At 40.7% G+C, this 288,358-nt stretch overlaps 5 protein-coding genes, 1 long non-coding RNA gene and 2 pseudogenes across 15 annotated transcripts; 3 read left to right on the top strand and 5 right to left on the bottom strand.

The window, feature by feature from the left end:
• Positions 1-18,600: 18,600 nt before the first annotated feature.
• Positions 18,601-30,946, bottom strand: ENC1 (ectodermal-neural cortex 1). Of its 2 annotated transcripts, none has more exons than XM_024563634.4 (3): positions 30,511-30,946; positions 25,091-26,905; positions 18,601-21,187 (listed from the first exon to the last, which is right to left on the bottom strand). In XM_024563634.4, the coding sequence occupies exon 2, from the start codon at positions 26,890-26,892 to the stop codon at positions 25,123-25,125; it is 1,770 nt and encodes a 589-aa protein (XP_024419402.1). In that variant the 5' UTR covers positions 26,893-26,905; positions 30,511-30,946; the 3' UTR covers positions 18,601-21,187; positions 25,091-25,122. The 2 variants fall into 2 exon arrangements, with proteins under 2 accessions (XP_024419402.1, XP_045053844.1); XM_045197909.3 differs by having other exon boundaries at positions 25,102-26,905.
• A 31,502-nt stretch (positions 30,947-62,448) lies between these two features.
• Positions 62,449-63,460, bottom strand: LOC123480091 (uncharacterized). The gene is made up of 3 exons (XR_006655954.3): positions 63,013-63,460; positions 62,663-62,723; positions 62,449-62,570 (listed from the first exon to the last, which is right to left on the bottom strand). It is a non-coding gene; the product is annotated as an uncharacterized lncRNA (long non-coding RNA).
• Positions 63,461-65,419: 1,959 nt separating this feature from the next.
• HEXB (hexosaminidase subunit beta) lies at positions 65,420-89,269 on the top strand. The gene is made up of 14 exons (XM_024563494.4): positions 65,420-65,756; positions 69,461-69,606; positions 72,732-72,797; positions 77,968-78,014; positions 78,274-78,384; positions 81,361-81,462; positions 82,812-82,941; positions 84,322-84,499; positions 85,053-85,139; positions 86,376-86,448; positions 87,244-87,418; positions 88,383-88,473; positions 88,635-88,739; positions 89,100-89,269. Exons 1-14 carry the CDS (start codon positions 65,533-65,535, stop codon positions 89,146-89,148), a joined length of 1,584 nt encoding a protein of 527 aa, XP_024419262.1. The 5' UTR covers positions 65,420-65,532; the 3' UTR covers positions 89,149-89,269.
• GFM2 (GTP dependent ribosome recycling factor mitochondrial 2) lies at positions 78,379-142,238 on the bottom strand. Of its 3 annotated transcripts, none has more exons than XR_006655963.3 (22): positions 142,058-142,238; positions 138,900-138,986; positions 137,262-137,346; positions 135,585-135,642; positions 135,037-135,134; positions 124,393-124,518; positions 123,624-123,712; positions 117,186-117,274; positions 115,615-115,675; positions 115,190-115,369; positions 111,111-111,191; positions 108,865-109,013; positions 107,301-107,441; positions 107,119-107,218; positions 104,803-104,992; positions 101,404-101,480; positions 98,804-98,942; positions 96,578-96,757; positions 94,392-94,507; positions 90,376-90,558; positions 89,578-89,759; positions 78,379-80,664 (listed from the first exon to the last, which is right to left on the bottom strand). XR_006655963.3 is itself a non-coding variant. In XM_024563493.3 (21 exons), exons 2-21 carry the CDS (start codon positions 138,960-138,962, stop codon positions 89,631-89,633), a joined length of 2,334 nt encoding a protein of 777 aa, XP_024419261.2. In that variant the 5' UTR covers positions 138,963-138,986; positions 142,058-142,237; the 3' UTR covers positions 89,049-89,630. The 3 variants fall into 3 exon arrangements, 1 of the variants encoding a protein (XP_024419261.2); XR_006655964.3 differs by lacking the exon at positions 78,379-80,664 and adding an exon at positions 83,542-83,728; XM_024563493.3 differs by lacking the exon at positions 78,379-80,664 and having other exon boundaries at positions 89,049-89,759; positions 142,058-142,237.
• A 74-nt stretch (positions 142,239-142,312) lies between these two features.
• NSA2 (NSA2 ribosome biogenesis factor) lies at positions 142,313-150,478 on the top strand. The gene is made up of 6 exons (XM_024563495.3): positions 142,313-142,499; positions 143,874-144,061; positions 144,140-144,290; positions 147,540-147,719; positions 149,350-149,542; positions 150,161-150,478. Exons 1-6 carry the CDS (start codon positions 142,497-142,499, stop codon positions 150,226-150,228), a joined length of 783 nt encoding a protein of 260 aa, XP_024419263.1. The 5' UTR covers positions 142,313-142,496; the 3' UTR covers positions 150,229-150,478.
• A 1,380-nt stretch (positions 150,479-151,858) lies between these two features.
• Positions 151,859-207,886, bottom strand: FAM169A (family with sequence similarity 169 member A). 7 transcript variants are annotated; one of them, XM_045197926.2, is made up of 14 exons: positions 207,868-207,886; positions 190,399-190,533; positions 189,241-189,340; positions 188,847-188,932; positions 186,560-186,731; positions 175,554-175,733; positions 168,811-168,939; positions 168,187-168,299; positions 165,391-165,430; positions 164,730-164,880; positions 161,993-162,149; positions 156,178-156,381; positions 154,780-155,302; positions 151,859-154,035 (listed from the first exon to the last, which is right to left on the bottom strand). In XM_045197926.2, the coding sequence occupies exons 2-14, from the start codon at positions 190,528-190,530 to the stop codon at positions 153,953-153,955; spliced, it is 2,070 nt and encodes a 689-aa protein (XP_045053861.2). In that variant the 5' UTR covers positions 190,531-190,533; positions 207,868-207,886; the 3' UTR covers positions 151,859-153,952. The 7 variants fall into 7 exon arrangements, with proteins under 7 accessions (XP_045053861.2, XP_053768548.1, XP_053768561.1 ...); XM_053912573.2 differs by lacking the exon at positions 207,868-207,886 and adding an exon at positions 207,252-207,380; XM_053912586.1 differs by lacking the exon at positions 207,868-207,886 and adding an exon at positions 207,003-207,021.
• A 67,293-nt stretch (positions 207,887-275,179) lies between these two features.
• LOC112307552 (NEDD8-activating enzyme E1 catalytic subunit pseudogene) lies at positions 275,180-276,580 on the top strand (annotated as a pseudogene).
• Positions 276,581-277,265: 685 nt separating this feature from the next.
• Positions 277,266-281,230, bottom strand: LOC128780207 (methyltransferase N6AMT1-like; annotated as a pseudogene).
• Between the last annotated feature and the right edge of the window lie 7,128 nt (positions 281,231-288,358).

Here is a 288,358-nt window from a genome sequence, read left to right as displayed (position 1 = left end):
TGAAGGCGAGACCTAATTGGAAAGATTAAAATCTTTGCGTGATTACAGTATATAGTAATTGTTAAGCTCTGTAGTTACATGCTCAATAGCTACTAAGTACAAAGAATTACAAGGTGATTTGTGCCTGTAAGATAAATTCCAAGAATTTTGCTTTTACAAAAGGCGAGGAAGTGGAGGTGGCAGAACAACAGATGTGCTAAGTGAAGCAATTGATCGTGAACGTCATGAAAAAGAAACTCGGGGGTCTTTCAATTCACAGAGAGGACAAGTTGCAGAATGCCTTCCGGTACACTTCTTAGGTTGTGCTAAACTTTATTTACATAAAAGCGCTGCTCAAGTGGGTGAACTTGTCTAAGGAGCATTTAGCCTAAATTTTTGGAGGAGTTCCAAATGTCTGCTATTCTCACAGTCAGAGAACCAACCAAACCATGTGTTTATCACTTTCAAACACACAAAAAGCCAAGTCTGATCAATACTAGAGCAATGATACGAGATTATATATGTAAAGATTTTAAAGAAAAGAAAAAATAATAAAGTTTTCAGTACTTATGTCTCCATCTCCACTACTATTTGGTTTTGTGCCAGCCATTCTTTCTCTACCTTAGTAGATCACACCGGAAAATTCACTCATTAAACAAATATTTACTCAGCACCCAGTGCATACCAGGCTCCTGTTCTTGGCAGTGGAGACATGGTGATAAATAAAATAGACAAGGCCTTTGCTCTCACGGACTCAGAGTCCAGCAGGAAAGAAAGCTTACTAATGATTACGAATGCAGGCACTACTTACAAGTCCTGGGAAAGAGAGGGGCAGCGTAGCTTGGAGAGCGTGGGGTCTGTCCTAGTTTAGGAGTCAAGGAAAGCATCCACGAGGAAGTAATACTGAGTCTGAGACCTTAAGGTTGAGTAGACACTAATAGCTGGGGGTAGGGGAGCAGGGCAGTCTTTTCTCCAGGCCGACAGTGCAAAAGGAGTTGCCTAAGCCATTGTCTTTTAGTGCCTTTCTCCCTTGAAACCCTGAAGATCCCCAGTTCAGTAAGCTTGTTATAGCTAAGATTTCTTTAATTTTTCTAATTATAATGTTACTGGTATCTGAAGGTATAATTCTAAGAGAACAAGAACTATCAGACCTGATAAAACTGGACCTTTATGTAGAGGGCAATACTAGAGTCACTAAAAATTAAAACTCGGAGTGGCCTGGGAGTGACGTTCCAGCAACCATTCCGTGGAGGCATCCAGCAGCCCGGCTTCCCTAGACTGCGCAGGCCAAAGAAGGTGGACAGGGGCTCAGTCCAAATGAGTCTTTTTTTTTAGAATCCTGATTTGAAATTGCCTTAGAATTATTTTGTGAATCTCCTTCATTCAGTGCAAATGATATTACCCAGGCTGATTACGATTCTTAGTCCTCTATTTTGGCCTACTTGGAGAGGGTTCCTTGGAGAAAGTTTCTCTCACCCCAGGGCTAGCGGACCACCCCCATGCATCCACCCCCATCAGTCCATATTCCCCAGGCTCTGAGACTGAAAACCAAAGTGAGGGAGGAGGTGTGCAGTAATTGAACATTCCTGGAATAATCAATCATACGGCAACTAAAGCTGCCTGCTTTGACGGAGTCCAGCTTTACCCGCGTAGGTTGGTCCTGACTCTGGTCTCCATGAACCGGCCAGCCGTGCACAACCAGAGCCACCAAATTTGAGGGCCCTGCTTCTCAAATCTGCATTTGAAAGTCCATTTTGAGTCCTTACTTGAAATTCAAATACACAGAATTTCCTGTTTTTTAAAAAAATTAAGAAAAACGTCCCTGGCTGGTGTGGCTCAGTGCATTGTATGCCAGCCTGTGAACTTAACGGGTTGCTGGTTCAATCCCCATTCAGGGCACATGCCTGGGTTGCAGGCCAGGTCCCCAGTGGGGGGCATGTGAGAGGCAACTACATTTTGATGTTTCTCTCCCTCCCTTCCCCCTCTGGAAATAAATAAATAAAATCTTAAAAAACACTGAGGAGAAAGGTTGCATAAAAGCAAGATTAAACCGAACTCACTAAGGCCACGCCATGTGAGGTCTAAGGAGACTGTTGCAGCCCGCGGGGCGCGCAGTTCCAAGCGCTGCTTTTCCTGACGCGGTATGAACGAGTCAAGTCCACAAAAGCATTACACCCCATCTAGAAAATGTCCACACTGCGATCCCTTGAGTACAGAATGGCACTTCTGTCCATACGCTTTTGTTCATAAATTCCTAAGATGCTCATCTTCTGAGGTAGAATCAGCCGGGTGATTGATTATTTGTTTAAAAAATGCTCTCGGGTATCTCAGCAACCATGAGCTAATAATGTCTTTGGGAGATCAATACTTTTTCTCTCTCATCACAAGAAGAAACCCAGTGCATCAGAAACATCATCAGCAAAAACATAAAAAGATAGATGCGAGCTGCTCTGGCAGCCCCTTGCGGAGGGGACACAAGAAAACGATGAGAAGTGGTTGCCGCATGGTGGGGGAGGAGTGGTAAAGGAAGGCACCCCTAAACAAACGAGGACCATCTGTCTGTGTGGTTTCGGGTGGGCAGACAGGACACGCCCATCCCCTCGGGGGCGGCTCTTCTGGGTGCCAGCGACTCCCAGGCCAGGCAGTTGTGTCGGGCCTCCTTGTCCCTCCCGCAGGCTGGACTGTCACTGTGTCAGCAGTTTCGCTGTGGGAGCACTTGAAGGTAAAATTTGAACATCTGCATTAGCATAAAATACTCTGTACAAAGTAATTCACGTCAGAGGGTTTCATTTTCAATTTCCAAATTGGAGTGGCTGTTGACTTGTGTTTTGAATCAGCTTAGAAATCTTTCCCCTTCTCTCTACCTCATTTCCTTGGTCCTTGGCCTGACGTTCCTCATCACCCGCATGGGGCAGCCTCGTCTGCTGTGTTTGTGGAGGCCCACTGTTTGATGGAGAAGGAGAGGAATCACAAAGTCTGCCCCACTAAGGGTCGTATGGGTCTCATGAGAAAACAACCATTTCCTTTGCTCGCGTTCACGCAGGTATGATAGATTTGTTGTCCCAGGAATTCACTGTCTTCTCCACAAATTCAGCTTTGCCGGAGCAAGAAGCAGTTGTGCAGACACAGTGGGCAATAAAAACCCTGCTGAGTAAAGGGAGCCCAAGGTGCACACAGCCCTTCCTGGACGTGAGTCGTGTGTGAGGCAGTCATCCATTAACTGTGGCTTTGACAATCTGGTTGGGGCTCAAGCACAGGGGGGCGACGCCCCCAGGACGTATGGGAGAGCCAGGGAGGCCCTCATTCAAGGTGGTGGGGTCCCAGGTGTGACTTTGGGTCTTGACCACGTGTGCAGGTAGCCGTAGCTGTGCGGGCTCTTTAATTTGTACTGCTTCGTTGACTAGGGACCTAACCGAGGTTGCCACATGCTTGCTTTAAAAACAGTTGTGTTTACACTAGAAGCAGAGAATTGACAACTCAGTTCTCAGGGGAAGGGCATTACCCCCTGGGGAAGTATGGAAATTTGTGGGAGTATTTTCGATTGCTGTTCTGACTGGGAGGCACCATTAGCATTTAGTGGGTGGGGTCAGAGGTGGTAAACACCCTGCAAAGTGCAGGATATGGTCCCTAGTTGAAGAATTTTCCCACATCCTGCCCTGAGTGCAAATGAATGTCCAAGTGTGTAAGGGAAAAACTTGATAAAATTATCCGAGCCTTATATCTAGCTGCATTTAACATACAAAGTATTTTTTCACAGCTTTAATGTACACTGAAATGTTCAAGAATGAAACCGCTGTGTGTAAATACTTGTTTTGTTTGACATTTTACTGAGAATCAACTTTCCAATAACCCTCTGATGACAGTGTAGCAGTCTGCACATGTAACAGTCACATTCAAGTACAGCTGGGTATGTCCGTACCCAGCCCTTATTTCAAAACGCCAAATATAAAGAAAATGTGTTGACAAGATTCAGCTGAGTATTGTTTTCTCTTAACTCCAAACTAATTCCATATAAATAGTTGTTTCAGACTACTTCATAATATCTTTTTGTTTAGTCGTGCCAAAAACACATATGCTTTTTTTAAAAGATTTTATTTATTTATTTTTAGAGAGAGGGGAAGGGAGGGAGAAAGGAAGGGAGAGAAATATCAAGGTGTGGTTGCCTCTTACACGCCTCCCACTGGGGACCTGGCCTGCAACCCAGACATGTGCCCTGACTGGGAATCGAACTGGTGACCCTTTGGTTCCCAGGCCGGCACACAATCCACTGAGCCACACCATCCAGGGCAACATATGCTTTTATTATAAATTACTTTCCTATTATTTTTCCCTCCTATTACAGTTTGTGCTGTATCCTGTGTGCCCCACCCAGATCCTCACTTCCAGGACCCCCCAGGTGCTGGCGTGGTGACCACAGACAGTCCTCAGTGGAATGCCACCACCCTCTCTCAGCAATCCCTCAGGTCTCAAGAAAACAGCTTCTTTCAAGGTCCCCTTCATGACTCCTCCCTAGGAGCTGCCTACATCAACTGGCTGGTGGCGGGCGGAGGGGGGTCTGATTGGGCACAGTTCTGCAGGACCACCCCAACTCCAGAGCTCCCTGTGGGATCTGCGGACTCATTGGTGGGACTGCATGAAAGCACAGCCCAGCCTCTTCCTGTGCCCAGTCCTGCCGCTCTCCCACACGCGTGGGTCCTGAGAGCATGTCCCGTATACTTTCTGCCCCCTAACATCACCTCAAGTTCTGTTTCCTAGTGAACCTGGCACAATGAGAGCCTTATAAGGGGTTTTGGACATTGGGTAGTATGTTATGTGGGAATTGTAATTTAGGAGAGTGAAGAGGGAAATTATAAAATACTTGTAATTAAAAAAAGAGGCACGGTACGTGATGGGCATGAGAGCCTCTGAACTAGGTGACCTCTTCAAGGCCCTTCCACCTTAAAACCTTGCCCTTTAGGGCAGAAACGCACTGGCCCCTGTTGGGCTACAAGTAAGTAAAACTCAAAACGACACCTTATGCAACCGCTTCTCATGCACTTAAATAAAAAAAGTCTTCACATCAGCACTTTTTTCAAGATTATCCACCCACCATGGCAGGTACTCCTCCATATGTACGAGCTTCGTGTGATGCCACCAGCAAAGCCCAGCACACGTGCCCTTTGCACTCTCCTGAGGCCTCACCTTTGAAGGCCATGTGCACCCTTAGCTCCCAGAGACGATAACAGGCCAGCTCAGGAGCGCGAGGCGCTTTGTCCTTGGAGATTGTTTAGAGGAAATACAGTTTTAATTTAATCCTTAATGTCATAGTCTTATTGTTCTTCTGTAACTGTCAACTGAAAAGATTCCCAAAGCTGGAGGGTGTGTGCAGGGGTGGGGTGTGCGTGTGTGTCTGCAGATGCTCTGCGTGTCTGTGCGGGCGAGAGTGCTTGCTGTCCTGAGGGACCCTGGAGGAGGACCATCCAGAAGCAAGACCGCTGACTACCACGTCTGTTCCCCTGGTCTAGCTTTCGCAACAGGCTGCTAGGAAGCAGTGATTCGAAGTCCTTTGAAGGTACTTAATTTCCCCTCATGCCATAAAAGTGTTCTTTTATACTCAATGAAGCCGAATGAGAATCACAGCAGTCCCCTGTTCCCCGCGGTTTTGCTCTCCAAGGTTTCAATTAACCACAGTCATCCGCAGTCTGAAAACATGAAATGGAAAATTTCAGAAATAAACCATTCATAAGTTTTAAATTGCATGCCATTCTGAGTAGCCTGATGAAAGCCGGCCTGCTCTGTCCCCCCGGGGACAGGAATCCTCCCTTTGCCCAGGCGTCCACGCTGCGTGCGCCCCCACTCGTTGGTCACTGAGTGGCATCCTAGCTACCGGGTCAGTCGTGGAGGTACTGCAGTGCTTGTGTCCAAGGCACCCTCATTTTATTTAATAGCGGCCCCAAAGAGTGAGGACGCTGGCAGTTCGGATATGCCAAAGAGGAGCTGTAAAGTGCTTCCTTTAAGTGAAAAGGTAAGTACAGTACAACAAGATAAATTTTGAAAGAGAGTCCACATTCACGTACATTTTATTGCAGCTTGTCATTATAACTTCTTATTTCATTATTATTGTTTTTAATCGTACTATGCCTAATTTATAAATTAAACTCTTTCGTTTGTGTAAGTGTACAGGAAAAACCATAGTATGTATAGGGTTTGGTACTATTAGCGATTTCAGGCATCCACTGGGGGTCCTGGAATGCACCCCCCAAGGACAATGGGACTACTGTATTTACCTGGGTCTGTGACTCCATTCAGATCAACTGTTGATATCGTTCAGTGGGCCACAGGCTCATGCACTATCTTACTCGCTGGACATTCAGCACGAAAATACAGACTAGTGTCAACGTGCAAACCCGGCTCCTTACTGCCGGCATGCTGCCTCAGGCTGTCCGGGTAGAAGAAGCTGCCTCATCACCCAGTATCTCTTCTGTAACTTCTTCACCTGTAACACTTGGATGCTGGCCAGAGTTTCCACCTCTGGTGCCTCCTAGGGGTGTGGTGATAATTAAAGCGATCATGTTTTTTAAGTACAGAGACATTCCAGATGGAGGACACTGCATAACTGAGTACACTCTGCTTCTAGTGACACAGCTTGATGGAATTGCCAACTAGGGAAGTAAGATTCAGCCAGTGTTCCTACTACATGCAGGAGTAATGCCATTTGCCTCGCTCTCAGTGGTCTGCCTGCCTCGATACAAGAAGTCCTAGAGCTCAAGAAAGAATGCATCCAATTGAGGAAGAAGTGCTTGCATCCACTCGACTTTCATTGTTTTAAAAAGATTTTATGTATTTATTTTTAGAGAAAGGGGAAGGGGAGGAGAAAGAGAGGGAGAGAAATGTCAATGTGTGGTTGCCTCTCTTGTGCCCCCTACTGGGGACCTGGCCTGCAACCCAGGCATGTGCCCTGACTGGGAATTGAATCAGGGACTCTTTGCTTTAGCAAGCCAGTGCTCAATCCACTGAACCACACCAGCCAGGCCTCAACTTTCATTTTATCAACAAACAGATGTGTACCATTCTATTCCAGTTATTTAATCTAAAGCTAAAAATAAATTTAAAAAATAAATGGTTCCTGGCTGGGTAGCTCAGTGGAATAGAGCATCATCCTGATACACCAAGGTAGTATGTTTGACCCTGGTCAGGGCACACACAAGAATCAACCAATGAATGCATAAATAAGTGGAACAACAAATGAATCAATCTCTCTCTCTCTCAAAATCAATTTAAAAATTTAAAAAGTAATAAATGGCACATCTATTTTTCATCATGTCACTTGTACTTTGAGAGAATTGTATAAAAATATACAGCAAGGTCCAGCAGTTGATGCTGTGTGTTCACTCTCTCCTCTCCTGTGTATAATTGGGGCACAGGTATAACTGGCAACACATCTGTTCTGCTGACCCAGGCATCAGCTCTGAACTGAGCATCTCCCATCAGATGTAGACCCCAGCACACCACAGTGGGGGGGTTAGCAGGGCCAGAGCTGCAAGCCACAACAGTGGTATCAGATACACGGCAAAAAGATCAAGCACAGTAGTTTGAAGGTCTGAGCTTTTTGCCAACGACATTATTTTACTTCTGTAAAATAATGCTTATGAGAGATTTTATTAGAAAGTTCTATTCATAGCCGAGCCACCGAGAAGATACTCTCTGATTTCATACATTCAAATATGTTTGGAGTTCCAGCTCTGAACTGGCAAGGGAACCAGCGCAGGCAGTTAGAAGTGAAGCACAAGTGTGGATTAGGCAGCTCAGACTGAGGGGGCCCAGAGGATGTGTAAGGGGACAGCGCAAGGATGTCCCTGCTTAGCTACCCCTGCTGGTTGAGTGACACCGAAGCAAGGCTGGGGTGCCTGCTCCACTCATGTCAAGATGCCCCGCCACTTTCAGGGAAGAGAGAACACAATCTGAAAAATGTTCACATGGAAAGAACTCAATGGCATATTAAGAGAAAAATGCAGGTTTTAGATTAATACGTAGGCTATAATTGGTCCTCCTTGCTTCCCCCCATGACAAAATTCGTCAGAAACCAAGCATGGGCAGTACTGAGGACCAGCTCTGTGTGGACCCTAGCAACTTCCAGGCTGTCGTAGGAACTCCGCCCATCAAGGATAACGCCCTCTCTGTGGAAAGGTGTGTCCCAAATTTCAAACAATTCTCACTTAACATCTCTTAAGCCTAAGTCATTCTTAAAGGCTTTCAAAAATTATTTACGTAATAAATGGCTTAACTGAGAAACCTTATTATTTTTCAAAAACTGGGTAATTTTTAAAAATTACTTTCCAGTAGCAAGCTAACGTGTTCCCATCGTTGTTCATTCGGGCCTTTGGCGCATGTCTGCAGGCCCTCCGACACAGGTGCCGCAGGGCGACCCAAACCTCACCTCCAAAGCATGTCTTCCAGTTCCCGGGAAAGTATTCTCACCTGGGACTGTGACTACCAGGGGAAATAACAAGTTGAGTATTTATTATTATTTAAATAAACCTAGCTTTATTCATCACGCCGTAAAGGGAACAGCCCAACCAAGTTGCTTAGATATTTTAATTTTGGTAAAAAGAAATTTGACATTATTTTTATCGAGCTGAAACATGAAAACTCTCTAGTCAACTTTTTCTGGATTTATAAAAACCTCTTCTTCATCATCTGTTATTTCTCCTTTGCTTAAATTCTAAGGTTGAATTTGCAAGAGGCATGTGGCTGTCAGTGATTCTATTTTAGCTCTTCAATAACATTTCAAGTGGATGAAGGACAGCACACTGCCTGGGTTTAGCTCCATCGCCTGCTGTTCACATTTCAACAGACGGGGCTCTTAGCAGAAGTCATTTAATAACTCTCAAACTACAAATAACTTCCTGACATAAACAAGGAGGCTCCAAACTTTTTTTTCCCTGTGACTAATATGGTTTCTTCTTCTCCTTCCTTAAGACCTTTAAGTGAATCAGAGTGACGAGCTGAAAGTTGAAAACACTGCGTCAGCTCTTTAATAAGCTTTTATTGTCACCACAGAAAATTAAGCATAGGTTGGAGTCAGGACTCAAGGCCTACTATGAAACCCAGACTGGAAATCAGTTGCGATCCCACGATATTGTGAGAGCTTTGTGTTAGGGGTAAAGGGAGGGTTCAGGGAAAGCCTGCGTGGAGCCCTGAATGGGAACTTGCCACTTTCCCACTGGGCCCTGGTTGAGACTCTTTCCAGTCCTTTCCCACCCTCTTCTAATTTGGCTGAGGGACCCCAAGGTAGGATGGGAGCTGTAGCTGCAAAGCAGGCCCTGGCCGAAGGTGTCACGATATTGGCACCAATTAGTGGTCTTTTTCAACGCAATGTCCTTTGGTCATCTTCCCAAAGTACCAGAAACAGAAACCTGGCCTTGAAGAAAGACATAGCTGAGGGTCAGGATATTGACACACCGAAGGTGATCAGTGTGGGCTTCCTGCTGCTTCCAGAGCAGGCAGCTGCTCACAGACACATTGAATCAGCATACTTTCCCTGAGTAACGTTATAGCAGATTGAAAAAAAATTGGAGAAAAATAACTGTGGAACTCAGGCACTAGGTATTTATTTCATAACAATGCTCAAAGGTCTCCTTTGGAAAATCCTGAATAGAGGTAATAGCCGTGCTTGTTAAAACGATCAGAAATGGTGGGCCGTGGTGCTGTTATAGAACCACGTTATTTTAAAACGCACGCTAAATGGCTCCCAAATCCTTTTATTCAAAACCCCCAGATAAAAGAAGTCATTTCTTCTTAAAGAAAGCAAGACTACTTTCTCCTCAGAGAGTAAGCTATTAGTGCTGGTAAAACATTAGCAAACAGCCCATTCGAGCTACAAAGAAAAATAATGGTTTGGTTTTGTTAGCATGGAGAAGTGCCATTTCCTTTAAGGCGCTGTTATGGAAAGCTGCAGGACGAGCGCTATTGCTATTAACCAGAGTGTTCTAATTGCGTATTAGCTCATTTATGAGGCAGAGTGAGGAAGAGTTTTCGCCCAGGTGACTTGTAACAAAATGAAATAAGCAGATGTTATGTATCCTGAAATTACCGCCAAGTTTTCATGAGTTGTTAGATGCTGAGATGCTCTGAAAATTCTGCCTAAAACTGCAGCTCGGTTGCAAACAGAGCAATCGTATCCCTTGCTCTGGCAGATGGTTGCCAAATACTAAGAAGTTTTCAAAAACATTTAGTCATCTCCCCGAATATAAAAATGAAAGTGAAGAAAGTAGCCTTCTGAACCGGAGATGCTAAAAGCTGGGCCACTGGGGTGATCGCATCCGTCCTAAAAGCCCTCTGTCACCTGCACCGCACCGGCCTTGCCCACATGAAATCACAGTGCCACAGGGTGACGTGATAGGCAAGGGGCAATTATGATCTTAGTCTTCAGCTGTGACCCTCCTGCATTAGTTTGGATTCTCCATGAACATATGTCAACAGAGGATTAGACAAGCAAGAGATGCATAAGGGGAAAGGCCTCCGAAGCCTGAGTGGTTGGACCAGAGAAGCCCGGGAGAGCATTCGGACCACAGTGCAGGTCTGAGCCTTGTGCAGGAAGGGAGGAGAGAAGTACTTTCCTAAACACTGACGTCTCCCATTGGTAGTGGGCTCCTGTGGTGGGCATGAACGGCTCCATCTACTCCTCTCTCTCACCTTTCCTGCCTTGCAGGTTCTATCCAGTGCCATCCATTACAGACACCAAGGCTATACCCATCACACACTCTCTTGCCTTTCCAGGCCTGCCTGTGAACAAGGATGTCTGTGTGTAAGCCAAACCTGGAGAGAGGAGAGATGGGCCCATCTTCTCCTTTCTCTGTCTCTGGTTCCCTGCTTCCTGCTCCCCACTGAGGACTGATGCCTGGTCCCTGCTTTCCAGGTGCAATTACAGAAGCCCCATGCCCCCCCTCCTTTCCTCTCTGCTTCCAAGAAAGCTCCTATAAGCCTTCTAAGAGATACAGAGGAGGATCATGCTTGTCCCTTGTTCTCAGAGAGGAAAGGCCCTTCTAATGACAGACTAGCCCCAGCCTGTGCTCCTTCCTGAATGTTCCATGTAGGAGCATAAGCAGAGCCAATCCAGAGACCTCAGGGCTCCTTGGTTCTCTGCTCTTGGACACGGGTTTTGGAGGGTATTCAAAGATTATACAGGTAGTCACTGCCCTAGACCCATCCTCCTAACAGCCTTCTCTCTCGTTTGCTGGAAATTCAGGGCAGCCAGCCACTTCTACCAGCCCTCCCCCACACTGAGCCTCTGTACCCTGGACTTCTCCACCCTGGCGGATCCCAAAGCTGAAAGGTGCCTCACAGAGAATTTGAGGAGCACAGACCAGCAAGACCAACCTCCTGCCATCTGAGAGAAATGCTCTGCTTCCCACCAGCGATCTTTAATCGGCTTCAGGAGACTGTTTTGAAAGACCCATTGTTCTTCCCAAATGGTTTGGTTTATTTCTTTGAACGTTACTACTTTCCATGTGAGATTATTATCTCTTCTCTAATTGTTTATTTTTTTAATTTTTCTAGCAAATAAACTAATGCATGGAGAAATGAATTTCCAGTCACCTATGCACATTGATACACCCATACTGCCATTTATGAAGTAAGTTTTCTGCTCGGAGAAATACCTGAAAAGGAAAATAAAAGTACATTCCATTTCAAACGCTAAGTAAGTACTGTGGAGGAAAGCAAATTGCAGAAACAAAACTCTCCGAGTCAGTGCTCGCACACGAGTGAGTGCGGATGTTCATGTGTGGGTATATTTGCCAAGGCCCAGGCTGTCATCAAGTTAGGACCGATTTGCTTCTGACAGAAGGAGGAGTGAGTTGATAGCTTGGAATGTGGGAAGCACATCCTCCTAGCAGCGATGACTTCACTGTGGTTCGGTTCCCCAGTTAGCCATCGTGACTCCACTTCCTGGGCCCGCAACGGTGCTGGCCTGACCCCAGGTCCTAGGACAACGAATGCAGGTGTGGGAGGAAGAGTCTTCTCTCCTTCCAGAACATGGAGTCCACTCATGGTACCATTTTAAGTAGATATATATACACGTATGCTTCCTTAAAGGATTTATCTGGCCCTGACTGGTGTGGCTCAGTGGGCGGGGCATTGTCCTGCAAAGTGAAAGGTCGCTGGTTTGATTCCCAGGGAGAGCACATGCCTGGGTTGCAGGCCAGATCCCTGGTTGGGGGTGTGCGAGAGGCAACAGATTGATGTTTCCTCTCACATTGATGGTTCTCTCCCTCCCTTCCCCTCTCTCTAAAAATAAATAAATAAAATCTTTTTTAAAAAAGGATATATTTGATGTCCCCAAAAGACTTTTGTTTTTAATATAATGGGGGGGGGGGGAATTTAATAGACATTTTTAAAGAGCAGTTTCAGGTCACAGCAAGAATGAGAACAAAGTGCAGAGTTCCCATGCCCCCTCCACCCCCATCTGCCAACACCCTGCACCACGGCGGAGCGTTTGCTACAGTCTGCGTCTGCTGGGGGCCGACCTGACACGTCACCATCACCTGAAGGCCCCAGTGTGCACTAGGGCTCGCTCTCAGTGGCGTGGATTCTACGGGTCTGAACGTGCGTGACACGCACCCTCCGTTGTACTTTCGTACAGAGTTTCATGGCCCTAAACATCTGCTGTTCTTTACGTGTTCAGCCCTCCCTCCTCCCTAATCATAATATTTTGAAGTAAAATTTTGCCTTTCTCATTCTTCTCCCACCTGCTACTACTACCACACCCATAGGCTCCCCAACCCCTGGTTCTCCCCTGGGTGTGTCTTAGTGTCTGAGTCTCGCTCAGCAAGCACCCCCAGGGTTCTCTGATGAGGCTTTTCAGCACTCCCAACCCCCACCCACCCTTCAGAGTGGCTTATAGCCATTCACACACATATGATTGACTAACAGCCCCCCATATGGGGCTTAGGTATTTCCATTTTGAAAAAACGGTGCTGGTTGAACCCCTGCATCTTGTGCACAGGTGCACTCTGAGGAAGTTCCAGAAAGGGGTGTAAAGGGGGCCACCCAACACACCAGACACGTCTCCCTGAGGGCATCTTCCGCTAGTCTCCCTTCCTTCCCTTCTGAGTGTACAAATGATTTCAAAATTCCAAGATTTGGTACACCTGGTCAAGATGGCGGCACAAGTAAACACAGCTCACCTCCTCACACAGCCACCTCAAAATTACAACTAAACCATAGAACAACCATCACTCAGAACTGTCAGAAATCGAGTTGAAGGGAAGTCTGACAACTATGGAATTAAAGAAACCACATCCATCCATCCAGACTGGTAGGAGGGGTGGAATACAGAACGGGCTGGTCCCACATCCCCTTGTGGTGGATAAAAATCTGGAAGGAATATCTTGGGAGTGAGGAGTCCCAGCCCCACACCAGGCCTCCCAGCCCAGGGTACCAGTACCAGGAAGATAAGTCCCCACAACTTCTGGCTGCAAAAACCAGCAGGGATTGAGCTGGTAGAAGAAACTTCTGGAATCCCAAGGAGTTCCTCTTAAAGAACCCACACATAAACTTACTCAAACTCACTCCCTCTGAGCTCCAGCACTGGGGTGGCAGCTTGAAAGGCACCAGTGGCACAGAGGTAGGAACTGAAGTGGCTGGCATCAAGGCAAGAGCTGGGGATAGCTTTCTCCCAGACAGAAAGGCAGGCAGAGCCACAGAACTGGCAGGCTGGTGACATATCTGAGACTCCATCACCCTGGCTAACACTGTTTGCCCCACCCTGGAGATCCCCTGAGGCTCCAGTCCCACCCATCTTACAGCTGCTAACAGTGGCTTTTCCACGTGAATGGCTGGTCTTAGCTCCTGCCTCACAACTTCCTAAATCCTTTCAAACAAGCAACAGCTGACCTCAGTGAGCCCCCAGCGCCCATAACCTCTTGCTAAGTGGCCCCAGGCCCAACACTAGCAGCAGCCAGCCTCAGTTCACAGCTTGGCTTTGCCTGGGAATCTCCAAGCCCAGCACAAGTAGCAGCCATCTCAGACTAGGGTTCCCCTTCGTGGGCTCACTTCTCAGCCCCCCTTCATCTTCTTTCACAGCAAGAAGAGGAAATCTGCTCTTCTGGAAATAGATGGGAGGGGGGTGTGGGGGAATGGGTGAAGAGGTGGGGGGATTGAGAAGTACAAATAGGTAGTTACAGAATAGCCAGGGGGATGTAAAGTACAGTACAGAAAATGGACCAGCCAAAGAACTTATGTGCAGGGTCCAGGGACATGAACAATGGTGGGGGGATTGCCTGAGGGAGTGGGGGGTGCTGGATGGAGGGGGGCAAAGGGAGAAAAATTGGGACAGCTGTAATAGCATAATCAATAAAATATAATAATTTTTAAAATTCCAAAATCTGCTCTCTCACATGGCTCTCCTGGCAGCGGCATCTTGGCCAGAATGTCTGTGGGCAGCTGAGTGGGGTGGGGGGTCTGCCACCGTGTGTATGTCAGAGCCTCAGAGGGACGCTGTGGTCCTCACTTCGCAGGCGCCCAGTTTACGTCTACGCTGAGGCTGATTTCATCTTCGCTGTGGTTGCAGTGGTAGCATATCTTGTGGGGAAAAAATCCTCTCAGCCTTTCTAGGATATCTGATACACACTTCCAGCACCATCTAAAAAGTGGGTGTAAAATAACTTTTCATAACAAAACAAATCATCTGATAACACAAGAGAAGGATTAGAGAGAGACCTTGCTGAAATTCCAACTGCCTTTCCTGGATGCAGTCTCCCATCTTTGTGCAGATAGAGATTATGGTTGCCAAGGAAACAGGACCAGAGAGAGAGAGAGAGAGAAAGACAGAAACTTTGTCTCATTTGGTCTCCCCCAGCCCCACAAAGCAAGACGGTTGTAAGCAGAGCTGGATGAGATTATAGTAGATTTATAATTTACTCAGTCAAATTGCTTTTCATTCGTAGTCAGGCCTCGATGTAGATGTTTTTTCCTCGGAAAGTGAGATCTTGCCCATAGTTGTCCAATGTCTGACAAATAACAGAGCTTTAACGTCCACTGTCTCGGATTAAACTCAAATGCAGGACAGATGGCTTGTCTGAGTACGTGTCAGACAGGCCAGGCACCGAAGATCTGTGACAGGCCAGTGCGGGAATCAACTGCTAAGTTTTTGCATTCATTTGTCCACTCACGTGCGCCACGAATATGGCTGGAAACTTATTTAAGTCTTCTCGCATTATTCAAAATATTCGCAAACACAGCGACTGCTCTCCTTTTGGCAAACCAGATGCCCTAATCTCAACCTCATTAACTCAAAATCCATTTTCCTCATACTATACCTATTGGGTACGTTTCATTTACTCTGCCATTCAAGATGAAGACAGCGTCCTTCTGAAAACCCAGCTTACCCAGAGTCCACGATGTTGGTCTCCATTTCCTTTTTATGAAACTTTTTAGGGGAAATAATTACTTTATTCAACAAACATTAGTCTGTGGAAATAAACAAAACCAGACAAATGAGAACAAGCAAAGCCTATTTGTTCAGAGGGAGCTATAGCAAGGGAGGCAGCCACTGTTGCCTGCGTTTTGGCAGAGGGGTGGGAACATTTTATAGAGAAGAGGGACGGCCCTGATTGGATGCTGGTGGCAGGGGAAGCGGGGCTCCTGTGTGATAGCTAGGGGTGAATATCTGGCTTTCTCTGGTTGGTCCTTAGTTGGAAGCAGGTACAAGTTAGGGAGGCTATCACTTATAAATCAAGTCCTGGCCATTTTGTGCGGGTTGTTATAGGGGGCATTGTTCGACTTCCGGGACTAGTTGCTAGAGACAGTGGTCCGACTTCCAGCAAGTCTGATGGATTTGTAGACTGCAGGCTGGCTTCCTGGGCTAGTTTCTGTAGATAAGGGGTTGTTTTCCTGGGCTGGTTTCTGCAAGTTGTGGGTCAGATTTCTATTTTTATTATGGTCTGGCCATTGTCCGTTTACATATTCAGTCTCTTAGCCGATAATCATTAAACGTACAAAAAAGTACACAAAGCGTAAGTGTACGGTTCAGTGGATGACTCTGTAACAACCACTCAAGGACCGCCATTTATTTTTAAATGCTGCACCATCTTTTCTTCAGAACCCTGTGGTCAAGGAACATTTGGAGTTGCTATAGATTCTCTCCATGTGCTTCTTTAGCCCTCGTGTCCAGGGGTGGGACTTACCAGCTACAGGCCTCCTCGGGCCTTCTTGTGAAGCCAAGTCTGCCCAGACACCGTGGACGGGCCGTGGAGGTTTCCCACAGTCAGCTTCAGCCCCGGGAACCACCTTCCTCCACAAATCCTGGACCAAGAGGAGCAAGTCAGGGATCGTGGGCCTGGAAGTCCAGTTCCACCACTACTTTTGGCGATAACACTCTCTCGAAACCTGTTTCTTCATCTACAAAACGGGGGTGGCAACCGTGTCTGCTCTCCTACGGCCGCCGCGAAGACCAAGTGAAGTGACGGGCACACAAACCTGAGCACGAGCCCTCGCACAGACAGGCCATCAGATGGACACTTCCCGGGTGTATTTCTCCCACTGGGATTTTTAAAAAAAACGAGAGCTGAAAATGACTGAAAACCTACTATGTGCCAGCACTGAGCTTGGTGCTTCCTCTTACATCTATGTTAAATCTTTCTGTTAGAGAATATCAATCATCCTTGTTTTATAGACAAAGGAGTGGAGGCTCCGAGATGCCGAGAGACCTCTCTATACTGGCCTAGCTCTGTTGTGAGAATTAAATGAGATGACTGTGAAGCATGTCCTTAGCGCAGTCCTGAGCACTCAGTCTCCAGGGCTATTGTTGAAAAGGGCCCCTTGTTTATCCACCATGACAGACCTCGCGCAGCCGCTGCCCATCCGACATCCGTTCTCCCTTTCGTGCTGACAAAATCAGCTTTGTGTGATGTGGCAATGCGCTCCACTTTCCTGTCTCCCTCATTTCTTTGGAAGTTCATGTGACCTAGTCCTGGCCAATGAGAGATGTCTCCCTCCTAAGTGGGCCTCTTGGGGAAAGCATCACAATCCCAAAGGATGGGCTTCCCCTTTCATCTGCCCACTTCTTCACTGCATGGAAAGCCCACTGTGAAGTATGAGACCAAGGGCCCCGTCCAGGACGGCAAAGCATAAAGAAGAGCCCAGATCCCCGGTGGCCTTGGGAGGGTCCTGTCCCAGCCCTGGATGGCCAGCCTCCGAACAGTTCAACTACTGTGGTGAAGCCCCCAAGGCCAGTTTTCCACTCCATGCAGCCGAACAAAGGCAATCCAAACTGATACAGCCACCGTGTGGGTGATGTCTTCTTTCCTTCAATCTGTCTGCATGTTTCAACTGAGACAACAAAGAACGAGAACTCCAGAAAATGAAGTTGGTTCCCAGTTGTCTCTGCATGAATCACTCAGCCCTCCTGAGAGGGAACACCAAAGCTTTTCCTCAGCATCTAAGTGTCAGATTCCCAGTCACACTCTCCCTTCTTCCCCCTCATGTGGTGTCCTACGTGGTGTCCCCAACAGGGTTTCCACAGGTCATCGGCACCGTGCGCTTGGGATCTGAGGACACTTGTTCCCAAGGCTTGGCTCTAGGCCAGCCGCGCCCAGCACGGAGCTGAGCGATCCTCCTGTAAAACCTGAGGCGTCTGCTCTGGCATCTTGGGCAACGTCCAAAGGCCGCAATTGCACTTTGCCTACTTGTGAGCTCTCTCAGAGTTCTAATTAGGTGGCATTTATTTTCTATCCCAAAATGATTATGCCTAACATTACTCTGCACATTAAAACAGCAAGGGGTCTAACCCAAGATGATAAAGGAGCATCTCATTGTGACGGGAAGAGACCACGAGGCGGGGACAAGAGGCTTCCTCTGGCTTTAGCTGGAGCCAGCTGGGCTGTCGGCTTTCACCTGGGAAGAAGCGAAGTGTACTAGAGGGGCTCAGCTTGTGGCTTCCTGTGCTGTCCCAGGGAAACAGGGATGCCCACAGTTCCACTTACTTCCAACGATGTCTAAGGCACTGTCAGGCAAAAAGAGGATTAAACTCTAGACCGTTCTCATAGGTTCTGTCCAAATATAACCCACAAGGAAGACAAAAATTAAATTCCTGCTAACATAAATTATGCTGGGTTTTGGGGTGTTGTTTTTTTTTTTTGTAACTAAAGCTCATGTACTTTATCTGTAGGAAAAACATTCAGGCCCTCACATTGAACAAATTCTTTTCTATTTAATTTATTGAGGTAACATTGGTTAATGGGGCTTACAGGTTGCAGGCGTGCTATGACACACGCTCTCTGCGTTGCCCTGGGGGCCCAGCACCCCAAGTCAAGTCATTTTCCATCACCACGCATTTGGCCCCCTCTACCCTCTATCCCCCCTACCCCAGGATGCTGTCTTAACATTTCATGGTACATGACTTTTTATATTCTAAACCATGAATAACCCATACTTTGCCTTGCTTAAAGAAATATCCTACAAGATAAAATTTAAAAATTACTTAATGTGTAAAATTGCTTCACTAAAAGTATGCAACTCAATAGTGAAATAAAGGACACTCAGAAAATATTTGAAATAATCCTCCTTTTGATTAAACTAGAAAAGGCACACATTTTCAATGGCTAAAATTATGTGTATTTAACTAAAGATCCACACACACAATGAAGAGAAAATCTCTAATAATTTATTTGACCTTCAGTTTCACATTGTGAAAAAAAAAAGTAACAGTTTTACAAAACCTCAGAAATGTAGCAGTAGGAAACAAGTACATAAGAACATGAACACTTTACTTCTTCAACTTACACAGTTTTGTACGTGAACCACATACTCAATAGCCAAGAGAAGGGTATTATTCAGCTCTAATCACCCTTATTCAGACAGGTGTCAGGCCCAGAGAAAAGGGGGCTGCACAATTATAGCAGAAGTGGAAGGCTGCCCTTTGTTATTTGTTTCCACAGCAACCCGTCCACAGAAAAAGAAGAACCTTCTCTGTCTTATGCCAAGGTTTTTGTATGCACTGTGCTGTGAATTGTATTTGCTTCAAAGTGTGGGACGTTTCACAGGGTGAGAATGGTCAAGTAGTGAGCCCAAATGCCTACATCAATTCAAAGAGCGGGAGTCCAGAAAGTTCCCTGCAGGCTGGGGGCCCACCCTGACCATGGCTCCCTCTGGCTCACACACAGTAAATAATAGAGGATTCAAGGACAGACCACGACTCTGAAACAGCTGTAGAAAATCCATCCCGCTTTCAGAAGCCATGCAGTGACACATACAGCTCAGCCTATTTGCATCATAAACTACAGAGCTGTAACTGCTACAATATAACGACACCGGCCACGCCGCCATTGTACACTTAGACATTTGCATTGCTTAGAACACATCTAGCAGTGAAAGACTGACTGCTGGAAAGTATTGTGATTCTTTTATTCCAACAGCTCATTTATTTTGGTCCAACTCTAGCCCACTTATTCATGGCATGGACGGACATGCACAATTAGTCTCTAGTTCTCAGGTGGCAAGAAATGCTATGGGTTTCTCTGTCATCAGACAATGCAAACACTCAATGTAAAAAGGTTGGTATCAGTCTCACACCTAGTTTTCTAAAGCGCGGTAATGTGAGCAATGTCAAGGAAAGCAGTGCGAGAGCAGGAACTCTGCTCTTCCCCAGACGCCTCTGAGGGAGCTCCGATGTGAGTCTAGTATTAACACCTATCACAGCACATGTCCAGTGAGCAAGCCCGCAGACTAGCAAAGAATGTATTCACAACCAATTCCCAACTCTCCCGGAAACCCTCAACAGTGGCCACTGCTTACAACTCTTTGGTGTGTTGTGGCCAAATGGGTCACTTTCGTGCACCCAAGAGTTCTTATGGAGACGCACCTACAGGTGAGCACTAAGGTGTACACTGTACCCATGTGAATGTCGTCGTGGAGAACTTGTCACACTTGCTAAATTGTACAGCAAGGAGAACAAAGGGTCCAGGTCAAGCAAATCGGGTGAGGGAATTAATTTATGTCTGTGATAATTCACTTTTTCCCCTGTTAACTGTGGTTATGGCCAAGCATTCTCACAGGGTAAATAAATAAATAAATAAACAAACTTTGGGCTATGTCTTTACCTGTGTGCCCTATATACAGAACTATTCCATAGAATCTTCCAGGATTTCAGGATATTACACAAAGAAAAAAACTGCAAAGCAATTTGGTCCTTTCCAAATTTCAGTAGCCGAGACCAAAGGAGGTGAATCAGATGGGAAGGGAAGAGGCAAAAAGAAGTCCCCCCCACCCCCGCTCCCCCTACTCCCACCCCATGAGCCATCAGCATGACTGGAGCCCCTGAAACCCCATTAAGTTGGTGAGTCTAAGAACCGTGCTTTCTCTCCCTCTAGGGTGTAATGTGAGTTTCCGTTTTGTAACCCTTCCCTGTCCTGACATTTACAAAATCCCTCCCCTTCCCAACCCACCCTCCAGTTATATTCCAAACTGTAACTCCAAAGTTCTCATTTTGTGCAGCAAAGCACATCACAACAGCCACAAAATTGTGCAAAACATACAACCACTCACACACGTCCGTACACGTGAAGACAACTGTAAGCACTGTTTCAGCATGCAGGCATCAAATAATAAATAGCTAAATCTATAACAAATTTCTTAACAGCCAAGGCAAAGTTTGAAGTCACTTATAAATAGAAAAGATCATCTACCAAACAGCTACCAACAATGTCCCCATTGTTCGGAAACCTCCCTGGGGGCACAACCCCTCAGAGATTAGCGGAGTCCACCGGTCCTCGCTCTGCAGCCAGCACAGCCAGCTTCCCTCCTGGCCCCACAGTCGGGCTTTCAATCTCCAACAGCAGCTGGTGTGGAGGCTTCAGCTTGCTCCTCAGAGAGAGGTGACAACCATTTCAAATTTTACACATAAATGGTGGAGCCCATGGAAATCAAACGCTGAATGTGCTACAGCAAGGGAAAAGGCGCGGCTTTTCTCTCCCTTTGAGGAGCTGATTAACGCTGACATTAATCCACAATTACAAGACAAGGACTAGATCACAGGTTCATTCATTCATATTTAAACCATGTGCTCCTCGCACTGAAAATCCCACCCCTCCCCCACCCCGTCCTTCACGTCCAGTTAGAGCATTTACAAGGTGCAGCTGATGGCACAATCCGAGTCTCGCAGCAACTCCTTTTCTGTTTTTCTTTCTCTTCATGGAATTTGGCCTCTCCAAGATAGAAATCGCTTCTTGAGCTAAAACAGAGGGACAAGATTTTTGTTAGTAGTCTCAAGATCTTAAAAAAATAAAATAAAATAAAACACTCAGGACAGAGCCTGGCCAATATTGCTTCTAAAGGTCTCAACCACACGTTCAGGAAGAGTGCGGACCTGGGAAGTGCTCGTCTTCAATGCACACGCAGGTGGCCGCGGCCTGGCCGAATCCACGGTGTCCAAAGGGGGGTCTCCTCTCCTTTTCTAGACATACACGTCCTAACTCAAACCTGCTGTCAGTTGCCAGCTTCTGCTCCAACATGCGGAATCCCTCTCCGGGGTTAAACAGAGGGTCGAGAAAGGTCCCTGTGCAAACCTACCCGAGCCCAGGGACCACAAAGGATTCCAGCCTCAACCTATTCACCGTATAGATGGCAGACATATTAATCCTCTCATTTAAATGAGTCTCTGCTATGCTTTATGGCAGAAATCAGTCTCGCTTCCTTTCCTATGACAACATACCAGGTCTCAACAGCCCGAGGCTGGGGTTTACTCGCCAAGTTCATCAGTCCACACTCAGGGGACACCAGCTATGGAACGCAGTGTTACTACCTACAGAATCTACCAACCTCAAGTGTGACTATAAATTCAGGTGCCATAACCACGAAGCCTGCACTTTTCACGGGAGCTGGCATTTCCTCGCACTACCCACCCTTCCCGTCCGTTCAGGTCTCATCTGACGTAGGGAAGTCTTGCCGGTGGCCTGTCTTTCCAAGGCTCGCCCTCCTGGAGTGCGTTTCCAGCCCAGGTAGGAATCCGCGTCCCCACTGCTGTAGCTCTACAAAGGGAACTCAGGAGGGGCCACTTGTTTTTTGCATTGAATTCTTCCTGCTTTTGTGTGTTTAGAAGTCTGATTCATTTCATTAGTTGTTTCCTTTGGCCTTTCCTAACAGGGATTCAAGCTTTCCCAGCACGGTGTCATCCCTCTGCCCCACCTCCTCGTAACCTATATACCAACATCAGGCCAAAAGAAATATGTTGTAACAATATAAAATTTAAAGATGTTGCACACTGGGAAAAACAACCGAAAGAAAATAAAAACTCCAAAAAGGGAAGAAATGAAACAAATCACAATCTGAGTTGTCAGGTTGGGGCCACACAGCACCATGAAAACGCAGACTAATCAAAAGTCATTTCCTTTCGGCCCCTCCCACCTGTTGGCAAGCAGCAGGAGTCTGTTAAAATCTCCTTGATGGATGAGCTTGCAGACCAGGGCAAACTTTCTGTTAACACTGTGTCCATTCGGGGAGCAAAGAGGTGTCCCAGAAGTTTTTGCAGTTTAGGACTGATAGCTACACAGCGCCTCTTCCCTGCCCCTCCCTCCAGCTTAAGTGTTTTAGCACTATCCCTGCGCAGTAAACTGCAGCGATTTACATCAACATCCTCCCTGTGGGAAACGGCAAGAGGGGCTTTGATCAGGCCCACGCTGCCTTTTAAAAAGGAGACCCTGGCCCTGTGAAATTCCGCTGTCATGTGCTTGACTCTGGCAGGTAGCACCAAGGGTGGCGAGGATGTGATTTCACATAGAACCTAACACTAATACATTTGCTCCATTTCCACAGGACTGGAAGTGTGTGAGGAGGTTCACATACTCGGGACAGGATGAATTCAAGTGTTTGCTGACGTACTCTGGCCTGAGAAAGGCGGCACCAAAAATGAAACAGAAAGACAGTAAGAAGATAACAGTCCAAGAAACCTCATTCTCCCACCACACACAATGCTAATTCCACTGCAAGCTGAGGTCTAAACTGAGGAGAGGAAACCTAAGGCAATTTAACACGAACATATGCCAGGCACTGGGCTAGGTATTTTCGACCCACTCTTTGATCCTCGCTCCTTTATCAATTTACCCAAGTCTGAATTGAGACAGACCTCAGGGAAACCATAATGCAGACCACTCATCTGGCAGAGGAACAGTGTCCAGAAAGGGGCAGACTGCAGCTTAGAATCAGAACTGGAATGAACACACGTGGGATCTCTCTCTCTACCTCAACTTCCTTACCTTGTTCCGAGGATGCCAACCACTCTACCAGTGACCATTAGGAAGCGCCGCCACCACTGGCAACCTTCATGGCTCCCCTATGCAAATAGAGACAATTCTGGACGAACACCCAACCTAGGTGCTGTTAATTGACGCTTTACCCTAGGAGGTTCTTTAAACCAGCTTTAGAGGTGAGTCATGCATTCATATCACAAATGAAATAACCACTTTCAGAGCATTTGTTTATTCAGGATTACTGAGTTGCCAGCAAGGCTGCAAAAACCAGTTTGGTGTGGCGCGCTGTGAGCCAGTTGCTCCCCAGAGCAGGCTTCTGACTGCTCCTGTGCGTTTGGAGGAGTTTCATCCCGAGGAAACATTATATTCCTAAGAACTCTACTACCTGGAATAGGCTGGAGGAGATAACTGCAGAAATGAAATAAATAGAAAGATTAAGTGTGAAAGTGAGGCCAATTATCATGGTTGTTTTTTTAAATGAGCTCAGAGAAATGAGGAAAGAAAAGACAAGTAAGTCAAAATCCCACTTTGCTTCGCTTGCAGTGACCCCTGATTTCTTCTGCTTTCCCTTTTGGAAGTTCCCTTCAAAGGTGTGAAACCTCCTAGGGCAAATAGAGACGAAAGTTCCCAAATGAGGAGTTAGTTTTCACTGCCGTTCCTCCAAAGCAGAGTTTCAATTTTATTATTAGCAATGTAACAAGCCCACGAATCACCGAAACAGAGCGGCACGCTCTGTGTGCCCTGGGCTGCATTTAGCCGTGCGCCTAAGTGAGCCGGGGGCCAGGCCCAGGAAGGCTTCCCCGCAGCAAAGCGGCCATTAGCTTTGCGAACGCTGAACTGTGTGGGCCTATTAATTATTTGAGCCAAGAGTATCGTATGCTCTTAAGTACACAAGACAGCCATTATGCACTCAGATAGAGGGCACAGAAACACAACTTTGTTAGCCCTGACAATAGGGTCGGCCCGTCTGATTAACTCTGAAACGCTGCTGTCGCACCGTTGACGTGGCTGGTGTACCCACACATCAGACCAACTCACACAACACAGGAGCAACCTTTTACAAGGACACACCTAAATTTCCTTCTAAACTTAATACATTTCAGAAAAAAGTAAGCTAATAATTTTGGAGAGAATAAACTAGAAATAAATTTGAACATTCATCTTTTTCTAAACCATACTTCATTCCAGAAAGGGTTTGTGGAAGCTAAAGTTGAGTATCAACAAGGATCTCCTGCAGTGACACCAACATGAAGTTCAAGTTTACTAAGTGGCAGTTCAGCATGATGTTCAAGTGCTTATGCTCTGGAGCCAGGCTGGCTGGGTGGCTTTCTTGACCAATTCTTCAGCCTACTAGCTCTATGACCTTGGGCAGCTTAACCTCTGTGTTTCCATCCATAAAATGCTCTAGTAATAATATCTCACAAGGCTGTTGTGAGATATTATTACATGAAACGACCCATATAAACACACAGCTCAGCTTCAGGCACACAGCGACGGCTCCCTAAATACTAGTTGGCATTATTAACATGGGCCCGGGTTGCTCGACCTGGTGTGCGTTAAAATCACTGGGAAACTCTCTCAAAATGCCAATTCCTGGGCCCCTCCCAGGTGGAATGAAATTAAGTCTCTGGGCTGGGCAGTTATTGCAAAGCTTTTGGAGATTTTGAGGCTCAGGTAAAGGCTGAGAACCACTGGCTCATGTATGTCATAGTGGGGGGCAGGGTGCAGTTGTGGTCAACACAAAATTCTGGGGTACAAGTTCTTTTACCTTTGTAGTTCTTGTAGTACACTTCCATAGGGTAAGCCGTATGGGCCATTCCTCACTCCACCCACAAACTGACACAGCTTGCTTAATTATACACATACTTACAGCTAAACTGACTTCTTACCTCATCCTCACCTTCTCTGGGATGTGCTGCATTTAAGAAGGCAGATGCTTCCAGGTGCTGACAAACGCAGTTGGTATCAGCGAGTACGGGACTGTGGTTATGCTGTTCCACGCATCTAATGTCGGATCGTAGCAGTCCAAAGTTTTGCACCGCTGAATGCCAAAGTAGCCTCCCACCACGTAGAGTTTGTTTCCGGAGGCCACAGCGTGACAGCTCATGCGCTTGGCCGTCACGTCTCCCACCTTGGTCCACTGGTAAGTCTCACTGTTGAACTTATAAGCGGAGCAGGCGGAGAACTCGGTATCTCCCCCCATAATAAAAATCTGGTTACCCAGCACAGCTGCTGCTGTGTAACGCCAGGGCTGGGGACAGGTGGCCGGTACCGTCCACCTGTTTTCACATTGATCGTAACACTGGACCTTGGGGAGCTTGTCATGACTGACGCTGGTACCTCCGAAAGCAAACAGCTTAAGTTTGGCGCTCACTACTGCAGCATTGCTCACGCCTTCTCGGAGTGGGGCCACCATGGTCCACTTGTTGGTTGTGGGGTCATAATGTTCTACTTGCTTTAGAGAGACTGACGGGGAGGCTGGGAGGCAGCCGGTTGCGGCCGTGTGCCCCCCGACCACATACAGGCAGTGCTTCAGTTCAGCCGAGCCATGGCCAAACCTGGCCACCAGCATGGGGGCGGCTTTGGACCACTCCTCATGCAGGGTATCGTAAACCCAGACATCTTTGGAGACTCCGTTTTCAGAGCCCCGGCCCCCGGTAATGTACACTTTGCAGCCAATGGCACACGCACTGAACTCTTTTCTCGGGCTAGGGATGTCGGCCTTGGGAATGATTTCTTTGGCCTTCTGGTCGACCAGATACAGTTTGTCACACATGAAAGTCTGCCCTCCCAAGAGGAAGAGGGCGTGGCCCGTTTTCCGAGGCCGGGCACAGAGACTGGTCACCACACCATCGTTCTGCAGGATTTTCAGCTTGCACCTGATGGCCTCTTCCACAATCTCCTTGCTCTTTCTCTGCTTGGTGATGAGCTCCTCCATGGCCACGTTCTCCATGAGATAGATGGCTGGCAGGAGAGCCAGCCTCACCGTCTGCAACAGCTCTGGGAGGTAGCAGTAGCGCTTCTTCAGGTCGTAGCTGATCCAGTTAATTGCAGACTCGTACACGAGCCTTTCATCTTCTGTCTCCAGCTCTTCGCTGGACAAGAGCTGCACTACCATGTCCTGGGGCAGCTGGAGGAAATCTTCGTTCTTCCTGATGGTTTGGAAGTTGCTGAGACACATCCTCCAGGAGAGTTCATACAGCTTGGTGCACTGGTGCGCGTCGGACAGCAGCAGCATGCCCAGGCAGTTGGTGGGGTGCAGGTTCTTTTCCAGGAACTCTGCACAGGCGTCCCGAATGTCTTGAAACTCCAGCATGTCACCAGCTTCCAGGAGCGACTCCGCGTTTTCTTCATTGATGATGACCCGGGAGGAGTACGCATAGTCAAGAAGCAGCTCCAAGACTTCGGGGTGGATGGAGTTGTCGAAGTTGACTTCACTGTCCTGGCTCTCCTTCAGGCCGCCACTGAACATGGCTTCAAAGTAGCGGCTGCATGCAGCCAGCACTGCCCGGTGACAAGGGAAGGTCCTGTTTCCGGCATGGAGAAGGACGTCGGTGAAGAGGCGCTGCTGGCGTAGAAGGTTCAGGTGAGTGAGGACACTGTCAGCGTAGGAAGACTTGTGAAACAGATAGATGTTAATGGAGCCGCTGCTGGCCCTGGACTTGCGGTTCTCATGCACACTGACTGACATCTTGTTTCCACTCCTAAAAACAGAACAAAACACAAAAAACAAAACAAAACAAAAAACTATTGAGCAGGGTGCTACTGATGTGTAAGACAGCAGAAAAAAGCAGCAATCCTTTAGGACAAAGAAAACAGACATTTTTCTGGTAGCTCTGCTGCCTACTGTTCTGAATAATGGATGGCCGTTCCTGTACAAAGTCAGAGACAACTACCTGTAAGGAGAGGCGTTCATGGTCACACTGTGTGAGCTACTGGCACTATACACTGTTAGAAAAAAAAAAAATCACTGCTTGAAAGCAGGTCCATCTTGGAAAACCTGACTGCCAACTTTCAGGATATTGAAGTCCTTGAGAACGTATGTCAGCACAAGCCAGGAGGAGCGAGGCATCATTCTCACAGCTCCCTGTGCTTGTCCAGCTGATTCACTGCGGGCGACTGAAAATGCCAGGCCTCCAGCTCTCATAACGCCAGGACAGGCACCAGCTTTAATGCCCTATGCAACATAAAGCCATGTGTAAAACAAATACCTACTAATTAATTCCATTAAGAATTCCTTTGGTAAGATCTGGTCTCCCCATAATACAATAAATGGGAAATGTAACATTAAAATCACAGGCTTAGGCAACCTCTCCAATGATAGGACCCTGATTTAAAGGTTACAGATCGTTTTTAACCAGACAACTCTACCAGGACAGAGTAAAACAGGCCCGACAGAAACATTACTGTGTGAACCAGCAGGCTTCGGGGAAAACACAGAACAGATCCTGACCACCGTCACCACCCATCTTTCCTGCTGGACGGACTCCAAAACGGGGGTCCGGGCACATAAAGGGACAAGTATTTGGACTGGCATGCTCATGACTGCTGTTTTTGTGCTCTTCCTACTTTTATCCATTCTTGGAAAAATTGCAACAACAAAGAATCTAGCTGCCCCTCTCTTTTGATTAGATACTACATCACCAGGACCATTCATTCTTGTGTCCCTGCTAATGCTGGTCTGCATGTAGGGAGTTCAAAGTGCAAACATTACTGTATCTAAATCAAAACACACACACACGTGTGTGTGTACACATGCATGTGCGTATTTTGCCAGTCATTGTTAATTTAGGGCCATCCTAGAATCCATTTGCTGACTATAGTGGTTTTTTTCCTCAGTGTCTAAACTGACATCGAAACTAATGCTATCTTTGGCTTTCCTCAGTAAGTAAATTGTAGCCTAAAGACATAGGAAATCCCTACCATGTATCTTCAAAAATTGAATAACATGCAAAAAAAAAAAAAGAAAGAAAAAAAAGAAAAAACCTACCTCACTTTTACTTCAAAGGAATAAAGGCTTCCAGCACCTGCCTGTCAGAGGATTCCTAAGGAAGCTGTTTATCCCAGAAGAGAAAACTGGGTGGTTACAGTGTCCGTTCCAAACTGAGAACAGTAGGTCCTTACAGCACAGCTGAAACAGATGGCCTGCTTGTTTCCTTCCACCATTCGGATATTTACTTTTAATTTATATCCCAGGAATTATTCATAAATGCAAATGAATAACTTACCACAGGTTCATGGGCTAGATACTAGATGGCACTTCCCGGACCCACTGTGGCATAGAAAACAAAAGCAGGCGCCTAACTTGCCTTTAACACACAGGCTACATCCCAGTAGGTGATGCAACTTGTTTTCCTTTAGTTTGGAATGTAACTTTGCGTTGTGAGTAAATATGGGTTAGTGGAAGAAAACAAGCAACAAAGTCACAAGCTCTGGTGTTACAAAGACTTTACAAACATCCATTAGTCTCTTACATATAACAAACAAATGGTGAGGAGCCAAGCCTGGCCCCCACCTCAAGCTAAGCCTCTACAAGTCCAGTCCTTTTCTTTTTTTCAGAACTAGTGCTCAATGCTATGAACAACAACAGGTATGATCCTATGTGAACACACTAGGTTTCCAATGTGTTAAAACCTATATTAGCATCACTGACACTAGAGTTGTCCTTCGAATTAGTAGATTCCATCTGAAGCACTTTGAGGAAGATTTTAAGCCTGAACCTCAAAAGATAGTTTAAATACTTTAAAAAAATTCCAAATGAGTAGCTATACTTTTTTTAAAGCTAACGTTTGCAAAGCAACCTCAAAAGCTGCCTCCTTTCAGGCTAAGAGCAAACGCAGCTCTCGCTTTAGAATGAGGGACCCGCACAAGGTGCATACACAGCACTGTAAGCACACTGAGCAGGAATCCCAGGAGCCCAGAACACAGGTTCCCTGAGCACTAGTTACCGAGCCGTGTCAAATGCCACTCACAACCAGACCTATACTTCAGACAACTTGAAGACCTCAGGATCTAGGACCTGCATCTCCATGCATCCTGCACTGATGTGCCTGTATTTTCCAGGTTGGCCCCTAAAGCCAGAAGGAAGAACCTAGCCTGTTATCTTGGATGACATCCAGATGGAGAAGCATGTCACGGTCAGAAGTCAACATCCTTGCAGCAGTATTTGATGAAAATAAAAGGTACACTCAAAGAGCCATGGGAAAAGTTGCTTTCTGGTTTAGAATTATGCAAACATCAAAATATCAGCAGAAATCATTTACATAGTCGCTAAGCACACCTTCAACATAAAATGAATCATCCTTCTGGCATTTTTTAGGCCCCCACAGGAATATCTGCATGCCAAGTAGTGTCCAAAAAATGCACACATATACTTAACCTGCATCTACAAAGAAGATGACAAAAGGGCTGCTATTACCCTGAACATCAAAAGGGCTTCCACTTACATAACCTCAGCTCCCTTAAAGCTCCTTAACCAGGCTGCCCGTCCCAGCCACATCTCTTCAGGCTTCTCACCTGATCGCAACGAAATCAAAGGAGAAACTAAGCAGAGTTTCTGGGGCATTTTACGTTATTGGTGACAATGGAACAACACTATAAAGATCTTGTCAACAAGAAAGTCAATTCACCATGCAGTCCCCTAAAACACTTGCAACGCTCTTTAACATGCTGGCCGAGCCTTTCAGGGCGACACCAAATTACAAGCCGAACAAGTTCAATGGTTCATCTGCACCCCGCCCAGCAATTCTTGTCCTTAGAAACTAATAATGTTACACGAAAGGCCAAATACTGTACTTGCATGAGAAGAAACTAATTTCCAGGGGAAAAAATCCGGTTTTCATTCATTTCCTACAGACGTTTCTCAAGGGCGAACGCGCCCTCGCGAGGGATGTCCGTGCGTGGCCCCAATGTTCCCTGTGCCTAGTAGGGCGCAACGTAGGCCAACAACCCCGCGTTGGAAACTGCTAAGTACGAGGCAGCGGGAAATCCACCCCCCAGGGAAGCAGTGCTTTCCGAGGAAGGACGAGAGTCATCGCACCCTGGCCCTGTTCCTCGATCCCCTAGCAGCTCGCCCAGGCGCAGCGCCGCCGAGAGGAGGCCCCTCCGGCGATACCCGGCTCCTAGCTTTCCGTGGAGGGCAGCGAACACTGAGGTCTCCGCCCCAACAACTGCTCCCTATCTCCGCCTAAGTCGGAGCTCCGGACTCCGGGGCGCATGCATACTCCCTAGTGGACACACCCCTGCAGGCCAAGCGTGCCCCGAAACCCGCGGCGCCCGCAACAGGTCCGGGGCACTGGGGAAAACTTACAGCAGGGGCGACTGGCCTCAGTGCACAGCTAGCTGAGTTCTTGCCTCGGTCACCGGGCGGGGAGGCGACAAAGCGGACGTCTCAGTCGTTGCGAGCGGTAGCGACTGCCCGGGCGAAAGGGGTGCGCATGAGGCGCCGGCCGAGCAGAGGACCGCGCCCGGGGCGCTGGCTCGGGCCGGCTACAGCTGGCGGCTCGCCTCGGCCTCACGAGCCCTACACCGCAGACTCGGTCCGCGAACGGCGGAGAGGCTCCCGGAGCGAGTCTCGGGAGGGGATAGAGAGCCTGCGGCTACAGGCGCCGCCGAAGGAGACGGGCAGTGTGTAAACTCGGGGGAGGGAGCTGGAAAGAGCTCTGCGAGCCGGCGGCCGCCTGGCGTCTGGACTGGGTCTCCGCACCGCCACCGCCGCGCCGCCTCTCCGGCTGCCCGAGCAGTCTGCGCCGGGCCGCGGTGCGCTGCGCTATAAGTGGGGCGGTGCGGCGGGGAGGGGAGGAGAGGAGGGGAGGGGAGAGGGTGCGTCTGCCGAGAGTGACACCAGGAGAGGGAGGGAGGAAGCGCTAGGAGGCAGCCCGCGGAAGAGAGGGAGAGAGCTGGAGAAGACTGTTTGTCGGGGGAGTTAATCGAGAGAGGAAGTGGGGGAGGGGGGCTGTGGAGCGTGGAGACAAAGCGGACGCGCTATCTCTGCTATTAGCGAGCAGCTGCAGCCCTTGGGGACCGCGAGTGAAACAAGTTTTCCCAGGTCGGAGTGTCTGAGCCGCTCTGGCTCAGCACGTTGAATGGATAGCCCGGGAGCCCAGGGACTCTAGGCAGGGGAGTGCAGCCCTGAGCTGCGCGCCTCGCGCTGCTAGAGCCCGCGAGATGCTTAAGAAAGGGTGGCGAGGAGCTAGCTCGGGGTCCGCGGCACGCGCCCCGGGCGCGCACAGCCCGCGCGCTGGGTGGGACACCTGGAAAGGAGAAGGGGCCCAACTTTGGACACTCCGGGGACACTGCAGGTTGGGCCGAGCCGGGCCGTAGAGTTTCTCTTAGGCAGGAGAGACCCACAGACCCGAGCCCCAGGCGTTCCCCGAAGCCTTGCCTCCTTAGCCCTGGTGGGTGCGGCCCTGGACTCTGCACCCCGCCGCCGGGAGCGGCCGCCCGGCGCAGTCCGCGGGGCGCGCCCACGTGCTTCGCAGCCAATCGCAGAGGCCGCTTGATTCAAAGCGAACTGCTCAAAGGAGCCGCTACGCCGCCCCCTCTTGCCAGCGATAAAACCTCAATGGCCGTCTCGGAATGGACCCTTCCTGTCTTTTATCGCTCAGTTGTGCTGGTTTGGAGTTCAGCAAAGAAATGGCCCGGCACGCACAGGTCTGAAGCGCCGCGTGCCAGGAGAAAAAAAGGCGATTCGAAAAATAACCGGGCCTGCCGATCACTGCCTACGAAACCCGTTTCTGAGCTTTGTACTTGTCTTCCCATTGGGAGCAAAAACGGCTGTTGTTTTTGTTTTGTTTGTTTGTTTTGTTAGGATATGGAATTGAATCCGTGAACGAACTGTAGAAATTAGGGTCCAGCCCACCACTTTGACAAGTCAGGAAACTGAGGCCCAGGTAACTGTGAATTGCCCAACTCGAGATAACACAGCCACAGAGCCAGGCCCAGCCCTGCGGCTCTGGGATCCCCGCGCTCCCATCTCCCAGCTTTCTTTCAAATACTAGTCGCAGAAATGATTTATACACGCCAAGGGGGCTCTGCCTGGCGCTCCCAGAGTCCAGAGACTGCTGAGACCCAAACTGTCTGTTCTTTATTGCAATCCCACTTTTCTTTACCCGCGGTTTCTCCTGGTATTCGCACTGAGGAATCGAGCTCCTCGCAAACAAAGAAAGACAGTGCCCTCTGAAGTCCTTTGTTAGCATTAAATCGTCAGCCTCACCATGAGCCTTTACAAATCTGTTTCATATTTTAAATTCCTATGTGGAGTCGCAGCTTCACAAAGCCAGAGGCGGCTGGATCCGTTCACCGTAGGAATCACGCGTGGCGACTGCAGAGCGCTGGGAGCAGACCCTGTTCCTGAAGGAGCCGTGGATAAAATCAGGGGAGACCAAAAGAATAGGAGCGCTGTGGGCACCAGAGATGGGTGCTGAAAACGTGGGGGGTGGGAATGTGTAGCTATTGCACACGTCTTCAAAGTGCGCCTCTGCGGCCTGTCACAGGGTTGGGGGGAGACTGATCAGCGGGCCTCCAGCCCCTGGGAAAAGTGCTCTGTCTGTCTGTCCAGGTGGTAGGTCAAACACAAGCAGGCGGGTTTTGAAGACCAACTGTTAATGTCTTCCTTTGGGAGGAAATACTCTGTTTAATTTAAGAGATAACACTTTCTCTCAGAAAGAAGTACCGGTATTTCTACTACCATCACTTACCAACTTTACCTAGAACTTCACCCAGATGACCCTGCCCAGCATAAACCCTGAGCACAGCTCAGCCGGCCGGGTGTGGATTTCGTCAGAGGAGGCCGCTGAGCTGGGAACAGGCCAGCCTGTGTTGCCTCTTCACCACCTGGAAGCTGCAGTGTCCTTAATCAAGGGGGCAGCGAGGTTTACTTCCCTTGGAAAACGGCTATGCCGAGAGGGAGGCATGCACGAGGCCATTTTCCTGCCTCTGCTCTATCTGATGCTGCCCCCTTTCCGTGCTTCCAGAGAACAGGAGGGGAAAATGTTGTAGCCTGGAAAATCTTGACATGTATTCAGTGGCCATACACATTTGCTTCATCTGCCTCAGGGAGATAATCGACATGTGGTGGGGAGAAGAAATTAGAGTCAATGGGTTACAAAACTAAAAACCAGGTTCCTGCTGAGAGACGCAGGAACTAAACTTGCATTCGGGGGAAACTGTGTGCCGCCAATGACCTCCCCCCAAACGTACGCCGGTTTGCTCGAACCCACGTGTGACAAGTTCTCAGCCTGTGTGCAGGTTCTAATGTTTATTTCACAGCTGAAAGCGATTTGCAGTTTAGCATATTTATGATCACAGCAACACACACTGTGTTATTTCTCCAACGTTTCACAGCCAGCTCTAAAGGTAATTCTTGTCACCTCACCCAAAGGAAGAAAAAAATGAGCAAGTCTTCTCTCTGTGCAGGAAGAAACCCTCTATGGACAGGCCTGTGGTCAAACTGGACGACCACAGACATGGCAGATGTCTGAGTCACCCACGACTCAGGAAATGCCGCGACGCCCGTGTTATTCAGTGGCCACCACCTCACTCGAGATGTTAGGCCTGTCCTGCGGGCTCCTGGGAGCTGGTCTTGGGCTCTGCCTTGTGGCACCAAACCAAGGACTCATTTTTAATGCTATTAAGCTGTGCCCATGGCTTTGGCCTTGTTATCTCCCTTAACAACGTTACTTTGTTAGGCTGCAAAATCAGCAGCATGGGGTTAAATGTATTAGCTGCCTTCAAACCTAATTTATCTTCATTCCTTCCTAATTTACACTCAGGCTGAATTAATGAGAATGATTTAATTAGCATGGTGCGACCATGGTACCAGGGACAGACAGTGGGCTAAGCAGCTGCCATCCTGCCTCCCGGGGTCCCCTGAAACCCCACCCGAATTTCAGACACGTTCCCTGCCAGTCTTCCAGAAGGGCCCTCTTTGTTCTTTGATCCACTTCCTGGATCTGTGTGGAGATGCACAGCCTTCCTTCTTTGTATCATCTGTGAGATGGGCCTCAAGGCTGTGGCCTTGGAGTCAGTGTGGCAGAGGGGCCAGCAGCAGCCAAAGATTTGTGTTCTCCCTCCCTATCGGTCGGATTCATGCTGGGAAGTGACACCTAGCCAGAGGCAACAACCCCCTGGCTGCACTTGCGTCCTGGGATCAGCAGCTGTGGAAGGAAAGGGAGGGAAGCAGGATGGGCAGAGGGTGGCGCTAACCTGGTACCAGTCTCAGCCAAGTGGGGAGTACCCTGCATATTGTCCCCAGTGAAGGTGAGGCCAGGTTTCTGGGGTGGTGTTCCCAGTTTCTGAATGCAGGCTGCCCAGGAAAAGGGCAAGGCCTCCGTCAAGGCAGAGAGCAGACAGGTGTCGCCTCCTGCCAGCACCCCCAAAGCGGGGGGAAGAAGACCTTTGTTCTCACAGGAACACAGATCTGGGGGGTACCCACTTCAACATCCCAGCCTCACACAGAAGCACAAACCTGGGAAAATGAGACCCCAACTCCTATCAGCACCCCCCTAACTTTCAAAAAGAGCGATATGTATGTGTATTTTTTAAAGACAAGGATAAGGAAAAAGGAAGGTAATCGCTACCAGCATTGGATAAGTTACTTGTTTTTGTCTCTGAGACGAACAAGAGAGCTTAACTGATAGTTTTTGAAATTTTAGTTTTCCACCTTCTGCATTTATGCCTTTTCAACTGAACTCGTATTAAATATCTGTTCTGATAAACCTTGAGAGTATTCTTAAAATTGTATCCAAATTGGCTTGGTCAGATTTAAATTTTTCAATTACTTCCTACATTTATTATATGCATTTTATGAATTAAATGGGATTATGGTATGACTTTTAAATTTCAATGTTTCACTGCTGATATAGTATACAAGGGACTTTGCCATTATGGCTTTTAATGGCATGTTTTGTGCGAAAGTGTATTTGTGTCCTTCCATCGCTATGCTCCTCTGTTCAGGGCCGTTAGAGCTGGTAAATGCATTCTTCCTGTGGGGCTCTGACGCCTCACACAGCCCCAGGCGGCAATGCAAGGGGTGGACAGTTTATTGGCTGCTTGCGGAACTGGAGAGGGACACACTGTCACTCTCCCTTGGTGACTATTCACTCTGTAAAGTCTGGCCATTAGTAAATCAAACAGTCTAGGCTGCTCATGTCGTTTCTGCTCAGAGCCCCTCGAGACAAGGGTCTTCCCGGCCTGTTGTGAGTTGCGGATTTTAGAGTCAGGACTGCAAAGTGGCGTTGATCGTGTTCTCTCTGATTACAAAAGCGATGCATGGGGCAAATTTGGGGTACGCAAAACTGTAAAAGAAAAAATTAACCATAAACCCACCACTTGAGAAAAGGACATTAGCATTTACAGTCTAGTCTTTCGGTGTCTCCATAGTATTTTTATTTTTAGCACTTAAGTGCTTAAGGGCAGAGTCTCTAGAACCAAGCCAGAATTCCCGCTTTTACCTTTACTAGCAGGGTGTTTGGGAGCAGGCATTGCAATACCTTGGTGCCTTAGCTCCCCGGTTTGTAATAGGACACAGTGACAGTGCCAGGCGCAGAGGGCTGCCTTGCAGGTGACGTAAACTAGGGTTCGTTCAGCACGCAGAGCAGTGCCCGGCACGTAATGTTTGCTTTTATGATTCCTTAGTAAGCTGTTGGAGGGGAATGGTCCTATAACCCCATAACTATTTCCTAGTAACTCTCCTAAATAAAAGTGCCTTGAATCCTTTTCAAAATTCCCATTCTCAGGCCTGACAGGTGTGGCTCAGTGGGTTGGATGTCATTCCACAGACTGAAAGGTCGCGGTTTGATTCCCAGTCAGGGCACATGCCTGGGTTGCAAGCCAGGTCCCCGGTTGGGGGTGTGCAAGAGACAACCAATCCATGTTTTGCTTGCACATCTACATCTACGTCTCTCCCTCTTATTCTCCCTCCCTTCCCCTCACTTTAAAAATAAAAATTAAAACAATAATTAAAAAGTCCCCATTCCCATATCTACCCAGTAGCACTGGGTTAAGGGGCACGTCCTGCCTTCACACTCTTGGAGTGCGTATTTGAGACTCTGCTCTTCCTGGGCGCCCAGGAACCCGACAGCTTGTGCAGTAACAGCTCAAGTTCATGGGATTTCTCCATCTCTCATTGACACTATCTTCGTGCTTTGTCCTAGGGCCATCGGTCTTCAGTCGATAGTGGAGAAAGGACTTTTTACTCTCCATTGAAGAAATCACACTTGAACAGAAGGCCGCCGGCCAAGACAGCACACGCGGAATGCAGGCCCAACCATTCCCCGCGCTGGTGACCTGTTGGGCGCACTCGGTGAGGGCTCACATCCACCAGGGTTACACCAGGCCCCCATGGGGTTTGGCCTTTTACAGCCCAGGGGCATCCGAAGCCATCCCTCCCCTATTTTCCATACTCTTTTGAGTGCCTGGAGGCTCCTGGATCTAAACTCTTAATTTGTTCTAAGCAATTACGTTACAGAATTGACCGTTGTTCGGAGCAGTGAAAATGAGGTTTTGTTTGGCCTGTGTGCTTTGCTTCCAGGGCACCATGCCAAGTCTGGGAGCATGTCTGGGCGTGAAGAAGGGACCAGAAGAAGGGACCTTTGTGGTCCAAGAGCTTGTACCTTCGAATGAATATTGAAAGGATTTTATGGCACTCTGCAAGCACAGACTTCACTCACTGCATGCAGTTCGGCTTCGACAGGGGTCTGCAAGCTGCGAGTGAATGTTACCAGGGTGAAGAAAGAGTGGAAAAGGAGAGAGGGACACTGATGTGTGTGTGCTGTCTTCAAGTTCCCGGGACCGTTCGTCCTCAGTGCGGCGAAAATGCAGCGTGAGCAGGGACAGCTCCCATACAGAGTGTTCCCCACCTTCCCTTCCTTTTCACGAGGAACTCTAGACAGCATTCACCGTAAGATCCCAAATGAAGTTGGAAGACTTGCTATTCCTTTATCTGAGGATATGTGGGGAGCTTAGGAGGAAAGAGTAACATTTAAAAAATTATGTTTATTCAAATAGACATAAATTTGGTTTTATATCCATAACAGTCTGAGAAGTTGGGGTTTAGATTCACTCAGCTGATCATTGGATCATTTACGCAGCGAATGGCTCTTTATTGGTGTCGTATTAATACTTGGTGCTGGGTTATTCCCCAGTTCCACTAGGGTTTTTCCAGCCTTTCACGGAGACTTTACAATGTGCAGGCTTGGCTCGCCATCAGCGTACATGTATTTGCATTTTGAATGTGTCTCCTTCCAACTCTGAAACCATGGAAAGAAGTCATATATAAGGAAACTTGAGAGGAATGAGGAGAAAAAGAACATAAACATAGGCAGAAAAAAAGCTCAATGTCTGTCACCCTTACAAGACTGCTAGTGGAGAAGAGAACCAGGAGAACGCCCGCCGCCAGGGTTGTGAACGGGCTTTGTCAATTGCCGCTTTTCACCCAAGGGTCACAAATGAAGCCATTGTTGCCGTATTAAAAACTGGCCTGTGAAAAGGCCAAGTGGCTAATGAGGCGTTGGCCAAGAAGGGAGGAGGCAAACCCCACAGGCACAAGTAGAGGGCGAGCGTCAACACTGGACCCCCCTTCCTCTTCACAGTGACGTCAGTTTTGCAGGAACGTCCCAGGCTTCTCAAACACTTCTGACGCCCAGAACCCACAGGAACACCAAGTTACATTCTAATTTCTCAGACAGTGGTTTTCCGGGCAGATCCTTGATCAAATTCATCAGAATGCATTTTTCTGTGTCTCACTTATTTCAAAATTTCATACACTATTTTGCGTAACTTAAAAAATATAAAACATTTGTCGTCTCAATATCTTTTGTATATGTCCTGCTACAGACAAAAGGTTTTCTTATTTGTTTTGTTCTCTTTTTTCCTTGCTGGTCACTAAAAAATGGAACTGCCATCCCTCAACAAAGCCAGAAATGGGACACAGGAGCACAGGACAGAGATGCAGGGTTACAGCCGCCACAGTGCAGAATTTGGGTGAAGCAACAGTGCCCTCCGGTGGCTACAACAAGAACCAGTTACAGAAGAATCTGACAAAATGCAAGATGACTAAGCCCTAGAGATCCACTGTACAGCCTAGCCCCAGTCAACAGTGCCGTAGTGTGTGCTTAAAAATTTGCTATGACAGCGCTGGCTGGTGTGGCCTGCAAATTGAAAAGTCGCCGGTCAGGGCACATGCCTGGGTTGTGGGCCAGGTCCCCAGTTGGGGACATGCAAGAGGCAACCGATCAACGTATCTCTTGCACATAAATGTTTCTCTCTCTCTCTTTCTCCCTCTTTTCCCCTCTCTCTAAAAATAAATAAATAAAGTATTTTTAAAAATTTGCCATGGCAGTAGATCACATGCTGTGTTCTCACCACAACAACAATAGCAAATAAAGACAGCAGGAGAAAACTTAGAGGTGATGGATATGCCTATGGCGTAGATTGTGCTGATGGCTTCACAGATACATACTTACCCCCAAACTCTTAAATTGCATGCATGAAATCTTTACAGTTCCTTGCATGTCAATCATACCTCAGTAAAGTGGTTTCTTTTTTAAGTAAAACGGTAAAAAAATAAATCCAACATATTGAAAAAGTGAACAGGGTGTGTAAACCCCTGTAAAGTCTTTAGAGCAGTTATACACCCCTAAAGGTTATGTCTCAAATGAGCAATGTCAAGTGTAAAGTGTCACATTGTTGCTCCCAGACTGCAACAATGTGATTCCATTCCTGTGCTCCCTCGCAGACTGGCGAGCAGAGGGCCCAGTGGGACCATCTGCCTCCTCGGCACAGATCGGGCGATCCCAACCAGCCAGGCTAGTTAGTGCCTCTGTCTCTTCTGCATACAATGCTCATACACGTTGTCCTCAAGGGCTGCTGGACAGGAGCCCATTTGTCCACCAGGATGATCCAGGAGCAAATAAAAATGACTAGAGCCCCTATCATTATTTAGTTTTATCACGAGCTGAGCTCTCCATATGCCTGTTTCGTTTAACCCCCAAGGCGACCCTGAAAGACCAAAAGTGTCCTCGGGCGAAGGCAGAACCAAAGTGGTTTTCACTTCACTAGAGCTGGGTCCTAACCACTGACGTACACGGCCTCCTCTCTTCCCCAGATCAGCGAGGGCCCGTCTCTCTGTCCCCTGGACGCCAGCGTTGAGCAAATTTACACGTGCAGCGAATTTACAAAAGGAGGAGGAGAAATTAATTGCTTGGATTGTTTGGCTTCATGTGGACAGGTCTGATAAAAGTGTGACAAATGAGAAGCTAGGATTAACTAACTAAAATCAAAATGTTCTTTTAAAATCCATTTTTACCCTTTAACCATAGTTGATTAAATGTTTTACCAGATCGTTCATTCTGGCACATTATACCCATTAGAGATTGTTACATCAATTTATAAGCAAAACAATGTCTTAATCAAATTGTTCCTTTAAAATTCATCGAGACATAGTTTCTTCACTATGTAATGAAGCACTGTTTCCCCAGCTATGATTAAATTCCAAATACTGAGAGTCGCGCCTCTGCCTGCTAAACGTCTGCAGTCCAAGCATCCGGGGGAGCTCTGTGCGTCCTCCAGGAAGGATTTGGAGAGAAAACACAATGAAAAGTAAAGGAAGCATTTAACTTTTGACTGTATTCCGCAACTGTGACATCGTAGTTAAAATCCCAAGACATGAAGACTATGCTAAAGTTTGAAATCTTTATAACAGTTGTCCCTCAGTATCCACAGGGGATTGGTTCCAGGACCCTCTGTGGACACCAAATGGAGGCTCAAGTTCCTTATATAAAATGGCACAGTATTTGCATAGAACCCACACACACCTTCCCCTATACTTTAAGTCGTCTCTAGGTTACTTATAATACCTAATACAATGTAGCTGCTATGTAAATAGTTGTTATACTGTATTGTTTAGGGAATAATGACAACAAAAAAAGTCTGTACACCATTCAGTTGTTCAGATGTTCATGTACATCACAGGCCTAACCATAGAGTACATATTGGCAACCATGTAACTTTTTTCCCAACCATTTTTGATCCACAGTTGGTTGAATGTGCAGATGCAACCAGGAGCTATGGAGGGCAGGCTGTACTAGGCCCTCCAGGTTTCCAGGAGGGAAAGATGTTGTCAGGGAGCAGGCATGGAGCCTGCTTGAGCATGTTACGGTGTCTTCACCAAAACGATAAAACCTCAATCGTCTAGAAGCCATCTTACTGGAATGATGAATAGAACACTTTTCCTGTACCGAACTGGAGGAAAGATATTAAAGACAAGGACAGGCACCACTGTCCTTCCTCTTGTCCCTCTGTGCTATTTGTGCATTCATTCACGTGCACTAACTACCTTGATCGGTGATAGAGACTTTAAAAGGTCAACTAGAAAAATAATTTTAAAAAAAACCCACCACCCATTTAGTATCTCACACAGGTCAGAAGTGCCAGCACAGAGTGGCTCAGCGCCTCCAAGACCAAAGTCAGCACTTGGCCAGCCCCTCTCCTGTCTAGAGGCTCTGAGGAAGATTCCACATCCCGCCTCACTTCAGGTTGTCGAAAGAATTCAGCTCCTTGAGGTTGTACGACTGTGGTCCCATTTCCTAGACACATGACCCCCTTCATCTTCAAGCCAACGATAGTGCATCCAAGCCTTCTCCAACTTCCCTTCCGTTGCATCTATTTGATTTCTTCTTCGCTCCCTTCCTGCTTTGAAGGGCTGGCACAGTGACCTGGGACCGCCTAGGCAATACAGGGTAATCTCCCTATGAAAGCCAGCAGACCAACGACCTAGATTATGTGTACAATGTCTTTTTTGCCACATCATATAATGTAACCATGGGCGTGACATCATAGGGCAGAGACCACAGGGGACAAAATTCTGTCTACCACACAAGCTTACTTAGGGAGATAAAATCAACAGTCCTTGGAAATGGGTTGAAGGGACAATAATGATATTCTTCTTCTTTGAAGACAGATGCAAGTGGAGAGAAGTTGTAACCCAGTATTAGGTGCAAGCAACTGTTATTTGTCAGCTAGTATCACCCTATGTTTTGTGGGTCTGGTATATAGTTGTGAATGATGAGAACTGGGTCAGAGAAAGAGTGGCCTGAGCTCTAGTCCCAGCTCTGTGGGTTGTTAAAAACAAGACAACAGGCCAAAAATGGAGTCACTTATGCTAAGCCCCAAATCACCAAACCAAGACTTAACTGAATTACAATTTTGGCTTTTCTAGAGATGGAATCTTAGGCCGGTCAATTAGGAATCGCCTCAAAAACACTCGTTAGGGCATCTGCCTGACAGGCCCCTTCCATGTCCCAAAAGAAAGTAAGCTTGCCGTCACCAATCCACTTTTTACCTTTTATAACTTCCTTTCCACCCCCTGCTCCCCTCTGCCTATGAAAGTCGTTCACTTTTGTAAAGCTCCTAAGAGCTCTGTGTTATTTGCTAGATTGGATGCTGCCCAATTTCAATTCATTTTTGCTCAAATAAACTCTTAAAATGTTTAATATGCCTCAGTTTACCTTTAGCAGGGTCCTTGAGCAGGTCAGTCCACCTCTTGAGGCCTTGGATCCCCAATTTGTAAAAGGAAGGAATTGAACAAAATACGATATAGAGTCAGCATAGAAATAGCTTCATCTCTTAAAATGATCTAATGTTTGGACTATTCAGAATGATTTTTTCATAAAGTGATGCAAGATTCTCAGGCATCAGATAATATGACCATTCACAGAAAACTGCAGTTGTTAAGAGTGTTTTGTGCTTCGTGATCCCCTAATATCTTGGGCAAGCTAGACATAACTAGTGGGCCCTGTTTTCCAGATGAGGAGCTGAGTCAGAGAGAACGAGAGCCTTGCCCAGGGCAACGTCGTTGCTAAGTGGTGGTGATGAGGCCTGAACACAGGTCCTTTCAGCCTCCAGTAAAGTGTGAAGCTACCTTTGTTATTCTCCCGCTGTGTGTCCAGTCCCTAGCCCAGCACACAGTAGGCATGCAAAAAAGTATTTGTAGAATGACTACAGAAATGGTTTAACCAATGAATGAATGACCCTTGCAACTCTCTCACAAAGAAATGTCCCAAGTATGCTCACTGCTCTGTACTTGCTAAGACAAGAAAGTTTACCAAAGCATTTTGAATCATTTTCAACTTCAGTGAAACCCATATGACTTGGTTTACATTCTCTGCAAAACCCCATTTCCAGATTGTTTGCTCAATCAGAATTTCACTGGATGCCTCATGATGTAGAACCACATTCAGAGCCTTGAATTAGAAGGAAGTTCCTCCAAACCTCCAAATTAGGACCGTCATCAGCATATGATGAATGAAGTTTGCAAATACCTTGGGTCTCCCTGGAAGTATGGACCGTTCCAACTGTGAGCACACCAGGCTCTCTGTGCTCTTCCTCTCAGGAGAAGGGTTCAATTACCCAGAGACTAAGTCACCCAAAGGCGACAATTTATTTCTGCTCCTTGGTGATTAATGGGTCTAGAAATAATAAGATTTAGGTCAGGGAAAAGCAGAGGGTGTCGCCCAGTGGGAAGGTTACAGTCAGCAGTGGGCTGTGAATTCTGACGGCCGGCACAGCCCCACTGGCCTGTGTCGGGTAGGTGAGTCTATTCCCCAGCTCTGTGTAAAACTACCCTCATGCCAGAAAAACTAGGAATTTTCTAAAAAAGGCTAAGCTTAACATTTGCTGCTTGGTCTAATACTTAAGTCTGGAAGGAGGAGTCTACACAGTAATTAAGTGTAGCTCAATAAAAAGTGAAGCTCACTTTTATGTCCACAGTTACTACATGTACATGGGTCATCCATAAACACTACCTATGCGCATGTACAGTCACACCGGGGCTTACGGAGTGTGTTGAGCCCTCCCAATTCTGCTGTGAGGCAGATACTGCCACTGTCTCGTGCTGTGAGTGAGGGACAGGGGCAACAGTTGCCCCCGTGCCCACAGTCAGTAAGTGGCAAACCCCAAAACCCAGGCTGCTTGTTCAGAGCCGGCGTCCTTCCTCACCTGAGGGCCTGCAGGCCAGGAAGCCGGCAGCGCAGCGCGGAGCCGCTCCTGAACGCAGAAGAGTTGTTGCCTCCACGGGTTTTCTCAGGCGAAGGACAGTGAAGGTACAGCAGCTCTCACGCTGGGGGAGAGGCTGCAAAATGTTTTATACGGAAGGGGGTTCTTAGTCTTGGTGGTAATTATGAATCTTTGGACACAAACTTAGAAATGCAAGAAAGGCAATTGTATTTTTCTAGACTAGAACTCCATTTTTATGAGAAGCCCCTAATCCGCTGGTTGGTGGAAAGTTGATTGGCAGCATTTAGCAGAGGTGTGCAACCTTTTGGCGCCTCTGCACCACACTGGAAAGAGAAGAGTTGTCTGGGGCCACGCAGTAAATATATTGTGAGATGTAATCACGCATACAAAAATCTCATAATGAGTATGTTTTTTTTTAAAGATTTTATTTATTTAGCCCTCGCTGGTGTGGCTCAGCAGATTGAGTGCCGGTCTTGGAGCCCAGGGGTCACCAGTTTGATTTCTGGTCAGGGCACATGCCTGGGTTGTGGGCCAGGTCCCCAGTAGGGGGCGTGTGAGAGACAGCCACACATTAATGTCTCTCCCTCTCTTCCCTTCCTCTGTCTAAAATAAATAAATAAAATCTTTTTAAGAAATAATAAATGAGACCTGAATAAAGCTGGGCCACCTTGGGGCTGGTCTGGACAGAGTATTGTATCCAAAAGAATCGTGAATCCGACTCTAAAAGAGCCTTGCAGCCTAATGTAGGAAGTCTCTTAGAGAAGCAGCAAGGAGGAACCACACCGCATGACACACGGAGGAACACCCTAAAGTCTTTTCCCAGGGTTCCTCTAGCTCCGCAGCCGCTCCCCCTGACGTCGCTCTTCCCAGAAAGATTTCCTTCAGTACTCCTCTCTCAATCCCCACCTGCCCCTTGGCTGGCCACCCCACCTCTAGTGCTTCTAGAGTTCACACCCTTCCGCATCCTTCCTCACACGAGCCAGGTTAGCCTGCCGGCTCCCTCCAAGACTCTCCCACAGTTACCCCTGGTCAAGCCAACGATGGGACCTCGAGGCAGCACGGAACTCAGGCCGAGGATGGGGCGAGGGGCTACGTGAACTTTTGTTGTCCTTGTCACAAAAACTCAACAGTTTACATCCCCCAGTGGCTTCTGTCTCCTGTCCACACCCAGCCTCACCTCCACTTCAGCCACACTAGCTGCCTTGTTCATCACCAGCCGCTCTCCAGCTCTCCAGCCCCAGGTCCTTTGCACTTAGGCTCCTGCCTAGAACACTTTCCCACAGATGCCCACACGGCCAGGTCCCTCCTTTTGTTCAGATCTCAGGGTTGGTGAGGCGGCTCTCCCTGAGCTCCTAGTCTAAGGTAAGAGCTTCTCTCTCCATCCCTTTCCTGCTCTATTTTTCTTCAGCACACTTATCACCACCTCACACTGGTTTTGATTATTTAGTAGGTATACCTCCCATTAGGAAGCAAACTGCATGAGGAGAGGGACTTTGTTCTGCTCTCTGCTGAATTCTCAGCACCTAGAATGTTGCATGGTACATGGTGAATATTTGATGAATATTTGTTAAGTGGATGGGTAATAATTATTCATCAAAATCATAGTACAGGGCTAATAAATCTTTCAAGTAATGAAGAATGTATTTTCCTTGTGAAACTTGACACTAATTATTTGTGTAGCCACGTTTTCTCTCTATATATATTTACACATATATGTATGTATACTTTATATACATATATACATATATATGTATGTATATTTTAGAAAGAGGAAAATGGAGGGAGAAAGAGAGGAAGAGAAAGAGAAACATGGATGTAAGAGAGAAACATCAATTGGCTGCCTTCTGTATGCACCCAGATGAGGGATTGAACCTGCTACCCAGGCATGTGCCCTGACCAGGAATCGAACCTGCAACCTTTTGGTGTACAGGATGATACCCAACCCACTGAGACACATCAGCCAGGGCAGTCACATGTTTTCTAACAAATCTCTGTGCCAATAAGCTCCTGTGGCTGTTCTTGTTACTGACTCTGCACCCGATGTGCCAGGTGGTCCACTGCCAGCCTATATCTCCATGTGTTGCATATAAAGTCCAGGTTTTCCTGTCCAGTCTCCATGCTGCTTGGTCTCTGAATCCCCTAGAGCTTTCCTCCCCCAAAATCTCCTGTTCAGATATTTACAGATTCTGTCCACTTACTTTCTGAGAGGTCATTGGTTTCCAGAAACGTCAACAGTCTTTGAGCCACCAGGGCATGGGCGTCTGGAGACACAGGAGTCTCAGGGCCCTGGCCTTGCCAGCAGCCCTGCCGCCTGTGAGCTGCGGGCAGGGGCAGCGCTGGGGCTTTGGTATATGTGCTGCCCAGTATCATTAGGGTGTTTTTGGTGAGCCAGAAAATGGGCCCAAAGTCACTATGTTTAAATACCAGCACCCACACACAAACTGCTGCCTCCAGGGTGTCCCTGATGCCTCTCTCACTTCGTACTTTCCTGGAGGCAGCACCACCAACACCAATAACCAGCAAGAAGCAAAGCATCCTGTGTAGCAGAGAACTGGCCTCACCCAGAGAGAGGTCCGGCCCTTGCCTTTGCTTCTAAGAGATAATCTGTGTCATTCAAATAGAAGTGTCCTTGTTTGGGAACAGCCTGGACACCACAGATCTTAGGGTAAGGCTAGCCAGAGCCCATAGTTTCAGGGTGGGAGCTCACTGTGCCCAGAAGACCAACCATGTGGCTTAGGTTGGGGGCTTTGGCTGGAGGCTGAGATCGATTGGTGGGAAATCAATCAATCAGTCAATCATGCCTACTCAATAGGGCCCCAATAAAACCTCCAGACACCAAGACTCAGGTGAGCTTCACTGGTTGCATTCCGTGGGTTTGTTACACGTCCACGTCAGGGTGGTAACACATCCCAGGGAAGACAGCTTTGTTTTTGGAACCGTCCCAGGCTCTGCTCTCTGTGTCTCTTCCTTCAGCTGACTTTAATGTGTACATTTGTCCTTCATGTGCCATACTGTGAGTGTATTATAGCTCTCAGTGGGTTCTGTCTGTCCTCCCTTCTAGTGAATTATCAGAGCTAAAGGTGGTTTGGGGAACCCCTCCCACACACTTGCAGGTGGCGTGAGAAGTGAGGAGGTCTCGGGGCCGGTGCCGTCCAGCCTGGCAGTCTGGCGAACTCCGGAGCGTCTGCACACCAGGAGACTGGGGCTTCTGCTCCCGGGTGTCTCCAGTCAGTGCAACGCGCATCCTTCTTTTTCCATGTGACTTTAACTTTTTTAAAAAATATATATATTTTTTATTCTTTTAATTTTTAATGATAATTGACATACTAATGTCAGGTGTACTGCATGGTAATTTGACATTAATATACCTTAGGAAGTGATCACCCTGGTAAGCCTGGTACCTACCTGACCCCGCACATAGTTGTTACATTATTGACCGTACCCCTGTGCTGTATGTTACCGTTTTTATAATTGTAACCTCAATCCCGTCACCTTTTCTTACCCATGCCCCCCAACCCCACCACCATTAATTTGTTCTCTGAATCTTGTTTCTGTCTTGTTTGTTCCTTTATGTTGTTTCTCAGATTCCACATACAAGTTAAATCACGTGGTATATGTCTTCTTCTGTCTGATTTATTTCACCTAGCATAATACCTTCTGGGTCTATCATGTTGTTGCAAATGCCGAGACTCTTTTTTACGGCCAGGTAATATTCCACTGTGTGTGTGCACCACTGCTTCTTTATCCACTTGTCTATCAGTGGACACTTAGGCTGCTTACATATCTGAGCTGTTGTAAATAATGTTGCAATGAACATAAGGGTGCACATATCTTTTCAAACCAGTGTTTTGGATTTCTTCAAATAAATACCCAGAAGTGGAATTGGTAGATCACATGGTAGTTCTATTTTGAATTTTCTGAAGAACCTCCGTACTGTTTTCCACAGTGGCTGCACCGATTTACAGTCCCACGAACAGTGCATGAGGGCTCCCTTTTCTCCACAGCCTCGCCAGCACTTGGTTTTTTTGTTGATTCACTGATGATGGTCATTCAGACAGGTGTAAAGTGATATCTCATTGTGGTTTCAATTTGTATTTCTCTGACGATCGGTGTCATTAAGCTTCTTTTTATGGGTCTGTCGGCCATCTTTATGTCCTTTTTGGAGAAATGTCTATTCTGGTCCTCTGCCCATTTTTAATCAATTTTTTTAGTGGTAAGTTGTGTGTTAATATTTCTTTATATCATATTTAAAAGCTTTCACGGAAGAAGGTACTTTTAGAACAGGAGGAAAACATGTCTTTGGTACTTATGTAATACTTCTGCAGGTCCCAAGATACTTTAAAATATTGAATGTCAAAATGATTTTCGAGCACAGTATTGATTTTTTTTTTCAGCGTAATTAAGTCACCTGCCTAAGACCTCACAAAGTTCATAGCAAAACTTGGAACAGAACATGCAGTGCCCAATTTCTCAGTCAACCCAGCCAGCCGCAGCCAGGGCCAGGGACACATTAATCCCAGAACACACTGGGAAGCACACGACCTCCAGAAGGGAGCAGGCGAGGTGGCTGAGCCAGGAGGGGGCAGAAGGACTTGTCTGCCTCGGGAAAATTACAGAAATGATGAAGAGGGGCCCAGGCAATTCTGAACTCAAAGGCATCACAAGGTAAAATATGAGGTCTCAGCCAGCAACAGCTAAGAAACACCAAGGGGAAAGTAGGGATGAGGAAAGACACAGAGGCACTTAGTAAACCGAACACAGGAAAGTGGGCCAGGGACTCTGGAGAGGAGGTGTGAGCCCCCAGAGGAAAAACAAAGGGTTATGCTGAATTCTTTCTCTCTAAGCTTTTCAATCAGCCAACACTTAACACTAGAGGCATTTAGCCAAAAAAAAAAAAAAAAAACAACCCAGCATTGCCCTATTGTCATCTGAGCATGAAGTTCTTCCTCAATCCAGGAAATTGCATTTTAATGAGAATTAATGAAATCTAAACCTAAGAGCCTGATAAACATCTAGAATTTAGTATCATACCTCTGAAGTCAAAGAAGGCTCTGATCTTAGAAATAATGTTCTTTTTCGCCCTCGAGTGAAGGGGGGCGGGGGGAATGACCAGAAATTTTCTGTGTGTAATTGATGGAATGGAGAAGGGGGTGAGGAGCCCAAAGGCAGGGAGGAGGTGCCACAATGAGCCAGAAGCAAAGGGAGAGGAGAGACTCTGACCTTGGACAAGGAAACCAGGGTCATTTGGGAAGGAAGCACGAGGAAAGGGCACTTGTGGTACAGAGGCCTCCACCTAGCAGGGCCCACACCTTATGCCCAACAGCCATTGAGACCCAGACTCTATTCCAAACAGTGTGCACAGCCCCAAGGCATGAACTGTGATCAGCCTAAGGCAGTCGTGGCGACCCTGTTCCTTCTACCAAGCGGTCATTTCCCAGGCCCCCTCTTGGCTAGCGTAGCTGCGTGACTCAGTTGGTACCAATGAAATGTAGAAGGAAGCCTGCTGAGAGGTTTCTGGGAAATATTTTGCTCTTCTGTTAAAAGAGACCAATATGGCTGATGCCATGTCTTTCCCTCTCCTACCTGCCTCCAACGCAGACCTTGATGCCGAGCTGCGGCAGCCAACTTGTAGCTATGAGGGACAAGACCCGAGAGTCTCAGAGACACCAGCTCTGATGTCATTAAGCCACTGAACTGAGCCAGCAGCTGCCACCTCTAGGCTTCTTGGTTAAGTAAGAAAAGTTAGAACTTGTTTGCTTAAGCTTCGTAAGTTGTGTCTGTTCTTCCTAGCAGCCACTGAATGCAGCTTTAATACAAAAGTTGTTTCCCCCAAAAATGTCTTTAATCTTGGATTATTGCTCTTATACCTGGTAAAACTATATTTTAGATTATCACTGAAAAAACCCTTACAAAAAAACTTTTTAATTGTCTTAGAGCTCATGGATCCCATCAAAGAGGTCTCTGATCCTCCAGGCTCCACGAACCCCAGTCTGGGAACGAAACAAGGCCAGAGACGCAAACACAGCATGGGTAGGAAAGGCAAGGCGGTGACTGGAAGAAAGGGTCATCTCGAGAATGCCCGGCCATGGGAAATGGCAAGGCAGCTGGGCACACCCAGCATCCCTCTGACAGAGGGAAAGTGGTGGTGAGAAATCCACTTCTGCTGGGCCTCCACACTTCAGGCCAGGCAGCAGCAGACAGAGCCACGGAGCAGCCACGGGCAGCCACACTTATTGGTGTTGATGGAGTAACTGGTCCCCTCTCTGGCGCTCAGCATGACAAGCCCAGAGCTTTAGTAGAGGCCAACTACACTTGTAATAAGGGCTCATTAGATTCCCACGCGTTTTGGAGGCTGAAACTGAAGTCCAGTCCTTGACCCCAAAAGTTACCCTCTGAATGGGAATGCGAATGGGGGGAAATCAACAGGGATTGGGGAGAGGCGCAAGAGTGCAACCAGAAAAGGAGCAGGTGCTACACAACACAGCTGAGGACCCAGCTCTTCCTCTACCTTAAGAAGTCTTTTCTCTTTGAGTTCTGAACAGCATATTGATCTTCGTATATATCAATATGATATATTTTGAAACCGACTTCTGGTTAAAGGAAAACACAACACATAGAAATCCAAACCTACAAAACAAATTAAAAGATCATTCACATTATGGATGGAGAGTTCATTTTACACACTGCAGTTTTCTGCATAAAATGAGCTTTCTCCATACCTTTACTCCAAGCTTTGATCCAGCGGAGCTCTTCGGCAGCACGTCTGTGTGCAGCCGAGACACCTGGCACGCGCGGGCAGCGCCTCACACCTTATGCACCGCGTCCACGCATGTTTGCCCCCGCGACCGGTCTACTTAGTCCTCGTGATGGCCCCATGACCACGAGAGGAGCAGGTGTTTCCTCTCCACTCCTCTGAACAAAAAAAAGCCATGTATTCTTTTAAAACAAGTTTTCCTTTTAACTGAGTATAAAATGTATATGTATTTATTGCAGAAAACTGGAAAATATAGAAAAGTAGAAATAAAAGGGAAAAAAATCCTCTATGCCCCACAAAAAACACCATGATCTTAAGCTTTTTTTAAAAAATAACTTTTAAATTGAAATGTAATTGACATGAAGCATTATTGTAGACTCGGGTGTACGACATAGTGATACTTGTGTACGTTACAAAACGATCACCACAGTGAGTCTAGTTAACATCCGTCACTACGCGTAGCTTCAGTTTTTTTCTTGTGCTGAAAACTTTTAAGATCTATTCTCTTAGCAACTTTCAAGTGTACAGTACAGTGTTATTAACTGCAGTCCCCACGCTGCATGCTGCATCCCCATAAACTTTTCTTCAGTCTCTGTGGTGTGATGCTATCTTTACAGAGGCATGATAATACTGAGTAGGCTGTTTTATTTTCTGCTTTTTTCACTTACCATGTGTATCTTCTCAGGACATCAATTCTCTTACTAAATGTCATTTTTTATGATCACACACTACCATTTACTTCCTTACTTCTGATCATGAAATACTTCGCTTATTTTATTTTGCATTACTCTGTTGCTGTCATTTAAGCAAAAATCTAAATGAATTATGTCATTATAAAATCTACCAAGTGAATCATCCTCCCTACCAGTGAGATTTCCCTCTTGTCAATCACTCTGCATTGAACATCTTTATGTACGTCTTTTTCCGTATTAAAGGTGAATTTTTTTGAGGCTAAATTACTAGAGATGAAGTTACTGGTCCAAAGGAATGAATGTTTTAAGATGCTTAATTGTAAAATTGCTCCCCAAAAGGATTGTACCAATCTACACTCCCAAAGTGTCCACCAGCACTGAGTGGACATTTTTAAAAATATTTTTTTATTTATCAGTAAAAACTGTATCCCACTATAATATTAACATATATTTTTATTACCACTGAGATTGGTACATCTTTCCAGAAATTTATTAACCAGTTATAGTTCATCTTTTATGAAAGAGTTGGTCCCATGCCAGAAAAAAACCTGATTTTACTGTCAACCGGGAAAAACTAGCAAAAGTTAAACCATTTCCCCAAGGCTACAGTTATTAAACTGGCGAAGTGAGGACTCCAACTCAAGCTTTTTGAGACCTTCATAAGTACAATAATTTCCCCCGATCTACCACCACTATTTATTTTAACTCCTCAGCCCTACCTGCAATATTTAATAAAATAAGTACTTTATTTAATTTAAAGATGTTATTTATTTCTAGAGACAAAGGAAGTGAAGGAGAAAGCGGCAGAGAGAAACTTCAGTGTGAGAGAGCAATATTGATTGGCTTCCTCTTGCATGCGCCCTGACTGCAGACTGAACCTACAGCCCAGGCATGTGCCTGACTGGGAATCAAACGGCGACACTCCGCTTTGTGGAACGATGCCCAACCCACTGAGCCGCAACGGGCAGGGCACAGAATAGTACTTCTTAAAGTACGCACTTCAAGCTCATAAGCTCCTCCGCCAGTTTACAGTTGAGTACATTGAGGCCCACAGATTCACATGGGTATTTGTTGTAGACCCAGAATCGACTGTCCATCTAGAAAGATGAACTGTTTCTAATTGTGTGCTCGCTTCTCTTAGGCTCACGCTTTAATGCTTACACCACAGAAATACATATTGTGTTGAAATACAATGGGCAAGCCAGAAGCAAAAGTGAAAATTCAATTCCAAACAGAACTGTTGGGAGTGGAGAGTTTTGGAGTCTCAGGCAGGGCTGTGGTTTGCAGTCAATGAAACGAGATAAATCCTATACTGGGAAGGAGAGATTGACTATGGAAAAACAAATATCATTGGATTATCTATGAGTATGACCTAGACAGAGAAATAACACAATCATTGCTTTTAATTTTTAAAAGTTGGATTATTTGAAAACAGAATATTGAATTAATGGCACCAACTCAATCTATTAGCCAGTTGGTAAAGAATAAGTGTGATTCCCCACATCAAGCAAAATGTCAGAATCAATTCTGGATAGTTTTGTGTTAAGTATAAAAATGACTCCATTGAAGAACTAGAAAATCATAAATATAAGAGAAACCAAAATCTAGAATCTAATTTCAAGTTGGGAAATTTTACAAGCCAAAGAAGACCCCATAAACAAAAACTTGAGAGAAAGAGAGTTTAAAACTTCTAAACAAGGTGGGGGGGGGCGCGGAGAAAATTTGGCAGAACAACTGAAATTTTCCAGCTCATCACCCAAGTTGAAATAAATATCAGATGAGGGAAGCAGTGGCCACGTGGGCAGCAGGCGGAGGAGCACAGCTTCGCTGCGGAACTGTCACTAATGAGAGACCCAGAGTGCGTGGAGACCGGGACGCACGTCACGCTCGCAGTGGGCGCAGACACCTGTTTGAGGAACGTCGGGGACAGAATGTAAAAAGTCTTAAAAACAAAAGCTCACGTGCCTTGACCTAGCCATTCAACTTCCAACAAAGAATCAGGGCCTACAAAATGATTTTTACCTAAGATATTTATCATATTTACAGTAGTAAACACTTCCGAAAGTTTAAATGTCCCCCCGTAAATGAGTTCAGTAAAAATGGTCTATCCAACCCAACACATTTTAAAGGGACAGTCAATAAAAGGGAAATGTTTGTGGTATTTGAAGTGATGAAACAGTATATAGAGCAGGGCTGTAATTTTTATAAAATGAAAAGTACATATGTAAACAGTGGTGATAACTGCATATGGTTACAGGGTTTGTTAGGGCTTTTAAAATTTTTTTCTGTGCTTTCCAAACTTTTTTTAAAAAAACAGTGTTTGTGTTTGGCGTAGTGTTTGGAGAAATCTGTAGAACAATGAGTGGCCCAGGGCACCGTGTTCTAGATATGACCATCTCCTCCCCCCCGCCACACACATGTCAAAAACATCTTGTGGGAACCCCACAAAGGACTATAAAATGGAGACTACACAGGCCGGTTACCAGCTAAGCTTTCTTAATGAGAAATTGGGAAGAAGTGAATAGCAAGTTTGATGAAATCATTTCTTCACAAAGCCATAAATGTTACAGAAGACAGATAAGAACATAAATGACTACGAGATCAGAGACTCTGTAAAACAAACCCACCAGGAAAGAAGGGAAAATTTATGGACTGAATTCCTTTTCCTAATCCAGTTCCCTGTGAGTGTCCAGTTTAATGACCATTTAAATTATATCTGCAATTTTCTGAGCGGCTCACTTACTCTTCAAGTTTGTAAACCAACACATCAAAAATTCCCAGTCGATGGGATAGCATTCTCCAGGGAGCCATGAAAATATACCTTGCATTTTAAATGCAATAAAAAGTATGACAAAACATGCCTCTGTTCTTCATAACAGAGAAGCACCACATCTGGCCATAAACACACACACACACACACATTGTACAGAGTTGTAAGGACGCCAGATACTTATTACAGAGGACTGTTTTATCCATTTAGCCCAATTTTCCAGATGTTTTATTACTTGGAGACAGGAGAATTGTTGAAACTGGTGATTGAAGCCCACTTATTTCAAGGGGGTTGTCTGCAAGCCATAGGAAGCATTTGAGGGACAAGTAATTTATGACAGGCCAAGAGGCCATTCCTGAAGAGGGCTCTCTTCTCACGGGGTCACAAATAATCCCAACAAAGGACAAAATACCCAATTTTAGTAACGCCCAGCTTCATTTACAAAAATTGTCTCTTAGGCAAGCACTTAGTTTTCCTTTCACATGCAAATGTTATGCTAGTAATTGGAGCAATTTCCATAATAGTAGGTCAAGTTGGCAGTGACGCTGAAAATGGCCAGGGCTGGCTGTGATTGGAGGCCTGGTTCTCATTGTCTACGGGAGGCAAAATTCTCACTTGGACCAATTGGAAGTCTAGACATGATCGGGTTCAGCGAGAGCAGGTGTCACCTCCCCCGCCCCTTCCCCAGTAAGCACCCCCTTCTCCAACACACACACACACACACACACACACACACAATCAGCCTGCAGGGCACTACTAGCCTGGGGCATTAGGGTCGCTGGCCCTGACTGCCACAGTCATTGCAGCTAATTGGAAGGCCCCTCCCTGTGATCACGTCTCCCCTCCTCTCAATCAAAGTAGGGGTTGGGAGGTGGGGAGTGGAATGTTTAGCTTCCCTTCTCTGAGATCAGCCTCTCTGTCTTTGCTTCACACTCACAGGTAGGAAAAGGCTCTCGGGGCATCATGGAGATGTGTTCTCTGGCTGAAAGGGCCGCCTGCAAACTGACCTAAGCCACATGTCCACACGCCAGTGTTGTGTAAGTAACGTGTTGTTGTTGTTATTCTTGTAAATGCCGGTAGCTCAGACAGTGCGGTCTGTACATCCCCTCCCTGACAACCTTGCTACCATGTGGTTTATTACAATAAAAGGGCATCTGAGACCAAAGTCTTCTAAACGTGCCAGTGTTTATTAAGTAGCAGGTATAAAAATGATCAGACAGTCCATTCTTGTGAGTTGGGGAAAGGTCGCATGTCTTTTCAGGCATTCCCGCTAGCACTTTGCTTGAGAGATGCACTCCAAGGAGGAACGATATGGTTACGGCAGGATTAGCCATCTTTCCAGCTCGGTCAGGAAACAGAGGCCATGGGGACAAGGAAGAACACAGGTCAAGCGAACCTCTGAGGCTCAAGTGCTACTCAAAGCCTGGGCGGGGCCTGTGGGACTCTCATGCTTGCTCGGGTGAGGGCAGCAGGGCCCGTAAGGTCTTTCTTGTCGGCCACAGATTTCAACTCTGCATTTCACCAATGGGAAATCAGACCAGTCATTCCTCGTGCTAGTTAACCACCCCTCCCTTGTTAGGTTTCAAAAACAATATTGAAACCCATGGTTTTGGAGTATATCTCCTTGATGAGCGTACTTCGGACGCTCACGAGTCATCCCTGAAGTGTGTAGTAGGAGTCTTCAAACACTAACCGCCCGCACACACAACACGCCGTTTACAGCATGCTATTCATTGATAACAGGTTCGTCACATGTCATCCGCCCTGCACAGGGGTGAACTGGGAAGGGCAAAGTCCTCTCAGGACAGACAGCCTGCCCTGCTGCTCCACAGAGGGATGGCTCTTTGGCTCTTGGATATTCAGCAAGCCTGTTTCTTTGCTGTTCAGCTATAAAATGCCTTGAGGTTCAGAGGCCAGAACCCAGTCTAAGCAGGGTTACCTGTGGCCACAGGGAACAGTTACCTGAGGTGGTGGTGGGGGGTGGGGGGAGGGCTACCAAGAGCTGCAGCAAGGTGCCTCACCCAGCAGCCAGCTGGGTTCTGTTTTTCTCTGCACTTTGTCCTTTGATTTTGAATTCTGCTTTTTTCTTCTCAGTCCTTATTGTGTTTTCTTATAACTTCTTGTTCATCTTTCTTGCAGACTAGAGAGGAGTGGAGAAAGGGAAAGCAGTTCTTTTAGACCCAGGCCTAGGGCAGAAGCTGCCTTCTTCTTCGCCAGGTAAGAGGCCTCCCGAGAGGCAGCCTGCCCGGGTGGGCGACGACAGGGTGTGTAGTTAGGCAGCTGGCGTTCAATCCCGGCTCTCAGACCGCTGGCAGGGCCCTTCTGAGCCTCACTGTTCGCGTCCGCAAAATAAGACCAATGCTATGTACCTTGCAAGGTTGTCATAATGGTTTTACATACTGTGTGTAAAGCAACTGGCATACAGCAGAGCTTTTAAAGTGATAGCCTCTCTTATCCCCCAGAAGTTTCCTGCTGTGAGCGAGCACTTACAGAGACACACAGGTAACTGTAGTGTAATTCATTAAGTGTTCCCATTGTTTCTAGTCTTGAGTAATTTAATCTACAGAGGATCGTATCTCATTCCTTTTTAATTGCACACATGTTAGAGTGAGGCAAATACGGTTGAACTTTTGTCCATACGTTCGTTGACCAACTGCATTTCCTTATTTGGCCACATCCTCTAGCAATTTTTCTATAAATGCTTATTGGCCTGTGTAAGTACTTTTTATAATATATTGTGCCATTACTAGCTGTATTTGCCACAATATGTTCTTAAAGTTCAAACAGTACATTTTAATTTGGGTTACTTTTTTGATGTGTGGGAAGTTTGATAGATTTTTAAAAACTACTGATTTTTTTTCTTTTATGAACATCACCTAAATCTAAGCTAAGATTTAATAAGTATTCACTCTCAATTTCTTCTGGGTTTTTTAAAACCTACTTACCCCATCAATAAATCTGGAATTCATTTTAGAAGGGCAGAGATAAATATCTAAATTGATTTTTCCTCCAGGGAGCTCATCGATTGTTCCTATGGCATTTATTGACTATCCTTGTCTGCTGCTGTGACCTGGGGTACCTCTTCCAGCATAAATTAAAGCCTCACATCTAATCTGCTGGGGTTTGAATCAGGGTCATCAATTCTACCTCATCGACCTCTTTGCCTCCTCCCGGCTGGACACCATGCTGACTGTAGAAAGTTGATAAGCGGAGTCGGGGTGATAGAGGGAGCCAAGGAGGCTGGCAGAGCAGAGGGAAGGACTTTCAGGACAGGCAGTGTGGTCTGAACATAAACAGGGCAAACAGGAAGTTCAAGGCCTCATAAGAAGATGAAAAGTAACTATCCCTGTAGGCAGCCTGTGGGAAATGAGTAGGGGACCTACAGCTGTGGAGACAATTATTACTGTCCTCAAGGGCTAGGGCAATACACGGAAACAGATGGCAAAATACCAGCCAGCTGTAAGAAGGGATGGCAGTGCTACGAGAGCATCACCAACCAAGTGCTCCTGGGCCAGTAGAAATAATAAGTGTCCCTCATTCATCCAACCCAGATGGGACTTCACCTCTGCAGACCCCCTGCTGGACTGGCAATAACCCAAATGCCCATCAAATGGTGAATGGGTAAGAAATTGTGGTATATCCATACCATGGAGCACCAGTCAGCAATAAAAGGAATGAACTATCGATACATGCTACAACATGCAGGAATCTCAAAATAATTATGCTAAGTAAAGAAACAAGACCAAAGAAAAGAACATATGATTTCATTTCTATAAAATTCTAGAAAGTGCAAACTAACCTATGGTGACGGAAAGATCAGCAGTTGTCTGGATAGGAGGTGAGGTGGGGATAAGGAGGGCGGGGACAGGAGGAAGGAGCAGGAACAAATATCTGGGGATAATGGAAATGTCCATTGTCTTGCTTGGAGTGATGGTTCCACTGTTACATACCTAAAACTTAACCAAACTATGCACTTTAAATATATGTAGTTTGTGGTACATCAATCATACTCAACAAAGTTGTATTTTTAAAAATTGCCCTTGTCTTACACTTGATGATTCTTTAATAGACCTGGGCAGCATGCAGACATCAGTCTATTGAATAAGCCCCCCAGGCAGGCCTGATGCGCAGTGAGGTTGAGAACCCCTGGCCCGGCCATATCCGAGCTGCTTCTTGGTTCTCAGATTCTGTCTGCAACTGGAGTATTCCTTGATGGAAATCAGGAAAGCAGTTTCTTGCTCATGTGGAGTCCGGCACCTTGGTAAGACCAGGAAGTGGCCACTGCTCTGCTGTTGGCTACTCCTGCCTCTGTCGCCACCCGGGGAGTCAGGGATGGTGAAGCCGGCATGGGTCGTTCCCACGGAGGTCCCTGGCTGATCTCGTCCCGATGTGCGTTATGCTTGTTCTCAGGCCATACCCCACCCCAACCTGCTCTGGCCTCATGACGTCATAAACTACTAAGAAGGTCACCACGTCTCCCCTCATCTCCCTGCCTGCAGTGCACCTGCAGGCCATTTATGCTACGCGTCCCCTGCTCAGGTGGGCCACACTCCGGAGCAGCCCACAGCTCCTTTACCTAACCAGCGTATCTTCAGCAAAAGGGAGGAGTGCTTGTTAGCACCCTCCCAAAGGCCTTCGCTGAGCTTTCTGGTCTTCCCCACGCGACACCACACCACACAGCTCTTCATGCCGACACTGCCCAGGACCCTTCAAGTGTCAACTGCCTACAGGGCCCAGTGAGGACTGAACCTCACTCCATGCCCCAGAGTCAACCTCAAGTTTTGTGGGTGATTCTCGTGGGGCCTCCTAACCTGTGAAGCAACCAGCCAGACTGAATGCCTCTGGCAGGCAACCAAACCAAGTGCCAATCTCTCACCCCCAGGAACTTTGCTGTCCCCAAGAAGACAAAGTCCCCCATCTCTCTCTAGACCTCTTCACAAGGGAGTGTAGGGCAGGTTGACATGAAGGCCCCTCCCAGTAAACCCGGGCCTGTGCAGCTGGTGCCGTTTCCTTTCACCTGCGAGATGTCCTCTCACACTCCCTAGTTCACTTACATAAGGTCAAATTAAGTCCCTTCCCCATTACATTTCTCAGTCCCCTCCCATTTCAGATTCCTCCATAATTACAATATCTCACATTCCATTACCAATAGTGGAGGATGCGTGGAAGACAATAGGAGGGGTAGGAGACAGGCAGTCATCAACATGACCTTTGCCCCCAATCTAGAGATTAGGGTTTTAGAAGTCTTAGAACACAGGTAGCAAACACAAGGCCCATGGGCCGAATCCGGCCCTCCACCTTGTTTCTACCCGGCGGCAGCGCCCAGCTCCTTGCCCCTAGTTAAGGAGTAGTTACATTTATACAGTCCTAAAATTACATTCAGCCCTTTGAAGGTAACCTCGAGGCTGATGTGGCCCCTGGTGAAAATGAGTTTGACACCCCTGTCTCAGAAGTTTAGCTTCTTGTGATCTTTACATTTTGCGGCATCACAGCAGCCTTTGGTCACCAAAAGATTTCCAGGTGGATTTGGAATTTTTTTTAGCATCTTGGTACTTGGCCTGCACTAACAGATTAAATGAATACCCAATTTATATAAATATTATTTATCAGTAGAAACAGGTGAAGCAGGTGCAGGTGGAGAGTAGAAGGAGAGAAATGTGCCACCAGATGGCACTGTTTAAAAGATGAAAGAGTAAGAGAGTTGCTTCTATATGGCTAATCTTGGCGACAGAAGGAGAAATGCTGGCTAAGTTGCCAGAACAGATTGACGTAATTCCAAACCCTCTTGAACTTCTGAAAAAGCCCAGTTTAGCACTCCTATGCTAAATGGAGCTCACTCTCAGTTTTCATGATTGCAGTGGCAGAATTCATAAAAATTTCAGGATTATTTCTGGATATGGCATGAGAGCAGAGAAATAATAGTCAGAGGGAGGAGCCACATCCATTGTCAGGTGCTTCCTCCCTGCCACAGACTGTTCACGCTTCTTTAGGAGTCAGGTGGCTTTGCCCACCTGTCTGCCGGGACCCTAGGCTGTCCACTCATCTCAGTCGATCACAGCACTGGCTCTGAGGACGCTAAATTCACTCGCTCAGGCTCCAGCCATTTCAACCTCCTACCTAGTGTTGCCCCCTGGTAACAGAGGCTGAAAGCTACATTTCCCAGAATCCCTTACTGCTGGGATTGCAGGTTTTTTGGTTTCTTAAATAGATGTGGTTACTTAACACTTGAATTCAGAAGTGAGTTAAGTACTGACAGAGATAGGGGATGAGGTGTCCCTTTTACTGGTGCGGATCGGAGCTGAACTGGTGTGCCTCCACAGTGAGCAGCTATAAGTATAGGCTTCTCTGTTCAGCATACGGTTTCCGGGTCACGAAAGGGGCACTTGCTCCAGGAATTTCACCCAAGAGTCAGGTTCTTTGGTCCTTACCCTGCAGTTAATTCATTTCTGCCAAAAACAGCTAGAGTAGATTTTGTTCCCTGTAACTAACTCTTGAATGACTGATCAATTATCTATCTATAAGCCTGAGGTATAAATAAGATAAATTTCCTAAACACTCTGTTTCCTCTCACAAATATTGTCTAAATAAGTGTGTTAAAGAAAATATTATTCTGACACTTGTTAAAATGAATTGGTCTGGGACGGTTGTCTGTCAGATGTCAGCAGTCTGGAAGGTGGATGCCAGGTGGTCCAGAGAATGACAGCCAGGGGGTCTGGTCATGGCTGGCGGTCTGGGTAATGCATGTCAGGTGGATGTTAGGTGGTTTGGATACATGAGTCCTTCCTGGCGTTAATCAGGGTTATCTGAGATGTAGTGTTTGTCCAGATGTATATCCAGGCAATGACACAGGGCTGGAAAGTTCAAAAAGTTTAAGTTCCTGGGCTAGTTAGAGCAACAACAGAGTCCTTCCCTATGCCCCAACCTTCACAGTGTTGCCCACAGTGACTCCATTTTATACGTTTCCTAACTCCACTCTTTCCTCACAGCCTTACCGTAACTATGCACACAAGTAAACATCAGCTGGAGTACAGCGTGCAACTCAGAAACAAAACTATACAAGGATTAGATTAAAGGGAGAGTTTTTATTATATTTGAATCCTAATCAAGACAAATCCTAAAGCCATAAAAGGAAGATTGATAAATTAGGTCTCAAAAGAAGTGAAATCCACTGTAAGACAAAAAACCATGTAAATAAAGATAAAAGAAAGCTGAAGGCCTAAGAGAAAATATTTGCAATGTACAGGACAGATTACTATCTATAATTTAAAAATCACCCATAACAAACTATTAGAGAGAGAAAGCAACCCAAAAGATATAAAGAGGCTCTCACTAGAAGATATAAAATGGTCATTTTATTTGACCTCAGAAATAACTCAGTACAAATTAAGACACCCTAGCAAACTGAGAAAGATTAATAATTAATATTGAGATGAGTTATGAGGAATGGACACTCATACACGTTTACCCGTTTCGGAGGGAAATTTGGTGCTCCCTATCAAAATTTTAATTGTACACCTCCTTTAAGTTTTTGTCAATTGTTACACAGCAACAGATAATGAATACCAATTTTGATACCCGGAAGTGGGGTGCTGCTATACCAAACACCTGCAAAGTGGCTGTGACTTTGGCATCAGGCAATAGACAGAAGCTGGACAGACTCTGAAGACAGGGTTAGTGAAAGCATCAAGTGCCTTGAAAGCTGCAGAAGCACAGACTTGAGGAAGCTCACGTAAAGGACAGTGAGGAAAATCTTACTGGAACCCAGAGGACACAGATCCCTATTGTGTCCCGGCAGAAATGTTAGCCACACAACGGCCTGCAGCAATGCGGAAAGTAGAGGCTGTGCCCACCTAATCAACGGGTGGTCCAACTGGGATTTCCAGCTAGCACGTCAGGGTGCCTCCTGGCTTCATCCTTCTGCTCTATTAAAACGTGAAAGGAGCAAGATCAGCAAAAGGAAGGGCTGTTAAACATAAAGGAGCCATGACTTGATTGTTTTTAAAAAGTTCCAGACTCTCTAGGCAGCGAATGACACTAAAATGAAGACTTGGCTTTCAGGCAAAGATCAAGTGCAGGCATTCTCAGGAAAACATCGTCTAAACATGAAACCAAGGTTGTGAGTGTAAAATCCCTTAAGACCCCAGGAAGATCTATTGCGATGTCTCAGAGTATCGTCAGTGAGACAGGTCAACGGAGTATTTTCAGGGTGTGCCTGACAGATCCTTTCACTTAAACTGAAGGGTGTCTAAAGGTGTCATCCCTTCACAGAAGCCCGAGATACCTTGAAGAGACTGGTCAGTGTGGTTTTTGTGTGGTGGCATGAACCTTAGTGAAGTCAACAGTTTTCGTCAGAATTATATTAGCAGAAACACTGCTAGTTTGAACTGAAAGGGATTGGGATGGTACCAAATTAAAAAAGGTCTTTGCATCCCCCAAATCCTACAAGTAGAAAGCAGACTGAGAAATCTACTCAGCTGCAAACACGTATTACTTTTCATGAAAAAAGAAAGAGGAATCAGAAGGCAGAACCAAAAGCCCAGAGAGCCATCGAGATTATTTTCAGGCTTTGTAACCTAATCAAGGACCTTCCAACATTTGCCTGGCTAGATTCTGGAATTGCTGCAGACCCTTCCACACCCCTTTTGAATAGAGCGGACTGTAGTGGTTATCCTATGTCTGTCCCACGTCATATTTTACATGCACGGGGGCAGGCAACTTGTCTCTTTATTCACAGGTCTTCACATTTGGAGAACTTTATTGGAGGATATTTAAGGATATTTCCAAGGAGCCTCATGCATACCAAGAGCTAATTTAGATGCCAACATTCCGGATCTCAAGCCAATGTTCTAAAGAGATGAGACTTTGGGGTTCTTGAGAGGAAGGGAATGTATTTTGCATGTGGGAATAATAAAAATAATTTGTGGTCAGAGAGTGGACTCTTCCCTTCAAAAGGTGAAGCCTAATTTTCCTCCCCTTGAATGTGGGCTGTATTTAGTAACTCTTTTTAATGGATAAAAGGCAGAAGTGTCACTAACAAGATTAAGTGATAAAGACATCCCGGCCTCTTCCTCTGTGTGTGGGCTCTGTTCTCTCTCTCCCAGGGAAGCCAGCCGCCTTGTTGTGAGTATGCACAGGAAGTTCTGTAGAGAGGCACATATGGCAAGTAACTGAGGGATTCAGCCAACAGCCAGCAAAAAAACTCAGATCTCTTGCCAACAGGGATAGAAGTTACCTTAGTATCCGATCCTCCAGCATCAGCCAAGCTTTCAAAAAAATCCTTCAGATGACTGGCACTGTAAACAAGCAAACTGGGGCTCAGCCATGTGGCACCTTGATACGTGACCCAACAATTAGTGTTGAAGGAAACAGGTCTTTACTTACAGGGGTCCAACCTCAGGGAGCCTACAACACTCCTGCTCAGAGCCCTCCTCTCCCACAAGACCCAGCACCTCCCCTGCTCCCCAGAAGACTACAAGCCAAAACCATGCCCAGAAGTTCCGCATGTCCTTATCTGTTCTTAAGCCGGCTACACAAACAGGTCCCCACCCCTCTGGAATGTGCCCTTGTGGGTTTCAGAGTCACCTTCCTCTCACAGCGGCTCTCCTCTTCAGGATCTGGGGTGCGCTGTTCTCAGCCTCTGTGCAGTGTCAGGGAAACATGTGCCATGTTGTCCTGGGTCATGGTGGAGTCCAGGGAGGCACACCTCCCAAGAGAGTGGCTTTTCCATAAATGCTTCAGAGAAGCAGAAGTCTGCGACTCAGCGTTCCCAGTCACAGTTCAGCTCTAAGCATCTCCCATGGATCCATGCTCCGTTAGGCAGGTCGCCACACAGCTCCATCAGCTCTGCCCTTACACCCTTTCCTCCTGCAGAGCTTCCTCCTCTCTTTCAGACCTCATGGTGGAATCCCCTTCTCTTTCAGCCCGCCCTCATTTTAAATGCTTGGTAGCCCAGAACTTCCTATGTGACCTCATATACGGCCCCTCTTATGATGTGCTACTTTTGCCAGTTCCCCAGTATCTTTTACCTTCTTCTGGCTGCCATCTTTAGTCAGGGCAAGAGCTCTCTGTGACACAGGGGCATCCACCTCCCCTGGCTCTGTCATGAGTCACTAGACACTTAAAGTCACATACACCTTTGCCCGGGGCAGCGGCACAGCTATTAGCTTGCCAATGTTACACAAAGTATCATCCACTCCTTCCTTCCCCCCAGTTAAGTTTTGTGGGGAATATGCTCTGCTGTTTTCCAGGACTCCCACACTGTACCCCATTACACAACCTCTTGAGAGACTGCGTCAGAATCACCCAGCTAAGACTCCTGAATCCCTGATCCACAGAAACTGTGACGTTGATTATCTTATAATTTACTATTGGTTGTTGTTTTAAGCTCCTAGTTTGGGAGTAATCTTTTCCACAGCAGTAGGTAACTGACACACAAGGTGAAGTCGTCATTAACATGGCAATTTCAACAATATGAACTGGAGATCGAATCTTGGAAACACTGAGCTGTGTTAGCCTTCAATTAATAGTAAAAAACTGGCAGAAAGGGTACTGCAAATAAAATTGATGTTAATTACATGAAGAGCAGAGAATAGTGTGACACTGAGGCTGGCTTTATGGAACTTGAAGCATGCCCCATAAAGTTTCTCTGAAGTCTTATCTGGCAGCTTTTCACCAACATTTTCAGAATAATAACTGTAGTAGATCTGTGGTTTTGGCCTAACCCCCCTTTCTCTTTCTTGGGAAACAACGCTCTTCTTTTGGGAAAACTGGGATCTCTAGTTCATGTTGGTCATGTGACTTCTCTAGCTCCAGCTTAAGGGTGGGTGTGAAATCCAGCTTGTGAGTTACCATCCTTTACTAGGACCAACAGGGAGCAGTGAGGAACAGAGCTTTCTTGAGGGGTTGCCCTTGATACCCAGAATATCACAATGAAGAAGAGCCTGTCTGAGAATGAAGCCAATACAAAACCAAAACCAAAACCAACCAACCAAACAAACAAACAAAAAACCTGAGTTGAAAGATAGAGATATATATGGAGAGGAGAGGAAAGGAAAGGGAAGGAGGGAGGGGAAAGGGGGAAGAGGAAAGATGGAAAGAGAGAACTTTTGAATCCCTGTTGCATTTGATTCAATGACATTGCTTCTTCTTGCTTGTAAATCTGCTACTTATCTCCAAATTTATATACAGAAAGGCCTATCACACATAAATATTTAAGTTGCCCTTGGGAGTTCATTATAAACAGAATTTTTTTCTGGAGTGGGGATGGGAGTGCCCAGGCTCAGATACTTAGGGCTGAGTCACTCCGCAAACGACAGAATTTTGAACTATTTAGCCATCTTATTCTAACTGTGCTTTATTAAATTGCCTTTAAACCACACTTATTATAATAATTGCCTAATTAATGAGTTGAATAAAATGGACAGGTTTTCATTCTATTTTGTAATAGCGTCATGTTAACTTCTTTGAAAATTATACTGACAGTGTTAATCCCTCATTACAAATATATTCCCCTTTTTGTACCATCTGCCTATTAATTTGGTCCACGGTGTCCTTTCGAAGTTCTAAAAAGTCCTCCACCCGTTGCCCCCACCCCCTGCCTGCCCCCAAGATAATCGCTCATGGAGTATCTTCCTCATGATTTTACAACCTCCCACCTGTTCAAACTCTGCCCTGGGGAGTTCTATTAATTAAAGCTGAATTGGCATTATAGCAAAGCCTAGATTTAGGGACAAATAAACGAAATCACCACCTCAGTGATCTGGTGTTTGCGGGGAGGTGGGGTAAACGGGGTGTTTCGTGGCTCGAGTTCTGCAGTTTCCCTGAGGCAGTGCAAACAGGGGCTAGGACCTGAACTCAAGCCGCAGTGCTCCGCCTTACGGCTGGGTGGAAACGGGAGGGGTGGTGTCTGCAGGGGTCGGGCAGTCTCCTGGGTCCCACCCGCCTAGGGGGCGGAGTCGGGGCAGGGAGGAGTCAGGGCGGGGCGCGCAGTCAGCTGACTCGGTGACTCTCAGATCCTGTGTTTCCTCCTCCGGGGCTGAGCAGGGCAGTCAGATACAGCGGAGCAGACTTGGGTGGGCCAGGGTTGAGAGCACCTTAGGGACTATGGTGCTGCGCGGGCTGCTGGCAGCGCTGGCATTGCTGGCGCTGCAGTCCGAGCAGGTACCCAGCGCCTTCGCCACCCAGGGCCCGGCTCTGTGGCCCATGCCGCTGTCGGTGCAGATGACCCCGCGCCTGCTGTACCTCTCCCCAGAGAACTTCCACATCGCCCACCACCCCTCTTCCAAGGCCGGCCCTTCCTGCGCCCTCCTTCAGGAAGCGTTCAGGCGGTGAGTGGTCCTGCCCGGAGGCCGAGCGGGAAGGGGCCCCAGGACCCCCGGGCGCACCACCCAGGGACGCTGTGCGGGCACAGATGTGAGGGGAAGGAGGGCGCCTCTTAGCGCCTGGACAGCCACCGGGCCACGCCAGCGCCTTTTCCCCATTTGACAGAGGAAAGTCGAGGGAGCCCGTTAGTGACTTGACTAAAGTCAAAGGTCTAGAAGATGGCAGAGCCGGCTCGAAACACGGAACGACACCCAAGCACTTCCCCTTCCCTCCTGCATCCTCAGGGACATCCTGGGCGCCCTGGTTTGCGTGTGGGATACTCAGTGGGAGTAGGTTGCTCCGAATCCTTGGCCAGTTCGCCTCGGAAGGGAGTCTAGGATGGATGGAAGCGGGGGAGGGAGGGAAAAGGCAGCTTCTTATTTGGATTTCTAGGAGGAAGAGTGCTTCATGCTTGGGGACCAGGGATTCCCCAAAGTGGGCTGTTATTTGTAGGCCGTCTCACCAGCCACCCCCAAATCTGCTAACAATTCAGATGGCAGAAAGTCCACAGGGTGCAGCACACTACATAAAACTCCCCTTCCCGTCCCAAATCTGTTCCACATGAAATGTTCCATGTTTTCATCTAATTACTTTGATACGGTCAGTGCAACGCAATACGTGATTTTTTGTTTCCCCACGCCAGTCACATGCTGGCTCTCCCAGCTTCTCCTTAGTTGTTTAGCGGCCCACAGGCAGGGTGAGTTGCAAAGAGGGAAAGCAGCCCACAGCCGGGCTTTGCTAGCCACACACCACGCTGTTCCCTCACAGTGAGCCCAGTGTGCCTGGGCCAGTCCTGAAGGTGAGTCAATGCCCGGAAGGATTGTAATTTGGTCCTGTTTGTTTTGCAACCCCCAGCCCCTCCAATTTTATTTCTGTTCCTAGTGGGCCTTATAGTTTAATCGTACCTGCAGGACACCAAACAGCTGGTGAAAAATGCAAAACTAGCTTAACACCTGCTGGCCCCAGACAGGCCTGGCACTAAGGCCCTGGCTGAAGAAGCCCAGCCCCGAGATGCTGATAGCAGAGATGGCTCATTCTCTTCTTCAGTTTTGTACAACTACGTGGATGTTGTTACCTTCATTTTAGACACATACCCTAATGAGCCTTTGGTATTGAACCTAGTAATAGGTCAAAATGGCTAGAGTCCAGGTGAAGAAGTAAAAACAAGGTGGTTGGTTCCTTGGGATATTGAGAAGGAAAAAGTACCTGAAGGTCATCTAAAGCAGTGCTTCCCAACCTTTTTGACACCAGGGGCTGGTTTCTTGGAAGCCAAATTTTCTACACACCCAGGGTGGGGTGGTTTCGGGATGACCAGTGCACAGATTCTCCTATGAGAATCTAACACCACTGCTGATCTGACAGGAGGCGGAGCTCAGGCAGTAATGGAAGTGATGGGGAGCAACTGTAAATACAGATGAAGCTTTGCTAGCTAGCCCACCGCTCACCTCCTGCTATGAGTCTGGTTCCTAAGAGGCTGTGAACCAGTAACTGGGGTTGGGGGCCCCTGATCTAAAGGAAGATCACAGCTGGACAGTCTTTTAAAAGCAAACATACTTGCCCTGGCTGGGTGGCGAAGTTGGTAGGAGCATCATCCCATACACCAAAAGGTTTCTGGTTGGATTCCTGGTCAGAGCACATGCTTAAGTTGTGGGTTCTATCCCCAGTCGGGTCACATGAAGCAGGCAACAGATCAATGTTTCTCTCTCCCCACACCACACCATAAAAGCTGTATCCTTGAGTGAAGATTTAAAAAAAAACAACACTTATCCTTTCCTTATATTTGCTTTGGGACGTAGTTTTTAAAATTGGATTTTCCTTCTGGGCCATACCACTAGTAAAACAAGAACTTGGTAATACGCTGAAGTGGTATGAGTACGGCAAGCAAGCATGGATGACAAGTTAATGGTTAGACAACCAGGACTTGAATCAGCTGTGAGACAGTTTAAAAACAAGGCTTGGCATTCCAAGGCAGCGCAGGTAATCTGGAGTTTGCTGAATTAATTTGTGCCCTGGGTGTGAAGCAACTATTAATTACATGCTGCATTGTTAGGAAGCAGGTTGTAAAACAGCCCTTATGGCTAAGACTTGAAAGCATTCAGGGGAGTGTTCTAGGAAGTCAGGAGGGGCAGAATCTATTTCAAAGTAAAAGCGTGAGGGGGTTGGAAAGATTCAGAGGTGATGGAGCTGGTCCAAAGCTTCAGGCAGTTGGGAACACACATCTTGGGAGTTGGGACCCAGATTGTTCAGAATCCCGTGTGTGGCCGCTGTCTCTGAGGAGCCCAACTTCTGTCACAAACTGCTTTGCAACAGTGCATTTTGTAGGCAGAGAGGTGTTCGGTACAAGGCTGCTCCCTCAGCTTCTAGAACAAGGTCCATCACATGCTAGGCATTTGTTTAAGGAACAAGTAGCTTCACTCAGTTCCTGAAATGCTGAATTAACCCAGGTACAGGCACACCTCAGGGATAGTGCGGGTTCAGTGCCAGCCACAGAAATAAAGCAAGCCTTGCAATACAGTGCGTTGTAATCCTTACGCTGACTTCAATTTGTAAAAAGCACAACATCTGTGAAGCACAATGACACGAGGTATGCCTGTACCTTGGACACGGCTGCCTCAGAACTCTCTGGGTTTGCTTTAGGGTTTTAATACCCAGGGCCAAGATTTTCCTTACGTGGGACAAGCCAGCACCTAATGTGGTAAAAGACACATAAGATTAACCATCTTAATCATTTTAAAGTATAGATTTAGTTCCATGATCTTAAGGTTCCTTTTGAATCTCTGGAGGTTTTTGTGTGAAAAGGGCCCTTAGCACCTTCCTCCAGTCCACTCCCACTGGTTAACTCCCCTGCACTTCCAGACTCATCGGAACGTGCCTACCTCTCCTTACTCCTCTGGAAAAACACAAGGTGTTCTTACACATAGGTAGCATACACAACGTCTGGCTAATCAGCATCTATAAAATACTATTTAAACAATTGCTTTCAAGGCCCTAGTGAGAAATCTCTGGTCTGGCAATATTACTTGGAGGTTTATGTGTTAGCTAGGATGCTTTTGTTGGAAGATAACAGGAACCGTGACTAAATCTGCCTTAATAATAAGAAAATCTATTATCTCACATAACAGGAAGTCCTAAAGCAGGGAGGATTTCAGGGCTAGTTGACCAAGTGGCTCAACAGGGTGAGTAAGAAATCGGTATTCCTTCCATCTCTGCTCAGCTATCTTTAGTGTGGGTGTAACTGGTCCAGGTGTCATAGGCAGAGAAAGTTTTCTCCTCGTGGCTCATTTAGGAAACTTCCTCCTACATTCCCACCCCCACCCCATCACTGGTCAGAATGGGCTTGTACACACAAGGGTGATTGGGTTACCTTCATTGGCTTGATTGCTGGTTCTTACTGGGGACTTCATGTGAGTCACCTGGGAGTGGGGAGAACTTTAAAAGTTCCCATGCCTGGATCCTACTCTCCAAGATTCTGATGCTGAAGGTCCGGGTGTCGGTAGTTTCAAAAAGCTCCCTAGGCGATTCTAACGTGCATTCTGGGGTGAGAGCCTCTAGTTGGACTGATATGGGGCAGCATGGATTCGAGGGGTCACCTACAATGTCTACTACCACATATGTATTTAAAACTTGGCTGCAGTCGTTTAAAATCTGTTTGAATGTATTTCTCACACAGATATTATGACTATATTTTTGGTTCCCACAAGTGGCATCATCGCCTTGCCAAATCTCACGTTAAAACGGACTTACAGCAACTTCTCGTCTCAGTGGTCCTGGACTCGGAGTGTGATACGTTCCCCAATGTCTCTTCAGATGAGTCCTGTGAGTACCTATGTAGTGCGAACGCACCGTATCAAAAGCTGTTGCAGACTTAAGTGCCAAAAGCAGTCTCCGTGCCATGAACTATTGTGAGTTCTTGGCTAGTGAGTTTTTAATTCCTATTTTTAAAATTACCATTGAAGTCTGACGGTAAAAGTACAGTAAGTGGAGAGGAGGAAATAAGTCACTCATAATTCCAGCACTCAGTTAACCCTGGTTATTTCAGATTTTTTAAAAGAGCAATAAGTTTAGATACTTTACATATATATAAGCATGAAAATGGCATTAATTCTATATATGTGGTGGTGTATTTTGCTTTTTTTAAGTAATAATCTTGTACATTATAAACATGTATCTCACTAAATATTTTTGTCTGGATGTGCCATAACTAACTTGGCTAATCTCTTATTTTTGGACATCTAGGTAATTTCTTAACGTTTATTTTGATGACATATCTGTGCTTATATGTATGATCCCTACTTATAATCTAATCTGACACAGAGATAATGCAGAACTCGAGGTGGGGCAGCTATTTCATTTGCTCAATGATATAATCAAGATTTAGCTACAAGATTTGTTTGTTGCCTCAAATATTTTCTAGGCTTTCCCCTAATTTTTTTTTGGATGGACTAAACAATCGGGCAGGCCTTTTCCATGGGGTGTTCTGACTGGGCACAATGATGAACTGAACCAGGGGATCAAAGGGGAGCAACACGAGGACACAGGCAGTATGGAATAGCACAGAGAGCTGACTGGTGAGCTGGGTGTAACAACAGGGAGGAGACTGTGTGTGAGAACAGAGTGGCTCCTTTGTTCTTAGCTCACAGACACGTAGGACATCTCCTCATCCTCTTGGCATAGATGACATTTCTTAATAATACATCTCTTCGAAAGAATAACTGTTTTCCATCAGTGCCATCCCCGGAAGGCGAACAGGGCGCTTTGCCAACACTGACCGTGTGATTTCATGGCAGTGGGCACTTAGACACTGCATGGATTCGGTTTTGCAACCTGAATGAAGGTAAAACGGCCATTAAATTGGCAAGGAGTCTTTGCTGACTGTTGCCTATGCAATGACATGTTACACATTCCAGAAAATAGAGAGTTATAGTTATTATTGCTAATACTTTTTATTCTGAAAGGAAGTTTCTTAAGACAAGTTGATTGTGAAATTTTCTCATGGAAGGATAAACTAGCTTTAAGTTTCCAACAAGTTGATGATGATGATGATGATGATGATGATGATGATGATAAAAAGTAACACGCACAAATGGAAATAACAAGATATCAACTGTTGTTCCAGAGTGTGAGGAAATGTCAAGGGAAGCAACGAGTGTTACGACATTATCTCCTAATAAAAATTGTAAAAATTGCATCCCCTCAGAACCAAAAGTGCTCTAGTTTCTACCACAGAGAAATGATGACATATATCAAGGATGTTCAATGAAATGTGTTTATATATCAACAGGGACACGATGTAAAACAACAACCGTATTTTCCTGTTATACATATGGGTATGAAAATGCCTAGGAAAGGCCTGATAATGTGTTCTCTGAGGACAAAAAAGGGAATTGGGTGGGCATCTCAAAGGAGATCTGTAATATTTCATAGTTTCTAAAGGATAATATATTGATGTTATTTGCATGTACACCCTTTAAAACAAAAGGATGGTGCAGAAGTATATAAAGCGACAGCTGGCAGGTCGAAGATGCCACTCCCATTCCAAGTCAGGGAGGCGATCGCTGTTAACACTGATAATTTGGTTTTGAAATAAAAATTGAAATTCTCTATCTTGTGTGTTCATTTACTTAGAAAACAAAATCTTCTTCCAACTGCTTTGTATTTGTGGTTTTTGCATTGAGTTGAATCAAAGTCCTTTTTAATATCAGCCAGTCCTCAGTGTATTGGAAAATAATTGGCATCAAGCACATGCAACATGTTAATGTTTTTAGGTGACTCTTTGTGCTGTTTCTGGGAGATCTCAAAACTATAACATGGCAAAAACATGTTTTTCAGCAGTGACTAATGGATCTGTGGGTTCTAGGTAGCTAAGATTTGACATGGATGGTGAGGAGTCATGATTAGATTGTAGCCGTAAGGGCGGTACTGTTCTCTGGAACTTCAACTAAGTCATCCCTCCATCTTCTGATGGAAAAGGCTACCTTGTCGGAAGACTGTCCACTGAGAGGGTCACATGATTATTGGCTGTTGATAGAACTTTTTCCCAACCTGCAGCCAAGTATCCTGTGGTTGTCTGGGTGGTGGAGGTGGAGGTGGAGGGTGATGACGCGGCCCAGATACACGATTAAATCGTTAACCTGCAGCCCTTGAGTGTCTTCACTGTGGCACAGTCTGCATCAGTCTCCCTTGCGTTTTCAGTCTCTGTACTGAACGGTGCTTTACTTGGGTTGTGGTCGACTCCACCCCAAATGTAAAAGACTGAAATGACTATTGGGACCACCTTAGGCAGAGTATGATTCAAGGACTGAAAGATTTAGCACCCCCTTTGCCTAGTAGCAGCCAACTGGAGCCCCTAGATGAGTGTGAACTTTTTATTGAGTGGGACAAAGATGAATTAAGCTAAAGTGAGTTAAGAAGTGAGACTTAAGGAAGATTGAGGGTGGTATCTGGGGAAGGTAGGTGTAGGAAAAGTGGAGAAGCACAGAAGGAGAAGGGAAAGAGCAGAGATAACTCTCTGGCCACAAGGATTGGAAGATCTGAGTGATCCCAGAGGCATTACAAAGGAAACCTCAGCTTAACTATGACCCTGCTCCATTGAGGGGCAGTTGGAGACGGTAGCTGTCCTGGGGGGTGGGGAGGAGAAATCGTGGAGATAAAACCCAAGCTCCTGACTTGAACAACTCAGCTGGCTAAAAGGCCGTGCTGTGACTCAGAGACGCACAGCAGAGGAGACGGCAGGTGAGGTGTGAGAAGCTGGAAAGGGGGAAGAGTTCGGTTTTGGTCACATGGAGCAAAAAGAATCTACGGGACAGCCCAGTGATATGCAGGAGGCACCTGGGGAAAACAGGTCCGGAGCTCAGAAGAGAACGGTCCAGAAATACCAATTGCATGTTTGGGAAATTATTGTGTGTCCCTGAGGGATTAACAAACCTTTTTTTTCAATACAGATACTTTACTTGTGAAAGGACCAGTGGCTTTCCTCAAGGCCAATAGAGTCTGGGGAGTATTACGAGGTAAGGTGTATGTACTTTTGTTGTTATTTTTTAGTAAAGAAATATTTCCAGTTTCTGCTTTGGGAAATCAGGCACAGCAAAGCTTTGCTTCCTTAAACACTTTACAGAATGGTTTATTGGGCATTTCCAAAATGATTTCCATTTGACTTTTTAGAAATGCTTGAGGGTGATTACATTCAGTGCTATAATTAACTGATGCTCTTGGGACTGTAACGTTCCAGTTATAAATGGCCTCAACCCACCCTGACTAGGGGATTTTGTTTCACTGTCCCTTCTTGCTGTCTTCAATACCAAGCACCGCCCCCTTTATTTATTTATTTATTTTTGGTTGTTTATTAAGACAAAAAGTTCTCCCAATTTATTACCAAACCAACCTACCAGTGCAGTAGCAATAAAATTGAAAAACCGTTTCCCAAAAAAATACCATGTCCAACTGTCCATAAAGCAGCAATGATTTCAGCTTGATACGGTAAGATGCTAATGACCTTGACTCAGCATAAATACATGAGCCATCTCATGTGGGATTCCAGAGAGACTCCGCTTGGTCATTCTCTAGTGTCTCCTCTTGAAGTCATACCTGGTCTTCTTACCAGTTTTCATCGGAATGCCCCGAGGAACGGGACAGTTCTGCCCTTCTCTCTTGGTGGGCAAACTCGGTAAGGAAGAGTAAACAGTCACACCACGATGACAGAGAAGGGAGAGACCCCTTCCCGCATTTTAAGTTCCTATGGATTTAGCAACATAACCGAGTTTAAAGGAACAGTGTGAGAGGATAAAGAGTGGCTGGAACACTCTGTAAGCAGTGGGCAGAAAAACCTTAATTGCTTTTCCTGTGAATTTTACAGTCTGAACTTCAAAGTTTGGGCTTTGGGTCATTTACTTGTGCTGTACAAAAGCTTCTTGTACCTCTTTTTAGTAGGTAAGATATTGTACTGACTTCCAAATAGTAGGGTTTCAAAAAATGATAATTTTCTTCAATGTGAGCTAACCAACCAAAATTATGGCACCGTAGTTAAAAATGAAGGCAGCTTTGGGTCTGACTCTGGTCGAGCATTCTCGCAAATACAGTCATCATCACATTTTATAGTCATAATAAAAATGGCGTGATTATAATCCTATTTCAAAATAGAACATGAAAACATCAACAGACATTTACTACAAACCTAACTGCAATCATTACCATCTAGGGCATTTATATATAATGTCATGTGGTTTCAAGCTTTTATTAGTCTGACCTGCCTGTTTTGTGTGGGGTCTGTTCGGGAAAATGGAGCTTTATTGATGTTTTGTACTGATCCACATCAAAGGAAAGGACTTTTGAGAACATTCAGTGACTGGATGGTAGTCTAAGTCCTAATTTTCTGTTTGCCATCAGACCTTCAAAGTAACAAGCTTTAAGTGGCAATTGAGTGTATTGCCACTTAACCAGAAAATTCCAAAGTTTTTCTTCCCAGTATGAGCCTGTATTTGAGAGGGACGGAATAGCAAAAATGACTGAATTTTTCTTCCATTTCCTGTCTAATTTTTTTGGAGGTATAATTTGACATTTAACATTATATTAATTTTAGGTATAAAACATGATTCAATATTTGTATATTTTGTGAAATGATCACAATAAATCCAATTAACATCCACCACCTTACATAGTTACAAGAGTTTTTTTGTTATGAAAACTTTTAAGATCTACTCAGCAAGTTTCAAGTATGCAATGCAGTATTATATATTATATCCCAAGGACCTTAATTTATTTTATAACTGGAAGATTGTACCTTTTGACCCCTTTACCCATTTCACCCCCTCTCCCTGCCTCTGGCAACCACCAGTCTGTTCTTTGTATCCGTGAGGTCAGTTTTGTTCAAGATTCCACATCTAAGTGAGATACGGTTATTTATCTGTCTGACTTATTTCACTTTGCATAATGCGCTAAAGGTCTGTCCATGTTGCAAATGGCAAGATTTTCTTTATTTTATGGCCGAATAGTATTCCTGTGGTGTCACATTTTATCCACTTATCCACGAACGGAGAGCCTGTTTCTCTATCTCGGCTATTATAAGTCATGCTGCTATGAACATGGGAGTGGGGAGGATGTACCTTTTTGAGTTAGCGTTTTCATTTTCTTCAGATAAATACCCAGACATAGAATTGCCAGATCATATGGTAGCTGTTTTTCATTTTTTGAGAAACAGCCATCCCGTTTTCCATAGTGGCTGCACCAATTTATATCCCCACCAAGAACGCACAAGGGTTCCCTTTACTCCATATCCTTGCCAACACTTGTTTTTTTCTTTTTGGCAATAGCCATTCTAACAGTTATGAGGTGATATCTCACTATGGTTTTGGTTTATATTTCCCTGGTGATTAATGTTGAGTACCTTTTAATGTACCTGTTGCCCATCTGTCTTTTCAAAATAAATGTCTATTCATATCATCTGCCTGTTTTTTTATTCAGACTTTATTTTTTTGTCATTGTGTTCTTAATATATTTTGCATATTAACCCCTTATCAGGTAAGTGATTTGCAAATATTTTCTTCCATTTGGTAAGTTGCCTTTTCATTTTGTTGATGGTTTTATGTGGGAAGGAAGAAAATTTCTTCTACTCCTGGTTTCTTTCAGCTGGTGTAAAAATTAAATCAGCATGAGCAGATTAACAAGAGAAAATAACCAAACTTAATTTCATGTGTATTCACGGTAAGCCAGCACATGTGAGAGTCAGAGCCCACGTGCATGAGAGGCTCAAAGAGAGGTAAAATGAGCTGTACGTGACATTCTGGGCTAAAGGGTCTTGGGCTCCAGAGGGGAGGAAGGTCATTGCAGAGTGATAAGAATAGATGTTCAGTAATTATATGTTTCCCTGTCATAAAGATAAGTCAAAAAAAGTTAGTTTTGGTAAAAATTCTTATGGGCAAAGCCCCTAAATTCTTTTAAGGGACAGTTACGTTTCTCATGGGCCTGCAGGGTCTTGATTGTCTTCAGCTCAAAATAATTCCTGTGCCAAAGTGGCACATTTTGGGGAGGTCTGCTCTAAAGTTTTATACATTTGAGTTAGTTCCATTTGTTTATTTTTGCTTTTCATTTCAAATCCAGAAACATCATTGCCAAGGCCCATGGCAAGGAGCGTACCCACCTATGTTTTTTCTAGGAGCTTCATGGTCGCAGGTCTTTCATCCAGGGCTTTAATCCACTTTGAATTAACTTTGTGTGTCGTATTACAGAGTGGGCCAGTGTCTTTTTTTGCAGGTGACCGTCCAGTTTTCCCAGCACCATTTACTGAAGAGACTGTCCTTTTCCCATTGTGTATTCTTAGCTCTTTGTTGTACATTAATTGACCATATATGTGTGCGTTTATTTCTGGGCTCTCTATTCTGTTCTATTGATCTGTGCCTCTGTTTTTATGCTAATCCTGTACTGTTTTGATGACTATAGCATTGTAATATAGTATAAAATTAGAGAGTGTGATGCCTTGTTCATCTTTCTCAAGATTGCTTTGGCTATTTGAGGTGTTTTGTGGATGCATACAAATTTTAGGGTTGTTTGTTCTATTTCTGTGAAAAATGCCATTGGAACTTTGATAGGGATTGCAATGAATATGTAGATGGCTTTGGGAAGATTTAACATTTTAACGATATTAATTCTTCCAATCCATGAGCATGGAATAACTTTCCATTTATTTGTGTTTTCTTCAATTTCTTTCATCGACATCATTTTCAGTGTAGAGGTCTTTCAGCTCCTTGGTTAAGCTTATTTTTTGGTATTTTATTCTCTTGATGGGACTGTTTTCTTAATTTCTGTGATATTTGTGTGTAGAAATTACATTTTTGTACATTGATTTTGTATCCCCTAATTTTACTGAATTTGTCACAAATGGCCACTATTATGTTGAGGTATGTTCACTCCATACACACTTTCTTGAGAGTTTTTGTCATGATGGATGTTGAATTTTTCCGCTGCTCTTTCGGCATCTACTGGGAGGATCATGATTTTTATCCTTCATTTTGTTAATGGGATGTGTCGCATTGCGTGATTTGTGGATGTTGAACCGTCCGTGCATTTGTGGAATAACTTCTACTTGATCATGCTGTATAACCCTTTTAATGTTTTATTGAATTTGGTTTGCTAATTTTGAGAATTTGATTGAGGATTTTTGTACCAGTGTTCATCAGGGATATTGGGCTGTAATGCTCTTTTCTTGTGTCCTTGTCTGGTTTTGGTATCAGGGTAATGCTGGCCTTGTAAAATGAGTTCAGAAGTGTTTCGTCCTCTTCTATTTTGTGGGAGATTTCAGAATGATTAGCATTAATTCTTCTTTAAATGTTTGGTATGATTCACCAGTGAAGCCTTCTGGTCCTGGACTTTTGTTTGTTGAGAGGTTCTTTATTATTAATACAAACTCCTTCCTAGTAAATTAGTCTGTTCAGATTTTCTATTTCTTCAAAATGTTAGTCCTGGGAGGTTGTATGTTTCTAAGAATTTATCCATTTCTTTTAAGTTGTCAAATTTGTTGGCATACAATTAATTGTTCATAGTAGTCTCTTATGGTATTGGTTTTAACCCCTCCCCTCTCATTTCTAACTTTTAACTATTCTTAGGTTAAACTTTTCCCTGGCTATATAGTGATTAGCTAGAATGATAAATTTTAGTAAACTCACGAAGACCAGTTACAGGAACTGTCCTGGAACATATTGTATTAAAGGAGTAATCACTTGAGTAAAAACAAGTTCAGGAGATAGTTTTTGTGGCTATGAGTAAATCATTGTAAGTGGGGCCTTTATTTGTAGTTTCATGGTGTTTTTTTGAGCTTTTTCTGCCTTAAGTTTAGGTACCTTCTAAAGTTTCTGTAATATTTTATCATAAAAGTCTTACTCATAATGCCATAAATATATTAGGAACTGGTATTTTGTTTTATTAAATAACTGTCCTTTTTTATGTTTATCATTCAAACAAAACACAGGCCATGGGAACAATGAAGTAAAGCATTTTTATTAGTAGCAACAGGGGTTTTTTTGAAAACTGAGCTTTAGTTTTAGCAAATGTGTTAGAGGGTAAGGGTATAACACTATATTTAATTTTATTTGCCTTACCTGGTTATGGTTCTGTTCAGATAGTACAACATTTATTGTTTCAATTTATTTTATGAATTATAGAATAAATTATACGTTTTACTTTCCCTAGGTCTAGAGACCTTCAGCCAGTTAATTTATCAAGATGCTTATGGGGCTGTAAGTATGATTATCACAGGTTACTAACATTTTTGGATAGACACATTGCTACAAGAAAAATGCAAGCTTTTTAGCTATTTACTGCTTCCTGAAAGTTTCTTCTCCCCAAATATTTATCTTAGATGGTAAATGTAAATTTCACTTTTTTTGTTCTAAATTAATCTTTTTTAATCCAATACTTGCATAGACAGATGTAGCCTTTATTGAGCTCAAGTCAAGAGAAACTTTTAAAAATAAATCAATTTATTTTGTCTTACAGTTCACCATCAATGAATCCACCATTAATGATTCTCCAAGGTTTCCTCACAGAGGAATTTTAATTGATACAGCCAGACACTACCTGCCAGTTAACACTATTCTTAAAACTCTGGTAGGTAATTATTTATATTTTAATCCATTGTGTATTCTGAAGATGTGTCCTATTATGTTGTTGCTTTATATTGGTTACTATGCTATTATACAGGTTGGAATGGGGGATTCATTTTTCATGTACCAAGTGTGAGCACTGGGCTTTCTTCCCTCTCTCCTCTGTAAAGTATACTTCCTCAGCTAGAGGTAGAGGCTCCCCTATTGTTCTCATGGGGAAGGGGGAGAAGGGGGACTCAGCAAGTCTAGCCAGGATTAAGAGAAAGACTGTTTTAATACTTCCTATTGGCCCTCTTTGTATACTTCCACTTGTCAAATCATGGGTCTAGACTTTTGGTTAGGAGTATGTGGTCACTCTACCTCTAGTAAATGTGCTTTCATTTCGTGACCTCCACTTGCTTTCTTTATGGTGGCATTGAGTCTGGGGGTTGCTTTACACCTACGGGAATGTTCCAACGAAATATGCAACCTCAGGTTGTAAGAGCTACGTATCCCATAATTCACCGAAGATGAACGTAAGTTTTTATGTCCCATTTATCTCATTCAGACTTAAAAAATGAATATATTAACAAATGTGACTTTTAAAAAAACTTAAATGGGATTATACTTTTGCTACTTTTAAAAGAGACTGTTACATTTTCCTATGACAGTGTGTAAGTTCTACATCATCTTTTTAAACAGCTGAACATTCTTTTTTATGTACTGTGGTATGTATTTAACCAGTCTCCTGCTGATGGACATTGAGGTTAATGTCCATCATTATCACAAACAGCACTTCATGGTAAACATTTTTATATTTGCACACTTGTCAGGATTATTTCCTGAGGACAAATTCTTAGAAGAGAATCTCTGGGCTTAAGGCCATGCACTTCTCATCTTTCCGTACGGCTGTCAGGCGAACTTCTAGCGAGGCCGCACCACTGCACGCCTGGCCAACAGTGCGGCAGCCTTCGCCACAGTCTTTGCTAACCTGGCGATAAAGTATTTCCTTGTTTTAATTTGAATTGCTTTGGCTTTTAGTGAATAAAAGCCTCTTTTACTTATTAGCTATTTGTATTTTTTGCATTGCAAACTGCAAGTGTATTTTTGATGTCCACTTTGTCTTGTAGAACATTAATTTCTTCCTTGTTGATTTAAGAGCTCTTTACTGTTATATTTGTTTATAGATGTGTCAGTAATACTTTTATATTTGCTTATATTTATATGATGTTCTTATCCATCACATATTGTTGTGGAGTTTTCTAAATTTGATTTTTAAACCATGTTTATAATAGTGTCTTTTGCCTGTAGAAGTTTTAATTTTTTATAAAGTTAAAAAGCTTTAACTTTATAAATTGATTATCTTCCAGTCTTGTCTGTTATTGTTTTTGACCTTGGGAGGTATGTTAAGACAGGCCTTAAAACAAGGGTATAAATAGAAAAATAGCCTCTCAAATTTTCTTTTAATATTGTATTTTTCTTATTAAATTCTTGATTCAGTTAGAATTTAGTGCATTGTAGATGATTATTTTAATATTATTTTTCCCCAATGGTTAGCCTGTAGTCCCAATATCATTTCTGAGCAATCTGTAATTTCCCCATTGCGTTCGATACCATGACTAGCAAACACTAAATTCCATAAACACACACACGAGTTTCTGAACTCTCAATCTGTCCTATTTCCCAGTTTATCTCCTTGGGCCACTATAGATGGTTTTAATTCCTATAGCTTTAGAAGATTTTTTCTCTTTGTATGTTTGAAGTAATTCAAACTTACAGAAACTGTAAGGAAAGTGCAAAGGATTCCCATATACTGTTTACCCAGACAACTCGATTTAAAAATTTTGTTGTATTTGCCTTATTCTTCCTTTCTATTTAAACATACTTTTCCTAAACCATATGCAAGTTCCAAATAACATGCTCCAATACCCCTTAATATTTCTTTTTGGATTTTCTAAAAAACAGCACTTACCTCAATAACTATAGTACAGAGGTTGACAAACTACAGCCCAAGGACAAAACCCAGCTTGTCACCTGCTTTTGCAAACGACGTTTTACTGGAATACAGCCATGTCCATCCATTTACATATCGCTTTCCTTTGCAACTGCAGGTCAGTTGTGATAACTCTATGGCTCCGATAGCAAAATATTTATCTGTGCCTTTGCCATCTCCTGGTAAAAAGCCACAAGGAATGCGCTTCTCTGACAATGCAGACCCTGCCATTATCCTCCACATACTTATTTCTTTGCACAATTCCCTTGTATGTAAGCCACTTCCGAAACGCATCAGCCAATCCCTTTAGCCCTGAGGAAGGAGAAGGGAGGCTTTAAATTTGATTATCTTGTACGGCAAATATTCCCCCTTATTATTTTTTTCTTTTTTGAATAATCTATTTGTATTTTATATAAACATTGTATTGTTAATTCTTCCAGAGTAAACATGTCAATTTCCCCCAAAACTTCTAAGAATTTTGATTGGAATTGTACTGCATTTCTTTTATTTGTACCATATTTCTTAAATTGTACCTCATTTCTTTTATTTATACCATATTTCTTAAATTGTACCATATTTCTTTTATTGGTAAGGAAGGGTTAGCAATCAAATCTCAGAATTGTGGGAATTATAAGCCCTGGTAGTTATATGAATGCTTCATTCCTCCTCTGCTCCATTTCCAAACGTAGTGGTAGCAGCCAAGAACTGTTTTCCATTCTTGGCCGACCCCTCAGTACTCACTGGGACTTTATAAGCTTGCTCCTTCCCCATTGAGCAAAGTTATAGCTTACTGTTTAGAATGAATACAAATTCTGTAGAGAATTTTTGAAACGTGACGTGCCATGTAAACCATATAAGGTATAAAATAAAACTTCTTCCACATTCTTCCACATTCGTTCACTGAAAAATTTAAAAGGAAGCACACACATTGGAAACACTCCTGAGTGGAGACACAGAAACTGGACTGTGTGTTATCCGCGGTATATAATTTCTACCATGTTTTTGCAGGATGCCATGGCTTTCAATAAGTTTAATGTTCTCCACTGGCACATAGTTGATGACCAGTCTTTCCCGTATCAGAGCATCGCTTTCCCAGAGTTGAGCAATAAAGTGAGTAATTCATGTGTGTCTACTAAAATTTTTGGTAGTTTCACTAGAAGTTTGTAGCTTTAATGTTTCTTCTTATGGACAGAAGTGTAAAAGTTAGATACTTGTGGTTTTAAATGTTTTGTTTTGTTTTTTAAATAGGCCGTGGCTTAGCATTTTAGATCCATAAAACTGTTCTGTTTTTGTAACTGTTATCATAAATGTAAACAATCTGTAGGGGCTATACACAAAAGATTTTAAAACCTTAATGAATGTAGGAGACCTGACACATTCATGATTTAAATACGGCTAATTAATTATATTTCTAAAGTAGTCCAACTGTGTATTTGCTTTAAACAATTATTTTGAACTCTCTAAATGACCGTTTCTTTTTCTCTCTGAAAAAGTACACGAAGTAGGGAATTTTAGAAATGAGAGCTTCTTAGAAAACAATGGTAGTCTCAGAAGTGCTCATACTGTGTTGTGGACCGGCGGGGTTGGGAGTGAGCCTCAGTGCCATCTGCTTTAACCCGCCGTGATACGAAGACGGCGACTGAGAAGCTGTGCGCCTTGTCCACAGGTGCAGTTAGAAAGGAGTAGAGCCAGGACTCAAAATGTTATTCTCTGGCCATAATTCCAAAGCTTTCTCCAGTATTATAATGTAGCATAGGCCAAAATGCTAGTAGCACTGCTGTTTTTGTTTGCTTTTGTTTTACTTTTTATTATGGAAAATTTTAAACATATAAAGAATAGAATAATTTAATGGATTTCCATGTCCTCATCACCCAGCTTCAATAGTCAGTACATAGTCAATCTTGTATCACCTAGTCTTCCTCCCGCCATTACTTTGAAGCAAATTCAAGATGTCATACCTCATTTGTGAAAAAGCCTATTTAAAAAACAAAACATTACTACAGCTAAAAAATTAACAAAACCCAGATAGCCAATCTTTATTTACATTTCCCCAAGGCCTTTTTCTTTAGAAAAAAAATTTTTTTTTGCATTGGGCTGCAAGTAAGGTCTGTATTTGTGGTCAGTTCGTATGTCTACTAATTCTCTTTTGACCTTTAGGTGCCCACCTGTGCACATCTTTTTTCTTATAATTTGTTATTTTTTGATGAAGAAATTAAGTCATTTGTCATTTAGATATATAGTTCTATCAGTGAACGTGGAATTAAAGTGTGCTGAGAGCTTATGGATAAGATCTGGCAAACAAGTTAAATGAGTTGTCCAACATCACACGGAACTACTTAATACATTGTGATACTAGAAAAGTCAGCTATGAAATACCAAACTGCAAACAGAACTGTTAACAGTTTTCAGAACCAAATCCATTTTGTACATTTTAATTTTAATCAATGTGGCTTTTACAGGGAAGCTATTCTCTTTCTCATGTTTATACACCAAATGAAGTCCGTATGGTGATTGAATATGCCCGATTACGGGGGATTCGAGTCATACCAGAATTTGATACCCCTGGACACACACAGTCTTGGGGGAAAGGTGAGTGTTTTATGAGTTCACAAAAATGAACATTTGAGGTTCTGTACCTCTTATTTTATGACTTGGTGTTTGCTCATTTTATTCTTAGTTGTGATTTACACAAAAGGTAGCACTGTTGACAGATACAGTTCAATAGCTGTTATGTGTCTGTTGTGAACAAGTCACTGTGTCTAGGTACTGCCTAAAGTATCAAACAAGGGACAAGGGAAACAAAAAACGTCTGCGACAGATAGAACATAATAAGTGAATTCAAGAAATGGCTTCATGAGGTAACGCCTAAAATGCTTTCCAGAGGTCCAAGAATACAGTCGTGTTTCCAGCAAAGGGAATGGCCTGGAGCAGGCATTCAGCTGGAGAACTGTGCGGCAGGGTAGGAGGGGTTTTCACTACAGGGTGGTTAAGAGCTGGCTCTGGAGCCAGACTGCCTGGGTCCAGACTGCCTGGGTTTGAGTCCTGCTTCTGCCATTTATAAACTGAGTGACCTTGGGCAAGTCATAGAACATCTCATCCTCAGTTTCCCCATCTCTAGAATGGGTTGTATTGGCAGTAGATATCATTTCTTTTTTTGAGGATTAAATAATGAATGTAAAGCACACAGCATCTCATCTAACATTTATAGTTGTTCAGTAAATATTATTATGGTAGACATGGAGAACAGTGGGAAATAAGTTTGGAAAGTACAATGTAGAGGGCCTTGAGGGAGGAATGTGGGCTTCATCGGGACACGGAAACCAGTGAACATTATGGAGCTGAAGAGTGACAGGAGGGAGCCACACTTCCGGAAAACCTACAGTAACACAACGGAAGGAAAAAGAAAGTGAAGTCCTAGATCAGACTGCTGGCGGCAGAAGTGTGAAAGAATGTAGAGAACTGAGAGACATTCTGGAATATAATATCAAGTCACAGAACTTGGTAACTGACTTCAGGAAGAGAGGAAAGAGGTATAGACTACAAAAACCAGGAGACGCTACAGAAGGAGCTTAGGGAACAGAAAATTGGGTTTTTATGAGACTGTATTTGAAGTGCAGATAAAATATCTAATTGTGTTCATCAGGGAATCTGAAATATGAAGTTCAAGAAAAAAGGGCTGGGGCAAGCTGAGGATTTGGGAGTCATTCATATTCAAGATAATATTTGAAGTGAATAAAATCTGAGTGGCTGATGGAAAGGGAAACGGGTACAGGGGTAGGGTTCAGGAGATAATTCTCCCTCATCTTATTTGGAAGAAATAACCATAGCAACTTTTAGTAAACATACTTGTCTTTCTTTGTATAAAATCTCTTATAGCTTCAACAAAATAAAATAGTATAATCATGTCCTAAGCTATGTCTTTGTGGTTAAAATACTTTTTAAGAGAAGAATCTTCATGTTTTCCTCCAGGTCAGAAGGATCTCCTAACTCCATGTTACAATGAACGTCAGCCTGGGACTTTTGGACCTATAAACCCTATTTTGAATACAACTTACAGCTTCCTGTCTAAATTTTTCAAAGAAATTAGTTTGGTATTTCCAGATTGGTTCATTCATTTGGGAGGAGATGAAGTGGAATTTGCTTGTTGGTATGACAGTTCTTTAAACCCACATTTTCTTTAACTATTGCATTTGAAGTAGGTTTAAAGGTCTTCACATGAAAAGGAAAGATTGGGGGCAATACCTCTGCTTGCACGGCTTTACCCTGACAACAGAACTCCTGAGGTGGTGGATTTGGAGTGGTAGAAGAAAGTAAAAGCTTTTAGGAAGGTGAATCAAGATGCAGAAGAAAATGGAGATTAAAAAAAAAGACAATAGTGAATGAGAACAGCTTTAGTGAAAGAAGGCAGTGAGTAAGTGGGGGAGATTTCTCAAAAAAATTCTCTTTACAAATAACCTTAGGTGGAGAAGGGAGGCAGGAGGTAGAGAAAGACATTTTTATAAAAAATCAGCTTCTAGAAAAAATTATTTGCAATGGAACACAAAGATAACTCATAACTTAAGTTTTTAAGCTTATTTTAATTGCTGCTGCAACTTGGATAGTTTTAAGCACTAATGATGGTAAGGAGGTATGCTGCTTTAAATAGATTAGGCATATGAAACTTTTAATGAAATTTTAATCATTGTTCTATTTTTTTTAAGGGAGTCCAATCCAAATATCCAGGATTTCATGAAGCAGACAGGCTTTGGCAAAGATTTTAGAAAACTAGAATCTTTCTATATTCAAAAGTAAGTTACTTGAAAGCCTACTTTTGTTTTTATTTCATTGTTGCCTTTTGTAATAGTTTACCTATTACTAGTACTGTTTTATTTTTTCATTTTCTCTGCCCCCTTGCTAAAGTTTAGATATTGTATGCTTTGTATAAAAAAATCATACAAAAGATAGCAATATCCACTGCTTTCTTCAAATCAGTAACATAGTAACTCTAAGCCTTTTGCAGTGAGTAATTGTTAAAATACAAGACAGCAGTCACATGCTCTGAGAAGGCTCCCTCGCTACTCTTTGAAGTCTTCCTCACCTCTGCCCCTGTAATTCATTCCCTTGTGTCAACTCCAGGTGCTTTTTTAAAATTACTTTATACCTATGCCATCCAGTATGGTAGCCACAGCCACATGCAGCTTTTGCATTTAAATTAAAGGGAATTAAAAATTCAGTTCCTCAGTCTCATCAGCCACATTTCAAGTGTTAAGTAGCTGGATGACATTAATTAGAGGCTCCCACATTGGAAAGTACATGTACAAAACATTTCCATCACTGCATAAAGTTCCACGGGGCAGTGCTGTTGTATACTAGGGACCAGTATACTTTTTTTTTCTGTAAAGGCCAAATAGTGATTATTTCAGACTTTGTGGGCCCCACCTGGTTACACATTTTCATTTTTAAACACCACTTTCCAAAATGTGAAAATCATTCTCGGCTCATAAGCCACACAGAAAACAGGCTTCAGGCTGTAGTTTGCCCACCCCTGCCCTGGGCAAGCCCAGACTCCAGCCTTTTCCTTCTTAGCTTGTCATGTGGTACATTCTAATTTTTTCATCCTGCAGAGTACCTGGCATTGTCTAAGCATCAGGAAATACTTGTGGACCAATTGTCAGCAACTGTTGAATGTTATTTAGGTGACATTATAAACTAGATTATAGTTTCTTTTATCTTAAGATACCCATGAAATTGCTAGAGATTGCTGTTTCTACACTGCCCTATGACTTGCATGTCTTCCTGTGTTGGGGGCATGCTTAAAGACTCATTCATTCAGCAAATGACTATTAAACCCCTCTGCTGTGGCAGTGTCTGAGGCTTATCCTAGAAAGAAGGAGCCGCATGGCTTACCACCCACATTACCTGGTTCTGCGATAAAGCTGTGCTATAAAGAAAGGTACTTATCAACACTGAAGTCCTTGGTAGAAAATATGCAGATTGTTAACCTTGTGATCCGAAGTAACTTAATTTTTTTTTCTCAATGCTAGGCTTTTGGATATTATTTCAACTGTAAAGAAAGGATCCATCGTCTGGCAAGAAGTTTTTGATGATGGTGTGAAGGTGAGAAGTATGAAGACTGCATTTGATTCTGATACTCTAAGAGGCTTGATATTCTAACATCCTGGCTGTAACAAACCCTTAGGAGGCACTCCCTAACACTGGAGAAATTAGCTTCCTTTTCCATTTAAACTTTTATTAGGCAATAGCTGTGGACTGAGTCCAGTGTTAATGGTGTTTGTTTCTTTTCTTCCATTTACCTCACTCTTTAGTGCCTCCTTCTCATCACTCCCCTCCTATCTCATTAATCACAAACTGAAGTACTTTGAAGTAAGTTCCTTTTTTTTCAGGAAAGGACGAAATAAACAGATAAGAACAAATGAGTCTTTATTGCTAGTAAGGTAGTTTTAAGTAAAATTATCAATGTACACTTTTTACTTTAAATGGCATCTCTCTAACATAGAATTCTTTATTTTCCTTTGGGGCACCTGCGAATTTGCAAGTCCAGCTATTAGTATTCCCTCTCCAGAGGGGCTGGTGACATTCTCAGTTTCAGAGCACGTAAACCAGCAGTGTGGTAGAGATGGGACTAAATCCTTGGTTCATTACACCTACATCATATCATAAACAGGCAAATGTTAAATCTCCAACCTGGAGGTTGGTGTAACTTCTAATTTTAAGTTGCTATAAGGAACAGCATTTGGCACTAACTCTGAGGGGAAAGGGGAAAGAAGATGATGCATGTGGTTTTTCAAGGATCTTAAAGTTATTTTTCTAGCTATAAATCTTGCACTTTAAATGTCATGTACTGTATTTGGTAGACCTAACAATATATATTGCAATTTTTAACTTTAATAGCTTCAGAAAGGCACTATCATTCAAGTGTGGAAACAGGACAAGTACTCTAATGAACTAAATGCAATCACGGAGGCTGGCTTCCCTGCGATCCTTTCTGCTCCGTGGTACTTAGACTATATCAGTTATGGACAAGACTGGATAAAATACTATAGAGTGGAACCTCTTGATTTTGGAGGTAAGTGAAGCAACCAGCATTATCCTGATTTCCTTCCCTACCCTCCCACAAGGAAATCCTTACCTAGATATTACCTACTAACTAGCCTCCCTCTTATGTTTAATCCTTGATTTTATTTGTGTTTACTTAAAACGAAGGGCCTCAGTATCATTTGAAACTTTGTGAAAGAAACCAAATCCTTACCTAAATAAAAGAACTTGAAAAGTAGATCCCTTTAGATTTTATCTCCATTTTTACAGGTGAGTCTTATTACTCTCTGCATTTTAAAGATGTCTGACTATGTTAACCTTGTATCTCCTCTTCTGAACTGCCTCTCCAATGAAAGACACCTCAGCAAGGCTACAGTCTAGTTCAGTGGACTTCCAGCGGTACAGTCGTAAGGTTCTGAGGAGTGGGCACAGAGGGAGCTTCAGGCTCCCAGACCCTCTTTGTTAAGAACAGTTCCACTCTGTCCTGTTTTGTATACTAGACTTCAATGTAAAATTTCGAGAAAAAGGGTTGTGCTGTTTAAAAAATTTCAAAACTGTAGGTCTATTAGGAATTGACCTAACTCTCTCTGGAAAGTATTTTCTGAGAATCAAAGTCATAATTACTATAAAACAAAATATTAGGTACTTAGTCTCTTTTTTCCTACCAAGAGATAGACATTAAAGGCAGCAGTGGTAGTCCTTAGTATTCCAACTTTTATTCCCTGGCACACTATTCACAGGGGGAAAAAAGTGGCTGGTGACCAAAAGTTTCTGGCAGCAACTTTCATACCAGCACATGCTAAAAAGCACTGCGTGAACCACAGGGCTGGGGTGAGAATAAAGTGCCACTGCCACGAACACCTGCCAGGGCCCTGCTAACTGTAGGAGGAAAGTGTTGCCCTGGGACAAAGACAGAAGGAGAAATCAGTTCCGCCTCTGTATATAAGCCTGTATACAACCACTTAACTTACACCGATGCAATGATTTTAATGTAGGTTCTCAGGAACAGAAACAACTTGTCCTTGGTGGAGAAGCTTGTCTGTGGGGAGAATATGTGGATGCAACTAACCTCACTCCAAGACTATGGTATGGAATTTCAGTGATGATATTTGAATTACGGTGCCTTAGTTTCCCCTTTCCATCCAAGTCGGAAAGCATTAAGAATTTCCCCAAGCGTATAATTTAGATACTTCTTTAAGAAAACATAAATTAAAACTGCTTTGGGAAACATGTGGTTTAAATTTTAGGCCTCGGGCAAGTGCTGTTGGTGAGAGACTCTGGAGTCAGAAAGAGATCAAAAATGTAGACGACGCCTACAGAAGACTAACAGCTCACCGCTGCAGAATGGTCAGGTGAGACTGGTTTTCGAGCTGGGTACTACTAAGTCCAGGGTGACTTTCAACCTTAGTGGGAGCTAGCTTCCTGGGCACTTCTGCTATGAATAGAAATGTACGTCACCTAAAAAGTAGTGATTTAATTAGAAAAAAATTGGGAATACCTATGAGGAGAAAATATAGTTGGACTCACAACCGTTTTATAGCTATGTTAAATTTAGGCATGACTTGGACCTCCATCTCGATTGACTTTAACAATCTTTTCTCAGTAATTAGTGCTATAGCTGGTGATTCTAACTTAGGCTACTAAGTTCTTTAAAATGGAGATGAGTTATAGCAATCTAAAACAATCTTTTATTCATCCTTTATCTTCTACAGACGTGGAATAGCTGCAGAACCTCTTTTTACTGGATATTGTGACACATGAGCTGGAACTAGAAGGGGAGAAAGCCCATAGCAGCATACCACCATCGACTTGGTTTTGAAATCATGTAAATTAAGATTTGGCATATTGTTTTCGAATAAAATATATCTTTGTATTGATTGAACTTCTATCTTCTACATTATATACAGAAGCCTGGAAACTTTCTGTGAGAGAATCTTTAAAAAGCAACAACAAAATATATCATTCAATATACTCCAAAGGGCCGCGTCTTCACTGACACGAACGACCTCGTACATACCCGTGTAGGTCAGGTTTACTGACTTTCCACATCGGAGCACATTCTCGTGGCGTGAAGAGGAATGGGCAGCTACAGCGCCACTGTCAGTTTTAAGTTTCCTCTTTCAGTTCCTTGAATGTATTCAAACGGTAATTTATTTGTCCAATAAATAAAGCAATAAAAACTGTTCTTACTGATAACGAACAGGTAGGTGCTCCTGAACTTCTCTCCAAGGACCCGGAAGCACTTAGGTCAAGCCACTTCTGCGGCTGAGCAGTGTGCTTTGGTCTTGAGGGTTCATGGCTTGATAATTAGACAATTCTAGGGCGAAAGTAGCTGAGCCCGATGTTAGCGTCCGAAGCACCGTTGAATAACCCTAATCAAAATAATTTAAATCAGTTATCTCATCCAATTTAAGTCTCGAGTTTCTCTTCCTGCTGCTTATCCTTTGACCATTACCAGGAAAAACGATTATGTAACTTAACCATATCACTTCTTCAAATGGGTCACTCGGTCATCTTTCTCAGGCAAAGCCCGATGTGGAAATATTGTGAGGACAGAAGACAGCAGTGTGGGTATGCCTCGGATGTGTTCCCTGATCCCAGCAGCTGGAAAGAGGACTCTGCCGGCACCCAGGTGCTTGTTCTACAGCGGAAGAGGCTGGTGGGGAGAATGACACTTGCCTGAAAACTGGCCATTGTAGAAACAGGGTAAGAGCTTGGAAGGGAAAAGATCGTGGCCGGTGCCCCACTTCGGTACAGCACACCTCTGCCGTTGTGGAGGACTAGAACGGCCCCCGTGCTGCTGCAATGCCCCGGACTCCCCTACAATTAAATCCGGAGTCCTCGGTTCCCAAAGGCTGGAATCTAACATGCACCTGCCACATCAGAGCCCTGATGCTTCTTTCAGGTGTCACTGATTGCTTATGCTTAGTGTAAATGTCCCCCATATTAAAAAAAAAAATACATACTTTTCCATCACAGAGTACCTACCATAATTTCTGCTAAGGGAACAAAGCCAATAACAACTCGGTTGTCCTGACGAGTCTGGATTTCCTGAATGTTCCCTCGTCTCTGTGCCAGATCTGCCAGGACAGGGCTGAGGTAATCTCTAGTCACTGTAACCTCAAGATTCATCAAGGGCTCTAAAACTTGCTTGTCAGCTTTCTTCAGAGCCTAAAAAAAAAAAAAAAACACCGAATGTTAATCCCTCTTCCCTAAACTGGAAATCAAATTTTTTTTTTAATTCATAAAAAATTAATACTTCCCATACCCTGGCAAAAAGACATATGCCTACTTTAACTCTATAAAGATAACATTTTATAAGAAGTGAAAAATGTCAACATTTACTTGTGCGGGGCGACAACAGGACATCTGAGCTCTCGTGCGGGGTATGGCAAGGGGGCGCTTAGGGAAGCCGCACCATGTGGAGCACCTGGGCATTTGTGGTCAGGGGTACAGTGAAGGAAAATAAGCCTTCAGTCAAAGACTCATTTCTTCACTTTTAAATGTCTTGTTTTGTTCCTGATGCCTATAGTACAATCCATGACATGTATCAAGGCAATCAAAGAGGGAAACAGAAGAGCTTAAAATAGAGAAATTTAACACAATAATTTGGTAGAAACACTTCATCTATTTAAAATATGAGTTTGGCTGAAGTAGGTTTACAGTTGTGAATACGTGAAACAGTTTATTCTTGTATTATTTATTAATTTCCACACAAACAACTATAAACCGACTTTGCCCACTCCTGTAGATTATCTGTTGAGAATTTTAGATTTCAAAGGCCAAGAAGAACAAGCACATAAAGAAAAGAATATGGATATTGAAAAAGTCGAAAATAGTGTAGGGCAAGTAGGAAGTGCACAAAAACTGGGGGAGTAGCAGCAACATAAAGACTTATTGGGGCCCCCAGGCAGACACCATCTTTAACGGTATCATTATGCCAAACAACCTGGTAAGTGGGCTTTGGATGGAGTCTGAAAATACCATTAAGTACTGTGAGTTTGATTTAAAAAGCTACCCTACTTCTCCAACCTGCCAGACTTCACAAAGTGACAAATCAAACTACCTATAAATTCTGAGTCTGTGCTTGGTCATCAGGTCAGATGTAATAAATTTAGGATTAGCAATGGGAACCACATAAACAAGAGAGTTTGGCTCTGGAAGGTGCCCTCACCTTTATCTGGGATTGGCTGATCATCTTTCTTTCTGCTCCCACAGCACCACGCACTTCTCATTATTACTGAGGCCTTCAATGGGGCCATTCGCATCACTTGTACCGTCAAAGATCTCTTCCGGGTCTCTAACCCTTCTGTCCCTGACACCTCAACGCCTCCTTCCTCCCCTCCCTATTTACTCTCACAGTCATGCCAAATGGACAGATGAGTAAAACTAAGAGTATATTCTGTTTATCAAGAAAGAAATCAAAGAAATTCTGTTTATCAAAGAAATTTCAAAAAAGTAGCACATGGTAAAAGTCTTTCAGTTCTTCATAGCTAGTTAAGCCTTTAAAATCATTATCAACTGAAATGACATCTATAGAAAAGGTATCTAATAGTCTTTGAATGAAAAATGTTACTAAAAATGACAAAAGGCAACAGCAAACACTGAACTGTTATATCCTCTGTATTTTGTCAGTTCTTACTGAGAGTTTTGTGCCACTTCACATATCTTTTAGAACAAAAGAACAGAGTGGGAAAAGGTACAAATTAAGAGGAAAAAATGCTACAACTAAGGGAAGCGTTGAGTTCTGTGTAACTGTAATAGGATAATAAATTTAAATCTGCTGTGCTCATGGATTTGTCCTTGGTCCTTTTTTCTTCACAATCTTTTCCGTGGCAACACTGCCTAATTGCAAAACTTCAAATGTCTTTACATAGCTTCCTCGAAAACTTTAAACTTCACCCAGCTCCCAGTCTGAGTGTCCTGGCCTTGTACGCCACTGGCCTACTGGAGGACGGTGTCTCAAAAGCCTACCTACAGCAGCCCAAACTAAGCTCGTCATTTCCTTTTCCAACCCTCTTGTCTATTCTCTCCTACGTCTATTAATGGCATCGCCAGTCTTCTCTTCACCTGGACATGCATCTTTGACTGCCTCTTCCCCAAGCCCAAGCCCACATTTTGCTATGTACTAAAATGCACCCTTTTTGGCCCATTATAATTTTTGAGGGAAAAATAAGGATGAGCATTATACATGAGTAGTATTAATTCTGTACCTATATAAATGTTTTTAATATTTATACTTATGTGTTAAAAGTATAACTCTAGAAGGTAATAACAATATCTGTATGCAAAATATGATAAACATATTGTCCTGGGATAATACATTTAAAAATATCATATGAATATGATATTTTCCCCTGGAATATGATACAGTTTTGCTTCTAAATTTAAATAAAAATTGAATTAAAAAATTAAAATGAAAGATTTTTTTCCTGAAAGTTTGAGCCAAAAACATGGGTCCGGATTATACATGGCAAAATAACGGTAACCTGAAAGACTTCCATTCCCATTGCACCCCCATTTCCATGCCTGTGGTCCTAGTTCAGACCTAGTTCAGTCCATTCCCTGTCCTAAACTAGCTCTTTCCTCCTCCAGTCCCTCCTGGGTTCTAATGACTATACTGCCCTCTTCAAAAACCATTCATCACTGTTCTAAAAACAAGCCTCAATCTCCTGTACTTTTAAAAGGTTACTCTACAGTTTGACTTTATTTTACTTTTCCAACACTGTTTTTCACTACTCTCCTGCCTTCATCTGATGCCTATAGCTAAAGGGACTCTTTAATTCCTCCCTGTCTGGAATGCTCCCCTCGGAGCCCAAATTCACCAAATCATCACCGCTCAAATATTAATTTATTTCCAATAATCCCACCCAAATCGCACTTCTCAGCTTTTATCCTTTAGTCTGTTCTACGTAATATTTTGGCTATTGGCTATATTTAATTCCCTTTTAAATCTAAAGCTCCCAATGGTCAAGAAAAATGTATGGACCCTATACACTGTATGCACGACGCGGATGGCTCAACAAATATACAAAGCATCACTAATTTCTCATAAGCAGAGGGAAGGAGCTTCCCCACCAGCTAAAGCTTAACAAGGGCTGGAGTACTTTCATTAGGAATATTTCATTTGAAGTAATGAATTAAAACTAAAGATTAAATGTAAGGCCCTATAAAGTTCATTGTTTTCTAGTATGATCTTAATAAAAAGGCTAACCAACTCCGAAATACTTATAATTTTATTTTTAGAAGGCATATTAGATTTTGAAGGACTGGCCAATATATTGGGGCTTGGGGTTAATTTAGAAACATTACTCATCTTTCAGGTTATCACTACTTCAACATTAAAACCAATTTCAGAAGAACTTTAAAAATTACCGGAAGGTAAATGTTTTCTTAACAATTTAATCATGACTATAGGTGATATTTCTAACTATATGCTTAGTTAGCATATAATGCTAATATATTTGATATAATATATTTGATATAACGATATCAATTTTATTTTTGTAAGTATAGTTTTTAAATCATAAACTTTTAAAACTGTAGGAATTTCAACATATGAGGTTTGTCCAGAAGGTATCAGCCATGTAACATGAAAAATAGAGACATTTATTGAAGAAGATACAAGATGCAAGAAACATTGTACAAAGGACAATGACGCCTCAGTCCCCTTCAAAGTAGGCACCTTGGGACCGATCTCACAGTGCGGTGGCTTTGTGTCTGGGATGGGGAAAGCAGAGTTGCCACTTAAGGAAACCTGCCTATGTGCCAGCGTCAGAGGATATTTCATACTAGCTATGTTAAACAGTAAGGTCTCAGATCATCTTGCAAATAAAACCCTGGTGATTAAAGAAATCGAACATTCTCCGTGGTAAAAACTCTCATTGACTGCAAGGCTCAGAGAGCAAAGACACACGGTTGGCACTACAAGCACAGCTGTCTGCGGGTCAGTATGCACCGTCAGGAGTCACCTTAGAGCGAAAAGCACTAGGGTGGTTACATACCTTTTGTACACATCTTGAGACACAGGCAGAAATCATAGTTGAGGAGGTACCAGGGTGAACTATCAGTGAGTGTAAAGTAATTGCCACATCTTGAATTGGGAATCCAAGCAATGGTCCTAGGCCAGGAAGAACATTGTGTTAGGACTCAATATGCAGTGAGGAGTAGCTGAGAAATGTAAAGAAAGAGGGAGAAGACTTCGTTCCCAGTTTGACGTGTGAGGAGCTTGGAAGTCATCACTCAGTCCTAACAAGTAAAAGAAAAACAGACTGACAAAACAACTCTTCTCGGTTCTGTAAGAGAGGGGAGAACACAGGGCAAACCACTGCCCCCAAGAACGGAGAGAAGGCAAACACAGGGAGTCAAAGCTCCTGGAGCAGAGACTCACTAGCAGAATATGTCCCAGGAACCAGTGCAGAGGTAGGAAAACCTGAACTGTAATTGATAAATTGCTGGAGGCTCAGTGTGGACAAGTCTGAGAGTTAAAAACTCCAGGGGTACCTGGTCTTTTGTGGCAGGAGGGTGGGGGGCGGGCAGAGGCAGGGGACATAGTTTTGTGAGATTTACCTCTAGCAGCTCAAGCAGATGCTCACAGTAAATATCAGAGAAAAGTCTCCTTGTGCTTCCGGCAGAGGAAGGGGAAAAGAAACCATTCTGAAATACAGTTGACCCTTGAACAACATGGGGGACTTAAAAGAACTGACCCCCAAGCAGATGAAAATCTGCATATAAGTAACTCTTGACACCTCCAAAACTTAGAGTCGACCCTTCTCTTTTTTTGTATCCATTGGTTGCACATCTGTGGATTCAACCAACTTCAAATCAAAAACAGTACTTCAGAGCACTGGTTTGGTTTTATTAGTACTATTAGTGATTTTTAGAGAAAGAAAAAAAAAAAAAAAAACATCGATTTGCTGTGCCACGTATGGATGCATTCTTTAGTTGACTCTTATTTGAATCCGGGGATCAAACCTGCAACCTTAGGGTATCAGGACAATGCTCTAACCAACTGAGCTACCTGAGGAGGGCCAGAACACTCTGTTCTCAACAAGGACTGCTGTCAGGGGAACCTAGTTAACCAGAACCTAACCTGCAAGGGGATCATTGTCAGAGTCTGATGTGGGAAGTCCCCTATTCCAGTTTACTCAGGCCACTGTGTCCCACCTAAGGAGGATGGAAACAAAACAAAACAAAATGAAACTAAGAAACACTTGTGCAGTTCACAGTCCAGAGGCACAGGTTTACTAAAAGACTGAGACCTAATCCTAGGGCTACAGAATGCTTCCCATCTCTGACACCTCACTGCCACATTACTAAATACCTGTTTACAGTAGCTCTTTTTACCCAGTACCTCATGTCCAGCTATCAAGAAGAAATTACAAGGCATATTAAAAGGCAAAAAGCACAATTTGAATAGACAGAACAAGCACCAGAACCAGACACAGAAGGGATGTTGGAATGATCAGACCAGGAACATAGAACAACTATGATTAACATGCTAAGGGCTCTAACGGATAAAGTAGACAGCATGCAAGAATGAATGGAAAATGAAAGCAGAGAGATTGAAGTCCCAAGAAAGAAACAAACAGCCCTGGCTGGGTGGCTCAGTGGGCTGGAGTGCTGTTCTGTACACCAAAGGGTTGAGGGTTTGATTTCCAGTCAGGGCATATGCCTAGGACATGGGTTCAATCTCCAGTCCAGGCTTGTACAGGAGATGTCTGATCAATGTTTCTCTCTCACATCAATGTCTCTCTCTCTTTCTCCCTTCCCCTCTCTCTCTTAAAAAAATAAAATAAAATAAAATCAATGAGCATGTCCTTGGGTGAGAATTTAAAAAACAACAAAAAACCCAAACAGAAATGCTAGAGTACAAAAACACCGTAACAGAAATAAGAATGCTTCTGATGGGCTTATAAGTAGACTAGACTGGGCCGCGGGAAGACTCTCTCAGTTATATAGTTAGCAGAAACCTCCAAAACTGAAAAGCAAAGTAAACAGAAGACTGAAAATACAGAACAGGATATCCAATGACTATGGAATAATTACAAAAGGTAACACACACATAATAGGAAGAGAAAAGGAGAAAACTCTAGCAAAGTTAGGGAAAAAACTGGAAAAATCTGTAGTATTGGGAGTGACTGAATGGCTGAGTATGATATTGGCGCTTACTCTTATCTGCGTACCTTACCTTGGAGGCACGCACTGTGAATCCCATTTTCAATGGCCTCTTGGGAGCCCTTCAAAATGTCTTCACTCATACTTTCAGCATACTCAATAACTGGCATAACAGATGACGTTTCAATTGGTTTCACTTCCAGTTCCACAGTCACAAGATGCCGTTTGTCTCCTAAAGTTCTATCTAAGGTATCTGTCAACAAATTGAATGTAGTACCTCAGAGATCTGTTCTGAAAAGGTGTCAAGGTGCCACTACTTGGAAAACTGCAATTAACAAGTTCAAGCTCTCATGAAATACAAAGTGGGAAAAATGTTTACAAGGGCACTAAGTACAGTATAAAAATGTCAAGTACTTCTGCCAAGAAAGTATCTGCCTCCATGTTCAATCTGCACAATGTCAATCTGCCCATCATTATCACTAGTGATTTGATCATCCAGTCAAGGTGTGGTCTGATTGCTGAAGCACCTAGGTACTATGTTTTTTACCTTGTAACTAATAAGCAATCAGTGGGCACATACTTTAAAACCGTGCAATATAGCCAATCAATATTAAGTATTCACAACAGTTGCAAAATGACTATTTTCCTGCCTCCTCTACAACTAACAGCATTTGGCATTCCGTTGTAAGGAAGAACCCTCTCTTCTTCCCTACGTATTTGTTTATTATCATTAGAGACCCACGAATTCCTACTTCTTCTCAATGGTTTATAATTGCTGTGTTTAATTACTCTGGTGTTCAAATGAACCAGATTTGGCCAGGGGAGCCTCTTCAAGTTAATTCCTATGTCCTTATGACATGCCCTCATCATTTTTGTTGTTGTTGAGCATTTCTTTTTTCTTACACACATGATGTTCCATTGCCTGCTAATTTTTGACAGTCTTTTGTTCCTTACCAATACCTTCTATTCTCTATTTTTTTAAATTATTTTATTGTTGTTCAATCACAGTTGTCTGCATTTTCTCCCCATCACTCCCCCCCACCCCAGCCAAACCCACCTCCCTCCCTTGCTTCTACCCTCCCCCTTGGTTTTGTCCATGTGTCCTTTATAGTAGTTCCTGAAAACCCTTCCCCCCATTGTCCCCTTCCCCTCCCCTCTGGTTATTGTTAGATTGTTCTTAATTTCAATGTCTGTGGTTATATTTTGTTTGCTTTTTTCTTCTGTTGATTAGGTTCCAGTTAAAGGTGAGATCAAATGGTATTTGTCCCTCACCGCCTGGCTTATTTCACTTAACACAATGCTCTCCAGTTCCATCCATGCTGTTGCAAAGGGTAGGAGCTCCTTCTTTCTCTCTGCTGCATAGAATTCCATTGTGTAAATGTACCACAGTTTTTTGATCTTAAAAACAATAAATATACTTAATTTTAAAGATGTCACTTACATGTTACCAGTATTTTTAGTTTTTATGGATATAAAGTTCAGAAACAGATATCCTCATGTCATTTGTTCCTACATTCTATTTGTTTAGTTTTCAGGTTTTAGTGAAAAGTAACCACCTGCCCTTTTAAGAAATCACTGAGTGGCTTAAAATCACCTGGTTATATTTAAAATCTTTTCTCTATATTTTTAAACAAACCTGTCTGTGTTTTCCCCTTGGGAAGACTAGTAATAATGTCATGTTCCTTTGCTTAAGGGAATTGAATTAAAATAATGAATCATGAATTCTTACAGTTTGTGACAGAAATATAAAAACTACACTTTCATTAGCATAAGATTACCATATTTATTAAATAGTGGAAATTACTTTCCACTCACTTTATAGTGCAAAAATAACACATCAACTTCATTTCTCTGTTTCCTTTTTTTAAAGCTATCTATGTGTCTCAGTGTAGGGTTTTGCGGGGGGTACCTTTAGGTTTACGAAAAAGAAAGTTTCACATATATAGTAGTCCTTTTTCTTTTGAATGCATCTGATTCAACTTCAAATTTATATACTCATTCTGGTAGTAAGGATTGGGACGAGCCCTCTACTTCAATGGCTATTCTATTCCATGACCACCAAAAAGCACATCTGCTGGATGAGTGGCTCATCCAGTAAGTGCAATGAGTGGTAATGGAATAGGGCTGTGTTTAAAATGTAAAAATCCTAGAAAACAAGAAAACACACGTATAAAACCTATCCCCATTGATGAAAAACACTAGTGACTGTGAATCCTGCTTGCAACTAAATTAAGAGATTCAGAAAAAGGATCCTGGAGAGAAAGTGATAAACAAAAACAGCGAATGTTTTAATTTTTACCTGTGGCACGAACTGGATTTAGGATGGTCTCTCGGTATGCCACCTGAAGAGGCCCCAGGTAGGTTTCCAGTCCATATTCCCTCTTGATGCGGTCATGAATAATTTCAATATGCAACTCCCCCATTCCACATAGGACAGTCTAGTTAAAAAAAAGAAAGAAAACAAAGATCAAGGAAAATTATGTTTATCACAAAATACTATATAAAGGTATACACACACCAGTCTAGGTTATTTTTCATTAATCATAAACTGAGTTTCTTTTACAATATTTTTTTGGCTCCTACATCAAAAGTTTTTAACTTTTCTGATTGGAATGATCAATTAAAAGTGAATTACTAGGCCATTCTCTTCTGTATTATGATTCCATAACAGTTGACTTATCAGCTAAGCAAGTGGCATCTAGTGAGGACTCCACTTCCCAACCACATAGCTAAGTTCTGGCCAATGAAACATGAATGTAGCTGATGTTAGCAACTTTTGGGCTGTGCCTGTAAGGAAAAGAAAAATTCCTTCTCTGAAGGAAGAAGTAGGCAACTGTCTTGAAACAAGTGGATAAAGGCAACATATTATGAATGGGAGAAATCACCTTTTTTCCAAACGTTCCCAACCACATGGGCATTTCCCAACTGTCCTGGGCACCTCACAGCTTTGTGGTCAGTCCAAACTTCCAGACTCATGACAGAGAAACTGACTTTTGTTGTCTAAGAACCAATGTTACTTTGGGCCCTTGTTAGAAAAGCCAAATTTGTATCAAAACCAATCAAGACATGCATTATTATTATTATTTTTTTTTTTTAGCAACAATGGCTATTCCTAAATAAGGTCTTTGTAAATGAGAAAGAGTATAGTGTAAAAATCCATATTTGCTCCATTTTATTCATATGCCATCTGTGCAGTGAAGAATTTACCCAAAGAGAGATCTGGCTGTTGCCCTCAGCACTGAGAAATTATATCTGGGCCGGGATGCTGCCTGACAGAAGTGTCTCTGCTTGTCTGGGAGCTCTGCCCACCCACTGGTCAAACAATGTGATTTATGATTCAGGCTTTGGAATAGCTACATCAGCTCCAACCTGGAGAGTAAAGGTATCAGTGCAAACCTACAGGAGGTATTAAAGGCTACAGGTCAACCACACAGGCAGTATGTACTTGAGCCCCAATAAAAACTGGACACCAAAGGCCCAGGTGGGGCTCTGTGGTTGGCCATACTCTTTGCCGGGGGGTAACACGTCCCTGAGGATGAAGAAAGCTTTCCATTTAGAACTGTCCCAGACTTTGCCCTATGAGTGTCTTCCTTTGTTTGTTCTAACGTCTATCCTTTGCTGTAATAAAAATATAATTGCAAGGATTATACAATTATATTTTAATTACAATTATAATGATATTTTAATTAAAATTTATATTTTAATTATATTTTATTGTAACAACAATGCAAAAGACTTTGGTATATGGTTGTTATACTTTAATGTAAGGTTAAAGAAGTGAATTATTTGGAAAAAATATGGTGCCTTATAACATAGCACAGCAGAAGAACAAATGTTCAAAAAAGTATGAAAAGCTATAATCATATAGTTTTCATAGTGGTTACCTGAGTAGAATAGGATTGAGAGGCAGGGAAACTTAAATTCTTTAAATCTGTACGCTTGCATGTTATTTCTTCTCTTTTAAAAAAATATGTATTGGTGTTTTGTTTTGTTTTTTAAATAAAAAGCTTTCTGTTTTAATTGCTATTATAGCATTCAGGATCAATTAAATTACTGCTCACTTACCTGGCATTTGGGAAAGTAAAGTACCCCCTATTTTTCAGATTAACTAAATAAGTTCATCCTCTTTAAGACAAATTTATAATCATTTTAAGGAACTTTTTATAAAATCTTATGTAAGCTTTACCCTATTTAATTATTTTCATTAAATACACTATCAAAAGTGATACTTTAATTGAATCAATGAAGTGATATGTATACCCTACCTCTTTATAAAAGACATTAGAAGTTCCAAAGTGTAGCTGACAAGCTGAGCAATGGATTAATGAACTAACCTTATCAGTCACACATTTAAACGGTTCTTAGTTATATAAACCAGGCCTTCTAGACCCACCTTCCTAAAATGAAGATAAAGAATAAATATCTGTCTCCTTTTGTGCTGTGACAGACAGCCCAGTTCTGTACCTACTCTAGAACTCTACTTCCTCCCACATTGCTAGGTTGTAACCTACCACTTCTCGCCCACCTTATGTGTGTCATTATCACTAAAAGCACCTTTGCACCTTCCCTTTAGTATGCCGCTTCTATAAGCCTTGGCATAAGAGGCTCACGGCTTTGTCTTGGGGTTGAACCATGGTCTAAATGCTGCAGAGTAGTTTATATAAATCAGGTATAATTATTTTAAAGAATTAGAGAGAACTTGTTTATTCAGCTTGACAGTCAAAATAACATAATAATCAGAAGTTTGTATTATGAGAACCAATAAAGACAGTTTCTTTTTCAGGGCCATAGACCAAAGCAATGTTTCAGATGTAATCACTTACACTCACGCACATAGACACACACACACACACACTAAATTATTGACATATTTCTGGGATTAAGTAACAATATGCCTACCTGTCCAGAGTCAGGATCAAGCTTCACTTTCAAACTGGGATCTTCACGCTGAAGGCACTTCAATGCATGATCCAAATCTGGGGGATAAACAAAAACAGTTACCTTTACATTTCATTTTTTAGATAATGTACCATATGTTCTAGTGGGGAAAATAGATGAGCAAGCAAACAAATTTTGAAAAGGAAAATTTCAAACAGCCATAAATGTTTTGTAGAGAATAAAATAAGGTGATAAGACAGTGATAGGAGGTTACTTGAGACTGGGCAATCTGTGAAGGCCTCCCCACAATGATTTGGGTAAAGACATTTAAAAAATGACCTTATAAGCAAAATGCTGAAGAAAAAGAATTCCAGACAGAGGAAATGGCTGTGCAATGAATAATCCGCTATTGGAAAAACAATGAGAAGGCCAGTGCAGCTTGATATTGGTGGGCAGAAGGAAGGGTAGCATCACATGAGAAGGCAGGTATGTTGCAGGTCTTATAGGCCATGGTGAAGAGTTTGAATTTGTGATGGGAAGCCACCAAAGGGTTTAAGTGGGACAGCAACATCATCTGACTCTGCTCTGCAAAGATCAATCTAAGAGCTGACAAAAAAAGCAAAATGCCTTCGGAAACACAGACAATAGTGGGAAACTGGAAAAGGAAGCTAAATTACATGATGAATAAGGAGGTGGTAATCTAATCACTCTGTGACAATCACAACCAAAGAGGAAATAAGAACATATTATTTTCATTAAATATACCATCAAAAGTGATACTTTAATACAATCAATTAACTCATATGTATACCCTACCTCTTTACAAAAGATGTTAGAAGTTCCACAAAGTGTAGCTGAAGTAAAGAACTGAGCAATGGATTAATGAACCGACGTTATCAGTCACACATTTAAGCTCTTACATATATAAACCAGGCCTTCTAGACCGCCACTCGGGTGGTGGCCGCTAGCCATCGGTAGGTATTACCAATCCTACCGATTGGTAAGACCAAACTGATGTGCACTGTAAGTGTGAAATACACACTAGGTTTCAAAGACTTATTACGGAAAAAAGTAAAATATCTCAATTTTTATATTGATTATAATATATTCAACTAATATTTTGATATACTGGATTATGTACAACATATCACTAGAGTTAATTTTGCCAATTGTTTTTAATGTGGCTGTAAGAAAATTTTAAGTGATGTAAGTGGATCATGTTATATTTTTACTGAACAATGCCGTTCTAGACTCAATATCCCAAACTTGGGTCCAAGGACCAGCAATATCGGCATCACCTGGAGCCTGTTAGAAATATAGAATCTCAGGTTCTAGACTGAATCAGAGTTTGCATTTAATAAGAACCCCAAGAGATGGATATGCACATCCAACATTGAGAGGCATTATTTTAGGTAATAATTTATTTTTAAGCATCTATAGACAAAGAAGTAACAATGTTTATGACACTTTGTGGCTTTTAGAATGACAAGGTGGTAATTTTATTACAAAAAAGTGAATTCATTCAAAAATATTTATAAGGAATACGTCCCTCAGGAGTTTATTGGGGTGAAAACAGAGAGCACTGTAACACAAGGTGTCAAGTCCTACGATAGGACCAAAGGGTAAATACAGTGGAAGCGCAGAGAAAAGTGTGTGTGGATCTGCCTGTCAGAAGTCTGAGAAAGGGCGGCTCTGGGAAGTCTCTGCTCTCTGGGGCCCAGGACGTCTGAGCTAATGCCCATTAATTAGACTTTCTTTGGACACCTAAAGTAGGTTTTCTCCTAAAGCAGTTATGGATCGGGGCCTTGGATTTTAAAACTGGCTGGTACAACTTAACCACAATCCTGCACTTTGAATACAGGTGGACACAATGCATTTCACATGTGACATGAGTTTCAAATACATTCAAAAGAACTCAAAGGTTATTTCTGCAGGAGAGCCCCTGTCCTTAAGTGTGTGGTCACACTTGATATAACTAGTTTGGTCCCCCTTGATGTAACTGAGAGCCACATTCATGTCACCTGGTCCCCAAAGTCAAGACTACTTCAGCCGGCCTAGGGCATTTCAAGGTAACAAGAAAACTGCTGCCACAGCTGTTTGAATTTAAATCACAAAATAAATAAATAAATGCCATTCCTTTATCAACTGGACAAGACGACACCGTTTCCTTCAGTACTTGGCGGCTTACACCTGTACTTGGATTCCTTTCAGGTGAACTTTAGCTGGAGAGGTGAGGAACTGGAACTGCTACTTGGGTAGGAATCCTTTCTTTCCCACTGCGTACTCAAAAAGACATGGGAGGCAATAAAGATTGCCTTTGTTTTTCCGTGAGTCCAACTTGTTTTCAATGGGGAAAAGGGCTTCTAAAGCCACCTGTAGAACTAGAAAGTTTGTCCTTTAACAGTCTAATAGAGGAATTCAGTGAGGGCTTCAGCTGAGACCTAAAGAAAGAGTGAATATTTTCCAAGCAGACAATTCATCATAATGCAAGAGAGAACACAGGAAAAGAAACAGCAGTGCAAAAAAAAAAAAAAAAAGCATGGCACCTTCAGGATATCACAACCACTTTATTATGGCACTGTGAGGTGGCAGCAGTTAGTCTATTTTCATTTTTGTCTGGGTGAAAGAAGAGGGGTCAGAACAAAGGAGGAAGTTTCAAAAAGTGAAGCCAGTCAAGAGAGCTGGTGTCAAAGACTAGGGGCAGCCTCCCACTCTACTCCGCTGCTGCCTCGCTAAGAGACTGCACTTACCAGACTCCTTTGCAACTGGGTGGCCATATAGATTCCAAGTGATGGCCAATGACATATAAGAAACCTTAAAAGGGAAAGGGGTCCATTTCCTTTCTCCCCATTACTCCTTTCTGCTGCCAGGAGCTCCAACGTGATGCCCAAGGCTCCAGCAGCCATCATGAGACGACTGAGGACAGGAGCTGTCCACTCAGACAGGCAAGACAAAAGACGGGAGCCTGAGTGCCTGAGGAGACTGTGGGGCCATCCTCCAATCCCTGGGCTGGCAACTCAAGGTATGTTTTCCAACAGAGAGAAATAAACTTTTATCATTAAAGCAACTGCCACTTGAGGATTTTTCTGCTATAGCTAATCAAATTTAATTGGAAATGACACAGCTGGAATAATGAGCTATATATGCCATACTAAAGAGTCTGGGTTTGTGCTTGAATAAAACTAAGGAAGAATATGATATGAGAAAAATGGCCAAGATATAACAAAAGACAAAAATTAAAGGAGATTGTAAAGATCAAAACATCTTAAATAAAAAACTAGACTACATAAGAAATGTTTACCAATAAATTCTGATAAAATTAAACTCAATCACATATGAAATCTTTTGAGGGTGTAATGTAACTGTTTCATCTGAATTACCAGAGCAGTAATTAATTGATCCACCAAGACTGTTCTGTACCTGGCTGCTTAGCCACTGATGGAGGCTCTATGGTACAGAAGAACACAGGTTCTGGAATCTCCACCCCCGCCAATAAGAGTCTCTCTGCTTCACTGTTTTGTTTACGCTTCTTTTCTGCCTCCCTTCCGGCTCGGCGAGCTGCAGCCAATGCGCTGGACTTGGATGAGACAATGGTGTCTCCAGTGGCTGTCTGCAAGCAAAGAAGATTCCTTGGGATAAAAAAGGCTGTTGGCAAGCACTCAACTTCCACCAAGAACCATGGAATGAGAAAAAATTCAATGTAGCACTTTCTTTCCATCAGTACTTAAAAGAAAGACAAATTTGTAAAGGTCATTATAACAATGCACAAGTAAATCTAATTTAACGTGTATAAGAATTCTATCCAAAATACTATTGTAATACGTCTAACAATAAAACACACACACAATACATACCCAAAATTCATTTGGTAAAACAAATGTACCTTCCCAAATTTTCAATCATATAAAGACAAGTTAGGTAGAAGTCCAATAGGGTTTTATCACCTGTAAAAATTTATTACTATTTTACAAAAAAGCCTCTATTAACTAAAGTATGCAATTAAACAGAATACCCTTGACCATGCAAAACTATAATTTAAATTTAATTTAATTTATTTTAAAAAAGATTTTATTTATGTATTTTTAGAGAGAGGGGAAGGGAGGGCGAGAGGGAGGGAAACATCGATTTGTGAGAGATACATTAATTGGTTGTCTCTCACACACCCCCAACTGGGGACCCAGCCTGCAACTCAGCCATGTGCTCTGACTGGGAATTGAACTGGCAACCTTTCAGTTTGCAGGCCAGCACTCAACCCACTGAGCCACACCAGCCAGGGCTATAATTTTAGTTTTAAACATATATGTTATGAAGCTCTGTGCCAGTTTCCATCTCTATAAAGATATTCCTACTGAAGCACTAGCCCAAACAGATTTCTGTAACTCCTTCAAACACAGAAAAGGAATTCCTGCCTCCAGGTAGACAGGACACTGCAATGCTAGAAGTCCAATTTCCGGAACATGGGAATTTTCTGTAAAAGATTTTAAATCCTGCAATTTCATAGAGTTAAAAATGTTAAAAGTTTATTTTTTATTGTATTTTTTCCATTACCATTTATCTCCCTATATCCTCTTCCACCTCCAACCCCTACCCCCCACCCCCCACAATCACCACACTGTTGTCTGTGTCCATGAGTCCTTCTTCTTTTTTACTCTATCCCTCCAACTCCCAAGAACCCTCCCACTCTCCGCCCAGAGCTGTCAGCCTGCTTTGTCTCTATCAATCAATCTGTCTCTATTCTGCTTGTTAGTTCAGGCTGTTTATTGGATTCCACACATGAGTGAACTCATATGGTATTTGTCTTTCTCTGACTGGCTTATTATTTCACTTAGCATAATGTTCTCCAGGTCCATCCATGTTGCTGCAAAAGGTAAAATTTTCTTTTTATATTTTAATAAACTATTAAAACAAAAAAAGTTCAAAGTAACAATGTTTACCCTAATGTCAAATGTACCAAAGTTTAATGATAAACTATATTTTACCTAACCCATATATAAGTGAGATGCCCTTGGCTTTAATCCACCAAAAATATACACAGATGCCACAAGTATTTTCATCCTACAGTCACGCAATGCCTGAAGCACTGGTCTGAGGACTGAGAACAGAGAATGAGAGAGACAGGAATGCGTGCCCTCACGGAGCCTTCACTGCAAAACGTCCTCGGTTAGTACCCGATCGGTTATAAGGTTGGATGAAATTGTGTGCAAGGATCAAAACAGGAAAACAAATCCAATGGAAATAACAACGTTTTATGTAATCTTAAAACATATGTATGTATCCATGAGTAGTATATTATTTTACTTGACTTTGAATAAATACAATTCATATTGTTATAGCCTTCTGTACTTTTTTTTAAAGATTTTCCTTACTTGTTTTTTTGAGAGAGAGAAGGGAGGGAGAAAGAAAGAAGAGAGAAACATCGATGTGTGAGAGAAACATCGATCGGTTGCCTCCCATACACCCCCGACCAGGGATCTGGCCCACAACACAGGCACGTGCTCTGAACAGGAATCCAACCGGCAGCGTTTGGTTTGCAACCTGGAGCTCAATCCACTGAGCCATAATTTACTTTTCTTTCTTTCTATGAGATTCAACCATGTTGATGAATATGCTACAATATTCATTATTCCATTATTGATGGACATTTGGATTATTTATTGGGTCTTGCTATTATAAAATACCTACTTTTAATTAAATACATAAGCTGTCATTTCCTGGAGAAACCATTCAGTCACTTACATGTTTAAGCCCAACAGTCAAAGCAATGTTGCCAGCAGTCAGTGAAGGGATTTCTACATGTTGGTCAGCAAATGGCAAAAGTAGACGACTTATTCTCTCCCTGTAGAACTATGATATATATCAGTAAAAGTACTTTTAAAGAAGCGAATACAATTTAAAAAATAACTGAAGCTTCTACTTACGTGCAGTTTCCATTAATATTATGGATGGCCAAGTGGGGTTTTATCATGCCTGAGTAAATGCGCATGAAAACCAGTGGTCCCCGCTGCTTGTCATGGAGAACTTTGAATGCCAGTGCACATAAGTCACCCTTGTACCACTGCCTATAAAAATTAAGGAGACATCCCAGAAAAGCCTTTAAAAGACACTTCCTATGTATTTATACAGATCAGATGATAATCACTTCACAAACTTAATCCTGAAGTCCTCCAAAGAGCCTTCATATCTTCAAGGTTAGCTACCCAGACTGATTAAATAATGCCAGTGCCTCTCTTCCTCCATTGGAATAAATTATTTTATGGAGATCTTACCATTAATTCCTCAAAACTAAAAACAATGGGGCCTCTTCCAAATATTACGTCTACTTGCAAATACTTCCAGAGCCAAGAGTTCCCTCCTCAAAAAAAACACCTAGGAACATCACACCACTTTCTCGAAAAAACCTATACAGGGTAAATAAACAGGTACTTTCCGATTATTGCCTTTATACTCTCCTCTCACTTTCTCTCCAGTTACGTAACTATATAAATTTATACTACAATCTGAGCTTGTTTACACGCCAACATTCTTACAGAATGATGTCCTTTAACTGGTGTTCATCAATAGGTTACAGAAACTTTGAACCCTCTGAAATTGCCAAATGTTGTACACAAGTATGTTTTTCTTGGGAAAAGCTCCGTATTTTCACTAGTTTCAAAGAAGTCCACAATTGAAAGTAGGTTAGACGTTTGTATTTCATAACACCTCCAATATTATTCCTCTAGTTTTTAACTTTATTTAATACATACTTATAAAGCTTACAATATTCTAGGCACTGTTCCATGTGCTTTGTAAGTATTAACTCATTGCTTCTTGCAACAATCCTATGAAATAGGTCCTATTCTCTGCCTTTCATAGATGAGAGGTTAAACACCTTGGAAGAGCTGGGACTTAAATCCAGGTAGCACACAGCGCAGCTTAGAATCACTTTACTGTACGCCTCTGCGGTTGAGAGAGAGGAAAAGTGGGTAATGTCCTCGTTAAAAGGATTGAAGTACAGTATTGGCTGCAATTTTGGACAACACTCACTCAGATTTTAGAAGATTTATTAATAAGTACAAAGTTGTCAGTGACAATGGGAGTAAAACACTGACCTTTCTTTACAGCCACAAAATATTTTGAGCTTATGAAAAATCTTGAAATCTAGAATAGATATAAATATAGCTACAGAATATTTATCACATGTCCCTAGGATACTACTTTCTAAATAAATAAATAAACAACCGAGATGGCAGGTCAGCATACTTCTACACATCACTAAATCCACATTCTTAGCTCCGTGCGTAAAGGTGGCAGGTTACAAAGGTAACAAATGTCCCTTTCAAATTAAAAACTACTATGGTACTATATTATAGTATTTACAATGATATTTCTCACCAATCTGATTAAAAAATGGTGATTCAACTACTCGTTGTGGGGAAAAAAGATCTATTTGCCTACCTGTTTTTCAAGGCTATAAGATTTTAATCTGCGTACTTGCATACTCACAGAAATTCATAGTTGCGCTCTTCGGGTGAAGGCAAATACATAGTAACTGCGTCTAACAAGGGCTGGACCCCTTTGTTTTTCAGGGCACTCCCACAAAGCACAGGCACTGCTGTCCGAGCCAGTGTTACTCTGTGGATTGCAGTCTGTAGCTACAAAGCAGAGGTATAGGTAAGTATTTTCTGTGACCAGAAGACGGTCACATACACAGTGTATTGGTCTCCAACCAAAATAGCTCAGAATTAGATGTCTTTCCTAACCAACCATGTGAAATAGCACTCCTCACACACTTCCCTCATTCTTTATGGCCTTATTCCTTGTTTTTCTTTATAACATTAATCACTAACTGATACATTAAATACATATTTATTCATTTATTGTCTGCCTTCTCTTCCACCAAAATGTTAAATTTGTATATGAGCATTATAGTAAGGTCTGATAAAACACTGCTAAGTCCCCAGAAACTAGAAAAGTGGTTAAAATAAAGTAGGTATTTGAAAATATTTCTTGAAAAAGAATTAATATACTTATGGTTTAACCTTGTCAATCTAACAGAGAAACTGGTAAGAAATTAAAGATATAAATAGGAATTACAATTTTTTCAAATGGATTGGATCCCAGTAATCCAAAAGAAAATGAGAAATCAAAGTTGGAAATTTTTTTTGAAAGACTTCAATAAACAAGAAAAGCTCGGGTGTACTTGCCAGCTCCTGATAAGAGAAACGGTGGGTCATTTCTACCTTAGAGCATAAGCTCTTTGAAAACAGAAATCATGCTTGTTGCAGGGCATAGTAAACATCACACGTCAGCATTCAAATACCAAACAATAAAACATGTCAAAATTATGGCATTTCATTCAAAAGAAAAATACTTTTTTCCCATCTCAAATAACTTTAAATGGCTTAAAATTAATCTACAATTAGATCTCATGTTTTTCTTTTTGGGAAAATAACTAAGTAAAATTTGTTTGGCTCATCTTGGACCTTATTGGGTTGGCCAAAAAGTTCATTTAGTTTTTTCTGTAAGATTGTTCGAGTAGCACTTAGTTGTCTCTAACTTCATTCGAAACAATTTTGTTAGATTGTATTGTGACAGCTTTCATATCAGCGTGCATTTAAAAAAACTTATTGAAATTGGTGAATTTTTGTGTAGCCATTTTAATATTGAAGATGGAAGAAAACACATTTTCAACATATTATGCTTTATTATTTCAGGAAAGGTAGAAACACAAAAAAAAGATTCGTGCAGTGTATGGAAAAGGACTGACGGAACGTGTCAAAAGTGGTTTGTGAACTTTCATGCTGGAGATTTCTTTCTGGACGATGTTCCATGGTCACGTAGACAAATTGAAAGCGATCAAGTCAAGACATTAATTGAGAGCAATCAATGTTCTATCACGCAGGAGATAGCCAACATACTCAAAATATCCAAATCCATAAAGTTATTGGTAAAATTGAACAATGTGTCTTCTATTTTATGGAAAAAACTAAACAGACTTTTTTGCCAACCCAATATCATACACATTATCACTTAAAAACTTTCTTTGGTAACTCTTATGTTTCGTGAAGGAAAATAAAGAGTAAGTTTGCCAAATTCATGGGGAAAGGTCCCTGGCAGGAAAAAAACCCAAAAAACAAGAATGCCTTGAAGAAATCTGTCATAATTCGATTATTATCAGTATTCTACTTGCCTAGCCTCTGGTTTAATATTTTTCAAAAGAAAACACACACACACACACACACACACAAAGACCTGCAATGAGTTTCCACTAAAAATTAAAACAGATTCAGAAAAAAAAAATGGTCTGATTAAAATGATCATTGTAGTAGTTTTAAAAGCCAGTAAATTTTCAATACAAATTTCTACCTATGGTTTCCCTAAAATACTCAAGAGAAATGATCGCAATGAAGAAAAAAGGCTGAGAATGAACACTTAACTTCTCTTGACTAAATACAAGTAAAAATGATTCCATTTCTAATTTTGTCAAGTATATCCAAAAATAGTCAATCACTGCCATTATTAAGTACCTGTGTATTAGTAGTGGCTCAATCTTTACATTCTCCTAATTTTTATTTAACGCAACATTTTGTGTTAGGAGTAACTTTATCTTAGTATTTTACTAATGTTTGTTTAAGTCAACATAGTTTCCAATGCTATGCAAAGTTGAAGGGGGAAAAAAAGGAACCAGAGAAAGCAAAGCAAATCCAATTAGTAAAAGTTGGTTATAGTAAATGAATAATAAAATTTACCTTCTCAGCTGGTACCAAATCAAAATTTTCACTAAATTCTCCTAAAACCAAGTCAGCAAATTCATCATCCAAATCTGCAACCTATAAAGAAAGGCTTTTAGTTCTATGACTTGCCTTTGTTTTCCAACTATTAGCTTAAGTCTAAATACCATAAACATATATTCTCCAAATACTTCAAGACAGCTACAGATCTCCTGAGACAGTGCAACTAAAACAAGTAATCCTACTGTAACTAATCCTGCACTGAGGAAATACCTTGAAGTTTGGGGGGTGGGACATAGACATAATTTCAATGATAAAAATGCAATTATATAATTTACATTCTTTTCATAATTCTTCATTATGAAGTTGAAGAATTCAGCTGACAACACAATTAATAAGTGTTTCACATTTTGCAATAGTACACAGGAACAAAACTTGCAAACTTGGTGAGCAAAACACACTTCACTTTTCACAGCTAACTATAGCAAAAATGTACCAAACCATCCTCCTGAAAAGCAGCCTATGTAATGGTTAAGCGCAGCTTCTGGAGTCAAACCGCTGGAAATGACTCCACTACTTAAAAAACTCTGTGAAAACGTTGGCCAAGGTATGTCACCACCTCTTTCTTCTCCTTGGTCACTCAGGGAGATAACACTAGTACCTACCTCACGGGGCTGTTGTGAGGGTTAAATAAAATTCTAATTATGCTGCCCAAACATACAGTAAGTATAGACAAAATGTTACTTATTATTTTCACCGTTCACCTGAAGGACACAGGACATTGGTTCCTATGCACACTAATATTATTCTTTAATTTTAAAAAAATGTGTAATTGTGATATAGCATAACATAACATAAAATTTACCATTTTAATCATTTCTAAGTGAACAGTTCAGTAAAGTATATCGACAGTTATATAAAACTAATCTCCAGGACTTTTTCATCTCACAAAAGCAAAACTACAGACACATAAAATAACTCTTTTTCATTCTTCATTCTCCCCTTTCCCAGAGCCTGGCGACTATCATTCTACTGCCTGCCTCTATAAACTGGACTTGCATAGGTATCTCATATAAATGGAATCATACAGTATTTGTCTTTTTGTGATTGGCTTATTTTAATTAGCAATGTAATGTCCCCAAGCTTCATTAATAATGCACATGTCAGAACTTCCTTCCTTTTTCATGCTGAGTAATACTCCATTGTGTGCATACACCACATTTTATTTGTCCATTCACCTGTTGATAACACCTTCCACTTCTTCCCTATTATAAATAATGCTGCTGTGAAGAAGGATGTGCAAATACCTCTTTGAGACTCTGCTTTCAATTCATTTGGATATATACCCAGGAGTGGAATTGCTGGATCATATGTTAACTCTGTTTTCAATTTTCTAAGGGACGACCATACTGCTTTTCACGGTGGCCGCACCATTCTCATTCTCACAAACAATGCAAAAGGGTTACAACTTCTCCACATCCTTACAATACTTATTTTATTTTTTTAATAGTTGCCATCCTAACAGGTGTGATGTGGTGTTACTAATTCCATACATACATATGTATTCCTTGTAATTAGCACTTTATTATTTACTGATAGCATATAATGAAAATAAAATTTGAGCCTTTCATGTCCTAGAACAATATGAGACCTATATGCAAGTTTACGTTGGCTCCTCAGCTAGATTATAAAATCCTTCTCAGGTTTATTCTGATAGCCCCTTCGTTAAGATAAAACAAAACCTCAAAGGAGAACCAATTATGTACCCAATTATTGATTAATAAGTGTCAATTCCACTTTCATTCTTTCTATGTATTCCCCCCCCCAATTTGAGAAGCCATATGGCAAAGTAAGAGCTCTAGCTCTTAACTGAGACAGATCTGGGTTCAGATCCCAGCTTTGCTGTTTATGTGCTATAGGAGAACCTACTCAAGCACTGTAAGCCTCTGTTTCCTCACTTGTAAAATGGGGATAATAGATGCTGTTGTGAGTATTAAATAATATATGTAAAGCATTTAAGAGATTATAAATCTTCAATAACTATTATCCAATAATAAAAATAACAATGATAATTATTATGTTAATCATAAAGTTGATAATTACTATATAACAGAAAATAATTACTTCAAAAATAACTTCATACAAAAGATGAATTAAAAAAATTAATTATGAGATCTACTTTGATCAGTTTAATTTAGAAGTGAGAGAACCAAAGAGTTCAGCCCTGGCAAGCGTGGCTCAGCTGGTTGGAGCGTCATCTCATACACAGAAAGGTCATGGATTCGATTCCTGGTCAGGGCACATGCCTAGGTTGAGGGTTCAGTTCCTGTTTGGGGTGTGTGCAGGAGACAACCAATTGATATTTCTCTCTCACATCAGTTTCTCTCTGTCTCTCAAATCAATAAAAATAATCAATAAGTAAATTAAAAAAAGAAAAAGAGTTCAGACTCAAATGTTCTTTTCTACCATAAAATTCAGGGAGTTTTATTTAAGGTATGTTTTATTCATTGTTCTACATACTAACAGTATCCTATAAATATTATAAATATTGGGTTGGCCAAAAGTCCATTTAATTTTTTCCATAAAATAAAACATATTTTTCAATTTCACTATCTTTCAATTTCACCAATAACTTTATTGATTTGGGTATTTTGAGCATGTCGGTTATCTCCTGAAAGACAGAACGTTGACTGTTCTTAATTAATGTCTCAATTTGATCGCTATCAACTTCAACTGGTCTACCCAACCACAGAGCATCATCTAGCAAGAAATCTCCAGCATGAAACTTCACAAACCACTTTTGACACACTTAGTCAGTCACAGCACCTTCTCTATACACTTCACAAATCCTTTTTTGCATTTCAGTTGTATTTTTTTTACCTTTCTTGAAATAATAAAGCATAATACGCCAAAATTTTTTCATATTTTCTTCCATATTCAATATTAAAATGGCTACACAAAAATTCACCAATTTTGATAGGATTTTTTAAAAATGCACACTGATATGACAACTGACACAATACAATCTAACAGAATTGTTTCAAATGAAGGTACAGACAACTAAGCACTACTAGAGCCATCTTACGGAAAAAAAAAAAACCTTTTTGGTCAACCCAATATTAACACTATTACTATTTTGTATTAAAATTTTGAAGGTGGCCTTGGTTGGTGTGGCTCAGTGGATCAAGTGCCAGCCTATGAATCAAAGGGTCACTGGTTCGATTCCCAGTCAGGGCACATGCCTAGATTGTGGGCCAGGTCTCCAGTAGGTGGTGCTTGGGAGGCTACCACACACTGATGTTTCCCTCTCTTTCTCCCTCCTTTTCCCTCTAAAAATAAATAAATAAAGTATTTTTAAAATTTTTGAACGTGGATGAAGTCTAAAATTATATATTAACTATAAAATTGATGGTTTTAAAATTTTCTAAATAATCTGATATCCGGTCAAGTAAAAGATGGGTATACCCTTGACCTAGCAATTTCACTCCTAGGTTTAATGCTAAACAAATTTTTGCTTATGTGCACAAGGAGACACATACAAAGATGTTCACAGCCACACTGTTTGTAATAGCAAAAAAAGCGATAACAACCTCAAAGTTCATCCACAGGAAAACAGATAATAAATCGTGGTACAATCATATATTGCCACACTATAAGACTAAAAATGAGTGACGTATAGCCACACATAACAACATGGACGAATCTCCACCGTAATGTTGAACAAGGTAATAAAATACAAAAATGTGTCATTCCACTTATATAAAGTTCAAAACCATAAAAATCTTAGTTCTTTACCGATACACACATTTGTAATAAACTATAAAGGAAAGCAAATTAAGATAAACTCTACAATCACATAGTGGTTGGGAGAGTACATAATTAGTGGAAGGGAGAGAGATGAACAGGAAGTGGCACATGGAAATTCAGGAGCATTGCTAATATTCTGTTTCTTAAGTCGGCTGGTGCATACATTGGGGTTCACTTAGATATTCTTATACTTTCATGTTCTATGTATAATTTTATATTAAATTTCACAAAAATATTTTTTAAAGTTTCTAAATACTTATGCAATTTTAAACTGAAAGTATTTATTTTACTTGTTCAATTAAGGCATTCCTTGCTTCAGTTGTGTCCTTCAGCAATTCAGGATCACTCATGTCCAAGAGGGGTTTTCTCTCAAAGTCTCTTCCATCATCTGAATTGGAATTCCAAAGAAGTTTTTCTTTATTTACTACATCCACCACTCCTTTGAAATTTTTGCCTTCACCAATTGGTAACTATAAATCAAAATAAAAGTAACATTTTTAAATGATCACTCAATTAAAACAGCATTGGTGATAAATCTTATCTTTCCACCAAATGTCCATTACTATTTCCATAATCTTACCTATTTTTATTTATATCCCAATTTCTTCCAAAAAGGACCTGAGATAGCTTCAGAAATGTATATGTCACAATACATAAACTCATGAGGAAACTGAGGAGCTGCTGTTATTAATCAACCAAATAATAATCAACCAACCTGTAAAAGCAAAGGTTTTGCCTTCAACTTCTCTCTGATGCTTTCAACTGCATAGTTAAAACTGTAGGAAGCAAAATAATTACATGGTAGTTAAAAATGTTAAGATTTTAAAAAGAGGTTTAAGAATGCTCTCTAAAATTATAACCCTTTTCATAGTTCCTAATATTCACCACTTCACAGTTTTCCACAGGACATCTTGAATAAAATTTTAATGTCAACTTCAGGTAACAGTAATTGAGTATATACCAGAATCTGCCACACAGGTTATTTTGGGTATTATCATTGTTAGCTTCACTTAACTAAGTTTGAGATTAAGGTTACCTGAATTGATCAAGTCACAGATAATAAATTGCAGGTGGGATTCAAATGCAAGATTTGTGATTACAAGCCAATGATTCTTCTAATTACTGTACTTGCTATTGTTCAGGGCTACCAGCTTTCTTCCAAGAGCAAGCCTAATTTTTCTACACTTTCATCTTAGGCACTCTTAGTATCATCTGCTACACTGTTCACTTCTGTGCTAACACTGGGGTTGGCTGCCTATGGCACACATGTTATCTTTGGCACATGGGCTGACTTATTCTGGTCCCAATGTCTTTGAGAACTAATCTGGCATCTAGTCACTTCCCTCCCCATCATCACAGGTGCTGTAAGTCAGTAAAAGTAGTATTTTCACCTACCCCAAGGAACTCCAAACAGAAAAGGATCAGAACTTGGGCCTCAACCACTTTGAAGGTTGTGCTTTTATTAACTAAAACAAAAGTCCTTTAAACCAACCACCTTAGAATTACTGTCGAGACTCACCTAAATACAAAGCATCCTGTGTGGTTTGAGGGAAGATACAGTTTATGTCTGTTTCTGCCACTCTCACACCGCAGACCAGCATCTCTCCCATCACATTTCCCTAGAATCCTTTATATTCTAAATTCTCTCTTCCACATTTTCTCCAAATCCTTCATATATTCTTGATATTCTGAATTCTGAATTATGTTCTCAGAATAATGTATCATTTTTGGTTACATCTGAGCACTACCACAACATTTCAGCATTAACTCTTTTGCCCTACATGCAGGTCTTAAAACATTTACCAACATTCTCCTCTCCCACTTCCCTTCAATGGAGAGCATATTACCCAGTAGCTAAAGAAAATCAGAGGACAAGAACATAGTTCTCTGAAGCAACTACAGGAAACAATTCTCTAACCTCTACACTGTTGGGGACATGGTTACCTTTAGCAATACATTTAGCAATGTATTTAGCGATACATTGGCTCTAAACAGAACCAATGGAAATCAGCAAGACACTACACTGCCACGATCCTGGAAAACAGAATATAGTCTCTCTGTATTAGAATTAGGATGGTTCATTCTCTGTCAGCTCTCTATTAATCTCACCTTATTACTTAACCTATGAGTTAGATGCTTTTTGAAAAAATAGGACTAAATAGAGATTTCATGGATTATTTATACTCTATAGGGAATAGCAATTTCTAAATTTAAGTTATACTCCATTAAAAGTTCAAATTGTATTCTTACTTTGATAAGCCAAAGAAACACACTTTAAATAAATACCTTGCTCCAGTTTTGTCCATCTTGTTTAGAAAACAGATTCGAGGTATCTGGTGTTTATCAGCTTGCCTCCATACTGTGAGAGTTTGTGCCTAAAACAAAAAGCACATATTGGACAAAAATAACTGTTACTACACATGGAATAAAGAGATCTAAGGCTCTATTATAACATGGAATTGGGCCTTATTCTAGCACAGAATTAGTGCCACTGTATTACACTTCCAGAGTTGTTCTTTTGCTATCAGGTTAACACCTCTCAGAATGTAATGAAGTGTGATGAAACGTATGCCTGTGAACTAGGTGGCCACACCAAGAGAATTAACACCTGGGAAGTAATGAGAGTCATGGAAAGAGGACTTAACGGAGAACAGAAGATTCACTTTTTGTTTGGCTTCGCCTTATCTAGGTATTGTCACACAATACTGAACTTACGTGCTCTGATCTGTGAAATATGGACTTTTGTCTGAATTCAAATGGTTGTGATTTTAAAAGAATAGAGGTATGCTATAAAAATGCTGCTGTGATAAAAATCACATATTTTTACTGTGACTGTTTGAATGTTCATGTAAACTGAAGAAGACTTAAGGAGAAAAAAAACAAGCCAATACCTGTATTTATAAGCTGCAATTCTCATATGCTTTCCTCTTTGACTTAATTCTACTTTTTGCACACATTAGATACAAATAGTTTGAGTCTATTACATATCTGTGCCTAGTGAAGTGCAATAGCCTTGAAGCAGAGCATAAAAAAGCCTAATGTGCTATTATTAATTAAAAGTAAAGCCAATTTATAATTTGATAGTTTTATTAGGTAAAATTTATACATGTACATAAATAATAAATAAAATATACAGCTCTTAAGTGTACAGGTCATTGAGTTTTAATAAATGAATACACTTGTATACGTACTATCCCAATCAAGATATAGAACATAGATCCTAAGAAATTTTTCTTATGTCTCATTCCCCCATAAGCAACCTATTCTGAATCATATTTTTTCCATTACCATTTGTCCCCTTTATACCCCTTCCCCCCAACAACTGCCACACTGTTGTCCATGCCCAGAGTCCTTTTTCCTTTTTGCTCCATCCCTCCACCCCCTAAGACTCCTCCTCCTCCTCCATCTGCTCTCCATTTATGAGTCTGTCTCTATTTTCCTTGTTAGTTCAGTTTGTTCATTAGATTCCACATATGAGTGAAATCATATGGTATTTGTCTTTCTCTGGCTGGCTTATTTCACTTAACATAATGTTCTCCAGGTCCATCCATGCTGTCCCAGAGGGTAAAATTTTCTGCTTTATTACATCTGAGTAGTATTCCATCCAGTAACTGTCCCATGGTCATTTTATCGCCTCATTGGCGATGGGCCCTTGGGCTGTCTCCATATCTTGGCAATTATAAATAACGCTGCAATGAACACAGGGGTGCTTATGTTCTTTCTAAATTAGTGCTTTGAGTTTTTTTGGATATATTCCCAGGATTAGGAACCCTGGGTCATAAGGCAATTCCGTTTTTAACTTTTTGAGGTATCTCCATACTGCTTTCCACAGTGGCTGCACCAGTCTGCATTCCCACCAACAGTGCAAAAAGGTTCCCTCCTTTCTCCACATCCTTACCAGCACTTGTTGTTTGTTGATTTATTGATGATAGCCATTCTGACAGGTGTGAGATGGTGTCTTATGTGACTGTAATTTGCATTTTTCTCATGATTAATGACATTGAGCATGTTTTCATATGTCTATTGGCCATCCGTATGTCCTCTTTGGAGAAGTATCTAATCAAGTTCTTTGCCCATTTTTTAATTGGGGTTTTTTTTGGTGTGTGTGTTGAGTTTTATAAGTTCTTTATAAATTTTGGATATTAACCCCTTATCAGATATAGCAGTGAATATCTTCTTCCATTCTGTGGGTTGTCTTTTTATTTTGTTGATGATTTCCTTTGCGGTGCAAACACTTTTTAGTATGACATAGTCCCATTTGTTTATTTTTTCTTTTGTTTCCCTTGCCCGGGGAGATACATCCAATAAAAAATTGCTACAATGTCAAAGATTTCACTGCTATGTTTTCTTCTAGGATTTTTATGGTTTTGGGTGTAATATCTAAGTCTTTAATCTGTTTTGAATTTATTCTTGTGTGTGGTATAAAAAGGTGGTCTAGTTTCATTTTTCTGCACATATCTGTCCAGTTTTCCCAACATCATTTATTTAATATAGTATCTTTAGCCCACTGTATGTGCTTGCTTCCTCTGTCACATATTAATTGATTATAACAGTGTGGGTTTATTTCTGGGCTCTCTATTCTGTTCCATTGATGTATATGTCTGTTTTTATGCCAATACCATGCTCTTTTGATTACTATGGCCTTATAGTATGGTTTGATATTATATAGTGTGATTCCTCCAGCTTTGTTCTTCTTTTTCAGGGTCACCACTGCTATACAGGGCCTTTTGTGGTTCTATATAAATTTTTGAAATATTTGTTCTAGTTCTGTGAAACATGTCACTGGAATCTTGATAGGAACTGTGTTGAATGTACAGATTGCTTTGGGAAGCATGGACATTCTAATGATGTTAATTCTTCCTATCCATGAATACGGTATGTGCTTCCACTATTTGTATCCTCTTCTATTTCTTTTTCAGCATCTTAAACTTTTCTAAAGGTAGGTCTTTTATACCCTTGGTCAAATTTATTCCTAGGTATTTTATTCTTTTTTGAAGCAATTGTGAATGGAATTGTTTTTCTTAAATTCCCTTTCTGATAGTTCATTATTGGCACATAAAAATGCAACTGATTTCTGGATATTAATTTTGTGCCCTACTTTGCTGAATGCATTTTTCAGTTCTAGTAGTTTCTTGGTGGAGTCTTCAGGGTTCTCTATGTAATGTATCTGTCACTATAGATTTATTCTGCCTATTCCTGATTCTCATACAAATGACATGGACTTTCGCTCAACATGTTTGTGACAATTATTCATGTTGTTGGGTATTTTGGCTCACTCATTTGTATTGCTAAATTCCTTTGTATAAAAGTCCTGGTTTGTGTTTTCTATCTACCTGTGGATGCACATGGATTGTTTCTAGTTTGTTATGAATTTACCTGCCATAAGCATTCTTAACATGTCTTTGGTGGACATACGTTTTCATTCCCTTGGATGAAGGCACAGGAGTAAAATTACTGGGTTGTTTAAGTATATTACAAACTGCCAAACAGTCTTCCAAAGCAACTGTAATATTTTATAGTCCCACCAACAATGTATGAGTTCTATTTGCTCCACATCCTCAACCCACACTGGCCATCATTCTTATTTAGCCATTCTTGTGGGTGTTAAATGGTCTCTTTTTGTAATTTTAATTTGTACTTCCCTTCTGACCAATGAGACTAAGCATCTTTTCATGTGCCTACTGGCCATTAATATATCTTCTTTATTTAAGTTATCCATTCAAGTCCTTTGTTCATTTTTTAATTGTGTTGTTCATCTTCATCATTGATTGGTAGTTCTTCATATATTCTACAAATCCGTGGTCATACACATGTACTGTGAGAATTGAAGCTCATACTTCCTAAGATAATGCTATTCACCCACATAATCAATAGTGTTAACTGCACTTAGGAAATTCAGCATTCATGTGGTTGTTTTTCCTCTAGGGGCTATATATATAGATTTAGCTTAACACTATGATCCACTCCTAACTAATTTTTTATTATGGTGAGGTTTTGGTGGTAGGAGGGATATATATTGTAAGTTTCCCCTAAACAAAACATACTTAAAAAATTTAAAAAACAAAAACTCCCATCATTCCACCAGCTAGCTAAAAGACTGTTTCACAAAGAAGAGCCTCCTATGTCACAAATTTAACTTCCTATGCCAGCATATTTGAATCTTAAATAATGCAATCTGTCTGAATGACTAAGTGTCAAATTTATATAAGGAAGTTATAATGACAGAAAGGATGAAACCATTAGGAAATGAAGTGACTCAGAAAGAAATAGAACTAACAGTGTATAATAACTCTGGACCTCAGTGTCAGGCTTTGTATCAGCAAACGTCACTGTCTATCAGCGGTCCTTAGGCAGGGCACTCAGTAACTGCTTATTTAACTCCTTCCCAACTTCCCACGTTGAAAAATTTCAAATCTAGGGAACAGGTGAAAGAAGAGTACAATAAATACACGTGTCCCCTTCATCCAGATCACCAAATATTAACATTTTGCCACACCTGTTTTTTTTCTTTTTCTACAAACACATGCATGTGCACACATTATATGTGCACGGTGGCTGTGAAAATGTGCCACCTAGATCTACTATGAGAGCATAATAAACTGATGGCCCCAACTGCTGCCCTTCTAGGTCTACCATTGTGTTCTCTCAAAGCCCAGCTTCCTGTGGGCTGTTCCTAGCTAATGAGTGAGCTCAGCAAAAGTACAAATGTAGGCCTATTCCTGCGAGACAAGGGACTCCTCTAACCAGTGACTTTGGCTAGAGAACTCCCTACCAGTTTAGCCAAACCCTTTTTGGAATTGTGCTGCAGTCTGACACTCTTCCTACACAATCCTCCTTCCTTCACCTTCCCTTTGTAAGCGTCAAACGTGCCCTGTGATCTGAAAGCTCTCTCTCACTTTCCTCATTTCTCCCTTATTCTTTACAGCAACTCCCCACAATTAATCTCCTACATATCTAATCTCATCTGTCACCTATGTTCAAAAGTACCCAAACTAATACTGTGTGTGTGTGTGTGTGTGTGTGTGTGAGAGAGAGAGAGAGAGAGAGAGAGGGAGAGAGAGAGAGAGAGAGAGAGCGCTGAACTGTGAGAGCAAGGTATAGATATCATGACATTTCACTTCTAATACTTTAGTATATATTTCCTAAGATACAGGCATTCTCTAACATAACCAATTATAATGATCACATTCAGAAGAATTTAAGTTGACACAATACATAGTCTATATTCAAATTTCTCTGATTTTCCCAATGATGTCCTCTGTAACTTTCTTTTTGGATCCAGGATAAAGCCAAAAGTCATATATTACACTTAGTTTTCTTGTCTCTATAGAATCCTTTAATCTAGAACAGTTCCTTCCCCCAGCCCTGGTCAGTGTGGCTCAGTTGGTTGGAGCATTGTACCACAGACCAAAGGGTTGGGGAGTGGGTTCAATTCCCAGTCAGGGCACATACCCAGGTTGCAGGTTCGATACCCAGTTGGTGTGTACAAACAGGAAACTGATCGGTGTTTCTCTCCTATATCAACGTCTTTCTCTGTCTCTTTCTATCTCTGTCTCTCTTTCTCTCCCTCTCCTCTCCCTCTCCCCCTCTCTGAAAGCAATGAAAAAAATGTCCTCAGGTGAAAATAACATTTTTTTAAATGAACAATTTTCTAATTTTTAACTTCACCCTCAATCACTCATTTTTCAGAAATTAAAAAAGTTTTTCAATTTCTGAAAAGTCCTGTTATTTGTTTTGCAGAATGCCTTTCAATTTAGATTTGATTGTTTTCTCATGATTAGATTTGTACCAAGCATTTTTGCCAGGAATACAAAATAGGTCATGGTGTGTCCTTACTGCGTCTTATCAGGAGGCCCATGGCATCAATTTGTCCCATTTTGGGAGATGTTAATTTTGACCACTTCATTAAGATACTACTTTTAGTAATTTTAAGATTAGAAAAATTAACATGAGTTCTTCTATATACAACCATTCTTGAGATAAGACAAATGAGGTACCAGCTAAAGAGAGCATAACTGACCCCAGCACAATAATTTATTATAAATCCATTTTCATGATTTATTCAAGAAGCTTTATATTAACTGCTGGGAAGCAATTCTTCATGCGCCTCTCACATTCCTGCCTGTTCTGTTAGGAGAGGCACTGACTGTTTTCACACTGGACTGTATTTCCAAGGATGTTTGTAGTGACCATCTGGGAAAGGCAGACACAGAGTCTCTCTCCCGAGCAAAGAGCAGGCACGTTCTAAGCACAGGTTCCACTGTGTGTGCAGCCACCACCTGATTCCCTTCGGCTCACCCTTTGGGACTTAGGGCAGGGGAACCAGCACGAGAAAATGCTGATACACTGGCTGTCGCTATTTCTGTGACTAATAAAGTCTTTTATTTATCTCTGACTCAGGAGTCTTGTTTCTTCTGCCAGAATCCACAAAACCGTGGCATGCTCACTTGATAGCATGAAAGTAAGGTAGAATCTCAGGCCCTCCACAGTTCAACACTACCTTCCATAGTTTGTAAAGAAAAGCAAACACACTGCTAACAATGAAATATCTGAGATCATATAGAGAAACCATGTCAATATTAAATTCCAACTTCCTTTAATCATAATTTGATTTATATCAGCTTACCAAAGAAAGGATTTTAGTAAACTAAATCTGATACATTCTACTTTTTAAAAAAAATCATGATATTCTATCTTTATTTCTCTTTGGCAATTTTTTTTTACCTCTACACCAGCAGAGGCATCAAATACAGCCACCGCACCATCTAACACTCTTAGGCAGCGCTCAACCTCCAAAGTAAAGTCCACATGACCTAAGAAAAAGATGAAAAATATAACATTTAAAATCTTAAAACAAAATTTAAGAAAGTGTGACTCAGCAACCCCACTTTTGGGATATATCTAAAAGAACTGAAAGGAGAGTATCAAAAAGGTATGTGCACAGCTATGTTCTCAGCAGCACTATTCATATAGCCAAGAGGTGGTAGCAACCCTAATGTCTACTGCTGGATGAATGGCATATACACAAAATGTGTTACATATGCACAGTGGAATACTATGCAGCCTAAAAACACAGGACATAGTGTCACTTTCTACAGCATGAATGAACCTTGAAGGACTTTATGCTAAGTGACATAAGGCAGTCACAAAACAACCAATATTGTATGACTCCACTTATGTGAGGTATCTAAAGTAGTCAATTCCATACATATAGGACATAGAATGGAGGTTACTGGGAGTGGTAGGAGGGGGAAAAAAAAAAGAATAGTTGTTTAATGGGTACAGAGTTTCAGTTCTGCAAGATGAAAAAGTTCTGGAGATCTGTATCACAGCAATGTCAATATACTTAACACTGATGAACTGTACACTTAAAAATGGTAAAAACGGTAAATTTTATAATGTTGTGTTTTCTACCACAATTAAAAAAACACACACACACAAACAAAATCCTCAAATGATGCAGCATCTCTGCATTGCTGGAACATCACCATACCTGGTGTATCAATTAGATTGACTCTATACCCCTTCCAGTCAAACGTAACAGCCGCTGACTGAATAGTAATGCCTCTTTCCCGCTCTTGAGCCATGAAATCTGTCACCGTGTCTCCGTCATCAACATCTACCCAGGAAAAAAATGAAATACTTGGGTTTAATTACAAGTATATTTTCTTGGTATTTGATGTCTGTCTGACAGTTTAATTGGCTTTAAACACATTAGTTGTAAAATATTTGGTTTAATATTTAGAGCCCTTAATCCTTCTCTAAATAAACCCTTGTTCTAGAAAAGTCTTCTTCAGCAAGATTAGTAATTTTCCCATAAAAAATATTTTTTCTATAACAACTAAGATTAAAATCTGGTTAAATATATTCATTTTAATGAACCATGTAATTCTTTCATTTTTTCCTAGTTTAGCTTTCATTATCCCTTCTTTAGCTGATATTCCTTACACCGGATTTCTTGATCAAAGGCAGAGCACTGCAATGAAAGAGCAGAGAGAGAGCAAGATTCAAATCCCAACTTTATTGCTTGCTACTCTGTGGCCTTGAATAAGTTATTTAACCTAGTTTGTAAAAGCAAGCTAATAAAGCCAAACTTGCTGGGTTGTTATAAGAATGAAACAAGGCTATATATAAAGTACCTAGCTCAGAAAATGTTAAGTAAGTGGTAGCTATATGGAAAAATGTAGAGAAAATATCCCTCTCAAGTTATCCTTTACGAACTTTTCTCATTATTAAATTTAATAAAAGAGGAGGGGGACTTATTTATACAAATGCAAGTAAAGTCTTAGGAGAACTTCTATAGCATAGAGTCATGGATAAAGACCATCCTGATGACCAAAATGGTCACTGAAATTAATCTGCAATAAAACTCTTCTTTAAAATCAATTTATTTTTTCAGTTAGTTTACATTCAATATTATCTCTGTATTAATTTCTGCATACAGCGTATGCCGTGTACAGCATAGTGGTTAGACAATCATACATTTTACAAAGTGTTCCCTCCAATATTTCTAGTACCACCTGACACCATACATAGTTATTAGGGTATTATTGACTATATTCCCTATGTTGTACTTGACATGCCGGTGACTATTATACAACCACCACGTTGTACGTCTTAATCCCTTCACCTTTTTCACCCAGTCCCCTAACCTACTTTCCCCTAAAATTCTTAACTTATGCATTTTATTCTGATTAAATTTATACAGTAAAAGAAATGCAAGAGGACTTGCAGTCAAGATGGCAGAGTAGATAAATTTCGTGCTTGCCTCCTTCCATAACATCAAAATTACAACTAAATTATAGAAAAACCATCATCGAGGACCACCTGAAGACTAGCCAAACAGAAGTCCTATTCCTAAGGATATAAAGAAGCCATGCTGAGACTGGTGGGTTGAAGGGCGAGACACAGAACGGGCAGGCCCCACACCCACGGTGGCCCTGAGAAGCCAGGGGTCCCAGCCCCACATCAGGCTCCCTAGCCCATAGCTCCAGTGCCAGTAAAAGGAGTGCCCATAACATATGGCTGTGAAACCAGTAGGGATTGTGTCCAAGAAAAATGGAGGGTGGCTGGAGAGCTAGGTATCCACTTGGGGGGCCCACTCGAGGACTCGCTTGCTTACAAACTCATTTGCTCTGGGCTCCAACACAGGAGCAGCAACTTTAAAAGCACCAGAGACGCATGGGGAGGAACTAAATTGACTAGCTTTAGGGCGAGGGCTGCAAGAGCAGGGGTTGGGAGAGCTCTCTCTGGAGATGGAAGTGCTGGTACCACTGTTCCTTTGTTGAGCCCACCCCCAACCAGCAGATACATCACAGGCAGAAACCAGATCTGCTCTCTATTAACCTGGCTAATACCTCTTGCCCTGCCCTAGAGATTCCCTGAGACTTTACCTCACCCAACTTGTGCACCCAACCAAATCTCTTCCAGCAGCTTTTTAAAATAAGTGGGCTGCCTTGGCCCAAGCTGCAGACTTTCTCAAAATCTCTAAAGGTCCAAAACTCCAGAACAAGCAGCATCTGGCCTTGGTGTGCTCTGAACCTCTGGCTAAATGGCTCCAACACCAGCACAAATGGTGAGTGGTCTCAACCTGCGTTGTAACTTCCATCAGGTGACCCCATGCCTGGAATAACCAGTGACCAGTCTTGCTTTAGAACACAGCTTCAACTAAGCGGCCACTGGCCTGAGCTCACATCATGGTGTCCACCAAAGGGTCCCATGCCCAGACTTGTGGCAGACAGCCTAGGTTCGCAGCATAGCCTCTCCAAAACGCCTCTAAGCTGAGCACGAATGGTAACCAACCACTGACTACTTTGCAGCTCCTACCAGATGACCCAAGCCGGGCACAAGCTGCAGCTGACCTTGTCCAGCAACAGAGATCCTCCCAAGAGCTTCAAGAACCAACACATCTGGTGGCCAGCTTCAAACCACACCAGAGCACCACCCAACCTGCTCTACAAAAGACACACAAGAAAGGTAAACTTGGCTGGCACCAGGGCCCCACTAAAGTGACCCCCACTCCATGGGGTCAACACCTGCACAGCAGCTCACCTGCTGTAGTCATGGCCACCCTTCACAGGCAGTCCACCCGAGGGTCAATCCCTCCCACTGATGTGCCAACAGCAATCAAGGTTCAACTACTACAGGAGGGCACACACAACCTGCACAAGGGACACCCTTGAAGTACCTGGCTCAGGTGGCCACAGAGATTGCACCACTGGGACACATAGGACACCTACTATATGAGCCACTCTGCCAAGACTGAGAGTCATAGCAGATCTCCCTACATAGAAACAAACATGTGAAGTCAGCCAAAATGAACACACAAAGAAACATGTGCCAAATGAAAGAACAGAACAAAACTCCAGAAAAACAAAATAAAATAAAATGTAGAAAAGCAATCTATCAGATGCAGAGTTCGAAACACTGATAATAAGGATGCTCAATGAACTTAGGGGAAGAATAGATAAACTCACGGAGAACTTCAACGAAGAGGTAGAAAACACTTTTTGAAAAGTCCAATCAGAAATGAAGACTATGATAACTGTAATGAAGAATACATTAGAGGGAATCAACAGCAGATTAAATGAAGACAAGGTCGCAGAAAATACCTGACTTAGAAAAGCAAACAGAAAAAGGGTTTAAATAAATAAGGGTAGTGTAAGGGACCTCTGGGAAAACATCAAATATACCAACATTTGCATTATAGGAGTACCAGAAGAAGAGAGTGAGCACGGCATTGGAACCTATTTTAAGAAATAATGATGGAAACTTCCCTAACCTGGTGAAAGAAATAGACATAGCTTCAGGAAGTGCAGAGAGTACAAAACATGATAAACCCAAAGATGCCCACACCAAGACACATCACCATTAAAATGCCAAAGCTTAAAGACAAAGAGAGAACCTTAAAAGCACTAAGAGAAAAGCAGCAGCTAGTTCCCTACAAGGAAGCACCCATAACACTGTCAGCCGATTTCTCAACAGAAACTTTGCAGGCCAGAGGGACTGGCATGAAATATTCAAAGTGATGAAAAACAAGGAATTATAAGCAAGATTATTCTACCCAGCAAGGCTATCATCTAGACTGAAGAAGAGATAAAGAGAGCTCCCCAGACAAGTAAGAGCTAAAGTAGTTCACCACTACTAAACCAATATTATAGCAAATATTAACTTCTAAAAGAAGAAAGGAAAAAAATCAAAACTATCAGGGGAGTGATGTCAGCAACATGGCAGCATGAGAGAGGAGCTCTAGGTCTCTCCCCTTGAAGATACAAGTTGGACAGCTATAACTCAACAAAGGATTCCCTTTTCAATACACAAACACATCTGAGAGATCCATGCATTGAAACTTCTGAAGGGATCATTGGCTCCCAGAGCGAACACAGAAGATGGGATGGGGGAAAAAGGACAGAAAAGGAAACTGCACAGACAGACTGATGCTTGCTGCCGCTCCAGTGAATGCTATAGCAGTGAAGGGCGGGGGTGCAGCCCCAACTGAGCAGACCAGACCAGAGGGCAAAGGTGACATCAGGCCTGGGTGGCTGGTACACACTGAGGATGAGCCCAGGGCCGGGAGCGAAAGGTGACAACACTCCACAAACCGCCATCACAAGGATACTCAGACAAAGGAACCCACCACACCCAGCCTCTTGTCGCCCTACAAGCTGTGAAATCCTCACTTGACAGCCCACAAAAGGCCAGAAAAAACTTTCCAGCATGAGTGGTCTGTACTGATTGCTGCTAAAACCACTGGAAAGATCAGAGCTGCAGATTCAGGAACCTGCCTCCCCAGCCCCCCCCCCTCCCCTCCCCATTGTGGTGGCACAGCTGGCAGCCTTTGCTGCGGGAAGGCTGCTTCAGGTACACACAGGCCAGGAGACCCAGCACCTGCACTTCCCAACATGGGGATGGTGTCCTGACGTAGAAGCAACTGAGATGTAAAGGGAATACGGGGAGTTTTCCATGGCTCAGGCAACACTACCCCACAGGTCCCAGAAGGCCCAGAAGTGCAGAGGAGAGAAAATAAGAATTTGTGCTTCAGCACCACCTACTGGGAAACAAAAGAAAAACCTCTCCTACAAATCTGCTAAACAGTGAAGAGTCAAATTAAAAAAAAAAAAAGAAAAAGAAAGATTTCCTTCTCACAAATGCCCAGGCAGAGAAATAATCAACAAGCCCAAAAAATAACCACGGTAACAAGGGAGTTCAGAAAGAAAATGAGAAATCTCCAGGGAATAAACTTAAAGACGTGGGAGACTGATTCAACTGACAGAGAATGAAAGATTGAAGTTATGAGAAAACTCATTGATACTAGAACTCAGAAAAATAATTCAACAAACTCAGAAATTAAATCAATAAACAAAAGGATTATTTCACTAAAGAGAGTGAAATTATAAAAAAGAAGCAAACAAATTCTGGAGGTGAAGAACTCAATAAATGAGATGCAGAATGAACTAGCAAGCTTTGGAAACAGAACAGACCACTTAGAGGAAATTAGTAACATTTAAGACAGAAATCTAGAAATGACTCAGGTGGAAGAAGAAAATTGAGAGTAAAGAAAAAAAAGAAAACTATGAGAACCATCTGACTCCATTAGAAAGAGGCATATAAAAATAGTGGGTATACCGAAGGAAAAGAGCCACAGAAGGAAACAACCTATTCAAACAAATAATAAGAGCTTTCCAAATTGATGGAAAGCACTGGAGCCCTGAATTCAAGAAACTAACAGAACACCTAATTGTCACAACCTAAAAAGTACACTATACTAAAACTGTCAAAAAATCAATGACAAAGAAAAAAATTCTTAAGGCAGCAGAGAAAAGAAGACAATAACCTATAAAGGAAATCCCAATACATAATCATCAGATTATTCGGCAGAAACCTGCACACTATGAGAGAGTGGCATCAAACATTCAAATTATGAGAAAGAGAAATCACCAGCTAAGAGTAACATATCTAGCAAAGTTATCCTTTAGACATGAAGAAAAAATAAAGATTTTTCCAGACATAATAAGTTAAGGGAATTTACCACAAGACCTGCATTGTAAGAAATACTGAAGGTTGATCTACCTGAAACAAAGACAAAAGGATACAAAACTATGAGTAACATGACTAACAGACAGACAGAAGCAGGAAATTGCAGCCCTTGTTCAGCATAGAATATTAAACACTTAAATATTACATAATGGCTTAAGGAGGTAAACACATTAAAAAAAAGACAATAGCTACTGCAGTGTGGCCATGAACTCAGAGCATAAGACAACAAAAATATAAAAGGGGAGGGGATAAAAGACTGATGTTGCACAGATGAATGGAGATAAAATGCAATCAGAAGAAAAACAACTGCCCTGGCCGGCGCGGCTCAATTGGAGTGTCATCCCATAACCGAAAGGTTGTAGGTCTGATCTCCGGTCTGGGCACGTAAGATCCCTCACCCAGGTGTGCACTGGAGGCAACCAATCAATGTTTCTCTCTCTTTCTCTCAAACAGCAATGAAAATACATCCTCGGTAGAGGATACAAAAAAAATTTTAAGAAGAAAAAAAGAAGTGTTACTGTATATACGAAACTTTATTTTTCATAAACCTAATGGTAACCACACAAAAAATCTAGAATTATAGAAATTCTATAGATTTTTGTAGATAGCTACAAAAATCTAGTATCAACAAGAAAAGAAATAGTGAGTGCTGGAGACAATGTGGTGAAAAAGGAACCCTCACACACTGCTGGTGGGAACATAACCCAGTACAGTCACTATACTAAACAGACGGAGGTTCCTCAGAAATTAAAAACAGAGCCACCACATGACCCAGGAATCCCTCTTCTGAGTACGCACTCAAAAAAATCTGAAAACATTTATCTGTAAACATGTATGTACCCTATGTTCTTTGCAGCATTATTCATGGTGGGCAAGACATGGAAACAACCCAGTGTCCTTCAACAGAATGGATGAAGAGTAGCACATACATACAATGGAATACTACTCAGCCATAAGAAAAGATGAACTTTGTGACGACATGGATAAATCTGGAGTTTCATATGAAGCAAAATAAGTAAGACAGAAAAGTACAAGAACCATGATTTCACTTGTATATGGGATATAAAACAGAAAGCAACAAACAAAACAACAAAAAACCTCAGACACAGAAAGTATGGTGGTTAGCAGAGGGGAGGAGGTGGGGGAGGTGAAAGAGGGAAATGAAGGTCAAAAAATGGTAATGAAAAAAGACTACACTTTAGGTGGTAGGCACACGATGCAACACACAGATGATGTGGTACAGAATCCTACACATGAACTCATAATCTTATTAACCAATGTCACCCCGATAAATTCAATAGAAAAAGGAACTAAACCACTTTTTTACACCATATACAAAATATACTCAAAATGGATTACAGACCTAAATGTTAAGACCCAAAACCACAAAACCAGAAGAAAACATAGGCAGTAAACTCTTTGACATCACTCTGTGTCATACTTTTTTGGATCTCTTCTCCAGCAAAAAAAAGAAAAAATAAACAAATGGGACAACATCAAACTAAAAAGTTTTTGTATAGAGAAGGAAACCATCAACAAAAAAAGGCAGTTTACTGAATGGGAGAAGATATTCAACAATGATACATCCAATAAGGAGTTAATATCCAAAATACGTAGAAGACTCATATATATATAATTTAACACCAAGAAAAACCTCCCCGAAAAACCCAATCTGATTAAAAAAATAGGCAGAGGAATGAAATAGACATTTCTCCAAAGATGACTACAGATGGCCAATAGACATAAAAAGATGCTCAACATCACCAATCATCAGGGAAATACAAATTAAAACCACAATGAGATATCATCTCACACCTGTCAGAAGGCAATCATCAATAAATCAACAAACAACAAGTGCTGGCAAGGATGTGGAAAAAGGGGAACCCTTTTGCACTGTTGGTGGGAATGCAGACTGGTGCAGCCACTATGGAAAACAGTATGGAGATACCTTAAAAAATTAAAAGTGGAATTGTCTTATGACCCGCAATTCCACTTCCAGGAATTTATCCTAAGAAACTGGAAACACTGATTCGAAAGAACATAAGCACCCCTGTGTTCATTGCAGTGTTCTTTACAATGGCCAAGATTTGGAAGCAGCCCAAGTGTCCATCAGTAGATAAGGGGATAAAATGACTATGGGACATTTACACAATGGAATACTACTCAGTTGTAGAAAAGAAAAAAATTTTACCCTTTGAGACAGCCTGGATGCACCTGGAGAACATCATGATAAGTGAAATGAGAGCCAGTCAGAGAAAGACAAATACCATATTATTTCACCCTTAACTAGAAACAAATGAACAAACCTAACTAACAAGGAAAATAGAGACAGACTCATAAATGGAGAGCAGATGGAGGAGGAGGAGGAGTCTTAGGGGGTGGAGGGATGGAGCAAAAAGGAAAAAGGACTCATGGACATGGACAACAGTGTGGTGATTGCAGGGGAGAAGGGGGTGTAAGGGGACTAAAGGGTAATGGAAAAAATACAATTAAAAAAATAGTCACAAGGATGTAAAGTACAGCATAGGGGATATAGTGCATAATGATGTAATAACTATCGGGGTGATCACTTCCCAAGGCATATAAATGTCTAATCACTATGTTGTACACCTGACACTAGCATAATATTGTATATAAACTATAATTGAAAAATACATTTTTTAAATGAAAAAAAGCTGATTTTTATGATTGAAAATTCAAAAACACAAGTCATCATGGCCCTATACTACTGCTACTCGTAACACCATTAAACCTCTGGAGTGCAGCTAGTTTCCCCGTATCGTGTTTGGGTGTGTGCACATGGGTACATACACACACACAGAGGCACCAATGAAGAGGGAAATAAAAAAGAAAAACACATATGTTAGCAACTCTTAATAGCTATGTTAAAGAAATGTATTAGTATTGCTAGTTATTCACAACTAACCAAGAAAACAAACATCATTAAGGAGACAAAGACCAAAAACTAACCAAAAGTTCTAAACTAGGCAGTAATTTTTTAAATCACTTACAATGATGATAACAAGATTTTTAACCACAATAATAACCTTATTTTCTATTCTCTATTTATGATTACTAATATGACCAACAAAATCAATGCTGGAACGAGTTCTGCCACACTCTGGGTAGTTTCTAGGCCTCTGGCCTGAACCTCAGAATCTATCTTGTATATACAATGGATTTATTATCCAGCCTTAAAAAAGAAGTAAATTCTGACGCATGCCATAACACGGATGAACCCTGAGAACATTAAGTGCTAAATAAGCCAGTCACCTAGATAGAGCAGTCGCAGTTACGGGAAGAGAACACAGAAGGGCAGTTTCCAAGGGCTGGATGGAGGCACATGGGAAGTCGTTTAGTGGGGCTGGAGTCTGGGTTTCATAAGATGCTCTGGAGACTGGTGCAAACTGTGTTCATATACTCAACACTATTGAGAGTAATGTTAAGATGGCAAATTTTATATTATGTGCTTTTCACCACAATTAAAAAAAAAAGATGACTTGAAAGTTGCCGGGGCCCCCCTCATTCTGGACTCCTGCTTTAGGAATCCAAACTGGGGATGTGAGGGGAGGATTTTTAATCAGATTCGTGACACAATAGAGGAAGCCTAACAACGTTCCACGTTTTGCTGTCTGTTATATTCCCATTTACACAGTAGTAATTCTACGAGAAAGTCTTGCGCTTTACATTCAGAAACGTATCGTCATGAAGATTATAATCCTGGGAGGAAAAGAACATCCAGGATTAGAATCTCCATTTGAAATGAACTCTATTGAGAACCAACTCAGAGAAATGGTTCTCAATACAGTGCGTTACAAAATCACTGTGCAGCTTTGGAAAAAGATATTTCCACTTCTGGTACTATAGAGCTGATGACCTCCATTTTAAATTTCAAAACAAACTGTTGTACCTGAGATTAAAAAAAGCCACTTCATAATGATAAAAGGGTTGATTCATCAAAGAAACGTAAGAATGGAGCAAGGGCACAGTTATTTAAAAACAAAACAACAACAAAAAAACCTATATGGTGTTTCAAATGTGAATGCCTGGTCAAGAACAACAGTTTTTTGACATGTTGTAATTAAAAAACAAATTCAAAACTTAGATAAATCATACTACTATTATGGGGAAAAAATTAAAAAATCCTTTCTCTGCATGAGAACTTGACCTCTGGTTAACTTTTGGGTTCTTATCTTCTAGAAATCAGAAAACAGAAGCATGTCAACTATGTAGCTAGGCAACACATCTTTTCTTAAATGTAGTTCTTTTTTAAAAAAAAATGTAATATGTTTATTGAGGTTAGAAAAAGTGGAAGGGAGAGAGAGAGACAGAGACAGAGAAACACTGATGTGAGAGAGGAACATCAGTGGTTGTCTCTCATACACGCCCCAACCAGGGATCGAACCCACAAGCTAGGTATGTGCCCTGAACAGGAATCAAACAGCCAACCTTTCGGTGTATGGGATGATGCGCCAACCAACTGAGCCACACTGGCCAGGGCGAGGCAACACTTCTTACGGAAAAAAATTTGGTAAGCTACATCTGAACTGGGAAGAACTATAAATGAATTATAAATACCTGATGGAGATACATAGCTTTAGGTTTCCCTGAGTGGGGCATGGCACGTCCCTTGTGGGAAGCCCTGAAGATAGTCCATGGAGCTGTAACAAGAGATACTCATTTCTAGGGGGCATGAGTCTTCTAAGCCAGGGTGGCTCCTGAGAATCTTGATACCCTGCAACTGAGCTATCGCTTTTGGCTAGTCAAAGACGACAGTTCCTAGATAGCCATGTGGGCTGCTATAAGAGCTCCTATAGGAAGAAACACCTACTGCTGGTCTGCTGGGAAGTCAGGGTTCCTGTGCCACAGTGTAAGTAGACCAGTGCTCAGTGCAGCCTAAGACAGTCTCATGAGTCTGAAGGTTTAGTGGAAACTAGAAAGATCCTTTGGTGGGTGTTGCAACTAACTTATTTTTATGTTGTGGTTTAGCCGTTAGTGCCTCCATGCCATACTCAAGATCTCTAGGTTGAATTCTTACTCAAAATATTTCCCATGATGTTTTTGCTAATGGGGGATAGGGAAAGGAGGAATCCATTCTAACCTCCCAGTGATCTTGTGTATCCAGAATAGTACAGTATTCTTTCTGTGGTGGTAGTTTTGCCTGCATCGATATGAGCCATAATTCCGATATTACGGATTCTGTTTAAAATAGAGAAAAAAAGACATGTATCATAAGGTGGACGTGACTAAAATTGTAAAACCCAAATATCTATGCTGTGCACATTTTGAAGCTGGTTAATATTTCAATAATTTATATAATGGTGTAAAAACTAGAAAAATGGGAAACATATTACTACAACAGTACTCCAACAAAATTAGTAACAAAAAAGCTACCTATAATCTTGTGAATATTTTATATTTATTTCTATGAAAAGTGTGCTGTTGCTACACTAAAATTTTTATCATTCAATTATGAAAAGAAAATAGCTTTTAAGATACATAGCAACATGTATTTATAATAAGGCAGGGCAAAAAGTTACAGAAATTAGGGCATTCACTAACAATGCTGAATAAAGCCCATGGAAGAAACCTGTAACTTTTCATGGCAGCCAATGGAGAAGACAATATCAATGGAAAGGTAATACTTACTTAGCTACAGGAGGATTGATGATGGAATGAAGAGATTTGATATCATTTCCTATTAAACCTAATAGAAAGAGGGTTAAAAATAAACTGTTTAAGAAATTTTCCTTTAACATGCAGATGAAATAAAAATAATTTTAAGCAATACTGTAATTCTAAATAAAGTAAATCCAAGCTAAGTAAGTCTCATTTACCTAAAATTTATTTTCCTGTAATCTCTAAAAAACAGCTATGGATGACAATCAAACAAGGTAAAGTTTTTAAACATCAATTTCTAGATCACATCCTTAGAAAAATACAGATTTACCCCAATCTCTACCACCTTGCACAATTCCATAATAGAATTGTAGAATTAGAATTAATGTTCATAAAAATAATCTTAAGACAGTATATCCTGAGCCAAAGAAAAGTATAAAATGCACAGTCCTATGAGCCTGCATTGTCAAGGCTTTAAGAGCTAAGAGGGACCCGCATATCCGCGGACGATGAATGTGCGCCCAGTTTGGACCGCACCCTTCCTTCAGCACTCCCAAGGACACGGCACCTTTAAAGTCAGGCTGCAAGACACTAGTGAACAGACGCTACAATAATCTAATACTTCTAAAAGGCCGAGTAGTATTTCTGGAACTAAAAAAAGCCCATAGTATCTTAGTCCATGGTTAACATGTATTTTATTAAAAATATTAAAGCAACAATGCCATTGTATTTATAAATGTAATCTATAACTCCCTGCTATTTAAACCAGTTCTCCCAAATCTCTATAATAAATCAAGGGTTCTATTATATTTTGGAAACCTCATGGAGGTTTGAGGATGAAAAATAATCTGTACTGCTACAGATAAATTTTCATGAGCAAAATATAGAAACCTAGATACACACCAATAATGCAGGCCAGGCCATTAAATTCACAGTCCCTTACAAGTCACAAAGACAATCAGCATTTTTACACTGTTTTTCTCACATGACAAAGATGTGAGAACAGCGAAAGAATGAAAGTAGTTTCATCGAGTCTCCCACATGCTTGCTCACTTCAAACACAGCAAGAATGCTCAGAATTGGCAGGTTCCCTTGCTTCCAACTTTTAATAGCTATAATATCGAACCTAAACTACCCCAGATAACTATTTAAGCAAACTATGTTCTCAAGAGCCTTCAACACAAATTATTCTGGTAAACCTCTATTGACAGAAAATACTTCTGTATTAAAACCAGAAATGGACTAGAAAATCAATGTATAGCAAGAGCAATCTACACGTAGACTCACCTGCTAAACCTTTGAGCCAGCTACTGAAACTGACTCAATCCTTTCCTTCATTCAGCTCCTCAAGATGGCCAGCAGATGAGGAGCATAGTAAGTCTACTGGTACTCCCTCCTGGCATCTATCAGAATACACCCAATTCCTAATAATCTCAAGGAAATAGCCAAGGAGTAAAAGGAGCCACTATTTCCAAAATGGCTGGAGCCCCCTAATAAGGGAGGTGCTTACAAACGAGAGAAAGATTTGGATGGAGGAGAGAAAGAAGGAATAAGAGGAAAGGGAGAGAGGAAGAGGGGAGAAGGGAAAGGAGAGGGGGAGAGAAGAGGGAATGGAGAGGAGAGTAGGGGAAGCGGGGAGGAGAGGAGAGGCAGAAAGAAGAAAGCAAGTGCAGTTTAAGTAAAACGAGGAGAATCTAGCAGTATTACCTGGCAGGGAACTGTAATTTCTTCCAAGAGGGACATGTGTCTTTATTCTTTTTAAACCGGATGTAATTCTAGAGCAATACATATTCTAGTGAGGATAAAAAGAAACATTAATTTTATGTTAGTGTGACTTATTACAGTAATTTTAACATTATGACCATGCTTTCTCAGAGGACAAAATACTTTGAATGTCCTTAAAGCTGTGCCAATCTATTAACTCCAATTCTTTTTACAAGTGACAATCCAAATTACACCACAGGAGAGAAAAAGAATAAAATCAATACTAGTTTGCTATTTTGAGCTGACTTTACATACTGGTTCTCCTAGACCTGCAGCGTTAGTATCATGGGAACTCACTAGACAGCCGTCCTCTCAGGACCCACTCCAAACAAGAGCATCAGAAACTCTGGGGTGGGGCAGAACAAGGTGTCTGAACAAGCGCTCCAGGTGACTCTGACAGCTCCAGTTTGGGAACCAGGATTCTGAAGTTTCCAGAGACTCATAAAGGTTAAAAAAGTCTCTCACCCTAGATACTGCTTGGTTCTCCTCTACAGGTACTGAGAGCTGGTGGGGGCATGAACTCTGAAACCATCAGCTGTTTTCAGGATTTACAACAGTAGCTACACATTAGAAACACCTCCCAGGCTTTTAAAAACCATTTGGTGGTTTTCTTCTGCGGGGGCAGAAGAAACCGGCATTTTAAAAAGCTACCAGGTTATCTTCTAATGTTCCCACATAGAGGATGAATATTCTCCAACCCAATTTACTCCTAGATCACTAGATACACTTTTTTAAAAATATATTTTATTTATTTATTTTTAGAGGTGGGAAGTGAAGGAGAAAGAGAGGGAGAGAAACATTGATGTGTGTGAGAGATACATAGATCTGTTGCCTCTTGCACGGCCCCACCTGGGTACCTGGCTGACAACCAGGCACTCGCATTGACTGGGAATCGAACCTTCGACCGTTCAGTTCACAGGCCGCACTCAGTCCACTGAGCTACACCAGCCAGGGCACTAGATACACATTTAATGGCTGACAATATATTTGGAATTGTTACAGTTAGTATATGTAATGATATAGGGTTGCCAGAAATTGCCTTTTATATTATGTTGGAATGCATGCATGTGCCTTCTATATTATTTCTACATTAGTTACCAAGTTTCTAGCAACAAAACACTATTATCCTAAGAAAATACGTTAAGAATAAAGAAGGGACTCAAAGCTATTAAAATTTCCACCAAGGTAAGACAGGGTATAAGGTCTGGACACGGCAGCAATGAAAACACTGAAGAAAAATTCTAACTCCTTGGGCCACTAATGATTTCCAATGGAGTACAGAGATAGTTATTCTTCAAAATGCTTCCTGAACAGGTGATTTTAAAGCAGCAACATGAATTTATAAACTAATGATAAGGCATGCCTCTTCTTGGTTACAGGTTCTCCTTTACCTGTCAAGAACTGCTAAAGATAGACTAATACACACACACACGTATATACATATGCATGCATACATATATATACATGTGCACACATATATGTGTATACATATATTCCCCACGCACACATACATAGTAGGCCTTTTGGGAAGTAAAGTAACTGAAGTTGTTGAAGTACATTTAATTTTACAAAAACACTTACATTAATGTGCAAGCTGGATATTTTCTTATGATTCACTGTAAATATCCTCAAATTAGACAACATCTTGGCCTTCTAAACTGTTATTCTCTGAAAAAGGAAAATACAAAATTATAAAACTAAGTTTACATATTACATGCCAGTAACACATGTAAGTAAAGTATATGTAATATACATGGTAAAATGTATTACTTTTAAAAAGTAAAATCAATATTTTTAGCTATCAAAATAATGCATTGTTCAAAAAATAGAAATTCTGACTAAACATGAAAAATGCAATTCCAAGTTTAAAATGTCCCTTGTATTTTATTCAGCATGCTTTAATTCTTCAAGATATGACGGTATTACAGAAATTTTTGAAATTATAAAAATGTATCATGCCAACCAAAATTTTTATGTAAATGTATAGAATTAAGTATAGGAAGGTAAGCAAGCATCTATATGTTGGTAATTTCTCATTGGTAATACAATTTTTTGGTTTGTCTATATATTCTGATTTTTCTACCATAAATATGTAAAAATAAAATCATGTAAAAAAAATACAGAAGCGGCACTCTCCCTCTGGGGAGCACGCCGGTGCCTTTCCTGTGCCCCCTTCTTCCAGGCAGGCACGTTACTTTTGCCCTTCTCGCTCCTAAGGTCCAAGGGCCCTTCTTTTGCTTCACTAACTTGTTTCCTGAGCCTATGCAGCCCAGCTGGCTCACTTATATTACCTTTGTAACTTTCTAAATAAACTTTCTTTATAATTTGAAATAAAATATATATACACACACACACAACAGCAAGTCCTCTTCTAGCAAGTCCTCTTTTTCTATGATCACAGAAACTAAGCAACTTCAGTTTTAAAACATTTACTAAATATTCACTATGTTCCAAGTACACTGTCAAAGCTATGAGAAATAGAAGCAGCTGAGTCGATGCGGGGAAAAGTAAATAGATATGGTTAAACCACTGTGCCCAATGTTATATAAGAAGCCATGCCAAAACTCATTATTATTCCTCTTAAATTTGCTTTTTTTCCCCTGTGTCTTAAGACAGAAACAATCACTATCCATATTCAAGAAGTCACCAAATCCTTTTTATTTTATTTCCTAAATACAGGGTCCAGCACAAATAATGCCCTTTTTTATTACAAGATCAGCCCTGGCTGGTGTGGCTCAGTGGATTGAGTGCTGGCCTGTGAACTGAAAGGTCACCGGTTCTATTCCCAGTCAGGGCACATGCCTGGGTTGTGGGCCAGGTGCCCAGCTGGGGGCATTGGAGAAGCAACCAATCAATGTTTCTCCCCCTCTCTTTCTCCCTCCCTTCCCTTCTCTCTCTGAAAGTAAATAAATAAAATCTTTTAAAAAAACCATAAGCATGTAATTCTGTAACATAACAGTAGCACACTCAAGCATACCATATGACATTTTAGGTGAAATGTTCACATTAAAACTATAAATTATTACACCATATTATTATCCTACCAACCACACTGAAGCAGGTGTTACTTCTGCCAGACACTGTACATCTTGAATCCATTCCCTCTTCTTCATTTCTAATGCCAAAGTTCAGGATGTTTGCAAAAACACACATGTTAGATCTATTCTAAACAAGAACAATGGATTCTAACATAATGGAACAATAAAAGTTCAGTAATGTGGTTTGATTCCACATACAACTAACCTTTAAGAAACTACCACTTGTCAAAGCCACGTACAGCATCTAAGATGTTCTACAGTTTTCGGAAAAGGTTATTAAAATAATCTTTCCTTTTCTAACCACATATCCATGTGTGTATGAGGCTGAATTTTCTTCTTACACTTCAACCAAAAACTAAAAAAAGATACATAGTAGTAACATATGCAATACAGAAACAGATAGGAGATGCCAGCCGTTTTCTACTAAGCCAGACATTAAGGAGACTTATTGAATAAAACTGCAATGCAATGTAAAACACTCTTCAAACTATTTTTGTTTTGAAAAATAGGCAGTTTTCATAGCTATATTACTTACATTAACATTAAATGGATTTATTTACTTTTAATGAATGACTAAAATATTCTAAAGTTTTAAGTTCTGATACTTGAATATCAATTACAACCCACATTAACAAACCTCTCTGCAAATCTGAATCACTTTTAAGAGTGTGAAAGGATCCTATAGACCAACAATTTTGAAAAACTTATTCCAACACCATGTTTCCCAAACAGAATGAATGCCCATGATTATTTTAGGTTATATACAAAAAAATTGCTTACTAAATATTACGAAAAATAGCCAACAAAACCTGTGATTTTATGGGCAGTGTTAAGATGAAGTTAATTTACATAAAACTGTGAATTAATTTATGGGAAACAGTTAAGTAAATAACAGCAAGTGACATTCAGCTATGACCAGTCTTAAAAAGCGGTACTCAAATCACTAAAGTGGGAAATACTGCTTTAATACTGCTTTAAAACGGATTACACATACCCTTCAAATAAACATCTTGTCACTTCCCTATTTATGGGTTTTAACATGTCAAATCTGTCCCCAACTACCTTCAGTGTTGTACTCTCCTATTCCCTACTCCCCATACTGGAGAGCTCTAGCCAAAATTCCCCAGAAACACCATGCTCTGACACTATTACACCGCTGCCTGTTGCCACTGTCTGCAAGCATCCTAGAAGCCCCACATCGCCCTACCTGGTAAATTTCTATTCAATCTCCAAGCCCCAGCTTGGGAGCCTTCCCTAATTTCCTAGAACGTTTTAACACTACCTTCTCTGTGTTTTTAGAACCCTTGGACTTATATTTACTCATGACAAACATGATATTTACAAGTTATCTTCACTACTGTGAGATCCCGAAAAGGAGGGATCTCCTAGCAGCAGTGCCCAGCGCAATGCATCAAACTTTTTTATTTTATTTTATTTTTTTTGACCTATAGTCATTCACAGCCCTGCAGTGATTTTCTTCTTCCCTATGTATCAACGAACTTCGAGGAATGGTTTCCTACCGGTGCTATCAACTGAGTTATTATATAAGGCCGAGAAATCCTTAGGCCTTGGAGAAGACTTAAGTGCTCACTAAAAACACCTGGAGGTATAAAAGCTGTTGCATCCTTGAAGGTCAGCGGTGCCGAAGGCAGGGCAAGGTCTGAGGCTCGCAGGCGTCGCACCGCGCGGTTTGGTACCCACCTGGCATTGAATCGCATCGCGGAGGCCGGCTTTTTCTCTACAGGCTGTGGAGAGCGATAGGTCCTGGCAGCGCGACAGAGGCCTGCAGAGGCCTGAGTTGCAACGTCCGCCCACCTCCGCGAAAGACCTGGTTCCTACAGAACCGAACCTATACCCTCCCACTTCTGCCCCCTCCGGCCTCCACGCCACTGCGCCGCGCGCCACTTCCGGCGGTACACCACTCAAACACCGCCTGCCGGCAACTTCCGCCCTTTGCGCTACGAGCGGAGAACTGAAACTCGGAACGAGTATGTTGCGCTTTCACTGGAGACGGTCGTCGTAGAAGTGTTCCTTTCCTGTCGCGGGGCGCGTGGAGTTGGTTCGTGGGTCTCTGAGACCCGAAAGTTGACCGCTTCTTCGCGCGCGGAGGACTGTACCCCGCAGCTCGGCGGCCGTAACCATGGTGAGGAGGTTGCCTCGGGCGTGGGTCAAGTAGGGTGTCTGTGCTGGTGGGGCTTGGGGTCCCCAGGCTCTGGGGCTGGGGGGTGAGGCGCGGTACGCGGAAGTGGGGTACTGCGGAAGGGAATGAGGATAGACTTCGAAACGTCGGCTCCTTAGAATGGGGGCGGGGGGAACTTCACATTGGGGACACAGAATGGGTTGTTCGAGTTTTAGAACGAGACAGGTTTCACTCTGTTAATTTCCTGGTTTCGCCACGTGTTGCGTGGCCATTGGTGCCAGGGCCTAACGATAACCGTATATCGTAGGCAGTAATCCCACTGCCACCTCATTTTTTGCTGAGGAAATTGAGGGCATGCATCTTGGCACGGGCCGAGCATCTAATGAAAGGCGTAGTCGGGCTCACAGCCTAGTTCTGACTGCCAGATCCTTTCCTCTGCATGTTTCTCTGCAACATGGCATTCCACATACCTTTCACATAGTTGCAGCAAAGTTTATGTGAAAACTTGCTATACGTACTATCTTGTTGATTGTTCTAGCATTATTCTCCGTGATGGAGTTGGCTTTGTATTATTACCTTTGCAGTCTTCTCATACAAGTGGACTGGGGCTGCATGTTCCAAGTAAAACAAAATTGACGTATAAAACAGGCACTTTAAAAGCAAAAGGGATTTCATATATTGCTGATGAAATGCAAAACAGTATAGCCACTTTGGAAAACAGCTGGCATATGTCCAAACAAATGGACACACATGTGCACTTTTGTTAAAAACTGGGGGGGACCCCAAATATCCATCATTTCTTCATGGGTAAACAAATGGTGGTTTATCCATACTAGACAGTAAAAAAGGAACAAGGTGCCAGTACATGCAACAACTTGGGGAATCTCAAAAGCCTTATGCCAAGTGAAAGCAGCTAGATGCAAAAAGCTACATAATGTAGATTCCATTTACATTTCATTCTGGGAAAGGCAAAACTTAAACCAATAGAAATCAGATTGGCAAAAGAAGATTGATCTCAAAGTGACACAAGGCAGCTTCCTGGGGGGAGGGAAATATTTTCTATCTTAATTTTGGTGGTTAAACAGTTACATAGTGTCAAAACCTGCAACTGTATGAGATCCTGGATCAGATCATCCCTTTTGTGGTTCAGTGGATTTTGGACAGTTCCCTTCCGTCACTTTCACTGAGATTATTAAATGTAGATCGTGATGCTCATATCACCCAGGATCAAAACTTATTTAACATACATCATGTGAAAAGGCCTAGTACTAGAAGAGTTATTTAAGGGAGAGAACATTTCGGTGATACATGGTATTCTATGCTTCTTCACATGTTGCTTAAAAGAAATTAAAGTTAACATTTCTTGCATCTTTATAGCCACAAAATGAGTATATTGAGTTACACCGTAAGCGCTATGGATATCGTTTGGATTACCATGAGAAAAAGAGAAAAAAGGAAGGTCGAGAGGCTCATGAACGTTCAAAGAAGGCAAAGAAGATGATTGGTCTGAAGGCTAAGCTCTACCATAAACAGCGCCATGCTGAGAAAATACAAATGAAGAAGACGTAAGTGATCATTTGTTGTAGCGAGTTAACATCTTTTGAGTGATAGTTATTAAAAATTATCTTTTTCCTCCTTGGTAGTATCAAGATGCATGAAAAGAGAAACACCAAACAAAAGAATGATGAGAAGACTCCTCAAGGAGCAGTACCTGCCTATCTACTGGACAGAGAGGGACAGTCCCGAGCTAAAGTACTCTCCAATATGATTAAACAAAAACGAAAAGAGAAAGCGGTAAGCAATGAAATAATAAAAGTCTTTATTCCTTTTTTGTTCAGGAGAATTACTTAAATTCAAACTTGACGTTCTTTGTTTTTCCAATTTAATTGGAAATGTGAAGACCGACTACCACATTCCCACTAAGATGTTGAAGTCTTAGTAAAATTGCTTGTTCATCAATTAGTACATTTTAATATTTAACAGGAGGGTGTGTTATTTTTTTAATTTTATTAGAAAGCCACTTTAGATTTTTAAAAAATTATTTAAAAACAAAAAGCCTAGCAGTGAATCTCAAATTTAGTACTTTAATAGCTTCCTGTACTTGACAGCTGATGCTGTGCTGTTGTGAAGGGTACAGCTGCTTCTTGTTTATGCTGTCCCGCAGTGTGTCAAAGTTGGATAGTGGTAAACATCCTCAAGTGACTGAACTTAAATACAAATTCAGTTTTTAAAACATATTTCTGGATTGCATTGAAAACAACAAAAAGGGCCTAGATACTATTTTTTAAACACCTGTGGACAGACTGACAGAAGTCCAGGTAGCAGCAAAATATGTGGTAACTATATTTAAAGACCTTACAGTCTCCAAACTTGGTATTTTTTTAAAAAGTGTTACTGCTTGTTTATCAGTGTGTAATTATTCAAAATTAGTATGGTAGAACTTCAGCACCAAAAGAAACTTCAGAGATTATCTAGTTAACCCCTCATTTTAGATGAAGAGACTGGAGTCCAGGAGGTTGTCAGTCATTCTGCACAGTCGTGAATCAATGAAGTGCTGGATATCCTCTAGAACCTGTGTGTTAGTAATAAATATGGAATTCCTGCATTGCTTGTTTTTCCCTGTAGAATCTGCATTCTAGGGAAGTAGAAAATACCTGGTGGTGATTTTGTCTTACTAGTAATACAATCTAAAAATCCCCTTGAGATAGAAATACAAAGGTAAGTTAGGAGATGGAGACACACTTCTAGTTTTACACTTTTTAACTACTTAGTACTAAGCACATACACTGCCTTGAGAGTCAGTATAGTATTTTATGTGTAGTAGTTTTCATCCGTAACAAGGTGTTGAGATTTTTAGCTTAAGTAAACCATTTTATTTAATGTACCTATGATGTATAAATTAGTTCCAATTATTTTGGGGTTTGTGAGGAGACAGTGCAGACCTCTAGAAAACAGTTGAAGCCAAAATCTTGTTGGTTAAGGAAAAAAGTGAATTCTTTGTACAACTAAAACATTTGACTTTTTATGCTATTACAGTTGTCCCAATTTTTCCCCCTTTTCCCCCTCTGCCTGGTACCACCATTCCCTCCAGAAATGCCTCCCCCCCTTAGTTCATATCCATGGGTTGTGCATATAAGTTCTTTGGCTTCTCCATTTCCTCTACTCTTCTTAACATCCCTGTCTGTCTTGTACCTACCACTTGTGCTTCTTAATCCCTGCGCCTTTTTCCCCATTCTCCTCCTCCTTCCTCCCCACTGGTAATCCTCCAAATGATCTCCGTATGATTCTATTCCTGTGCTGGTTGTTGCTTATTAGCTTGTCTTTTTAGATTCAGTTGTTGACAGTTGTATTGATCTTTTTCTTAAATAAGTCCCTGAAACATTTCATGTAATAATGGCTTGGTGATGATGAACTCTTTTAGCTTTACCTTGTCTGGGAAGCACTTTATCTGCCCTTCCATTCTAAATGATAGCTTTGCTGGATAGAATAATCTAGGTTATAGGTCCTTGCTTTTCATTACTTTGAACACTTCTTGCCAGGCCTTCTTGCTTGCAAAGTTACTTTTGAGAAGTCAGCTGACAGTCTTATGGGAACTCCTTTGTAGGTAACACTGCTTTTTTTCTTAATGTTTTTAAGATTCTTGATCTTTAACCTTTGGCATTTTAATTAGGATGTATCTTGGTGTGGTCCTCTTTGGGTCCAACTTTTTTGGGATTCTCTGTGCTTCCTGGACTTGTATGTCTGTTTCTTTCACCAAATTAAGGAAATTCTCTTTATTTTTTTTCAACTAAGTTTTCAATTGTTCGCTCCTCTTCTCCTTCGGACATCCCTATGATTCGGATGTTGGTGTGTTTGGAGATGTCCCAGAGGCTCCTTATACTATACTCATTTTTTAAAATTCTTTTTTCTTTTTGCTGTTCTGGTTGAATGCTTACTTCCTTACATTCCAACTCATTGATTTGAATCTCAGCTTCATCCCCTCCATTGTTAGTTCCCTGTAGATTTTTCTTTATTTCACTTAGTGTAACATTCATTTCTTCTGGGGTTTCTTTTGTTGCTGTACTTATTGAGTTCTTTGGGCATCAGGATAACCAGTGTTTTGAACTCTGCATCTGATAGGTTGCTTATCTCTGTTTTGTTTAATTCTTTTTCTGGAGTTTTGTTCTGTTCTTTAATTTGGGCCTTATTTCTTTGTCTCCTCAATTTGGCAGCCTCCCTGTTTGTTTTGTGTATAAGGTAGAGCTGCTTTGACTTCCTGTCTTAGTAGCATGGCCTATTGTAGAAAAAGCACTTGTAAACTGTGCCTTAGGGATGGAGTTTACCTGAGGCTCCATGGGGTGGAGCCTTGGGTAATTTCCAGGGCAGGGCAACCTGCTTCACCACTTTGTGGCTCTGTGGGGGGGGGGGGGGGAGGGCTTGGAAAGGGGACAGTGCTGCTACCTGGCTCCTGGAGGTCTGCCTGGCACTTACCGTTTCCACTCATTTCATTTACTCCCCATATGCGACTAGTGTCCTTCCAGTTGTTGCCCTGGTGAATTCCAAAGGGACTGGGTCTGTATGTGTTCTAGGTCCATGTGGGCCCTTTAAGCAGAGTCTCCTGAAAATCCAGCATTTTCTTCCACCACCCCAACCCCCACTGGTTTTTAGAGTCAAAAGTTACAGGGATTTGTCTTCTGGAGATGGAAGCCTGGGCTGTGCGGTCTGGCTTAGGGCTGGGGTAGCTTGCTGCCAAGATACTCCTCCTGATTTTTACCTACCACATGTGTGTGGGGGGCGGGGGGGACTGCCCATTCTGCTGCCACTCCTAGCCACACCACATCTCCACCCCTCCACCCCGTCTGGATGAATGTGGCTTTAAATCCTTGGTTGTCAGGCTTCCGTACTACTCAATTTTCCGATGGTTCTGGGTATTATTTGTTTTAAGGCCTAGGTGTAATTCTGTGGTTGTGCGGGGAGGCAAAGTGTGCCTGTCTATGCCTCCATCTTGACCTGAACGCCTGTCTTTTACTAATAACATAAGTTTTAACTGTGGTCTATTTTTAGGGAAAATGGGAAGTCCCTCTGCCCAAAGTTCGTGCCCAGGGAGAAACAGAGGTATTAAAAGTTATTCGAACAGGAAAGAGAAAGAAAAAAGCATGGAAGAGGATGGTTACTAAAGTGTGCTTTGTCGGAGATGGCTTTACTCGAAAACCACCTAAATATGAAAGGTTCATTAGGCCAATGGTAAGTCCCTTGCAAGAGTGCAGTGGCTTAAATATTAGTTCCTTTGTTAAGCTAGATAAAGTACATTGCAATTTCCTGAACTTCCTATACTGATACAAAAAACAGGTTAAAGACATTTTAAGGCTATTTTGGTATTTTAAGTTAGTGGCAGGTATTACTTAGGACTTTTCCGTACTGTCAAAAATCGTCTGTCTTCACCTTCAGTGATTTGAGATGAAAAAGATTTTTCATTACATTGTCAGTAAATCTTGACTTTTAAAAATGACGTATTAGAATCTTTATGTTCCAAATGAAGTCATTTTACTCATTCAATAAGTATTCTACCATACAGGTGTTTTACTATACAAGTGCCTAATGACTTGTCTGAGAAGACTTTAAAAACTTGAATAGGACTTTGTTCAAGTCAATCTGGTTCAAGAAGGATAGTAATGCTTTTGAAAACATTCAGTATGTAATCATTGCAAAAAGAGAATTTAATACAAAAGTGGGACTTTACTTTCTGTTGATATTGATAGCAGCAATGGTCAAAACCAATGTTCCCTCCAATATAATTTAAGATACATTTTTGCAAAATCCTTTAAACAGACTGAATTATTCTCCCAACTGGATATCCAGCCTGCTTAGAGAAACAAAGAATCAAGAGAGGAAAGTTGACAGTGTTACTCAAGCTCTCACCCTAAATAAATTTTTAATGGATTAAAATGTCAAACAGCTTATTTCTGTAGGTAAAGTTCTATGGAACACAGCCATGTTTGTTCATTTACATATTGTCCATGGCAATTTTTTTCCTGAACAGTTTGAGTAGTTTCAAGGGACCGACCATATGGCCTGCAAAGCCTGAAACATTCAGTATCTGGTTATTCACAGAAATTGTTCACCCTTCACTAGATAACATCACGGACTCCCCTTGTTTTGATTTCACATTCATAATCATTTACAGTTTGGTAGCCTTATCAGTTCTACAGGGACAGCATATACAGTCAGGCTCTTCTCAGCTTTCAGTAGTTGGGCAGATATATATATCTTAGTGTGAATTAATCAGATGGCGTTCTGAATGGTGTAATTTTCTTACCAGCAACTTGATTAATGACTGCATTACTAAGAACTTGATTTAGTATATTTTGCCCCCTATATATAGATAATTACCATATTTAAGAGACTGCAAAGTGTTGTGGTTTTTTAATGTGCTACACTCCAAAGACCATATCTGGGTTACTAGGTGACTGTGATCTCTTGTAACAGAGACTCCTCTGGAACCTTCCAGTCCGTGACCAGTGTTACCATCAGTGTAAAGAAAGCTGACCACCTGCTTGCTTTCTTATCATGGAAGTTAGATGAGGTATATAGACTTGGAATCATGTTTAAAGTTTGATTCCATCCACATACCATGTAACCTGGGAACAAGTCATTTAACCTGCTAATCTAGTTTTGTTGTTGTTTTTAAATAGGGGGAATTATATTTATCCTATAACTCAGATATTTAGTTAAGTATTTTATTTGATGCCTTCAGTTTACATTAATACATGTTGGTTTTGGTTTATTTTTTTGTATTGAGGCTACTGGAATAAGAAAAATCATTACTCATAGTTAACATTTTGGAGTCTTAACATTCTTGTGTTTGACTCACTAGGGTTTACGTTTCAAGAAGGCCCATGTAACACATCCTGAACTGAAAGCCACTTTTTGCCTGCCAATACTTGGTGTAAAGAAGAATCCCTCATCTCCACTTTATACAACTTTGGGTGTTATTACCAAAGGTACTGTCATCGAGGTGAATGTAAGCGAGTTGGGCCTTGTGACCCAAGGAGGCAAGGTTATTTGGGGTAAGTAAATTTTTTAGTATGGGGGTGTTACTCTTCTAATCCTGAAAATAGAAATTTTCAAGTTGACATAAAGTACCCAGCAAATTTTAATGCACAACAGCTAGGTAAGTTAAAATTGGTATAAATCAGATTTAAACTTTTAGAAAAAAAAACTTTTTGTAGAAAAAGTACTTTTGAATATAATTCTTTCTAATTTAGCTCATTGGTTTCAGTTATGCAGTGTACTGTGTTGCTAGATTTTGATGCTGTTTATTTAAAGAACCATTAATAATGAGGGAAGCAAATGCAGAGATGTGCTTATAACTAAAAAATAGTGGAAGAGTTTACAATAAATTAACCATGAGTGAGGGAGGGGAGCAGGCATCAAACAGCCACACTATTTCAGCAATAATTAAAAACTGAAATGTGTCATGTAGCAATTATAAATTTTTTCCCCTCATTTTCTTATTTTTTTGCTTTTAGTGCCCAGATATGTCTAAACTTCACTATTCTTTGAAAGGGAAGAATATGTTTTATAACTCTTAAAAGTGATAAATTAGAAATATTGGGGGCAAAGGTTATATTCTTTAAATTTTTTATTAGCTAATATCCCTCTTTTTCTCCATTTTGTTTCCTTAGGAAAATATGCCCAGGTTACCAACAATCCTGAAAATGATGGATGTATAAACGCAGTCTTACTGGTTTGACAGCAGTTTCATACAAGTAACTCCCTGTAATTATTGAAGACTATGCCCCAGTCAGGAAAACCTGACTGATGTTTCTGCATACTACAATTATTACAATGGCTTACATTTCTGCAGCCATCAAGAGAACTCTTTTATTGTAAAGAACATTAAAATGGCCCAGTTTTACAAATTGGTATTTGTTTTGGGGCTGTTTATCATTTAGATATTCATGAAATTGAATGATTAAAAAAAGAAAGCAGTTTAAGCAATATCCTGCTTCATCAGTCTCTGTCATTTCTGGAAAAGCCAGTATTGTTGAAAATACCTTTTATCCTAAGAGTGCACACTTAATATGGGGCCTAGGCTGTAAAAGTCTGTCATATCTAAAACCTCACCTCGTTATTCATCATTAATCCTAAGAACTGTAGCATTAACACACTTGGTAATGTCTGTTACATTTATCAAGTATTCAAATTAAAGGTATGCAACAAAAGGTACATTACACTAAATTGAATTCACAAGAACTTACTTAGATAAAACTTTTCACCTGTAATTCTTAACTTCTTCAGACATTAAATCAGTAGTTAGTATTTTAAACATTTTTTTTCTTTCATCATTTATAGTAATACCTACTCGGAACTGTTTTCTACTTGAAACATGAAAACACACCAAAATGTTTACACTTTTAGCATTTTCTATGTTCTAAACTTAAGGTAGTATATTTTCAGAACTAGAAAAATTTGCTTAAATAATTTCAGGAAAAATGATCCTTAAAGGGAAATATATTGATAGTCACATATAACATAAAAAAGATAATGTTAGCATTATAACTAGGTCAAAGCACTTTTGTGATATGAATTATATGTTTGTAGCTTTGAGCTTTAGGGTGTCTTTATATTTTATTAATCTATAATCATTGTTTTAAACTTGGTTTGTTTTTTAAAGTCTGTCTTAAAGGTACAACAGTGTGATTAATTGTGCCTTTAACAAAATCATTTAATGTCTACACAAATTAAGCATCTAAACACATCTTCATCAATGAAATTATGGAAAAGAAAAAGGAAAGAATTTCAAAACACAGACCAGGAAACAATCACAAAATATAGGTTTAATGACTACTTTTAAACTTAAAAAAAGAAAAAAAAACTATCAAGAAAACAAAACATGAATACTTCGGTAAGACTTGCTATTCTGAATAATGTAATATAACCTTTTCTAAGTTCTATAAACAGTGTAAGTTTTAGAATACAGACACTTAGGAAAAGAAAGGCTAGGCTAGTTCCTTGGGAATGACTATCCTGTATAATAATACAATTACTTCAGAGTAACAGAAGCTGAACCTTTCTCACAATTAGATTTTAACAAATGATTTTGCCAGTAAAGTGTGTAAATAACTTAGGTTTTGGAAGGTAAAAGCAAAACATCAACTAAAGGTAAGCACTTGATACTACAGAACTAAGGTCTGCTTATTTTTTAGAACCAAAAATAAGCAAGTTAACTATTTATACAAAGAAAGTTTGATAGTAAATATGCAAACAGAAGCATAACTAATCACACCCATAAAATACTGGATAACACCTTAAACACAATACTGATGTTAGTGGACATACAAGGCAGAAATGTACTTGTAAAATACTGTTACACAGATGAGTAATGTTAGTATAAATTCTTTATTTACACATTAGGAATCTGTTTCAGTTTGCTGGTGTGACCAAATTTTAGAAGGTAATCCCTAAGGGTGAAGCAGAACTTAAGAGCAAATATGAGACACTTGGTAACTGCTCAATTTACTCCAATCATAAACCTCCAATATATTTTTCTAAAGCACTGAAACCATTTTAGGTAGTGTAGTGTTCTGGTGGTCATCCAAAAGTGAACCATTAATCACTAGTAGTTGTTACCCTTCCTGTGAAATTCTCTGTGCTTAATGGAAACACCATGAAGATAGACACAGTTTAAGCAGATGACTGATATTCTCTCATGCTATTTGATTTCATATAAAAATCATAACAGACCCTCTCACCTTTAAAATTGTAGAGGAGCTTTATAATAAATTCTTAAATATACTTATTTCTGTGATGTCAAGCACTTGAATAAACAAAAATACAACTAAAATTTTGATAACTGTCTGCTTTATATTACACAAGGAAATATATATGTATTTACACAAACTGAAGTGAACTCTCTTCTCCACGAGTAAGACTTCTAAACAGAAAACAGCTCACAAAGGACTATAGGATGTGACTAGACACTTAGCGACTAGACTAGCTGGCTGAAACCAGATTTCTCTCCTCTAATTCAGAAAGTTTTTCTAAAGCCTTGCAAAAACTGTAAGTATCTGATTAAATCTCATTTAGTTTCATTGTTGAGAATATATTTTGATGTAAATTCTATACTCAGCGAGTATAGAATTTACCGAAAATGAATATGTTACTAAATGTGAAAGTCAGGTTTTTCCGTATGACCCAACTTTCCTTTACCATCTATAAATGCCAAAATAACATTTTCTGTTAGAGATAATATGTAACAAGTTTTCTGGAGTGCTGGAAAAAAGTTTTGAAATTGCTTAAAACGCACTTATTTTTTAAGAATAAAACAAGCATGTTTAACAAGTTTATACTGTTAGTCCTTAGCAATCAAATATGAATTACTAAACATTTCTTTTTGTAAACTTAGCAACTATATTCACACATCAAACATTGTCAGTGAGCTCAATCTTCCTAAATTACACCTTTTAAAGAAAATAATCCAAATAAAGTAAAATATCTGTTAGATTTTTATCTATTATAATAAAAATGAAAAGTTTAAGAATATGAACTTACTAAATCTTAATCTTCGCTTTCCTATTTGTGATTTTAACAAATTTTTTATAAAATGTATAAGATAGCATAAACACTTGATAACTAGTATTACTCATAATTTTTCTTTCACTTACTTAGCATTTTTTTGAGAAAAGGAATAGCCAAAGTGCTGTAATTTTCATTTAGCATGAAATCTGGCTTACCTCAAGCAATAATTAAGAAAATTTGGGGATACAAGTACTCAAAATTTTACAACGAATAGGGGTGTTTGCTATTTTGCCTGCTTAAAAGATTTTAATGTAGAAATTCCTAAAATACCATCATATCAAAGTAAAATTTAATGACATTACCTGACTGTGGACTAAAAAAACTCAACATCAACCCTTAGCACCTCAAATAATGACAAAAAGTTCTAACACATTTTTTTCATTAAGGACCAAGGTTGTTTTAAAAACAATCTAAATGGTCTCAAAGCATTCTTCATCATAAATACACATCTGAGTATACATAATACTTCAAAGAATAGTACTGTTTTGAGATTCTCTTTGGATTCTAAGAACCATTTTGTTCATTTCTAAATAAATTACAAAAATTAACAACTGAGGGATTTTTTTAAACCTTTTCCTAGGCAAAGGCCTTTGTAACAGGCTGACTTGTAACCTGTCCTCAGAACAAATCAAGAGTAAGCAAGACCAAAGGGACAACCAAAGCCTCCAACCTGATTTAAGCTCTGGTTACTACAGGTCTTAGGGCAGCTGTACTCCTGCCATCTAGCTCTAAGATTGTGGGGCGCAGTTTCATACCTACCCAGAAATGGATGCCAAGGGCATAGGTTGGCAGGCAGGCAGGAAGATCTTTTGACAGGAATCACTCCATGCATTAGGGAAGTGGATGAAAGCTGAGGGGAATATAAATAAGATTCTAGAATAAAGGCAATGGCAGGATTAAAGAGAAGTCTTAGGATGGGTTCTCATATTTTTGAAGTATCCATGTTCACAAGGTGAGGACAAAAGTATAGTCCCCAACTCTGAAAAAAAAATTTAAGTAATTATATTAGTACCTACAAGCCAGAGTTAAATCCCTAGCAGTACTGTTAATACTAGATGTTGTAAAGAGTGAGCTGGAAAGTTTGTACCTATTCAGACATTGAAGTCAAAGGAAGAAATTGCATCCATGCAACAATGAACTGGGAGGCCAAAATACCACCCTCATATACCTCTTACCATAAATTTCTGTAATCTGTGCTCTCAATTTAGCTGAAATCGTATTTATTCTGATTTACTGACATTTTTGTTTAGGCATGCCTACACTGTAAAAAATGTTGATTAGTTTGATATTTAAGCTAAAACTTCTAGAACCCTCACCAAGTTTACCATTTAAAACCCTTAGTGTAAAAGATTTCTGCGATTCTCAGAAGTAATAGAAAGTCTACTACTTTCAGTTTTTTAATTTATATTTTCTGAAATATTAATGATCAGATGTCCCCAACTACTAAAGAAAATATGGTATGATCTGGTTTCCCATAATCGAAACATGATTAATAAAAATAAAAAACTGTACACAAAATAGCCTGAAAAATTAAAAACAATGGTGAATCCTAGGTCCTAAAGGGGAGAGAAAAACTGCATCATATAAGCTCAAGTTGAAATTTTGGAATTTTTGTCCTGTGCCCCGTGCTATTTATTACCGTATTTTAAAAACAATTACGATACAAAGAAGAGGATTTATCATCTGCATTTCTTCATTCAGGTGAGCTTGGCTTTCTTCTTACCAGGTCCTTTATGCCCTTTGGCCTTTCTTCTTAAATTCCTCCTGTCTACAACAGGCACTTCCACTTCTATTTCCTCTGAGCTGCTATCCACAGTTTTTTCTGCTGACTGTGTAAACTGATCCAGCTGCTCAGAAGATGCTTCAGACTGCTCCTCTGACTGGTTCTTCTGTCCTGCATTCTGCGAAAATGGCACATCTTCAAGTTCAACCTCTATCAAAGAACTCTGAGGAAGAGCTGTAGATGTTTCCTGGGGTTCGGGTACCCCCTCTTCACCCTGGTCTTCCAATGAGGAAGTAGTGTTGGGTGATAAATTTTCAGAGATTGATTCTTCAGACAATTCAGCTATTACAGAGTTTGGAAAACCACTGTCAGATCGTTCTTCATTTGGGATAGTGGCAACATTGTCTGAACTTCCAAAATGTGCCTTCTTTCTTGAAATTAGCGGCAGTTTCTCTTCTGTGTGCCCCTTTTCATCAGATGGGCCTTCCTCTAGCAACATTTCTGAGTCAGTTACATGCGAGGTCTAAAAAGAAAAGACCTGGTGAACAAACTTTTGCAATATAGTTCTTATACAAATTATTTTCAGAAACTAGTATGTAACAACAATGAACTACATTTTAATCATTACTCATTAGTTACTCATGTACATATTCTGAATACAGCTCAATTTCTTCAAAATTGTCTTTTTGATAATTTGGATACATTAAGTTCTTGTTTTAAAGATATAATAAAAAATAATTTTACCTCAGAAAGTACTTAAAATGTTTTAATCTTCATATCAAGATTCTTCAAAGTCATGATTCAACTCAAAAGTTTTTACTTTCTTGGTGTTACTGGAGCCAGTACCAAGAGCCCCTTGGGACTCGACACTGTGCCACCCTAAGTTTGACTATGGTTTTAGTTAGATGACAGGTACAGGCAATGGAAATTTTATTCACTTTTTTATGTAAGATGCTAATAAAATAATGCTATACAATAGGCTTTTAGCCTTAAATTGAAATATTCAAAATAAAAAATTAAATTTCTTTTAAAATATCCCATCAACTTTTTCCCAATAATCTAATCTGTCTCCCTAATTAAAACAAATTAAAATGACTGTGTAAGCAGTAGGTATTCAGATAGTTGGTAAATACTTTTTATCCATTTTTCTAAGTTTTTCCCTCTACAAAGTAAAACTCATTTTGTTACTATAAATCAGGTAAGAATGAATAAGGTTACAGAGATTTGAAATTATGGAATATTACTGATTGCATCATTGTAAAATCTAGTCTAAGATGTAATTTCCCTAAAGGACTGTGTATGTTAAGGTGGAGGAAAATACACGCACTACACTGCCCCTTCAATGTCACAAACACTGGGATATAGTAACTATAAAAATTTAGGTTACTTCCCTCTTACCTTTTCCTGTGCAATAGCCTCAGAGGGTTTTGAAGATTCTACCATCAGTGGAACGAGATTTGCAGAGTCTTCACTGGAATTAAAAGACTGCAATTTTAATTCCTCATCTAAAACTTCGCTAGTGGAGTCTTCCTCTTCAGTTATAAGAGAGGTCTTAAGACTATCATCCATTATCTCACCATTCATAGGCTCTAATTCAGATTCCTACACCATTGGGAGAAAAAAGAATAAGTCAGGAAACAATTATAGACTAACACTTGTCATACAAGGTGGATCCATTCTCAGTAGCTATGTCACGCACCAGGACTCAAAATAAATTCTACCACAGTAGAGGGCAGGAGTCAGAGAATAGTCTTACTGGGGAAAAGGGGAAACTTATGAGGCAGGGTCAGTAAAAGAAAATCCGTAAGTGCCCTCAAGCTCCCCCTGTTCTCAGGGAGAGAGAGGACAGGACCCAGATGCACGGTGGACATAATGTGGGACTGAGATTCAGTAATGAGACCCTGCCCCTTCTTGCTCTTCCTTATAGGGCAATCATGGGAGGAACTCAGAGAGTGTCTAGGTGTAGTGCTACCTCTTTACAGAACACTAGCTGTCCAGCACTTGCTATCTCTGGGGCCTGTGGGAAGTTATAGTTACCCTGCCAGAGGGAGGAAACACTAGCAATATTGTGAGCTGAGTTTCCCTGCAGCTTCCTGCAGGGAGAAAGAGCTCCCAATCTCAGTTCATTGTTGAGTCAACCCAGGGTCATTTCTGACCACTCCTGCTCCTTACATTACATTAAAATATAGAAAAGTAATCTAATAACACAAGCCCCAATTCCTGCAAATCTTCTTCCAATGTTTCTCAATTTACAACACTTCTGTTATTAATGTCCACTATTTCTAATCCTAGTGACATTCTAATAGAGGGCATTTTATTACCATTTTAAAAATGAGAAAACTAATGTATTCAAATGTTCAGAAATAGATTTGGCTGGATTATATAGAACCCCTGAAATCATATAAATAGCCTTTTCCATAGGGAAATTGATCAGGGACTTGGAAAACTAATCTGCCCAGACAGTATAAATAGCTTGCACACAGAAGGTAATTACAATAAAACTCATAAAAGGACCAACTAGGGTAGGAGAAATGTTAAAAAAAAAAAAAAAAAAAGATTAAGAAAGAAAATGAGAAAGATAGAGAAAAGCTTAAAAAATAGAATTTTGGTGAGTAAAAGAAAGAAACAACAGAAGAGAAAACTCAGTCCAGCCAGTTTTAGTTTGGGGAACAGAATGAAAGGCTCAATATAGAAGTGAAAAGACTAGACATAATGTTGAATTTAGATGAAAAAGACATTTGTCTGAACAGAAATATTGAGAAGGCAAGTAGCATTATGAGACTATACTGTGCATAAATATTGAAAGTCTAGAGTTATTGATCATCCCCTTATTGAGCCATTAGGTTGGATGCATTTTCAAAAGAGAGAGCATATAAACAAAGAGCAGAAAGAACTGAATCTTCTAGAATGTCCACAAATAAAGGGGGGGAAAGCAGAAAGCAGAAGTCAAAAAAGTAAATAAATAAAACCTAACCAAAACTTCAAAGACAGGAAAACCAAGAAACCAAAATACTACAGTGTTAGAAAGCTAGCGACCAGAGAATCTTGAGGAAAACGCCAATCTAGGAGAGGAAATCCACTGGAATTGAAGGAATGTGTCACCGGTGACCTACAACAGAATGCGCTCGATGCACTGCTGGGCAAACCAAACCAGTTACGTGAAGTATGTGCGAGGCACTATTATATTTTTAAAAGAGAAACAAATATACATGCCTATAACCATCTAGGTACACATAAATCTTTTTTTTTATAAGTTTTCAGTTTTAGTTTATATTCAGTATTATTCTGTATCACTTTCAGATGTACAGCAAAGTAGTTTTAAGAATCATGTACTTTACAGAGTGGTGCCCCTGCTGCTTCGAGTACCCACCTGGCCCTACTCGTGTTTTTCACAATATTACTGACTATATTTCCTATGCTGTAATCTACACCTCTGTGACTATTCTCTAACTACCAATTTGTACTGCTCAATTCCTTCACCTTTTTCACCCACTTCTCCGAACCCCCTCTCCTCTGATGACTATCAGTCTATTCTCTGTATCTATGAGTCTTTTTATTTTGTTCATTAGATTCCACATATAAGAGCAATCATATGGTATTTATCTTTCTCTGTCTAAATTATTTCACTGAGCACATTACCCTCTAGGCCCATCCATGCTGTTGGAAAAGGTACGACTTCCTTTCTTTTTATAGCCAAGTAGGATTCCATCGTGTAAATGTATCATAGCTTTTTTGTCCACTCACCTATTCATGGACACTTGGGTTGCAAAACCACATTCTTACACCATATACAAGAATAAACTCAACATGGATTACAGACTTAAATGTAAGACCCCAAACCATAAAATTCCTGGAAGAAAACAGAGGCAGTAAAATCTCGTGCATTTCTCTTAGCAATACGTTTTTTGCTATACCTTCCCAGGCAAGGGAAACAAAAGAAAAACAAATGGGGACATCAAACTAACTTAGTGCGTGCGGAAAGATATTAGCCAATGATACATCTGATGAGGGGTTAATATTCAAAATTTATAAAGAACTCAAGACAACTTCACACCAGAAAAACAATTTAAAAATGGGCAGGACTTCCAGCCAGGATGGAGGTATATGTAGACACACTGTGCCTCCTTGCACAACCAAAAGGACAACAACAATTTAAAAACAAAAACCACCAGAACTGACAAAATCAAACTGTATGGAAGTCTGACAACCAAGGAGTTAAAGGAGACACATTCATTCAGACCTATAGGAGGGGCAGAGACGTGTGCTGGGTGGAGAGGACTTGAAGCAAAACGGTGGCTGGGGGACCCTGAGGTCCCACATTTGCGTGCAGATAAACTGGGAGGAATGGCAGGGGAGCGAAACAGACTGCACAACACCAGGGCTCCAGCGTGGGGAAATAAAATCTCAAACCACTGATTGAAAACCCTTGGGGGCTGAGGCAGCAGCAGGACAAACTCCCAGCCTCACTGGGACAGTTCGTTGGAGAGACCCACAGGGTCCCAGAACGTACACAAACCCAATCATATGGGAACCAGCACCAGAAGGGCCCACTTTGCTTGTGGGTAACGGGGAAAGTGACTGAAAGCCAGCAAAGAGCAGAGCAAGCACCATTGTTCTCTCTCAGACCCCTCCCCCACACACAACATCACAGCCCAGCCTGCGGACTGCCCCACCCAGGTGAATACCTATGGCTCCACCCTTTTATGAAATAGGCATGCCAAGACAAAAAAACAAAACAAACAAAAAAAAAACATAGCCCAAAGGAAAGAACAGATCAAAGCTCCAGAAAAAATACAACTCAGCGACTAAGAGATAGCCAACCTATCAGATGCACAATTTAAAACACTGGTAATCAGGATGCGCACAGAATTGGTTGAATTTGATTGCAAATTAGATGAAAGAATGAAGGCTATGCTAAGTGAAATAAAGGAAAATACCGGGAACCAACAGCGATGGGAAGGAAGCTGGGACTCAAATCAATGGTATGGACCAGAAGGAAGAAAGAAACATCCAACCAGAAAAGAATAAAGAAACAAGAATTCAAAAAAAATGAGAGGCTTAGGAATCTCCAGGACATCTTTAAACGTTCCAACATCAGAATTATAGGGGTACCAGAAGGAGAAGAGGAAGAACAAGAAATTGAAATTTTATTTGAAAAAATAGTGAAAGAGAATAATCTGGCAAAAGGAAATAGACTTCCAGGAAGTCCAGGAAGCTCAGAGAGTCCCGAAGAAGTTGGACCCAAGGAAGCACACACCAAGGCACACACATCATAATTACACTACCCAAGATTAAAGATAAAGACAGAATTTTAGAAGCAGCAAGAGAAAAGGAGACAGTTACCTACAAAGGAGTTCCCATAAGACTGTCAGCTGACTTCTCAAAAGAGACCTTACAGGCAAGAAGGGGCTGGAAAGAAGTATTTGAAATCATGAAAGGCAAGGACCTACATCCAAGATTTCTCTATCCAGCAAAGCTTTCATTTAGAAAGGAAGGGCAGATAAAGTGCTTCTCAGATAAGGTCAAGTTAAAAGAGTTCATCATCACCAAGCCCTTATTATATGAAATGTTAAAGGGATTTATCTAAGAAGAAGATGATAAAAAATATGAACAGTAAAAATGACAGCAAACTCACAGTTATTAACAACCACACCTAAAGCAAAAACAAAAGCAAACCAAGCAAACAACTAGAACAGGAACAGAACCACAGAAATAGAGGTCACATGGAGGGTTATCAACAGGGGAGTGGGAGGGGGAAGGTATAGAGAATAAGTAGCATAAATGGTAGGTAGAAAATAGACAGGGGGAAAGTAATAATAATAGTATAGGAAATGTAGAAGCCAAAGAACCTATATACATGACCCATGGACATGAACTAAAAGGGGAGAATGTGGGCGGGAGGGGGTGTGCAGGGAGGAGTGGAGTGAAGGGAGGGGAAATGGCACAACTGTAATAGCAAAATCAATTTTATATATATATATATATATATATATAAAATTGATTATGTATATAAATAAATAAAATGGGCAGAAGACCTGATACTAATAGACATACTAAATAGACATATGATAAGTTATTCACCGTCACTAATCATCAGAGAAATGCAAATCAAAACTACAATACCACCTCACACCTGTCAGAATAGCTATCATCAATAATCAACAAACAAGTGTTGGAGAGGATGTGGAGAAAAGGAACCCTAGTGCAGTATAGATGGGAATGCAGACTGGTGCAGTCACTGATGAAAATAGTATGGAGTTTCCTCAAAAAATCAAAAATAGAACTGCTTTATGACCCACCAATTCCACTTCTGCTAATATATCCAAAGAATCCCAAACACTAAATCGAAAGAATATATGTACCCGTGTGTTCATCAAGGCATTATTTACAATCGTCAAGATATGGAAGCAACCCATAAATCTTTTTAAAAATGCACTTTATTTTTCCAATTTTCTACAAGAAAAAAATGCCATTTAAAAAGATAGTTTCAAAAGTAGAGGAAGCTAAATTGGTTTTAGTTAAAAAAAGTAAAATTGATAATGTAGTTTCATTAGTTTAGCTACTGCCTGGACTGGGCAAACAGGTAGAGTTTTTAAAGAAACTTAAGCACATGTGAAAGAAAAAAATAGGAAATCTGTAAAAAAGGAAAGGATTAAAGATATTAAAGAAAAAGAAGAGAAGGATAGGAAATGAATAAAGAAGATAAAAGAAGACAGAGACAAATACTTTAGGAGCTGAAAAAAGTATCAAGACAGATTTTCTAGTGTTTAAAAAAAATGAATTTAGTTTTTCCCCCAGGAACTTGTTCATCAGCTATGGTTGAAATTGAATACCTGTTGGAACTTAAGGCATTCTAACTGGTTCTATATGGTGGACATCATTTGTATCACTTCTTAAGTATATTTAATTCCAAAAATTAATTCATGTTTTAAATGTAGTGAGGTACCTTACTACTTAAACAATGTCTATTTTATCTTTGTTGTGAGACAAACTTTTATAAACTCTTTGAAATATAAAATTGTACCTGTAACTTTAGCCTTTCCTCAATTCCAGTACCTGAATTTGTTTAATATAGATATATGCTTTTTTAACATTTAAACACTGTTTCTACTACGATTCTAAAGTATTTAATTATATTTATCTAACAATGTATGATTAAGAAAGTTAAAATTTAGTTTACTTCCATTCATTTGATTTAGTATGTGACTCCAACCTTTTCACCATCTTGCTTCTCCAAGTGTGGCTGGGTTTCTGGTGCTGAACGAGCATCTTTATCACCACTTCCATCCTCAAATTCAATCACACTCTGTTCATGTTCTTCCTCCAGGAATTCTTCTGAGCTCTCTGATGTGTGTGCAGTAGATTCCAATCTAGAAAACAAAAGAAAACCATTTTTACTTCCTTGCTTTTTAAAAGATGAATATGAATTTCAGAAATCCGTTAATAAAAAAAATATTTGAAAGAATCAATTAAGTGTTGTTCAGTCAACAACAATAAATTTTACAGGTCCAAAAACCAATCTCTTCATCCTACAAATCTGTCCTCTTTCCTACTTCGTTCTCCAGTTCAGAGCATAGTATCACCATCTTTTTAATAATGTAAACTAGACCTTTGTTTTACTCTACCCACGTCTATCACATCTTACTCTGTTAGAATGAACATGCATCCTAGTTTACCTGGGAAAGTCCAGTTTATAGCTTTTATCCCAGCACTCACATATTATAATGCCCCTTTCTTTCTCAAAAATATCAGTTTGGGCCATAAATGACATAGTTTAGATCTACCTCTAAAATGCCTTTCAAACATATCCCTAACTTATTATTCCCATTTTCAGGCCCCAATTCTCCCTGGAGAATTCTCACTGTACCTTCTTCCCAAATTCATCTTAATACTTGTTCTTCAGTGAGGTTTTCAGAGCTATGCTTCTAATAAACATCTGTACTTGTGACAGCACCAGTCAGAAAATTCTGACGGTTTTCTATGGCTTAGAGAATAAAGTGTACTTCCTTTCAAAGCCTAATAGGAGCAGGCCCTTATATTTTTATCTCCTATTGGATGCTATCATTTACCTTACAAATCAGTTACTCCATCAACATTCCACTAGCTTCACGCCTTTGCTCATGTTATCCCTGTAGTCTACATCTGCACAATGCAACACAGTAGCCACAAGACAGCAGCCACTATTTATATTAATAAATGAAAATAAAAATTCAGTTCCTCAGTTGCACTAGCCACACTTCAAGTGCTCAGTGGGCACACTGAGTAGTGGCTACTATACTGGGTAGGGCACACATAGAACACTTCCTTCACTGCGGAAAGTTGGACATCCCTGGTATAAATCCAGGTCCTTTTATGGATTTAAAAACCTTTCCTTTTATGTATTATGAGCCATAAAATCTCAGAATAACCACTCAACTCTGTCAGTGTAATGCAAAAGCAACCAAATAAACATGCAAACTGATGAGCATGGATGTGCTACAATAAAATTTTATTTACAACAATAGATGGTGAGCCAGCTTTGGTCTATGGATCATCCACAGCTTGTGGACCCCTGGACTAGAAAGACTTCTTTCCCAACTTGACTTGTTAAACTTTTACTTACTTTTGAAGCCCTAGCCCAAATACCAAATATCTCCACCCTCTCAATTGGAACCAATCACACTGTCCCCTGCATCCACAGCATTCTGCACTTCATTATTGTACCATCACAGTCTACCTTGCAGTGCTCTTAACCTGTGCCACAGAAGATACGTGAATTAGAAACCATTAGGCACTCTTCAAGGGCAAAGATGAAATTATGTTCTTTGTAATGTCTGAGTATGCATTCAAGCATTTACCCTTACTGCCTGTTTTGTTTATGAAAAGCAAACAAAATTCCACATCATTCTGAGATGTTCATTTTAAAATACAGCCCTGACCAGTGTGGCTCACTTGGATGAGCATCAGACTGCAAAGTGAAAGGTCACTAGTTTGATTCCTGGGTTGCAGGCCTGGTCCCTGGTTGGGGCATGTGCAAGAGGCAACCAATCAATGTTTCCTCTCTCACATCAATGTATCTCTCTCCCAGTCTTTGTCCCTCCTTTCCCCTTTCTCTAAAAATAAATAAGCAAAATCTTTTAAAAAAATAAGTAAAATGCATTGTTACATTTCCTTCTAAAAAGGGTATTACATCAAAATGTTTCTCAGTGAGAAAACGATAATTATCTAAACTTTTATTATTCTTTTCACAAATTACTAGATTTAAATATTTATTTATATTTGCCTTTACCATTAATTTTTCACAAAAATAAAACATTTATACACTTAATTCCACAAATGCAAAATTATTTACATAACAAATTAGAATAGCTACAGAATTCTCTGCCTAAGTAAAATAATTTCACAGCTAAAATGGTGAAGCTATGAATGAATGGCTGACTCCAGAACAGCTGTAGGACTAGTAGGGCAAAAGTGTAACTTTATTATAAAATTTTAAATTTTGCTTTTTTTAAGATTCGAAGGGAGATGAAGGATAAAGTTTCTAATCAAGTGTTCTGTTGATTAAGAGGAGCTGACTGCACCATTTATGGTTATCACTAATTTATGCTACATGCAGTAACCCAGTGAAATGAATCAGTTATAACGTAAAATTGACCAAACCTCAGTATTTACTACAAGCTACAGCTACTGTCATATTCAAAGCTGGCGATAACAACACATTTGGGATAATCAATTGAATATTCTGGCTTTTCGTACCTAAGAGATTACGTCATGAGCAACTTCTCCCTGTAACTGTCCAAGTGACACCACTGATACGTGTAATCAATAATCTTGTAAAAGAATTCAAATACAGACTCCTATACCAAGGTCATTTGTTACACAAACAACATAATAATAGCCTCCACCTTAAATACTAAATACTAATATGAAAATAAGAATAAACAAAATAACAAGAGTAAAATAAACAATACTTGTTTACTGAAGACGCAGGTGAAGTCTGAGGTGTCTTTTCATCTTCGCCTTGAGAACTACTAAATTCAGAATCCTGAAACCTCTTTCCAATCTTTGGCCGCTTCAGATGACTACTTCGAGTACGAGTGGAAACCGGTGTCTTATCATGACCTGAGAAAAAACAGCAAAACCTACAATTAACTGATTATGCATTCAAAGGTTGCCTATTAAAACACACAGAAACGCAAGAACTATTCTAGTTCACATATCCCCACAATTACATACTTCCTTTCTCTCACATCAGATTAGAAACAATGCCAGTATCTTTCTCTAAATTATGAAGTAACGTTGTTAATATTCATTCCTCACATTTCCATATTACCTTGAGCTCTGCAAAGTGTTTTTGCGTTTTCACTTATATTCTCTCCCAATAATCTTGGGAAGTAAACAAGATAGATGTTACTTCCCCCATTTTACCAGTAAGAAAATGAGGAAAAGAGAGATCCCACATCTCACTCTGTTCACACAGCAAAATCAGTGGTAGTAGTGGCATTAGAACTCACATCTAGACTTTGGGGCTACACAAGTCTTCACTTACTCTAAGGAATACTCACACACGCACACACACCCCTATTTCTAAGTGTCTCAAACACTTTCTGATAGATCAGCTGAATTTCTTACCTTCCGAAGTACTTGCAAAGGCATCTTTTAGAGAATCAATCTAAAATAGAGATACAGATTAAAACCAAAATTTTTGATCGATTTTTTCTTCCTATAGATCTACTCATTCAGTGCCAAATATTTTAAAACGTTTTCTAAATAGCACTCTTTGCACTCGCTACTCATTAATTAAGAAAACCTACTTAAGAAGTAAAAAAAGCTATGTTATAGCCTCAGTTTATGATGAGCCTCAGAACTTATCAAGCCATCTCGTATGTTATAGTGGTAAACACTGGAGTTGCCAGGACTCTGTCCTCAGCTACCTTCTCTTCAGTCAACATGCTTCCCCTCTAATTTTATCTACTACTTTCACATCAACATTTATCTGCTGATGAATCCAAACATACAATTTAATCTCCCCAACCTCTTTCCTGATTTCCAAAGCTCTACACCAAATGAAATATCTCCCCAGTGGATACTCCATCCAATTTCACATCCAACCTGTCCCAAACTGAGTGATATTATTTAATAACCTTTTCCGAATATTATTCCCTACCTTGGTTAAAAATGGCAGTACCAACAGTTCAGTCATCCATTCTAACCAGAACCCTATGAGGCAGTAATGAGTTCTTCCTATCCCTCAATCAACCAACCAACCACAAAACCTGTCAATTTTGACTTTGAAGAATCTCTCAAAACTGCCCCAAAATCTGTATTGCCAGTGCTTTAGTTCAGGCCTTTACCATCTTTAACATGAACTGTTCTAACCGCCTCCTCACTGGTATCCCTGGCTCTAATCACAATGCCCTATAATCCTCTCCACCCTGATGACAGTGATGCTACCAGATTACAAACTGCACTATTCCTTTACTTAAAAAAAAAAAAAAAAAAAAAAAAAAAAAAAAAATTTAATGGCTTATCACTGCCAAGAACACAAACTCTCAACTTCTCCAATACCAAATACTCTTCCAAATCAAACACGCCGTTTTCTTTCACACCTGTGTGTTTTTGCACATAGAATGCCTTGGATCCCTTGGAATGCCCCAGCAGCACTTGGACAGAACTCCCACCCACCCTTTAAAAGTCAGTTCAGCCTGGTTACTACTTCACCAGTTCCAGTCTTTGGGTGGAGTTACTCACACTCTTTTATGTACCTGCAACCACTTACTATGTGCTCTATTAAGGCAATTATTGTCCTTTAGTATAGTGTTTATTTATCTGTTTCCAATAATGAACCATCTACCTTTCCTACACTTAACAGATCCCTGATTTGTATGTCCAGCAGTTGCTACAGTACCTACTTTATCACATAAACTGCTATTCAGTCATACGCTTATCGAAACCCTACAACATGGAAGGCACTTCCACATCATGGTGGGTTTACAGGACACAAACAAGGGAGCAACTGTGATGGGTAAGAAAAACTTCCTATGTACAACAAGCCTGTAGTTCAATTAGGCAAGGTTAAGACATAAATGTGAATAAAAGGTACAACAAATGAAGTACATGTAATGTTTCATGTCCAAAAGTAGGAAAAAGCATACAGAAATACCATCACCTAAAGAATAAATCATGTAGTGAAAATCATTTCACAATGTATATGTATATCAAAACATAAAGCTGTACACATTAAAGATATAAATTATTTATCAATACCTCAATAAAGCTAAAAAATACATCATGTAGTAAAAATAAACAAGTAAAACCACTTCCTCATGCCATTATTGATAAAGATATAATAGCTTCATATAAAAATATATTTTCCTTGAATTATTAAAATATTAAAGTAACAAGGAATATGAATTTCTAAAATGAAACAAAATGTAATTTATGCTGCCAACTTATGACATGGTGCGATTTTAATACATTTTCACTAAAATGACACATTGAAAATTATTTGGCTTAATATTAAAGAAAGTCATTGGTCTCATTGCATGTATGGGAAGAGTAGATTTTTCTACTTTCCCTGGTTTCATGACATCCTACCAAAACTAAAATAAATCTGAGTATAACTGAGGAATGTGGAATGCAATATAATAGAACTAGGGCTTACTTTAAAGTCTGAAGTTCCAAACGTAGAAAAAAATTTAAAAACTCGAATTCCTTATATATAGTTATTATTTATATTATCCTTAAAAACATTCTAAAAATTTTCATTCACATAGCCAACACTCATGTTAAAACAGGAAGTAAGAGAAACAAATAATTCCCCAAAGTACTCATCTCTGAAATGCTCATGTATTTACAGACATACTCAATACTTGCTAAAAATATACTCAGAAACCCGTATACAAAACAAATATGACTGTAATAAGTACCATCACAACAAAACACTGTATAAAAAAAGACTTCTAGAATCCCACCAATGGGCCCATGTTTTAAGTAATATCAAATAAATTCTAGAAAAGTACCTAGTACGTCTAGTAATGGGACCTGCCCTTCTGATTTCAGGTTACCTAGTATTTGCAAAGTGCATTTCATTCTACAAAGGCCTAGCACACACTTATTTAAACTTAGCTTCAAACTTCCCTCAATAACTTCATAACCTTTGGCCTATTACTAATTCCACTTCTAGAAACTTATCTGTGCAAGGAAATGATTACATGTGCACAAGGATGCATGTATAAATTTGTTCATTGCTGGGCCTTTACAAATGTGAAACTTAGTAACCACTTAAAAGATGCCAGAAAACTAACACAGTAGAAATTACATAAGTTTGTTGAATGAACAGTAACTTTTGAAAAATTAAATACTGGCTAAATCTATTTTAAAGACACAGGAGAATTATCTCCTACAATAAACATACAGTGTACCTACAGTTAGCTGCATCTCACTAGACTGACTGTCTTCAGTTCTTGCTTCATATTCTGGAACAGATGCAAGACCATATTCTCCAGACATAGGTCTTTTAGCTTCACTTGGAGAAACTGCTGTGTGTAGAAGAATTTTAAAAATTGTAACCCAGTCAGTATTTGGTTTTAATTGTAACACTGTTCTGATTTTCACAAAATCCCTGCAGAGCACCCTGAATGGAAGGGTGTTGAAAATCTAGGTGTGGGGTTTCCCCTTCACCAGTATCTTATAATGAAACCTTGCAATTAAAAAGAATCTTAAATAGTTTATCTGTATTTTGTGACTTCAAGGAGAGATGCATGAGATTAGAGACCACATTTGATCCCCTGGTGCCTATTCTACTACGCTGTTTCAGGAGTCTCTGTTTTCGTCTTACCCACCAATTCCTACTGCACTATGACATTCTGCTGGGCTATTCTTAGTGACTCAATTGTTAGTACATAACAAAAAAATCACACTTTAGAAAAGAGGGTCTGTTACTAGAGGGATCACATGACCATGCACCACTACTCTAGACAGTAAGACACACTGTCATCAGGCAGTGATATTTTTAAGCAGGACATGTATTGAAACTAAAAACATTCTTACCTGTAATTTTAAGTGTTTCTCTCTGTAATGCTCTGGTGACAGGTATTCGCTGGCACCAGTGTCCAACACCCTCAACTTCCCACAGGAGTTCATGGTCTCCTGGATACTTTTCAAAGTATTGCTTGCAAGCTGAAAAACACATTTAGAATTTTCTAGAAATCCCAAATATCAATTGCTTTAGAAAACAGAAAGATGAAGAAAAGCTGCCAACTTACTTAATGGGCTAGAATTAAGTTTGATACCAACACACCAAGGCAACTCAAGGAAAAAAAATTATACAGTTGTCTCACTTACATAAAAAATCTAAATAAAAATCCATATTAAAGCTTTAACATTACCAAATAAAACTCTTAATAAAAGATGCTTAAACTTCAGAGAGAAAATTACTAAATTTTACTGATGATATAAAAAAACTGCATAAAAGGACTGTTAGACTTAATAGTGTAAAAACACCAATTCTCTCCAAATTATGTTGTAAACTGATGCAATCCCAAACAGAATCCCACCAGAATTTCTTTTTTAATGGAACTTTACAAAACTTGATCCCAAATTCAAAATGAAAGAACAAAGGTTTAAAAAAGAATATTGAGATGAAAGGGAAGATCCCTTTCACCTCCTTTGTCCACTTTTCAGTTGGGCTATTTCATTTGTCTTTTCAATTTTTAGGCATTCTTCATATAGTAGAGCTATGAGCTATCAATAGCCATGATGTTACAAATGTTTTTCATAGTCTATTGCTTGGGTGTGGCATTATGCTATCTTTTGACACATAAATCTTTTTCTGTTTTTTGAAATAAAGTTGAATCTTATTTCCTCTTAAAAAACAAAAGAAAAAAGAATATCAAGGCCAATGCTGAAGGGAAAAATAAGGAGGGCTTTACCCTAGTAGATATCAAAAATCATAAAGACACAGTAATTCAAACAACCTGGTAGTGATATAAGAATATGGCAGTAAAAGAGGAAGAAGGAGAGGAAGAGCAAAAAAGGGGAAGTGAATGAGGAAAAAGAAGAAAAATTAAAACACCAGGAAAGAATCACACATACACTAAAAACTTGGCAAATGACAGAGAAAAGAACGATATTCTCATCAGAGAATGAATAAGCTATTAAAATAATGATGCTAGAATAAAAACCCATATAGGAAAAAAAGTCAGACCTTGACCTCACATCAATGTCATTCATAAAAGTAAATTCTGGGTATATTCTAAGACCTATTATGAGAAGCAAAATGTTTTAAAGAAAACATAAGAGAATACTGGAACATTACAGTACTAAAGAATTTCTTATAAAAGATACAGCAATCATAATTCATAATAAAGTATTAAAATGAACCTGACTGCTAAAGTTTAAAACTTCAGGACTATGCAACAGAATTTTCTACAATGATGAAAAGGTCCTATATCAGCCCTTTATATTGGATAAAGGTCCTATATAAAAGTCACTAGCCACATATGGCCACTGAGGAACTGAATTTTTAATTTCAATTAATTTTAATTAATTTAAACTGATATCTATTTTGTGTTAGTGGCTGTTGCATTGTACTTCATAGTTTTATAATAAAAAGATACCATAAAAACACAGATTAGGAGACAATTAGAATAAAACAAAGGATTAGTATTCCATTCATATAAAAAATTCCTAAAATTGAAATAGACAATAATCCTCCCTCCCCCAAATTGGCAGAGGCTATGAACAAGAAATTCACACATAATGAAACGTGATGGTCACTAAACAAAGATAAATGGTTCAAACCTCAATAGCTGCTAAAGAAAATGCAAGATGAAACAACAAGATGTCATTTTCACACCCATAACATAGTAACAAGCATGAGAAGAATAAGGGAAATGGACTCTGCTGGTCTCAGAACAATTAGTAAAGTTGAGAAGACATGTTTTATTGATGCAATTCTACTTCTAGGTATATAGCCTAATGACTCAGACATATACACAAGAACACATTTATAATGTTCATTATAGGACTGTTTTTAAACTAGGGTAGGGGTATAACCTAAGTGCCTATCATTAGGGTATATATGAATAAATCATAATATGTATACCCTAAAATACTGTACAGCAGCTACAACAGATAAACTATAGCTACATATATCAACACTGATTAAACTAAAAAATAAAAAAAGGTCAGTAAAAAAGCAAGTCAGTGTATGTACAAAATGGTGTCATTTATATAAAGTTTAAAAACACATTAAACAAAATGATGCAGGTCCTGTGGAAAACAGCCGAACTCAGAATTACCCTGTAACCCAGCAATCCCACTCTCAGGAATATATCCAAAAGAAATGAAAGCAGGTGCTCAGACAGCCATCTGCACACCAATGTCCATGGTAGAATTATTTGTAATAGCCAAAAGGTAAAACAACCCATGCATCCATCAACAGATGAATCAATAATGAAATGTGATGTGCACACAATAAAAATCTACTCAGCCATAAAAAGGAATAAAATTCTCATATATGCTACAACATGAATGGACTTCAAATATTATGCTAAGTGAAATTAGACAGACACTGAAGGGCAAATGTTGTATGATTCCACTTATATAAGGTACCTGAAAGATGCAAAGTCACAGAGACAGAGAGCACAAATGTTACCAGAGAATGGGGACAAGAGAAAAGCAGAGAATGCGGGCAGGGAGCTATTGTTTAAGGTTACAAAGTTTATGTAGGGGGTGATGAAAAATTTGAGGTACAGATAGTGGTGAAGGGTATACAAGTATTGTGAATATGACTAATGCCATTGAATTGTACACCTACAAATGATTAAAATGATAAATACTATATTAATGTATATTTAATTACAAAAACATGCTTTAAAATTTTAAAATAAAAAAGCACACAAAATAATGGGTTATAGCATTTATGAACACAGACGTAAGTATAAAACCACTGGCAAGAAGGATACACACCAACTGCAGGAATGCAATTATCTCTGGGGAAGCAAGAAGAAGGGGGAATGGGATTAGGGTAGGGCCCGAAAAGAACATCAACTGTATCTACAATGTTTTATTTAATTCTCCTTAATAATAAATGAAAACAAACATGGTAAATCCCAGTGTTTATTCATCTGTATAATGGATACATGGACACGATACTCTTCTCTCATTTTTTCCCCTATATATTAAGAACTACTTCTCATGTTTTCTGACTTTAGTTTTCATACCGATTAGGGAGGGAGAAGTTAGAGGAAAAACTAACACAACAAGCCAGACTGAGTCCTCTGCCTGAGTCAAAATGACTGAAACACAGTAAAGAATACCTACATAACAAGTCTGAGGTCCAAAAGCAGTACTCAACAAAAGGTGACTCAAGTTGAAAGTCCAAATTCACATGTGTCTAGCCAGAGAGTCATAATCAGAAAAAGAGAACTCCTACACTTATACCACTCAGCTAAGTGATCCAGATATACAGAAATATAAATACACACAATATGACATATTAATAGATTAAGGGTTAGCAAACTTTTTCTTAAAGGGACCAATAATAAATAAAGGCTCGCAGGCCATATGGTCACTACCATAACTAACCAACTCTTGACATTTTAGTGCAAAAGAAGCCACAAACAAAATGTAAATGAATGAGCATGGCTCTGTTCCAATAAAACTTTATTTACTAAAATTGTTCACAGGCCAGTGGACCATGGTTTCCTGACCCCTGATATAGATACAAATGCAAATCAATGCAAAAATTAATTATTCAATAAATTATATCATGGCAACCGGACACCTGTCAGGTAAAATAAACTTGGATCTATACCTCAAAGGTACACACCAGGATAAACTCCAAATGAATAAAACATTCACAAGATCTTATTTATTCCATGTCTCTCGGTATACAGTCTATAGTGCTGTATAAATCGACTTTCCATAGTTAGCTAAGCATCGACTCTAGGCTGAGACCAAGCCCAATCATACTTGGCACTCATTACCCATTTTGGGAATGAACAAATTATCTCTATTTTTTAAAAAGGCTTAACAATGTAAAACACTACGATCTTTCCTAAAACGGTGAAAAATATTCATGGAAACAAATGGTCATCAAAGAACTTTTGGGTATATAGCAATACCAAGGACCCATTAAGTTGAAAGCGAAAATCAAATGGAAATCCAAGCCCTTCAAAGACAATAAGCATTGCACAGGAGAGAAAAGAGCAAAAAACCAGAAAATGATGGAAAAGCTACATAGTGTAAAAATTTCTATTTTCAATATATTCCTTTATTTTCACATTTCAAAGAGTATTCACAAAATTACACAAATGACACCAACAAATCAGTCAGGAAAGTTCCTGTCTAACTGAAAAGAGCTCAAGTCTCTACACATAGACAGACAAGCTGACATTCACCCGCAATTCATGTGCTTTTCAATTTATCACTAGAATCCGGGGAAAGAGTAAGTCTTAAGAGATTCCTCCTGCAGTGAGGATGTGTTTGCATTCCTCCCCAAATTCAGTAAAGCAATAATGAGACTTTAAGGGGAAAATCTATTTTCAGATTATCAAAGGGTGTATACAGGGCTCATTCTATTCTCTTGATTCAAAATGGGGGTGGATGTCACGCTCAGTTCTTGTTTTCTAGATTTTTAGTATTAAAAAGGGAGGAAGCTTAGAAAATATATTTTTAGTGGAAATAAACACCTGATGTTAGAGTGGAAATAAACACCTGATGTTAGAGTGAAATCAATGGTACACTGTATTTTATAAAACTTTTCAAATAAATTACTTTCCAGAATTAAATCTAACTATATTAAGAAAACAGTAGTTGCATGGACTTTATACAAGTGGATAATACTTTTATACTTTATAAATCCACTAACAGTTTTTAAAACACCTCTATATGGTATAGCTCTACAATGGAATACTAAACAGCATTCAAAATGAACAACATAAACCTTTGTGAGACCACATTAATGAATCTCATAAAGATGAGTAAAGAAAGCAAACTACAGAAGAATTCATATAGTACCTTTCATTTATACAAAGTTTTTAAATATTTAAAAATTACATTATTGAAGGATATATACATATGTATTAAAAGTAAGAAATGCATGAATAAAATCCAACCCTTCTACAGATAAGAGTGACCTACCAAATTTCTCTAAATGAGACCACTCATTCATTATCTCAGCAATTATTAACTGAGTGCCTATAATGTTCTACGTTTTGTACTAAGCATTGGTGATACATTCAAAACATGCTATCATTTAAAGAAAGCATTTTCAGTTATTAAAAACCTTGCATATATAGTCATAAAAATTAAAATACAAAGGAAAAAGAAAAGAAATGACAAATTGAGGACAATGCTTATTTCAGGGAAGGGAGCAAGCTACCTGGGTAGGACAACTATGTTGGCAATGATCCACTTCTCATGGATGCTACACATGCTGGTGGTACGTTAAGTATTTACCTTATTTTTTTATACCTTTTTCCATGTCTAAAATTTTTTTTTCTTTAATGTAAAAGCTACCACAGACAACCCAAGGAAAAAATGGTCAAATAATCTAACTAGACACTTCTCCAAAGAAGATGTACAAGTGGCCAATAAGTATATGAAAAGCTGCAGTATATGAAACATCAACTGCAAATCAAGGACCTGGCTGGTGTGGCTCAGGGGATTGAGCGTGGGCTGCAAACCAAAGGGTGGCCAGTTCAATTCCCAGTGAGGGCACATGCCTGGGGTGCTGGCCAGGTCCCCAGTGGGGGCCATGTGACAGGCAACCACACATTGATGTTTCTCTCCCTCTTTCTCCCTCCCTTCCCTTCTCTCTAAAAATAAATAAATAAAATCTTTTAAAAATGCAAATCAAGCCTATGAAAGGCCATTTTGCACCCATGATGGTGACTGTTATAAAAAAGCAGATAATTAACAAGTGTTGGCAAGGATGTAGAAAAATTGTAACCTTCATACATTGCTTATGGGAATGTAAAATGGTGCAGTTATTTGGAAAACAGTTTGGCAATTCCTCAAAATGTTAAACAGAATCACCATATGACCCAACAATTCCATCCAAATCTAGGTATACCAGTATATACAAGAGAAATGTCCACACAGAAACTATACAAAAGTTCATAGCAGCGTAATTCATAATAGCTAAAATGTAGAAACAATTTAAAAGTCCATCGGCTGATGATGGATAAACAAAATGTGACATATCCATACAATGAATGGAAAGTTATTCAGCCATAAAAAGGAATGAAGCACTGATTAATGCTTGTAGCATAGGTGAATCTTGAAAACATTTATGCAAAATGAAAGAAGCTAGACACAAAGGGCTTATAATATAATTAAATCACGTAAGTCCATTTATATGAAATGTCCAGAATAGGTAAAGCCAAAGAGACAGAAAATAGATCATTGGTTGCTAGGGAGTAAAGAAATGGAGGAATGGAGAGTGACTGCTAGTTGATGCAGTTTCTTTTGGGGATGAGAATGCTCTGGAATTAGACAGTGGTTATGGTTGTACAGCTATGAATATACTAACCACCACTGAACTGTATACTATAAGAGGGTGAATTATATGGTACATAAATTATAGTTCAATTTTTTTTTTAAAGCTACCACATCCCCAAAAAGCCATATACGTGAGATAAGGACATATTTGCAAAACTAAGCCCTAGGGTGCCACAGAATCAAAATTTATTTAATACTGACATATGCACATTTAAAATATTCTGCAGAAGCAAGTCCAAAGTGACACTGAGACATATTTAACATTTTTAACTTAATCAATTTACCTGTGTACATTAGAGAGGACAGTGGATACCGCAAACCAAGTGCATCTTCTGTAAAGGAATCAACAAAGTCCTCCAGCATATGAAGCCCAAAATCTTTGCTTCGATATTTCTTTCTTATAAACATTGTATCAAGAACTGGCAGTTGGTAGTTTTGGGTAAGAAATGAGGTACACACGCTTCCTGTAACCATAAGAACAGAAAGCCAACAATTTTTCACATTAAAAGACCATTTATGTATATACTTTTAGAAAACATGAGTGAATAGTCTTTCTAAAAATGGCTGGGTTTTTTAGTGGGGAAAAAAAGGTGCTATAATAAAACTAACCAAAAGTAACTTCACAGGGTGATCTGATCATATATTCCAAACTAGGAAGTTTATGGTGGGTAGTCACACCCCAGGCATATTACTTTAGTAAAAGGTCTATCTTTACCTTACACAAGCTGTGTCCATTGTTTTTATGCATTTTCATTAACATAGCTTCTTTTTTTAAGAAATATGTTTATTGATTTTAGAGAGGAAGAGAGAAAGAGAGAAACACTGGTAAAAGAGAAACATCGGATGGTTGCTTCCCATATGAGCTCTAAGCAGGAATCAAACCCCAAACCTTTTGGTGAACAGGATGACGCTCCAACCAACTGAGTCACACTGGCAAGGGTACTGACATATGCCTATGTTAGTTAGTACTAACTACTTTTTTATTTTATTTTATTTTATTTTATTTTATTTTATTTATTTATAGAGAGGGCAAGGGAGGGAGAAAGAGAGGGAGAGAAACATCAGTATGTGGTTGCCTCTTTGTGCACTCCCTACTGGGGACCTGGCCTGCAACCCAGGCATGTGCCCTGACTGGGGATCGAACTGGTGACACTCTGGTTCGCAGGGCAGTGCTCAATCCACTGAGCCACACCAGCCAGGGCCATAGGAGTATTTCTGAAATGCCTCATTTTGAGAATCCTTGGGAACCTAACCAACATCAAGAGAGCACATAATCTTAACTATCCTATAATCCAATCCTTACCATGCTTTCTCTCATCTTCTTTTAAGCCTCCTTATATTACCTCCTGAATTCCAAATGCACAAAAGAAGTTGAAAACTGTCATTCTGGGAAGCACTATTCTCTGTTGAGATCTTGCTTCCTGGCACTGTCATCAGTTTGGCTCAAATAACTCTTACAAAAATAATTCTCTACAGGTTGGGACGTTTCTTAAATCGACACTCACTAAATCAAGAAGAATGTTTAAGAAATACATAAATTTTATAATGTACCATATTTTGCTGCACATAATGTGCTCCCGTGTATAATGCACAGCCACGTTTTCGTGCGCATTATACACAGGATTTTAATGCCCAATATTATACCCATGGCATGTAATCATTATACCCATGTATAATGTGCATTCTTATTTTTCCCTCAAAAATTGGGGCAAAGAAGTACAAAGCATGGTAAAATGCTTTCCAGTGCTATTACACATCATAATGTATACATGTGATAATGAGAAGAGCTATGTATTTTATGTTTGCCAACAATATAATCTGTTACAGGACAAATAACTATGACCACTTTATGAGCTATGTATTTGAATATGCATCTCTGTCTATAGACTTGTACAACTCTGAAACTAATCAACTATTGCATTTTCAAATTGAGAGAGTATTTGATGATTGTATATAGTTAATAATACACGAAGTAACTCCAACTTTAGTAGCTGACCATTCATCTTTTCCCTTTACCTTTTCTCTAGTGAATACAGTCTCACTTTTATTTACTTAGTGGTGACAAAGAAGTGGATTAGTTCTCTTAATATTTAAGGACTCTGAATTAGCACGAATTGGAAACATCTGTCTTAGAAATGGCTAAGTTAGCAATCTTTTTGTTGTGACTATACTTTTCAAAATATCCTGTATGTTTAAGGTTAAACAAAAATATAACAAAAACCACACGGTCACTTGAATAAGTGGAGAAAAAGTATTTCATAAAATCCAACACATTTCATGATAAAAATACTCAATGTCCCCAACCTGATAAAGAGAGCTATAAAAAACCCATAGCTAACAACACACTTAATTGTGAAAGACTAGATGTTTCCCTCAAGATTAGGAACAAGACAAAGATGTTCACTCTTACCACTTCTATTCAACATGGTATTGGAGGTTCTACCCAGGGTAATTAGCCAAGAAAAGAAAGATGACACCAAGTTGGAAAGAAAGAAGTAAAATTATTTTTGCAGATGACATGACCTTATATACACAAAATCTTAAGGAATCCACTAAAAATTATTAAAATTGATATAGAAGTTTAGCAAGGTTGCAGTATCAATATACAAAAATCAATTGTATTTCTGTACAGCAACAACCAACAATCTGAAAATGAAATTAAGATAACAATTCCATTTACAATAACATAAATAGGTAATAAAATTCTTAGAGGAGTAAATTTAACAAAAGTGCAAAACTGGTATACTGAAAACTACAAACATTGTTAAAAGAAATTAGGGAACACCTTAATAAATGAAAAACCGTCCCATGTTCATGGATCAGAATACTTAACATTGTTAAGATGTCAATACTCCCCAAATTCACCTACAAATTCAAAATCCCAGGTGGATTTTTTGCAGAAATTGAGAAGGTAATCCTAAAATTGATATGGAAATACAAAGGACTACAACAAGAACTCAGATTCCTTCTATCTTGTGGTCTCCCCATCCCCTAGGCCCTCAGAATCCTTTGCATTCAGCAGACAAATTAGGGAAAGGAATGCATCTTAACCACTTTGACCTGATGTCACACATATCATTTATGTCATTACTTTGGGGAGAACTAATCACACAGCCACACCCAGTTGTGCAAGTGACTAGAAAAATATAATCTCTGACTGGGCAGCTGCTGGCCAATGACTAGAATATAGAAGAGGAAGCACAAACATTTGGTGGATAGCTAGCAGCCTCAATTAACTTTCCCCTTTCTTTATCTCCCAACAGATTTTAACCTGGTATATGTGCTGTGGAAGTGAGCACACTTTCTTTTTAACGTCCAGGAAGTTAATGATCACATCTCAGCAAGTAGTACCTTTTGCTGGCAGACTCCCTCCACAGTTGTGTTTGGTTACCTCAGGCTGTTTTCGGTAACTTACAGCCTCACACCAATATTCACAAACACACATACTCACTTTATACAGTAGTTTTAACTGATCTTATCCACGTTTTTTAAAATGTTTCCTTCTGTGGTCTACATAAACATCCACACCTCCCCTATGTAGTCCAACTATCATTTCTAACTATGTACTATCTCCACTTATATGTCCCATAGGCACATTGCACTTTACACACATTGAACTGAACTCACCTATCACCAAATCCACTCCTTCTGTATTCCCAGTCTTAGCTAATGTATTACCACCTAAGCATCCAAGCCAAAATTCTCAAGACTCATTACTGGTTACTCCCTTTCCCCTCCGACACACAGACAATGGAGTTGCCAGACAAACACATCTCTCTCAAATCTGTCTCCTTCTCTATCCCTACTACCTGGAGTCCTAAAACAGGTCTTTTAATTGACTTTGGAATACAATTTCCCTACATTTTGTAGCATCACCAAATGCTACAAAAATTATCTCCCTAATATATTCAATCATGTTACCTCTACATAAAGTTGATAGCTCCTTGCCAGTAAGATAAAACCCTAAAGTTTAGTATGGCATTTAAGGTCCTTCACAAGTGAACCTCCATCTTCCCCTCTTCCCATTCCACAATCCCTACCCTTTAGTTCCACCAGCTCATTTCGGGTGGTTTTCCAAATATATTTTCATGACTGTGAGTTCTTTCATATATTTACATTTCACTCATGTATTTAGTAACAATGTTCCTTTCCCTTTCCTTCTTCTTTGCCTGACATCCTACTTATACTTCAATGGCACTTTTAAATACCATTTTCTCAGAGACACCTTCTACAAGGCAAAATTAACTGCTCCATTTTTCAATGACTACTATGTTGAAACCTCAAATACAGTACTTATCAAATTGAATTATGATTAGTTGTTGACTGACTACATTTTTGTGTCACCCATAAGATTTTTGGTGCTTTGAGGCCTGAAGAAATGAGCTCCATTTTTGTGTCTCTACTGAGTTTGAAGTCAGTCCTACCACCCCAATAAACAGAACCCTTATTTAGAAAGCATGTGTTTTTTTAGATGGCTAGAACTTCACCAGAAAACAAAGTAGCCACCGTGTTTCCCAATGACACATTTCAGGTAGCCACAGTGTTGTGTGGGACTCCCTCATGCCTCTGCTCATTACCTATAAAAAGAATTACAACTAGACAGACTCAAGGCCGTAAAATACAACCTGAATCCTTCTCCAACACAAACTTCTGCTACACTTTGCTTTTAGCTATATTAGCAATACTTGTCATTTTATATCAGTTATGTTTTCTTTAAAATAATGTTAGGGCCAGAAATCTGATTTTTAGTGAACAGAAAGTGAATGACCTGTCCAAAAAAGGAGGGAAAATCATAGATAAGCACTCAGTACAATAGTCTGAAAGTCATTTGAAAAGCTGAGTAGCAAATGAAGAGAGGGAAAAATGCTCTCATTATAAATCATTTCAAATGGAGATTATAAAAGTACCAATAAAAAAAAGTCTCCCAGTATTGATCATAAATCCCTTTGGTAGTGAATCAACAAAATGATTTGCAGTAGGTGTTGATTAGATTGCACTTTCCCAAAATATGGGTCCTCAAATTGGATCAAGGTGGTTCCAGTTAAAGCCAAATAATAATGGACATTTTCAAAATAACAGCTAAAAATAATATCCTTGATTTTGTCTTTATTTTCCTTTTATTGATTCTAGAGAAAGGGAAGGGAGGGAGACAATCATCAATGTGGGAGAGAAACATTGGTTGCCTCCTGCACACACCCTGACCAGGAACTGAAATCTGCAACCCAGGCATGTGCCCTGACCAGGAATCGAACCAGCAACCTTTCAGTCTGCGGAATGACACCCAATCAATTCAGCCACACTGGCCAGGTCCTCAATTTTGTCTTCTTCTCTCAGTTTATCTACATTAAAATGTTATACCTGTTTTATACAAATTTTTACATTTCCTGACATAAGGCAAATATTTACAAAACTTCCATCGAATTAACAAGTGGGTTTCTCACTTTGTTTTTCATAATGTATAAGCTTTTTTTCCATTAGCAGTTTTGTAGAACAGCTCTTTTGACAGGTTGATCTGATCACTATAGCTCCCATGAGGATTTATAAAGTTCAGTTAGTTTTGTGATAGACAGTAAGATTCTAGAATTAGTCCCATATTTTAAAATGCTCAGTGTTTGTTTTTATCAAAGTTTTATTTTTTTCCCTCAAAGGTTTTATTTATTTATTTTTAGAGAGGGGGGAAGGGAAGGAGAAAGAGAGGGAGAGAAACATCAATGTGTGGTTCCCCTTGTGCACTCCCTACCAGGACCTGGCCAGCAACCCAGGCATGTGCCCTGACTGGGAACTGAACCAGCGACCCCTTGGTTCACAGGCTGGCACTCAATCCACTGAGCCACACCAGCCACAGTGTTTTTATCAAAGTTTTACATGTACATTGTTTACGGTACAACAGCTCTATACAACCTGTTGGGAAAAAAGCAGTTCTTTGACTGCCTCCCTGATCCAAACACACACACACACACTCTCTGTTCCCCAGAAACTACCACTTTGAAATCATTTAGTTGATATTTTTGGTTCTTACTTTCACATCTCTTAATAACTTACTACTTTTTGATTTTTCTACTTCAGGCATAGTCAACTGATATTCCAGTATGGAAAAGAGAATTTAGCTCTTACATACATTCACACACCCTAATCCCATCCCCACCATAAACACATTTCCTAAACATGCTCCCTAGCTTTACCCTGCTACAGTAATTTGTAATTTTGATTAGATCAATTTTCAGTATTTACATGGTAAGTGTATATGTATTTATATACTTTTGACAATTAAGCCATGTAATCGGATCATTTATCTTTTCCTGCACTACTTTTTGATTTGCCTTAATAATGGTTTGTGGCTATTATTGACCTCATCCCCAAAAGTCTCCCGTAATAAGTTCAAGTACATCAGGTATTCCATATTCTTCAATCAGTGTCCCAGAACTTTCTGAGCTATTATAATCTAGATAGGTCACTCTATAAAAGTGTTGTCTAGAACTTTCTCTAATGATGAAATTGTTCCATGTATATACTGTTCAATGTGGTACCCACTAGCCACATTGTAAGTAGCTATTGTAGCTAGTATGAGAAACTGAATTTTTAATTTAACTTTCATTTTCATTTTAATAGCCAATTAGAGCTAGTGACTACCAATCTAAACAGAAGAGCTCTGGAACTATTACGTAACTACAATTTTGGGATCTACTTTCCTCAGTTCCCTGATCAGTCATCTTCCTTTCTGTATTTACTTCCTTATTTTAGGACAGCATACACTCTACTTACCACCTTCCTGAAAAATGGTGCATGAGAGATAAATTTTTTTAAATTAACTATCTAAAAATTTCCTTCTTTTACTCTCATACTTCACTGATCATTTGAACACAGGCTTACACTGGAATCATGTTCAGTGTTACTGTTAAGAAATGTAATCATTCTGATTCTTGATCCTTTGTATAAATTGTTCACTCACTGAGGCTTACAAAGTTTATAATAATCTGAAAATTCATAATAATCTATCTCAGTTTAGGTCTACTGTAACTCATTGTGATGGATGCTCAATGGGCCCTTTTAAAATGGAAATGCATTTTCTGTAATTCTGAGAAATTCTCTTTAAATTATTTCATTGGTGATTTTTTTCCCCTCCAGTTTCTCCGTTTTCTCCTTCTGAAATATCTGTTATTCAGGCCATTCCCCTAATTTTTATCTTTTCTTTCTTATTTTCCATGGGTTTATTGTTGTTGTTGCTGCTCTCTTTTCTGATCAATTTCCTCAACTTTTAATACATCATTTCATAAATGTAATGACTACTCTCACCTTCCAAAAATTGAGTTGTTTTATTCTGTGTTTGCATTACCTGTCTCTTCCAAAATGTTTTTATGCTTTTTTGTTTTGATCTCCAACTTCCATATCAGTGGCTTTCCCTAAGATGTTTATAGTTAGGAATGAAATTAGAAGCCGACTAGAAGCTCTGTGGACATGGTAGTAATTGCCAACAGTGAGATTCACAGAGGGTAATGTCGCTAAAACCTCTCCCAGAGATGCCACTTATACTGGTATTTTTAGACGGTTTTTTTCTTGGCCAAGTTAAATACTTTAAAGGAAATTATTTTGCTCACATAGCTATTAAGTAATTTTGAAACATCATATATGCACATGGTAACATCTAAAATTTTTGTTTTAAGTTTCCGTAATTACAAAGGATATAATCTCTAGATATTAACTTTTTAAAAAGCTTTTTATTTTTATAATAATTTTGGGCTCACAGGGAAATTGCAAAAATATACAAAAAGTTCCCATATACCCTTCACCCAACTTCCCTAATGTTAAAATCTCACAGAGCCAAAGTACTGTTACCAAAATCAGGAAATCAATACTGATAAAATATCATTAACTAAACTACAGACCTTATACCAATTTTATCAGTTCCTCCACTGATGTCCATATTCTGTTTCAGGATCCAATCCAGGACTCCACAATGTATTTATTTTAATGTCTCCCTAATTTCTGGCCTATGATAATTCCTCCATCTTTCCTTGTCTTTCATGATCTTGATTCTTTTCAGGATTACTGATCAGTTATACTGTAAAATAACCTTCAACTTGGCTTTGTCTAATGTTTTCTCATGATAAAACTGAGGTTATGCATTCTGGGCAAAAATACCACAGATATCATGTTATGCCCTTCTCAGTACATCATAGATTTGGGGTCTATGATATTAATGTCTTATTCCTGGTGATGTTAACTATAATCAGTTAGTTAACATGATGTCTGCCAGGATACTCTATGTAAATTTACTATTTTTTCCTTTGCAATTAATAAACATTGACTTAAAGAAAAATAAAAACCAATAAATCAATCTCTTAAATGTATCAAAGGATCCTAAAAACTATTATCAATTTCATAACTGTCATCATCCATTGAACAAACTATTCCTTTACTATTGAACTAATTATTCTTTAACACTCGAACATTTTTCATTGTTCCGTTTTCTCCTTGAACTTCTATTTGCATTATATTTATTCTACAGAATGTTATTCTATGTAATATATCTCTATACTTGAAAGTTTATTGATGATCCAATCATTATTCTCTGTAATAACATATCTGTATACAAATGTAAAATTTTTAATTTCTTGTGACCATAACGTTCTAAGTATCAACCCAAAAGAAATTCTGATTATTGTACTTAATTATAGCACATGATGGATAAAAACACATGTATATTCCACATTTGAAAAACTATTTGTTAAACAAAAAATAAAATTTTACTGAAAATACATCTCTTAATGAAATAAGGGGCTTACCTTTTTTACTTATGTGTCCACAAATGAATATTACTTACTACTAGAATGAGACAAGGTTCAACGTTAATCCTATTCCTGTTTTTTATTTTTATAGATAAATTTGCTTAATAACTGTAGACAAGATCAGAAAAATCTTTTGATATAGTGATGTTACTCCATCTAGGAACTCCCTTATGCCAGACATCATACAATAACCTAGTATAAAAAACCATTTTTAATAATCTGACATCTACCTAACCTAAAAAACAAACAGTAAGTCTTTCACAGTAATCTCTTTCTTCAGGCAAAAAAGAATTTATACAGTTTCTTGACTTTCACTGTACTGTAATAGGATTTTGCCTCATAAACAAAGCCTCCTTTTATATATCAAGGTTATTTTTATAACCCAACTATTACCCCTATATACTGATTTGCTATTTAATTAAAAAATCATAAATACCTGATTGCATAAGGCTTTCATTCAACTAGAACTTTATTTTATAAAGATTTTATCTCTTTGCTGGCACAGTTTTTTTCCTGAATATGTAAGGAATACTTCTATCACAAAGTGTTTTAGTATTGTTTTGGACAATTTTTACAAAATATTTTATGTCTGCATTTCCTTTGTTTAAAAAAAAAAAAAAAAAAAACCTTCCAAACTAAATTTAATCGTTACTGATTCAAAGGCTAGTATTAAGCACACCTTCCATTGTTATCTAGTCGATGAGAGCCAGAACATAAAACAGGAAAGAACAAAAATTAATATAGCAAGGATGTAAGGCAATTAGCAAAGTTAAGGTACTAAAAGTTGTAGAAAAGTAGCACTTGGAAGCACCTGGAAGCTCCAGGATATAAAATTGAGTTAACTACCAGAACAAGTAAAAAGAATGGCCAGGTCTCAAAGAGGAGAGAAGAGTTCCAAATGCACATAAAACAAAGAGGAACACACTCCTGGAATCAAATACTGATCAGAAATACTAAAAGGGGAATGCTATGCCCTTTAACTGTGTGTCTTTCATCTAAAACAAGATTTAAACAAAAAAAGTATAAACTAATTATGTTCTCAAAATATCTATGCTAGTTTCAGACAGAAAACTCCCCGGGAACCAGTATGAAAAAGTGAAAAGCGTCCAATTCCCATAGGAATTATCTTGTATAAAATAAAACATAACAAAATTGAACAACACCCCAGCCCTAAACTTACAAAAACATTTAAAACACAACAAAGTGATGCCTTTTATGCAATGTAGCTGTAAGCTTCCATTTAACAAACAGTATTATTCTGCCCCTATATAATAATATCTTTCTGGAGTCACACAAATTATTGATTCTATTTCAAACTTATACAAGAATAAAATAAGACTATTAAAGGAGAACCGAAGTATTTACTAAACACCAAAATCATTTTATACTCTAGATCACAATTTTTTTTCTTGAGAAAGTGACTTTCCTTTTACTGACTATATGTATAATCTCATCATAAATGTGTACTAATTTTGTGATTAAGATACTAGTCACAACTGTTCTTCAAACCAGCAGTGAATGTGATATAATCTTTACAATGGATCTGACCAGGAGACCTAAGTTGGGAAGGTCTGAAATGCAAAAAAGACAGAAAAATAATGTGAGCGTTTGATGTGAAAGGTCTTTTGGTCAAGGTACAGAACAGGACCAACTTTGTTGCTTGGTTTTTTAAACACATGGAGTAAGCAGGTTAGATCTTTGTGGCTCCAGTATATCCAGAGATCAAACGAACAGGAAAACGGAAAACAAGATGAAGCTGCACCAGTCTCTTAGGAGTACGGTCTTAGGGTAGGAAATCCAAACTTTAGAACATGCACAATTTCAAAGCTGTTTGAGTTCTCCAAGTATATATTAGGGTACTTTGTTTTCATGGTAATTAACAAAGCTGCCTTTAATGCCAGGCCAAATCAGCGGCACTAAACAGGAAAGGGCTATGCATTTGGTCCACGGGTAAACAAGAGTTTAAAGGGAGCCAGTAATACTGATAGCAGAATCACAGCAAACAACTTTCAGGGGTGTCCAACCTTCTGGCATCTCTGGGCCACACTGGAAGAAGAGTTGTCATGGGTCAACACATTAAATACATTATAACATGTAATCACCAAAAAATCTCATAATGTTTTAAGTAAATTTACAATTTTGTGTTGGGCTGCATTCACAGCCATCCTAGGCTGCATGTGGCCCACGGGCCTCAGGATGGACATCCCTGCTGGGTTTAAATAAAAGGAAGGACAATAGGAGAAAATGGATAAATTTAAGGTTCTCTCTCTCCACACATATGGAGACATCTTCCTTTCTGACAAATATTTATTTTTATTTTGTTTTTTCAAAAGGCCTTACTAATAATCCTCACTTTTACTGAATGATAGAATGAAAATATTCCCCAAATTACTAAGTAAAATCGCCTCAATTTGACTCAAGATTCACTTAAAAGCGATATTGATACAGTTGGGGTCTGAAAAGGTTTCCATTAAACACAGTTTAAATAACTTTTAAAGACTCACCTGTAGGCTTAACTGAATAAAACCCAATGGCCTCTCCTTTCTTCCACAGAATCTTAGCATAATCAGTACTGCTATGACACAGGAATGGGATCTCATTTCTCTCCATTTCCTGTTTTCTATAAATAATTCGATTCAGAACATACAGAACCACTCTCTCCCCAAGAGTTCTCACCTACAAAGAGAGTCAAACACCAGGCACAACAGTTATAATATGCATCAATTCAGAGATGCTATTTACCTTGCTCCCTGCTTCATACCTCATGCTGGCATTCAAAGACCTTTGAAACATTCAAACTGTTTTGTAAACATTTTATTATGACAGAGGTAAAGCTAATCATTCATGCTAATGACAATCCATTTCTATACACCCATATTATGCGTGGACACTACCTTTCAGCAAAATTTTAAAACAGGCAAAATGAGTTTCCAGTGCACCGATCCCCGGCATCTCCTCTTTAACACTCAATGTTTTCTTTCTGCTTCCAGCTGCCCAGATGAGGGGTCTCAACCACCCTGAATGTTTCCTCCACCACCTCTTCTGCTTCAACCCTTTTCCACCCCATTTCAGTCTTCACATTAGGAAAAAGAGAAAAAGAGAAAGAGAGAAAGAGAGACAGAGAGAGACAGAGAGAGACAGAGAGAGACAGAGAAGCCTTCATGCTATCTATCCCCTGAAGACTTTAAGGACAATTACCTCATTTGATGAGCAAAGCCATAATGCTCCTGGGGAAGGAATCTGTCACATCTTTTCTAGGTAAAGTGTTCACTGAACAGTTGTGTTTTTGTTGTCTAACTATAAGGAATACATTCCTACCTGCCAACCACACACACACACACACACACACACACACACACACACACCCGCCACACCAGATGAGCGATGACAGTGGCACTGGGTAAATCTAGTGAAAACATACTTGGGGCAATTCCAAAATGGAAACTGAGCCTCACTTCTTACCTGCAGGGCTACATGGTCACCAGAGCACCCCCCACCCCTACCAACTTTCTGACCTGACGTCAAACAGTGGCGTTTCCCCAACAGGTCTTTCACTGCTAAAAACAAGAGTTCTATCCGTAAAAACTTTTTTCTCCAAAGTTTCCTTAAAAAGAAAAACACAAGGTTTTTTTTTTTTTTTCACATACCTCTAATAAGGTATGTGGAAAGAGCAACCATTAACCACATACACACTACTCTCGAAATCATCCCCAGTAGGAAATCTCCAGTACTAAACAACACATGAAATGACAAAGCTCTTTAGCTTATAAGGCAACCCATTCCTACCTTGAACAGCTCTGATCAGCATAAAATTCTTCCTCATACTGAGCTGAAATCCATTTCTAAGGATATGCTTTGATATTCTGGAGCCACACAGCCTACAAATATCTAAAGACTGCCATAATAGTCCCCTAAATTTCGTACAAATGCTAAACAATTGAAGGAAAGACTAATCTAATGCAATGTGGGGTACTTCTGACATTCTAGTCCTCTTCCTTGAAAATTGCTCCAAATCCCTAATATCTATATTCATGATGGGTATATAGATATTACAGATATAAACAATGAAGGTATTGCTAACACGGCTTTTCTGCATAAAGGGTTTTAAATCAGCTTTTTTGCTTACATTCATTTATTTCTAATTAACTAATGCCCACTCTTTCTTATGTGTATTGCTGTTTCAGTTTGGTCTTCATGGTTTACATGGTATAATTAATTTTTTGAACCTACGGATACTCCTTTACATTTATCCCCATTTATTTTCATTACGTTAGATCCTTCCTTTTTTGTTTCTTAATTCTGCCTTTCACAGACTGGATCTCCCATTGAGCACTATGGCATGCAGAACTGATATCCGTGCCATCCATGTCCTGCTCTAAGTATGATAAAACAGTGACCAGGACAGAAAAAAAAGGACCAAGTTTTGCAGTAGGCTGCTAAGAACCTCCCAAAATGGCTCTACTGATAAGCAAATTTCCTGGTCACTGTCTCCTAGAGAAAGAGAACCTAAGCAACCACACACAAAGAGAACTAGCTTTTTCGCTATCCAGTAAGAAGATCAGAAGCTGAAGTTGGTATGGATAACTACATTTCAGCTAACGTAGGTATTCATTCTTCCTCTCACAATTCTCACATATGTTTAGAAAAATGAAACTCTGCGGGTTTAACATAAACTTGTTATAGTAAAATGGAAAAAAGAGCTCAATAACTTCAACGACTACCACTGTTTATGGGAAGCAAACTTGTGAAATGGCCTAAGAAAGACTTTTAAAATTATAGGATCTTTATTACCTGCTTAAGCCCCTCTCTAGAAGGGACAGATGTTTTCACAATATCATCAATAGCCCACCACTGATCAGCAAGGTAAAATGCCACAGCTAAAATAGAACAAATGATTATTAATATTTAAGTCTTAAGGCTTAAAGTATATAATACTACTATTTGCTAAAGTTTATGTACTCTTAAGTATACCCATGCTTTAAAATATACAATGTAGTACCATATAGCATTTCAATTTTACTCATTAAGCATTTAATTATAAGCAATTAAGAATTGTATTTTCCTAAATTTACAGTTTGAAACAAGTTTTCTGTTTTTAAAATTCCTTCATGCAGCTACCTTTTAATAAATTTCTAATTGTTTGGAGAAAAGCTCCTTAATTTTAAAGATTAAGCAAAAAAGAAACCTGTGAGTGAGTCCTCAGGTGAAAAAAGAGCAAGAATTTTCTGCGTCTGATCTCCACCATAAAGAGGTACAAAGCCTACATTTGACAGGCTAATAGGAATCTGAAATGACAATTGATTAAAGATTAGTGAAGAGTCTGTTAGAAAATATAGGACAAAAACACCATGATTCTACCAAAATATTAACTTAGCCTACATTAATGCTAATTACATAACTTCATTTCATAAAAGATATTTCTAGTCTCAAAATAAAAGTAAATCAGAACTTCTTTTTGTGGAGTTTTACTCTCTTGGGGAAAAACAGGAATGTTCACTTTAATAAATATTACTGTGCTCTAGCCATAAGTCTAAGTAAAAACAAAAGAATGATATGGTCCACAAAGTCACTAAAAAGCAACTACAGTTTATCATCTGTTATTTAGACTATTAATAACAGGGGGATTCTATTTCATAGAAAAAGACACCAGATAGGTAAATTTTTTTCCTAATTTTTGAGGTACATACAATACTTTAAAATTTTTCTGCCTTCATTAATCCAACACCAACCCCCATGTACAGACAACATTTCAATTTAGAGAACGAGAAAATACTGGTACTCCAAGAGACTTTTTTAAAAGAATCCTTTAAATGAACATAATTTTCCAGAAGAAAAATCTCAGGGCTAGAGAGGTTAGAGCATTTACCTACCATCAACTTCACAGTGGAACTCTAATGATTCCAAGGCTCATAATCTATTGCAATATATCACAGCTTACTAATTTGAATTTTTTGATTTTAGTATTTTAGAAAAGGGAAGATTTGTGACACAAAAATGTGTGATTTAGTTTTTTTTATTTAAAAATATATTAATATCACAAATTGCAAATCTAAAGAAAATTTGAGTTACCTGAAATGATAACCAGTCTTAGCAAAATTGGTTAACTACTCAATGTTAAAGGCACAACACAAATATTAAGCAATAACCTGTAGGGTTTCTTTTTAAAACTTGATCATGCTACTGTACTAACCAATCAATATTTATCCATTTTACTGATGTCTGCTAATACACATTTCAAAAGTGATTAAAGTTAACACTTTAAAGTGATTAAAATAAAAGGATATTGTTTTCATGTATAAATTCAACTGAAAAGATCAATAAAAATCACTGCAGAACACCTTACCGTAATATTGAGAAGAGAAAAACACTCGGGATTTTCAGGGTCCCCACACCTTAGATCTGACATATAATCTTCAGCAGAATTTTCCAATTCCTCGTGAGTGCAATTGTCCAGCATATCCACAGGGAATGCCATCCTCTTTAACAAACAACATGCGACAAAATGTTTCAGAATATGAACTGCTATCTTCCTTTTCTCACAGAAAAAACTTCTTATTGTAATATCTCAACATTTTATTGTAAGGAAAGGTCTTTTTCACTATGACAAGTCAGACTACAACTTGGTCTGCTGATTTAACAATGTATGTCAAAAAAGAAAATTTTTAAGCATCATTTGAATTAAAAATTAAAAATAAAACAGGATAGGAATTAATGGTGATTCTTTAAATAATATAAATACATCTATACAGGTATATGATATACGTATTTGCATAAAAACGTACACACATAAATATATCCTCATACACCTGTCAACATTCCAAGTCACTACACAAGGACAGAAGGAACTTTTTGGAATGACAGAAATGTCCTGTAACTGCATCATGGGGATGGTTGCTCCTCCCTATAAATTTACTAAAACAAAAAATCATTAAATTGAACAGGTATAATGGGTAAATATTATAGTATATAAATTATCTCTCTCATACATACAGCTGTTTAAAAAAAAAAAAAAAAAGCCAGCACCTTAATGGAAAAAAGCTAAACACTTTCCCACTGAAGTCAGGAAAAATGACTCCACTACTGAACAACATTATACAGGTACTTGCCGATGCAATCAGACTAGAAGCACAACAATTGGGTATGGGTGTGTATGGGGGAACTATTTCTAGATCAATTTGCAAATAATATAGTTAATTGAAACCCCCCCCCCAAAAAATCAATGGAAAAACTATTCCAAGTAAGAAAATATAGTAAAACAGCAGGCTATAGTTATACACAGGAATCAAGCTTCCATATACACAATAATAACCAGTAAAAAGAAATCATAAATGGAAAAAATGAAGTAAAAATAGAAAAGACCCCATTCACAACAGCAAAAACAAAAAATGGGCTTAAATTTAACAGCAATAAACAATACCAATCCTATATAAGGAATAAAACATTCCTGAAAGAAGCAAAGTGAACAGGAAAGACAAACCATGTTCTTGGAAAGGAAAATTCAACATCATAAAGGTAGCAGTACTCCCTAAAGTAATCCATTAATTTAATGCACTTCTAATGGAAATACCTTTAGGGTTTTATTTTTTCCTGAAGAAAGATAAGTTGATTATAAAATTAACTTGAAAGAATAAGCAAGCAAGAAAAGCTAGGAAAATCCTGAAAAAGCAGGGCAATGACTGGAGAAAGGTACAAGCCCTGTCAGATAGTAAAACGTGTTACTAAGCTTCTATAAATAAAACAATGTGACACAGGCGTATGAATGGATAGACCAATGGAACAAGATCTAGAAATATACCCTAATGCCTATGGAAACTGAGTATATGATTAAGGAGCTATCTCAATTTGTGGGAGAAAGAACTTTTTAATAAGTAATATTGTTTCATTGGTCTGGATTACAATGTTTAGATGAGACATTAATATTGTTCACTTTCAAACTTCTTGTGTCTGATATCAAGTAGTATATATTTTCACCCAACATTATTTCTGTGAGAAATGTTAAGTTTTGTTGCATCTATCAGTTCTATCAGTTATTTTGTTTCTTTTTATTGCTGTGGTATTCATTCCATCACATACAAATAAAATTTACCCATTCTACAGCTAGCAAATGGGCATTTGCACTGTTACGAGCATTCCTGCTTGAGTATTCTGGTGAATATGTCTATGTACTGTTTGTGTTAGGTCTGTGTTCCCACACTAACCTACCTATCTAAAAGGAAGTGAAGCAGACATACGCATCTTGATGTGATACAACAAGAAAATCACACCCAAATCTAGTCAAGCCATTAGACAAGTATGTCAAATTTAGAATAGCCCAGTTTCTTCAATGAATATATATCATAGAGTTTAAAGAGTGGAAACTAATGTAAATTAAAAGACACTCGGAGATCTTGCTCCCCACCGCTATCCTTAGTGCTCAAATAAACTTACAAAAATTCTCCACAAGTATGGATGTTTCTTACATTGAAATGTACTTTGCAAGGTGTGGCAGGATTCTGAAAAAGCCCACCTAAGCCCCCCAGCAGACTCAAAACTGATGCTAGGTACAAGCAAGGGCCCATGTGCCCCACCAGCTCCCACTATACACTGGGTGAACTTGTGGGAGTCTCTCTCAGAACTGCAGGCCTCCTTGCTCTAAGTAGCAGGGCCCTAACTTTATTTGAGCTGTTGTTCTTAGAAAATCCTTCATGTGGATGAGGTTTGAAATAACCAGAAAAAAGAAAAAAAAAATGGGTGGCTGCTTTTCATTTCAGATTTTACTTCGATTGTTTACTCAAGAGTCTGAACAAAACCCTTCCTAGTTAAATGAAAGACTGGACTCATTAGCTCTGAAAGATAAAGGACATGTGCTTCCCCAGCCCTATAATAGGTTCACCCTGAGAGAGGGGCCCGAGGGAGGGGCCATGCCTTGGAAAGTGTTCTGGTTCTGGTGACTTCCCATGAGCTCTCACTGGGCATTGCTCAAGTATTCTTAGGTGACAAAGAAAAAAAAAAGACACTTAAGAGACACAGCAACCACATGTATTATGGAGAGGATTCTGATTTGTGTAGTCTTGAAAATTTCCATGATAAAAAGTTAAATAAAAAAAAAACCATATGCTCGCCCTGGCCCAGTGGCTCAGTTGGTTGGAGCCTCGTGCAGTACACCAAAAGGCTGCAGGTCTGATTCCTGGTGAGGGCACATGCCTAAGTTGTGGGTTGGATTCCCAGTCAGGGCGCATACCGGAGGCAACTGATTGATGCTTCTCACATCAATGTTTTTCTTTCTCTCTCTCCCTCTCTTGTTCCCCACTCTCTTCTCTAAAAAAAATCATCAATAAAAAACATTTAAGAATATGTAAAAAATAAACATATTGTCCTTATAAAAATCTGAGCTACTAGTTCTTAAAGGAGATATAAATAAAGCTAGTATAGATTATCTTGTAAAAATTCCCTATTTCATATTTACCCAAAATAAAAACTGCAGAGCCTAACTGCTGTATTTGTCAATTACCTCTTCAATTTTGATTTTTAAAAAATTGTAAAGGGAACAGGCAGAAGAAAAACTGAGTAAATAAAAATGACTTTTTCCTGAAGTAACTCTTTAGAGAAGAATTTTATTACATCAAATCTATTTTATCACAACAAATGTATTAGCAGTCAAAAAAACTGACAACCTAATGAAAATATGAGATAGACACATAAAACACAGGACAGACATACAGGGTCCAGCACAAATAACACCCCCTTTTTATTACAAAATCTTTTATTACAAAATCATAAGTATGTAATTCCGTAACACAACAATATCACACTCAAGCACACCATATGACATTTTAAGTAAAATGTTCAAGTTAAAACTATAAATTATTACACCCCTATTATCACCCTACCAACCACACTCAAGCAGGCGTTATTTCTGCCGGACCCTCTATAATAACATATATATATAGTTAAATGTGTTTTTTGATTTTGAAGATATAATGATAATGAGAAACTTATTTTTTTACCATTATCTGAAATCTTGGTCCTAAGGACTTTAAAACTTGGTGTTTACAGAGTTCCGGCCAAGATGGAGGCGTAGGTACAGACCCTTCACTTCTTCGCACAACCAAAAGGAGGATAACAACCAATCTGAAATCAATAAACCACCAAAAGTGCCAGAAAATCAAACTGCACAGAACTCCAACAACAAAGGAATTAAAGAAAAACTCAACCAAAGGAACCAGACAAGTAAGGCGGGCAACCATGAGGGCCAACTCAGAAAAACCCCAGCCATAGGACAGCCCTTGGGGGCAGGGCTGGCTGTCAAGCTCAGAGGGCTGCTCAGGAGGGGCTGACTTAAGGGGACTCAGAGGCGGCTCCAGGCTACAGAAGTTGCAGCAGTAGGAGAAGCTCCCAGTCTCACATTAGAGTCCCTTGAAAAGTGCAAGCAGCACTGTTCCCTCTCTGGCCCCTTCCCCATGGGCAGGGCTGCTGTGCAGCAAAGAGGGTTGCCCTGCCCGGGTGAATACCTAAGGCCCCACCCCCTTACAACTTAGCTGATGCTCGAAGACAAAGAAATATGGCTCAAATGAAAAAACAGAGTAGGGCCTCGGAAAGAGAGCTAAGCAAGGAGGAGATGGCCAAACTATCTGAGGGAGAATTTAAAGCCTTGGTAATCAAAATGCTCACAGATCTGATTGAGCTTAGTTTAAAAATGCAAAAACAAATGAAGGATACCCAAAGTGAAATAAAGCAAAATATTCAGGGAACCAACAGTGACAGGAAGGGAACCAGGTCTCAAATCAATGATTTGGAACACAAGGAAAAAACAAACATCCAACCAGAACAAAAATGAAGAAACAAGAATATGAAAAAATAAAGAGACTCTTACAAACCTCTGGGACAACCTGAAACGTTCCAATATCCAAATTATAGGGGTGCCCAAGAGGAAAAGAAAGAGGAAGAGGACCAAGAAGTTGAAAATTTATTTGAACAAATAATGCAGGAAAACTGCCCCAGTCTGGCAAAGGAAATAGACTTCCAAGGAGTCCAGGAAGCCCAGAGAGTCCCAAAGAAGTGGACCCAAAGAGGAACACACCAAGGCACATCATCATTAAGTTACCCCAGATTAAATATAAAAAGAGGATCCTAAAAGCAGCAAGAGAAAAGGAGAGAATTACCTACAAAGGAGTTCCCATTAGACTATCAGCTGATTTCTCAAAAGAAACCTTGCAGGCAAGAAGGGGCTGGAAAGAAGTATTTGAAGTCATGAAAGGCAAGGACCTACATCCAAGATTACTCTATCCAACATAGCTTTCATTTAAAATGGAAGGGCAAATAAAGTGCTTCCCAGATAAGGTCAAGTTAAAGGAGATCATCATCACCAAGCCATTATTATATGAAATGTTAAAGGGACTTATCTAAAAAAAAAGATGATCAAAAATATGAACAGCAAAATGACAACAAACTCACAACTATCAACAAATGAAACTAAAAGAAAAATAACAAAAACGAAAACTAAGCAACTATTAGAACAGGAACAGAAATAGAGAAATGGACATCACATGGAGGGATTTCAGCGGGGAGGAGGAAGTGAGGAATGGGGGGAAGGTACAGGGAAGAAGAAGCATGGTTAGTAGGCATAAGGTAGATGGGGAGAGATAAAAAAGTGGTACAGGAAACAGAGGGCTCCAAGAACTTGTATGTACAACCCATGGACATGAACTAAGGAGGGGGAATGCTGGAGGGTTGGGGGCGGGTAAGCTGGAGGGGGGACAGAGGGGGAAAAGATTGGGAAAACTGTAATAGCATAATCAATAAAAAATATTTTAAAAAATTAAAAAATAAAAATTGGTGTTTAAGACTGGGAACCTAATTTTATACAAATATGTATATTTTCGATCAAATTTATTTTTTTTAATTTTTATTGTTATTCAATTACAATAAAAGAAAAGAAAAAATTGTGAAACTATTTATGAAAGCAATACCATGGATTTCCAGGTAACTTATAAAAGAAGAATAAAACTATGAATTTCAAGAGAAATTAACCAGGAGCTCATGTAAATAACATGTTACAGTTTAGAAAAGGATCATAAAATGAAACAGTAGCTCTACTGTGAAGGAAGCTTACTTGTTATTTTGGACAAATCTCTGTATCTCTATCAGAGTCAATACATAAAAGCAAACTAAAGAACAGAACATTATATTCTAAAGTCAAATCTAACAATTCTAATGAAAATTAAAATTTTAGATGAAACAAAAATGCAAAATAAATAGTTAATAGGTGAAAAAAGCATAATTGGGGCACTAAGTTAACAATTTTAACTGTTCTCCTCTCTTATAGACAAGATTCCAATTTTGTGTCTAAATAAAATATTAAGAGCATTTAATATACCATACCATTGACTAGATGAAGCTCAAGAAGGATTAATATCATAGTATTTCCCTTAAACCAACTCAAAAGACTCTCTTGAATATTAGCTACCAAAACAAGGTATGAATGAAACACATTTAAAAATTTCATCTGCTAAGAGTAATCATGACCTAAAGTATGAAATGTAAATTAACATATGAAGACTGCTGACAGAAACCTGGTCTACAAAAGCGCCATTGATTACCACCACATAAAAATAATATGACATGCTAGACAAATACAAAATCGACATATAAGGAAAAAGAGCCTGACAGAATAGGAAATTGATGGGTTATTTTATTTCCTTCTCACCTACTGTTACTATGACATGGTCCTCAAAAGATTTTAAATACTATCGTGTTTAAATAAATTTTCTTTTTTTAGTCTTATTTATTACTTAGTTTTAGTTTTATTCATACTGAATAAAGAACCCAGTAGTCTAGCCCAGAATAAGAGAATTTTAGGATGGTGAGTAGTCTTAGAGGTCAGAGTCTCTTACCTAATATGCTTTCGATAAGGGCTGTGTATCTGGCCCGTTCTTCTAGTTTGCGGCAGTGAGACAGAACCACGAGCCAGGTCTCCCTAGCAGGGGTGTACAAGTCGCAGCCCAGGATGGCTACGAATGTGGCCCAACATAAAATTGTAAATTTACTTAAAACCTTTTTTTTTTTGCTCATCGGTTTTTGTTAGTGTTTGTGTATTTAATATGTGGCCCAAGACAACTCTTCTTCTTCCAGTGTGGCCCAGAGATGCCATAAGACTGGACACCCCTGCAAGTTATGCCATTCATCTTCCCTTTACCCTACTGTTGGCTGAACTTCAATTACCTGCATACCACCATCAACATTTTTTCCAGTGTGTCAAGTGTCTATTATCACTAGTTACTATTTTTCTCAATTTACTTTGTTAAACACATAGGTCTCATCCCATCCCCCCCCCCGCCTTTTAATTTGGTAAAATATTCACATAAAATTTACCACTTTAACCACTTCTAAGTTTACAATTCAGTAGCAGTATGTACATCCACACTATTATACAGCCTTCACCACTCTCCCTTTCCAGAACTGTGTACCACTGAGCAAGAGTCCCCATACCTCTCTCCACTTGCCCCTGCTACCCACCATTCTACTTTCTGTGTCTATACATTTGCCTATTCTAGGACCCTCATAAATGGAATCGCAGTAATTTTCTTTTTGTGTCTGGCTTATTTCATGAACATAATGGTTTCAAGCTTCATCCATGTTATAGTATTTATCAGAATCTCAACTCATTTTTTTAGAAACATTGCATTCATCTTAAACTACAAAATCTATGAAACCACAAATATGGTATATTACACATTTCCCTAATCAGCATTATGATTTCTAAGTATCATAATTTAAATGCTCACCTGAATACCAATTAAAAACCTCTCCTAGCCCTGGCCGGTGTGGCTCAGTTGGGGGCAGCACTGTCCTGTAAGCCAAAAGGTGCAGGTTCTGTTCCTGGTCAGGGCACATGCCTAAGTTGCAGGTAAGGTGCCCAGTCAGGACACATGTGAGAGGCAATGGATCAGTGTTTCTCTATCACATCAATGTTTCTTTTCCTCTCTCTTTCCCTCCCTTCCTCTCTCTCTAAAATCAATAACCCTGGGGATTAAAAAACAAAACTCTCCTACATCACCAGTAGTATGTCAGCACACTTCAGAAAACACTGTATTATCCATATGGGCTTGCTTACCACAAGACAGCACTACTACAGATAAAAGGCAAGTAGAATATGACTAAATTAAGAGTGAAAGAGAAATTCAGTATCTTTCATTCTTAAACCTTCTTAGATTGAGGTTTTTCATAGAAAAATAACCACTTCTGGGCTTGTTATTATTAGTAGGAAAAGATTATTCAGATATATATGTATATACACAAAATGAAACCAAATCCTGTGGTCTTGATGTCCAATAATTTAAATACTCTGGAATTTGTGTAAAGGAGAATCACTAGGGACAAAAATACTTCACTTGGAAGTTGTGATTTGTGAGTATAATTTAAAGACAACTATAGCATCACAGTTTAACATGAAATTTAAAAATATTTCCCTAATTTGAAAGGCTCAGACATACATACAATGCCCCTTCTAAAATATTTTTTACAAATCTGTTTTTAAATCCATTACTTTTATTACTAGTCACTCTCAATGTTCAATTTATTGGCAAGATAATCACCTACCAGTATTTAAAGGAAGGTGAAAGAACTAGAAATTATTGTAAATCAGTAACAGCAGCAGATAACATTTACTGAGAAGTGACCATATACCAGACTTTAAAGAGATTGTTGCACACAATATATAAAGAAGTACTTATATCAGCCATACTCTATAGAAGAAGTAGAGTTTTACAGATAAAAAGACTTGACCAAGGTCATACCACTAGTGGGGCTAAAAGGGTATGAATCTAAACAATCATATATATCCTCCCATATAATTATATTACTCAACTTGCAAAATCAAACATCACAGTATTCATCATGGTTCTATGAAATTTCCTTTCCTAAAATATTGTAAGAATCAACTTGTTATTAAGTATTCTACTCACATATTACAAGAAGAGCACTGAAATTGGAGCCCTATGACCTTGGTTCCTGGGTCAGCTCTGCCACTGAGTGTGTAGCTCTCTGGCCCTAAGCAAGTTACTTACCCTTTTTAGGCTCCTGTACTCTCACTGGTAACGTGATACAACTGGACAGGATAATCCTAAGGACCTTTTCACCCCTAAATATTTACAATTATTTATTTTTTAAAATATTGGTTAACTTAAGAGTGCATAAATTACTAGGCCTGTGGTGGTTCTGCCACAGTTTAGAGAGGTCAGAGAAGGGTGGTAAGATTTTGGAGAAAAATACAGGTTGCTCTGATAAATCACTCACTTATCCCTCTTTTTTGTTGTTTTTAAGTTTCTCTTCTATGTTACGTAACAGTAAAGCTGTCAGGTCAAATTTTGTCAAGTACTTTATGCTCTGCCATGAGATAAACCAAAGGCCTAACCAGATTCTACATGAATGAGAAAGCTTAATGTCGCCTTCAATGAACTAACTCATCAAAAAATGTACGCAGAATGGTCGATGAAGTGTAAAAAGTGTCCAAATTAATTTATAAATTAAGCATGAGGTTGGGGGGGGGAGTAGTAGGGGGAAAGTGGAGACAACTGTACTTGAACAACAATAAAAGAAAAAAGGGAAGAGAAAAAAGTTTATAAGTTAAGCAAAGGGTATGCTCATTAATCCTGGCTAACATGTATAAAAACACAATACTCTGATCTCTTACTTATGTAAGAGCTCTAAGATGCCCATCAGCTACTTGACATCTATCTTTTCATAATTTCACTTTTCCTGAATAATTATATAACTATTTGAAAGAATGACTACTCTTAATAAGAAAATGTAAGTTAGAAAAATAATTCCTGTTATTGTGATTTATTCTCTATTTAATGGTAATTACTAGATGTCAACCATACTCTTAAAAAGGGGGAACATGTTTTATAACTTTGGTTCTGAAAATATTTCAAGATTCTTATAAGTCATTGCTATTATTCAGCGGTTTAAGAGAAAAGGGAAGATTAAAAAAATATATCCATCAACAGATGAATGGATAAAACAACTACAGGATATTTACACAATGGAATTGTACACGGTCATAAAAAAAAAAAATTTTTACCCTTTGCACTTATGGATGGACCTGGAGAACATTATGCTAAGTGAAATAAGCCAGTCAGAGAAAGACAATTACCATATGATTTCACCCATATGTGGAATCCAATGAACTAAACTAACATGCAAAATAGAGACAGACTCATAAATGGGGAGCAGATGACAGCTAGTAAGGGGGGGGGGGTGGTGAAGCACTAGAGGGATTGAGCAAAAAGGAAAAAGGACTCTTGGACAACAGGCTGGTGATTGCTGGGGGGAGGTGGGTATAAGGGGACTAAATGGTAATGGAAAAAATATTATACAGATTATTTTAAAAATATGGGAATTTCAGAGCTGAAAAAGTTCTTAGAGAAAAAATAATGATCTCCACCAATCCAAGTCATGATCTTACCTCTCCTGATTGTTTCCCCACCACTGAAAATAGGTTAGGTATCCAAGCAACATAATCGTCAATGCTATCAACCTTGCACATAAAAAAGCCTGTTCCTGAACCTTATCATGATTCTTCTCTAGAGTCTTCCCTTTTCTCCTTATGATCATTTCCTTCTCTAACTAACCTATCCCCTGTACTACATCAGCTCAACTGACTTCTTTATCTTACCTTCTTACTTTTCAACCCCTCCTATCCTACACAAGGCCCTAAATCCTAAATCAATCTTTCTCCACACTTACATCTGAGTTTTTGAGTACAACAAAAATGGAACCACTGAACAGACTGCTACAATTATCAAATCTCAGGTGGCCTCAAAAATCAGTGTTCAGTCCTCTGGGAAATGAAAAATATTCGATTACATATGGTCAAGGACTGCCTACAAGTTTATGGGTAATGGAGCAGAAAGTTAAATGGGGTTCAGATCTGCGGCCTGTTTTTATTCCAACTAGAAGTCAAAATCAACTCTTTAAGTAACAATCACTGAGCCAACAGTGGTGTATGTACTTTATGACCCAGATTACTGAACACTGTTTATAGTCTCACAGAAGCAGTTTACACACTCAGGAAAGTCAAAGAACTATTTAAATGAATACACCATACATTTTGTCCTTCATTTCAACATTAGACAATTTTAAATTCTTTTTTTTTTTTAACCTCACCTGAAGACGTGCTTATTGATTTTAGAGAGAGGGGAAGGGCAGGACAGAGAGACAGAGAGAAAAACATCGATGTGAGAGAGAAATATCAATCAGTTGCCTCTCGTAGGCGCCCCAATCAAGGACTAGGCAGGAGAACCAAGATGGCGGCGTAGGTAGACACACTGCGCCTCCTCGCACAACCAGAACTGACAGAGAATCGAACAGCAAGGGGGTCTGACACCAAGGAAATAGAAAATAAACATTCATCTAGACCGGTAGGAGGGGCGGAGACGGGCACCGGGGTGGAGAGGACTCGCGTGGCTGTGGCAGGACCGAGACTGGCGGAGTGTGGGACGAACGGGGCAGGCAGTCCGAGCACTAGCAGACCCTGCAGCCCCACATTCATGCAGATAAACCGAGAGGGCCGGACTTGGAGTGGCGGAGAGCGGGGCAGAGTGTGGGTAGCACACCGCAGCCCCACATTCGAACATAGATAAACCGGACGAACGGCGGGGAGCGAAGCAGACCTCGCAACCCAGGGCTCCAGCTCAGGGAAATAAAGCCTCAAACCTTTGATTGAAAACGCCCGTGGGGGTTGGGGCGGCAGCAGGAGAGACTCCCAGCCTCATGGGAGAGGTCGTTGGAGAGACCTACAGGGGCCTAGAGTGTGCACAAGCCCACCCACTCGTGAACCAGCACCAGAGGGGCCCAGTTTGATTGTGGGTATCAGAGTGAAAGATTGAAATCCCGAGGAGAGTGAGGGGGGCGCCACTGCTCCCTCTCAGCCCCTCCCCCACGTATAGCGTCACAGCACAGCAACCAGCCTCACCCCGCCTCTGTGAACACCTAAGGCTCCGCCCCTTAAAGTAACAGACGCGCCAAGACAAACAAACAAACAAACAAAAAATGGCCCAAATGAAAGAACACTTCAAAGCTCCAGAAAAAATACAACTAAGCGAGGAAGAGATAGCCAACCTATCGGATGCACAGTTCAAAGCACTGGTTATCAATATGCTCACAGAATTGGTTGAATCTGTTCGAAAAGTAGATGAAAAAATGAAGCCTATGCTAAGAGAAACAAAGGAAAATGTACAGGGAATCAATAGTGATGCGAAGGAAACTGGGACTCAAATCAACGGTGTGGACCAGAAGGAAGAACGGAACATCCAACCAGAAAAGAATGAAGAAACAAGAATTCAGAAAAATGAGGAGAGGCCTAGGAACCTCCAGGACATCTTGAAACGTTCCAACATCCGAATTATAGGGGTGCCAGAAGGAGAAGAAGAAGAACAAAAAATTGAAAACTTATTTGAACAAATAATGAAGGAGAACTTCCCTAATCTGGCAAAGGAAACAGACTTCCAGGAAGTCCAGGAAGCTCAGAGAGTCCCAAAGAAGCTGGACCCAAGGAGGAACACGCCAAGGCACATCATCCTTACATTACCCAAGATTAAACGCAAGGACCTACATCCAAGATTACTGTATCCAGCAAAGCTATCATTTAGAATGGAAGGGAAGATAAAGTGCTTCTCAGATAAGGTCAAGTTCAAGGAGTTCATCATCACCAAGCCCTTATTATATGAAATGTTAAAGGGAGTTACCTAAGAAAAAGAAGATCAAAAATATGAACAGTGGGAATGACAGCAAACTCACAGTTATTAACGACCACACCTAAAACCAAAAGAAAACTAACTAGAACAGAAACAGAACCACAGAAATGGAGATCACATGGAGGGTTGTCAATAGGGGAGTGGGAGGGGGAGAGGGGGGAAAGGTACAGAGAATAAGTAGCATAAATGGTAGGTAGAAAATAGACAGGGGGAGGGTAAGAATAGTGTAGGAAATGTAGAAGCCAAAGAACTTATATACATGACCCATGGACATGAATTATAGGGGGGGAATGTGGGAGGGAGGGGGTGGGCAGGATGGAGTGGAGTTGGGGGGGAATGGGACAACTGTAATAGCATAATCAATAAATAGAATAAAAAAAGAATACAGACTAAAGAGTTGGGACTTTGAATCTCAAGTAGGATTCAATTTAAGGATCTTGAGCAGGAAAGAGACTTTCAAGGCTATGCTTTAAGACAATTTATCCAACTGTGTGTAGGATACATTAAATAGGAAGAATTGAAGAGAGACAAGTTGAGAAACTCTTGTATCTTGTACATACTTCCTTTACTACATTTATCACATGACAATATGATTTATTTTCTTCATCTTTCTATCGTATCAAGCTCAGAACTCCAGGGAAACGTAAACCATTTTTTTCCAAACATACAAAAAGTAGGGGTGGGTCAAAAGATCTCCGACGTACCTCCTAACTAGTAATTTATGTGCCTACACTTGATTACTTGGAGAAAGAAGATAGGGGAAAAAAGCTGTTAATTTACAAAAAGGTGATATCATCAAAAATGCGTTTATAATCTTTTTTAATTTTTTTAAATGTTTATTAATTTTAAAGAGAGAGGAAGGGAAAGAGAAACGTTGACTGGTTGCCTCCCATATGCACCCTGACAGGGGATTGAACCCACAATCTAGGCATGTGCCCTGACCAGGAATCAAACCAACCTTTTGTTATACGGGATGATGCTCCAACCAATTGAGCCACACTGGCAAGGGCCATTTAAAATCATTTTTTAAAACTCAGAATGTTTTGTGATGACAACAGATCTACCATTTATTGCTGACTTAACTTGCACCAGGTATTATGCTCAACACTGCAATATTATCTCATTTATTCCTCAAAATGACCCTATGAGGGAGGTTTCTTAAACATACTCTCACAATGAAGAGCCTTCCTTGGTGTGGAAAGGTTAAGCAAGTTCACCCAGCTGGTAAGTGGCAGTCAGGCTCTAACCCTGGCCAATCTGTCTCCAAAGCATTTATAACCTGATGGTCAGGTTCCCAAATCAGGACAAAAGCCATTATAATCCACGATGCATCTGACTACACAATAGCCATATTTTTCAGTTACTCCTTAGGAGTTAGATCTTTTAAATCTTACAGTATCCTCTCTTCAGACTTTAGATGACTGTTCTAATCACTAGGATCCATTTTCTTCAGAATTGTTAAGTAGTTACTACACAATAAATACAAAGTTGATTGTTTTGAAGTTAAAAAATTAATAAAAGAAAAACATAAAAATTGACCAAGTAAAATGCCTACCAAATATTTGAGAAATTACTATAAAATAGAGCTAAAGAAAAAAATGAAATCCACTAAGTTGCATTATAGTTTTTAAATTATCCATTGCTGAAGGACAGAAACAATGAAAGCCTTGAAATTTAGATACTAGACTCAATATGAACCATGAGCAAGTTTCTTTTTAAATTAAGTCAAAATAACCCTGAAATACGGCTTTGTTATTAGGGCTTTGACTGTCAAAATCCAGAATCGAAGTATCCCTGCACTGTCTGTCCGTGCGTCAGACCGCATCCGCAGCTTTTTATTCCATTCAGATGGTCACATTTGAAGAAAAATCACACTGAGAAACTGGAATGCCTTCAATGGAGAAGAACCAGATGGCAAAGAATGTGAAAACCATGGCACAGTAGATAAGGAACAGAAATTAGTGAGGGGAGGTCTAGTTGAGGAAGGGAGGCAGGAAAGTTACCCTTCAAGTATCTGCAGAGTAAACATGCAGATGAAAACTTAGACTTATTCTCCATATGACTAAAGGTTAAAAGAAATGGGCCTTTCAAACAAAAAATTCCAACCACAAATGAATTACACTGAATGAAAACAGACCAGCCAACTAGCTGGTCAGGGCACTGTCAGCTACAGCTGGCACACCCCAACTCAGGACAACTGCAGGCGCAGGCACAACCGCTTTCCTTGTCTGCACCCCAGCCTGTATCAGAGAGGGCCAGGGGGTGCTCATCTGGATGTGAAACTGTAAAACCGTATAAATCACTTTATAAAAATAAAGCTATGCTCTTTTTGGGGGGGGCCATTCTGAGATACTGCTCAGATACAAATAGTATTCTCTGAAAAAAAAATTCAGAATCACTTCAGTTTCTTCTTTCATGGTTTAGAAAATATTTAAATCTCCCCAGCCTCAAAATTAAATTCAAGTACTTCAAGATACACCAAAGCAAAATATCAAGCTTCTAACATGTGATTGCTTTTTTGCTAAATTTAGCTGTATTTTCCTCTCAGGAGCACAAATAATTAATAGAATACAGGACCAGAGCTAAAATTAAGATAGATTCTTAGTCTGGGATCCCCAAAGCTATAAAGAGGCTATTTGAAATATATTCAATTTTTCAAAAAAAAAAAAAAGAAAAACATTTTTCCCCTACATTAATACACTAACAAAACCCAAAGATTTCCTTAATTTTTAACTAGAATTCTATCACCTCAACTCACTGTGGTTATACTTTATTTCCTGCAAAGCAAAAACTCTGATTGACAAGTGGAAAGTAAATCACAACTCATCTTAAAAATGGAAAGTTACTGCTTTGAAATGTACCTCAACGAAGTGTTAGACAAGGGTGGGTGTGGGAAGAAGATAGTAAAGTGAAGAAAAAGATGAGGAACCCATCATCTTTTCAGAACCCAAAACCCACAGGCAAAGCATTTTAGGTCATAATCACGCATGCAGAAGGATAATGTTGCCCCTCATATATGGTATTGCTACGTCCCCTAAACCAATCGCCTCATAAATTCAAAGAGAATACACTATGACAGCTACAAGCTTTGTGTGCAAGACTGGTATGTTATCTTCGTTTGCACTGGAAGTCTTCCCAAATACACTTTTCCCAGGTTCCTCTCACCGTCTCATTTCCCTGTACACTCTCCCCTCACGCCCTATGGGGGGAAAAAAAACCAAAAACTTAGTCTGGTCCCTATTAAGTCACTAAAAACCTATCCTCTCACAGAAGGAAAACAAAATATAGTCTGCAAAGATAACCTGTACATCTTACGTGCAATAAATAAATAGCTGCAAGCAGATGACACACTCCACATCAAACCCAGACCCATTTTGGTGAATTCCCTCCAGGGCCCAAATATGTGTATTATGCAACAGCCACCATTCCATATTTTAATCCCTGTCTGTGATGCAGTGATAAAATACAAAGGGCATGAGTATAATCCACTAGATATAAGTACATTTACGAGATAAATTAAAACGAAAATCACCAAATTCTCAGGAACCTTGGAAAATGACAAACTGTGGAAGAGTTCAGAAGCATAATTACAACTTTCTCGGCAAGCTAACCTGCCCCGGCGGCCCCACTCCCGCAAAAATGCTCCCACGCAAGCCTTTCCACGGAGGCTCTGAAAGGCTCTCCCAAAGGGGGGAAGGGCGGGCATCAGGTGGTTACCCTCAAATCTACTCCTCGTAAGAGACCCGCACCAACTCCCAGAAGCTGAAAAGCGAGCGCGAGGCTTCCCCGTTTCTCCCAAAGGGCGATAAAGGGAGCCGAAGTGTGGCGGCTCCCTGAGCCAACGACCCAACGCTTCACCTAGCCGGCTCCCGGGCACAGGCCTCGGAAATCCGTACAACGGAAAGCTCAAAATTAGAACAAAATTGCGGTGAGCTGCCTCCTGGAAGTGCATCTCTACGGCATCTCCTGCAAGAGTAGGTGAAGGTCTGGGAGGCGGGCAGAGCATCTTCGGAGGCCACCTCCGCGGGTGAGCCCGCGCCCGAGGCTCAGGTTCCACACCTGGCCGGGTCGGCTTCTCACCCAGCCGGGAACCGCCGCCTGCGGAAAGGCTCCAGGCGCGGAGCCGCGGAGCGGAGAAGAGTCAGCAAGCTCAGCCGGGAGAAAGGACGCGTCGGAGGCCGGCGAAGGAAAGAAAGAGGAGGCATCCCCTCACACAAAATGGTGGCGCCTACGCGGAGGCGTGCGCACCTGGGGGCGCGCCACACGCCCCGCGGGGGCCCGGCCGGCCGCCCGCAGCTGGAGCTGGATGCGCGTCCCCGGCCGAGGCCGCCGGCGCCGGCCTGCTGGGGCCGCCGGGGCCGCAGGGGAGGGCTGGCTTGGCCGCCGGGCACTGCGCGGGGCTAGGGCCCGGGCCCGCGGGGCCTGCCTGCGGCCCCCCGCCGAGACCGGGCGGCGCACTCACCTCGGACGTGCCCGCGGAGCTCCGGGGAGGAGGCGGAGCCGCGGGAATGAATGGAGCCGGCGACTGCTCACTGGCCGCCCCCAGGCGGTCCGGGCCGCGCCGCTCGCGGATAGCAAGGCGGATGCGGCCGGCTCCCCTCGACTCCCGAGCCCGGTTGCTGGTCGGCGGGTCGACCGCAGCCCACCGAGCCCTCCGCCGGCGTGACGCACTCGCGCCGCAGCGCCTCGAGCCCGTGCGGCCGCGCGGCGCCGCGCCCCCCGCGAATCCCCCCGCCCGCCCGCGCCGCAAGGCCCCTCCTCGGCGCCGGGAACGCCACCCTGCCTCCCTCCGGGTCTGGCAGCCGGGCAGGTGCGGGCTCCGCCAACCCGGGACCGCCACCAGGCCCCCGCCTCGCCGCCCCCGCCCCCTCTCTCCGCCCCGGCAGCCGTCCCTAGGCGCGACGCCCCAGCCCAGGGTAAAGGTTCAGTATTAAAGAGTGACCTTGGCTTAGATACAGAAATAGGTGCGGGTAAGCTGCAGGGACTACGACGCTGAATTTGCGTATCCCTCTAACTGCCAACATTCGCGGAATCCCGTTTGCACACCCCGGCGCGGCGCGGCCCCTCCGGAAATTTACCCAAGGTGGGCGAGACCATCCCGGCCTCCGGACAGGGATGCGGAGGGGCCGGCTGAGCTCCGCGGGCCTCCGCCCTGCCGCCTCCTTCCTAAACCAACGGCCACCTAGGAGGATGCGAGGGAAGGGAAGTCCAGTGCCTCGTTCAAAATCCGGACAAGCCCGAGAGCCTGGACTTCCATCTTGAGATAGCAAGAACCCACCAGATCCCTGTGTTCACCTTTTCTCTGTCAGAATCTAGTACAAGCGAACTAACCCTGGCCTAGAAGGACGCCGGCTCCACCCTCCTTTCCTCCCCTTTCTCTCCCAACTCTTCTCATCCGCCTTGGTGTCCAGGACCCTTTGCTAATTACACTCCCACGGGCAGAAGATAAGCTCAGTAGTATTTAAAGCACGGTAGATTTCTCTAAAGTAAGGCATGTCATGGTTTAAATTATGTTTCATGATGTATTGAGGAAGGGTATTGTATGTAAGAAATGTTAAGACTTCCTTTTATAGTGCATAAACTCTGGCAAATAAACTCAGCTCATCCAGTAAATTGAAATTGCTTCTTTCTTTTCTCGGAAATATTTAGCAATCACAATAACAATCTTTCACGAATTTACTTCAAAGAATACTAGTTGATAGTGGTTTAGTAGACTCAGGTTTTTAAAAAAACAAATAGGCTTTTTTATCTCTAGTTGCTCATAAGAGCAGTTGTTATTGTTTAATTGTAATATTAGCGGAAACCTTAATGTTATACATTAAACATTTAACATTAACAGTGAACTAACTAGACTTAATTAAGCAGGAATTTTTAATATAGTTGGGTTTTATCCAAGCAAACCTTGAAGGCAGGGAGGGAGGGATAGGGGAACTCAAGAGTTAAAGATTTTAGCTTCAGTAATAGTTGACAGGCTTAAGTGATTATTGCCTGTAGAAAGCTATTATTCCTGGAACTAGAATGCAAGACCAGTGACTCCAGAGGTCACGAGGAGATTCAACCTTGTGCCCCAGGGTGTCTGCAAGTCCTGGAGATAGTATTTGAGCCTTTTTGTTCAGGGAGGGAACACCTGCCACTCAGTTAAAGAATTATTGACCAACAGATAAAGAAGTACAGTGGTACCTCCATACTCATCATTAATTCCTTCCGGAATTTGTGCAGAGTGCCAAAATTGGAGTACAGAACAATGAGGCATTTTCTCTTGCAGGGCAGCCTTGGGGACACATACGAGTTCTGGCAAGTGCAATTGTCCCAAGCTAGCACCGTCAAAATGCAAGGAGGCCAGGGTTTGACCCGTTCTGAAGCAGAGAGCACTGAGTGAGGTATGACCTTACTAGGAAAATCCCAGCCTGACTGCAATCTTATCCAATTAACTTTTTTCTAAGCCCCTTACCTTCCCTTTCCTTCTCCCTATAAGAGATGAGAAGTTAAGATGGTTTTTGAGGGTACATAACCCTTAAAATCTTCTCAGGTTGCCAGCATCTGATTAAAGCACCCATAAAAATTCAATTCTTGTCTCAACTGACTGATTCTGGTAGTAACAGGAAGCATGAATGGCAACTTTTCTGGTTTCAAATGGAAGGAAGGAAGGAAATTTAGTTATATTTCTAGAGCTGTATGTAAGTAGGAGTCCCCAGGGTGATCCCAAATAATTTCTACTTTGGGAAGATAAGAGGAGTGTTGTTTGTTTTCTTGTTTGTTTATTTGTTTTTGGCTGCCAGATACTACAGGGGTTGAAGCCTTAGGCCTTAATGTAAAGCTAATCAATGCAACTTGCTTATAATGTCTGAAATGCATGAGTATGATTGCCTTTTAGCAATTGTTTTAATCCCTGGGTACTTGTGCCTGGGAAGCCGTCTCCCATCTGTCTGGCCTCTCTGTTAGAAATCAGAACTCCACCCACAGACCTAAGAGAGGGGCCAGTGACCCCTATCCAGGTAGTTAAACCCAGGTCTCTTCCTGTGGCAAGGATCCTACTGAAGTGCTATCTTCTTCCTATGTGAGGAGTGTCTCTTGAGAATACTCTGGCTTCATTCTCTTTTTCTCTACTTGCAATATGATGTGGCTTTACATGTTTAAGGCAGGAAAACCATGTATTTCCCTCTTTGTCTGAGATACATTAAATCTTGTATGTTCACCCATACTCGAGGGATTCATGAGCTCTTTGTGGGCAAAGAACTAAAAAAAAGTGTCTATCAGATTAACAAATGCTGTAAATCCCTACCAAAATATTTTGAAATATGCTTTGAGCCTTTTGTCTGAAAGGTTTTGCTTACAAATAAAAAACCAAAGTGAGAGGCAATAAGCTTTTATTTGAAATCAAAGAATAGCTACTGAGGGGGGGGGGGGGGTGGAGGGATAGGGAGAAAAGGCATACAACTGTAATTGAATAACAATAAAAATTAAAAAAAAGAATACTCCAGAAGCACTGGTTCAAGAGAAATCCAAATAGTGTTTTGATGTATGGGGTGAGGGCAAAGGCTTTTTTTTTTTATGAGAAAAGGAAGGGAAATAATGACATGAATAGAAGGAATTTCTATTGGTGCTAATAAGTTACTGATTCTAAAAAAAATGACTTTTAATTATCAAACCTCACAGTCAGAAGGTCTTCTTTCCTATTATCTGCAAACAAGTTGTTTTGAGATACAGTGTTGCCTTAGGGTCAGTCCAAAGGTTATTTTGCCCAGTTCAAATATTCCATAGGCTCAAGGAGCAGGAGGTGTGATGCAGTTCCTCTGGAATGGCCGTCTCCGCTCCATTTTAAAACGGCTCCATTTCTGTCCATTTTTCATAGAGTAAAGGGGTATGTATTGCTCTGTTTTAATTATTATTTTGTGAACTTATAAGTAGAGAGAAACATGTTAAGAGTTCTCATTGCATTTTTAGCATTATGTGCCACAACATGGATTTAGGAGATTGCTGGCACAAATAACCCAGAAAAGAGCCCTTAAATTGCAGCAGAAAAGAGGAATTCCTAATGTCTAAATAATGGCTTTTTTGACTGCTAACAAATTGTCAGTCACTTTACTAACTTCTTTGTGGAAATTAACTCATTGAATCCTCACAACCATCCTTTGAGGTACATACCAATGTTATCCCCAGTTTACCTTAGAGCATATTAAGGCACACTGAGAAACTAATTAATTTGCCATAGTCACACAGGTAATAATTCTGGCAGTTTAACTCAAAACCATACTCCCCTAACCAGTATTCTGTCCCGCTTCTCCTGGGCATAAAATTGAATACCATACGACTGAATTTTGCTTTGGAAGTCCTACAACATACCAAATACTCAGTGACTTCATGTTGCAATTATTTCTTATACCTAGTGTTATTTTCTTGGACTTAAAGAAAGAATTAATCCAAGAAAGAAAACTCGTAAGACTTCCTCTGATATATATTTAGCAAAATTATGTTAGTTTTTTTTCATTTTCTTTTTTTTTTATTGTTATTCAATTACAGTTGTATGCCTTTTCTCCCCATCCCTCCATCCCACCACAGCCGAGTTTTTGACAACCAAAAAGAAAACTTTTCACATCTTTCAGGGGTCATGGCTCTCCAAGTGGTTTTTGTTGTTGTTGTTATTTTGGTTCTGGAACACAATTTTACGAATATTTATTTAGTGAATGGAAGAAATAAGATTCCTTAGAAAAGAGTCATCACCATCTTTAACTCTCTATTAGACTTAAATGGGTAGAACTAGGATCCGATATATACAGTATGTTTTAAATTCATAAAATCACAATGAGAAAGTTTTAATGACTGTGTAACCCAGGTAGTTCTAGATCTGAACTATTAGCCAATTAGCTAACTAATTAGCTAATAATATCAGCTGTAGCAATGGGGAAGTGAGAAAGCATTCTTTTTACTTGCACCATAAGAGAAAAGAGACTCCATATTCTAGAATCCTTTGTTTCTTCCTCTCGTATATAAAATGTGTCACAGGAATGCTTTTGGGATTAAAAGTAATGTTGGTGGGGTTTTCTTCTTCAAACATACTACCATCTGCAGATTTCAAATTCCTGACTGACACCATGCGCTTTAAAAACAAAGTACCTGAAGAACAAGAGAAATCAGAGGTTTGAGAAGCCAGGTTACATTTGTTTCTCCTGGTTTGGTTTGGTTTCATATGAAGTAGAAGTTTAAGGACATAGTGCTTGGTAAGTTTAGTTTGTGTTTAAGAAAAATAATATGGTATTTTTTAATACTGCTAATGAAAAAATGCATACATGTTGTAATACATCCACAGCAGATACTGCAATTTGCCTAGTTAATATCCATGCCATCCCTTTCTTTGACAGACCCAGTTTGGTTCAAGGTGGCAATGTGCCCAACTGAAACTATTTCCTCCAGGCTCCTCTTGCAGATGGGATAGCCATATGATCCTTTCGGCCAATGAGATGTAAGTAAAGATTATTCAGTATGGTTTCCAAGAAAGTTTTTGTTTTTCTGATTTAAAAAAAAAAAAGGTACAAGCTTGGCTATCCCTTTGCCTTTTGCCACTTTTACTCTTTCTTCCTGGAAGAAAGACTTAAAGCTTGGAATCAGCCGTCTTGTAACTATGAGCTGAACACGAGAGTGAAATTGATGCATTAACTATGCCACAGCCAAGATTAGGAACCTGGGACAACGATGACTTTCTGGAGCTGCCTCCCAAGTCCAGACTGCCTACGTTTAGTCCTCTAGAGCTGTTTTGCTAACAAATGCAATCCTAACTAAAATTTAAGTTAAAAACTGTCTCCTTGAGATAGCTACAAAATAAGAACACCTGTTTTCTTGTATATATGCTCTACTATACAAATAACATTCTTTGAGTTTGCTGCTGTCTGAAGTAACTGCACTTCGCAGAAATCAGTGCTCTCTGTGACTTGTCTCCTAGTACTTGATGAAGAAAACACACCAATTCCTGACTATGAAAAGAATATCTTATATTTATTCACACAGTGCATTTGATGGTACACATTTCACATATCCCCTCAGTAAGCCTCTAACGTCACTGTGGAAAAGGATGGTAAGTAGCTATAGCAGTCTAGGGACAAGTGGCCGGCCAAAGTTACCACCATGCCTGGCACATGAAGGATTCATAGGAAAGTATAACTCTGTTTTTCATTTTTAATGAAAAGCAAATGGAAGAATCAGGACATGGAGAGGGATTCTAAAATTAGAATAAATAGTGTACACTTTATAAAAAGCAACCAGCCAAGACATAAAAAGTAATGAAAATGTGACTATGTTACCCACAATACTACACCTGAAAATTTTCTGGAGGAAACTCTTAGGAAGAAGAAAAAAGTTATGTGTGTGAAAATGTCACTTGAAGCATTTTTTAAGAAAACCAAAACAGCTCTGGCTGTTGTAGCTCAGTTGGTTGGAGCATTATCCCGCAGCGGCTCCCCATCAGGGCACATGCTTGGGTTGTGGGTTTGATCCCCAGTCGGGAAGCCTATAAGAGGCAACTCATTTATGTTTTTCTTTCTCTCTCTCTCCCTCAAAATGTATAAAGCCCATGAATGTCTAAATAAATAGGTATGTTATTATTAATCAAATAAATAGGTATATTATTATTAATCAAAGAAATACAAAATTTTTGTCTATCTTATTGCAGGCCATCAGAGGTATTATTTTTAATTGCTAATAGCGACTGGCAAGGCATATTGAAACAGCTGTACCCTCTGTAATAGGTTGGCCTGCAAAATGGGGCACCCAGCTAGAGGCAGTGTGTCAAGATCACTGTGTCGTTGTTGTCGGATTAGATTTATTAAACACTTATGTGCCAGACATTGTACTAAATATTTTACTTAAGTTGCCTTGTTTCATCTTCACAGTATCCATTTGAGGTACATACTATGTCCTCATTCCAAATGTTACCGATGGAGAGAGAGACCCAAGTTAAGAGGCTCTCTCCCCTGCCCTGGTGTTTGTTTTGCTCACAAGACACAAATTCAAGCGAGAGACAAACATGTATAGTGGAAATTAAATAACAAGCTTATTATTTATGAAATACGTACAAGCACAAAGCTGCAAGCAGGCACCCAGCTCGTCTAAATGCCCCACGTACACAGGAAAGAAAGTTATTACTGAGTTTGTTAGTAAGTTAGTGAGTTTGTTCTATACATTTGAGCCAAGGCTACAAATGGGTACTCAGCTAATCTAAAAACACCAACTACTGGGGTTCAGGGGTTATATACCTCAGCTGGCTTCTAGGTTCCCCCTTCTAAATCTTGGAAATAATGTACAACTACAAAGGCTTTTTTTCTCAGTTAATAAAGGCTCTTTGTCTTAGTGAAATTGTTACAGAGGCCCCCTTTCCCAGGATAGGCCCCCCTTTTCCTCACGTTCAGTTCCCGCTTGTGATGTTCAGAACACCCCACAATCTGAGTAAGATTGTTACAGAAGCCCCTTTCCTCAGCACAGGCTCAAGGACTCTCCCCTCCTCCTGCACTATTTTGCTTGCAATGCTCAGGGCACCCAGCAATTTTATCAAACCAGGACCAAGACAGCTGAGTTAATTGGTGAGGTTTTCCTTTTGCTTCTGGCCTTTTTGTATTAAATTCTTTGCTAGATTGTAAAGGTGAGGGCCCTGCCTTTATTTCCCTCTGGCTGCTCTTTCCTAGCTGCTATCTAAAACAAAGACGAGGAAACTGAGATTTAAAGAGGTGAAGAAATTGACCCAAGGAGGCGGAGCAGGAATTTGACCATTGGTTTTGAATTACTCTAACTTTAGACTACAGACTTTACTGCTTCTCAATTAGTATATATACAGCTTCTAGAAAATACTCATATTAACACCCTCCCACACAATATTTGTATATATATATGTACTAACTCAGCATACATCTTTTAAAAGGTCTGTTATGCCACGCACAATGCTAGGCAGACCCTGCAATGGGGCGATGGGGCGATGGATGGGACAGGCAGAGACAACAGGAAATGCTGATGTAGACTCCAGAACAATGACTTCCTGGCAAAACTGAGAAGACAATTAGGGCTTTTCAGCAGCATGTGGAGTGTCAAGAAATGAGGCTAGAGAACCTGGAGAAACAGGCAGGACCTGTTTCTAAAAGTTATTCTTTTAGAAAGTACTGGTCAGCCATAGTAAGAAGTGTGGACTCAAACTCAAAGGCAACGGACAGCCATGTAAGGAGGTGACGTTTCAGAGTGACATGACCGCATTGGCAGATTTTCTCAGGCTGCCGTGTGGGAGATGAATTGAAGAAAATAAGACTGGAGACACCGAGCCAATTATGGAAATGGTTAATTAATCTAGGTGAGAGATGACAATCTGGTCTAGAGGTCACAGTGAGGATGAAGAGAAGTGAATGAATTCTAAAGCTCAAAGGTGGGAAGTAGAGTCACCCAGACTTGGCAAAATGTGCCATGTCATGGAGAAGACAAGACAACCAGGCTTGAACCACTGGGTATGTGGTGGTGCTGCCTGCTGAAATAGGAATCGCTACAGAATGAGGACTGGGGAGTTACAATCAATTTGGAAGGGACAAATTCCAGCCCTGGCTGGTGTGGCTCAGTGGATTAAGTGCTGGCCTGAGAACCAAAGGTACCAGGTTCGATTCCCAGTCAGGGCACATGCCTGGGTTGTGGGCCAGGTCCCCAGTTGGGGGCAAGCTAGAGGCAACTGATCAATGTATCTCTCATACTTCGATGTTTCACTCCCTCTCTTCCCCCTCTATAAAAATAAATAAATAAAAGAAAAAAATCATAAATTCCATTTTGGCTATGTTGAGTTTTATGTGCTGTGAAACATCCAAATGGGGACATCTAAAATAGTGAAGTCTTTACAAACTGAAGTTCAAGGGAGCTACCCAGACTGGAGGTATAGATAGAGAGTCATCAGTGCAAGGATGGAAATTGAAGTCATGGAATGAGTGAGTTTGTCTACAGAGAATGAGGGAGAAAAGCACAGGCACAGCCAAAATGTAATAGGGACCATAAGAAAGTCCTGTCTGGGAAGCAGAGACACGGCCAGAGAGGGGGAGGGCAGCGCAGGGGTATCATGTCACAGAAGACAAGAGAAAGAGGAGTTGTCATCAGTGGAATAAACACTCCCTTCAGAATTTACCCAAAGGAACTATTAAGGATGAGCACAAAGATTTGCCTGCAAGATTATTTCAGTATTGTTTGTAATGGGAAAATATCGGTGGTAGAGAAAGGGCAGGGAAGCCCAAAAATATAGTTAAATAAATATTGGTACATCCATACAACAGAATGTTATATAGTTTTTAAATCACATTTCTGAGTAATATTTAATGACATGGAGAAATGTTTACTAGAAAGACATCTGTTTAAAAACTATGATCCCACTTTTGCTTTACAAATTATGCTTAATAATACATTTAGAAAATATATAGACTATAAGGATATACATGGAAATGTTACCACCAAAAGTTGGAAAATAAATTAGAAAGAGGCAAAACTGGGTAGTAGGACAACTGGATAGTAATTTTGTGTTTTTTTTATTTTGTTCTCATTCCCCATGGTGAATATACTGTTTTCATAATAAAAAAATTAATGGGTTTTTGGTTAAGAAATTTATGGTATATAACCCATAATGTCATAATATAATAAGTATTATATTTATAGGAACTAGGTAACAAAAGGGAGAAATATGTGTGCTAGAACATTAAGTTATAGCATTATAATACTGGTTAGAAAGAATAAAGTCAAGAACTGGTAGAAGAACTATCAAAGCTAAACAAAGCCATAAACTAGTTAAAAGACAGATGTTAAGCAACCACCACAGTAGAAGAAAGTGCTGAACTCAATTCTGATTTGTGCAGTGGAGACTGGGCGTTTTAAAAGTAGATTGAGGGGAGTAGGGATGAGGAACAAGAGGAGGAGATTTGAGCAGAGTTAGAAAAGCGAAAATTTACAAAGAGCAGGTAAGAGGGTTGGTTAATGTCTGCTAACTGCAATTTTCCAAGTTAGGTTTCTACCTTCCCACAGAGACTGGGAGACAGAGTCCCTATCCTTCAAAGGAATGGCTCTCAGGTCTTTGAGAAAGACACCTGTGGGTTGTAGGAGACACATACACATTTCGAAGGGACAGAGGAAAAATTTACAATTGTAAGTTTGTTTTTCTTGTTGTTTTTTAAATAAATACTTTAAGAAAGGGAGGTCAAGAGCTGTTGGTCTGGTGGTGGCGGGAACAAATGGCAGTTGTGTTGGCAGCCTTGAGCTTTTATTATGAAAACGTACAGTTTCTAGAAGCCATGCTAGAGTTTTGCCAAGTCTCTTAGGGAAGGGGTTTGGATGGAGTTATTCGTGCCTAGAGTTTCTGCAGTCCTCAGAACCAGCATGTCCAAGTTCAAAAAAGGAAAATGGATCCAGGAGATGCTGAATAGTTCCTCTTCCTGCAAAACTGGGTAAAGACCTCTGCCTCTTCAGTCTCATAACTAAAGAGTCCCTGTGCTTTAATCCTAGCAGAGTCGATTCATGGATGAAGGAAGGTCTTGTAACACAGCGCCATGTTGTCCTTGCCTCATGGTCTGCACACACAGCTGGGCCTTGCACAAGGCCACCCACCAGGTGGGGCCTGAGAAAAGGCTGAGATCCTGCCTGGGCTCTGTGTGCCAAGTCAAGCACCATAACTCTAAGCTTCATCCACCAGAGGTAGGGGCATTTTTTTCTAATTTGTCTATTTGAAGGAGTACCTTTTTAACCAAAGTGTCCTTCTGCACTAAGGTGCCCTAACTATATTAAGTGAGGGATTTTTGACACGGAAAAGCACATCCAAGGTAATTTGAGATCCACTCTTTATGAGGTCCTATAACAAGATATAACTCATTTTAAATGAAAATTGTATATAGTGCTTACAATTGTGTTTACTAAAGATAGAGAGGCATTATAATCACAAACACATATCCCTATACACCCTCCTACCCACCAGTCCAATACCCCCACTGCCAGCTTTATCTACTAATTCAGAAAAATATCACAAAGCAGAAGACAGCAATATTACCCATTGGCTTTCTTCATGTCAGCATAGTTAGCTGAACAAGGGATTTGACTAACAGCTAAATTCTGTCCTGCAGATAATGCTAGAACTAAAAATGTTTTCAAAATAAAAATATGTATGTGGAAGCAACAGATGTTGTATTCAGGAAAACATAAAGCCCACCAGTAGATAAGTGGATAAAAAGCTGTGGTACATTTACACAGTGGAATGCTACGCAGGCTTAAAAAAGAAAGGAAATCTTACCTTTTGCAACGGCATGGATGGACCTGGAAATTATTATGCTAAGTGAAATAGGCCAGTTAGAGAAAGACAAATACCATAGGATCTCACATACATGTGGAAGTTAATGAGCAAAATAAACTGGTAAACAAAAATAGAAACAGAGGCATGGATACATGGAACAGACTGAGAGCTGTAAGAGATAAGCTGAGACAAGGGACAGGATGAAAGAAGGGGAAGGGAGTAGCCAAAGAACATATATGCACAACCCATAGACACAGACAACAGTGTGATGAGGGCCAGAAGGAAGGGGCAGGGGCTGGGTGGAGGTAGACAAATGGGGGACAGGGGTGGGGACATCTGTAATAGTATCAACAATGAAAGTAAAGTTAAAAAATAAAAATATATTTATATTTTATCACCCCCAAATAAAATGGTGATGGAAAGAGACATGACTTAAGGTGAACACACAATGCAATATACAGATGATGGGTGTATTATAGACTTGTACACCTTGAACTATATAATTTTATCCATCAGCATAACCCCAATAAATTCAATTTTAAAAAAAGAGGAGGAACATAAAGCAAAGACTCCTTTACTTCACCTTCAAAACCAAAAATCAAGCAAACAGTCCTGTGAAACTCTGAATACTCCAGCTCCACTAGGATAACTAGATTTAAAAAATATATCAAGCAAAACACTTGATTTCTTTTATATTGAAAAAGAGCAAAAAAGAGATGAACTTGCAATCCAAACAAAGGCACATCGGACTTTGAAAGGCATGTCCTGCCAAGGCTTGGAAGAGGGACAGTCTTCTGCTTCCTCCACATCAAGGCTGAAACAATGCACAATGAATCTCAATTTTCAGCCTGGCCTTGGCTGGAAAATGCTACAGTGGAATTGATTAGAGCGGGGTGGGGGATGAGTTGGAATGCGGCCTTCCGTGTGGTTCAGGCTCCCTGTTCTCGCCCTACTGCAGTGCTTCTCCAGCTTCGGAGTTTAAAAAAAAGAAAATGCAGAATCTTGACTCTCTTCCCTCTAAAGATGCCAATCCAGGAGATCTAGAATGGGACCAGAGAATCTGCATTTTAAATCAGCACCAAAGGTACTATCTTTAGCAAAACTCTAGATAAACGATGAGATTATGACAAACACAACAGAGACACTGAGGTGAGACAAGGTGTGTCATCCAACTATGGCAAAATAAAGGGATTTAAACTTCTGAATTTTTAATTTTGTATGATGGTATAGCATTTGCAAGAAAGTTTATAAGGTTTCTAAAATTAATTGTACAGTTCAGTGAGTTTTTAATGATTGGATACCTAGATGACTACCACCCAAATCAAGATACGGATGGCATATTTCGTCCTGACAGGTGTGGCTCGGTGGGTTGGGTGTTGTCCTGCAACAATAAAAGGTCACGTGATCGATTCCCAGGCAGGGCACATGCCTGGGTTGCGGGCCAGGTTCCTGGTTGGAGGCATGCAAAAGGCAATCAATCGATGGTTCTAGCCCTCTCTTTCTCCCACCCTTCCCCTCTCACTAAAAATGAATAAATAAAATCCTTTAAAAAAGATATGGAACTGTTCCAAAGCACGAGCAGGCTCCCTCATTCCTCCTCCCTGTCAATACCTCTCCCCAGAGACAACCATTATTTTGACATCTGACTTTGTAGATTTGCCTGTTTTTGAATTTCACGTAAATGGAATCACATAGTATGAACTCTTTTTGTGTCTGGCCTCTTCTGCTTAACATTATGTGTGTGAGACTCACTGTGTTTTTGAGTATAGAAGTAGCTTCTTTTATGTTTGTGTAGTATCCCATTATATAAGAGTGCAATGATTTATTTACCCCTTTTCCTATGGATGGACACCGATCATTTCAAGATTCATCACCATTTCCATATGAATTTTAGGATCAACTTGTCCATTTCTGCAAAAAAAAAAAAAAAAGGCAGTTAGTTGAATTTTTGACAGTGACTACATTGAGTCAGCAGGTTGATTTGGGAGGTATTGCCGTCCACCTTAACAATATTAAGTCTTCCAGCACATACATACTGCATGTCTTTCCATTTATTTAGATCTTTACTTTTTAAAAACAATGTACTATAGTTTTCATTGTACAAGTCTTGCACTTCCTTAAATTTATTCCTGTTTTATGCTCTCTGATGCTATTGTGTATGAAGTTGTTTTCTTAATATAATTTTCAGGTTGTTCATTGCTAGTATATAAAATATAATTGATTTTTGTATATTATCTCATCTCCTGCTACTTTGATTAACTTGTTTATCAGTTCTAATAATTTTTAATGGATTCTTTAGTATGTTCTATGTACAAGATCACGTGGTAAATTCAGTGGTAGAAATTCAGACAGTTTCCAATAGCTAGCCATTGTAAACACTGCTCAGTGGGCAGTCTTGTCTGTGCCTCCTGTGTTCATAATTTTGGCTTATTTCCTAGGGTATAAGTTCAGGAGTGGAATTACTGAATCATAATGGGTGAGCCTCTTCAGTTTTACTACACAAGGTCAAATTGTTCTTCAAAGGGTTGGGTCCGTACATGCTGCCACCACCAGTGCGATGATGTTCCAGTTCTACATTCTCGCCTACACTTGGTACTGTCAATTTCAAACACTTCCCAGCTGGATGCAGCGGCCATGCTGTCTCATCACTGCTCTGCGCACGTCTCTGACTACTGCTGAGATCGCATAGCTTTTTATATTTATTATTCAACACTTGGGTCTCCTTTTCATATCCTTTGCCCATTTTTCTACTGAGTTACTTTTATCCTATTTATTGTTCTTCAGTGTGTGTGTTTTCAATGTAGTCTCCTGATTCACACCTGTACTTTCACACAAAAAATATAACCTCTCTGGATCTCAATCTCTTTATCTAGAAAATGAAGACAGTATCATTAAACAAGTTAATATATGTAATATATTTACAACAGTGTTCAGCATATAGGTAGCACAATATAAATATTTATTATTATTTTGATGAAAAGAAGTTTTAATTACTTTTAGAGTATCTTTAAATGAATAGAAATTTTTTAGTTTTAATGTCTAAATTTTAAAATCCTTTCCTACTGGTGTGAGCTTTTTGTGCCTAACACTGGCTTTTTATACTCGAGTTATGCTTTGCTCATTCTGTGAGTGTCTTTACAATTGAAAATTCCCCATTAAGCACTCTGGAACCCAGCGTAGTTGGGAGAATAAGGAGAACACTTAAATCATTGCCTGTGTGTTCTCAAGGATGGCGGTTGCTTTTCTAGACATTATCATGAGTACCAAAAATATGCTTAAGTTCACTTAACTAATTCTATAAAACAAGACTTCTTATCATGGCATCTTATTGAACATATATTAGTGGTTCCTGTAGGTGTTTTAATTTTAAATTTTTAGTGATTTTTACCCATTTTCTTTCCTATGGTTACTTATTTTTCAAATTCTAGGTTTTTTAAAAAATATATTCCAGGATTATTATTCTTTCACTCCCATGAAATGTACTAGGTCCCAATACATGAATGTTTTACCAAAGACAATGTCTGTTCAGCGAACTGAGCTGCTCTGCTGTTCTGTGAAATAAAACCTTCCACATCACATTAGCGAACTATTGTAGTCATCTTGCAATGTCATTCACAGTGATTAAAATCACTTCCAGGCCCCTCTGGGATCAATTATTCCCTTCTGCTCTATTGAAGACATTCTAGTACTCGTTGGGAAAGTTTCGTGGCTACAAAAGCAGTAGCAGTCACTGTTTAGTGAAGATGCTGGCCAATACAGAGCCGCTCTGTCTGCTCTCTGGGGATCAAGATGGGCTACACGCCACAAAACTGAACTTCACAGGGGGACTTAGATAGCCAAAGTAAACGCTGGAAAAGGTCCAAAGCCTCTTCCTGGAGAAAAGTCGGCTTTGCCCAGGTACCCCTAGGACTCCCTTCCATGGAGTCAGGAACTCCTTTTTTGGAGTTCCTAAGAAAATATATAAGAAATTTTCCACCATACAATTTGTGTCAGAAATCTAGTCTAAAGAAGATAATACTCAGGGAAAATCACCTATAATACTCCCCCCCCTTTTTTTTTGGTCATGAAATTTTTACTCCAAGATAATATTATTCAGAAACTAGTTGAAGTGGAAGGATGACATTCAGAACTTCAGTTTCTTCAAGAAAATGATATACGTCTTTCTTTCCAATAGTGAGAGCCATATAACAGAAAACACACCTCTCGTTTCCCTGCCAGGAATCTCAACGCCCAATTTAAATTTCAATCATGTTAACGATCACCATTAGCACATATGCATTCTATTTTCCCCATGGCACTGATAGATTCCTGTTTTCCTAATTTACTCCTCACATCTCGGATGTCTGTCTCCAGCCCAGATTACTCTCCAGAGACTCAGAATTAACTGTCTTCTCAACATCTCAATTTAAATTCCCACAAGAATCTCAAACTCAAAATGTCTAAAACCTCACTTAACTGCCCGCCTAAGAAAACAGACAAATCCCAGCAACCCCCAAAAATGTTAACCCAGTCCATCCAATAGCTCAAGTCAGAAACCTTAGTCGTCCTCTACTCTCTTTTTCTCACCCTCTGTATCTGTTAGGCTATGCCAGGTTGTACTGCAACATAGTTAACAACCCTCCAACTCACAGTGGCTTAATGTTACAGAAGTTTATTCTTCACTCTGACCACTGAGTCAGAGCGTGGGCTCTGCTCCACTTTGTCACACTGACACTAAGTCCCAGGCTGATAGAGCAGCCACTATCTGGAACAGTTTTGGTCACCACAGCAGAGGGTAAAGAGCTCTGAAAGTATCATCCTGGAGATCTGATGTACATCACTTCCGCCACAGCTGATAACTTGGCCCCACCACCCAACCACTGGAGATCAGGGAGCACAACCCCACCCTGTGCTCAGAAAACAGAGAGTAGAAAAATTACTAAGCGGCATTAAATACTACCATGCTGTCGTAGGACATACTCCCCAGAAGCAGACCTGAGATAAGGATTCATGTGAAACTAATTACCTAGGAAGTGCCATAAGGAAAAAACAGCAAGGGGAGGTGGAGAGATAGAGGGAAGAGAAGGAAGCAAAGCAAGTATTCAATATCAAATAAATTCCCATGGAGAGCAATTTAGGCTCCTCTCCATGAGGCTTCTGGAGACAGCCATACGTCAGAGCAGTCCGGACCAGGGCAAGGAGGCTGGAGTAGTTCTACTTCTGCACCAGGAGTCATTTGCCCGGACTCTCCCCAAGGCGATGTAAATCCCAGGTACTTCTGGTTCTCCTTGCAGGTGTTGGCTGTTCGAAGTGAAAACACACCATGAAAATGATAAAGGGATCCAGAAGCATATAGGTGGAGCGTTGACCTCTGCCCATCCATTGTCCCCCTCCCCCAGCTAGTAAATCACAGCATCCCACTAGTTCTGTCTCCCAAGTATTTCCAAAACTGCCCCGTTTCCCTCTACCACTCCCTCAGGTGCCCCCTGAGCCCATCTGCCTTGACCTTCTGCAGTATCGCAGTCGGGATCCTGAACTGCAGTCTTGACGTGTCTAATCTAGTCTTCACACAATGCCAGACCATCCTATCTGGTTCAAGTGACCTTTGCCTGGTGACAGCTCGAATTCGTCCTGCCTCCTTTCTAATCAAGGTACAATCTCCATTTTGCAGATGAGAAAACTGAGCCCCAGAGAATTAACTTGCTGATGGTCATTCAGTTAGTAGCTGGTAGAGCCAGAATATGAATCTAGTATATATTAACTCCAAAATCTTGCCCATTATACTTCACTGCTTCTGGATCATAAATAATCTATTCATTTTACCCTGATTACTTCCCAATTCTATAAGCTTCAAACTCAATTTGTTTAAAGCCAGATTTATCATCTTTTTTACCTTCCCAAATGTCCTGCTGTTGAGTTCCCAGTATCAGTAATGGTCCTGACATCTTTTGGTGTCACCCCTGACTCTTCCTTCTCTTTCTTGTTTCTGGTAATTTCTACAGTTATGTACTTCTGACTTCTGATGCCCATCGCTGCAGGTAGGGCTGGCTTCCTGTGCTCCAAGCTGCAGGGTACAGAGCACCTGACAAGTACCCATATGTGGGAGGTCCTGGAGCTGGGCCCAACGAGGGCTCATTAGCAGTGGATGTCATTCCAATGATACTCTGTGCCAAGACATGAGATCAGAATCCAGGGAACGAAGCCAAAGTTGGCCAGTCAGTTTGCCAAGCTGGAAGTTCTTGGACACAGTTACAAGCAAAAGGAAAGAAGCCAATGGAGAGGGGGAGACTGGCTGACAATGTAAATGAAAGAAACAGTAGTGGACGAGCAGGGTCCTGGGGAGGCAATGAAATGGCTCTTTGAGAAACGGCTGACTCTGATGAGTGGACCTTGAGGAGAAGGGAGTATATGCCTGGCACAGAGTGGGTGCTCAAACAGTATTGAAAGGTCTTAATGAAAACATCTGCCTCTATTCCCTGGAGGAAACCACTTTGAACTGATTCCGCTTTTTTTTTTATACTCTTTTTTAAAAATTTATTTATTTATTTTTATTCAGTTACAATTGTCTGCATTTTCTCCCCTTCCCTCCACCCCACACCAGCCAGTCCTACCTCCCTCCCCCACCTCCACCCTCCCCCTTGATCCCGTCCTTGTGTCCCGCATAGTAGCTCCTATAATTCCGCTTTTTAATAAAAAACAAAACTTGGCATTTATCTTCACATTTTTGTCATTATTTATACTGCTATTTCTTGATTTATCAATCTGAAACTATTAACTTCCTATTAGGTAGATGATGATTTAGTCTGTTACTACCACCTCCTACTTTCCTTCTCCTGGATAAAAAAAAACCCTAGATAAATCAATAGTCAATGTGTTGTTATCTCTATGTAAATATTAAGTGAGGATCCTATTAATTATATATTGTATCACACACAAATTTTTATTTGCCTGGAATTAATAATTTTTAAAATTCTGTTTTCTATATACCTATCTTCAGTGTCTTCCCAAGTGATCCATTCGCTCTGTCAAATATTCTCAGGTTTTTTTCTTCCCCGCGATGCTCAAGCATATTAGATCATTCATTTCCTTTTTGTTTTCCTTGGAGACCTCCCTCCCACAGCACTCCACCCTCCTGTGGTCTAGGTGGGTTATTCTAAAGCCCTATGCACAGCTGTCATCCTGCAAATTCCCTTCACTAGCAAACTATTTCTCTTCTGTTGAGTTTTCTTTTCCCGGATCCAGTGATCACTTCTGAGTGTATAGAGTATCTTTCTTTTTTAAATTAAATTTATTGAGGTGACATTGGTTAAGAAGATTATGAACGTTTCAAGGTTACAATTCTATAATTCATCATCTGTGTATTGCAATATGTGCGTGATATTCTTTCCCTTGGTTTGCTCTCTGTATTTGCTGAGCACAGCTTCTAGTAGGCTCTGAGAAAGGAGAATGTCTTAACCTACCCACCCACCCCCACTTGATTTATGGTTTGGCTGGGTAATTTTTGAGGCATTACTCTGTGACCTTCTACTCTCTCGTGGTGTTGACAAGTCTTGCGGCACTCCGATTCTCATTATAGTATACATAACTATATTAGTATAAAACATTACACTATATGTTTTATCTTTCTGAAAGCTTTTCAGATTGCCTCTCTATTCCTGATGTTCTGAAATGTCAGGGATGTAGCTTCTAGTGGATATTTTGTTATGTGTGATGCTAGACATTTAGAGCGTTCTTTCAATCTGGAGGCTCTGCGTCCTTTCAGTTCTGGGAAATTTTCTTGCATTTCTCCTTGGGAAATTTTCTGTCTTTCATTGTCTTTTTTTTTTTTAATGATTCCTGACCTTCTGTGTTTATGCTCTCTGCTAGCAATTTTCAACCTTTTTCATCTAATGGTACACATAAGTTAATAACTAAAAGTCTACGGCACAACAAAAAATATATTTTTTGCCCATCTGACAAAATAGGTATAATTTTGATTTACTCATATCAGGCGGCTCTTGTGTTGGCTGTTGTTGTTTCTTTTTATTTGACAGTCTAAGGGAAAAGCGGTCAGTGCCCTGCCTGAATAGGGTGTGGCGTGTTTTAAAAATTCTTGCAGCACACCGGTTGAAAATCACTGCCCTATGGCCATGTAACCACCCCCTTCTATGTTCTCTTTTTGACTTTTTGTTCCACTTGCTGGAAGATAATCTTGACTTGACTTTCTAATTCTTCCATTAATATGTTTAATTCCAGCTTTCATATTTTATAGTTTCCAAGCGTTCTTTGGGGGTCTGTTTACTTTTTCATAGTGCTCTGTCATTGTTTTAGGGATGCAAATCTTCTATTGTCTTTCCAAGTTTATTACTAATTGGTTGGCTTTGTTTTCTTCTGTTCTTGTTTGCTTCCACCAGGTTCCTTTCTTTCTGTTTGTTCTCTCTTCATCGTGGGGACTTCTTATCAAATGTTTGTTTTCTGTTGTGCAATATGTAGCCAAATGCCATTTAAATATCTGTAGGAGTTGTGACCTGAAAAACAAGAAAAAAAGAAAAGACACTGAATGGTGAAGTTCAAAGAGGATTAATAAGAATGATATACGCATGGAAAGAATCCTATGCAAAGTCATTAAAACAACTTTTGAGCTGTATGGAAAGATATAGTGATGGAGGACCCCCCAAAAAACGAAATTATCTTCTGGAGGGCAGACCGGCTAGGTGAGTGTTCTAGGAACTCATCTGTATCAGTGTACCAACTGGCATTGTTGTAAGAGGCTGCATTTGGCTTCAGTGAATTTTTTTAAAGATTCTTTCAACATGTTTGACCATTTAATAATGGGTGATTTACGAGTGCACCTGACCACACTGTGCTGAGTGTTCAGCAGTTTTTGACCAAAAATGGCATGACCCCCACGCCCTACCCTCCCTATTCACCCAATCTCACCCTGAGTGACTTTTTTTTTTTGTTTCCCAGATGAAAAAGGTCCTCAAAGAGAAATGTTTTGCTGGTGTGGAAGAGGTGAAACAAAAAAACAGCACAAGCACTAAAGGGCATCAAAATTGACGAGTCCAAAAATTGTTTTGAGCAGCGGAGAAAACGTCTTGATAGGTATATTACATCAAATGGAGACTACTTTGAAGGTACTGAAGTTTAGACATATAAGAATAAATACACTATTTTTTATAAATAAATTGTGGTTCTTTGCCCCCTGCCCCTGTACAATATCTTAAGAAAGGCAGAGAAGCACAACATCTAGGCAAGGAACAAATAACAGGCTGCCACTTAAATGGGGGTAAAGGGAGGTCGCAGATTCAAACCAGACAGAAGAGTAACAGGGATATGTTAGCCCAAGACCATGTCCTGTAAGGTACAGAACTGTATGAAAAGGGCACATGATGTCTTGTAGTGACTTACGAAAAAAATCAAATCCTAAATTCCAGTTAAAAAAAAACTTTATGGTTGATAAATACCCTTAATTGACTGAGATGAAATAAGAACCCCAGTTTGCTATGCTGGTGTAATTGTTTTATGGATATCTTTTCACCCAAGAAAGATTAGAATTAAGTCTTTTTTATAAAGTAAATCTGATCCATAATATTCATATTCTTGTATTAAGATGAAAAAGTTAGTTTTCTAATGTTGGGTAACAAATTACCACAAACATAGTGGCTTAAAACAACGCACTTTTATTGTCTCACAGTTCCTGAGGGGCAGGGGTCCAGGCTGGGTCTTCTGCCCTGGCTTTCAAAGGCATTCATCAAGGTGCCGGCCAGCTGCATGTTCATCTGGATGCTCAACTGAGAAAAAAATGCACTTCTAGACTCAAGTGGGTTGCTTGCAGGAGTCATTTCCTTGCTGCTCTATGACTGAGGACCGTGGCTTTTTGGTGGCTGTTAGTCGGAAGACCCCTCTCAGGTTCTAGAGGCATCCGCAGTTCGTTGCTATGTGCGCTTTATCTTGGTCCGTTTGGGCTTCTATAACAGGCCACCATAGACCGGGTGGCTTATAAACAAAGAAATTTCTTTCTCCTAGTTCTGGAGGCCAGAAGTCGATCTCGGGGTGCCAGCACGTTGGGGTTTGGTGAGGGCCTTCTTCCAGGGTCAGACTGCTTCCTTGAGGTCAGTCGTATCCTCACCTGTCAGAAAAAGGCTCTGAGAGCTCTGTGGGGTCCCTTTTGCAAGGGTACTAATTCCCCTCATGAGGTCTCCACCCTTGTGACCTAATTACCTCCAAATGCCCCACCTCCTAGTACCACTTAGAGGGTTAGGATTTCAACTTATGAATTCGGGACAGGGATACAAACGTTCAGTCCACAGCAGGCTTCTCCAACACGGCCGCTTATTTCATTGAGCCCATGTGGAGAGCCTCTCATGCCTATTACACCAGAACAAAATCACGGGAGTAACCCTGGGGCTCACCTTAGGGTCTGGCTACCACAAGGAACAACTTGGATATGTTTGGTGTTTAAAGTATTTGTAATGTTAAGAAATTTGGCATATTACATCATCTAATAGGTTAGCTTTGTAATTCCAATTTAAAAGGAGTAATTGGTTTAGATTTGTGTCCTTCCTCACCCCCCGAAATTCACACAGCCCGGATCCTAGTGTGGCTGTATTTGGAGTGGGAAACAACTAAGGCCAAATGAAGTCGGAAGGGCAGGTCCCTGATCCTATAGGATGAGTGTCCTTGTGAAAACAGACGCCCTAGCCAAGGAAAGTCCACGTGAGGACATAGTGCGAGGGTGGCCACAGGCAGGCCAGGAAGACAGCCTTCACCAGACACCAAAGTGACTGGACGTCCAGCCTCCAAAAGTGTGAGAAAACATTTTCCTGTTGTTTAAGCTACCCAGCCACCCAGTCTGTGATATTTTGACATGGCAACCCAAGGCAACTAAGACATGGCCCTTGGAAAATGCTTTCTAAACAGTGAGTAGCCAGTGAGTACTTGTCCAATGCATAGGTATATAATGATATGTCTGTAAAGGAGTTTAAAAATAGCTATCCGTGAAGATTATGATATGGATGATTTTCATTTTTGTTACTCATATTTCTGTATAATATGGACTCTTTATATTATGTGTGTGTTATACTGTGGAGTTTTTTTTAAAGCAATTAAAAAGTCACATATCATATCTAGCTAGACGGTTTGATCCTCAGAACAGACCAGGACGTAATCACGGGTCCTGGAGACAAGGTGGTGGGCCTTACAGCAGAAGACACACCCTGTGTGGACTGCCCATGACGTCTCCTGTTAATTCAGGCAAAAGCATCTGTTGGGTGAATTTCCTGAAAGTCGGCTTGGAGGCACCAGGATGGATGTCACAGGTGTGAGCTCTGCAAGGCTACGAACAGAGTCTGGTGTTGCTCATTGTCATATTCCCCGTAACTAGGACAGTGGCACATAGCAGCCAATATTAATTTGTTGAGGTTTTTTTTCTTTTTAAAAAGGCCATAGTCCTTCTGGTTAAATATTAAAAGAGTAATACATATTTGTTGAACAATCTAATGAATGACAGAAAGGCATCTGAGATGTAAGGTGATTATACATTTTTTTGAAATTTGAGAGTGAATATACCTAACACAAAGAATCAAGTTATGAGAGACTTTTTGTCAGGAAAGTGAAGGCAGGTTGGGGGTGAAACGTAGAGGAGTTCAGCTATTCAATGCCTAGATTTCTGGATTTCTGAGCTGCTGTCTCTTGCTCTTTTCAGTACTTTTTCTCAGTGTCAGAAGGCCTGTTCTTATGGGGCCAGCACAATCCTCTGGAAGCCCTTAATCAGAATTAATGAAGATCTGATTTGTTGGGACTTAAGCCAATAGTCAGATTTTGATATAATTTACATGCTAGGGACCTCTTGTGGTAACTCTGGGTACTTGACTCCTCAGCACCTAGGAAACACACATACATGTGTTATTTGGGAATAAGTACAAATGTTAAATGTTAAAAATGTAGAAATACAGATGGTCAGTAAACATCTAATTTAAATTTTTTAGTAATTTTAATTACTAGAGTAGTTTTCATATTAAAAGACAATAAAGACATTTAAAGGATGTGTATGTTTAGTATGGAATTTTAAAAAGATTTTATTTATTTATTTTTAGAGAGGGGAAAGGAGAGAGAAAAGGAGAGAAACATTGATGTGTGAGAAAACATGGATCTGCTGCCCCTCACACACTCACAGCTGGGACCTGGGCTGCAACCCAGGCACATACCCTGACCAGGAGTCGAACCAGCAACCTCTCAGTTTGCCACACCAGTCAGGGCTGTTTATTACCGATCTTTACAGATGGTTACACCCAACTTCAGGATGAGAGCAGTAGGCACCCCTATAGGCTTGATGAGAGTGGACATTGACACAACTATTTGTACAACCACTTTTTGGACAGAAATCACACCTTAAAGTTGCTTTAAAATGTCCACATTTTCTGACTCATTAATTCTACTTTTAGAAAAATCTGACAGAAATGGTTGAAGATAAAAATAAAGTTTGCATATTAGGATTTTCACCAAGTTATATAGCAGAAAAAAGAGAATGTGCAAAAATAGGAAGATAGCCAAATAAATGATGCTATTTCCATATAAAGAAATATTATTTAACATTTAAAATTGCCCTGGCTGGTGTGGCTCAGTGGATTGAGTGCTGGCCTGCCATCTGAAAGGTTGCTGGATCGATTCCCAGTCAGGCCACGTGCCTAGGTTGCCGGCCATGTCCCCAGTTGGAGATCTGTGAGAGGCAACCGACTGATGTTTCTCTCCTTCTCTTTCTCCCTCCCTTCCTCTCTCTCTAAAAAATAAATAAAATCTTTAAAATTGTGTTTTCAAATAATATTTATTGACATGGAAGAATGCTTATAATGTAATGCTAAGAGAGTAAAGCAGTGTAATACATATCTATATACCTATATTTATTTATATACCCATGACAGTGTGACAGATGAAAGAAAAAAGAAAGAAAAGAAAAGAATGAGAGAGAGAGAGAGAGAGAGGGAGAGAGAGACTGATGGGAGGGAAATCTACCAATATAGTAACAAGAATTATTTCTGTGGAGAAGTACTGTGATTCACTTTCAGTTTTCTTTCCCAAATTTTTCTGTATTTACCAAGAACTTAGACAATGAACACTACTTTAAAATATTAAACAAATAACATAGATATATATTTATTATGAAACATTAGTTTGGACTTTAAATCTGTTTAACCTAAAATTATATTATATATATTATTCTAAAACTAGCTCTTCCATTGCATGTTTTGGAGATGTTTCTATGCTGGTACTTTTAGTTTAAACTCACTCAAATGAACATCCATTTTTATTTAGAAAAAAGATCATGATTTTAAGCTGAAAATGTATTTGTGCTATCAGTTCAGATACATCCTTTCAGGGGAAATAAGTAGTTCCACCAAAGAAGATACGAGATGTTTGATGAGTCAGTCATTTCTTCTCTAACGAGAATCCAAGATTGTATCTTAGAAAGAGCGGTTAGAAAGAATGAGCAGATAAAGAACTGGAGGGCGGGTTACCCCCGCCAGCGGCTGTGGCTCTGGGAGACCTGCAGGCACCTTGTCTACGGTCACCTTCCTGCAGCTTGAAGGGTGGAGTTCAGCAGTCAAACAAGTTCCTTAAAGGAGAAGGTTGTATAAACCTGAAGCAGTATGGTTGCAACTTGTAACAACATATATATTATTTAATGCATGTTCAGTGGAAACTGAAAGTAGGAGCCCCTCAAAAAATTTAGGTAGAGTTTTAAAATTTAAAACCACACACACAGTAAAATATTCAAGAAACACAAAAGTTTTGTCCTCCTATCTCAGAACCCTAGTCCCCCGTTCTCTCTCACCAGAGGAAACCATTAGCAGTTACTGATGTATGATTCCAGAAGCATGTTACTTATATAAAAATAGCGAACACGAACATGTATCTGTCCCTCTTTACTAGAACACAGGTGAGAGCATACTATATACATACTCTGTGGCGCCATGTGATTTTCCCCTAAATATCTAACAGGGTATCTAGTAGACGTTATACAGGGTCTGGCACAAATAACGCCACTTTTTTTATGTGCTGATAATCTATACCAAATCTTTTATTACAAAATCATAAGCATGTGATTCTGTAACATAACAACACATCACACTCCAGCACCCCATTTGACAGTTTAGGTGAAACGTTCAAATTCCTGTCCGTCTTGTGTGAGACATTCACATACCCCACCAACCCCACTCAGTGGCGGTGCTTCTGCTGGACCGCGCATGCGTGTAGTAGGTTTGCAGTTATTTCTGTGAAAATAATATAATGCTTGATAAATAAAAAGGAATAAACTGCGTCACGGACTCACAGGTGTAAACCTACTTTTGCCCCACCCTGTATTGATATATATATGAATGTACATACATGAACATATTATATATAATCGCATATGTTTCTTAAAAAACATAATGGGACTTCTGTAGAATTTGAAAAGTTGGAAAAATTGATGCTTCTGGCAATATGATGGAACATATATGAATGCTAAATAAAATGCAAAACAAATTTTCTGCATGGTTGACAGGTAAGCGGTGAGGGAAGTAAAACAGGGGAGGAATGCTGGGAAACGAGTGTGTGAAGGTGGTGACTGTCCTGAAGGCACCTGCTCACCCCTGCACCACAGAGCTCCAGTTCTGTCTTGTTTTCTAGTTGCGGCAATAAAACACGCAACACAATGTCCACCATTTTAACATTTTCAATGTGCAACTTAGTGCCATGAAGTACATTTACAATGTTGCATAACTATCCCCACTCTTCCCTAAAAATAAAACCCAAAATATAGATTATAACCATTAAACAATAGATCCCCATTCCTCTCTCCCCACAGCCCCTGTCTCCATGAGTGTGTCCCTTCTAGTCACCTCATGTAAGTGGAATCATATAGTTTTTGTCCTTTTGTGTCTGGCTTTTTTCACATATCATAATGTTTATCTTCATAGCATATATTACCCCTGTATTCATCCATGATGAAGCAAGATTCACCCATGTTGTGGCGTGTATCAGAACTTCAGTCCTTTTTATGGCTAAGTTATGTTCCATCGTATGCTTACACCACATTTTGTTCATCCATCATTTGTTGGTGGACACTCGAGTTGTGTCTAAATTTTAGCTATTGTGAATAATGCTGCTATAAACATTGGCATACAAGCATCTGATGGAGTCCCTGTTTCCACATCTTTGGGTTATGGACCTGAGAGTAGAACTGCTGAGTTATATGAAAGTTCTTTCACTTTTGAGGAACTGCCAAACTTTTTGAGTGACTGTACCATTTTGCACTCTAACCAGGCAATACACAGGGTTTCAATTTTTCACATCTGTCAACTGTTGTTATGTTTGATTTTGCTTTTCAAAAATAACAGCTATCGCCTCTTAGCCTTTTGATTAAGATAAAGATTAAAAATAATAGTCATCCTCGTGGGGTGAAGTGATGTCTCATTGTGATTTTGATTTGCATTTCCCCAATGATTAATGGTGTTCAGTATCTTATTAAGTGTTTGTATATTTTCTTCAGAGAAACTCAAGTCCTTTGCCCATTTTGAAATTTTTGTTGTTACTGAGTTATAGGAGTTTTTTGTACATTCTAGATATTAATCTCTTATAAAACACATTTGCATACATTCTCTCCCATTCTTAGGCTGTCTTTTCACTCTCTGAATAGCGTCCTTTGATGCACAAGAGTTTTTCATTTTGGTGACGTCCAAATTATCTGTTTTTTGTTGTTGCCTGTGCTTTTGGTGTCATACCCAAGTAATCGTTGCCAAATCCAATATCTTGAAGATTTTCCGATTTTCTTCTAAGATTTTTATAGTTTCATGTGTTACATTTATGTCTTTGATTCATTTTGAGTTAATTTTTTTATACGGTATAAGGGTCCAACTTCATTCTTTTGCATGTGGATGTCCAGTTTTCCAGCACCATTTGTTGAGAAGACTATCCTTTCCTTATTAAATGGTCTCGGCACTCTTGCCAAAAACCGATTGACATAAGGGTTTATTTCTGAACTCTCAATTCTAGTGCATTGATCTATGTGTCTATATTTATGCTCGTACCGTACTGTTTTGATTACTGTCGGTTTATAGCAAGTTTTGGAATCAGGAAGTATGAGCCCTCCACCTTTGTCCTTTGGCTCCTGTTTTAACAGCTGTTGTCTCTTCAGTAGATGACTGGACACAAAGCCTAGTGTCCTCAGGGTATAAAGCCGGGAACCAGGAGCTGCACTCTTAGTGAAAGGGTGAGCTAGAACACCACCTGGCTCACAGAAAGGGCAGTGAGAAAACTCACAGTTGTGGTGGAGAAAATCCACCATGAAAATGTCTCATAACCATTTTTAAAGAATCATTGTCATAAATAATGTTCCTGCCAACTTAAATCAAAAGTCTTCACCCTTTCTGCACCACCTTCAGCCCTTCCTCAGCAACCATTATGACCCATCCTGAGTGTGTGCCCTTTAGGGGTCTGTCTTAGGTTTGTGTAATGCTGTTTTAAGTATTCCTAAGATACTTCAAGAAAATTCACACTGCAGAACCTCTTCAGGTTTGGCTAGATGCCACCTAACTTGACATAAATGAAACTGTGCTTGTTGCTGGCGGTGGCCCCAGAGAGCTCAGATGAGGACCCACACCGTGGTTGTGGGTGGGGGTGCTGGCGAGCCCAACCTAATGATTCTAGGTTTGGATACACATTGTAACATGAGTTAAAAATATATATAAAGCTAACATCGACAGCAATACAAGGATTAACTGACAAACTCACATCATAGTGGAGGATTTTAATATACCTCTCAATTACTCTTAAATCAAGCAGACCAAAAAAATCAATTAATGCATCAAAGACCTGAAGAACATAATTAAACAAGTTCATATAAGTATGAACTCAATGGCCATGAACTGGAGAATAGCTAATATGTAAATAAATGATTGGCTGTAAACTAGTAAAACTATTTATAAAAACAAGCAGCAAGATACATTGGGACCAATGGCTTGCAGTTCTAGACCATAGAACTCCCATTCCAGACCATAAAGCAAGTCTCAACCTACCATGAAATTAAGTTGGAAATTAATAAACATGTCTTAAATGGCAACAATCTTTATTTTTTTTAATTTAAAAGCAAGCATACATAGAGCCCTCTACCCAAGGACAGAATACACATTTCTTCTCAACCGCATATGGGACATTTTCCAAGATAGAACATATATTAGGCCACACATTTGGGCTCAATAGATTTTAAAAGATAGACATTGCACAAAATATCTTCTCTGACCACAATAGGATGAGGGTAGAAATTAATAACAAAAGGAACACTGAAAATTCACAAAATTGTGGAAATTAAACAAATTTAAAAAATCAAAAAAGAAATCACAAGGGAAATTAGAAAATACTTAAAGACAAGTGAAAAACAACACAACATACCCAAACTTGTAGGACACAGGGAAAGGGGTGCAAAGGGAGAAATTTACAGCTATAAAAGCATACATTAAAAAATAAGCGGTGGTACCAACCCGGGGAAAAACACTGATCCCTCCCTGCCAACCTGTGGAGGGCCTGCCCTGCCAGGATGGCTCTGGGGGAGAAGTCTTTAGCAGACCCCAGCCTGGGCCCAGGGTGCAGGGCTTATTGAGGAGTCTCCAGGAGGCTTGGGCAGGCAGGAACAGTGCCAGAATGATACGGGAAGAGACTGGGTGTGGGCTGGAGGGTTCCTGTGCAGAGCCTTCCCTCCGCAGGGCCAAATATTGGTCTTTTCAGCCTGATGAACTCTTCTGGACTCATCTTGACCACTCTCTGTGCCCCTGCCCCACCACAAAGGGCTGCAGATCTCAGGAGGGTGGCGGCTGGCTTGGGTGTACCCTGAGACAATTGCTGAGTGGCCTCAGACCCAGCACTTGCACCGAGTTTGAATCTGTATCAGAACCTGTACCCGAAACTCTTATCTCATGCAACTCACACACCACCTGAGGCTCTTCCGGTGACTCAGTCTCATAGGCAGTGGGCAGGGAGAGTGGGATCTCAGGGTGCCTCGGGCCTTTTGCTGCTGACCTCCCCCCACCCAAGCCCCGCTGGCGAAGGTCTGCCTTGGTATGCAGCTTGGCCTGTCCCACGTGCACTCAGGCCCAGCAGAGGCAGCCACCTGACTGATGGCTTCACTGGTGAGTTGTACCAAACATTTAAAGAATACCAGTTCTTCTCAAACCTTTTCAAAAATTGAAGAGAATGAACACTCAATCTACATGGACAGCCTTACCCATGTACAAAGCCAGAAAAAGACACTACAAGCAAAGAAAACTACAGACCAATATCTCTTATGAACGTTGATACAAAATTCTCAACAAGATCTTAGGAAGCAGAATTTGCAGCTTGTTAAAAGGTTTATACACATTTCTAAGAGCTTTTCTAACCTCAGGAGATAAAAGGAGAGCTGAGATTTGCAGAGTACATGGGCAATTATTTTTTCCACCTCTAGATGGTGCAAGTCGCAAGTAATTTCTCATTTTCAAAGTTAGCTCTGTGAAATGATTTGTAATACCTTTGGATTTACTTTTTCTGTGTAACTGTATTTCAGGCATTTCTGAACTTATTATAGTTTGCTTAGCCTATTTCTTAGGCTAAGCAAACTATATTATATTTAATGCATTTAAATATAATCTATAGGTGTCCTAAAAAATATGGAAGAGATATATTTCATTAAATATTCCCAATAATCATTTTCTATCAGATTCCATTGATAGAAACAATGCAAAATAATTATATTAAATGATCTAATATATATCCTAGAAAAAATTGCTTAAAGTAATTCGACATTAAAATATGGTAGAACCCTCCAAGGACATAATTTAGCAGCAAATTCAGATTTGCAAAAAGCAAAATATTATCATGGGTTGGTGAATTTTTTTTGTAAAGTGCCAGATAGTAAATATGTTTGACTCTGTTGCAGCACAAACAATATGCAAAGAAGTGGATGTGGCTGTGTTCCTGTAAAACCTTAGACAGAAAGGTGGCAGGCTGGATTCCTCCCAGCTGTAATTTGCCGATTCCTATTATTTATAGTAAAAGCCAGATTTAATATAGTAATTCACTGTTATCTTTTTTAACCCCCACAAAACTGGATGCCTGAGACCATTACAGGCTATAGACATACTTGGTTTTGGCCCAAATGAAAAATAGTTGAGCTCACATAAAATCTCAGATTTTTATCTTCTCTTGAGGAAAAACAACAACAACAATAACAACAACAGAAGTCCTGGAGACACTGAGCCCAGATAGTGAGGGGCGTTGCATAGTCTGTCCCCCTTTCTGTGGAGGGGTCTGGTGCCCTCCAGGTGCTCCCATGGCTCGCTCACTCACATTCCCGCAACTCTGGGAATGTGAATAATTGTATCATAGTTGGTTTTCAAATTTACACTTTTGCGAAAATGACCTCCAAATGAATGCAAACACCGAACCAATTCTTGAAAAAGATTTAGCTGGGGAAAGAAAATACTATGGGCTCCTAACCCCAGATTAAAATTAATAACAACTGGAGTAATGGGAAGTAAATGCTCGACAACATCTTAAGTACATCATTTGCCGGCAGAATGCATGATTACTGGGTGTCAGCTATGTACCAAGCACCTAGGAGGTCCTCAGACTTTATCACTAAACAAAATGGTCAAAGATTCTCCTTTTGCAGAATTTAGAATTCCCTTCTTGGGGATGTAATATATGGTTGGGGGAAAAGGGTAATAGAGAAAAATTATTCTGTTTTTGACTATCTGAATTAGGATTATAGAGCTTTAAGTTGGTATTTAATATATGAACTTGACTTTCAACATAAAAAAAATATGTAATCCAAAGAGGAACACCAAGGAATATAGTGAAAAGAAAATGCTTAAAAAAAAGCCCTAATAAATGTATACATAAATATTATTGCTCTTTGAAAAGAAGGATATGTGAATGCATGCAAGGAGAATATCCCTCACTATCCATTTGTCTGAGGCAGATACTCCTGGGACCCAGACATTTAGGGTTTTCTGTGAAGGTCCTACCACATAGGCATGACTGATTAAATCATTGGCCATTGGTGATTAATCCAATCCCCAGCCCTTCTTCCCTCCCTGGAGGTCATGGAGTATGGCTACAAGTTCCAATATTTTAATCAATCAATTGTTCCTCTGGCAACAGCCCCCATCCTCCAAGACTCACATCATTAGCATAAACTCAGGTATGGTGAAGAGGGATTATTATGAATAGCAAAACACACCCCTCTCACCCTTGCCACTCGGGAACTTACAAGGCTTTGAGAAGCTCTGTGCCAGGAGCTGAGGTTGAAGAATATATATATTTTATGTCATCTAATCATATATATATGTTATAATAGCTCTTATTATAACATCACATTGTATGTGCATGTGTGTAGGGGGGAGATGAGAGAGAGAGAGAGACAAAGAAATGGTGGGGGGAATGTGAACAAAAAGGAGCACACAGTAGCTCCTGGGGCAATAAAGCAGGCCTAGCAAGTGATGGAAAGTAACCACACAGGGTGGTCTGGTCATAAATTCCTAACTGGGCAGGTCATGCAGGTAGTCACGCCCCAGGCCTATAAGTTCCTTAACAAAGGTCAGTCTTTACCTTAAGTGAACCCTGTCCATTGTTCTTGTGCATCTAGGATAACATACCTTTGAATGTCAGAGTAATTTTCTTTTCTTACCCCTCAGAGGGCACAAACCTGGCCACCAGAGTCCGAGACCATAGAACCTTCACTGTTATTGTACCGACTGCATGCAATCTCTGTGCTATAAATGTCAAATGTTATCTACCCTGTACTCACCAATGCAAAATAAGTGTGCGTTTCTCCACTAAGCTCTTTAGCCAATCCTAGACATTTATCCACTTCCCTTTCTCCTGTCTCCCTAATCTACCACCAATAGATTCCATGTAACACTCCTTGGTCTTCTCCTTTGATTCTAAATGTACAAAATAAGTAGCAAAACTGCCACTCTCAGGAGCATTTTCTCATACATTTTCATAAAGCTTTCTACAGGTTTAAGCACTTGTTTTGTTGATAGGAGGAAACTGTTCCCTTCTACTCCAACTGAAGAAGTAGCACGAAGTCTGTGTGAAAAGCAGGGCCTCCCCCAAGAGGCCAGAATCCTGCACTACCTGAAGGGGCCCAAAGAACTAGGAGTCACCTCTCCTGAAGGGGCATGCATGTGCACCACCCAGGTGGGGCCAGGAGGAGGTCCCCATCCTGGAGGGCATCCTCCCCCTTCAACAGCCTTCCTTCTTCTGCTAACACAGCAACAACTGAGCAGGGCACTGGGACCCACCCTCACGACAAATGGAAGGGTTCCGGAGGTCTGGAAGGCCTGCTGTTTCCTTGGACTGCTGAGCTCCAACAGAGCTGAGTGGTTGCACCGTGTTTCACTAAAGCCCCACCTGCGATTGGAGCTGCTCTGGGCAGCCTGCAAACTCCACGCCTGAATAAGAAAATGTCTTCTCTGTGTGAACCAGGGACCACTAAGAGAAGCATCAAGGGTTTTGTTTTTCTCTTTTGTGAAGGGAGAAATTGGTCAAGTCCTTGATAAGCACTAGTTCTGGCTTGACGCAAAGGAAATGTAGGAAATCATCCCGTTTACCCTTCTAAGACCTTATGAGAAAAGGCAGACACTTTGAGTTCCCATTCACTGATGTGGATTTGCACGTGGGAGACTCTGACTCATGGGAGTGACCACTCTGCCTGCCATTCCTATCAGTGAGTCCTGAAGGCTCTCCAAACAAACTGTACTCTTATCTTCCTGGACCACGCTAACTGAGCTGCTTTACTGGGTGTACAGATTCATGAGGAAGTAGAAGAAATCTAGTATAGGGGCTGTTTGACTGTGTTTCATTTAAAGAAACAAAATTTTTCTGGGTTTCATAAAAGTAGACTACAATATCCAAGATTGATTATTATTTGGTTTAAAGGTAGTCAGAACAGGCCTCCCCAGGATGTGCCTCTTCGGCTTGTGGATTATTTTGAGTTGAGGGCAAGACCTTGTGGGCTCATAAGAAACTTTCTCCTCTCCCTTTAAAAATTTGAATTTGGGCGCTTGCTCTCAATGAGAGTTGTTACCAGAGACAACTTGTTTTTAAGTATATTTTATTGATTATGCTATCACAGTTGTCCCAATTTTTTTCTCCTTTGCCTTCCTCTGTCTGGTACCCTCCTTCCTTCCAGCAATCCACCACTTAGTTCATGTCCATGGGTCATCCCTGTAAGTTCCTTGACTTCTCCATTTCCTATACTAGGCTTAAATCCCCCTGTCTATTTTGTACCGACCAATTATGCGTCTTAATCCCTGTACCTTTTCCTCCATTCTCCTCCTTCCCCCTCCTGCTGATAACCCTCCATGTGATGTCCATTTCTGTGATTCTGTTCCTGTTCTAGTTATTTGCTTAGTTTTTGTATTTGTTTTTTTTTTTTTAGATTCAGTTGTTGATAGTTGTGAGTTTGTTGTGATTTTACTGTTCATAGTTTTGATCTTTTTCTTAAATAAGTCTGTTTAACATTTCATGTAATAATAGCTTGGTGATGATGAACTCCTTTAGCTTTACCTTGTCTGGGAAGCACTTTATCTGCCCTTCCATTCTAAATGATAGCTTTGCTGGATAGAACAATCTTGGCTGTAGGTCCTTGCTTTTCGTCACTTTGAATACTTGTTGCCAGTCCCTTCTTGCCTATAAGTTTTCTTTTGAGAAATTAGCTAATAATCTTATGGGAACTCTTTTGTAGTAACTATTCTTTTCCCTTGCCGCTTTTAGGATTCTCTCTTTATCTTTAACATTTGGCATTTTAATTATGATGAGTCTTGGTGAGGCTTTCTTTGGGTCCAATTAGTTTGGGACTCTGTGCTTCCTGGACTTGTATGTCTACTTCCTTCACCAAATTAGGGAAGTTTTCTTTTGTTATTTTTTCAAATAAATTTGCAATGTCTTGCTCTTCCTCTTCTCCTTCTGGCACCCCTATGATTTGGATGTTCGCATGTTTGGAGATGTCCCAAAATCTTCTTAATCTCTCATTTTTTTGAATTTTTATTTCTTCATTCTGTACTGTTTGACCGTTTATTTCTTCCTGATGTTCCAAATCGTTGATATGAACCATGGTTTCCTTCCCTTCAATGTTGGTTCCCTGTGGATTTTTCTTTATTTCACTTAGTGTAGCCTTCATTTCTTCCCTTATCCATTTGCTGTACTCATTGAGTTCTCTGAGCATCCTTATCACCAGTGTTTTGAACTCTCCATCTGATAGGTTGGCTATCTCCATTTCTCTTAGTTCTTTTACTGGAATTTTGATCAGTTCTTTCATTTGGGCCATATCTTTTGTCTCCTCAACTTGGCAGCCTCCTTGTATTTGTTTCTGTATATTAGGTAGAGCTACTTTGATTCTGTCTTGGCATACCTGTTTACGTTGTAAGGGGCAGAGCCTTAGGTATTCACCAGGGTGGGGCAACCCTCTTCACTGCTTTGTGGTGCTGTATGTTGGGGAGGGGCTGGACAGGGACCAATGAGGGAACACCACTTGCTTGGCTCTGGCCCTGTTTCCAGTCACTTAATGTACTTCCCATATGTGACTGGCACTCTCCTAGCTGCTGCCCTGGTGCTGAATCCCAGAGTGGGTGGTTTTGTGTACATTCTAGGATTGTGACTCTCCTGAGAGACTGGCAGTTTCTTCTGCCACCCCAGCTCCCACTGGTTTTTCCAGCCAGAAGTTAGGAGGCTTTATTTTCCTGGCGTTGGAAACCTAGGCTGTGCAGTCTGGCCTGGGGCTGGGATCACTCACTCCCCAGGGGTCCCTCCCAGTATATATCTGCCACACGTGAATGTGGGACTGCCTAGTTCCCCAGCTGCCACTGCTGCTGCCTCATCGCTGCCATACCAAATCCTCTCCGCCCTGGGTCCCTGGCTCCACCCCTCTACCCATCTGGATGAATATTTCTTCTTTAAATCCTTGGTTGTTGGACTTCCGTACAGTTCAACTTTCTGACAGTTCTGGTTGTTTTTTGTTTTGAGGGTAGTTGTGATCCTTCTTATGGTTGTGCAAGGAGGCAAAGCGTGTCTACCTATGCCTCCATCTTGGCCAGAAGTCTTTCAGAAACCACTTTTTATGACATATCTATAGGGCAGGGCAAACATCTAATTACTGAATATCTGTTCTTTTTATTATTCTGCAAATGACCTTTCTCCTCTCTGAAGCCCCAAGACACCTTAGCCCAGAATGCCATGCACACCTCATTTTAAATTCTGTCTCTGAACCTCATATGTGTATATGTGGGGTCTCTGACTCTCTCCTGTTGATGTGATTATTAGACCAGCAGAAGAACAAGAACAATAGAGGAAAGTTTATTTCTCCCCACAGTTCCATAGTAATTGTCTTCTTTCCTTGGAATAAAGTTGTGGAAAATGAGAAAGTACATTTTAAGCCATTATTTGATGTTTTGTAGTCAAATCACTTTTTCTTTTGGCTTGAAAACATTGTTGGTGATATATAAACTCTGTTTATAGGTACCAAAGGCTTAGTACACCTTCCTTCCACCTAAGCTAACCAATGACATTCCTGCTCAATAACAGTGGTGTTTTGTGGCTGTTTTTCATGAGATTCTTTTCCAAAAATGATGCCAGGAAGATTTGTCTGGCATATGTCTTACAGCAGGAGATATTTCCTCACCCATCTTCTTCTATTATTGTTTGTTGTCTTTCTTTTCCATGTGTCCATGTTAGGAGACCTCCAGAGTAATGGCATTTTCTCCATGTTGAGTTTTTCCTTGTTGTTTGCTTTTTTGTTTACTGCCAGGTCTCGACATTGAACGCTATGTTAATCTTGGCTATCAGTGTCTTGAGGATGATAGGTTCATTACCCAAGAAACTGGCATGCATAAACTCAAATCAGAAGAAACAGCATAACTTATTATTACTATTTCTATTCCCTGAGCTTTTATCTTTGGGACTTAAGACACTATAGTCCTGCAGGAGTCAGAACATATCTTAAATCCCTCACTTCCTTTAGTAATAATGTAAATAATTTAAAGATAAAGGTGAATTAGCATGTCATTAATGGAGAAAGGGGCTAATAAGATGTATTTTACTAATTACATCTGTAAATTAATGAACATGATACATCACATCAACAAAATGAAAGATAAAAATTATATTATCATTTCAATAGATGCATAAAAGCATTTGACAAAATTGAACCTCCTTTTATGATAAAAACTCTCAAAAAAAGTGGTTATAGAAGGCACATACCTCAACATAATAAATGCTACAATAAACCCACAGCTAATATCATACTCAATGGTAAAAAGCTGAAGCATTTTTCTCTAAAATCAGGAAAAAGACAAGAATGCCTACTATCACCACTTCTATTCAACATAGTACTGGAAGTCCTAGCCACAGCAATCAGACAAGAAAAAGAAATAACAGGCACCCAAATCAGAGAGCCAGAAGTAAAACTCTCATTATTTGCAGATGACATGATATTGTATATAGAAAACCCTAAAGACTCCTCCAAAAACTATTAGAACTAATCAATGAAATTAGTAAAGCTGCAGGATACAAAATCAATATACAGAAATCTGTTGCATTTTATATACCAATTACAAAAAAACACAGAAAGAGAAACTAATAACCTACTTACAATTGCATCAGAAGCATAAAATACATAGAAATAAATTTAACCAAAGATGTGAAAACCTGTACTCTGAAAATTATAAGACACTGAGGAAAGAAACTGAAGCAGACACAAATAAATGAAAGGAAATGCCCCACTAATGGATTGGAAGGATTATGTTGTTAAAAATGTCCTTACTATGTAAGCAATATACAGATTTAGTGGAATCCTTATTAAAATACCAATGGCATTCTTCTTAAAACTAGAAATAATCCTAAAGTTTAGATGGAACCAGCCTTGGCTGGTATGGTTCAGTTTGTTGGAGCATCGTCCCAGAAACCAAAAGTTGCTAAGTTTGATTTCTAGTCAGGCTACATGCCTAGGTTGCCAGTTCAGTCCCTGGGCAGGGTGTGTATGAGAGGCAAACGATTGATGTTTTCTCTCACATCTCCCTCTCTCTCTCTCCCTCCCTTCCCCTCTCTCTAAAATCAATGAGCATGTCCTCTCTCAGGTGAGGACTAAAAAAAATTATATGGAACCATAAAAGACCCAAATAGCCAAAACAATCTTTTTTTTTCTTGATTTTAGAGAGAGACCAAAAGGGGGAGTGAGCAGAGAGATAGACAGACAGACAAAAAGAGACAGAGACATCAATTTGCTGTTCCACTTATTTATGCATTCATTTGTTTGCTTCTTATATGTGCCATGACCAGGGATTGAACCTGTAACCTGGTGTATCAGGACAACTTTCCAACCAACTGAGTTACCCAGCCAGGGCTAGGCAAAGCAAAGGAGAGAGGGCACAGGGATTTTCCTATTTGAGATGGAGACATTCCAGCAGAAACTTGAATGAAGGGGGAGAAAAGATAAAAGTTGAATTAGCATGCCATTCATGGAGAAAGGGGGATTTTAGCAGAAACAGCTTTCTCTCACCCCATCTCCGTTTGATGCTGATCAGAATACATCACTGCCCACTTAGTACAGGCCAGTGTAAAAATTGAAAATAAAAATTAAAAATAAATGCAATATACTTGTACACAGACACAAAAAAAAGAATGGGAAAGAAACAATTAAAGACTAGAGAAAACTAAACTCTAGCTGTTTAGGATATAGTGGGAACAAATTATAGTTTTCTAATTGAGAATGTATCCTTGACTGTAGGTCTGAGTTCTGGAGTCAAGAAGCAAGTATTTTCTTTAGTAGACACCTCATTTTTGCTGCCTAACATGTCAGCTGTACCTTCTTCCTCCATTTTCGATAGTGTAGGCATTTGTTTCATCGCTGGGCTGCTGAAGCGGGGACCTAGTCGAACTGACAAACCCTGTCATTCACAACAGGCTCCAGCATCTGAAGGCTTGACGGGGGGTAGGATCCACTTCCAAAGCGGCTGGCACATAATGAGCCTGGCAAGCTAGTGCTGGTTGTTGGCAGGAGTCCTCCCTCCCTCACCCCAGTGAGGGTGTGATGCAGAGAAAGGGATTCCTGCTCGAGCAATTCTTTTGGCCTATTTCCCGCTCATTCTTGCCCATGGGAGGAAAAGGAGTTTCCAGCTGGCGAATTTGGAGGAAGGAACTAAGCACGGGTCAGTCAGTTTCTTTGGGGTTATTTGATTTTGGAACAAGCATTTTCCCAGGATGCTGCATTCTAATCTGGTTTTGGCCAGGAGCAAAGGGCTCACTCTCTGGGGAGCCCTTGACTTCTCCAGCCATGCCAGTAACTGGGTGAGTAAGTCCATCTAATCGGGGTGAACTGACGGTAAGGCCAGGTAGCTGGGATCTGAAGTCCTGCTCCCCCATCAGCACTTCCAGTGACATTTGGAGCTCCATGCACACGACTTCCACATTACCCAGTTCTGAGACTGGAGGGGAAGATGGGGCCTCTTGAAGCCTCCACATTTGCTGTAAGAGAATAAGTCAGAATAATTCAGCCACTGAGGCACTAAATTGTTTCTCTGCTGGGGAAATTTTAACACCGTCAAGGTTTAGGGCGTTGCTGCGCTCAATTCTTTTCCTTAGAGCCTCAGACTTCTTCCCCAGGGTGTCTCGGTAGGGAGCATGCAGGGAGTGAGGAGTCATATTTCTTTATCATTCTTGCACTCCAGTTTTCTCACCCGGTTTGGTCAAATGTCTAGCGGTTGTAACAATGTGAGAAATACCAAGCAGTTAAATTTTCCTGGCAGATTTGTTGGCCTCAATCTCTACTTCCTGTAGTAATTGGTAGCAGCAGTAATAGCACTTAACTATTTTGGAAGCACCTACCATGAGCCAACCATTGTACCACAAGCTTTACACACATTGTTTCAGCCCTGTGATGTAGATACTCTTTTTATTTTACACATGAGAATAACAAGGTTCAGAGGGACTGAGAAATGTGCTCCAAGTCACACAGAACAGAGACTGGAGCCCCACCCGCCTGACTCCAAAGCTCATGCTCCTCCTATTGAGCTACATTTCTTTGAGGACCTGCCCCATCTCAGCTTTTCGGGGTGGGGAGGGCAGTTAAGGAATAGATGACTCTTGTTTTCTTTAAGGCTGACTGGCTTCTCCCTGGGGTGGTTCACAAATAACCTAGAAACTCAGACACACTCAGGCTGAGAATTCTGCTGAAGGTTACCCAACATGCCTCACCGCCTCACCACCCCCAGCTATGAAACCGTTACTGTGCCCGTCTCGGAGTGGTGCTGAGAGGCCTTCTGTTCAGCCAGCAGGTGCCGTTATCTTTATGGTTCTTAAAAATGGCCATTGGCTGCACAATAGAAATTGAATTTGACAATGGAAAATGGGAATCTGGGTCTCTGAGGAACCGTATCCACATGGCAAAAAGAATTTGAAACAACTCTAATGCTGAGGGGGGAAAGCAGCAATTCCCTTAATAGGATGGTAGGCAGAACAATGTTTCCCCAAAGGTGTCCACGTTCTTCCCAGAACCTGTGAATAGGTCACCTCATATGGCGAAGGGACTCCTCGGATGTGATTAAATTAAGGGCACTGCAGTGCAGGAGATTATCCTGGATTATCTGGTGGCCCAAGTAGTCACAAGGGTCCTTGCAAAGGAGAGAGGGAGGCAGGAGAGTCAGAGAGCATTTGACAGCAAACGCAGAGGCTGCGGAGATGGGATTGTTTGCTGGGGACCGAGAGCCAAGGAATATACGGAGCCTTTAGAAGGTGGAGATAACAAGGAAACATATTCCTTTAGGGCTCCCAGGAGCCATGAAGCTCAGCTGACACCTTAATTTTAGCCCAGTGAGATTCATTTCAGACTTTTCACCTCCCAAACTGTCAGGTAATATGTTTGTGTTTCATCAAGGCTGTAAGTTTGCGATCGTTTGTTACAGTAGCAATAAGGAACTAACATAATTGGATACTCTCCACTTTTCTCTGCTTAATCACTTATGCATTGGCCATTGAACATCCTGGTCAGAACCCATGGACATGGACAACAGTGTGGGGATTGCCTGTGGGGGGGGGGTGTGCTGTGTGGAGTGGGGCAAAGCGGAGAAAACTGGGACAACTGTAATGGCATAAACAATAAAATATTTTTAAAAATACTGGTCAGAAACTCTGTGCCAGCTGGTGACCCAGCCATTGAGACTTCTCTCACAGGGGAAGAGGCCTCGTGGCGTCTGGTGAGCCACTTCATTATTGCCTCTTTCATCATGTCTCTTGGAAAAACGAGCTTAGCACAATCCTGTTCCATATTTTTTCTTTTTTTATTTTTAATTATAGTTTTCTTTCAACATTACTTAGCACTGGTTTCAGGTACACAACATAGTGATTAGACTTTACAAAGTGTCCCCCCCGATACCTTCAGTGCCCACCTGGCACCACACACAGTTATTGCAGTATTATTGACTACATCCCCTATGTTGTACTTTACATCGCTCTGCCTGTTTTGGAACAATTCTCTTTCATATTGATAAGACAAGAAAACTTTTTTTTTAAGATATTATTTATTCTTAGAGAGAGGGGGAGAGAGAGAGAGAGAAAAGGAGAGAAACCAATGTGTGAGAGAAACATTGATAAGTTGCCTCTCACATATGTCCCAACGAAGGAAAAGGGCTGAAACCCAGGAGTGTGCCCTGACCAGGAATCGACCTGGCAACCTTCCCTTTGCAGGACAATGCCCAACCAACTGAGCCACACTGGTCAGGGCAGATAAGACAAGAAATCTTTATAGATCAAAACCATCCCAGGGAGACCACCAGAAGCCCCTGCATATCCACTTACCTACTCTGAGGTATAATAAATACAAACAGTGACAATGTAACTAATAGATGTCACATGTCCACTTCCTGCTTACACTCCTGGAAAACAAGGCATACCCTATCACCACTGGGAAACTCCCCCAGAGTGTCCTGCCTCAGCGATTACTGAGGGAACTCTTTTAATGCTACAGGAACTGAGTGCAAAAGGTCAGTGACTTCTGATCAGGCTCCAAAGGAAACAGTGTGGCAAATGCAACTTCTGAAGCCGACCCAGTCTGTTGGTGTGGAAGTTAATGACCCTGGGTTGGGGCGCCATTAGAGAGTGGGTCAAAGAGCATCTTAACTCCACTTTCAGCGGAACACTTTAGAAACTGCCCTGTTGATTAAAGACATCCACTGTCTAAATGCTAGTGAGCAGGATAGTGATTTAATTAACCTTCCTCCTGAAGCTGGTGGGAACCCAAAGCAGTCATTTCCCAGTAGAAACTTACACCACAAAACAAATGCAGTGGATTTCTGCTCACTCCTCCCATCCTCTGTGGTCTCTGAAAGTGCAAACCAGTTCTAGCTGGTTAAACCCAAGACCCCTCCAGGAGGGCTGCCCTTAGCCAACACTTCAGGGGGCCAGGTCCCAATAAATCCTATGTGGCTACGGTGCCAGGTGTCAGGCTACTTCTCTGTGCTCTGGGCTGTCTCCTCCATGAACGCTAGTGGGGGGTGCTTCCATTCATCGATTAAAGGATGCATTTCATTTCTTCATTTCTCTTAGATGGTGTTTATGCACCGGCCATGTTACTACCAAGTCCCAACGAAGGCATGCCTGCTTCAAGCACTGAAAGTGATTGCCCATGCTGATCAGAATTTCAGAATTTAACATCAACTTAGTCCATTGGATTAGTAGAAGAAGATATTAGAGAGATTTTGGCATTTCCATTTTATTGACAGGACGAGAAATGTGTTTTCATTTCAACATAGCCTCCGAGCCTCTCCCATGGGCTGGCTTACTTTGAGAAAGCTAACTAACTGTGTTAATGTGTGCAGTCAGGACCCTGGACCTCACTTCTATGATTTCATCAGCAGAAAGACTGCAAAATAAGCTTTAATGAGAATTGAACTCTGGGTGGGCACTCTGCCAGATGTCCTTTAGTCTATGGGATAACTGTGTTTGGGTTGTCTGATAAGCAGATGCTTTACTGGGGAGTAACACCTGTGGACTACTAAAAAAAAAAAAAAAATGAGCTGGCAGGGACAGAGACTCAGGCCACAGTGCAGAGCTGATCGATTCTAGGCCAACTCAGCAAGGGTTGGGGGTGGGATAGGCTCAGGAGACTTCTGTATTGGGCAGACGTGGCCAGCCTCTAGTGCTCTGCTGTGTTTGGTCACTGGCTGGGCTCTACACAGGAAGAGCCTGGCCCCATCTCCAATGATGAGGCTGGTCCCAAAGGCACTGGAGCTGGAGGTCGTCATCTCTCTGTACTCCTCCTGGCTGAAGAGCAAGCGTTTTCTGGAAGGGGGATCTGAGCAGCACACCTCCGAGCGGCACAGCTCCTTGAGGGAAACACCGCTATTCTGAGTGGGGAGGCAAAACTTCACCTCTGTCCCTCAGAGTTTCAAGTGACCGGGAGCCCTCGTAAGGAAATGAAGACCCAAAGAGACAGTGAAACCTATGTGCTTTTATGTTAGGGTGCACGAAGAGGGCAGCTGTGAAGGAGTAACTACGTGGGGAGGCTAACGAAAGAGAAAAAATATTTTAACAAACAAAGCCTGTTTGTACAGAACTCTCTTGGTCTCAGCTTCTCGTCCTTGATGATAAGAATGCTACCTTCCTTCTGGTGCAGAGAGGGAATCTTCACATGGGAGTTATCTCCTGTCTTCAGGAAGAAGAGGGGAGATTAGAATGCCCTTCTTGCACCTGCTGTTTTTCAGGTGTCTTTGGCTCAAAGTAGTCTTTGTACCAAAGTGGTCTATGCCGGTTAGTGTATTCTGCCATTCTTCACATGCCTGTTTCATAGAAAACTAAGGCACAGAGGCCTTAAGTAATTGGGCTAAGATCGCATACCTAGTAAGCAGCTAGTCCCACAGGGTCCCACCACCTCTCTAACCAGGCGAATGGAGATTTGCTGCCTAGGGCTTCTAATAGAGGAGACAAAACAGGTGACCATCAGTGCTGGGCACAGTATAGGGGTTTGACAAAACAAATAAATGTGCTCAGTTACATCAACTTCAGCATGTAATGTGTGTTTTAATAACTAGGGCAATGCAGATATAGAAGCTCCGATGCTGCATTATTATTATAAGCTTCAATGCTGTATTAATTATTCTACAAAGAAAGCTTCCACTGCACTTTCAATCTTGCCACTCCCTCTCTTTAGAGCTCATCCGTTATGTTGTAAAAACCTGAGTGGGGCAGCACATGAAGCTTTTCTTGGTCATTATTGTCATAGCTTAGTTTTCAAAACATTTTCTATAAGTTTTTTTACATTTCCCTTTTCTGCAAGAATCATTTATTCATTTAATAGATATTTATTGAGTGCCCTCAGGTGGTGTCCGAGATACTTGTGACAGCAGAGACTAAAATAAACAGAAATTCCTGCCTTTGATGCTCTTACATTCCAGTGTGGAAGACGAGCAATGAATATAACAAAGAATTAAATTAGAATGAGTTGTGCCAAAGAGGAAAAAGAAAAAAATAAGTAAAGGGGGATAACAAATGTCATATAGCAGGGTCAGGGGAGGTGACTTATGTAAATTTTAGGTAGGCTGGCCAAGGAGTTCTCACCAAGAAGGTGAATTCTGAGTAAAAACCTTAAGGAAGTGAGGAGTGAGCCATGTAACTATTTGGAGGAGAAGACTAGGCAGAGAGAACAGCATGTGCAAAGGCCCGGAGGCAAGAGAATGACTTATGTGTTCAAGGAACGGAAAGGTGGTTAGTGTAGCTGGAGTGGAGAGGAAGTGAAGAGGAAGAGGGGGGAGTAGTATAGGAGATGAATTCAGAGAGGTAACAGTCTTGAGAAGTCACACTACGAATGGTCCTATAGGCCATGATCAGTGCTTTGGCCCCTATTCCAAGTGAGAGGGAACCATTGGAAGGTTCTGAGTGGAGGAGTGACATCATCTGACCTGTGCTTTCATAGGGTCTCTGGCTGCTGTGTGAAAAAGTGATGGTATGTGAACAAGAGCAGAAACAAATGGAAAACAATTTAAAAATGATTGCAGAAAGGAAGGAGGAGCTCCTACCCTTTGCGACAACATGGATGGAACTGAAGAATATCATGCTAAGTGAAATAAGCCAAGTGGTGAAAGAAAAATACCATATGATCTCACCTATAAGTGGAACCTAATCAACAAAACAAACAAGCAAGCAAAATAGAACCAGAGACAGAAATAAAAAACAAACTGACAGTAACCAGAGAGAAGTGGGGAGGGGATAATGAGGGAAAATAGGGGAAGGAACAAGTATAAAGGACACATGGACAAAACCAAAGGGGGCAGATTTGAGGGTGGGAGGTCGGGATGTGTGGGGTGGGGAGTGTGGTGAGGGAAAATGGAGACAACCATACTTGAACAACAATAAAACAAATAAAAAATAAAAAATTTAAAAAATGACTGCAATAATTTAGGCAGGAAATGGTGCCTTAGGGTGTGACAGTAGGGGTAATCAAGTTTAGGACAAACATTTTGGATGAAGTATTGATGGGATTTGCTGGTAAATCCAATTTGAGGTGTGAGAGAAGGAAAACATCAGACTAACTCCAAGATCGTTGGCCCGAGCACTTGGAAGTGTGGTGCTGCCACTAGCCAAGAAAGAGAGGGCCGTAGGAGCAGCTGGTTCAGCAGGGATATCAGGGACTCCTTCAGCAGTGTCAAATTTGAGATATGTAGGCAACAGATACAAAGGTCTGGAGTCAGAGCAGAGCTCTGGGCAGAAGATGTAAATTCGGGAATCGTTTGCAGATCGCTGATGTTTAAAGCAATGAGACCAGTTGAGATCCCCTAGGGAGGGAAGGAAGCTGGCAACAGAAGGCTGAGGCTGCAGTCCTGGACCCTCCCACGTTGAGAGACTAGGGAGATAAGAAGAAGTCAACCAAGGAGATTGAGAAGAAGCACAGGAGGAAAACCGACTAAAAGAGACAAGTATTTCGAGTGATCATCTGTGTTAAATACTCGTGCTGGCACGTGTAAGGTGAAAAGTGAGGAATGACTTGGATTTAGAAATGTATAAATCATTGGTGACTTTGACAAAAGTAGCTTCGGTGAGGTGGTGGATATGAAACCTGACTGAAGTGTGTTCTAGAAAATCAGAGACTGAGGAGAAGGAGAAAATTAGGGCAATGTTTGGAGGGAGAAGTGAGATTAAGAGAGGGTTTTAAACTATAAGGGATATGACAGCCTGTTAAAGAAAACTACTGAGAAGAAAAAAATGATGGTACAGGACAGAGAAGGGAGAATTTCCGGCGTGATGTCTAACGTAAGGGAGAAGGGAAGGGATCTAGTGTGTTCACAGAAAGACTCAAAGTATGGAATGATTTGGAAGATTTGGGAAATGGACAGAAAGGAACCCTTCAGAATTTGCCAGTCACTATAATCTTTCTCTTGATGCTTTTGGGCACGTGTGCTGGCCTACTACCACCCTCCTCTGATTGCCAGGCCTCCTCTGAAGTCTCAGTTTCATTGCGAGGAGGATCATAGAGCACCAGGACTTGTACACGGGGAGGACAGCCACATAAGACCTGAGCAAGGTGAACTTTCACTGTCACCACATCACACGTACAGCTGATGACTGTGTGGTCCACCCAGACCCCAGGATCTGTTTCACATGAGCTGAGTACTGGAAATTAGAGAGAGAAACTTACTGGAAAAAGGGAAGTAGCCCTAAAAGCTTGAGAACTAGAGGAGAGAGAAACACACTGAGATGAGGCATTGGGAAGGCATTGTGGTGCTGTGTGCCTAGCCACAGAGAGGGGCTGTGCCAAAGAGGGAGAGGTTCCAATAAAAAAAGTGGGGAATTCCACCCATTTAAAAATTCTGCATGAGTAGATCTTCATTCACATTCTACCTCAATTACCAAGTTTAGTTTAATAAACCAAATTTAGTTTAATTAATGTTTCAATTCAATTCATAAAATTCTGATGTTGGCAAAGATGAGGTATAAGATGCTTTTGGCTGGCTGACTCTACAGGCTCAACGAACTGCCTTGGCAAAGCGGACTGGAGTATAGAGAGCTTCAGATGGTTGAGAGAGTCAACAAGAAGAGGGAATGAAGGAGGAAAGACCTGGTACAGCAGCTCTGAAAGGTGTTACTTGCATTGCCTTATTCTTTTCTTTCCCGGGTCCATATTCTTGGCTTCCTGGGAAGGTCTCCAAGGCAGGGTCAGAAATGATATAAAGCAGGTATACCAGTAGGCTGGCAATTTAACATGATCTAAATGCTCCAGAGGTTGTAGTTCATGGCTTTATTATGACAAAGGCCCTGAGTGAATGTCACTTTCTTAAACTATAAAGAAATACACATATAATAACCAACTTTTATCGAAAATTGAAATGAGTAAGGGGTGGAATACAAAATCCATATAGCTTGTATGCAATTAAAAAATATTACTGCTGAGTTCTGGCCAAGATGGAGGTGTAGGTAGAAACCCTTTGCTTCCTCGCACAACCAAAAGGAGGATAACAACCAATCTAAAATCAATAAACAACGAAAAGTGCCAGAAAATCAAACTGCATGGAACTCTGACAACCAAGGGATCAAAGAAAATATCAACCAGAACAACCAGACTGGTAAGGCGGGGGACAGAGAAGGCTGACTCAGAAAAACCCCTGGCAAGCCCGTAGACCGTGGGGGTGGGGCTGGATGCCAAGCTCTGTGGGCTGCGCAGGAGGGACTGACTTAAGGGGAAAACTGAGACTCACAACTGACTGTGGGCTACAGCTGGGGTTGCTGCAGTGGGAGATACTCCCAGCCTCACACGAGAGTTGAAAAGTGTGCTAGAGACGAGCAGGCCAGCTGCACTGTTCCCTCTCTGCCCTCCCCCCCCCAGTAGGCAGTGCACAGGTGAATACCTAAGGCCCCACCCCCTTACAACCTATCAGCTGTTCCAAAACAAAGAAATATGGCCCAAATGAAAGAACACAGCATAACCTCAGAACTAAGCAATGAGGAGATTGCCATCCTATCTGATGGAGAATTTAAAGCCCTGGTAATCAAAATACTCACAGATTTGATTGAGCTGGGTCGAAATATGAAAAAACAAATGAAGGATACCCAAAATGAAATATTCAGGGAACCAACAGGGACAGGAAGGGAACCAGGACTCAAATCAATGATTTGGAACAAAAGAAAGAAAGAAGCATCCATCCAGAAGAAAAAGGAGAAACAAGAATCCAAAGAAATGAAGAGAGACTTAGGAACCTCTGGGACAACTTGAAATGTTCCAATATCCAAATCACAGGGGTGCCAGAAGGAGAAGAACAACAGCAAGAAATTAAAAACTTATTTGAACAAGTAGTGAAGGAGAATTTACCCAATCTGGCAAAGGAAATAGACTTCCAGGAAGTCCAGGAAGCCCAGAGAGTCCCAAAGAAGTTGGATCCAAAGAGGAACTCATCAAGACATATCATCATTAAGTTACCCAAGATTAAATATAAAGAGAGAATCCTAAAAGCAGCAAGAGAAAAGGAGAGAATTATCTACAAAGGAGTTCCCATTAGACTATCAGCTGATTTCTCAAAAGAAACCTTGCTGGCAAGAAGAGGCTGGAAAGAAATATTTGAAGTCATGAAAGGCAAGGACCTACATCCAAGATGACTCTATCCAGCAAAGCTTTCATTTAAAATGGAAGGGCAGATAAAGTGCTCCCCAGATAAGGTCAAGTTAAAGGAGTTCACCATCACCAAGCCATTATTATATGAAATGTTAAAGGGACTTATCTAAAAAAAAGATCAAAAATATGAACAGCAAAATGACAACAAACTCACAACTATCAACAAATAAACCTAAAAGAAAAGAAAAACAACAAAAACAAAAACTAAGCAAACAACCAGAACAGAATCAGAGAAATGGACATCATATGGGGGGATTTCAGTGGGCAGGGGAAGAGAAGAATAGTGGGGAAAAGGTACAGGGAAGAAGAAGCATAATTAGTAGGCATAAAATAAATGGGAAGAGATAAAAAATGGTATAGGAAACAGAGGACTCAAAGAACTTATATGTACAACCCATGGACATGAACTAAGGTGGGGGGGGAATGCTGGAGGGTTGGAGGGGCAAGGTGGAGGTGGGATAAAAGGGGAAAAATTGGAAAAACTGTAATAGCATAATCAATAAAAAATACTTAAATAAATAAATATTTAAAAAATATTACTGCTAATCTTCAAATAATAATCAGCAAATTACCATATTCTAGATCAGATAAAGAATAAATACAAACACAATATGCTATTTTTGAGGCTGGACAACTTTGCTGAATTATAAATCCCCAGAGAAGACAGAAATGATGTTACTTAAATATAAAACGTATGAGCAATAGTTTCCGACCATTCGTCAGCCTGCTGAAGGATTCATTCTTCACTGACACCAGGAAACTGATACAAATATATTTACATAAATATTTTAAGAGAATTGATACACAAGAGAGTAAAAGAAAAAGATCGGAAAGAAAACAAATACTACAAAGAGTGATATTATTCAAAGGCTGTTAATTGGGTTCTGTTTGCAAATTTCTTTTTGAATTAATACAACTAAACAAAAAATTAACAAGACTATGAATTTACTGACATTTTTAAAAGCTCTAGCAGCTCATTTCTTAATTAAAGATAGCAATGATCATCTTAAATTTACTTGCACTATTTTATACAAATAATATGTAGGTATTAGAAAATACAGACTATAAACTAATCAACAAAACAAATGAGCAAAATAGAATCAGAGACGTGGAAATGAACAAACTGACAGTGAGCAGAGGGGAGACTGGAGGGGGACAACAGGGGAAAGAAGGGGAAGGGGCAAGCAAAGGAACATGAATAGAGGACTCGTAGGCACAGACAATAAGGGATAACTGTGGGAGTGGGGGGTGGGGTAGGGGTGAGCAATGGGGGAAAAGTGGGACAACTGTAACTGAACAATAACAAATGAAAATTTAAAAATTTTTAAAAATAGTAAGTTACTTGCAATGTGACCACCCAGGGATTATCTGTCAGCACTTTGGTGTATGTCTTTTCAGAGCGTTTCTTTTTTTTTTTTTTAATTTTTATTTTTATTCAGTTACAATTGCGTTTCTTATGTTGTTATGACTTCTGGGCAGAGAAAAGAAGTGAGATGGCAGCAGTGAAATAAAATATTGAGAAGTTTTGAGGATTGTTCAAGGATTTTTAAAAGGCATATATAAATAATTGACAGAATTATTTTCAAGTAATTGACAAATATAAAAAATTTGTAGAAGAAATAGTAAAACCTCACAGAGAACGAGTGGGGTGGGTTGTCCAAGTGTGCACCTGAATAGTGCTTTCCAAGATGTGAGTGGTGGTCCACTTCTGAGTCACCAAAATAATTAAGTGGTCTTGACCAGTAAGAAAAAGAAGGAGGAGGGGAAATACAATGAAATTGGAGGCATCACAATGCAGTTTTGAAACTTTGGTCTCGTGCAGGCATGTGTGCGCCTCTGCACATGCTGAGTTGCCATAAATAACGCACTTCCTACTCTGAGTTGAGGTAAAACACGCTTAAATATCACAGTAGTAGACTGAAATTTTACAGAACAAAGAGCAAGTGGAGAAAGGATTCCACATTCAGATGATAATCCCCCCCAGTCCAAAGGGGAACAAGAGAGGAGAAAATCATTGGATTCCATCAGAACCTTATGCTCCGATGCCAAATAGCTAGGGCCCAGCTAATGGAGATGGATTGACCTGTTGACCTGCTGGTGCACCATTAATACTTTAAAGGCTCCTCACATGAAAGAGCCGCACTCCTGAATGCTTCTGATGCTTTACTCCCAGCTCCTGCAGCAGCTGTAAGATCATGCTTCCTCTGGCGGGTGTGCCTACGCCTTGCAGCCTTGACTAAAAACTCCTGTAGGTGTAAGAGGTTGAATGGGCCATGCCTGGAGCCAGAGGTTCTCAGTTCAATGAAATCACAGCAAGATCAACAATGCCGGGGACGGAGTAGACTGTCACTGGTTTGGAACATAACCCAGTGTGCTATTAAAATGCGCAGGGGGACAGTGCTATGTGCTGTCTGGATGAGTGGCAGAAGTACTGCCATCAAAGACAAAACAGGGCAGAGGTCAGGGTATGAGTCATTGAGTCCAGAAGACCTCGGGCTCTTAGCTGTAGTAATTGCTGATGACCCAGGACTCTGTGTGGGTCAGGCTCCTTCTGCCTTGAGCCGCATGTGGGGGGCATGTTGAGAGCACTGGGTGCCTGGGCCCAGGTGAGAAGAACAAAAGGCAGAGTTCACACACGTGTTATGAAATTCACCACTGCATTATAGGGGAGCTCAAGGAGGGTTTTTATTTTAAGTTACACATTAAAAAGGGAGAAATACAAAGTTATTGTCTTCATAATTTCTCCTTTTCATGTGACAGCACAAGGAGGGGAAATGAGCCTCAAAAAGACAATACGATATATATATATATTTCAGCAGTAAAAAATAATGAAATCTTGCCACTTGCAACAACATGGATGGACCTGGAGGGTATTATGCTAAGTGACATAAGTCATACAAAGACAAATACTGTATGATTTCACTTATATGTTGGAATCCATAAAAGCAAAACAAATGAACAAACAAAACAGAAACAGACTCATTGATACGGAGAAAAACCTGATAGTTGCCAGAGGGGATGGAGTTGTGGGGGGGAGTGAAAAAGGTGAAGGGATTAAGAGGTAAAAACACCCAGATACAAAACAAATAAATCCTGGGGATGTAATGCACAGCACAGAGAACACAGTCGATGGTATCATAATAACTTTGTGTGACGACAGATGCTTACTAGACAAATCACGGTGCTCACGTTGTACGATGTATGTAAGTGTAGAATCATTATGTTGTACCCCTGAAACTAATATATTGTATGTCAACTATACTTTCATAAAAATCTTTTAGAATCCTCCCATGTGCTATTAGCCCTACAGGGGACAGGAAAGACTAGAAGGTGCATCTGACTGGAGAGACCACACATGGAGTCAAACTTCTGAAGGACAAAGCATGGCCACGTAGACCTTATCGGCGTGGCTCCGGTCCACGCGCATCTTTCTTCTATCGGCAGCTGTGTGCACAGGGAGGCTAGACAGCTGCCTCTCACTCCCCAAGTGCTCTGAGTCTCCTCCACTTCAGTCCGTGTAGGGACACAGGCCTCAGCCCTCGACTGCACCTTCAAATCTGGGAGTCACTGCAATTGCAGATTACATCAAAGGCATGCAAGAGAGTCAGAGTATGAAGAGGTGAGGGACTCCCAAACGTAGGTGATTCCTTCAAATCCTGTCTTTCTTGCCCTTCCTGTCCTTCTCTCTCTCATACATTTACGTGGTCTAAATGCTTCCTCAGAAGCCCTGGTTGTCAGAAACGGCCAGAGATCTGTGTTCTGATTCTGGTTGGATCCTACTTGGTACTTAATGGGTTAGAGCATTTGAAAGATCAGGGGAAAATCCTAAACCAGACAGAATCTCGATGATTATAAGAACCCTCTCTCAGTCTCAGAGTGAGAGTGACAATGACATTTATTTAATAAATATCAGTTGAGTCTTTATGGTGTTGCAAGACTTCATGTAGAAAACATAGAGTTTTTGTTTCTTTTTTTAGTACTTTTATTTTATTATCAGTTTTATAGCTTTTTTCACATTTTTTTTATTGTTGTTCAAGTACAGTTGTCTCCATTCCCCCCATACCACTCCCGCTTGCTCCAGTCATCCCCATTTCCCACCCTTGATCCCACCCCCTCTTTGGTTTTGTCCATGTGTCCTTTATACATGTTTTCAGGAACATATATAAAGTTTTTCTGTTTCAACGATGATGATTTGTGTAGTATGACAACCAACCCCCCACACCTTCTAAGACATGTTTCTTCTCTCCCACTTCTTAATGAAATGATCTGTGCTTGGTTTCGTGTGAGACTCTTATCCAGGGCTATGCTGACAAGCTTCTGGGACATGTAAGTAACCACCTCATTGCTACCTCTCCCACGTAGCGCACTGATATGAGAACACAGACCCAAGAACCCCAGGGCTCTCAGCCCCTATGAGGGGCTATGAAGGTGATTGCTGGGTCCCGTGAGAGCAGTGTGGGCGGTCAAATCGCACACACAGCGTGTTGCCTGCAGGAGCTTCTGAGTGCTCGGAAAATGCTCTTGTCTTATGATGCTTCTCTTCTGCAAAAGGATCCCTGCCAAGGTCAGATGACTTGCCCTGCCAGCAACTCAGCAGCTACACCAGAAATAGAATTCTGCCCAGCGCTCCAGACTGCCCTGCAGGAGTGTGATAACTCTGCAAGCCCCTGGGCAGGAAAAAGAGGTCACCCATGGAGTCCTTGCCTCTTATACAATGTAAAAGCTCACCTGGCCCCTGAGGTCATTACTGTCCTTGTAACTTGGGGTATGCCATCATCCTCTCAACTCTAAAAGTGACCCAAGAAGGCAGTGAGCAGGCTGGAGCCTAAACTGAACCTAAACCTAAAGTGAAGGTGGGCGCTCAGGCTGCAGGAAGATGACAGCTGCTGGCCTCTCAGTTTGCTCACTCGCTGGATGACGCTCGGAGCAGTAGCGTTGGCCTCTGAAGGCCGCTGCTCAGTTGGCTGGAGCGGAGTGTGGTAGAGGCTAAGCTGCTGCAGTGAGAATGCCTGAGTTCAGATCCCGGCTCTCGGGCTTGCTACCACTAACTACCTGTGGGATACTGGGCAATTTACAGCACTACTTTCTGCCTCAGTTTCTTCATCCATAAAATGTGGATGATAATAGCACCTACCTCATAAGGGCCATTCTTAGTATTAAATGAGCTAAGGTGGGTAAGTACTTAGTACCTGGCATGTAATATAAGTATCATCTAACCGTTTACTATCAGGTATTTTACTCAGAAGGCTATTAAGTGATCATTAAAAATGATGGTTATAAACAGTAATATGCTGGTCAATGTTTAACAATCCACTCTTATCCCCACTTTTATCCATGGGGATAAACCTGGGATTTGTAATGTTTGCTGATTTCCATGGTTTAAATAGTCCTGTCATGGGTGATTTCAAGAACACAGAGTTAGGAAGACATGCAATAGTCAGCTCTCAAGAGCCAGCACACCACCGGTTATGAAGCCCAGGGAATGACATGACAGATGCTATGATATACATATTATGTAAAAAACAAAGTTAGAAATACAAATGAACACTAACTATGTAAAAATAAAGTGTGTGCAAGGAAAACATGCAAGGAAATACACTCAGTACTTAACAGTGTTAAGAGCGGTGGGACTAGACAGAGAGCACGTGGGAATGAAGCACAGACGTGGGCAACGGTGTGGGGACCGACTGGGCGAGAGGGGTCGGCTGGGTGGAGGGGACAAAAGGGAAAAAAATTGGGACAACTGTAGTAGAATAAACAATTAAAAAAGAGTGGTGGGAATGTAATTTATTCTTTTACATGTTTTTTTCCCTTAAGTGCTTATGTTAATTTTATAGGAAAATTTTAAAGCAGAACTAACTAAACACACACATAAAACCTTTTTCTTATGGAAAATACCAAACATACAAAACAATAGTATAATTTACTCTAGATACTCATCAACCAACGATTATCAATGTTTTGTCAATTTTCATTTTGATTGAATAAAGTTTCTTTCATTCCATCTATCTGAGAGGTCATGCCATTTTACCAGAAATATTCCAATATAATACATAGGACATTAAAAAAAACCCCCACAGAAACACCGCACCATTATTACATCTAACAAAACCAATAATTCCTCAATATCACCTAATACTCAGTCCATATTCAGATTTCCCCAACTGGGAAAGATGTCTTTTAGTTTTCTTGAATCAAGATTCAGACATTGCATTGGGTTGTTATTCTTTTATTCCACAATTATCCTGTCTTTTTCATGTCAGCAATTCACCGAAGAGGCCAATAATCTGTCCTGTTAAATGTCCCACGTTCTAGATTTTGCTGAATGCTTCCTATGGTTACCTGCAGTCCCCATCCTTCCCGTAAACTGCTGTTAGACCAGAGTGACTCAGACAAGAATCACCATGGTGGTGCCATGGATTTCCGATGGCATCAAGTTATGACACAGGTAAAGTCCACTTGTGACACTTTTAGTGATGCTAAGATTGATGTGTGGATTTAACAGTGTAACATTTAAAGACAAAATTCAATAGGAGAAAATAATCGGAAGAATTCACAGAGGCCGAGGATAAGGAAGTGCAGGTCTCCACTAGTAAAGGGAAGGTGCCTGCTGTTTACGCATCAAGTTTGCAGACAGGAGGGAGCCACGGACCCTTGACCTTGGGTTCTCGGGTTCTCGGCCTTCTACTCTCTTGCAGTAGCACAGCCCCGCCCCTGCCCCTCCCCACCCCCATTGAGTTTGGTGACTCCTGTATCATCAAAAGGAAGTATGTTCTTATAAAACTTGGGAAGTTATGACAATTTTAATCAGGCGTAGTAAATATTTTGCAAAAATAATAACAAATTCTCTGGTTTAAGTCCATCACAGAAATGCCAGACACGGAATAAACTGATTTCAGCAGAACATCAGACAAGGTCTCCCGTAAACTCCTTTCGCTCTGCTGAGTGTTCCTTGCTCACAACAACAGCCCAGAATGGCCTCCCTACTCCGGGCCCCACCTCCAATTCATTCTTCGTGCTACGGCTACTAGCCTTTTAAAGTACAAATCAGACCAGCTCGCTGTCCTGGAGAGATTTTACCAGTGCCTTTCCGTCACCTGTTGGAAAAACTTAAAACCCTTCATCACTTCAGTTCCTTGTGATCTAGCTGGTGCACACCTCCCCACCTTCTTACTCCTGCTTGCTTTTCTTCTCTCTGTCACAGCTTCGTTGGAAGCTCTGATCACACTCAACCCCATGCTGTTCTTTGGACACTATGTGTCTTCATAGCCCCGGGGCTTCGATGTGATTACCCCTTTTCCATTTGTCTGCTTGGCAGTTTCCCACCCATCCTTGAGACTCCTGTGCCAAGCCACGTTGACCTCCCTGGTCTGGTTTCTAAGCCCCATCTCCGTTTTTTCAGAGGCCCTCACTGGTACCTCGGCTTATCGTTCTGTCCCAGCACAATGCAGATGCTCAGGCAACATTTATCAAATGAATAAATTTGAAATGAAGTCTTGTAGGAATGATGGAAAAGGTGCTGGGTAAATTTGCCATTGGCTGAACAGGCACACCCAAAAGATTGCTAACTGAGCACATCTGTGCTAGAAAACGCCTGGCTTTGTCCTTTCTATCTGCTCAACATCTTTATCCCTTTTGGAGCTTGGGTTCAAATATGGACCTCACTCCAAGCTGTGTGGACTTAGGCACATGAGTTTCATTATTTATAAATAGGGATGACAATGGTATCTATCACAAAGCTTGAGTTGAGGATCGAGTTAATATGCATAAAGTGCTTAGAACAGTGCCTGGAACATAAAAATTTCCATGTAAATGCTTGTTATTAATATTTCTGCTTAGGTCTTAACATCTGTACTTGATGGTTGGCTGTCTGAAGGCATAATTTGTATCTGATTAAATTTTATTTTCTCCACAGTATTTGACATAAAGCTTTGGAGGATGAATGAACATTATAGAAGCTGCCAGGGTTCCCACCCCAGTTCTTCCACTAACTGCGTGTGACCTTTAGAACATAGATTTAAGCCCTTTGTGCCATTTTGTCTGTGAGACAATGATAATCATGGGTCTGTTGTAAAGATTATATGATCATTCATATAAAGCTCTTAGCACATGGCACAGGGAAACTGCTTGATAAATATAAGTTGTTATTACTAAATATTCTCCTTTCTTGATATTTGCATTTTTGCATAAACTAAATAGGAGACCTACAAGTCAGCACTTTGGACCTCTTTGGTTATTTTTTTTCATTGTAGAATGTTTTAATATCATCCCAATCCTGCTTATATTTACACAAACAGCATGGTTAGAAATCTGCCTCTTCACCAGAACAAATGACTTCTGTCATTGATTGTACTCAGTACACACCCTTCCACCAACTCAGAATTTAAAAACTAGCAACCAAACCATTCAGATCTGAGGACGGAACCTAGTCCAGGGGAGTCAGGACAAATGTGGTTTTTTTAGCCAGTAGCAGGTGAGAACCCCCAAAGAGCTACAACTTCACAGCCAGGGCACTTGGGCTGAAACAGGCTCAAATGGAGGTTAATGCAGAATTCAGGTGTTGCCCAGACAACTCAGCGCTGGGCCTGAGCTGAACTGACCATCGCTGTGGGAGGGCTTCTTACCGGGGAGCGAGACGTGGCAGACAGCATGAGGGAAGGGGGTCTGGTTCCAGTCTTTCTCGCAGACTAAGAGCCTCAGAGAGAGGGATGGCAGGAGGAGGTGTGTAGGGCTCATCTTGGAGTGGCTTCAGGATCCTAGATTCACCATCTTTCTCTCCTGAGTTTATCTTAGAGATGTTGTGAACATGCCTTCTTTGCTTTTCAACCCAAGTTCAAATGTCCTTTAGTTCTACTTGTTAAATGTATTTTTCTATCCTAAATGTCAATCCTCACCAACTCCCATAGAATTATTGATGTCAAAAACCTCTTACGATAAGCTTTCAAACCATTCTAAATGTCATTTGGCTGCCAAGTTAAGCTCCATGTATCTACACAATTTATAGTGATCGAGGAGGAGGGTTTTGAGGTCTTTACTATAATAATAACACCAGCTAACATTTACTGAACACTTACTGTGCCAGACACGTTCTTGCATTATCTCATATCTGATAGAATGTGGAGTCAGGTGCTAGCACCAACCTCATTGTAGATATGAGAAGACCGAGGAAGCAGAGTTGAAGTAACTTGTCCAAGGTCGTACAACTGGCAAGTGAGAAAACTACACTTCAAACCTGGAGTGTCTGACCTGGCAGTTGAGTTTCTAACCTGTAGTGTATACCGCTCCTCTCTGCCCCCCAACTCCACAGTACATGCTACGGTCTGAACGTTTATGCTCCCACCAAAATGCACATGTCGCAATCCTAACTCCCAAGGTGATAGTACTAGGAGGTTGAGCATTTGGGAGATAATTAGGTCATGAGGGCAGAGGTGCCCTTATGAAATAATCTGAGAACACCCTAGCCCCTTGCACCGTGTGAGAATATGATGAGAAATTGGCAGCCTGCAACCCGAAGAGGGCTCTCACCAAGAACCTGACCATGACCGTGTGGGCACCCAGTTCTCAGACTTCCAGCCTCTAGAACTGTGAGTGATACTGCTGCTCATAAGCCACCCAGGCAACGGTATTTTGTTAGAGCAGCCTCAGTGGACAATGACAGTATCACAAGGGGTTGGAACTCATAATGGTCGTGCCCTTCCGTAGTTTCCTGAGGTCACAACCTTCACCCTACTTGCTATTCTCTTTCATCCATCCATCCATTCATTCATTCATTCAGCAAATATTTGTTATGGAGCACCTATAATATGCCACGCAACCTTAACAAGACCCTAGGAATACATAGGTGATCAAAACCTGATGGGGCCCTGACTTTAACCAACAATTACACACATGTAGTTACACACATGTGTAAAACTGCAGGTGTGACAAGAGCTAAGGCAGAGGAGCAAGACACTGTGAGAACGTGTAAGGAGGAAACTGCCCAGGGTAGGGAGGTCAGGGAAGGCTTCCATGAGTCACTGACAAAAGAGGTGATGTGAAGAAAGGAGAAGGGAAAGCATATGGTGGGAAAAACAGCATGGAGGCCCAGTGACAGGAAGGGAGTATGGCCCGTCCTGGGATGAAAGCTGACCAGTGGCCGGAGGAGGCCTGGCCATGCTAAGGGCTTGGTCTTTATTGTAAGCGCAGGAGGAGGCCTGTGAACCACCAGCTTTGGACTCCATTCTTGAAAAGCTGCCCTGAGCCGGCAGGGCCCCTACAGCTGCCGTCTGTGACTGGTGCCCATGCAGTATGAGGGGGCAGGTCTTTACAGCATCAGCATCCTTATAAGTCGACTAAAACCCTGGCGATGGCTGAGTTGGGAGTAGAGAGAGCTGGGCCCTGGCAGCTTCTTATCCTGCCTGTAAATTCACTTCCTGTGAACCGGCAGGGAACGCCAATTCCAGGAAAAGGATGGCTCCCAAGGCAGAGGTGGCAATTACAGAATTTGTTTGGAACAAAGATTACCTGTGTTTCTTTCCAAACAAATCAGCCCAGAATAAGAAGCATGTTTAGTGCACTCAGCTAACAGAATTCCACAGACTGTACCCCCGTGTCTGCCTTTTCTGCTAGATCACGCTATAAATTCTCCCCTTGGGAAATGTACTTCCGTGTAGTTTTCTGGTACAAAGCTCCCACCGGCATTCCATAAAGATAAAGCATTAAGATTATGGTGACTCATTTACTACCTGTGCTATTCAAATATTACCCACTAAACTTGGTTAACAATAAAGAGCTACTATAAAGGGACTTTTCTGCCTCACTAGACACAGTTTTCCTTCGGGGTTCAGATGTCACTTCCAATGCGGTCTAAGAAAACTCACTTCTCTGAAAGGCCTTGTGTGGGGGGGAATGGGGGGTAGGAGTGGTATTTAGTTAGTTAGTTATTGTTTATTTATGCTTTTACTTCAATGTGTCTTTCAAGTCTCCCTGAGTGAGTGATTCTGATGGGAGCACGCACAGTCCCTTGCCCCGACTCAACGCTCCTTATGAGGACATAGAGTGGAGCCTCATTAGAGTAATTTCTGAAATACTGACATCTTATTCCAGAATCCTAAATTCTTAGATTTCAAAGCTGCAAGTATCACCAATATGTCTTCTAGATAATCCCTTAATTCTAAAGAAGGGAAGCCGAAATCCTCCTTGGCTGAGGGGTCCCTGTGGAAGGACTCAGGACATGACCAGCCTTCCTGGGGCCACGCTGCCGCCCGCCCAGATCCCAACATCTGCCCGACACCTGTCCTCGCCCAACTGAGACTGAAGAACTCGGGACTGAGTTTTCTCCAGAATGTGACTTTTACTATTAGAACTCTTTTCTTTTTTTCTTAGCAACACTTCTGGGTTTGCGCCTAGCTGACTTTCCAGTTTGCAAACAATAAGACCCTTGATAAATCTTTGTCACTTATTTCTAGCAAAGCCTCCAGACTCTTTGAGTTTATTCAGCAACCTGGAATTAGCACATGATCCCTCAGAGTGAGGGCCCAGTCCCTCAACACTGCGCCCACCCTCAGAGGCCAGTCACAAACCCAGGCTGCTGCCTGTGCTTCTGACCAACCAGCTACAAATCACAGGTTCCCACAGCCCCCTGCACAGGTTCACTCACTTTCCCAGAGCAGCTCACAGAACTTAGGGAAAGGGTTTACATAAGAGACTACCAGTTTTCCAAAGGATAGTGAAGTATTCAAATGAAGAGAAACATAAAGTGAGGTCCTGAAGGGTCCTAGCTTCTGTCCCTTGACGTTTGGGGCAGGCCACCCTCCCAGCACACAGCAGAGGTCAGGACAAAGGGAGAAGGAGGGGATGGGCAGGGAGCCCCAAGGCAGAAGTGAAGCAGGTTGCCTGCCCTGGGAGGGGAGAGGCCACTGGAAAAGGAAAATTGCCTCAGACAGCCAGGAAGCTCGTGACTTGGCAGAAGGAGCTTGTACAGAGCACTAGAGACTGGAGTCTTTGCCCCCTTACAGAACATGGTGGCAGGTAGAGGGGCAAAGGCAAACATGGCTGACATTGGCCTTCATTTGTTGAAAAGCTGGACCCTCCCACTGGCTTCTGGAGTGCATGGGATTCTGGGTGAGGACTTTTAAACAGAAGGTGGGCAGAAGCTAGCTCTCTTGGTCTCTTGGCCTCTGGGCTGCTTGGCCTTTTGGCTTCTGGGGCTCTCGCTTTGTCCCGCATGAGTGGGAGCAGCAGATGACGGGACTGCTTGGAGTTTAGGCCCTGCATAGCTGGAAGTCAGCTCCTAGACACAGGGTCCCACTCTGGGATGTGTGCCTCACCGGGCTCCAGCTCATGGGAGACTATGACCCAAAGCAGGACAGCACATGGGTCCTGGACTGCTTCCACTCTCTCGCCCTGAGAGCAGTGCATGGAGGCATGAGCTGGGAGGTTCTTTGTGGAAGGAACAGGGGTTGTAACAGGGTGCAGCCAGCCGCCATCCCCCCCCCAAAAAAAAGGGATTTGTAATGGGGTCCAGAACTCAGGGTTTCCAGGAAATATTAAAAATATGGGATGTCCTCACCCCCACAAGTCTGACCTGGGGGATGGGACACATGGAACAGGGCCATTGAGAGCTGTTTTGAATAGCAACAGTTTTGCACATAACCTCTAGAACGGTCATTTAACATGTCTATAACTTTTGACTGGTTTCACGGATATGTTAAATGGCTGTGGCCATGCTTTGAGCCAGGGAGATGCAAGTGACTTCCACCCAGGATGTAACTGGGAGGCAGCTCCCCCTGGTTACAGCGCCTGTGTGAGAGCTTGGAGATGACTGGCTCCATGCCACGTGGCTATGCCTGCCGCACTTACTACAGCAGCCAAGAAAAGCTGGAAAATACGAGAGAGCTGGCAGGTGTAGCTGATTGTGGGAGGAGTCGGAAAAGGGGATGCAGAAGAAGATTGGCACTGGGATTGAAACCCAGGCATGGCAGCCATGCTGAAGGGGAACCACACAGCTTTGGAGAAAAGGGGGGAATGAGGCGGCACTGGGGCTCCCTTTGCCATGCAGCTTGGGAAGCCGGAAAGCAAGATGTAGCAGCAATGCAGAGCTTTCTCTTAGCAGTTTGGAAGAATGCAGGAGAGACGCTGCAGGAAGGAAAGGGGTGAAAGGACTCTCACTGGTGGGCCATGAGAAGGTGCCACGTGGTTTTGGATTATTAACTAGAGATACCAGCAGCACAGCTGATGGTGTTGGGAACCAAGGGAGGCCTGCTAACCAAGCACGAATTACTGAGGAGAACCGGGGGCTCCCTGAGCCATGGACTTCTATTTCTTTTCCTGAGATACAGTACCCCTGACTAGGCAAAGGCGGGAAGGAGGGACTGTGTGTGTTTGTGGGTGTTTTAAGGGACTTTGGGATTTTAATGAAGACATTAAGTCATTATTCTTAAGTCTGTATAACTTTTAAATAAATAATTCCTTTCCTTTTCACCAGTCTCTGGCATTGAGAGACGAAATTCCTTGGTGGCAGGCAAAGCAAAGGGCGACCCTGGGAGAAGGGGGGATCCATGTGGTAATAGTATATTGTCCCCCCATGGGTCCTATCTGTAACACTTCCACTCTCTCGCCCTGAGAGCACTGCATGGAGGCATGAGCTGGGAAGTTCCTCGTAGGAGCTTCCCCTGCACGACCACCTGGAGTGATCTGCAGTGCAGCTCAGACCCTGAGAGACATGGCTGCTGCGAGGCGATGGTGACGCTGGCACCAGGGAGCCAGAGAATGAGCCTGGAGCTGTAGAGATGGAGACCCATTTGAGTAACCACCCTGGGCTACAGATAAGCAACAATGGGGAACTTGTGGACTTGGATTTGGACTTGAATCTTCCTGGGAGTGGCTGTTTTTTTTGTGCTTTGCAGGAGAGTTCAACTTGGAACAGAAACGCTCCCAGCCCCCTGAAATTGGGAACCTAGTTTATAAAAATCTATTTCCTTCCACCCAAGTCTTCATGTTATGCATATACACAGAGGTGGCAGGGCGCCAGGCACTGGGCTGCCCAGTTAAGCGTTCCTGTTTACCAGCCCAGATGCTCACCGTACTTGTCCTTTGGACTTTAATGGAGGCATGGTTCATTGAGTAGGCATGGTTGATTAAATCATGGCCATTGGTGAGGTCAGTCTCCAACCCTTCCCTTCCCCAGAGGTTTGTGGGGGAGGTGCTGAAATTCCCGACCTTCTTATCATAAGGGTGGTTCCCCTGGCAACCAGCCCCATCCTTAGGAGCTTTCCCAAAGTAACCTCATTAACACAAACTCAGAGCTGATTAAAAGGACCTGTTCTGAACAACAGTAGGCACCTTTATAGTTCTTATCACTTAGGAAATTCCAAGGGCTTTACAAGCTCTGTGCCAGAAACTGATAAACACCAAAGACATGCACAAGAAACTCACAGAACAAAACCAAATAGCAACAAACATGTGATACTGTTTTCAGAAGGAAACAAAGACATGTAAATTAAAATAATAAGCATACAACTGTAATTGAATAACAATAAAAATTTAAAAAAATTAAAACAATATTTTTCATGCACCTGATTATATCAAATTTAGAAGATTGATTATATCAGTGAAAGATAAGAGGATGGAGAAACAGAAACTTTTTTATACAACTGTTGGTAGAGCCTTAGGGAAATATCTTCAAAATTCCAATTCCAGGGATTTGTGCTAAATACTAGCTTACAATGAACACTAAGAAACACACTGCAATGGTGTCTATTGCGACACTGGTTACAATAGTAAAAATACTGCAAACAGCCTACACGTCCATTTGATTATGCCACAGCCATACAATGAAACACTAGGTGGTCATTATAAGAATGAGGTAGCTCTATATTTATTGACACAGAAAGATCTTTAAGACATATCATCAAGTGTACAAAGCAAATTACAGTAAATTATGGCCATATTTTATAAACCAAAGGGCCCATGATTTTATTAGATATGTATATGTATGTGTTTATACACACATATATGACAAAATCTGGAATAATAGATACCAAACATTAATTATGTTTATTTCTGGGGTGTACAGCCTATATTTCTGTAGCATTTGAATTTTTTCAACAAGCCTGTACTCCTTTAAAACCATAAGAAGTTTTTGAAACTCTAGTTGGAAAGAGTAGAGCTGTCCTAATGGAAGAGCTGACATTTCATGTCATCAAAAGCTCTGAAGAAAACCTTAAAAGTCATCTAATTTTGTGGTTTCCAAATGCAAAAGTTTGTATTCTAATTGCATAAGAAGCACCAGGGAAATTTTTTTTTAAGTATAGATTCTTGTTCCCCATTTTCCAGCAATTCTTTTTTCTTTCTTTTTTTTTTTTTTTCATTCCAGCAATTCTGATTCAGGATTTCTGGTGTGAGACCAGGAAACCCATATATTTATTTATTATTTATATATTTTATTATTATTTGGTGACTCTGATACCAAAGCTTGCATAAGAACCTGCAGTTCGAACTCCTACCCAATGCAGGAACCCTCCCCTAGGGGCCTTGATGCAGATCCCTTCAGAGACTGACATTAATACACCTGTGAGAACCCTCTAGAGAGAAGACTCCGTGTGTCATTGATCAGGCGGAGTCCCACCTGAGACTCCCTTGCCCCTGCAAGATCTAGGTAAAATTGGTTCAAACCCTAACAATTTCATAACATGTTAAAATTTAAAGTTGTCCCTAAGACCTTTGCAAGTTTCAGAGAGGGAACAGAGAGGGAGGGCAGTACGGGGCCAGGCACTTCACATTGTGATGTGGGCGGGAGCACCATTTCGGGCTTGGGGCTCATGTGCCTTCCCATACTTCCTCAGTCTTGTACCACCTCTGCCTCTATAAACACTATATGTGAGGAATAGAGCACTAGGAAGCATTCACAGGACAGCCCACAACTGAAAAGCAACTGGCTCTCACCGTCTCTTCCCCTTTCACCCTTGGCCCCAGTCAAATGGACCTCCCATTCTTTCACCCTCAGAGTTTCCCGAGGCTTAGATTCTCACTTGAATTCAGTTTCCTGCTTAAATGTCCTCTCAAAAAGAACTTCCCTGACCACTCATTCACTCAATTGCTTTCCTTGGCTTTGTTTTTCAAAGCCACGGCACCTCCCGAGAGCTGACATATGGTGCATTTATTTACGTGTTAGTCTGTTATCCATCTCTCCACTAATGTGTGCCCCAGGAGAGCAGGCACTCTGCCCATCTGCTTTATTTACTGCCCTTTCTCCAGTGGCTACAACAGCACCAAGTTCAGAGGTCTGAATACTCAGAAATGTATATTGATTGATGGATGAATGAGTAAGTGAATGAATGAATGAATGAATAAATGTTTAGTTCTCTCAAATCCATTCTGTCCTCCCCAGATCTGCCTCTGTGCAATTCCCCTAGTTTCCCATTTCTTGCTGGCTTCCCTCTCTCCCCTTTCCCTTTTCTACAAACTCTTCCCTCTCAGGAAAACAACAAATTTCTCTTCTGGCTTCTCCCTTTTTAAAAAATAGACTTTATTTTTTAGAGCAGTTTTAAGTTCAGAACAAAATTGAGCTGAAGATAGAGATTTCCCCCACACCCGGTACCCCTATGTGCACAGCCTCTCCTGTTCTCAGAATCCCTTTCTCCTTGCCTATGATGGGAGTTTTCCTTACCTCTAATTCTTTCAGATCTGACACTTCTGCCCCAGCACTCTCACCAACGCAAATTAGACTTGTTAAGACATTTCCCCTAATCATTGACAGTTGTCTCCAGGGGAGAAATTCTGTGCCAGAGATAAAGAAATTATGTTTATATTCATTCAAAATCTCTCTTTCTGTAACTGCCACTAAGTGACCTTGCCCCTCCGGAGCAGAAGAGAATGTGTCTGTTGTCTCTTCCACGTGGCCACCCAAGCTGAAGATGCTTCTTTGGCCAAATTCCATGGTTGTCAATTTCTGGTGCTAGGCAATCTGGAGGAGGGGCTCCAGCAGGGCTGGCCATGACTTGAGTCCTTTAGGGCACAACCAGAGGGTCATCAGCAGGCGCTGACACACGGTGAACTGGCGTGCATGTAGGTTTTGACATAGGACTGGAAAGTTCAGAAGTTTAAGTTCCCAAGCTAGTTGAGACAAAAAGATTTTCTTATGTCTCTATAATGTAAATAATTTAAATAATTTAGCAGCATGGTTAAAATGACTCCATTTAATATTTTCCCTATTTTCACTCTTTCTTCAAGGTAGACAGTTGGGATTGAGTTAAAACACCCAGCCAGTGTTACAGGATGGCCAGGAGCGGGAAAAATGATCACATATTCAGTAATCAGAAAGGCCAGTGTGAAGTAGAGTCTTGAGAGTAGAGGAGACACACAGGAGTGTGTTTTTCAACAACGGTCTCCTTTGCTAATTTTTCTATTAGATTAAAATTTCTTATTGAGTGGTGTAGGCTTTCTATTTACTGTGGCTCGTCTGAGTTCCAGCTGCTTTAAGACTAGATGGCTTACACAATAGGTATTTTTTTCTTACTGCTCTGGAGGCTGGAGAGTCTGGGATCAAGAGGCTGGCAGACCTGGTCCTGGTTTGCACATGGCAACCCTCGCACTGCACCGTCACACGGTGAAGGGCACAGAGCCCCCTGTCTCTCCTACCCGGCACTAATCCCATATGGGGCCTGCACCCTCAACTTAATCATCTCTGAAGGCCCCACCACCTAATATCCACATTGGGGGTGAGGATTTCAATACATGAATTTGGCAGGGGCGGGGGGCGGGGGTGGGGGGAGACATAGACATACATCCCTAACATGCCTCTTAATCCTTTATGTAGTTTCTCTAGACCGCCACTTACTTTTTTTATTTCATTAAATTTTTATAAGTAGATAATATATTTTCCAAGATTCAAAAGCAAAACTCTATAGAAAGGTAAACACAGAGCAGTCTCATTTTCACCTCTAGCCCTCTACCTTTTTCTTCTTTTTATTTTAAAAAAATTTTAATTTATTTATTATTTGGGGGGAGAGAATAAAGGAGGGTCCCACCCTTTTCTTCTTTATTCCTCCCTTTTAAACCATTTTTTCCTGTTCTTTATTTTGTAAGAATAAGCAAAATGTCTATATAGTCTTTCCCTCTTTTCTCTTACATAACATGTAGTTAACAATAAAGAATGTTCTGGCCTTAATTTTTTTACTTAATATTTCACTTAACATACTCGGAGATCATTCCAGGTCAGTACCTAGGGGTCTTCCTCATTCTGGTTTTCAGCTGCGGAGAACTCTATTGTGTGAATGGACCATAGTTGATGTGGACAATTGGGTTGTTCTCAATTATTTTATAATTATAAACAACACTGGAATGAGTCATCTTTTACATATCTCACTTTGTATCTGCACAGCATATTGGTCGGACAGATTCCTAGAAATGTCATCGACGGGTCAAAAGATTGTTACTTGTCTTCTAACTCTGTTATAATATCTTTCATTGTAAGTTTTTAATTTTTCTCTATTTAATGCTTTTGGATTTTGTCATGACTTCCTCAGCAGAACCTGTTCTGATCCTAGGTTATAAAAGTATTCTTATCTATTTTCTCCCAAAATGCTTATGGACACACACAAATATAGTGGAACCTTGGTTCTCGAACTTAATTAATTCTGGAAAACTGTTCAAGAGCTGTTTGTTCAAAACCCAACTCTCCTGTGTTTGTCACCTGAGAGACATGCGACTAATAATACAGGTATCAGCATAAAAGGATCATTGGGTGGAGAATCAAGACCAGAAGTTCTGCTAGGCAACTGAGACAGTTTTTCCATGAACCACTTGGTTGAGAACTGAATTGTTTAAGAACCAGGATGTTTGAGAACCAAGGTTTGACTGAACACACTCATTTTTAGTATACATGGATTTCAAATTGTTCACTCAATAATTAGGGATCTAATTGTTTTCTCTCATAAAGATATCCTATAATACTTTGTGCCTCATTTATGGAACTTACCACCTTCCTTCTCCTTCTGCCTGGAAAGATAAATCAGTGTCGAGTATTAACTCTCCTACTAGACTGTGAGCTCCTGGACAGTGGACATCATGCCTTATTCTCTTTCATACACCCGATAGCTTCTGCCACGGCCCTGACTTATGATACGTGCGAAATGCTTCCTTGATGAATTCAATAGAAGGTATAGAATGGCAGCCGGATTTCCAATTTCAAGCGTGATAGAGAGAAAACAGACTTATGCTGCCACTAGAGACAGTGCAATTTGGGTGGGATAAGCTTCAAAAACTCCAGTAATATGAGACACTGGTGTAAATGACAAACAAAAAGAAATTATTGGAGGCCTCTTACAGTTTATGAAAATTCTAGGTGAAACAAATCAGAAATATTCAAAAGCAGATTTTCTTATATTTGCAGTGGATCACAATACAAATATATTGATGGGAGTGACTTCTGTAGAAAGCAATACTTTATGGGGAGAAATTTCATTTATTCAAGAAATATTAGACTGAAACAAAAAGTAACTGCTAATATTTAACTATTTTTTTTATCTACAAAAGCTGCAGTTTCATTTGGTTCCATCTAACATTTATTGAACTCTGATTGTGCCCTGGGTAATGCCATGTCTCTCTCCCCAGGCTGCTGCCTTCTCAAATCCTTGCTGGGTACCAGGCATCTGATCTCCTAAGCAGTTTGGGGGCGATACACATAGATTCTTCCATTGCGCTCTGCCTGAGAAAGTGTTTCCCTAATTTTAGTCACTCAGGTACCATCCTTATGATTTTAGTTCTATCTATATTCACTCAATATTTTTTATGAGGTCTTACTCTGTTTCCTTAAATACGTTTACTTTAAAAGAAAACTTTATATTATCGTAAGTGGGTACACTAGTATCACATTATGAATGGAAAGTCAGGGATAAACCCACAAGAGAAAACCCCAGAATTCAGCCATGTGCTCCCTGCTTAAAATAACCAATGTCTTCCAAACGCCTTTCCCAGCTGACAAAGTGCTGTGATCTCATTCCCCCAAACCACTCTCTCTGCTTCACACCCTCTCGTCCAGGCCTGGTGACCAGATTCTCTAGGCCCTGGACCCACCAAGCTCACTCTTCCTCTGTATTTGGCATGACCAGTTCTGTGTGTGTGTGTGTGTGTGTGTGCACGCGCGCACACGCACGTCACTCCGGCATCAGCTTCATGTCACCTCCTGGAGTGGTCAGTGTTGTTGTCCTGCCAGGACCCCATGGGTATCTTCTGCTAGCCCTGTTTCCCCACTCCCTGTCTTCCCCCCACCCATGGCACCAACAGAACACTTTATACATACATAGTATTTTTCTCAAAAGAAATTTTTTGAAAGTAAATTTTAAAATATTTTTAAATAAAAATCTTTTAAAAATCATACAGCATACGTTATCATTGCACAAATGCTACCGCAAAAGGGTGAAAGTTCCTCCATTCCTACCTGGTCCCTTCTGAGACTGTCTTACAGACGCATACAAACCTATTGGTCTTTAAAAACTATACATATAGGAACAATATGGTGGGTGGCGAGGAGCCAGAGAAAAAAAGAAGGAGAATAGAGGAGCTGCTGGCTGAGAAAATGGCTGTTGATGGTGGGTGTGGGGACATTGGAGACTGGGAAGGTCGCTGGAACCATGTAAAGAAGTTCCTGGAGCGATCTGGACCCTTCTCACACCCTGATTTTGAACCGAGCACTGTATCTCTCCAGTTTTTGTTAGATACATGTAAAGTTCTAGTCATTGGAGCTGGCAGCTTAGGTTGTGAGCTCCTGAAAAATCTGGCATTGTCTGGTTTTAGACAAATTCATGTTATAGACATGGACACTATAGATGTTTCCAATCTGAATAGGCAGTTTTTACTTAGGCCTCGAGATGTTGGAAGACCTAAAGCTGAAGTTGCTGCAGAATTTCTAAATGACAGAATTCCTGATTGCAATGTGGTTCCCCGTTTCAACAAGATCCAGGATTTTAATGACACTTCCTACCAACAATATCACATAATTGTCTGTGGACTAGACTCTATCATAGCCAGAAGATGGGTAAATGGCATGCTGATATTTCTCCTAAATTATGAAGATGGTGCATTAGATCCAAGCTCCATTGCCCCTTTGATAGATGGGGGACAGAAGGTTTTAAAGGGAATGCCCAGGTGATTCTGCCTGGAATGACCGCTTGCATTGAATGCACACTGGAACTTTATCTACCACAGGTCAATTTTCCCATGTTCACCATTGCATCTATGCCCGGGCTATCAGAACACTGTACTGAGTATGTAAGGATATTGCAGTGGCCTAAGGAGCAACCTTTCAGAGAAGGGTTATCATTAGATGGAGATGATCCTGATCATATTCAGTGGATTTTCCAAAAATCCCTAGACAGAGCACCACAATACAGTATTAGGGGTGTTACATATAGAATCACTCAAGGGGTCGTGAAACGAACCATTCCTGCAGTAGCTTCTACAAATGCAGTCATCGCAGCTGTGTGTGCCACTGAGGTTTTTAAAATAGCCACAAGTGCGTATATTCCCCTTAATAATTACTTGGTATTCAGTGATGTGGATGGACTGTACACATACACATTTGAAGCAGAGAGAAAGGAAAACTGCCCAGCTTGCAGCCAACTTCCACAAAATACTCAGTTTTCGCCATCAGCTAAACTCCAGGAAGTTTTGGATTATCTTCCCAATAGTGCTTCTCTGCAGATGAAATCTCCAGCCATCACAGCCACATTAGAGGGAAAAAACAGAACACTTTACTTACAGTCAGTAACTTCTACTGAAGAACGGACAAGGCCAAATCTCTCCAAGACACTGAAAGAACTGGGACTTGTTGATGGGCAAGAACTGGCAGTTGCTGATGTCACCACACCACAGACTGTACTATTCAAACTTCATTTTACTTCTTAAGGAAAATAAATCTGCACATAACAGAAAAAGAAAAAACTATACATATAGGATAATACTGTTTTGTAAAAAATTTTATTGTTGTTCAAGTACGATTTTCTGCCATCTCCCCCCACCTCAGCCATCCCCACCTCTGGTTTTTTACTTTGCTCTGCTTTCCCCACTCAATTGTACATCATGAACCTTTCTGGTTCGGTATATACAGACCCAACTCCTATTTAATGGCTGGATTTCCCTCACGCTCAGTGTCACGGATATACCATAATGTATTTACCAATCTCTTTAACGATGGACAAGTAGGTTGACTTCCTTGTTTTGCTATTATAGGAAATGCCGAAATGCATATGCTTTCATATATAAATATCTTTAATATGTAAAATGCAAAATATATATAATGTGTGTGTTTACCTGCACTTATGCAAATGTTTATGTCGGCTCAATTCCTGGGAAAAGAGAGGGCCCTGCCCTTCTGCCTTTTTCTATGGGACAAATTTCTGACAATTTTACTTGTTAACCAAGAAATGACTTCAGTTTCAACATATGGTGAATACATTCAGTTGCAATATATATTCATACATATTACCTATATTCCATATAATACGTATTCATATGTATATTCAGTATAATATATGTTATTCAATATAATGTAGAACACACGCTGTATGCTAGGACTTGGGAACTCTGGGGCTGGAGCGTTTCTAGGCTCCAGTAGTCCCTCGTGGACCTTTCCCCTTCATTGTTTTCAAAATGTCTTCTGGATTGTTTTCTTTAACAGAAATGAAACAGAAGAGCCCTCTTGGTGAAGGGAGATCTGGGACCAGTGGAAAGAGACTGTCCATGACTTGGCTGCCATCTGCCGCCAGGCCAAGCCGTCCCTGTTCCGTGAGTTCCTGCCTCTCTGGCGAGGGGCGATTGAACACCGGAGGTCAGCTTTTCCCTTCAATTTTAGCAGCAAGTCTTTGACCAAATCTGTAATTGCGGGTGTAGGTGAACTGTCTTACAGCGTCCTGTCTCCGGGCCATCAGCGGCTGCCTTAGGGTTGATATCTGTGCGCACGTACAAAGCTGGAGGACCTATCAGAGCCCAGGAATGTGGCTACCACTGCGGACGCTGAGGCCCTGACCCTACTTCAAGTGGTATTTTCGGGATTTTCGTTCCTGGGAGCTCGGCTGCGGCCGCCGCTCAAGAGCGTCCAGAAAACAGGAACGTGTCCTCCGCAGGTTCGAACTGTCCGAAGGCGCGGGGAAGCTGGGCGCCGCCGTCTTTGTGCAGGCAAAGGGAATTTATTAAATAGAATAGGTACGCGGACGGATCACTGTACTTGCAGAATTAAAAGTAATTGAATTGAATAATGAAATCACTATTGATAACGCAGAAAAGTTGTTAATTATCCACTTGTTAGAATGGTTTGCCGAACAGCAGAGAATCATTTAGGGACAGGGAACCACAGGAAATTTGGAGGAATTAGAAGACTGGGCACTATAGCCAGAGAGGGATGTCCTGGTCCGTTTAGCATAGAGGAGGAAGAAGAGCTGCTTCTCTGGAGACTAGCACAAAGGGAACATTTAGAAAAGAAATATTTAGAAAGAAAAGTTTATTTCCTCTTGGTATCCCTTGGGCAGACCTGCAGAATATTACAGTTTTGTGTGCAAGGCGGACTGAGCCTTGAGGAACACCAAACACAACACCAGCAACTGGTCGCCACACTTGGCAGGCGAGAAAATGGCTGTGGACGTCACCCGAAGGGCCAGCGCAGCTGTTTCAGATGATAACACTCGCTGTCCCTGCCCCCGTGTGATTTGATGTCTGATTCCCTAGACTGAGAAGAGCCTCCCCGGAGGGAGGGCTGTGAATCTTTTGGCTGCACAGCTTCCAGTTGGCCCTCCTCCCAGTTCATTGATTGGGCTGAGAGCTTAGCCCTGATAACTCCTGCTGAGCAAACTGCCTAAGGACCGCTCTTTACTCTTCTGCTCTTTCAGACACCAGTGCGCACACTCCGTTCTAACAGATGAGCTCCAGGACTCAAGGCATTAATCTGATCCAGCGATTTTCAACATTTTCATCTCAGAGCACACAGAACTAATGACTTAAATTCTGTGGCACATCAGAAAAATATTATTTTTGCCAATGTGACAAAAAATAGATATAATTTTGATTGGTTTACCAAAAACATAATAGTAATTATCTATCCCTTTTGCTTCAAATGACTTTTTAAAACATCAGGTGCCTATACTTGTATATAAGGATTTCTGGTACCTAGAATTAATCAGATGCAAATTTATTATGTGACATAACCAATAAGATGCAACTCCAAAAGCCTCTGCGGGCATTAACTCTATTAATGGTCTCATATTAACTGTTCAAGACAGGGCATTCACACAGGACAGTTGTTGTTGTGCTGTCTGTTGTCATTTTTTTAGTTGACAATCTAAGGGAAAAGAGGTCAGTGCCCCTGACTGAATAGTCGGGTATTGCATGTTTTAAAAATTCTTGTGGCACACCAGTTGAAAATTGCTGATCTAATCTGTTGATTGTGCTTTTCTGAAGACACATTACTGTGTTGCAAGGTGTGGAAGACGCTGATCTTTGTAGGAAACAGAGATTGCAAAAAGATATCAGCACAGACTGAGGTACCCTGTTGTGGGGAGCCAGTGTCTCATGGGTGCCTGCCACCACTTCCTCAGTACTTCCTGCTCTCCGTGGTCTGCTCGTTTGGGGTTTTGGCTGGTTCCCACAGTGCATGTGCTCACTGCATGCACTTGAAGCACTTGAAGAAGCTTGGCGCTGTAAGTGATGGGGCAGGGGAGAGGAAGAGAGGAGGGATTGGGGGATTCTGCTCACTCGTGGCCTCCACCAGCATCCTCCAAATCTTCCTGAAATAAACATTCAGTCTATATAAATACTTGTTTCTTGCTATGTAAATATGGCTTCAAAATAAATCCCTCAATATCTCTTCCAACCATAAGGCTTCCCCTGAACCCCTTCTGGAAAGAATTTCTGAACCAGGGCACAAACTGGCACAGTATTCTTCCATAAGAGAAGTCTTATGGATCAGAGTAGTGTTTGACGTCAATGCACACGCCAATATCTGTTTTGTCTTTTGTTTTTCCTATTCTAGGCATATGAATAACTGTACTTCTCAGTCTCGGTCCTTACAGTTGGTCAGGACCTACTGATTGCCTGTGGTGGATAATGTAATGACACTTCATTTCCAGGATGAGACTATGAAATGCCCAAGCATGATTCTCCAGGCTCTTTATTGCCCCAGCGAGGCAATCATGGAGAAAGCCTTATGCTGGAATAGAAGGCCCAAAGACTGAAGCAGCCTGGATAAACTCAGTTACCACACAGAGGACAACGGCCCTAGAGAGCTGGCTGGACCACAAAGGACTTTGCATGAGAGAGAAATATACTTGTGTTATTGTATTCAGCCTCTAAGATTTTGGAGGCTGTTTGTTACTGCAGCATAATTTAGACCATCCTTACTAATATAAAAAGTAACATTTAATGGAGTGACTGTTAATTCTCCTCTGATTCCATCCATCCTCTCTTTTAGCCAAGTACTATTCTCCAAGCTAGACCCGTATTTTCCAGTCCTCTCCAGTCCAAGCTGGACACCCCTCCCAGGTCTTTCTTCCACAGCCAAACCATCCTCAGATCCTGTTCAGTGCGGAGTTTATGCTCAAACCACTCAAACCTTAGGACACTGCAGACCCAAGAATCTTCCTCTGCCGCATTAGCCTAAGCAGTAAATTCTCCTGAAAACTCATCCAATTGCTTCATGAAACAAATTTTAAGCCCCATGGAGAATTAATTTTAGTATCCAGAGAAGAGGGAATATTTGACTCTCTTTACTGAATAAGTATTTTTTACATGGCTAACCCGTGAAGTAGGTCAAGCCTGTTTTCACTAGGTGAAGAAAAGAACTACTGTCCTCTTTTCCCTGATACCTATAAATCAAACTTAGGGCTAAAAATGTTGGTGTAAAAACCATGGCTGCTCTTTCTTTTTCTGTAAAGTTAACACCTAAGCGCCTGGAGGCTCTGCCAGTGACCCAAACTTGTACTGCCAATCAGTTGCCCAGAAATGGCCAGATAAAATGGCTTGCTGTCTTGTGACTTGCTCCATCAGTCTGTCTGAAACTTCCTGCTTAGGTGCAGTGACTGCTGGGGAGAATGCTAGGAACTTAGCTGGATCTTCATTCTCTCTAATTACCTCTGAGCTGTGTCCAACAAGATAAGCAGAACAATGGATCCTTTCAGAGATCTACTAAGGTGACCTTTGAAGTTGGTGAAGTAGATGTCACTTGAATGCTTTGTCCACTTGCTATTTTAACTTAATTAGAAGGAAATAATAGAAAATCTCACTACTGGAGCTTAAACAATGAGCAGTTTGATGATTTCTCCTGGGCTTACTATGTTAGAGCTTCAAAGACTGCTCTGAAGATGAGAAGTATTAGCCCTCAGAAAGCACCAGAATGTTACCCTCCCTCCCTCACCCCACCCCCATTCTTGCCTTTGGGACAAAGGACTCTTCAGCAGCAATTGAGAGGTTGGAAAGCGGCTAATTATCAGAAAAGCCTCTGCAGGCAAAAAGGCTCCAGGCCAGAGACAAAGATGAGCTTACCTTCTGCAGGAAACACTGCTAGTTGCTTTAGTGGCATGTCCTGTAAGTTACCTGTCCAATATCCTATGTCCCTATTCCCTTCCTTCTCTAATTCTTTTGGGGTGGCCATATGTTAGGTGGCCAGTCAGGAAAATACTGTTTCCTGCTTTCTCAGATTCACTTTCAGATAAGAATAGCCTCTCTATGGCCAATGAGATATAAGGGTCAGCTTGCGAGGGGAACTTTTGGGGGAATACAGGGTCTGGCAGAAGGCCTGCTTGAGTGTGGCTGGTAGGGTAATAATATGGGTGTAATAACTTACAGTTTTAATTTGAATATTTCACCTAAAATGTCATATGGTATGCTTGAGTGTGATATTGTTATGCTTATGATTTTGTAACAAAAGCTTTTTATAATAAAAAGGGGCATTATTCGTGCTGGACCCTGTATTTTACATTTGTAATAAAATGGACAAGCATGGCTGGCATTAAATCCTACATTAAATGTAAAGATAATGCTTAATGATATGGTAGCCATTCTGTGATCATTAGGTCCCATGAGTGAGGGAGAGTTTCAAGGGAAAGATTAGTGACTAGCCCCCACCCTCCCAGGACTTCTGGCTATGCGGAGTAACAGGGATCAGATTTACCCTCTTTCCTGAAATGAACATAAAATAAGACAAAACATATGGAATGACAAATACTGTATTAAGACTCTGGGACATCAGGCAATGAAAAACAATGATATATAAGAGGCTTGGAAAAAATGTGAGTCCTATGACTACTCCAAGAGTACAGACCTGAGAGAGTTTCCAGGCTGTCAAGCAGGGCGGAGGAATCCAGGTGGAGTCCAGCAGACCCTCTGAGCTAAGGTGACAGAGCCAAGTGTCTGAGGAGATCACAACAGCTAGAGCTCTAGGATAGAGTACCGGAGAAGAGAGAGCCACACACAGAAATCCGGAGATCTGCAGAGGGCCTTTAGGCTAAGCACGGATCAGCACATGCATTTATGAAAATCACCTAAGACCAAGAAAAGAACCAACTGAATAAATGAAGGCATTTTGCCTGAACTTATGGGATTAAATTAGAAATTAATAATAGAAAGATCTCTGAAAAATCCCAAAAGATGTGGAAACTAAACACTTTTCTAAATAACCATGATCAAAGAAATCAAAAAGAAAATTAGAATGTAGTTTAAACTGAAAAAACCCCCAACAACATATTAAATGTCACAGGATGCCACTAAAGCAGTACTGGGGTGGGGGGAAGGCGGGAAATCATAGCACTAAACATCTGTCAGTAAAGGTGAGAGATCTTAAAAACAGTGGCCTCAAATCAGTGGCCTAAGATTTCATCTTAGAAAACTAGAAAAAGAGCCAATAAAACCCAAAGTAAATAGAAGAAAGAAAATAATAAACATGTAAGCAGAAATCAATGAAATAGAAAACAGAAAAAGAAATAAAGAAGATCAGTGAAACCAAAGCCAGCTCTTTGGAAAGAACAATATAATTGCTAAATCATATTAGGAAAAAAAAAAGAAAGACACAAGTCACTATATCAGGAATGATAGAAGTAATAATACCACTACAGATTCTAAGATAATATAAAATATTATTAACACTTTTATATGGTAAACTTCATATCTTAGATAAAATGGAAAACAATTTTGGGAGATACAAATTGCCAAAGCTCACTCAAAAAGAAACATAACGTGAAGAGCTCTTTGTCTATTCAAGAACGTGAAGTTAAACATGGTCCAATAAATGAAACTTCAGTCCAGATAGCTTTGCTCCCAAATTCTATCCAAATTTAAGAAAGAGATAATACTAATCCTACAGAAATCCTTCCCCCCAAAACTGAAGATGAGGAAAATGCTTCCTAACTCATTCTACAAGGCCATCATTATCCTGAGACATTACAAGAAAAGAAAACTACAGCTCATCATCCATCCCCCATGAATGGAAGATGCTAATTCTAAACAGATAATAGAAATGAGATTGGTTTAACATTTGAAAAATCCATCAATGTAATTTACCATATAAACAAACAAAAAAACAAAACAACTCTATAAAATCTCAATAAATGCAGGAAAAAAATTAACAAAATTCACCATCTAGTCCTCATATAAACTCTCAGCACACTAGGAATAGAAGGAATTTTCCTTAATTTTATAAAAGTTATTTATCCCTGGCTGGGTGGCTCAGTTGATTGGAGCATTGTCCTGTACACCAAAAGGTTGCAGGTTCAAGTCCCATTCAGGGCACATACCTAGGTTGTGGGTTCAATCCCCAGTCGGGGTGCACATGGGAGGAAACTGATTGATGTTTCTCTCTCACATCAATGTTTCTCTCTCTCTCTCTCAAATCAATAAACATATCCTCATGTGAGGAGTGAAAAAATTAAGTCATCTACAAAAATGTGCAGCTAACATCATAATAATGAAAGACTGAATGGGAAAAAATTTCCTCTTAAGATCAGGAACAAGACAAGGATGACCACTCTCAACACGTCTATCCAACATTGCCTTTAAGGCTCTAGCCAGTGCAATCAGGCAATACATACATACATACATACATACATACATACATACATACCATCTAGACTGGAAAGAAAGAAATTGAAATGTCTATAGACCATATGATCTGTAGAAATTCCAGTGAAATCTACAAAACACCTGTTAGAATTAATAAGTGAGTTTGGCAAGGTTGCAGGAGACACACACAACATATAAAATTAATTGTATTTCTATATACTAGCAATGGACAATCACATATTTAAAGCATTTAAAAACAATACCAATTACAATAGCATAAAATATATGACATACTTAAGGATAAATCTAACAAAAATGTTCAACTCACACTGCAAACATTATTAAAAGAAAAATTAAAAGATGCAAATAGACAGACACTGTGTTTGTGGGTCTGAGGACTCATTATAGGTGCAATGTCATTACTCCCCAATCTTCAGATTTGATGAAGCTCTGAGAAAACCAAAATCCCAGAAGGCTTTTTTAAATAGAAATTGACAAACTGATTCTAAAATTTATATTGTAATGCAATCCCACCCCCCCAAATAGCCAGCCATCTTTGAAAAAAAATTATAGGACTTATGTTACCCAATTCAAGACTTGTAAAGCTACAATAATCAAGGCAGGATGGTGCAAATCTAGACAAATAGTTAAATGGAACAGAATGGAAAGATCAGAAATAAACCCGCACATAACTGACAACTTATTTTTCACAAAATGGCAAAAAGAACTCAGTACAGATAGCCTTTTCAACAAATGATGTTTGAACAATTGAATATCCATATGCAAAATGAAAGAAACTGGTTTATACCTCACATCATCATTACATACAAAATTTAACTCAAAATGGATCATAGACCTAAATGTAAAATCTAAAACAATTTTTTTTTAAAAGCTTCTAGAAGAAAACGTAGGAAACCTTTGTGACATTAGGTTACACCAAGATTTCTTAGACACAACCCTAAAAGCATAACCCATCAAATAAATAATTGACAAGTTAAATTTTATAAAAATAAAAAACTGCTTTTTTGGAAGACAGTCAAAAGAATGAACAGACAAGCCACATACCAGAAGGAAATATCTGCAAATAATGTATCTGATAAAAGGCGTTTCCAGAATACATAAATAATTGTCTAAACTGGATAATAAGAAAACAAACAACCCAATAAAGAAATTGGCAAAATTCTGGACAGACACTTCACCAAGAAAATGTATGTAAATAATCACATAAAGAAAAAATCATTAGAAAAACAAATTGAAGCCATACTATAATACCACGATACACCTATTAAAGTAGCTAGCATAAAAAAAAAGAAAAGAAAAGAGGGGGAGGGGAATGACCATACCAAGTGTTGACAAGAATGCGGAAAACCGGAACTCTCATACACTGCTGGTGGGGAGACGAAATGGGGAAGCCATGTTGGAAGCAGTTCAGCAGTTCCCTTAAAAAACAAAACAAAACAAAACAAAACATTTACTTTACCAGTAGAATGCCCCAGCCATTCTATTCCTAGGATATTTACCCAAGGGAAAAGGAAATAGATTCCATACAGAGATTTTTACACAAATCTCTATGAGTTGTATAAAAATCATAGCATTTATGATCATAGCAACTTTAGTTGTAGTAGTCAAAAACTGGAAACAACCCAAATGCCCTTCAATATGTGAGTGGATAACCTGGGATATAGCCACACAGTGGAATACTACTTAGTAATGAAAAAGAATAAAGAATTGACACATACTGCAACATGGATCTCAAAAGGATTATACTGAACGAAAGAAGTCGGACAAAATTCGACTATACTGTTGATTCTATTACATAAAATTCTAGAAAATGCAAAGTATAGTGGCAGGAAGCAGATCAATGATTGGTTGCCTGAGGAGGGTGGAGAGAGAAGAGAGGGAGGAATTATAAAGGGGGTGAGAAAACCTTGGAGGGGACGGCCATGTTCACTATGTCGAGTGTTGTGATGGTTGCATCCGTATGTACAAGGGTCAGAATTCCTCACACTGTTCACTTCAGTTATGTGTTTATTTGGTGTCAATAGACTACTATAAATCTATAAAAAATAAAAAATGTTATCTTTAACATCGTTGAACCATTTAACCAATTGTCTAGCTTTGTATCGCTAAATATTGATTATGAAAAAAATCTAGTAATTATACCATAGGAAGTCATTTTTCCTGTATTTGCAGCTAGAAACAAAATTTGTTGCTACCTCTGTTCAATACCTTGGCTTACAAAATAAAACCACAGAAAATTTAATCTTGAAGGGACCTTGGGAATTTGTTCAAACTCTCCTCCACCTACCCACCACTTCTACCACTTTAATTTTTTTTTAACAGATGAGGACACAGGTACCTAGAAAAGTGGAGGGACTTGCCCAGGACAACTCCTGGACCCCCTAACCCCTGACTCCCAGAGCAGGGCTCTTTCCGCTAGAGCATCCTGCAACCTGCCTTTTCAATTTTCAATTTTATTTCCTTAGAACAACAAGGAGAAAAAATGCAGAGTGGAATTTTATGCTCACAAGTGGAATTACCTAGAGGAGCAATTGTATGTTTTATAAATGAGGCAACAGAGCCCTGCGGTACAGGAGAGAAAGGTGATATTTTCTCCTGGAGTCACAAAGCAAACATTAAACACTGGTCTCTTGAGGCAAGAACAGGAAAATGATACCACTTGCCCTAAATAGGGCAAGACGCAGACTTCCTTCCAGGAGTCAGCCTCTGCCTGTGTTCACTGCTCCTCTGAGTGCGCGAGCCTGGAATAGCATCGGACATTTCAGTCCTGATGTTTCCAAGGGTATTTATATGTTAAAACTGAAGTGTAAAAATTCAGTCATCTTGTGCTAGTTGACACTTTTTAAATGGCATGACTTTTTCTCTAACTTAAAACTAAATTTATTTTAGATTAGGCTTAGTCATGAAGAGCTGGAAGTTTGTTTTATTCCATAAAAGTTCTCATCTTTGAGCAAAGGCCAAACAATAAAAACCCTACCTGAGGCAGAATGAGAAAACGAGTATTTCACCAAGTCCTGGGTGACTGAAAACCTTCATAAGCTTGCATGCTATCAATACCCAATGTGTCAAACCAAAGTTAGGAATGCTTTGGGTTGACCAAAAAGTTCGTTTGGTTTTTCCGTAAGATGGCTCTAGTAGCACTAGGTTGTCTTTAACTTCATTCAGAACAATTTTGTTACATTGTATTGTGACAGCTGTCATATCAGAGTGCACTTAAAGAAAACTTATCAAAATTGGTGAATTTTGGTGCCATCATTTTATTATTGAAGATGGAAGAAGATATTCAACATTTTTGGTGTACTATGCTTTATTATTTCAAGAAAGGTAAAAAGACAACTGAAATGCAAAAAAAGATTGTGCAGCGTGTGGAGAAGGTGCTGTGACTGATTGAACATGTCAAAACTGGTTTGCAAAGTTTCTTGGCCCTATTGACCTTTTGGCCAAATAATTCTTTGCTGTGGGGCTGTCTTACTCATTGGAAGATGTTTAGCAGCATCCCTGACCTCTAGCCACTAGCAGCCAATAGCGGGAGTAGCCGACATACTCAAAATATCCAAATCAATAAAGTCATTGGTGAAAATGAAAAATGTGTCCCTTATTTTACAGAAAAAACTAAATGGCCTTTTTGGCCAACCCAATAGCTTTCATACGTGTGGTGGTTTATTGTTCTAGAGCATGGCACCAACGCGTATACCTTATGGGGAACTTCCCAGGTGAAGGAGGCTAATTTCGACTATTCTTCCTTACAGGGCTCGCAGGGGATGTTGCAGTCAGAGCAACGTGAAGAAAAGTTAGTGATATGATTAAATTTTGAAAAATGCGAATGAACTATGAGGAAAGATGAGATGAACTGAAATCACTTAGCCTCAAAGACAGGTTAAAAGGATACCGACTCTCCACCCAGTATGATTTTCCAGCCTGTCTGTCCAACTTCTGCTGGAATTGTTCATGGCATTCATTACACCATACAGCAGGCAGTGGGATCTGCCTGCCCGATACCCAGCCCAGTGTCTTCCTCATAAACAGGATCACAGTTTTGTTTGGGAGTGGCAGTGTGCCAGGCGTGATTACTTTTCCACATTCCCTTGCAGCAAAGGCTGGCCACTCATACCCATCTGTCAATGAGACTCATCTGTCAAGCTAAGAGTTCCTTTTCCCCCAGCTTCCTGCATCCCCTCTACCACACCTTCTTTTCTGTCACATGGACAGGAAGCCTGGAGGTGCAACAGCCACCTGAGATACAAGTAACAAGTATGAGGAAGACATACGAAGGAGCCAACTACGTTTCTGAAATTGTTTGTCTCTCAGGCATCTCTATCACAACATGTCTAGAAGGGATCTTCCCAATTCTATATTGAGAATTTCCTATTTTGGTAAATGGCATCTAAAACTTGCCAAAAACTTGGAACGTATCCTTGACCCGCTTCCCACACTCTCAAGTCCTCAATGTTCTACCAGCCCAGCACGCCTTCACAGACCCCTTGCATTCACTTTTTTCTTGTTGTGGTAACATGCGCATGGCGAAATTTACTGTTTTAATGTGTAAATTTGGTGACATTTAGAACATTCACAATGTTGTGCAAACATTACCACTCTCTTGTTCTAAAATATTTTCATGACCCCCCCTCCAAAA

This window comes from Desmodus rotundus, chromosome 1 (genome assembly GCF_022682495.2).
Source record: "Desmodus rotundus isolate HL8 chromosome 1, HLdesRot8A.1, whole genome shotgun sequence".
Taxonomy (NCBI): Eukaryota; Metazoa; Chordata; class Mammalia; order Chiroptera; family Phyllostomidae; genus Desmodus; species Desmodus rotundus.
The sequence above is the reverse complement of the archived record's forward strand: the minus strand, read 5'-3'. Positions and strand labels throughout refer to the sequence as shown.

What these genes read in the sequence shown, in the direction of transcription:
- ENC1 (XM_024563634.4), bottom strand. Translation starts at nt 26,892, where the DNA reads ATGTCAGTCAGTGTGCATGAGAACCGCAAGTCCAGGGCCAGCAGCGGC.
- HEXB (XM_024563494.4), top strand. Translation starts at nt 65,533, where the DNA reads ATGGTGCTGCGCGGGCTGCTGGCAGCGCTGGCATTGCTGGCGCTGCAG. An exon ending in ACACTATTCTTAAAACTCTG is followed by an intron (nt 78,385 to 81,360) that starts GTAGGTAATTAT and finishes ATGTTTTTGCAG; the next exon opens with GATGCCATGGCTTTCAATAA. An exon ending in CACCGCTGCAGAATGGTCAG is followed by an intron (nt 88,740 to 89,099) that starts GTGAGACTGGTT and finishes TATCTTCTACAG; the next exon opens with ACGTGGAATAGCTGCAGAAC.
- GFM2 (XM_024563493.3), bottom strand. Translation starts at nt 138,962, where the DNA reads ATGTTGTCTAATTTGAGGATATTTACAGTGAATCATAAGAAAATATCC. An exon ending in CAAAACCTTTGCTTTTACAG is followed by an intron (nt 115,370 to 115,614) that starts GTTGGTTGATTA and finishes TTTGATTTATAG; the next exon opens with TTACCAATTGGTGAAGGCAA. An exon ending in AATATTAATGGAAACTGCAC is followed by an intron (nt 107,219 to 107,300) that starts GTAAGTAGAAGC and finishes ATAGTTCTACAG; the next exon opens with GGAGAGAATAAGTCGTCTAC.
- NSA2 (XM_024563495.3), top strand. An exon ending in AAAGGTTCATTAGGCCAATG is followed by an intron (nt 147,720 to 149,349) that starts GTAAGTCCCTTG and finishes TTGACTCACTAG; the next exon opens with GGTTTACGTTTCAAGAAGGC. An exon ending in AGGAGGCAAGGTTATTTGGG is followed by an intron (nt 149,543 to 150,160) that starts GTAAGTAAATTT and finishes TTGTTTCCTTAG; the next exon opens with GAAAATATGCCCAGGTTACC.
- FAM169A (XM_045197923.3), bottom strand. Translation starts at nt 194,281, where the DNA reads ATGGTTGCCCGCCTTACTTGTCTGGTTCCTTTGGTTGAGTTTTTCTTT. An exon ending in CTAGAGAGGGGCTTAAGCAG is followed by an intron (nt 186,732 to 188,846) that starts GTAATAAAGATC and finishes CTCTCTTTGTAG; the next exon opens with GTGAGAACTCTTGGGGAGAG. An exon ending in CCTGCGTCTTCAGTAAACAA is followed by an intron (nt 162,150 to 164,729) that starts GTATTGTTTATT and finishes TTTGTTTTCTAG; the next exon opens with ATTGGAATCTACTGCACACA.